Consider the following 288,358-nt stretch of genomic DNA (forward strand, 5'->3'; position numbering starts at 1 on the left):
GAAAAAGCTGTGGATGTTTGCCCAAGCTTGGCTCCTCTGGTTGGAGGGGCGGCCCTGGGGCCCCATGCACAGTGGTCCTGGAATGCCCCCAGACAGTGCCCAGTGAGGGCAGGGCTGGGGGCAGTGTTCCCGCACCCCTGCCACCCTCACCTGCACTTTTCCGGTTGAATCTTCTGCAGGCTGGGGTGGGGTGGTGGTCTGGGCCTGCAAAACTGCCTCACAGCCTCTTCACCCTGAGCTGGGAGGTGTCCTTGTACTGGACGTCCCTGGTACTTGTCCCTGCTCTAGAACTTTCCCCGTGGTTGATATTATTGCCTGGATGTCTGCCTCTCACACTAGACTGTGAGCCCTTGAAGGTAGGGACTGAGTTCTAGGAATTTTTGTATCCCGGTTAAATCCAGAAAAAAGTTGATTCGTGTTATTGAATAAATTAAAATACTTCCTAAGCTATTTTACTTTGCGTGATTAATATTCTATACTTAGAACTTTATCTTTGCAAAACTCCTTGGAAGGAAGAACGCTGACGATCAAATCAAATGATCCTCTTCTGAGGGCAGGCTTGGCTGGAGGAGAAGGTGTGTAGTGCGACACAGGGAAGAACAGGCCCGGCCTCACACAGACCTGCGTTCAAAGCCTGGCTCTGTCACTTACTGGGCCCCTTCATCTTTCTGAGATTCAGTTTCTGTGAAAGAGAGCTAAGAATGGTCCCTGTTCATAGGGTTTCTGTGGAGGATCAAAATGAGGGGGGAGCACTTAAAATAATAATTGGGACATGGTGAGACTTCGGTAAACACTACCAATTTTTACTGAATTTCATACAAAGGATTCACCAGGTTTTATCAATCCTTATTTTGTTTTTACACTAAGAAAAATGCTGGTAACTGTGACATGCCATTGACTGAACAACCCCACTCTTTATCCAGAGATGCTAAAGTTCGGGGGGAGTACATTTTAGAATCAATAAAGTGCAATATTATTGTGCCTTATGTAAAAAAAAAAAAAGACTGTGGAGGATAAATAATGAGCTGTGGGAGGTGTTTGGGGGACTGAGGTAGGAGAGGCCGGTCCTTTGCTATATGAGGATATAAAAATGCAAATATCTCTTCCCCATTTCTTTCATTTCAGATGCAAGACGCTAGCCATTGGAGTCCTGCTGCACACGGGAATGATGAAGATACAGTGTAATTAATATAAGCTATCGGCTCACGAAGAGACATTTGCAGAGCTAAAGGAGAGTCAGAGCAGGGTGGGAACCCATCAAAACTAAGCTCCTCAAAAACGAGAATCACAAAGGGTAAAAAAAATCCTACATAACTGAACGCTTCAGGTTTTTAGGCAGTTGGTAATATCAAGAAGAAACAAATTTCTAATGCGTTTAAAGCCAAATTCAGATCAATGAGTGAAGCTCTCTGGACCAACATTCCCCTCAGTGCCCACCACCGGCCATCCTAATGCATCAAATCACAGTCACGTGCAGGTCTTCTGTTTGGAATTTTGAATCTCAGTGTGTGAAATGTGAGAGTACTATTTTAGATGCCAAGGCAGATCCTGAAAAACAGCTGAAATAATCAATGCAGGGGAAAAAAAAACCCCAGGCTGAAAGTCTTTCCTTTAGTAGAGAATTTGCGACATAAAAAAAAAAAAAAAAAAAAAAAAAGAGGAACAAATGTCAAGGGCAGCTGGGTTAATGAGTACAGAGAGTACAGCTGCTCTTACCTCTGGAGACGGGAGCGCTGACGTGGATGGAGCGTGAGTGGAAAATTAGGGTTGTGATTGCAGCAACCCCTAACGGGCACTTACTGCACATCAATATATAATGGGGTGTGATTGGCACCGCCTGCTGAACAAGAGATGCTGGACTGTAATTAGAATGTTGGCTCTCATCAAAATACAGTAAAACAAGGAAAGCAGTGATTACTTAAACCTGAAGCTACAGTCCACAAGATGGCTTTGCTTTCGAAATTCTTTATTGTTTCAGCGTTCATTAAACACCCCCCCCCAAAAAAAATCCCCCACAGGCCATACAAAATTAAGATGCTCTGTAAAGAAGAATACAGGAGATGAGCCTGAGCTGTCTGTATGATGGTCAGTGTTTAGAGATGGGCTCCATAAATTTCAATGAGAATCACTGTGGAGTATTTCTCGTTTTGCTAAATGGCTATCTCCCTATCTCCATCTTATTCCGCGGTACCATTGTTTCTGCACAGAGGCAGAATTGTCCCACCATATCATAATATCAACAGAAAAATGACTTCTAGCTGTGAACCGGGGCTTTCTACTCACTGAGTGCACTTACGTAAGTTCTTTTTGAAGATAAAGTTGAACCAAGGCTTGCTTCTTTTCTGTTTTTTTTTTTTTTTAAGATTTATTTATTTATTAGAGAGAGAGAGTGAGTGTGTGCGTGGAGAGTGGGGAGAGGCAGAGGGAGAGGGAGAGAGAGTCTTCAGCAGACTCCACACTGAGCACGGAGCCTGAGGCGGGGTTTGATCCCACAACCCTGAGATCATGGACCTGAGCCAAAACCAAGAGCCAGTTGCTCAACTGGCTGTGCCACCCAGGCACCCTAAGCCTTGCTTATTTTCTTTTGAAATTTTCAAAACTTCCCATGTGTATTAGGATTTAGGTATATTACCAGTCTTCTAACTTTCCTGGTAGTCTTCTAGACCTTAATCCTACAGAATGGAATTTACCTTTTTTTTCCCTTAAATTTTTATTTAAATTCTAGTTAACATACAGTGCAATATTGGTTTCAGGAGTAGAATTCAGTGATTCATCACTTACATATAACACTCAGAGCTCATCACAGTGTCCTCTTTAATACCCATCACCCATTTAGCCCATCCCCCACCCACCTCCCTCCATAAACCTTCAGTTTGTTCTCTATCATGAAGAGTCTCCTATGGAGACGAACCATGAGAGACTATGGACTCTGAGAAACAAACTGAGGGTTCTGGAGGGGAGGGGGGTGGGAGGATGGGTTAGCCTGGTGGTGGGTATTAAAGAGGGCACGTTCTGCATGGAGCACTGGGTGTTATATGCAAACAATGAATCATGGAACACTACATCAAAAACTAATGATGTAATGAATGGTGATTAACATAACATAATAAAATAAAATTAAAAAAAAGAGTCTCTTATGGATTGTTTCCCTCTCTCTCTTTTTTCCCCCTTCCCATATGTTAATCTGTATTGTTTCTTAAATTCCACACATGCGTGAAATCATATGGTATTTTTCTTTCTTTGACTGATTTATTTTGCTTAGCATATTACACTGTAGCTCCATCCAAGTCATTGCAAATGGCAAGATTTCATTCATTCTTTTTGATAGTTGAGTAATATTCCATTGTGTATATATACCACATCTTCTTTATTCATCAGTCGATGGATATTTGGGCTCTTTCCATAGTTTGGCTATTGTTGATAATGCTGCTTATAAACTTCAGGGTGCATGTATCCCTTTGAATCAGTATTTTTGTATCTTTTGGGTAAATATCTACTTGGGCAATTGCTGGGTCGTAGGGTAATACTTCTATTTTTTTGAGGGAACTCCATACTGTTTTCCACAGTGGCTGCACCAGTTTGCATTTCCACCAACAGTGCAAGAGGGTTCTCCTTTCTCCACATCCTTGCCAACACCTGTTGTCTCCTGTGTTGTTAATTTTAGCCATGGAATTCACATTTTATTTTATTTATTTATTTATTTTATTTTAATTTTTAAAAAGATTTTATTTATTTATTTGACAGAGAGACACAGCGAAAGAGGGAATACAAGCAGGGGGAATGGGAGAGGGAGAAGCAGGCTTCCCGCGGAGCAGGGAGCCCGATGCGGGGCTCGATCCCAGGACCCTGGGATCATGACCTGAGCCGAAGGCAGACGCTTAATGACTGAGCCACCCAGGCGCCCCTGGAATTCACATTTTAAAAACCACACTTAATTTTTCATTCTTCATGTACTTAGTATATATAGTATAGACATTTTCCCTTTCTGATCTAAGTAACAAATGACCTGTATCTTATTGTTTTGTTTGTTTGTTGTGAATGAAATCGGCAAGAAAGAGAAAAGGACCACTCTAATTGGTCAGGAGGTCACTACTAACATAAATCAGTCTGGTAAAACTGCATTTAAAAAACTAATCTCTAATCATTCTCATAAAAAGTCTTTATTATAGTTTCTCATATTTGATGAAGGAAAAAAGGATTAGTTCAGAAGTCAATCAGCAAGTAGACAACAGAGTAAGGAACTTAGTCTTCAGATTTTAGTCCATTTCATGCATTATCCACACTTAGTGTATATCCCACACACACTGTGAGAGCCAGCCCTTCCGGTCCACTTGCAGAATTGTAATTCGTAGGACATTTTATAAGATTAGTTCAAGTTTATTGATAAACATTGCTTGTAATACACTCTTTTCTTAACCCAGGTAAATATTCTCATTCATCTGATGGAGTTTGATTCTTCCCATTAGAAGGTAAGGAATTCCATGGGACGCCTGGGTGGCTCAGTCGTTAAGTCTGCCTTCAGCTCAGGTCATGATCCCAGGGTCCTGGGATCGAGCCTCACATTGGGCTCCCTGATCGGCGGGAAGCCTGCTTCTTCCTCTGCCACTCCCCCTGCTTGTGTTCCCTCTCTCGCTGTGTCACTGTCAAGTAAATAAATAAATCTTAAAAAAAAAAAAGGTAAAGAATTCCAAGCAACGAAAAATTTTCTAGAAGTTGTATACGCCACCTAAATGAAACTATGGTTTCATAAACCCTAGGTATCTGATTTTAAAAAATAATTCTTTAGAAACTATACATGCTATTTATTGCTTTTTATAATTATTGGATCACCTAAGTGTAAATGATTCAGTACAGACTTGGATGTTTGATTTATGAACGTTTGCGCTGGATAAGTATGCTTGCAGTCTTGCAGTGGTCAAATGGCTGTAATGTTGGTTTGAAGATTTCATGTAACTTTATTGGCCCGCCTACTCAAGGTACCAACCATGAAACACTGTACTTGCATTAGAGAGCATGAGTGCTCAAAACCTTGTATAATGAATGGATCATATATGGAGAAGTAGTAACAACTAAAATTACATAATACTATTAGCCATTCCTTTACTGTGTTTGTCACAATCTTATGAGCTGATAACTAACATTTAGTGAGCATCAGGCATGGAGCTATGCACAATTTATGTCTACCATCTTAGTTTGCAGAATTACCTTGTAGGGTAGGTGCTATTACATATCTCAGAAAACTGAGGCACAGGCATTAGATCACACAGAATTATCAGGGGAGGAGTCAAGATTTGGACTCTCGTCTGCTAGTCTTATCATTATGTGCCTATTAATGTTAACAGAAATCAACAAGGTTATCACTTGAATTGGTTGAAGTTTGAATCTTCAAAAGAGAATATATTTTTTTCCTTTGGCTCACCCTCAAAGTTACTAATAGTCATGATTTAGACTATGTGATGGATCTAAACCTCTTAATTTTTTTTTTCTGATTTGCTTGTTTTCAGGACACCCAAATGTTTGATTTCAGCCTTAAGCAAACACAGTATTTTCACTAAAAATAGTTAGGTTAGACAAATTGGCTTAGCCTTTTCCCTAATGGTATTGAATAAAGCTGGTTAATGTGTGGCATGTAGATACCTAGTAGAGCTTTTTGTAAAACAAATCATGCTTAAACCTAGGACTAGTCTGTCTTTTAAGTATGAGGCTCTTCGCTGTCTTCACAAGATAGAGCGAACCCACAGAGGTGCGGTGTTTCTGTAGATGGCTAATAGCTTTAAAAAAGTGCTCAGTGACCAGATTAACAAAGCACTATTATTAGGAACTTGTCTTCTTGCCTCATTTCATCCTAATTGATTGAGCTATATACCCTGGGTTTCTTTCTTTCTTTCTTTCTTTTTTTTTAAGATTTTATTTATTCATTTGAGACACAGAGATACGTAGAGAGAGCATGAGCAGGGGGAGAGGCAGAGGGAGAGGGAGAAGCAGGCTCTCCGCTGAGCCAGGAGCCTGATGTGGGGTTCGATCCCAGGACCCTGGGGATCATGACCTGAGACGAAGGCAGATGCTTAACCATCTGAGCCACCCAGGTGCCCCTATACCCAGGGTTTCTAAAGCGCCTAGAGACTTAGTCCAACCCCATTCACTCTTTTCATGACCTGGGTTACTAGTCTTTCATTTTCCCAACTAATGCTTGTTAATGTCTGCTTTGAAATTCCCAAACCTGTCTTGTGTTGAAATTTTTATAGTAGATGACTCTTAACTGAATCACCTATCACAACAAGGGTGATCTTTGGAGAGAACCATCTGTTTAAGCATTACCCTAGAATTTCCCCCCCCAGGATTAATTTTGAAGCTACTCCTTTAAAAATGTAAATAGGTGGACACTCCCCACTGGCTGCAGCCTGTCCTGCAGCCTCCCAGTCTCCCGCGGCCACCTCCCCCAGGCAGGGCAGGGCCTCGCCTCACTCTTGCAACAGCATGGCACAGCACGCTCAACTTCATGCTCAGCATCAAAGCTTATGGTGAGACCATTCTAAAAGGTCTCCTTTTAGATGACAGAGTCTACACAGCTGGCAAGACCATGGTTATTTAGCGACCTACATAAACAAAAATGGCAGCTTTGCCAATTTGAGCATTTACCCACATGGATTGGTGGTGTTGGGCCTTCAGAGTTATGATGGTGATTTACAAGGCCAAGAAGTTGATCGTCTTTTGAACAAAGTAGAAGAATGAAAGAACTGAGGACAGTACTGGGTGGGGGAAGCGATTCCCGCCCATTGTTTGAGGAGGAGCCATGGACAGATACTGGCCCACTGATAATGGTTGCCTGATTGAGTATGACATAGATGAAGTGGTGTATGATGAAGATTCACCTTATCAGAGATTAAAATTCTACACTCGAAGCAATTTGGGAATATTCTCATCTTGGCGGGGATGTTAATCTGGCAGAGAGTGATGTGGGTATACCCAGGCTATCGTGGCAGTGGAAAAGACTACAGAGGCAAAGACGCACTGATTCCAGGGGGCGGAGATGGGGGCATATTATGTGAAAGTGTCAAACTGAAACCAAAAATGGTCACTGTGGTAGAGATTGACCAAATGGTGGTCGATGGATGTAAGAAATACATGCGAAAAACATGTGGCGACGACTGAGACAATCTTAAAGGAGACTGCTCTCAGGTCCTAACAGAAGACTGTATTCTAGGGCTGAAGAGAGAGTTTGATGATGTGATAAATGATTTGATAGCAGTTCCAATCTCTGCATCTCCAGAAGATTCCACATGGAAGTTTCTCAGACTGATTCTTGACCTCTCAATGGAAGTACTGAAACAGGATGGGAAATACATGACACAGGGCAACTGTGTCAATTTGACAGAAGCCCTGTCACTCCATGAACAGCTTGGGCGCCTGTATTGTCCTGTGGGATTCTCAGAGGTCGTCTCTTCTGTCACACTTGGAATTGTGAGTATTTTAGTTTGCAAGAAAGCTGAACCTTGAAGACCAGTATCCCCTAATCATGTGTGCTGCAAATAGCCCTCCTAACCTACATATGCTGCACATGACACTGAAATGAGTCAGGCAGTTGTGAATTCAAGTTTTCTTTTTTAAATTATTTTTAATTTAAAAAAAGCAAATGGAAAAGTATATTTTGATGAGGTAGGGTGTTACTTTTTAAAAAAGTCACCTGAAGGATGATTAGACAGCACAAGCAAAGGCTGGTAAATGGAAGGAACCCCTAGAATGTCATTTTTGTTACTTTTTTTGTGTGTGGGCTGTTTTTGTTTTGGCAGACTTCAAATTTGGTCATTTGGAGGCATGAACATCATTGTTTTGTTCTGGAGGGAAGTTCTGGATGGTGTTTGTTTCCCAAAAAATTGACTTAGATATTAAAATTTGGTGCTTAAGAGAGTTAAGAAAAACCAAATAGCAATGCTTCGAATAAAATTATGAGAAAAAAATGCAAACAGGTGATCAATGTTAACTATCACTTCTTAAAAACAATTTTTATTGTTGTCCATATGTAGGCAGGCAGTAGAACTAGTTTTCAATGAAAACATTTGGAAACATCTTGTAGACACAAGATGTCAATGGCTACTGCTAACAAAATGTGCAACAAAAAATTTCTCTCTCCCATTTCTTCATCTACACAAGCTTTGCTTCAGGATTAGTTCTGATTTTGACTGTGTAGAATTACTGAATTTTAGAAGAATGCACTTAGGGTTTTGTTCCAGAATAGTCCACCTGGACCACCCACAACCATATTCTAAAATGCAAGCAAAAAGGCATTTTACAGAGGCAAACACTGACTCCCAAAATGGCAAAGCAACTAGTTCAAGTTTACTCAATGAATCTGACATTGTCCTGGCTCATGGTCCTACATGCTGCCATCAGGCTTCAAAGCTGACCTGAGGCCGGGTGACGGTGACACACTGCAAGATCTGGAGGCTTTCCTGAGGGCATTTGGGGTGAGGGGATCTAGAGCTTATATAATTTACAATCATACTTGTGTATATATGTGTGCCTATAAAGTTTTAGCTACGTACAAAGTGCTTTTTTCTTTCCTTTTCCCAAACTTGTGGTATGGTATGGTGTAGAACACAATGCTGTTAAGTAATTCCATAGAAAGAAGTTTCCACAGCCCAAAGAGATGGGAAACACTGCATGTTATATCCCCATTGGAAACATTCTTGGTGGATCAGGAAGCATTATTTGCATATAAAGGGTTGAGCAGTCCTGTAGTAAAGAAACTCTGTAGTCTCTGAATTTGGTTATTAACCATTTCCCGCCCCCCCTCAGTAGCTCTCAGAAACTATATGAAACTAATCCTCTTTTTTTGCAGAACACTTTTTTGGGAAAGGCTATTCTAAATGTCTATCAAGAGTATACTCTTTAAACATGGTACATTTTAATGAGATTATGTCTTAAGATAGCATAAAAACTTGCTAACAATAAAGAAAACGCCCAGGATACAGCTTGTGAAAGTAAAAATTTTATTTTGATTGACTTCTCAATGTGTAGTTCAATATAATGCCAGTTTTTAATGGCAAAAATTTGGTTCCACTGAAACTCCATGATGCTACAGAGAGCTACTACTTTTTCCAGGAAGTAAACAGCTGGAAATAGAAAAGCACAACTTTCTAGCAGCATGGCAACTTATTAAACTGCAGACCTAACAAGCCTGCAACTTTTATACTAAAAATGGCACAAACATGAGCTGGTGACAAAAGTGAGAAATGGAGAACAAGACGTGGACGCCAAAAGGAGCAGTACAGGTACTGTGAAGACAACAAAAAACCCAATACAGCTGTAAGAAGTTTTAAGGATAATTATAGAAAAGGGAACCAAATGTTTTACTCAAATGTTTTTTAGAGCCTTTCTGTAGAGATACAAATATATATATATATTTATCCAAAAATATGTTTTATACAGATAAATGCTTCTCAATTAAAGATGGGACCAAAGCTATAGTTATAACATAAAGCACTGTCTTTTGTAAGACTATTTATCCAACTGAATTTTCAATTTCTTTAAGATTAGTGCAGTAAATGTTTTCCAAATATAATTACCCGACATTCTTTTTATAGATATAAATCAAGTAGGCATTATTTTTAAAAAGGGTTTGCAGGTTAAACAATATTTTTCTAAGATGCTGTGCATACCGACCTTGTAACAAGCCCCATTAAGAATCATTATTAATAAACATATCAAAAAGGGCTATAGTCAGATTTGCTTCTTTATAGTGAATATTTAATTTTCTGATTTCCAGTTTACAAGTGTTGAAAATGCACAAGAAAGATTTTACTTCACAGGTACTTTTACGTTCATATATTTTGATTCAATATATATGGCAATAAATTTCCACACATTGTAACCAAGAGTATGTTTTCTTTTTTTTAAATGGGATGTAACATTAACAACCATTACCTATAAAATAAAGCACACAATTATTTTAGTGAATTTACAAATCTTTTTTCCCAGGTGTAAAGACTACAAAAATTCCTAAAAATTAGAGAACACTGAAAACATATTAAAGTTTGACTTCCAACTTTATAGTATTTCCATTTTACCCTGAAAGATAACTTAAAAAATATGACCTTGCTGGAACAGGCCATCTTGCTAATATAAAAAATTGGTGAGAGCAAGAAATTTTACCACTGATACGTAGAATTTTTGTAAATAGTTATCTCTCCAAATCATTAGAAAAACGTTCAAAGATAAAAAACAAAATAAAATATGGTGGTGGTCCCTAAACTATTTTGAAGGCAGGTAGCTTAGTCTAAGCTAAAATATTTTTCTCACTCATAGTAATCATCCTTCCCTCAAATGCCCTTTAAAAAAATGCATGAAACAGTACAATAGCAAGAATCAAAGAGCACAAACTGTATTTTTAAGGACAGAAAAAATCTCTAGTGCTGAAAGATATAGTAAAAAGCAGATTTCTTTGGGGACATTAATCAATTAGATTATAATTCATTATGAAGATTTCTCTTTTCTATTACGGGGAGAGTCTGCTCCATTTGAAGTTACTGTTCCATTTACACCATTTTCTGAAAAGAGAAAAGAATCAGTATTACTCCCTTTTATAAAGAAATGCAAATAGTATCATATTTATACATAAAAGTACCTTCAGAAAAGAAAATTTAAAAACCCAATAAATATCTGCATGCCCTTAGGTTAAACTTATTTAGCAGTAAATAGACCTTTACTAGTATTTAACCAATCATAAAACCTGATAACATGTTAAACACAATGAACTAAAAGTAGCAAATTTTTTAAAGATTTTATTTATTTGAGAGTGAGTGAGTGTGTGAGGGAGAGGGAGAGAGAATCTGAAGCAGACTCTGCCCTGAGCACCGAGCATGACATGGGCCTTGATCCCACAACTGAGATCATGACCTGAGCCGAAACCCTGAGTCAGATGCTTAACCAACTGAGCCACCCAGGTGCCCCCAAAAGTAGCACATTTTTAAAAAAGTAACTGTCAATTGCATCTCAGTAAAAAATAAAGCAATTACTATTGAAAGCAGAAAAAAGTGACAGAGAGAAGACAGAAAACTCTAAAAAACAATGAGAAGAATTTTAAAATAGTAGTTTTAAGAGCAGTACTTTTGGTAGCAATAAAGAACCTTTTCACATTTGTCTGTAAACAAAGTTCTTGGGGTTATGTTTCTTTAAAAGACAAAGTCAGTGTTCAGGATAACTCTTATGTTTAGGAGTGTACTATGGCTGCCTTCTTCAAGTTATGATGGAGATATCTATCAATCGATCGATTGATCTGTAATTATTGTTAGACTAACCCTCCCTCCAAAAATATCCATAAAAGTTGGAATACAAAAATCCCTGTTTGAAGGAGAAAAAAAAAACCCGAAGGCTGCTCTGTGTATTTCTCCCATAAGGTATGTGACAATTACTGAATGTGCACACACAAAGCAAGACTCAGAGAAATCAAGCAGCAAGCAACTCCTATGCAAGTACAAAGCTAAACAGAGAACTGCTTAGTCTCATAATGACAGCAAGAAAAAAATCTGAATCCAGGGTCTGTCAGAGAAGACAGACTGTACAAATGGTTGATGTTCTAGGAATGAGGGCAAACTGGGAATAGATCAGTTTTGACAGGATAGAATGATCTACCCATATTCAATCCAGAGCCTCTATAAACTCGTCTAGAACCTACACACATTTTTACCATAAAACGTCCAGTATTCAATTAAAAAATTGCCAGGCATCCCGGAAAGCAAGACCAAATGACTAAAAACTAAGAGAAAAAAATGTATCAGGAACAGAGCTTCGTTCTTTTCAGCCAGCACCAAGTGATGGGCATCTGTTGGGATAACTGGCACAAGCCCTGCAAGACCAGGGGCAAGAGAAAGCCCTTCCACAAGAAGCAGAAGTATGAGCTGGGATGCTCTGCCCCATACACACAGTCCCAATCTAGGGAGGCAGTAAGAAGAACCCTGCCTTGAGACTGGGTGTGGGAACTTCTCCTGGTGCTGTGAGTGTTGGAAGCGCCGAAGACGCATTACTGATACTGTCTGTAAAGGATCCAACAATGAATTAGTAGTCCACAAAGGCCCTGGTGAGGAACTGTACTGTGCTCACTGACAGCACACCATCCTGACAATGGTATGATTCCCACTATGTACTACTTCTGAGCTGCAAGAAGGGGGTTAAGTTGACTCCTGAGGAGGAAGAGATTTTAAACAAAAAAGAATCAAAGAAAATTCAGAAGAAATATAATGAAAGGAAAAAGCAAGCAACAATGAGCAGTCTTTTGGAGGAGCAGTTCTACCAGAGCAGGCCTCTTGGGTGCATTGCTTAAAGACGAGGTCAGTGTGGCTGAGCAGAGGGCTATGTGCTACAGGGCAAGGAACTGGGGTTCTATTTGAGGAAAATCAAGGTCCAGAAAGCAAACAGATCATCTTCCCTCCTATCTTCAATTCATGTAATAAAAATGTTTACTGTTGAAAAGAAAAGAAAGGAAAAGAAAAGAAAAAGAAAAGAGAAAAGAAAAGATCCTCAGCTGATCCACATCTGGAGTTATCAGACAGGGACATTAAAAGAACAATGAGTAATAAAAATAAATGAAAAGATGGAGAATTTCATGAGAACTAAAATCTTTAATTCTATAACTGGAAAATACAGTAACTGAAAATATAGACTTAATAAATGAATTTAATAGCAGATTAGGCACAACAGAAGAAATCAATGAAACAGAAAAAATACTTAGATTGAAACTCAGAAAAAAAAAGGGATGAAAAATGCAGAAAAGCATGGACAGGGTAAAAAGGGTTTAAAACATATATTGGAGTCCCAGAAAGACAGGAGAAAGAGAATGGGGTAGAAGAGTATTTGAAGAAATTATGGTCAAGAATTTTCCAAAAATGATAAAAGAAGCCAAGCCAAGATTCAGGAAGCTCTATATGACAGAGAATAGGATAAATACAAAGAAAATCATACCCAGGCACATCAGTATAATTCCAAATGAATTTGGAATTGATTCCCTGAATTGATATACCTATAATACATTTACTAGAGATGAAGACGGATATTCAATAAAAGGAAAGGATAAATTCAAGAGGAATTTATAACAACCCTGAATTGATATACCTATAATACATCTTCAAACAAAGACAATAATTATCAGACAATTAAATCCAATTATATGCTGCTGACAAGAGATACAATTTATATTTAAGGATAAAGAAAGGTTTAAAGTAGAAAAATATAGAAAAAGATACACCATAACATTTTACCAAAAGAAAGCTGGTGTAGCTATAGCAGTAAATTCAGACATTTACTAGAGATGAAGACGGATATTCAATAAAAGGAAAGGATAAATTCAAGAGGAATTTATAACAACCCTGAATTGATATACCTATAATACATCTTCAAAATATTGAAAGCAAAAACTGGTAAGCTACAAGGAAAAGTGGTATCTCCTGCAATAACTGACTGAACAAACAGAACTCTTACCAAATCAGTAAAGATACAGATTGAACAATACAACAAATCTGACCTGATATACAACATAAAACCCAAGAAATTCAGAAAACACATTCTTTTGAAGTCTAAATGGAACATTTACCAAAACTGAACACATGCTGAGCCATAATGAAAGTCTAACAAATTCCAAAGAACTGAAATCATTCAGAATATGTTCTTTAACCATAAAGGAATTAAGCTAAAATCAGTAACAAAAAGAAAACTAGAAAATGCCCAAGTAGTTGTAAATTAAACGATGCATTAATAAATGATTGATCCATGGGTCAAAGAAATCAGATTGGAATTATAATATCCTGAAGTGAATGATAATGAAAAAGACGTATCAAAATCTATGAAATTCAATTAAAGCATTGCTGAAAGGGAAGTTTGCCTTTAATTGTAAGTAATTCATGAGATGGGCAGAAAATCAATGATGTAAAGATCCATCTGAAGAAGGTAAACCACAAATAACAAAACAGCAAATCAAGCCCAAAGAAAGGGAAATAGGAACAAAAATCAATGATATGACTAAGAAAATCAACAAAAAAGCCCACAAATGTTAGTTCTTGGTAAATGGGGGGAAAAAAAAAAGAGAGAAGGGCATAAATTACTAACATAGGAAATAAAAAATACCACTATTCTACACAAATGAATAAGAGGATATTATAATTTTACCAATGCACTTGCAAAGTTAGATGAAATGAAAAAATTCCTTGACAAACACAACTTTCCAAAGGAGACACAATAAGGAATAAAAATCTGAATAATCCTATTATCTATTAAAGAATGGAAATCTATAGGTAAAATATCCTCCCCTAGAGAAGATTCTAGGTTAGGTGGCCTCACTGGTAAATTCTTCCAAACATTTAAGTAAGAAATAATGCTGACATCACACAAAAGATAAAACTGCCCAATACTTTTATTTATAAAGCCACTACAACCCTGACACCAAGATCTGATAAGAACATTACAAAAACAAAACCAGGCTAATTAGAGGCCAATCTTTTATATGAACACAGGTGCAAAAATTCTAAAAAAATACTGAAAACACCAATCTACTAAAAGTGATGAATTATCATCATCAACTTGAATTTATGTCAGAAATGCAAGATTGGTTTTACATTTGAAAATAATATATATTACCAAAAAATACACATCAATATCCTTTATGAATATAGACATAAAAATGCTCAATAAAATACTAACAAATCAAATCAAACAACATCTAAAGAGGATTATATAACATGACCAAATGAGATTTATCCCAGGAATGCATTGTTGCCTTAACATTCAAAAATCAATTCATAGTAATATATGATATCGGGCGCCTGGATGGCTCAGTGGGTTAAGTGTCTGCCTTCAGCTCAGGTCATGATCTCAGGGTCCTGGGATCGAGTCCCGCTCCCGCATCGGGCTCCCTGCTCAGCGGGGAGTCTGCTTCTCCCTCTCCCTTCTGCCCCTCCCTCCTGCCTGTGTTCTCTCTCTCTGTCAAATAAATAATTACAAAATCTTTAAAAAAAATAGTAATACATGATATCAATAAAATGAAGGGCAGAAACCATTTGATGATTTCAGCAGATACTGAAAAAGCAAGTGACAAAATCTAACATCCTTTCATGATAAAGATACTAATAAACCAGAAATAGAAGGGAACTTCCTTAAGCTGATAAAGGCATTTAGAAAAACCCACAGGTAACATCATACTTAATGGTAAAGGACTAGATGCTTTCCTCATAATATCAGGAACAAGATGAGGATGTCTGCTCCCACCACTTCCGCTCAACATTGTTTTGGAGGTTCTAGGCAGGGCAATTTGGCAAGAAAATGAAATAAAAATCATCCAGATTAGACAGGAAGAAGTAAAACTATTTCCATCTGCAGATGACATGGTCCTGCATACTGAAAATGCAAAGGAATTCACACAAAAACCTCACTACTAAATAATAACCCTAAAAAGTTCAGCGATGTTGCAGGATAAAAGATCAATATGGAAAAATCAATTATATTTCTATATACTGGCAATAAACAATCCAAAAAAGAAATTAAGAAGACAATTCTATTTACAATATCATCAAAAAGAATAAAATACTTAGGAATAAAAAGAAGTGCAAGACTTATACACGGATAACTACAAAATTTAACTAAAAGATATGAAAGAAGACCCAAATAAATGGAAGGACATCCATGTTCCTATTTTTCAACGGAATCGACAGATTCAAAATAATCCACATCAAAAGCCCAGCTGGCTTTTGCAGAAACTGACAAGCTGATCCTAAAATTCATATGGAAGTTCAAAGGACCCAGAATAACCAAAGAATGAAAAAGAACAAAATGGAGGACTCACATTTCCTGATTTCAAAACAAACTAGAAAGCAACAGTAATCAAGATAGTGTGGTACTGGCATAAGAACAGGCATAATGAACCATGAGAGACTGGACTCTGAGAAACAAACTGAGGGTTCTAGAGGGGAAGGGGGGATGGGTTAGCCTGGTGATGGGTATTAAAGAGGGCACGTTCTGCATGGAGCACTGGGTGTTATACGCAAACAATGAATCATGGAACACTACATCAAAAACTAATGATGTAATGTATGGTGACTAACATAACAATAAAATAAAATAAAAAAAAAAAAAAAAAAGAATAGGCAAAAACAGAATTGAGAGCCCAAAAATAAATTCCTACTTTTTGATCAACTGATTTCCTCTCCCCACCGAAAACAAGTTACTTATTCTGCCCTGGAACACTTGATCAACTGATTTTCAACAAGGGTATCAGGACAACACAATAGAGAAAGGTTAGTCTTTTCAACAAATGCTGCAGGGGACAACTGGATATCATATGTAAAAACAATGAATGTAAAATGGTGCAGCCACTTTTAGCGGTTCCTCCCGCAAATGTTAAATATACAATCACTGTTTGACCTAGCCATTCCATTCCTAGGTATATACCCAAGAGAGCAAAAACAGGTGTTCAAAAAAAAACTTGTACATAAATGTTTATAGCAGCAAAAGAGTGGAAACAACCCAAATGCAATTAGTAAGTGGATACACATAATCTGGTATATCCACACAATGGAATAGTACTTGGCCATAAAAAGGAATCAAGTATTGGTATTTGCTACAACATGTATGAACCTTAAGTATAAGCTAAGTGAAAGAAACCAGTTGCAAAAGATCACAATTTATATGATTCCATTTATATGAAATGTCCAGAAAAGGCCAATCCACAGAGACAGAAAATAGGTAAGTGGCTGCCAGAGGCAGGGGGAAGGAAAGGATAGGAAATGACTGCTAGTGGGCATTGGGTTTCTTTTTGGGGAGATAAAAATGTTCTCGAATTAGTGGCTTACACACTTTGTGAATATACTTAAAAACCACTGAGCCATATACTTTATTTTTTTAAGATTTTATTTATTCATTTGACAGAGAGAGACAGAGAGAGGAGGAACACAAGCAGGGGGAGTGGGAGAGGGAGAAGCAGGCTTCCTGCCAAGCAGGGAGCCCGATGTGGGGATTCGATCCCAGGACTCTGGGATCACGACCCGAGCCGAAGGCAGACACCCAACGACTGAGCCACCCAGGCACCCCTGAGCCATATACTTTAAAGGGTGAACCTTATGGTATGTGATTTAGATCCCAACAAAATGGTTATTAAATAAATATCATTGAAAGAAGTTAAAGATAATCTAGGTAAATGGAAGTATATACCATATTCATGGGCTGAAATGCTCATTCCTCCCTAAAATGATCTATAGATTCAATATAATTCCAATCTAATATCCCAGCAAGAGTTTTTTTTTTGGGGGGGGGGGTGGAAATTGACCAAGATGTACTAAAACTTATATGAAATGCAAAGGCCCAAGAGTTGCTGAGATAAGCTTGAATAGGACAGGGCTGGAGGACATAAACTATCAAATATGAAGACTTTTAAGGAGCAAACCAGAGTTGATATATTTTTAAAAATGAACTCCTATGTTACAATTCCTGTTACAACACCAAATACTAGTTGAAAAAAGTACTGCAATGTCAATGCATTTTCAGTCAAAAGCCGGAAGAAGAAAAGAGGGTAGATGCAGGCTCAAAGATGAAGGATCAAGCAATCAATAGTTATAGAAAATGCTGTTCTACTTGGAACTAAGATGGGGAGGGGCTGTAAAGAGGTTTTGTTTTTTATTTTTTATTTATTTATTTTTTTTTTAAATGTTTTATTTATTTATTCATGAAAGTCAGAGAGAGAGAGAGAGAGGCAGAGGCAGAGGGAGAAGCAGGCTCCCCGCCTAGCAGGGAGCCCGATGCGGGACTCGATCCCAGAACCCTGGGATCATGACCTGAGCCGAAGGCAGACGCTCAACCATCTGAGCCACCCAGGCGCCCCAAGAGGTTTTGTTTTTTAAATATGAGTAAGATGCTTGAAAGCACAAACTACCGCTTGCTGGGTTAATTATTCACGACTAAAACGGCCCATATACACTGGTCTAGGGGAAAACTTGGGAGAGAGAAATTTAGTGGACAGCTTTTGGGGAATAACTGACCCAGGGAATCAACAAACTGTTGAATGGGTTAAGTTTTACTTTGCCTCTGATTTTGCTAAAAACAGAATTAAAATTTTCCTTATAGAATTTTAGGGGCACCTGGGTGGCTCAGTCAGTTGACTCTTGGTTTTGGCTCGGGTCATGATCTCAGGGTTGTGAGATCGAACCCCATGTTGGGCTCTGTGCTCAGCCCAGAGTCTGCTTGTCCCTCTCCCTCCCCCTCTGCTCCTTCCCCTGCTCATGTGCACAGTGCTCTTTCGTTCTCTCTCAAATAAAAAAAAAATATTTTTTAAATTTTAATTAAGTTTGGAATAAGACCCCACAACATTTTTTTTTTTCAATGTTTTCTGCTTCAGCTTTTCCACTGCTTACTGAATACAAACCTGTTCCTTTTCTAGAAGACCTGCCTTTAGTCACTGTTGGTTTCTTCTTCACAGCAGGTGCCTGAAAAGTTGAATGTTCCCTCCACCTCCGAAGCTGAAAATTAATGAACTTCCACATCATGAATGCTTGGGTAATGCAAATGGATGCCAGGACAGCAATTCTGAGGATATTAAGGTTAATAAACAAAAATCAGAGTATATCAAAGCAATGCCATTGAATGCAGTGTTCTATCTTGCACTGACAGGATTATAATCTTGGTGCTGAATTCCCACTGGTGACAAGATGATGTTAATAAACAATTATCCCATTAATAGTTAATCTCTAAATTCAAAGAAAACCCTTAGAATTTCAATTCAGACATACGCAACTGCAGCAGGTTTGAAATCAAATGAATGTGTTCCCCCCTGTATTTGTCTCTTTATTTTTTTAAGATGATCTACATCATAAACAGATAATACATACTATATAGCAGTACAAAGTGAGAAAAATGTTAAATTGGCTGTACCTTACAGCTAACACGTTGAAGTTCCCAGCACTGAAATCCAGTTTCTGATTCTCTGCTCTTGCAAGGCCAAAGCCAACAGTGAGTACTGAAAGAATTAAAGTCAGAAGTCTTCCCAAAACAAATAGAACTGCCCACAGAGAAAACCTGTAAGAAAAATGTCTTAAGTCAAATTCATAAAATTACAAAGATATGAATAGATTCTAATAGGCATCAGATTCCTACTAAGTAAATGCATATTAAAACAACATTTCTTTTTGTTCTGCAAAAAAAAGATTTTGAAGTAAAAGGTTTGGGATATGCTATATATCACACTCTTCGAAATATATAACATAGCAGATTTAAGATTCTAGGAAGTCCAGTAAAGAAATAATTGACTTTTTGTTTAGCTTATCTTTTTTTTAATATAACTATAATTAATGATCCTCAAAACTACTGGTACACAGAATAATTTTAAAAAATGCTGGACAAAACAAAAGCTGTCCTGTTAACAGGACACCCAATTCCCACTTAATAGGCCTAGTTTTACTTTCTTTTTTTGTAACAAGTCATACTGCTCCAATTCTGTTTTCAGTCCCATTTTCCCATCGAAATATTTTAATATCTTTTAGGCTATATAATCTATTATTTCGTTTTCTTCTTTCCTATTCTTATTATCACTACCTATTACTCTTCCTCCAAAAGAAAAACATGCATTAAACAAAAGGGCAATTGTAACAGAAAAATAAACCCCCAAAACCTTCAAAATTACAAGTTCCAATGTAACATCTCTCTAGCGAGGACAAAGAGGAGACTCCATTTTAGAGAATAAAATATCAACCTGAATTGTAAAAATGTTTCATTTTATTTAAAGCTACTACTAACAGCTGACAGAGTGATATAATTGCCCCCAGCATGGACCTTGGCAATAGCACAGTCCTTGGCAACACAGAGGTTGACTTCAATTACACAAGAAAGAGAAGGGCTAAACAACTTACCCTTTCTGATACTTTTCGTCACTAAAATAAAACAGGCGGGAAATGTGGAAAAGAAATTCAACAAAATAATGTAGCACCAGAAGAACAAGTCCTAGATGATTCAAGCTGTTAAAAAGACAAATTTAAAATGTAAAGATTAATTATCAATTAAGACAGACTGACCCACTATCTACCCAGTCCCATTTACACATCCAAGCAAAACCCCAACTTACTTTAAAAGATAAGCTCCAGCAATGTGAAAGAGGTAAAGACCAATGTAGACAAGCTGACGAGGAATATCTTCCTGTAAATAGAGAGATGCATTATAGATTAAAACACGCCGAAACATTTCTGTGTACAGCATATTGTAGTGTTTCATGAAAATTTTATTACAGATTTCACACACACATACCCACTAAATTATGATGTAAAATCTAGCTTTTCATCTTGAGTTGCAGTCACAGATGTTTGTAAAAACTGACAGTGTTAGGGGTGCCTGGGTGGCTCAGTCATTAAGCGTCTGCCTTCGGCTCAGGTCACGATCCCAGGGTCCTGGGATCGAGCCCCCCATCAGGCTCCCTGCTCCGTGGGAAGCCTGCTTCTCCCTCTCCCACTCCCCCTGCTTGTGTTCCCTCTCTCGCTGTGTCTCTCTCTGTCAAATAAATAAATAAAATCTTAAAAAAAAAAAAACCCACAAAAACTGACTGTGTTAAACTCAATAAACACTTGTTAATTTATGAAATGCATATACATCTCATTTCTACTCTGGTTTTTGCTGTGTTCCATGTATATATGGAACATAGTTATAGTAGCCTGATATATATATATAGTATCAGGCTATAGTAAACCTGGTTAGTACTATTCATGTACGACAGCTGCTAATTGCAATTTTTTAAATGGAGGGTTGATATTAAGTGGACTGAACTGTATTCCCCTGGAAGCTCACTAAACTCATCTCTGGCATCTAGTACAGTTGAGTTCAGGTCTCTATTGGCCCTCTACGTCTCTTTCTACATTTCAGTAGTTACTTTTCCAAATCTTTGGAGAAAGAGTAGAGAATTTACACTTGTAGTTTTGAAACTGAAAACTCTTCTCTAGTAAGAATGGTACAAAAATCAAGTGTTAGAAAGGCAGAACATAAGACAGTCGAATAGTACTATATATGCTACTATGTTTTGGGATTCTCAGGGAAAAAACCCAAGACATGATACCAAGTTGACAGTGGTTCTTCCAATTGGAGAGAGAAGGATCTCTGAAAATAAGCTGTCTTAATTTTTAAACTTCCAATGAAATATTTCTTACAAAAGGAGAGAGGGAGGGGCGCCCCGGGTGGCTCAGTCGGTTAAGCGTCTGCCTTCGGCTCAGGTCATGATCTCGTGGTCCTGGGATCGAGTCCCGTGTTGGGCTCCCTGCTCGGTGGGGAGTCTGTTTCTCCCTCTCCCTTTGCCCCTCCCCCTCTCCTACCTCATGTTCTCTCCCTCCCTCAAATAAAAATCTTTAAAAAAAAAGAGGGAGAACAGTATCAAGACTAATATGCTGAAGTTCAACCACAAGGGAACCTTTTTCTGGTCTTACAATCATTTTAAAACAGCTCACCTGCAGTGTTATAAATGCAATTTCACATTCTATGAATAGAGGTGTCACTGTATATACATGATATAAATGTTTCCCAAAGTGTGGTTTTATATTATTGGCACCACACAACATGATTGTGGATAGTACACAACAAAACACTTAACTACAATTTTAAATAAAATATTTTAAATTAAAGCAAGTGGCATGTGACTTGGTATGGGAAATAGTACCATATTCTTCAGATATGTTAATCTATGCTCCAAATTTCTGAGGAGAAAAGAGAGCAGGGGGACTCTTGATACTTACAACAAAAGCTTTGTGGTTTTTTAATTGCTGATTGAACACTAAACTCTTTATTAAAACTGTGTAAGTCAATGTAACTAATTGCTGGAATAACTGCTGGAAAAACTATTTAAAAAAACTATTTTTGGGGGGGGTTAAAAAAGATTTAATTTGGGGTGCCTGGGTGGCTCAGTTGGTTAAGTGACTACCTTCGGCTCAGGTCATGATCCTGGAGTCCCAGGATGGAGTCCCACATCAGGCTCCCTGCTCAGCAGGGAGTCTGCTTCTCCCTCTGACCCTCCCCCGTCTCATGCTCTCTATCTCATTCTCTCTCTCAAATAAATAAATAAATAAATCTTAAAAAAAAAAGATTTAATTTTAAAGAAGACACACAAATTTTAAAAATACATCATTTAACAGAGAACCTAAGCTGCCTATTTTTTTCCTTTCTGACAAATCTAAAAACACTTATAAATTACAAACTACTTTTCCGAAAGCCATTCTATTTCTCTTATCTTTTGTCCTTAAATCTCAACCTAATTAGGTAAGGTGAGGTTGAAGCTTTTTTCTTTCTTTTTTAAGATTTTATTTATTTGATACAGAGAGAGAGAGAGAGCGCACAAGCAGGGGGAGCAGGCTGAGCAAGGAGCCTGATGTGGGGCTGGGATCACGACCTGAGCCAAAGGCAGCTGGTTAACCAACTGAGCCACCCAGGTGCCCCTGAAGCTTCTTTCTTAAATTCAGGTTCAACTTTGCATTTTAGCCTTGCCCTTTTTTGGTAGTCAACCAACTGAGCCAATAATGAAGAATAAAATACCATCTATCATGGGCTTCCATCTTCATAACCATCAAATGCCTAGCAATAGCTTTTTAAAAGATTTTATTTATTTGAGAGCGCGCGCGAGAGAGAGAGAGAGAGAGAGAGAAAGAGAGAGAGCACTCAAGTCGGGGGAGGGGAAAGAGGGAGAAGGAGAGAATCTCAAGCAGACTCTACACTGAGCAAGGAGCCTGACATGGGGCTTGATCCCAGGACCCTTAGATCATGACCTGATCTGAAACCAAGAGTTGGACGCTTAACCCACTGAGCCCCCTAGGTGACCCAAAGTTTGTTAATCTTTAAACAAACAAATAAGCAAAACCTCATTTCTGGCTCCTGTTAGAAAACATTTATTTACATAATAAAATTGTAGGATGATGTGTGAAAATGTCTTGAGAAGCCAGAAGAGCTTTCTCTCAGCCACTTTTTTATTCATCTAGACACTAGATTTGAGAAGAGTGATCATTGCTCTTGGATGGCATGCTGACTCCCTAACTGGGATCTATGATGTGGCCAGATGTGAGCTCAGATGGCCAAGTTTCACCTAGCCGCCTCCGGTCCTCATTCCCCACACCCCCCGGAAATGTGTAACCCCAGAGACCATGGTGCTGGACAAGGCTGTCGTTGGCCTCAGACATATAAGCATCCTGCCTGTGGGGCTCTCACCCCACGAGGACTGGAGAATGTCAGGAGTCTGGCTTAGAACAGGGGTGCCATTACAGCCATTTTCTAAATGAAATCTAGATAAATTTCTCATTTTAAAAATCATGCTATATCATCCCCATTACTTTTGTAATCTTAAAAGGATTTGGGAATGCCTTTAATATAGAGCATGTGTTTTCCAGTTCACAACAAGCTCCATCACTCCCTGAAGTATTATATTATACTCCTGTCTGTCACTCATTTATTTTCACTTTTTCTCTGGTTAGGCTTTGAGTGTACAAACATTGCTTTAGAGACACTGGTCAATTTGTATATAGCTGAAGGGAATGTTATTTAGAAAAAGATTGATGCTCTGTCCTTTGGAAAGCTGTAGGAACTATTTTAAAAGCTCTTGCTTAGGGCATCTGGGTGGTTGAGTCAGTTAAGCGTCTGACTCTTGGTTTTGGCTCAGGCATAATCTCAGCATCAGGAGATTGACCCCACATAGGGCTCTGCATTCTGCTTGTCCCTCTCCCTCCCCTTCTGTCCCTCCCCACCACGCGCTCTCTCAAAAATAAATAAATAAAAAATAAAGACTAAAAAAATTCTTTTATACTTGAATGGAAAAAAGACATAATGAAAATGAGTTATTAGAAAAGCTTTATCAAAGTTCTAGGCGCGCCTCGGTGGCTGAGTTAGTTATGCGTCAGGCTCTTGGTTTCAGCTCAGGTCATGACCTCAGGTTTGTGAGATCAAGCCCCGCATCAGGCTCCATGCTTAGTGCAGAGTCTGCTTGTCCCTCTCCCTCCCCCTGCTTGTGCACTCTTTCTCAGATAAAGAAAATCTTAAAAAAAAAATAACTTTATCAAAGTCTCTTATTCTTAATGCTAATGTTTAAATAATTAATATAAGAATGAAATCATGGCATGATGACTTAAAATTCTAATTGTCTCCTTTTTCATGGAAAAGCTAGTAAATATGGTACATTAAATCAAAATAAGTTCTAAGATTATAAATAACTTCAAGTGACATTTTCAGTTGTTATTCCAACATCTTTTTATTAAAAAGATCAGCCATATACTTTAATAAATTTCTGTTCTTATAAGAAAATGCTTTTCTTGGGCGCCTGGGTGGCTCAGTTGGTTAAGCGACTGCCTTCGGCTCAGGTCATGATCCTGGAGTCCCGGGATCGAGTCCCGCATCGGGCTCCCTGCTCGGCAGGGAGTCTGCTTCTCCCTCTGACCCTCCCCCCTCTCATGTGCTCTCTCTCATTCTCTCTCAAATAAATAAATAAAATCTTTAAAAAAGAAAAAAAAAAAAAAGAAAATGCTTTTCTTAACTACACTGTACTTGTAAAAAAAATTGATTTCAAACTTAATATCATAAATATGCCCAAATATAAGGCAAAGATTTTCCCCTAAACCACAGATGGAGCCATCTCATATTTAAATCTTTTCAAAACTCTTATGTAATAGGGATCAATATCGATTATTTTGAATAAGAAATACATGTTTGGGTAAGATACACAGCCTTAAAAACCTTAATCAGTGTGATTTCTAAGTGCTTATAGGGGGCCTAGCAGAGGAATTAGTGGAAGATGATGTACTCTGGAAAAACTGAGAGGATTCAAAAAGTGGCTCTAGTGATGAATGATAGATATGAACAACAAAATTGCATATGGAAAGTGTGAATATAACTTCCATGAAGGGGGAAGGGGAAAACGCATTATTTCCAATTTAAAATACTTCACAGGATATACAATCATATGCATGTATAAATAAACTAAATAAACTGAATATGAGAAATAAAATATTTGGCTAAATATTTCATTGAGACTTCTCCGAAAGCCCACATATTCAAGTTGGCTAAGAAATTACATGTGAATGTTCTTATGGGCAAAATGGAATAATGTTTATATTGAGGCATACATATTGTATGTGTTTAAAATATTCTCCTTAAAAGAGACAGTTATTTGTGACTAACACACCTCTTGAACTGCTACTAACAGTAGTAGTGTTCCTTTCTTTCTTCATTTCTCTGTAGGATCAGTTCAAAACAATCACTGTACTAGTTTCTTCCAGTAAAGAGTTCTTCCAAAAATAATTTTCATAGAGTAAATTTTAAGAAACTGTTTAACACATATGCAGCTGTTACTTTCAAATTATGTTAATTACTTGAAACAGTTACTTTTGACTGTCATATGTAGGTGTTAAAAATAGTTTCAGTTAAGTTCTAAGTTATGCAAATTATTCCATAAAAATTAGATTGCATTTCTGGAGAAATGCCATCTGGCAGGAATTGATAAGGAAAGAACTTTGAAAACTAAAATGAACAATTACTTTGAAATGTCCTTCTTTATTTACATGGTCAATGACTAAGACAGATTAATAATGAAGCCCAGAGGTATTATGTCTATGGGTATACAAATATGTGCATGAAGAAAGCTTTAAATATTTGAGCCACGGTACTAAGACATTAAGAAACTATGGTGTTCTCAGCAACACTGCCCAACAGAACTTTCTACAATGATGGAAATGCTCTCTATCTCTGCTATCCAAAATGGCAGACAGTATGGCCACATGTGGCTAAATGAGTACCTGCAATAGGGCTAAGTGTGACTAAGAAAGTACATTTTGTTTTTAACTGTAATTACTTTAAATGTGGCTAGTGGCTTCTGTTTTGGGCAGTGCAGCTCTAGGACATCTGTGGTTCGCACCAGGTGCTTACTGCATATGGAAGGGCTTCTGGAAATTGTGAGCCTAAGGATCTTAACACAGTTCTAAGCCAAAGGTTTTATGGATCTTCATCCTAATCCTTATAATCAGTTTAACTAGAAAAACACTCCACTTGAAAAAGAAATCAACATAAAAAGAACTTTCAAGCCACAGTATATGAACTCTATTTGGTGCAGTTTTCTGATCATAGCAGACAACATCAATGATGACAGACACAGAGGACACAAAAACCACAGACACAAAGCAGTAGTAAGTCAGGCAGCTATACCCTGGATTAGCTACTTGCAGTACATATAGAAATGGTGTGGCTTTGGAGAAGGCAGAGATGAACTGGTCATTTTACACTTCTATCCTGAAAAGCGTCTCAAAGTAAGGGAGCTTTAAATGTGGACAAATGTAAATATATATTCAACCAACAGAGAGTATAAAGAATCCCCATGTAGCCCTACCCAGCTTTAATAGTTATTAACTCAGGACTAGACTTGTTTTGTCTGTATTCCTGTATAAGGATTTTAAAAATAATCTCTTCCTGAAAAAGGGAATACGAGTGTTTGATTAATTTAACGGTATTCCCAGAAAAAGAACTGATGTGCTGGGATCATAAAATTAGAGCATATCAGTGTGAATGAAGCCCAAGGAGAGCACAGAGGAAAAGGGAGCAAACCAGCAAAACCCCTGTGGAGCACAGGTGAGCTGCTGTATTTAGTTTCAAGCAACAGGGAGGTGGTATGGTTTGAGAGAGGAGTTAAAGAAAGGCACTAAAGTGTACTCTGAGATTTCACAAAGTCTGACTTTAGAAGTACTGAGGGTAAAATAGAAAGAAGGATACTGTACTCCTCCAGGTGTTATTTGTTCAAATAAAACAAACATCTTTCTCAGATGCTAAGAAGAATGCTCCTCCCATTTTGGGAAAAGCTTCACTGCTGAGTATTTAACTATGGCTTACTTTATTTAATACTGAATTTTTTTTCCCTGGGCCTTAACACACAGAACTATTAGTTGCAGAATAATCTGATTAATCCTTTTGTCTCATTTGTGAAACTCCTAAGAATATCAATAATATAAAACTAATATTACATTTCAAAATTTGTTTAAATTTTATTTAAAATTACCACTGATACAGTTTTAAGACAGGAGATTAACATGTCAAATGTAAAAGAGTCCACTCTCAGTTAAAATATGACAAAAGTTTTTTTCAAGAAATATGTGAGGATATTTAGTCTTTGTGGAAAGAGGGGAGGTAGAAGAATAATGGGGGAAGAGTTGAGGTGGGAAAGAAAAAGGGAGGTTAGAGATGTGAGGAAATGTTTAATTTTAGAGTGACTTTTCAAAAAAAAAGGGAAAAAAATGACAACTTTTAAAATTACAAAATCCCAGCTTACTTTTTTGGTTTTCTGGAAGTAGAGTTCAGGAAAAGCATGAAACCAGTAAGCCAACTGGGCTATGTAGAAAAACTTCATTTGAAATCTGCACAAGAAAGGAAAAAAAATACCTTTTAAAGCATGATATTTTTAAAGAATAAAGTAAAAACCAACGCTGCAAATCAGGATGTACTAAGTAGCCACCTTCGTGTTATCATTTCAGGTCTCCCTGCAGTTCTCTGTGCACCTTTAACAACTCCCCAGCAGCCACTTCCCTGTCTCTCTAGAATATTCTCACCACCAGTTGATTCCTCTGGATTAAACAACAGATGCAAAGACATTATCTGCAGAACCCTGACAACCTGCACGCTCGCTGGGAGGAACCAGACCCCCTTGTCTATTAGTACATTAATACTGATTAGTATGTCATGCTAGCTACTGAAAACATAAGGAACATGACTTTGAGGGAATCACCTTACAGACCTTTAAGGTTTCATCAAAAGGAAAGCAGGAAGGGCAAAAAGATGGACACAAAACCGAAAGTGCCTAGATAAACGATCACCTGAAATTGGTATAATCCCAACTGAAAATATCCCCTGGCTTTTTTCTTAGGGCAATATGGTAACTCTACCTGGTTGGAATACTGAGAGAGCCCCCAAATAAATGGAGGCAAACCAGGATTAGAAAGAGGAATACGGCATGGAAGTGTTCCCCAGGAGATAGAGCTCATCAGCCTAGAATCACTAGTCTCTTGATATTATACCCCTCCAGTCTTCCTGCTTTCTCTTTGTTCTCCCTTCCCCTTTTCCTCCAGACTTCTAAAATTGAAAACACAAAACCAATTGGAAATAAATTTTTGGGGGGAGAGGGGAGATAGTCCCATATAAATATGATGTTTATAACCCTACTGCATAAAAGCTCACTGAATTAATATCATTTTTAAAAGTCAGAATGACTCAGCAGCGTGGGTATTATTGCTGGACTTAAAACAAAGGTATGCATGGTCATGTTATTTCCTTTGTATCTTTTTCTCCAATTCTCAAATCACAATGCATTTACTGAATGCTGTCTAGGCGACAAACACCTACATATGGCCTGGCACACCGAAGGATATATAATATAAAGAGACAGTTCCTACTTGCTGTCAAGGTACACAGAGTCTTGGTGGGTATGGGCACAATACAAGACTTACATAGATGGAACAATTATAGAACATTCATGACAATGTAGAGATATTACCTAAAATATTATATACCAAAATGACACATTCAGGAAAGCAAAAGACAATATAGGCTAACGTAGCAAGGAAAAATAATATGGAATAGTCGTGCTAGAGCTGGGCTTGAAGAATGAGTAATTTAACTGAATGTCTTTGCAACACTGAGCTTTTTTATAGGACTGTATAGAAACCTTGGGGGCTAGAAAGATAAAAAAGAGACAATCGCTACCCTGAAGTTTACAGTGTAAGAGAGTAAAAAAAGACTGGGGCACAGAAAAGGAGCAAAAAGTACAGCGAAGATGGAGAACTGATGAGGAGAAAGGATGAGGGAGAAGGGAAACCAGAACTAAATTAAGATTGTTAAAATCAGTTTTCTCAAGCTAATGAACATGTTGGAAATATTAATTATACATGAAAAAAGATCATGAGAATTTTTTTCTTATGGCAGAGGGACTGCCAATGACATACCTATTGTATGAATTTGCCAAAGTCCTAAAGAGAATGACAAGAATGGGTTCTGCTTAAAAGTGACACAACCATGGTCCTTAACTAAGAAAAGCCTGCTAAAATGACTTACGTCATCAGGTTATGGGGATAAGCCCTCCACAAGATAGTTGGGTCTGAGATGTAGTTTTCCTAAGGAAGAAGATATAAAAATTAGCCTATTGAGTATAATGCAAACTTCTTGGAAAATAAGACAGTATTTTCATTTCTTACACATTTATAATTTCCCAGATCAGGCACTCCAAAGAGCCCACTGAAGTTAAACTTTTTAGTTGTTTTAGTTATTTTTGATTCAGTTGAATTGCTTATTTTAGCAAATTGAAAATCACTATGAAAGATATGAAGTCAAATAAGCATAATTCCTGGTCTTCAAAATTCAATAATCCAATAGAGTAAAAAATACATGTATGTGAACAAACATAAAACAATCAAAAAACAGTAATGGTACATAACAGAGGCAACAACAGCTATGGGAGAGATGAATTTTGTCTTGGGTGATCAGAGAAGGATTTCGGGAAAGACGGAGCACCTGACAGGAGATGGAGGATTAAGGTGCTGCCAAGTTTTATAGGATGATGTCCACACACTAACCCAAATCTTTTTCTTGGATAACCAGATCTATTCAGTGAGAATTACTGCACATGTGTAAAAAACAAAAACAAAAAACCTCTCATGTGACTTATCTTTAGTAAGAGTATTTTCCTACTGAAATGTAACACGATTATGTTTAAAAAAATTATTCAATAGATTTTAAGCAGAAATTACATATATTTATAAAGTATCATTAAAGCAGCAGCATAAAAGGGCATGAGCCCTGGAAAGACTGAGTTTTAATCTATTTCCAAAACTAACTATCGTACACTTTGCCTGTTTATTTATCTCTAACATGGCAATTAAAAAAAAAATTGTGTCCTAACAAACTAAAAAATATGTAAACTCTAGAGTGCTATAAATTCGGAGATTATTAATACTAATACTAATGTAAATACTACCTGCCCCCTCACTAGTTAGAATGATACAGTTAAAGGTTTTGATAGCTTTAACTGTAAAGTTACACAATATTTTAAGTTGCTTGGACACTACCCAGACTGTTTTTAAAAGAGGAAATGACTAGAAACATTACAACTCATATAACCCAGTAAAAGTTATCACTGACTTTTTTCCCTTTTTGCTAATATAGAGATATCTGCAAATGACTACAGGATATAAAAATATTCAGACTGACTAAAAATGAGTAACACTTTCTGAAACATTAAACACGGTTTAGAATTTCTGCTGTATGAAAACTAATGAAAAAGGAGGCTTATCACTGAAACTTGATTTATACTAGTTCAACAGAAGAATTCCTAATCTTAGATAACAAGAATAGAGAAGGGATTTTCTAAGGTTTAGGCTTTGCTTATGAGCATTAAAAATAGGACATCATTTTCTGTTCTGGCTATATAACATAAATACTTTGAGAAATGAAAATTTAAGCATAGTATATACTTACAGATATTAGAATGAATGTGCCCCAAATACAAGAAAAAAGGTAGAATGCACTAAGCTGACCAGATTCATTAAACTTGCTATGTTTCGTTTTGGAGAAGTGCATTCGCCTGTTAATTTTCTAAAAATAAAAACAACCATTAATAATTAAAAAGATATTATAAAGCATATTTAATATGTGACTACTATTAAGTATGGAGCACTAGTATTTTATAAAGTATAGATTTCTAAGATTGTATACTTACATCCAACACATACTCTTGAATTATGGCATGAATAATTATCGCCACTAGCATGTAGAAGAAAACTGTAGCCAAATCTTTGATACCATAGTAATAAAGGGATGCTGATTCAGTAGCTTGTTCTTCTGAAGGCCAAAAAGGAAGAACACACATACACAAAAATATACATAAGATTATAAAAACAGCACTAAGCACAACATAGTTATGGAAACAAACAAAAGAAGACTAACCTAATAAATAAGTTCTATAGAAACATTATAGGTGATTTGCTTTTGGACATCTTGAGTCTTAGGAGCAATGAAAATTGAAAACTACCCAGAAATCCAAGGCCTCAGAAATTACTTACAAAAGACTTGACACATGTTAGTTACCGCCATCAAAGACCAAAAAACAGGGAAGGGGAGGCCATACTCAGATCCTTGGGAAGACTGTAAAATTGATATTATCCCAGGTAGAGATTAGGTTACATCAAAGTTATACTTAGCCTGTCTGTCTGTCTTAAATTTTCTACCTCTTTTCAAACTAGACACTTCATTATGATTCTGATAGAAAAACCGATTTAACCCCTATTTGAATGAGTTTTGACCTATCAGCACTACAGATAGAGCCAACTGCTACTTAAAATTGTTTTTAATCCTCGATATTGTTCTATTTTTCAAAACAAATCTTAATCAAATACTTGTGAGTTGCTGTAAATTATTGTTCTCAAGCTTTATATTTATAGAAATTATTTGGGGGAAAAAAGCACTATTGTTCTCTGGCATATTCAAATTTCAAAATAACTTTTTGATTTTGAGTGATCTGATATCTAAGTCACTAAATCAAATATGGTTGACCCTTGAACAACACAGGTTTGAACTGCCTGGGTCCATTTACCTGCAGATTTTTTTCAAGAAATACAGTACTGCCAATGTACATTCTTGTCCTTATGATTTCAATAACATTTTCCTTTTTAAAATAACATTTTCTTTTCTCTAGTTTATTATGTTTATTATTATTATTATCATACATATATAAAATATGTGTTAATCAACTGTTTATATTATTGGTGAGGCTTCTGGTCAACAGTAGGCTATTAGTAGTTAAGGTTTTGGGGACTCAAAAAATTGTACATAGATTTTTGATTGCACAGGGGTCAATGCCCCTAACCTCTGCATTATTTAAGGGTCAACTGCATTTATACAACTATATATCTAAAATAAACCCAATTCAATGTTATGTAATTGATCCTACATTCTAAATACAGAGCCAAATACTTGTCTGAATATGTTAATATTTTATTAACCAAATACCCTCACCCATGCTGGTTAATTGTATCACTGTATTCAACTACAATCAACTTCCAATAACAGCTTGACTTTCACATTGCATAATTTAGAAATAAAACTTTTAGGGGCGCCTGGCTGGCTCATTTGGCAGAGCATGTGACTCTTGATCTCAGGGTCATGAGTTCAAGCCCCACACTGGGTGTGAAGCCTACTTAAAAATAAAAAAAAAAAAAAAAAAAAAAGAAATGAAACTTTTAAAAATAAAGCCTGAAAGTGTAGTTTGGATGCTACTGTAACTCCTAGAGCTTACGGACATTTAGAGGTAGAGCACAACAAAAACATGAAAATAAAATAGGCTTATAAGGATTGTTACTTTAGGTCTAAAGCATAATTCATAGGTCAGAAAAACTGAACCTAAATATTGTACCTTTAGAAACCTTGATTGAACAATAATACTTTATTTTTTTTTTTTTTAAAGATTTTTTATTTATTTATTTGAGAGAGAGAATGAGAGACAGAGAGCACGAGAGGGGAGAGGGTCAGAGGGAGAAGCAGACCCCCCGCTGAGCAGGGAGCCCGACGTGGGACTCGATCCCGGGACTCCAGGATCATGACCTGAGCCGAAGGCAGTCGCTTAACCAACTGAGCCACCCAGGCGCCCGAACAATAATACTTTAAACAAATATTCAATATCTATTCTTAGAATTTTCTTATGAAAAAGATCAGAGGGAATAGAAGGGAAAAAAAAAAGTTCTCCCATGGAAAATCAAGTCCATTTACAAAATACACAATAAACATTAAACACATAAAATCTGATTTTCATAGGGTGAAGTCAACAAAATACATCATTTCTTGCATTATAAAATTATCAAAATAACATTCAGTCTAATCATGAATGAAATCTATTAAAATTAAAGAATTTAGTATTCACGGTAATTTCCAAGTTTGTTCAAGTAAAACCTTCTACTTAAATAGAAAATTCTGAAAGAAAACTACCTACCTGTTGCAGGGAGGGTAACATTGTACTGAAGAGTAACAAAAATGATAGAAGCTTTTGCTGTTATCTAGAAAAAAAGAAAAAAAAAAGATCAAGTCAATTTGTGACCTTCTCCCAAATAGGTCAAGGGAGAAAACATTGTAAGTTCTGCCCCCAAATCTAAGAACCAAGGGCACCCTAGTTCTTGTGGCCCTGTGACAGGCACAACTGAATTCCTGATCATTCAGGGGTTGAGCTTGGGAGTGCTGCAGTTTAGATGAGTTTGTGAGTTTCTGTTAGTCCTAACTTTAAGATTTCAAAAGAGACACTCTGTAGTTTCAGTGATTCTCTACTCTAGACCTGTACAATGAACAAAGTTCCTATTAAAAAAAATTGAAATGTAAATTAATAAAGGAAAGGAAGCACAGTTACCACCACTAAAAACTGATCAAGCTGGGGTCTGTGGTATGTGTATGTGTTTCTCTCTCACACACCTGGGATAGTTAAGTCCTCAATAAATATTTAACTGACCTGATTATTGGTAAAAGTGAAGTGGTCAGAACAGAAAAATGGAATGCTTACTCAGTATTTATAGGCACCAGGTAATGTGCTAGACAAGAATGGATAACCAAGATGAATGATACAATCCCTGACCACTCGTAGCTCAGTTGGGTCAGGAAGATGGGTAAACAAATTGTTATAGTATTATAGAATCAGTGCCAACAGGTATTCAGGATAGACAATGAATTTTTTTTGTTTTTGTTTTTTTCCTGGGGTGGGGAATAAGGCATATTATGGAAAGGCTTCTCAGAGGATATGGTGTGGAACTGTCTCTTGTTGGAAAACGGAAGTTCTCTAGGCTCATAAAGGGGGATGAAGAGGGCAGCACAGGTAGAAGAACAGAAAGCACAAAGGTTAAATAGCGAACATGAGGCCCGGCACGGATACACATCAGTAAGCGGTAGAAAAGCCTAGAAAACTTCTCAAGTGCTAGAAAGGGCCTTGTTTGTTAGACTAAATAGTTTAGATTTTATTTTGGCACAATTAGAGAATTAGGAAGTGGGGGAAGTTCATTTGTGCTTTTTAGAAAGATCATGGATGTACCTAGTAAGTGGTCTTTGAAGCCCCCTCAAATCCATTCTCCACACTGCAACCAGAGTCATCTTCTGACCGTGTTAACACCTTTCCCCATGCCCACCCATCCCCTACCTCCACCCTGAAAATTCTTCACTGGATTCCCATTCTTTCTAGGATAAAGAACAAAATCTTTTTTTAAAGATTTTATTTATTCATTTATTTACTTACCTATTTATTAATTCACTTATTTAGAGAGCATGAGCAGGGGTGTGTGGGGAGGAGCACAGGGAGGGAGAGAATCCCAAGCAGACTCCCTGCTGAGCACAGAGCCCAATGCGGGGCTTGATCCCACAACCCTGAGATCATGACCTGAGCCCAAATCAAGAGTTGGACGCTCAACTGACCGAGCCACCCAGGTGCCTGAAGAACAAAATCTTTAATGTGGCCCATACAATAATCTATGATCCTTCCCCTCTGCCTCTCCAGCCTTACCTCAGACCACTGCCTCCTGGATTCCTCCCATCACAGGGTCTGTGCACATGCAGTGCTATCGGAAACCCTACTGAAAACTTTCCCCCTTCAGATCTCAGTTCAATCACACCTTTTCAAGGAAGCCTTTGTTAGATTATCTCAGAGATGATCTAACGTCCTTTGTTAGATTATCTCAGAGAATTGTGTTCCTTTCTTTCAAAACACATACTCTTGGTGTGATAATATTACTAATTTCTGTCACACTCATTAGAAAGTAAGCTCCATAAGATCTGGGACCATGCCTGTTTCTTCACTGTATGTTTAGAGCCCAGCATGGGGCCTGACCCATGTTAGGTGACTGATCATCTCTGTTGATTAAATACTAAATAAAAAATAAACTGGAGTAGGTACACAAGTCAAATATAAGACTTCTGCAAGAGACCACATGAAAGATAATAAGGCCTGAACTAAGGCAGTGGTAGTGGGACAGAGACAGTACTTTTGGGGCAGAATAAGGCGTGGGGAGCGAGAGGGAAGAGTCAAAGATTATGTATGGATACTTACAGCTTGAACAAGTGAAAGTAATACTATTAATAAAATGTGGAATACAGGAGGGGCAGCAGCTTTTGGGGAAAAGAGAAAAAACTGAGTTTTAGACAGACTGATTTCTGTGAGATATGCAGGTGGAAAGACCAATAGGCAGATAAGCCTAAGACTTGAACTCTGCAGGGAGACCCTTGCTTAAAGACTTGGGAGTCTCTACTTAGAGTAGGTAGTTAAAGCTGTGGGGGTATTTAAATAATCTATGGAGAGTGCACAGTGTTTGCAGAGAAATAGGACAACAGAACCATGAAGGTGGCAGAGAAAAAGCTGGTGGCAAAATAAGAAGAAATGATCAGAGAGGCAGGAAGAGAATGAAGACAGATAGATGCCCCCAAGGCCAAGGGGTAACATTTCAAAAAGGCGTGGTTAATAAAGTCAAAGTTCCAAAAGAGACTTGGCAGGAAAGGAGTACAATGAACTACATTTTAAGAAGCCATCAGGGGTCATGGCTTGAGTGATTCCAATGAAACAGTGAGAGCAAAAACCATACCATAGACTGAAGAACACAGGAGAAACAAAGTGGTATCCAGCGATAGATGCCAGGTCAAGATTTATGTTGTTTTTATGAGAGAGACTGAGCTTATGTGGGGGCAATCAGGAAGGTGCCAGGGAAAAGGAAGAAATTAAACATTTAAGGAGACAATGGATAGAAAGATCTGGTAAGAAATGAAATGTAAGGATAGAGCTAGAAGTTAATCTTGAAGTTTTCTTCTTAGATGGGAAAGAAGGTAGCAATGGATGAGACAGGTAAGTTCAAAAGGCAGGAAAAGTGAAGAAACACACATTTAGTAAACTCTTATTTTCCCTGTGGTGGAAAAAAAAGCAATGAGATCTGTTCAGCATGATTAGGGACTTGAATGAGTATTTATATCATTCCTATAGGGAAAGGAGCTGGCCAGAGAAAAGTAAAAAAGATCACTGGGTGTTATTGATGTCTGAGATTAGAAGCCTTTGATTTGTAATATAATCTATCAGCACAAGTTACGACTTTCTCTGGCAACCCTTAGCAATCCATGAATGGAAAAGCACAGAAAAGGCAGAGGGTGCAGTGAATTGATGGTTGGATATTTGCAGGGCTAATATGGAGAAAAGACCAAGAGGGAAGGGAGCTGAGGCCTGGGGTGAGTGTGGACAAGCAGTTAAAGTCTTCAGGAAGAAAGCAAAGCAATGAGGGGGCCAAGGCACCATAAAAGCTTATACTAGGTGGAGAGTTGGCACACGAGCAGTAGAATGAAGGAGGTGAAACATGTAGGTTGTGGCTGAGCTTTGCTATATTGGAATTCAGAATCTGGAAACAAGGCAGGCCTACGTGATAAAGTCCACGGTATGGCCACTAAAGTGAGTTGCTTAACCGTCGTAGATATGGAAAGGTCACTTGAATAGAAAAGGCCAGCAAGGGTTCTGGTATTATCATTTGGGTCATTCACATGAATGCACTAGAGCAGAATGATGGCATGGGTTTCCAGGGCAATACTGCTTTTATGTGATCATTTTTAATAAAGTTGACTGATGATCAAATTTCATTTTTTGATATCTTTGTTTAGACTCCACATATATTAACACATACATACGTTCTCCACACACCTGTTTCTAGTTTAGAATATGACGTCACCACTATCATAGCTAAGAAAACTTCTCAAGAGTCCTTTACAAATGACAAGTAAAATTCTTCAGATAAATTTAATATCAAATACCAAAAGCAACAAAAATTAGATTATCTTTCTATGGTAGGCTTCCAAATAAAATTACAATCTGGCCTCCAGCTACTTTAGCATGTGTCATTAAAAGTAGAGCAAGAGGAAAAATACAAACTACACACCTCAAAAAGTTTACAGAAAAATCATGCTACTAGCTTTTCCAGGCCTCCTAAGCCTCACACCTCAGCAAGCATTGCTTTCACCTAATATTACAATCAATTAATAGTAAGGCAAATTAATTTGGAATAAAATATGCTGCAGAAATATATAATGTACTCAAAAGTAAACATAACTGAGTTTATGACAGTTTTGGACATTTATAACACTGCTTTCCATTTACAAGAATGAAACTTACTCAGATACATCTTGAACAGGTTCCACAAAGTCTAAGGCATTATCTAATTCTATGTTGTATGTAGTATCATGAATATCCTAATGTTTCCTTAATCAAGAGGTCACCAGTTTGGGCTTGATGTTTTTTTCTTGTTAAAATTATACTGTACTTGTCAGAGGAAGGTGTGATTTACTACATTGCCTATATGCCCGAAAGATAAAGACAATTTCTGAATATCACATTTCACTTCCCCATCACCTTAAGCTTAAATAAAATTAAGTTCTTAATAAATGAGATGGAGGGGCGCCTGGGTGGCTCAGTTGGTTAAGCGACTGCCTTCGGCTCAGGTCATAATCCTAGAGTCCCGGGATCGAGTCCGCATCGGGCTCCCTGCTCAGCTGGGGCTCTCCTTCTCCGTCTGACCCTCTTCCCTCTCGTGCTGTCTCTCATTCTCTCTCTCAATTAAATAAATAACATCTTTAAAAAATAAAAAAAAAAATAAGTGAGATGGAAAGAAAATGTTAGCATTAAGGCATGTCATCCTTAAAAATACAATAAACCTCCAAAACAGTTCCAAGATAGCTGTAATTGTAAATGTTCCCCCAAATCTGCACAGCACAAACCACCTAGACTCCTGCAAAGAAGCTCCCTTCCAGAAGAAAATATTCCTCTTGGAAACCCCTAACTCCTCACTCCTTTTATCCTCACTTGGATTCATAACACCCTTCTATTTTTCAACTGTTCAAATTTTCCCAACTCAAATAGGAAGCCATTAACTAAAGATCATGATTTGCATTATGTAGACAGATACTGACTGTATTAAAACCATGATTTCAAAATTTACAAGGAATTCTTGGTAACATGAAGTTTCCCAGAAATTAAACTTAGATTTCTCCAAAACAGACTACTTTTTTTTAATTAACCTTTTTACATATAATCTCTTTAGATGCTAACCATGGGACCCTTCTCTCACCTAAAAACGCTGTCTTCTATTTTCAACTTTGATAAATATCTAATGAATAATAATAGCTACTATTTATGGCATGGCTCCTGTAAACCAAGCACTGAACTAAAGCCATGATACACATTAATTTAATTCTCCAAGTAACCCAATGAGCCCTGTTTTGCAGAAAGGAAACAAGTTCTGAGAAGTTAAAATGATCTGCCCTAGGTCACCCTGTGAGCAAGCTGCAGAGCCCTAACTTGAACATGGACCCCTTTACTACAGCATCTACACTTCTACAGTATATTTATATTGATTTTTCATTTTGGTTAGTAATACAGTAGCTGTTATCACTTTGTCAATTTCTTCGTAAATCCTCTGACATTTTCTCAATATATTCACACAAAGGGCTTAACAGGTTCTACTGCAAAAACATCAACTTCTCTATTATTTTAACGCAAATACTGTAATTCTATAGTTATGTTAATTTTGAGGTTCAGCAGCAATTATTTTAAAAGTCAAATAGCTAAACTAATTTCGTCAATTTTTCCCTGATACGTAGATAACATGGTACAACTTGCACAAACTTCCTTCTTCTGTATATTACTTTAATGTTCTCTTTTGAACTAAAAACTTCTATTTAGATCTTTGTTGTGTTTACTTAGATTTATAAATTTTACAGATTTACATAGAAGCAAAAATCCACTCACTATTAAAAAAATCATTGACATGGGGTGCCTGGGTGGCTCTGTGGTTTAGAGTCTTTCAATTTTGGCTCAGGTCAAGATCTCAGGGTTGTGAGACTGAGCTTCGTGGTAGGCTCCATGTTCAGCAGAAGTCGGCTTGTCCCCCTCCCTCTGCTCCCCCCCCCCCCTAAACAGCCCCCACTTAAATAAATACTTAAAAAAAAGAAATCACTGCTACGTGAGGCAAGGTATAGGTGGTGAACTTCCACAGAAACGCGGTAAGAGACTATGAAAACTTTTACATAAAAGCAAAGTTATACCATTTCTAAGTGTCGGGATTTCTGATTAATATTCCATTTTACTCAAAGCACTGCAAATATACCCTGCAGGTAATTTTATTCTTAGATCATATTTTTAAAGTCAGGAATTCTTACCATATGGAGATGGGTTATGAAAAGTTTTACAAAATTGAATATACTGTACATACAAAAGTATTACTTCTAATATCAAAACAGAAAGTATAAATATAAAATTCAGAGAGTACAAATGTTTAGAATTGCATTTTTAATATGATACACTCATATAGTACTTTAAACAACCATCAGATGCAGTCACACCATATTATCTGATCCCTGTAACCTAACAATGACTGAGAATACCACAGGTGCTGTTATTTCCTTACACTGAAAAGCTGAGGCTTAGACTTAGGTCACCCAAAATAGGTAAGTAGCACAGGGCCAGCCTAAAAGCGTGGGACATATGTTAGTTTCCTTCTACCTTCCCTTCCACCATACCTACTACCTCCTGAGCCGTGGGCTAAGTGGAATAAATGACACTGTCAGGAATAAAAACATCTGTCTAGATCCAGAAAAGCCTTTGAGAAGAGAAGCAAAAGTAGACAAAATGTTAAGTTACCTAATAAGATTTTAAAACCCACGTGGAGTCCACCTAAAAATTTTATTCATCTTATTCATAAAAAAAGTATTCGGCTGTCACTGGCAGTCTCATTCTACCAGTTTTCCTCAAGAATTTTTAATGTCATTCATCCAACAAATATTTTTTAAGCACCTACTACGTCTCAGGTGCTATTCTGGGCACTGGAAGCAGAGTAATAAAACCTCTAAGTTTCTGCCCTCTCTGAGGTTATATTTCATGAGGAGAGAGACAAACAATACAAAAGTAAAATAATCAGTGTATTTGATGGGGCGTAGCGTCTATACAGAAAAATTTAAAAGGAAAAGAAGTTAAGGAATGGGCGTGTGTACTGAGGAGCGAGGGAAAGAAAACCGTAGGATGTTATATACACGTTCACCTTGCAAAGTTTATTACCCACATTCAACAGCTGTTAAATAAGTCATCAAAATACTAGATATGTGGGAAGAGAATTTACACACTCCTGACATTTCCATCCTCTCATATTTCACGAAACAAAAAGAAAATCACTCGGCTTCTTGGCACTGCTGTTCAGAAGCGAGATTTATGGATCAGACCTTGTTTCTTTAAGGGAAAAGCAAGAGCACGGCAAAAAGTTCGCGAAGTGGCAATAATACCAGTTTGGGAGAGAAGAATGAAAACAATCGGGTGTGCCTCAGTGTGCCGAACTCGTGGCGATCACTCGCTGCCCCGCGGCCACCGCCCTTCAAATAGGGAGCGGACGCCCGGCTCCGTCGGTTTCGCGTTCATCCCAAACTCGGTCCTACAGGGCCCCCCGAGGCCTGGCCTCCACTAATCTCCAGCCCTCGCCGGCCCGACGCACTCGGCGCCCAGGGCCGGCCACCCGCCGCCTGCCCGGAGCCAGCTCGGCAGCGCAGGGGCCGCCCTCGCCGCCCGCCGGCCCCTCGCCGGCTGCCACGTAACCCTTCGCGGCAACCAGGAACTGCGCGGCGCGGCCGACGGGAGGGGACGGGACGGGGACGGGGAAGGCGGCGGGGGCTGGGTGTGCGCGGCGGCTAAGGGAGCGACGCGGCGGCCCCCCGCTCCTGCGGGCGGCGGCCAGGCCTGCCGGGGCTCGGCATCCCGAGGCCGGCGTGGGGCACGGCAGGGCAGGGCAGGCCTGTACCTAGGGGTCCGGGGGACCCGCAGCTGCCCCCGGTCCGGTCCCCCGCGGTCCGGGGCCGAGGGGCCGAGGCTGGCAGCCCGAGGAAGGGGCGGCGGGGCGGTTGGGGCGCGGGGCGGACTCACCTCGAACATAAGCCCCAGCAGGAAGACCATCGCCACACAGGAGACGATGTCCGCGTGATTCTGCAGGATGAATTCGTGGCTCAGGACCGGGGGGCTCTTAGTGCTTTTCTTGCGAATCGCCATGGTGAAGCCACCGCCCGTGCCTGCAGGTGCTCCTCCCCGGCTCCGCTCTTTCCAGCTGCTCACCGACTAGCTGCCGCCGCTGCCTCCCCCTGACTGCTCCTCACAGCCCCGCCGCTGCCGGTCGCTGGGGCTTCACTTCCCATCCCACAGCCAGTACGCAGCCGCCGGGGCCGCCCGGAAAAAAAAAAAAAAAAAAGAAGGCAAGCCCGCAGCGGGGGTGAGCATGCGCACCGGGGAGACGGGGCTCGCTCGTGCCGGGGTAGCCCCTGCGAGCCCACAGCGCCGCCTGGGGACCGGAGGCCGTCGACCCACGGCCCCTCCTGGGTAAGGAATAGGAGCGGCACGCCCACTGCTCCGCTCCAGGATGGAGGTTGGGAGTCGTTCGTTTGAGGCGCGAGCTTCCTGCGCCTAGTTAACAGGCTGACTCCGCGGCTGGTCGAGAATGGCCACGTGCTGTGGCGTGCGTGGCCGCAAGCATGCCTTCCCGCCGTCCTGGCCACTCTGGGCTTGGGTGTCAGTGCTTGCTTCTATATAGATTGTCGCTTCTTGTAAGCCAAAGCCACCACCACGGTAATCTAAACATAGGACTATACAGCCTAACTACACAAGGGTAAGATGCATTCTTCGGATTTATTTATTTATTTATTTTTAAAAAGATTTTATTTATTTGACAGAGAGAGAGAGAGACAACCAGAGAGGGAACACAAGCAAAGGGAGCAGGAGAGGGAGAAGCAGGCTTCCCGCAGAGCAGGGAACCCCACGGGCCTCGATCCCAGGACCCCAGGATCATGACCCGAGCTGAAGACAGACGCTTATTGACTGAGCCACCCAGGCTTCAGTTTTAGCATCTTAAAAATTAACTTCAGAGTTATTTTAAGCACTCCTGGGGACTAAAAACAACAACAACAACAACAACAACAAACCATTTGTTGAAAGCTTGAACTAGTTTATTTTTTCTTTTTTAAAAAGAATACTTCCTATTCCGTCCCACCTACCCATCCCCATCCCTCCCTGCCTCTCACTGAAGACCATCAGGATTAGTTTGGGTTTACTTGCTTGATACTTATTAACAACATTTCTTAGTAATCTAGAGAGATGGTAAAAAAGGTTTGTGGACTAGACAGATCTTCCTCTTTCATCTTTCTACCCAAACCAAGACTCCTTTGTCTTCTTTCTCTTAAATCGCACCGTTCTTTACCCATTTGCCAAATCTAGAAACCAAAATCATCCTGGACTGATACCTTTCAGCATCCTTCCACGTCCAAACTATTATCACGCTCAGGTAATTCACGCTTCCTTTTCCCCCTTTCCACTGCCACAGCCTCAGGAGGAGACTTACCTTTTACCTACAAAATTACAACTTTGTTGAATTGTTGAGTGGTTTAAGATGATGGGTTTTTGAGTCAGAATTCTGCCACTTATTACCTGAATGACGGTGGGACAAATTACTTAATCTCTGAGACTTGATTTCCTCATTTATTTATGTATTCATTTATTCAAAAAATATTGAGCATCTACTCATATGCTAGGCACTGGGGATACAGAACTGAAGGAAAAATAGAAATTAACCTGTTCTTAGGAGCTTTCATTCTAGAGAGGGGAGAGGATCTTTAAACAGGATTTAGAAAGTGAAACATGTTAAGTTGAGATGAGGGTACTGGAGAAAAATAAACAAAGGGAATAGGGAAAGCACAGGGAAGTTACATTTGCCTGAAGACCTTAAAGGAGGCAAGGGACCAAGCTGTGAAGCTATCATCTATTAAAGAGAAGATGATTGTAATTAAATGCAATGCAATTGCATGGGATGAGTCCAGGAAAGTGCTTAGTAGAGAGTTAGGGCTCTCTACACGTTAGCAATTACTGTTCTCCTTTCTGGTCAAATGATTACTAGTTTCACTTACCTCCAAATCACCTTTCAGTTTTTACATTAGAATGATACATCTAACAGGTTCAAAATTTTTTGGTGGTTTTCCTCTTCCTTCATGGATATCTAGCAGGACAAAACAGCCCTTCGTGAATTGACCCTGCCTACCCAGACAGGCTCAAACCCAATCTCAGTGTGAGCATTTCTGACTCCACATACTGTACACTCTAGATCACGCTCTCTTCCCACGCTCCCTGCAGCTTTAGCCTATTGCTGCTTCTGTCTGGAATGTTTTCTCCTATCTTCTTCATACACCCAGCATACTCCCACTGTGCCTTCAAGTCTCATTCATGTGTGATCTCTTTGAAACCTTCGCTGACTTTTATGACTGATCTAGGCATTCTGTCTCTTAGGATTCAATTGTATTTTTTGAAAACAAATTTTAAAATTTTAAGTTAAAATTTTATATTTTTTATAATTTATATCACACAGTTCACCTATTTCAAGTTACAATTTGGTGGTTCTTAGAACCACCAAGTTGTGCAGCTATCCCCATATTCTAACTTTAGAGCATTTTTATCACCCTCCAAAAAAAATCCTGTACATGTTACCACTCACTCTCCGTTTTCCCTCACGGTCTTGGCAGCCCTTGGCAACCACTGATTTACTGCCTCTCTAGATTTGCCTATTCTGACATTTCACATACATAGAATTGTGGTCTTTTGTGACTGGCTTCTTTCACTTAAGATAAGTGAGGGTTTTGGGGTTCATCCATATTGTAGCACGTATCAGTATTTCATTCCTTTTTATGGGCAAAATAATATCCATTGTATGGCTATATCACATCTTATTTATCCATTTATCAGTTGATAGACGTTTGGTTTGTTTCCACCTTTTGGTGATTGTGAGCAATGCTGCTGTGAGCATTAGTGTGTAAGTTTTATATGAACGCTTGTTTTCAGTTCTTTTGGGTGTATACCTAGAGTTGCTGGTCACATGGCAACCTTATGCTTTACTTTTTGAGGACCTATCAGACTGATTTCCAAAGGGGCTGCACCATTTTACAATCCCACTGCAATGTCTGAGGGTTCCAGTTTCTACTCAAACTTGCCAACATTTGTTAGTTTCTGTTGGTTAATTTTTTCCATCCCAGTGGTGTAAGGTAGTATCTTATTGTGTCTTAGACGTGCATTTCTCTACTAATGCTGTTGATTAGTAGCCATTTCATGTGCTTACTAACCATCTGTATATCTTTGGAAAAATGTCTCTTCAAATCCTTTGCTATATATTGGGTTTTTTTTTTTAATTCATTGAGTTACGAGTTTTTAAAATATATTCTAGATACAAGTCCCTTTTCAGATACATGATTTGAAAATATTTTCTCCTAGTCTGTCTTTCTGCTTTCTTGATGGTGTCCTTCGAAGCACAAAAGTTTTTAATTTTGATGAAGCCCAATTGATCTGTGTTCTCTTTTATCATTTGCTCTTTGTGTACTAAGAAATCATTGCTTACGGGCGCCTGGGTGGCTCAGTCGGTTAAGCATCTGCCTTCTGCTCGGTTAGGCATCTGCCTTCTGCTCAGGTCAAGATCTCAGAGTCCTGGGATGGAGTCCCAAGCATCTGCCTTCTGTTTGGGTCAAGATCTCAGAGTCCTGGGACGGAGTCCTGCATGGGCTCCCTGCTCAGCGGGGAGCCTGCTTCTCCCTCTGCCTACCCCCCCCCCACTTGTGCTCTCTCTCTTACTCTGCTCTTTCTCTCTCAAATAAATAAATAAAATCTTGAAAAAAAAATCATTATTTAACGGAAGGCGACAAAGATTTACTCCTGTGTTTTTTTTTTTTTTCTAAGAGCTTTACAGTTTTAGCTTTTGCATTTAAGTCTATGATAAATCAGTTGTATTTTGTACCTCTTCTGATCGCTTCTGTTTTCTCAGTAAAATATGAAACGAAATCATCAGTAGTGGGGATGGTACAATGGAGTTTGAAGAGAGGATGGGGTAAAACTGTGGGAGGGTGAATGGATTGGGGGAACATAATCAGAAAGCAGAGCCTCCTTGAGACTTGTGGACATAAATTCAAAGTGACACTTGTCTCCAGTCACACCCCCTACTTGGATCCGGGTGTGGAGAAGACAGAATGCTGGGTTTTGCAAGGCCTGTGTGGTAGAGGGGCAAGGATGTTGAGGATGTTTGCAGATGAGGGCAGGGCTAATGAAGTGAACGCTGTTAGGCACGGTTGTGCTCCAATCCTCTATCACCCTCCAGCCTACAGTCCACCTTTTTCTGCTGTGAAAGGCAAACCTCTACAGACTGCATCCCTGAGGCTCCCTTGCCCTCTGACTTCTAGTTGAATTCGGCCAAGGGAAGGCACTGGCCAAAAATCAGGAGAGTTTTGGGGATTTATTGTCCTTTGATTCCTCCTTGCTTTACTGTTTCTGGCAGTGGCTGTGTTTTTCTGTGATCTTAGACCTTGTCAGGTAATCCTTCTCTGTTCAGCTCTCCCTGGGCTCAGTGAGCTCATTCTCTCCCTGGCTTCTTCAGGCTGTTGGTGATAATGGCTTCCCACATTTGTAATCATCAGGAGCTTCCCTATCTCTTGTTTGTTCCCTCCACCTGCCCACTCCCCTGTGAACACGCACTTCATTAAACCCTCTCCAGCCAAACCCTTCTGAACATGCCATCTCTTCCTTGCCAGTTCTCTGACAGATGCAAAGGACAGAGAAATAGTGCTGGGGCCTCTGAATGGGGGGCGCCCATGGGGTTGAAGATGGTTGGAGTGGGGCTAGTTGGTTGAGAAGGAAGTGGGCAGGGAGATGGATGCTGGGAGTGAGTTCACATGTTGTCATTGGTCATTGGCCAGGAGATGGCAAGGATATGATGAAGGGAGGAAGTGCTGAGATGAATGGAGGAGGAATGTACTGGAAGGGAGGAGTCAAGGCACCAGGAAGCTAGGGTGCTTGACACACACTTTTACATGGATATTCAGTCACCAAGAATGACTGGAGGAGTAGAATGGGAAGGGAGCCAGGAAATGAGCCAGGTGCTAACGTCTGACATAAATGAAGAGGAGTCAGAGAGTTTAGCAGATGATTGCCACAGGGAGATAGTGGGTGGTATAGTTGGAGGGCATGGGCTTCCAGAAGAGCTGGGGTTTTTGAGCGAGGGAGGAAAACTGTGATCAGCCATAAGGATCATGAAAAACACCCACTCCACCCCCGGTGGTATGTGAGGAGTGAGAGGGAAGAAACAGCCACCTCTTGACAAGGCACTAAGGAAAGCAGGTTTCAGTTTTCAGTTAGAGCTGTAGCAGGCTACTGCATTAGAGGGTGAAGAAAATATTCAGAAAGTGGTGGAAGGTGTGGAGGATTTGGCAGATTACACAGGTGGGGTTCCAGGGGATAAAGTATAGAAGGGTTTAGGGGCCAGGGGGTTGGATTTTAGTTTATGTCACCAAGGGGATGAGCAGAATCATGTGGGGGAAGAGAAGATGGTGACAATGGATGACACTGGAGGTTTGCTTCTGGAGGGTACCAAGGTGGAAAGTGTTCTAATGCATGGTGGAATTATTCTCATGGTCTTTTAGGGGAAAGCAGGGAATCTGTTCTAATTTTAACTTCCTTTTTAGGATTGGCCTCTTAAGGAGTTTATAAGGAGGGGTGACTGCCATTGAATCCTCTCAGGTTGGGTCATGGTAGTGGGGAAAGTTGTCTTACCAAGGCCCTTGGGGCTCTGGAGGCTTCTTTCAAGCAGACTGGTTGCTCAGGTATGTCCCACTCTGGAGGCCGTTTTGTGTCCAGCCCAGTGCTGACCACAGTACTATACAGCGTACAGTAACCACATTCTGGATAAGTGATTTTTTGGCAAATGTAGCTCGGGCCCTCAGACGTTGGGATTCTCAGGATACTTCCAATGATATAGAAAAAGGACAAAAAGCAGATTATGTGGATTTGGGCCTATCCAGGAAGATCTTTGGCATAGGGTTGCTACAGTTACGAGAAATACAAAAGAAACAGAAAGATGATCTTTGCCCTGAAAGATCTCTAGTTGGCCACCTTAGACCTATACGAGGATGAAAAACACTTCTGAGAGGATATGAGACTGAAATGCAAGAAGGTGCCTAAAAAAAGTGAGAACGAAAGTGGGACTGTTGCATTTTCACCTCTCCTAGATTCCAGAAGGATGAAGGATAAGGAACTGTTTGTTGCATGCCTACTACGTTCCAGGTATTTTGCTTTCACATGGGTTAGAGCATTTAGTCTTCACAAAAACCCTATGAAATAGGTGTTATTATTTTAATTTAAATCGGGAAACTGAGGCTCAGAGAGGTTAAACAGTTTGCCCAAAGTCACGGGGCTGGTAATCTGTTTGCCAAACCCATTCTTGTTTCATGTAAGTACTACTCCAGGAGCTTCACTTAGCAGGAAGATGTTGAACTTGTAGGGAGCAATGATTGTCAACCTAATCCATTCCAGAGGATAGTCCTGCCCTGAGAGAAACACAGCACTTTTTTTTTTAAGCAGGTGATTGATCTGTTTAAATGCCATTGTTATATCATTTACAGTAAGTTTCTTTAAAATACAAAATTGTGTTCATATTGTAAGGAAGAAATTATATTTCTATGAGGAAGCAAATTCACTCCATTAATAGTTGGAAATTATATAATTTCCTTGAGTATAATTTTTACTGCTATGGAAACAATAAACCAAATTCATAATGCAGTGTTGTTACTAGTAGGAAAGATTGGCAGGAGATGACACATCACACCTGGAGGTGGTTGAGGGAGGGCTGGCTGGTAAAGATGATGAAAGTCTGTGACCCACGTAGACCACTCCTATGTCCTTAGGGCTAGGACTGTGATCTTATGACTCTGGAAGCTTAAGAGGCCCAACGTAGACTTTCTCTCCTTTAACCTATAACTTATTTCACTTTATTTAATCTTGCTTTATTTAATACATCAAGGGCCCAAGTCAAAGCTTCTCTGATAGAAGAGAGATCCATTTCAGAGAGTGGTGCAAAGTGAAGATAGGGAAACAAGAGTGTAAATGCGTCCAAGAAGTTTGGCTTTGAAGAGGAAGAGAGAGCAGGGTATGTAACTAAAGAGGAATAAAGGATCCAGGTAGGTTTTGTGTTTGCTTTTAAATGATGTGACAGTTGTGCATGTTTAGATGACAAGAAGGAGGGACGAGAGGGAGAGGTTGAAGACACTGGGGCGATGGGAAGAGGTGGGAATGATGGACTGAGGTCTCTGTGGTTTGGGATCCACCAGAACATAGGTAGAGTGTTACATTTACATAGGAGGGGACACCAGTTTTCACACTGAAAGGACGGAGAAAAGGTCAGGAGAGACACGGCAGTCATGGATCTGCTAGTGGAGGCTCTCCCACATGGGTGATGAGATCAGGAGAGCCAATGCAAGGAAGACTGGGAGCCAGATTCCTTTTCTGAATGAATGAATGAATGGGGAGACTAATGGCAGTACGGGTGGAGGGAAAGATGGCTGAAGGAGCAGGGGTTTTTCAGGAGTAGGGTGGCACTGTAATGGTTTGGAGAGGGAGGGGATTGTCAGCCCCTCCTAAGAGAGCTGAAGGAGATTGGTGGTTTGAGGGGAGGGCTATGATACAGTCAAAGCAACTGGTGAAGGGGATGTTGGGTGTAACAGTTGAGGATGGAGGGGAGTTTATTTATAGTGGGATGGATTATATTAGTTGTAATTCTTTTAGTTGCAGGTGACTGAAAAGAAGATATATTGGGCTAAAAGTTAACAGATTGAAAAAAAGAAGCTTCAGGATCTGGAGTGTGTTGTGGATCTTAGAAACTAGAACCAGGCATTTGACCTCATTGGGACTCTCAACACATCTTTTTTCTCTTTTGTTTCAGCTTGCTTCATTCTTCCCTGTTGTAATTGGAATTTACTTACATGGCGGAGAACATGGTCACTTGGAAGTTCTGTCAGAATAATCCCAAGGAGATACCTAGACCAATCTGGCTTGGTAGCATGATCATTTCTGGGTCAGTTTTTGGTTCACCCATTTTGGGTTCCCCGCTTTTCCCTGTGGCTAGGGTAGGTGTGTTTATTACTGGAAAGTGTGGAGGAAGGGGTGTTGGGCAAATAAGAACATGAACCACCACAGGTACTCCAGAGAACATGGCTCTGGAGGTCAAGGAACAGCAGGAAGTGGTTGGATCAGGAGAGAAAAATCCAGTAGCAGCATGGACATGAGTGAATGAGAGTAATAGACAATGGAGTGACTTGTATTTGAGGCAATGGCCAAGGACTATGGAGATGCACAGTAGGAAAAGATTTCTGAAATAATCTCAGCAGACACAGATAGAAGAGGGGGTCTTAGTTGGAATTTATTGTGCTGCCAAGAAGGTTCTAGTTCTCAGGAACAGATAGGAAGATGGTAGTAGGTAAGCGGTTCCTGGGGAGGGTGTCACATGCAGACCACAGCAGCAGATTTGGGGAATGCTTCATGAAATAATTGGGAGGCCACCCAGTAGATCACTTTCACCTGAGGAGAATGAACTAATGAAAGCATCTTTCTGTGCAAAGTGCTTTCCTAAATGGCTTCTAACGTTAGAAGGCCTCATGCCTCAGGGAATTTTGGGAATGAAACTTTTAAGCCCACCAGATTCTCTAACATTAGAAGGCCTCATGAACTGAGTTGATATCTTGGAGCCATCAAAAATGGTATATGGCTCAGTGCCTAGTAGAATCAAGGTCCGGGGGTGGCGGCCAAGGATTCTTTGGACCTGTTTCCTTGTTTTCGTCAGCCTGTGTGCTCTAAGACAAAGCTTGCAGCACAGATGAAAACAACTAAAATGGTTATAGGTCGTTACAACCTCCCAGGTGCTGTTGATATACATTAATTTTAACCTCATATCAACCTAGAACCTAAAGTTATTCCTATTTAAAATAAGGAAACAGAGGCTCAGCAAAATAACTTAAGATTTTACAACCATCAAATTTTAATTCCCAAGATGAAAAATGGGCATTTTATGTAAGATTTTACTAAAGAGTAAATTCGGTGTTTTGTGGAGCTTAATTGGTATAAATCAAAGTGAAATAATCACAATAGGTGAATATATTGTTAACAATAACAACAAAGGGGCACCTGGGTGGCTCAGTCATTGAGCGTCTGCCTTGGGCTCGGGTGGTGGCCCCAGGGTCCTGAGATGGAGCCCCGCATCGGGCTCCCTGCTCCGCGGGAAGCCTGCTTCTCCCTCTCCCACTCCCCCTGCTTGTGTTCCTTCTCTCGCTTTGTCTCTCTCTGTCAAATAAATAAATAAAAATAAAAAAAACAATAACAACAAAAATAATAGCAACTAATACTTATTGGGTATCAAGCGCTGTGCTAAACGCTATGGATATTTAATGCTCAAAACAACTCATTGAGTTAGGTACTGTTATTCCTTTTCTACAGATGAGGAATTGATTGGACAAATACTATTACTAAACCAGTACCACCACTACCACGATGAATGGAAACTGGAATAGGTCACATATGGGGAAATCAGTTAGTAGTTTATTTTGATTTGGGGCATGAACACTAGTCTGGGGAAAAGAGAAAGGGCTCTGTTCCTGAGACTGCCTACGACAAATGTTTAGTTTTGTCCCTGTGAAACAAGGCACATTTATTCCCTAGGCAATTTATTGCTCCTTCTGAGCATTACTCATAACCACTGTCATTTTCTTTGGTTTTCAGATCGCATCTACATCCTCAAATTAGAGCACAAATACTGCTCTGCTAAGTGGAGTGGGGATTAAAAGGAATGAGTGACCAAGGACTAAGTTAGCTTGGGGGCATGGAAGAACGGTGATGGTGATGCTATTTACCCAAAGTGTGAGTTGGGAGAGGGTGGTAATCAGGAATGTGAAATTGTGGATTGTATTGAGTTACTTCACATTGATGTGTGGTCTTTGGGAGACAGCTAAAGGAAGAATTTCTGCAGTTAGCAAAGGATTTAGGCCTGGGGCTTTGGTGAATGATTCAAGCTCAAGCATACATCTGGAAATTGATCAGCAGGATGGTAACGGTTAACACCACTAAAATAGATTCGATCTTTGAGGTGGTGAATAAAAAGAAGAACAATGTTATTTAGTCTTAGCAAAGAGGCTGAAAGGGGATTGGGAGCTTAATTATGTATATGGCTTTTAATAGCAATGATTTTCAGAGTGTTTTTCAAACAATGATTTCCTGTGAAGTCTCCATAAAATCTGAATGATGAAACTTTTAAGCCCACCAGATTCTTTACCGTTATAATCCTAATAACTGATTTATTTTAGGCTTAAATGCTCTTGCAAGGAATGTGCTGGTCCAAAGTTTAGTATTATTATAAATTATTTCCTCTGAAGTTGAACTTCATTAAAAAATACTGAAACAGAGAAGTAATAAAATGGGGGAAGAAAAGGAGAATAATTATATTAAAGAACTGAATTCTGGGGTGCCTGGATGGCTCAATCAGTTAAGCCTCTGACTCCTGATTTCAGCTCAGATCATGATCTCAGGGTCGTGAGATGGAGCCCCTGCATTGGGCTCCACTCTCAGCGGGGAGTCTGCATGGGATTCTCTCTTTCCCTCTGCCCCTTCCCCCCTCTCAAATAAATAAATAAATCTTAAAAAAAAAAAAAGAACTGAATTCCAAGAAAAATTGTTTTAAGAGTAGCTTCCAGGAAGTCAAGGCAAAAAGTGATCATGGTGAATTACCTACACATCATTCCATGTACAGTTTTTGAAACATGGTTAATTATTAGTATCACATGGATCCCCTCTCGCCTGGAGAATGGGTCTTACAAGGGGTCTGGGAAGCTGTGTATTTTTAAAAATTTCCCCAGGTGATTTTTTTTTTTTAAAGATTTTTATTTATTTTTTGACAGGGAGAGAGGGAACATAAGCAGGGGGAGTGGGAGAGGGAGAAGCAGGCTTCCGCCGAGCAGGAAGCCCGATGCGGGGCTCGATCCCAGGACCCTGGGATCATGACCTGAGCCGAAGTCAGACACTTAACGACTGAGCCACCCAGGCGCCCCTCCCCAGGTGATTTTGATGATTAGCCAAATTTGACAAATACTAGTCTAATAAAGGAAACATTAGTTCACAGGAGAGAAAACCTTTTATCTAGCTCTGAAATCTGAAATGGATTTTGTTCCATGGATACCAAAGAACATTGAATAATAAAATAGACAATGTCCTCAATAGCATTAAAAAAACTCCAGAGATTTTGTGTGTATTTCACACGAACCTTTGACAAATACAAACCAACAACACAATACTAAATTAGAATTCTGTTGATGTAGGAAAAGAATCATCTGGGTTGACAGAAAAAACTGTATTCCTTGGTCCTCTTCAGAAATTCTGATTCAGTCAATCTTGTTAGGGCCCAGAAATGTGCATTTGAAATATTCAAGTGCCCCAGTTGATAGGGATGCAAGTGGTCCAAGAGTACATTTTGTGCTGGGAGAATGGATGGCTAAGAGTATTCCTGGGAGTTTCAGGTTTAGATATAAAATCTTTAGATACACCATTTGTGACAGACATTTTTACCCTTTCTGAAAACTGATTTAGCAGAAGGAGGCTGGATTATCTGCTTCCACAGAGTATGCTGGGAAGACTTCTGTGGTACAAAACCAGAGAGCTTCTGTTAGTGAAAATTTTTCTTCAACCCTTGGGAAAATATGAAAAGCATAGGTTGCTTCATATGGCTCTAGAGTAGTGTCAGTCTCACCCTAAAAGGAGGAAGTGGATACTCAGTGGATTAAAATCTTCTGGAATCAAAGCAACAAACACGGGAAAACTAATTGACTGGTCTTTTGGTAGAGATGCACTTTCCTCCAAACACGTAAGTGCCAAAGATAGCACGGTATTAATATACTCATGCACAAAATAAGGTCATATACATGTAGCCCGGCTTGCTGCAGCCTAACTTCTATTTGGAAGCCTCTGATTTGGAAACATATTTTCTCCAGAAGAGTGCTTCTTCAGGGTCATTAGCCACCCCAAAGTTCTTAAAAACACTAGTAAACGTCAGTGAGGGAATCTGTCATTTCAGTGTTAGCTTTCCTGCAAATTTTGTCGCAGGTAACTTAACCGACTATAGAGAAAGTGTTAGCTGAAGTCTCTGAGAGATAGAGGTGGAGTCTTTTCCTCCTTACATTAGCTAATTACTGAATCCTAAGTTCAGTTTAGATCTCATTAGGAGAAACTCGAACTATGATAGATCTTTAATACTGTACTATATTAGGGCTGGAATACAAAGTTGGGAATCTACCATACAGTTATAAATAGCACTCTGCTGGATTCGGGTGACCTCAGGTCTAGTTATCCTTAGATGGCTTTCATATGCAGTGAAACTTTAAAGGCCACGGACGTCTTTGACTCCAGTTCACCTTAATTCTCCAGGTTCTCCAGGATACTAGGGGCAGGATTTCCTCTTAGGGAAAACGTTATGCTTGACATTTGTATCCATTAAGGAATATGAACTTGCAGACTGTTATCCTTAGGGCTAAGAGAACACCAAATAAGCACGTATCTCTCATTGTTTCCAATTCCTGGTAATTTTTGCAGGAGACAGTTCTGTGACAAAAGTGCTTGCTTCACTGGACTAAAAGAGTTGGAACTCACCCATTGCATAATATCAGTATTTTGACATTAAAATGTTTAGTTTATATCAAACTATTTACTTAATTTAAAAATTAAATAGTACTAAACAGGAAAACCATTTCCCAATTTCTTTCTACTTTTGAGATTCTTTTTCTGGCATTAGTAAAATGCTTATACTTCTATTTCCTGATTTGTTAATTTTAGACTTACTTTCTGTTATCTGAGGTGATGATTTAGCATTCTCAATCTCTCAATTTAGCATTCTCAAACTCTCAATAGTTTCCTTTCCTCTATTAGCCTAGAACATAATTTTTAGTCAGTGCTTACGTTATTGCCTATGTAAAATTGCAGTGACAGATACTATTTCATAATTCTTCCTTCCTTGTGTAGCTTTTGTTTTTTGGAATCCAACGACTGCCTCATTTTTTCCTCACCAGTATAGTTTTCAATTAACTGGTCATTGTTTCAGTTGTTCAACTAGAGCTGTTGTATGACCACCAGCAGTTTTTTTCCTCCCAAAGGCTCAAACATACTAGAGAATCCGTCAGTTCCATTTTCCCCTCTGGAGATCTCTCTCTCTCTCTCTGAGCCCCCACTTCCTCCTGCTCCAATCTAGAGCAGGTTTTGGGCACACCTTTGTCTTAGAACTTTTTTTTTTTTTTTCAGATTTTATTTATTTATTTGACAGAGAAAGACACAGCGAGAGAGGGAACACAAGCAGGGGGAGTGGGAGAGGGAGAAGCAGGCTTCCCGCGGAGCAGGGAGCCCGATGCGGGGCTCGATCCCAGGACCCTGGGATCATGACCTGAGCCGAAGGCAGATGCTAAACGACTGAGCCACCCAGGCACCCCTAGAACTTACTTTTGACATTTTTCTGTGTTGGAGTTACTATTTCGATTGTGTGCCTTTCTTTTTTTGTTCTTCTGGAGTGCATTATCCAGCAGGTCCCTAGAGGTGCATGCAGCTATACGTTTTGAGTCCTTGCACTCACACCATTGATTGGTTGGTTATAAACTTCTCGGACAAATAATTTCCTCCCTCAGATTTTTGAAGGCATTATGTCCTAACACACTGTAAAAGGCAGTGCTGTTTTGATCATGCTCCATTCTAAGTGATTCCAAACCCCCAATCCTACCACCATACCCATAACCCAGAATCTTTTAAGATCTCCTCTTTACCCCGATGTTCTGAAATTTTATAATGTTATGACTTAGTGTGGATTGTTTTATCTTTTTTACATTGCTGGGCCTTTAGTAGACCCTTTCAACGGAAAGACTCATGTCCTTCAGTTCTAGGAAATTTTCTTGTATTTCTTTTTTGATAATTTCTGACTATTTTCAGTTCTGTTTTTCTGGAACCCCTATTACTTTGATGTTATACCTCCTGGTTTCCTCCCAAAGCCTTCCATCTTTTCCCTTTGTTTTCTTTGTTTTGTTGTTGTTTTGTTTTCCAAAAACTTTCTCAACTCTGTTTCCCAAAATTTCTCTGTTTTGGTTATATATTTTTACTTCCCAAGGTTTTTTTCATAGAGCTGTTTTTCATAGTATCCTATTCTTGCTTTACAAATTATACCTTCCCTCATCTAAGGATACTAATAATTAAAATTTTTTTTACATTGTCTTTTTCTCCCTATTCTTGCTTATTTTGTTCTTTCATTTCTGATGAGCTTTGGATTTCTGTTTATATTGAGATACTGATTGGAAACTGTATATATGTGTGGGTAAGTGTATGGGAGGGTTTGTCAGATTGTAGGCTTCACTGTAGGGAGATTTGGCCATTCTGTTGTAGAGCCCATATATAAATGTATGTAAAGGTTTTTTTTTTTTTTTTTTTGGCTGTACCATTCGTTTTCTCTAGAGATGAAATTCCCAATCTTCTACCTTGCAGTTGTCTACTTGGAAACTGCTGTTCTGGGGACAGGTAAGGAAAGGGGAATGGAAGTTTACTGTTCTTTCACTTATTTTTTTTTTTTCTGCCTTTCACTTCTAAGAATAAACTTTGGTTTCTTTTTTGGGGTAGCAGTTGCCTGGCTGTGTAGCACTCGGGTATGTTGCACATACAAGCTTTCAACAATCCCTCTTTTAGAACAGAGCACTGCCCCCACCTTCTGCAGCACCTGGTGCCTCTCGGCCCTAACTTCTCAAGGGGTTGTTAGGGTGAATTGGCTTTCTTCCCTCCTACAGCAATTTTAGGCTATCGTTGTATGACTGCCCTAGCTCTATCTGTAGTCTTTCAAAATTTGGTTATAATCTGTGCAGTCCCCTCTTGCACTCTGTCTTCTCTGCTTTGTAGCTTTTACTGTTTTTTTTTTTCTTTTAAATCTATAACTCTGTACACTTAATACATATTTTTTTATTGGGTCTTGGAAAGGAGTAGCGATAAACATGTGGTAAGTCTGCCAGAAATAGTACTAAATAGAATTACATTTTAAAAGAATAATGCTTAATGTTTCTTGAAACTGCCTATAATGTTAATGGATTTTAATGTGGATTTGTTGAGGATTCAGAATTTTAGCATTTATAAGCGATCCTTCAGGGTAAAATTGGTAATATGCAGTAACAATAAGATAATATTGTTGAGCATTTAGTGTCATATAATCCAATAATGGGTAAAATAAGCATAAACAGCACATAAGAGTCTTCATTTAATACTATTGACCTTTTTTTTTTTGGCTGCTAAAACACCTCTGTCCTGGTGATTATCCTATCCTTGATCAAGCTTTCTTATAGTTTTGGTATCTTTCCAGAGATATTTTCTGCATAACACAAGTGAATACATGTATCTATCCCTCCTGCATTCTCCATTTTAATTCCAAATGTTTCAGAAGGCCCAGCACTAAGGTTGCTGGAACTAAGACTTTCACAATCAATATTTCAAATATTGAACTTTTTTTTCTATCAAAACAAAGTATCCTTTCAAGCCCCCCCCCCCCCCGTGGATTGGAGGAAAAGACTGATTATGGTACATTTTCCTGCTCCAACAATTCCTGGAAGTTGGTAGCAAGTTTCATGCTGATCCATGCTCTGGTAAGCAAGGAGGGACTTGTAAGGGAGGGGACACTAATGTATAGTACTGGCAGAATTAAGAAGAACCTGCACTTGAATCTTTTCTCATTTTCCCCAGGATTTTAGCTTCCCTGTTACTAGCCAACTTTACTGACTTTTTCTTGAAGTGACAATCTGGAGATACAAAAACACTCCCAGATAACTTAAAAAACACTCAAAAAATCTCACAGAAACATACGGAAGAGATTCAGTTTGCACAGAATTGGTCTAGTCATTCTGTGAGCTACTGCAGAGAACTATTTTATGTACATTGGAGGGAAAGGAAAGCTATTCAGTAAGGAATCAATATTGCTCCAGAATCTTCCTATGACTCTTTATCTGAGAACAGTCCTCACCCACTCTGGCCACAGGGGTAGGCATGTGACCAAAGCTGGGCCAAATATAGTACATCATGTTCTGTAGATCACAGAGACTGGCTCAAGGACAGGGTAATGAGCCAGTGTAAGTCATTGAGTCCTTCCCTAGGATTTTTCAAACCAAAGCTGAGAGAACCAGTTTTGCCTGCTGGTTATGGAATGGTTAGGATATGAGCCCAGAGCTGCCTGTAGCCATGCCCCGTGCCATGTGAGGAAACCAATCTGCTCTGGGGTCTCTGACATGCAGAAAAGGAAGTAGAAATGAGAGGTTTGGGGATCCCATTTGATGGGATCCAAATCTTCGTTCTTGTTTACAAGCCTGGCTCCACCCTTACCCTTCTTAGGTTGGTTACATGTGTCAACCAACTTTTGCTTGAGCTAGTTGAAAATAAGTCTCTGTTACTTGCAGCAAAATATATTATACCTATTTAGCCCCAGCTCCATAGATCTAAGTGCCTTCTAGGTATCTCCCTTTGGATGTTCCTTGGGACTTCAAACTCATCTGTAGTAGAAGGCAGCTTTCCGTCCTTACCCATTCTACTTACTCCATTTCCTTTATTTTCTTATCTTGAGTATCAGGTCAGCATCTACTCAGCTGTCCAAGCCAGAAACCAAAGCTCTCCTAGACTTCTCCCTTTCTACTTGATCCCCATCCTTCAAGATCTAGTAGTTTCTAAGTGCTGTTCCTTTTCATAAATATTTCTCATATCTGTTACCCTGTCTTCTATTACCTTTGAGACCCTTTCTGCTGCTTTTTCACTTCTCCCACTGTACTGAAAAGGCCAAATCTCAGAATCCTTACCCTATCTACTGTTGAATGGGGTTCCCTTCTGGTCCCAGATGATTGATCTAGCATAGTTACCATACAGGCTGGTGAGTAATATAAAAGACACGATGGCAGGAAAGCTCTCTTAAACAGGGACAGTGAAGATTAATTACACTAAGCAGGTCCTCTTCTATGAGGAGATCTGAGTCTGAGACACATAGAGGACTACTCAGTTGTTGCAAAACAGAAGCTGAAGATATACAGGGAGAAGGCAGAGGTGATGACAAGGAGAATGTAAGCTCTCGAGTAAACAGAAAATGTGCAAGCAGAAGCTGTAATCCAAAACTACTGGGTATATTGAATGGAGGATAAAATAATTGGCTGATACGATAGAAAAAATAGGAATGAAACACCATAATGGTTGGGGACAAACTCTTGCTTTTGAGGAGGCAACAAAATAACACTAGAACTCTCTGGACTGTGCTTAGCTTTCTATTTCCTTAATTATGCATACTCCAGCCTGTGTGAAGCATGGCTGGATGAAGCATGGCTGGATGACAGTACATTGGTGTGTGAAATTTCCTGTGAAATTTTTGTGTTCCTTAGCTGCTGCTTATCTCTATGACCTCAAGTCACTCTAGCTATAGAACTTAGTTCCCCAACCATGTGACGCTCTGCCATCTCTCTGTTTATGTGCACATACTATTTCTTCTAACTGGAACAATTCTTCTCATCTCCTAAATGTCTCTAACTTCTTTACTTGGATACCACGTACTCAGCTTTGAAGACTGAGCTCAGGCTCCTCTAAGCTTTCTATAACCCAACCAAATTTAATGGTACTGCGTATTCTGTGTATTTCCACAACTAGAATATAAGCTTCTTTTGAGAGTAGAGAAACTGTTTTGTTCCCCATTGTGTCCTCATTGTCTGGTCCAGTACCCAGCACAAAGCAGATACTTAATGGATGCCATTGTTTTTGTTAAAGGTCAGTTGCCTAGACTCTTTAAAAAACCAGGGAATTTAAGGGCCTCCCATTATCATCCCTCGTCCGATATATCCACTTGCAGTTGTGCCATGGTTCTTTAAAAAGGACAATGATTATACGGCTTTGTGCAGATTTCTTCAGTTCAGAATGCCCTTCTCATCCCTGTCCCCTAACTTCTTCCAAGAACAGAAGTAGGGAGACCAGAGTTATGGACTATTGCAGTTGTCCATTGCAAGAGAGGATGATGGCCTGGACTACGAAGTATTGGTGGAATAAGAGGTAGAGACAAAAAATTCTAGAGCTGGAACAGTCAATAAGTACTTGGTGAAGAATTGGATGAGATGACGGATGGGGGCATATCAAAAATAATTATTGGGTTTTTCTGGTTTGATCAACTGGTGTTGTGTTCAGATAGGAAAGAATGGAGGAGATGCAAGTTAAGAGGTAACTAACCATTTACATACATAATCAGATTTCTTGTCTAAATTTTGCTGATATATGCTATACTTAGGGAATGGGAATACTGATTTTTTTTTTCTGGGGGGTGGTGTTGGGGAAAATACTTATATATATTTTTTAATTTACCATTTTAACTATTTTTAAGTATACTGTTCAGTGGCATTAAGTACATTCACATTGTTTTATGTGTAATCATGACCACCATCCATTTCCAAAATTTTTTTCATCTTCCCAAACTGCAATTCCTTGTCCATTTCTCCCTCTCTTCCAGTCCTTGGCATCCACCATTCTACTTTTTGTCTCTATGAATCTGACTACTCTAGGTACCTCAAATAAGGGGAATCATATAGTATTTGTCCTTTTGTACTGGCTTATATCACTTAGGATAATGTCTTCAAGTTTCATCCATATTGTAGCATGTGTCAATCTCCTTCCTTTTTTAGGCTGAATAGTATTCCATTGTCTGTATAGACACCATTTTATTTATCCACTCATCCTTCAGTGGACACTTGGGTTGCTTCCACCTTTGGCTATTGTGAATAACATTGCCATGAACCTGAGTGTGCAAGTATCTGTTCCAGTCCTTGTTTTCAGTTCTTTTGGGTATATATCAGAAGTGGAATTGCTGGATCATATGGTAATTCTATGTTTAATTTTTGAGGAACCACCAAAGTGTTTTCCATAGCAGCTGTACCATTTTATATTCCCACCAGTAACGTACAAGGGTTCCATTTTCTCCACATCCTCCCCAACACTTTTATTATTATTTTTTTGATAATAGCCATCCTAATGGGCATGAAGTGGTATCTCATTGTGGTTTTAATTTGCATTTCCCTAATGATTAGTGACATTGAACATATTTTCATGTGCTTATTGGCCATCTGTATATATTATTTGGAGAAATGTCTATTTAAGTCCTTGCCCATTTTTTTTTTCATCTTAGTTAGAAAACGTGTTTATTTTGCTTATAAAGGATATAGTCTTTTTTTAAATTTTATTATGTTATGTTAATTACCATACATTGCATCACATTAGGTTTTGATTTAGTGTTCCATGATTCATTGTTTGCGTCTAATACCCAGTGCTCCATTCAATACATGCCCTCTTTAATACCCATCACCAGGCTAATCCATCCCCCCACCCCCCTCCATTTTTTTTTTTTTAAAGATTTTATTTATTTGACAGAGAGAGACACAGCGAGCGAGGGAACACAAGCAGGGGGAGTGGGAGAGGGAGAAGCAGGCTTCCCGCTGAGCAGGGAGCCCAATGTGGGGCTCGATCCCAGGACCCTGGGATCATGACTTGAGCCGAAGGCAGATGCTTAACAACTGAGCCACCCAGGCGCCCCAGTCCTTTGCCCATTTTTGAATGGAGTTATTGTTGTTGTTCAGAGTTATTTTGTAATATGAAATGGTTTCAGGAACACAACAGGTCTCTATGGCATGAAAACAAGTGTTACGATGGTATGAAAATCCTAGGGACCTTGGGAAAAGTGGCAGAAAAAGGTGAGGATGTCAAAGAAAGTTTAAGAAAAATTTTTAAAGTTCTACCTTTAGTGAAGAATTAAAAAAAGGACATTCTCAGGATTCTGAGCTCATTTTAGTATTGCAGTTTGGCAACCTTGTGGGTTAAATAAGCATTGCTGGGCTACCCTGAGAACCTAACTCCTTATTTAAGAACACTACTTGTAATATAAAATGCCCTGTCTTATAAATCCTCTAATTAAAAAAAATTTTTTTGGTATATAATTCATATATATGATAGCTATTTATATACTAAAATCTAAACTTGGAAAGTAAGTTAGTTGTACTAATGGATTACAGAAATAATTATTATATAATGCTTTTAATTAGGAATTTAATATTTTTCAATTACTGTAAGTTGATGTTCATGAATCATTTGTGAGATACCATTATAAAAAAATATACAGGATACAGAGCTATAGAACTAAAGCAAAATCATAATACAATTGATAGAAACATGAAAACAAAGCTGTTATCTACAGATGTAAAGAAGGATTACATAGAAATCTGTGCTGTTAACTGAAGCAGCTGGAGAAATACTATTGGCCATTTGTAACAGATAACTAATCTCCAAGAATAATACCCAGTTTAACTTATATAAATTTTATTATTTTTAAAGTAACCATAAATCTGTTGAACATGGATAAACTGTTGGATTCTGAATTTTTGGTAAAATGTTATACCATTCAGATTAGATAAGCGACCTATATTATACATGTAAAATGTAATATATATTTTAGATGAAATAAGACATTATTTTAAAGTATATTTAGGATTATTTTCAATGTTCTATACTCTATATTCCCTGTAAATAATTATAGTTAAGAAAACATACCATTCTCTAAAAATAAAACAAGCCAACAAAAGCTTTCATTAATCTGAAACTAAAGATTAGCTTTCCATTTCTTCTCAGGATCCGTGTTGCTAACTGTGGAAAGAAAATTAGAGAGTGAAAATTTAACAACAGATAAGCAAATATAATGGATTTTAAGTTATTTTGTGGCTAGAAAAAGCATTAATTCCTAAAATAATTTTGTTGCTTAATATAAAGGTGGTATTTTTTTGTACATATAAAAGCATTGCTGAAGCTTCTACACAAAAAAGTTTTGAGCTTCTTGATTTTAAGGATTAAATTTCTATAAAGATTGTTAATTTGATGAATTAATCTAACACTAGTAAACACTTACAGAATTACTGCTTTAATATTTTTGAGTTTACTACCTTTACTACTGCTAAAACGTCTGGCTGTTCCCAAACCTTATGCATGTGAAATTCTTTGTGGTCGGGAGAAGAGAGGCTATCTTCCCGTTACATGCCTTTGATTGTAGTTCTGGTGGGTAAGAACTGCAACCCCTAAGCAAAATTCTAATTCCTGTGGGAGCTTTAGGTTCCAATTTGTGGTCCACTGGCCTTTCACTACTAACCCTTTCTAGTGCTTGTTTCTCCATCTTACAGTGACGTTCAAGGAAGGACTCTGGTGGTTGTTGTTTTTCCTAAAAGCAAACTAGTTTTGTAAAAAAAGAATATTTTAAATGCTGGTAATAAAATAATTGAAATTTGGAAGTATACTTACATATTTTTCCTTCTTTTTTTAATTTTTTCAAGTGAAGCAAGATATTATGTTCAGCCATTTTATATAAATGCTCAGGAATAGTCTAAAAGAAAAACGAGAGTGAAAGAAGACATTTCTTTTTTTAAAAAAGAATGAGTTAATCTTGTTGAAACAATTAAAACATGCAACAAAAGGAAAATTTTAACTTAAATACATTTTTATATAGGAATAATCAAAATGATTTCACCTTGTATGTGTCTTGCTTTAGGCCACTCTATTTTTATCTATATCCCTATACATAAAATAGCCTGTAAGGTCCATAAGGACAGTAACAGTGTTGGTTTTGTTCTTTACCGTATACCCAGTGCTTAGCAAATGGCACATAGTAGGAACTCTGTATTTTATGAATGAATGAATAATTAAAAATTATTCTAGAGAGTTTTGATGATGCTATGGACCATTGGCCCTATGGTTTATTTACTGGGTTACATGATAATATCTTTGTACATTTCCCTTGGTTATCCTACCTCTGTCGTCCTTTAGTTTTCATCTCGAAACTTCCTTAGACTTCTCTTAAATTCATGTGTACTTACATTGAGTTGTATTGTTGACTCACTTCTTACTCAACCAACTTAGCACAGCAACATCACACGTTAACGTTCCCCAAATATAAACTTCCAACCCCAAGCCCTCTCTTAAGCTCCAGTACCATATCCACCTCTTCTAGATCTAATTAGTGAATCCTCCGCCTAAGATCCTTGAGTGGTCATGCCCAGGTTATTGGATAAAGCCCCTATTTGTTATAAGGCTTCTGTGTGATCATGCCTGTCTTTCCTGCCTCATTTCCTGGGACTCCTTTCCTGGGACCATTCACATATGCATTCTGTGCTCCAGTCATACGCAGTTTCTTTGTGGGTTTTCACATATACAATGCTCTTTTATTACTTGCAGAGCATGTCTTTCCTTCTGTCTAGAATGACTTTTCTCCTGTACTTTGGCTTGGAAAATGCTTACTTCTTCAAGACTCAACTAAATAAGTTTTTAAAGCTTTTCCAGACAAGCCTCGATACCCTGCATCTTCCATCAGGTGAAATTTATTCCTCTTTCTTTTATGCTCTGATATACTGTGTAGAGGTCTTACAGGAAGCCTGGTATGATTAAAAAAACCACGATCTGAGTATCTGACATCTCACTTTTGAGTATGTGACATCTGCTAGTTGTGCGTCTTTGGAAGTTACTTAGCTCACACTTTCTGAGTCAGATTTTTTTTTTAAGTCTATTAAATTGGAATAATTGTATCTTTATGTATTGAAAATTCGAGGTGTATGAATTAAGGGCCTCAAATTACATTTGTAAGTGTAAATCAATGAGTACAGTGTCTAGCACACAATCAGGCACTCAAAAAATGATAGTATTACAATCATCTGTTGAACATGTCTGTTGTCACTAAACTATGAGTTCTTTGAAGGTAGGGATCTGTAGTCATCTTTGTATCTTAGTACCTGGTCCACCGTGTGGCACAGGAAGGGCATTCAGTAAATGTTGAATGAGTAAATCTCCCTATAATACCTATGCCATTCTATACGCAACAGGTACTTGACATATATAATACAGTGAATATAGTGAATACACTCTGAATGCAGAACCAGCATTTTTAAGGGATGGACAATTGCTCGATGACTCATCTGGGAGGGTGATTTAGAGTTCTGCTGTCTGTACTTAAGTTAGGGAAAGAAAAAAAAAACCCAATGTACCAATGTATAGTCTAGCGTGGCTATATTCTAGTATTATGAGGAAATGAACTCTTTCACAGAATTTAAATATTTATATTACCCCTTTGCCAATGGCACTTTTTATCTTTAGCCATTTTAACCATTCATCCCTTCCTTTTAAAACAAAGCAGACTGAGTATATGATTGTTTTTTGATAACTTGGGCCAATGGAACATTAAAGTTCTTTACTAATTACAATTGGCCCTAGGTACTTTTCAAGCTCATCTTTACAGTCTCACGTATCTTACGGCGGTACAGGTTGTAGTAGTGGGAGGTGTTTTTCTTTTAAGTTTATTTATTTTTTAGTAATCTCTATACTCAAGATAGGGCTTGAACTCATGACCCCAAAATTAAGAGTCAGCACACTCTTCTGCCTGAGCCAGCCAGGTACTCTGGTAGTGAGAGTTTTTAAATCCAGGTAATCTTATTCCAGAGCCTGCATTCTTAACCTCTATACTATCCACACAGCAGACATCTAATAAACATTTGCTGAAAAACTAAATTATACTAATCGATTGCCCCACAGTGCTGTTATATATTTACTCAGAGACCACTGGAGCGAGGGCATTTTTTTCCTCTATATACTAAGTTATTCTACTCATGTTCTTTTACACGTGCTTTCTCTTTCTTCTCCCTTGTTAGGCATTGCTACTACTTCTCACTGCTATTAACCCAGTATGTCTCTAGCAGATCACCTGTCTCACTCGCTATGGGCTAGGACACCAATCATTAAGATGGCTACAATAATACATAAATCATTATAAAACTTAATCATAAGGATGTTGGTAATGGTCTCTCTTACAAGATGAAGTCTATAAGGTTTAATGATAGCTTGGAATGTTTCTTTTTGGTTCTCCAGGTCCGTTTTTATTTGTTTAACTTCCGTGTTCTAGAAAGTTGAGATTGCTGATCTCAAATTTATATAAGCAGCACTACTTATAAAATTAACAGACTTATTCTGTTCTGGGATGTAATAAATATACCATACCTATAGTCTACTACAAAGATTATTCTAATAAAACTGTTGCTGTGGGGGCGCCTGGGTGGCTCAGTCGTTAAGCGTCTGCCTTGGGCTCAGGTCATGATCCCAGGGTCCTGGGATCGAGCCCCGTATCGGGCTCCCTGCTTGGCGGGAAGCCTGCTTCTCCCTCTCCCACTCCCTCTGCTTGTGTTCTCTCTCTCACTGTGTCTCTCTCTGTCAAATAAATAAATAAAATCTTAAAAAAAAAAAAACTGTTGCTATGTACAAATAAGATAAATGAAAATTACCTTGTAAATGTTTTTTACAACCTCCATTGCTGTAAATGATTTTTCAAAATTATCACGAAACAATGTAAGAATTTGCTGTTCTCGGATATTTCTGTGAGAAATGTATTCTAGAATTTTAGCTTCAGCGTTATGAATTACTGGGCCATGTCCTGAATTAGAATTATAAAAATTATTTCAACCAGAATAAAAATATCAAGTACAAATGAAGTTAATTTGTTCTATTTAAAAATAATCATATGATGTATTGAAAAAGCATACTAAGTATATAACAAATATGAATTATTTGGAAAACCATACAGTTAGAAGAGATTTAAAAATTATATACAATGCCAAAAACAGAATTATATCAAATAAAATCTGTATGAAATGTTATTATATACATTAAAAATAAAGAATAAACATTTAACAATAAAAATAGTAACCACAAGAGTAATGATAGGTAATACTTACAGAGTGCTCATTATTTGCCAGGCACTGTTCTAAATGCTTAATATATATTATTCTTCTAAGAGTCCAAGGAGGTAGCAACTATTATTATCCCTTCTTTACAGCAGAAGCTGAGGTATGGGGGGCAGAGTGGCAAATAACTTGCCCACAGTTACATGGTGAAGAAGAGATGGAGCTGGAGTTCTGACTTGAGAGCTTTTAATCATTCTATGCTCTTAACCACTATGCCACACTTATATAAGAGATTGAAAAGGGGACTGTAAAAAGTAGCTTCATGTAAGTGACTCAGATCTATTAAAAATTCACAAAAACCACAGTAGAACTTTAAGAATCTTATGTATAAGCTAGTAATTCAGAAATGTTGACAACCCAGATTAAGCTATATTAAAGTCTAGTTGCCCTTTAAAACAGTACAAATTAACATATGACATAAGTCGGTAAGAGGATGTTTAAAATATTTGGGTACAATGTATTCAGAAGCAGACTGTTATCATATGAAGAGCATGGGCTTTGGTTAGAATATTGACAATCATTTACTTGTATGGGGCCATGAAAGTCTGAATCCCTGAGCTTGTTTCTTCAGCCGTGCAATGAAGATACCACTACCTGCTTCACTGGGTTTCTGTGAGGACAACACTGTAAAGGTCCCTGCACAGCACTGGACAGGCTTTAATATATGGTGGCTGTGGCTACAGAACATAATTTACCCATAAGCTCCTGCTGTGCCAATAAGCCAGTTCACTGGGTTCATTAAAGCAAACACTCTAAGAACCTTTACTAGGCAGCCTCTCATTAGCTTTGCTTCATTCAGCGTGAGTGCATCAAACATGTACTCTCTTCTCTTTAAAAACAGCTGTCGGTGTATCATATGACCTCACTGATATGAGGAATTCGTAATCTCAGGAAAGAAACTGAGGGTTGCTGGAGTGGGGGGTGGGGTGGGAGGGATGGGGTGGCTGGTTGATAGACATTGGGGAGGGTATGTGCTATGGTGAACACTGTGAATTGTCTAAGACTGATGAGTCACAGACCTGTACCTCTGAAACAAATAATACATTATATGTTTAAAAAAAAAAAAAAAAAGAGAGAAGATTGTAGGAAGAGAAAAATGAAGAGGGGGAAATCGGAAGGGGAGATGAACCATGAGAGATTATGGACTCTGAGAAACAAACTGAGGGTTCTAGAGGGGAGGGGGGTGGGAGGATGGGTTAGCCTGGTGATGGGTATTAAAGAGGGCACGTTCTGCATGGAGCACTGGGTGTTATACGCAAACAATGAATCATGGAACACTACATCAAAAACTAATGATGTAATGTATGGTGATTAACGTAACAATAAAAAATTTTAAAAAATTCAAATACACACAAAAAATAAAAAAAAAATAAAAACAGCTGTCGGCTTCCATTCTTCTGGTGTCATATTAATCCAAATGCCCAGCTCTACTCTGTTTCCTATCCCCTCAGTGGGATAGAAACGCATGAGACAATATAAGGGTATTGAAGACACTCTATTTACAGAGCTTTCCATGGCTCTGGTTAGGAACAAGTTAGAAGGACTTAAAAAATTAGGTAACCTAGTTTCTTTTTCCTTCTGGGCCCTCTTGTTGAGTGTTATTATCCTTCTCCACTTTTAGGATGGAAGGGAGATTCATACTGCAGAGCAGTGTGTGACAGCTGAGATACTAAAACAGGTTTCTTTTTCCGGAGAAGTGAAATTAATATACAGCTTTAGAGATGACATGGAAGCTACTGATATTTCAGTAGTGTGAGTTAAAAAACTAAAGCTCTGGGCGCCTGGGTGGCTCAGTTGGTTAAGCTACTGCCTTCGGCTCAGGTCATGATCCTGGAGTCCCGGGATCGAGTCCCGCATTGGGCTCCCTGCTCGGCGGGGAGCCTGCTTCTCCCTCTGACCCTCCCCCCCTCTCATGTGCTCTCTCTCATTCTCTCTCTCAAATAAATAAGTAAAATCTTTAAAAAAAAAAACAAAAACAAAAACTAAAGCTCAGAGTTCACGGCTAAAATGTGGCCCACATCAGAAATCTAATAATTAACAAAAGTGAAGATACCTTGTGGAATGAAAAACATTCTCTGATTCCCATGTAAATTTAATTCTTTTGTTTAACAGTTCTATTAATAGCTGTAAAGATGTTAAAAAATAACACCTTATATCTTTATAAATTAATACAACTCTCAGCCTTTAAAAAAAAGATTTTATTTATTTACTTATTTTAGAGAGAGAGGGAGCACGTAAGCGCAGGGGCGGGGGGGGGGGAGAGGGGCAAAGAAGGAGGGAGAGAATCTCAAGCAGATCCTCCATTTAGTGCAGAGCCGGCTGGATGTGGGATGGGGTGGGGGCTCGAGGCTGGATGTGGGGATTGACTGCAGAACCCTGAGATCATGACCTGAGCCATGAGCCAAAGTCAACAGTCAGTCACCCAACCGACTGAGCCACCCAGGCACCCCTAACTCTCCAGCTTTTTTTTTTTTAAGACTTTATTTATTTGACAGAGAGAAACACAGTGAGAGAGGGAACACAAGCAGGGGGAGTGGGAGAGGGAGAAGCAGGCTTCCCGCCAAGCAGGGAGCCCGATGTGGGGCTCGATCCCAGGACCCTGGGATCACGACCTGAGCTGAAGGCAAACGCTTAATGACTGAGCCACCCAGGTGCCCCTAGGGGCATAATTTAAAGAAGCACTTTATGGGTAGCTCTTCAAACCCTGAAAACATAAAGAACACACACACACAGGGACAAACCAAAATGAACCTTCTTCCTCATTTCACACAAATGGTTTGCTAGATTTAAGCAACTACCCACCTGGATATATAATATCAGCTTTGACTTTCAATAGCTTTTTTAGGGAGTTCATATAATCATAGAGGTCTTCAAATATAGTTGTTCCTTCCCCTAGGATGCAATCTCCAGAAAAGATCGCATTCTCCTCTTCTAAAAGTAGAGCGATATGATCATCAGTGTGGCCAGGTGTGTGTATAACTCTGGTTAAAAGGAAATGAAGAAATAGTAAAAATCAGAAACTCTTAGGCTTAGAAGAAATTATTCTCCAGCCTTATCTCTGGATACGACACAAATAAGTGATGTCAAATCGGTTAAAAAACTCCTCCTCTTGTGGCCCACAGAAATTATCATCAGAAAATTTGCTCCTTTAAATCAGATTTCCTACTCTGAAGTACAAATTCAATACTTTTCCCACCTTTTTTAATTTTATAAATAATAAGCATGCACCGATTACAGCAAATTTTGAAAACAGAAAGGAAAATACTTAAAGGAGATATGAATTCACAATCATTCCACTACTCAGAGACAGTGCTTTTACTATTTAAAAACTTTTTTTTTCAATTTTCTTTGCGTAGATGTTTATTTTACAATATACTTTGTGGTAAGACTGTGAGAAAAAAGCACTTTCATAAGTTGCTGTGGGGAGAGCAAAATGGTAATAGCACATGTGGAGGGGAATTTGGCATTTTCTAACAAAATTACATAACCCTTTGACCCACTGGTCCCACAGCTAGAAATTTACCCTGAAAATACACGTTCACAAATACAAAATATATATATAAATTATTCATTACATTATTTATAAAAAAATATAGGAAAAACCCAGATACCCATGATTGGACACTATGGACACACTGTGGTACAACCATACCATGGAATACGATGCAGCAGCCATCAAAAAGATGATGAAGATCTCTGTGAACTGATATGGAGTAATTTGCAGCATATATTGTTAAGTGGTAAAAAAAAAAACAAGCATGGTTCTTTTCGTGCCTCTGCTTTGCTGCTGGGGCAGGCTGCGAGCTGTGCTTGTGTTGCACCCCAACTACCCACCCCTGACCTTAGTTCAGTCTTCCAGGCCACACAAGGTGGGCCTCAGGGCAGGGTGGCGTGTTTGGCCTGGGGTTCGGACCTCTGAGACACACAGGCCGGTGTGCCTGACTGGAGCTGCTCCTATCGTTGATGTGGTATGATCAGGCTACTACAAAGTTTTGGGGAAGGGAAAGCTCCTAAAACAGCCTGTCATCCTGAAGACAGGACAGTAGAAGAGCTGAGCAGAAAATCCATGGGTGTGTGTGGGGGCTGGGTCCTGAAGCCACGGGAGAGGGATGTTCATTAAATGCTACCAAGTGCTTTTCTCTTTAAAACAAATCAAAACAAAGCATGAAAGAATGTTTATAGTTGCTCTTTTGTATAAGAAAGTTGGGGAAATAGGGCGCCTGGGTGGCTCAGTTGTTTAAGTGACTGCCTTCAGCTCAGGTCATGATCCCAGGGTCCTGGGATCGAGTCCCGCATTGGGCTCCCTGCTCTGCGGGGAGCCTGCTTCTCCCTCTCCCACTCCCCCTGCTTGTGTTCCCTCTCTCACTGTGTCTCTCTCTGTCAAATAAATAAATAAAATCTTTAAAAAAAAATAAATAAAAATAAATAAAATCTTAAAAAAAAACTTGGGGAAATAAAAATGTATATGTATATATTTCCTTATTTTTGCAAAAAGAAAGGGAAGATAAAAAACTAATAAAGTATAACTGCCTGTAGGGGTAGGCAGATGGGATGTAAGGAACAGAGATGTAAGCAAGACTTCTCTTGTAACTTTTTTATTAGTTTTAACTTTTGAGCTATGTAAATATATATTCTAAACATAAAACTAAAAAAACGAAAGAAAATGTTAACACTGAATACAGAAAGAAATGAATCTTACTATATACGGGATAGATAACACAGCCATGCTAATATTAATTCAAATAATTTTTAAATACTAAGATTATATATCCTTAATAGAATGTATCTTAAGTTTAAAAGAAGTAGAAAGATATTTTGAACTTTACTTAATAGGTTTATTGTTGGCAGTGTTACTGGTTACTGTGTTTCTGAAACTATTTTGTGTTTACTGCGCAAGAGTATAAACAATAAATTGATGTTGAGAACCAAGGTTTTTACTGTGGGATAAGGGAAAAAAATATATGAATGAGGGAATTAAGGTTCTGGGTTCTCATCTGAATTGAGGAATCCTTATGAATTCATCATTTCATTTTTTTCCTAGCTCTATAAAAGGCCCAGAAGTAATGATACTCCAGTAGTCATGAGCACACCTGACACTTAGTTCTGGAGGGAACTGAAATACCATTTCCCACTCAAAGAAACCAGGGCTTCTTGCAGACATGGCTGGCTCCAGCTCTGGAACAGGGAAAGTAAAATGTGATATGGAGACATCTCTTTTGTTTGATTAAACCTGTTGCAACCTATTGATGAAAGTATTCAATGTTACATGAAAATAATTTCAGGAGGCATATTTCCACGACTAAGAATATGTGGGTGTGGGTGTGTCTCATATCTCACAGACAATCTTACGAACAATCACACATACAATGTGTTTACAAACAGACCCCCAATATTTTTCAATCTACAAAAACTCATGTGGAGTACCACTCTTTTTCAGAGTCTGCAGACTGTCTTATCCATTGATGTGCTTGCAGTGCATCCTTTATTTGTACCCCCTCCTCCAACTCCAGACCTCAGTAATGGTTTTCTTTGATAACCAAGGCAATAGATTTCTTTTTTTTTTTTTTTAGGCTTTTTTTTTTTTATTCTTATGTTAATCCTCATACATTACATCATTAGTTTTAGATGAAGTGTTCCATGATTCATTGTTTGTGCATAACACCCAGTGCTCCATGCAGAATGTGCCCTCCTCAATACCCACCACCAGGCTAACCCATCCTCCCACCCCCCTCCCCTCTAGAACCCTGTTTGTTTTTCAGAGTCCATCGTCTCTCATGGTTCGTCTACCCCTCCGATTTCCCCCGCTTCATTCTTCCCCTCCCGCTACCTTCTTCTTCTTCTTTTTTTTTCTTAACATATATTGCATTATTTGTTTCAGAGGTACAGATCTGAGATTCAACAGTCTTGCACAATTCACAGCGCTTACCAGAGCACATACCCTCCCCAGTGTCTATCACCCAGTCCCCCATCCTTCCCACCCCACCCCCCACTCCAGCAACCCTCAGTTTGTTTCCTGAGATTAAGAATTCCTCATATCAGTGAGATCATATGATACATGTCTTTCTCTGATTGACTTATTTCACTCAACATAATACCCTCCAGTTCCATCCACGTCATTGCAAATGGCAAGATCTCATTCCTTTTGATGGCTGCATAATATTCCATTGTATATATATACCACATCTTCTTTATCCATTCATCTGTTGATGGACATCTTGGCTCTTTCCACAGTTTGGCTATTGTAGACATTGCTGCTATAAACATCGGGGTGCACGTACCCCTTCGGATCCCTACTTTTGTATCTTTGGGGTAAATACCCAGTAGTGCAATTGCTGGATCATATGGTAGCTCTATTTTCAACTTTTTGAGGAACCTCCATACAGTTTTCCAGAGTGGCTGCACCAGCTTGCATTCCCACCAACAGTGTAGGAGGGTTCCCCTTTCTCCGCATCCCCGCCAACATCTGTCATTTCCTGACTTGTTAATTTTAGCCATTCTGACTGGTGTGAGGTGATATCTCATTGAGGTTTTGATTTGGATTTCCCTGATGCCGAGCGATATTGAGCACTTTTTCATGTGTCTGTTGGCCATTTGGATGTCTTCTTTGGAAAAATGTCTGCTCATGTCTTCTGCCCATTTCTTGATTGGATTCTTTGTTCTTTGGGTGTTGAGTTTGATGAGTTCTTTATAGATTTTGGATACTAGCCCTTTATCTGATCTGTCATTTGCAAATATCTTCTCCCGTTCTGTTGGTTGTCTTTTGGTTTTGTTGACCGTTTCCTTTGCTTTGCAAAAGCTTTTTATCTTGATGAAGTCCCAATAGTTTATTTTTGCCCTTGCCTCCCTTGCCTTTGGCGATGTTTCTAGGAAGAAGTTGCTTCGGCTGAGGTCAAAGAGGTTGCTGCCTGTGTTCTCCTTTAGGATGTTGATGGACTCCTGTTTCACATTGAGGTCTTTCAACCATTTGGAGTCTATTTTTGTGTGTGGTGTAAGGAAATGGTCCAATTTCATTCTTCTGCATGTGGCTATCCATTTTTCCCAACACCATTTGTTGAAGAGACTGTCTTTGTTCCATTGGACATTCTTTCCTGCTTTGTCAAAGATGAGTTGACCATAGAGTTGAGGGTCCATTTCTGGGCTCTCTATTCTGTTCCATTGATCTACGTGTCTGTTTTTGTGCCAGTACCATGCTGTCTTGATGATGACAGCTTTGTAATAGAGCTGGAAGTCTGGAATTGTGATGCCGCTGGCTTTGCTTTTCTTTTTCAACATTCCTCTGGCTATGCGGGGTCTTTTCTGGTTCCATACAAATTTTAGGATTATTTGTTCCATTTCTTTGAAAAAAGTGGATGGTATTTTGATGGGGATTGCATTGAATGTGTAGATTGCTCTAGGTAGCATTGACATCTTCACAATATTTGTTCTTCCAATCCATGAGCATGGAACGTTTTTCCATTTCTTTGTGTCTTCCTCAATTTCTTTCATGAGTATTTTATAGTTTTCTGAGTACAGATCCTTTGTCTCTTTGGTTAGATTTATTCCTAGGTATCTTATGGTTTTGGGTGCAATTGTAAATGGGATCGACTCCTGAATTTCTCTTTCTTCTGTCTTGTTGTTGGTGTATAGGAATGCCACTGACTTCTGTGCATTGATTTTATATCCTGCCACTTGACTGAATTCCTGTATGAGTTCTAGCAGTTTTGGGGTGGAGTCTTTTGGGTTTTCCACATAAAGTATCATATCATCTGCAAAGAGTGAGAGTTTGACTTCTTCCTTGCCAATTTGGATGCCTTTGATTTCTTTTTGTTGTCTGATTGCTGTGGCTAGGACTTCCAATACTATGTTGAATAGCAGTGGTGATAGTGGACATCCCTGCCGCGTTCCTGACCTTAGGGGGAAAGCTCTCAGTTTTTCCCCGTTGAGAATGATATTCGCTGTAGGTTTTTCATAGATGGCTTTTATGATATTGAGGTATGGCAATAGATTTCTTAAATGAGGGGATCAGAAATTCTAACTCTCCAGTCACCCGGGTAGCTAATGCTTTAATCTGCATAAAAACTGTGTTAAAATTCACTTCACATAGGCAGGAGGAAAAAAGGAGATGACATCAGAGGTGCTTTGCTAAAGATCAGAGGAACTGCAGCTGTGGCCTCCCCATTCATCAGGTGGCACATTTATCCAGTTCTGCCACTTCTGTGATAAGAGTAGACTTTATAAAGATGGCTCCCTTACAAGGTTTAGAACAGTCAACAAAAGCTGTCAGACTGACTTTTGAGAAATGGGACTTAGGTCACTAGAAAATTCTTGAAGGTTATATTCAATTAAATCCTACTGAAAAATCTGCTTCCTACTTTTTTTACTAAAGGGTTCTTGGTGGGTATTGTCCCTATCGCTAATGTATTTTTTCCCCCCCAAATTGGCAAATAGATCAGATCAACTGGACATCAAATACTTGAGGACTTAAGTATATTTTAACCTTATGTTTATGGAACTTTTGCTTAATGATGAATCTTCTTGTTAATATTTAAAACAATTGGGTTTTTCTGACTTTATAAAAAGGGAAATTGGAAAGTATCTGTCATCAGTAAACTAAATGTTTTATTCAAATTCTAGTATAATTATAATTTATTTTTGTGAAAAGGTTATTTACTAAGTCATTTTTAAAAAGACTTATTTTAGATAGAGACACACACAGAAACAGAGACAGAGTGGGGAGGGGCAGAGGTAGGGGGAGAGAGAGCCTTAAGCAGACTCCATGGTGAGTGCAGACCCCGACATGGGGCTCGAGCTCATGGCTCTGAGATCATGACCTGAGCTGAAACTAAGAGTCGGATGCTCAACCAACTGAGCCACCCAGGCGCCCCTGATGTTGTTGTTTCTTGATCTGAAAGCTGCTTAAATGATTTGTTCAGTTTGTAATAGTACACCACATTGCACACAGATGATATGCACACTTTTCTTTTTGTATACTTTAATAAAAAGCTTAAAATAGGGGAGCTTGGGTGGCTCAGTCAGTTAAGCATCTGCCTTTAGCTCGGATCATGATCCCAGGGTCCTGGGATTGAGCCCCACATTGGGCTTCCTGCTCAGTGGGGAGTCTGCTTGTCCTTCTCCCTCTCCCCTTGCCCCTTCTTCCTGCTTGTGTCTGTCTCTCTCTCAAATAAATAAATAAAATCTTTTTTTTTTTTAAAAAGCTTAAAATATATTGGCTGTTTATGGCAGATGGGTGGTAATTAACTACCAAGGGCCGAATGTTCTTAATCTGCAAATCAGGTATAGATCGAATATCCATGATTCTGTGATAACTAATAAACTAGTACTGTGATTCCCAAGCCTTTGAGATAGATCTTTAATGTGTGATGGGGGAAATTCAATATTGTCAAGAATACTCTCTGAAGAATTAGTAATGTAATGTTTATTATCTTTTGGCATCATGAACAAATTATAGGAGACACATCATATTTCCAACAAGAACATTTTAAGATTACCCAGAAATTAGTTGGGTTTATAAATTAAATTTACAAATCAAGAGCATACTAGGAAAAAGGGAACGCTGGCTTGAAAGGGGGCATGGATACCCAGTTCTTCATCTTCTCTTTCTCATTCACCTGCTAATCTACTCCCGTCTTTGTAGATATTTACTACATGTTGGATAAATATTCAGTGCCTTCTATGTGCCAGGGACTGAGGATCTGAAGATGAATCTGGCATCTGCCGTGTATCAGAGAATAGCTAACTTATCATCAAACCTCCTTCCTCTTTTTCCTGGGCATGAAGTTCAACTCTACTTCCCAGCCTGGGGTGGCCTATGACTGAATTTACAGCCAATGCAATAGAAGGTCTGGTCTGTGAAAGCCTCCCGTGAAAGATCCCTTCCATGCTCCCTCTCTGCCACCCACTGGACTGACTGAGGTGAACAAAGCGACCTTGAAACCAACTATTGAGGACAGTAGAATCACAAGATGGAAGGTGTCTGAAACATTATTTGCAGCGGGGCCACTTGATAGTCAGGAACCTTTCCTGGATGTTACGTAACTGGGAGGAAAACTTATTTCATGTATGAACCATTATACATTTTGGGGTCGGTTTGCTACAACAACTGGCATTAACTAATACTGTGAACCTAAGGGGTTGATTACCTTTTATGGAGATACCTACTTACAGACTTAAGATTACAATACAATTTAATAAGTGCTATGATAAAATAATAAAAGTTATACGAAAGTTAGAGGAGGAAAGGGGTGCCTGGGTCCTGGGATCAAGCCCTGCATCAGGCTCCCTGCTCACTGGGGAATCTGCTTCTCCCTCTCCCTCTGCCTCTCCCCCTTGGCTTGTCCTCCCACCCTCCCTCGCGCTCGTTCATGCTCTAATAAATAAATAAAATCTTAAAAAAAAAAAAAAGTCAGAGGAGGGAGCAGTTAATTCTGCCTGGAAAGGGTTCTTGAGGTAAGTAACATGTGAACTGAAGTCTGAAGAATGAATAGGTAAGAATTTATGAAGGAGACAGTAGGGGGAAAGCCGTGATGCCTACCTGGTAAGGGGGGGGGGCATGAGGGAAGGCATGAACATACATAACGTGTCCAGGTATTTGGATATGGCTAATTGTGTTTACAATGGCAGTGGTAGGAAATTGGACCAGAAAAGTGGTTTGGGGCCAGATAGCAACATGGTAAGGAGAATAAACATGATCTTGTATGCGGTGAGAGTTATTCAAGGTTTCAAGTGACACGGGGTATGAACTGGAAAGGGAAGCCTGGAGACAGGAATATTAAACAAGAAGTAATGGTAGTGGACATGAAGAAAAAGGGACAGTATGGACCAGTATTTTTAAGGTAAAATCTAACACAATTAGATGTGGTGGGCAGGAAAAGGGGGAGTGATAAAGGTGAAGTGGAACCAGCTTCTATCTTAGAAGAAAAAATAAAATCTTAAGTGCTGAGAGCAGTAGGTGTTCTGAAGTCAGAAAGCAAGTAGATTATGGGGGACAGAGGAGAAACCTAAGTAGTTCAGTTTTAAAATTACTGAGTTTGAAACAACTTTTCGACCTCACTTAGGTCATGGGAGATTAGGGGTCTGGCCTAAAATGTATTTACTTTAGGTCATCTTTTGGAATTGAGAGCATGAGAAAGTCCTGAATTTAACTGATGAGTAGAGCCCTAAACCATCCTAACAGGAAATGCTAATTTATTTTTTAATTTAAATTTTATTTAAAAAATGGTAATCATATAATTCAAACAAATAATTTTAAAAGGGTAGAGTGAAAAGTCTTTCTTTTCTCCTATTTCTCAAGCAACCTGGTTTTTCTTTCCAGAGTAACCATGTTATCAGATCTTTTATATCCTTCCTGAGATATTCCTCACTCATATAAGCAAATATTCAAAAATCTTCCTTTACTCCCTTTTTATAAGACACATATATAACCTCCCCCTGCCCTTCCCTAGCTAAAGGACATTTACTGACCTGAGAGTGGCACCTTCAGTTTTAATCACATCTCCATCTTCCAGATAAAAATATTGTTGCTTTCCATCTCCTATAATTTCTTCTCTCGGAGGATTCCGTGGGAGTTTTTTAATGCAATATGCAGTGTCTAGTAACAAAACACGTAAAATATATTAAGTCATACTTTAAGTGATAATTCAGCCTTTTAAGAGATCAACTTTCTCTCCTAATCTTTTTCTCGTATTTGGTTTTTACAGTAATATATTAAGCCCTTTCTCTACCCCATTAATTTATTTCAGCCATTTTTATTCTGTCCTGTTTCAAACTCCTTGCTTTTGTAACTGTAGCTCGATTCATGATTTTGTTCCTCTAAGTCTGCAGTCTACCTATTGGTTCAATTTTGCACTTTTGTCATTTCATATTTAATATCTGATTTCATTAAAAGTTGACTCTCTTTAAATTTTTCTATGGAAACAAAAAAAAATAAGAGATCAACTTTCATAGAGCTAACATTGTGAATGACTGCAAAAAATATTAACATTAAGACACAAGAGAAAATGGGATGGGTTACAGCAGCCTATGTCTGGAATTTGAACTATTTTTTCTACCTCAACAAAAGAGCTTTTTATTCTCTCATGCACTTCTAGGTCTACACCTTTTTGTTCTAGTCACTCTTATTTTATATAAAAGTTTGAAAGTAGTTCATCATAATCTCGGCTAGCTTTGATATCAAGATGGGTGTTGAAGAGGCAGCAATACAGAACCGGGGAACGTTTTTCTGTCTAGTCTTAGCAGATAGTAAAAGAAGTCATGGCATCATGGCAGTACTTAGTAATAAAAGGATGATAGCATAATGTTCTTTCTGTGAATGCTGAAAGGAAGCCCCAAACCCAGGACAAAGATATTAAACCATTAAAATAAATTTAACCCATACTACCTCTCACTGACACAAAGAAAATCAATTAACCAATCAATAGCTGGGTGCCAAGTATACTATATACAGTGAATACAAGCATGGTGACATTGAAGTGCTTAAAAACTATCACAGTTGGGGAAATAAAACTTACAAATAAATAAATACAGAACTATACTCAGAACCATTTAATGAATACTAAATGGGCAATTCAGCTAATAAAAGCCATAGTAGTTTAGAGAAAGGAAAACAATTAGGAAAAAATTCACAAATATGACAGAACTTGAAGTGTGGCTTACAAGATGAGTGGTTTGGGAAATGGTACAGAGAATGATTTGTAGGTAAGGGGAACAGCATTAGGAAAAGCAAAGAAATGACAATGAGCGTGGCATACGTGCAACAAAGTATGCTACCAATTTGTCCAATGCAAAACACGGCTGAGACGTGGAGATAAAGTGGGATTAGATGAGCTCAGATCATGGAAGGCCTTAAATTGCCTTTCATAGAATAGAGGAATTTATTTATTTATTTATTTTTAAAGATTTTATTTATTTATTTGACAGAGAGAGACACAGCGAGAGAGGGAACACAAGCAGGGGGAGTAGGAGAGGGAGAAGCAGGCTTCCCGTGGAGCAGGGAGCCTGATGTGGGGCTCGATCCCAGGACCCTGAGATCATGACCTGAGCTGAAGGCAGACGCTTAACCAACTGAGCCACCCAGGTGCCCTGGAATAGAGGAATTTAAACTCTACCATATGTGCACCATTGTACACTCTTCAGAAAGAAAATGAAATAGTGTTAACTAGTTGATCAATATGGCAGCTCTAGGTGGGATACTGGAGGGCGAGAGATCAGAAACACCAGGAGGGGGTGACTAATAACTCAGCCGGAAGGATGTGAATATTAGAACTAAGATGACAGCAACAGAAATATGGGAGAAAGAGACATTCAGAGAAAAACTGACAAGGCACAGAAGTCAGGCTAGTATGGAAGATAAAGGAGACAGAAATATTGCAAATATAATAAAAATAAAATAAAACAACTGGGACTAGACCTTCTCTCTCCAGCTCCAAACTCCATTATTTTGTATCTTAGAGGCTGGAGCAAAAAATAATATGCTATTCTGGGAACTGGCATTACATAATAAGGCTGTCTTCATTCTGGAGTGAGATGGGGAGGTTTTTTGGTATGTGTTTATTTTTAATCTGTATAATTTTTCTTTCAGTAAAGAAGTTAGAGGTATTATATTTCTAGTTATGAGACCTCCGGCACACACTCCTCCCAAAAAACTCACCATTATCTCAAAATTATAAAACAAATATTATACTATAAAATAACCTGTGTCAGTTTTTAAAGTTATGTGCGAATACGAAAACACATATCCTACTCAAAATAACAGTCTGTATAGGCAGGAGGGAGAAGGGCATGCTGAAAGCAATCATATAATAATCATTATTATGTTTAATAAAAGCTTATGGAGATATAACTCAACAGTATAAAATTCACCCTTTCAAAGAGTACAGTTCAGTGTTTTTAAAGTATATCCAAAGAACTGTGTAACTATCACCACTATCTAATTTTATAACATTTTCAAACCCCTCAAAGAAACCCTTTACCCAACTGTAGTCACTCCCTCTTCTCTCCTCCTACCAGCCTCTGGCAATCACTTATCTACTTTGTCTCTATCATATGATTATTTTAACAGGAGGAAACCCTCAGTCACTTGTTAAAGGTTTGAATAATGGCTTATAACATTATTCTTAATGCTAATTATTGAAGCTGATACAAACATGTGATATTGCTTATAATTCTTTCTTTCTTTCTTTTTTTTTTAATTGAGAGAGAGAGAGAGAATGATAGAGAGCATGAGAGGGAGGAAGGTCAGAGGGAGAAGCAGACTCCCTGCTGAGCAGGGAGCCTGACGTGGGACTTGATCCCGGGACTCCAGGATCATGACCTGAGCCGAAGGCAGTCGCTCAACCAACTGAGCCACCCAGGCACCCTGCTTATAATACTTTCTAATGAAAACACAATCTAATTGAATGGCACAGAAGCAAACATTTGACTCCTCGGACCGGAATGTGAAATACATGGCAAAGATCCAACTTCAGCTGCAAAATAACAACTATCATGATCACAAAAATGTAGTTTGTAAGATTTACTCAAAAACAAACCAAAAACACTGGGGGCAGCCTGGGGCTATATAGTTCTCATGTCTAGTAAAATTCTGGCTTCCTGCCAGCCACTGGGAGTTCTGGAATTATACACTGATTATATCTTAAACTTTTGAAAGTAGGTTGCTGTATCTTCTCATAGAAATCTTATAACTGGCATTCATAATTTTGGTGTTGCCTGTAAAACCACAAGTTGTTAGCATCATAAAGCAGTTGAAAAGTTTCTGCCATACTAATAACTAAGTAGTAAAACGATCTGGAGCAAAGAAAATAATAAAACAAAATGGAACAAGAATACTAGCGATTAAGGATTTAGAGAATGAAGAAGTACATGGACTCTTGGGAGATTCTGAAAGGTAACCTCTGCACGATTTCAGTGCTGAGCAACTCAAGGTCTGTATGCAGCTAGTCTAGCTTCAATAAAGTTCAGACTGAAAGTCAACAAGCTACTTCTCAAAGTATTAAAATTTTAGTGGCTACAGAGCAGGGTCAAATTTCTCTTTGACTTTCTTTAAATCAACCTAATAGGTAATCTATTATACAAATATTCATTATTTTGTATGGAACCCAAACGATTTAAATTTTTTAAAAAAGATTTTATTTTAGAGAGAGAGAGAAGGAGAAAGAGAGAGAGAGAGAGAGAGAGTGTGTGTGTGTGTGTGTGGGAGCAGAGGGAGGAGGAGAGAATCTAAAGCCGACTCCTCCCTGAGCGTGGAGCCTGATGCAGGGCTCGATCTCATGACCCTGAGATCATGACCTGAGCTGAAATCAAGAGTTGGATGCTTAACCAATTGAGCCACTCAGGTGCCCCTAATTTTTAATTTAAATATATAGCTTAAGTGTCCATTAACAGGTGAATGGTTAAACAAATCCTGGTATAGTCCTACCATGGATTACCACTTGTCAATAAAGGAACAGACTATTGTTACTGAAACATAGGTGATCTCAAAAACATGATGCTGTGAGAAAGAAGCTAGAGAGTGATTCTGTATGCTTCCATTATGTGGCAAGGCAAAATTAATCTATAGTAAAATAAAGCAGATCAGTGGTTGCTAGAGGGGGATTATTGCAGAGAGGCACCAGGAGACCTCTTTTTGGGGTCATGAGAGTATTCTTTATGTTGACTGGATCCATCACAAAGGTGTTTATCAAACTATACTCTTAAAATGGGTACATTTTATGTATGTCAATTCAAGCTCAATAAAGTTGATTTATGAAGGAGAAAAAGTAGGCCATAAACATTTAAAATGTTTAACATTAAATTAAAACTCATGCTAAAAAAGTTGGCCAAAGCTAGTCAAGAACCTTCAGCATAGTTTTTTAATTCACAAAATTTACTGGTAGATAGACAAGAGAAAGGTGAGGAAAAGTTAGACTGAAAGATAAGGATTTCCTGTGGCATATAGTCCTCTAGGATTGTAAGAAAGGAGGTTAAGAGGGTAACAAAGTGAGGTTAGAGCGTTTTTCATAATGGGCAGCCTGGTGATATTGGGTGCTTTGGTTGATAACACTTTGGTGTCCCAACTGTAGTCTCAAGTCTTAAAAGGAAGACATTTAAAAATATTTAAAAACACGAGTTGAATGCGTATGTATGTTCCTTTTGTGAATGAACGTTCCTGACCTCCTGTCCTTCATATGCCCCGAACTTGCCAAGCACAGCCCGATTCCAGTATCTCTACTCCTGCAATGTCTTCTGTCTGGTATAGCCTCCTCTCGGATACCTGTATAGCTTACTCTCTTCTCCCTATCCACCCTAGATACAAGCCACTGCCCTTCCCCCACTTTATTTTCTCTCCCCTTTTTCTTCACTTAGCTTTATTTTTCTTCATAGCACCTATCACCATCTGACCTACTACGTACTTACCATTTACCTTCCCTACTAGAAAGCACGCTTTATGAGAGCAGAGTCTTTGTTTTGTGCACTGCCACATCCCTTGTGCCAAGAACAGTGCCTGGACAGAGTGGTCACTTGAGTATTTGTTGAAGGAAGGAAGGAATGAATGAATCTATGTGTGTGATGGTAATATGGGGGTATAAGGAGAGAGGCGGTAAGGTGTCAGTACTGAATAGGTTTCAGGGACAGAGAATTATCAATACAATGATCTTTCACCAGCATTTTAGTGTATCATAGTAATTGCCTTAAAGTTATGGAAGACCTAAGATCATGTTTAGAGTGTGGACAGTAACAGCAGCTACCTCACAGTACCCGTGTAGAGTGTTTAGCACAGTGCCTGGCACACAGTAAATGCTCAAGAGTGGTTAGTTATTATTAACTCGGAAGTAGCAATCATCATTACTACTACTACTACAGACAAAATTCAAACTGACCTTCATCCCTGGCAAAGGGAAAAATAAGAGGGATAAGAGATCTGAAATAGAAAATAGGACTTTTCCTTTCCTCTTTTGTTAAAATTGGGGGCAGTATTAAAAGTATATTAATTTCTAAAAATACCATGTAAGTATATAAGGTATTCAGTAAATGACTGACTAGCTTACTTACTTCTGTAACAGAAATAAATTATTCTGAAAACACAGTTTTCCTCAAAGAGCTTAATTAATGTTTTCTGTTTACCATTACTGATGCTTTTACAAATATCTCCTATGCCCCCAGTATGATCATGGTGCCAATGAGTCACTATGATTTCCTGGATTGTTGCGTTAAATTCAGTCAGAGCCTGCTTTAAACAGCTGATATATTCTGGAATTGCTGGTTCTCCAGTGTCAATGAGGATTCTCCTGAAAATTAAATGGATGATAATCACACAATTGGAACACAGAATTAATAGTAGCATATTTCTCACACAGATAATTCATATTATATTTAAGAAACTGCATAAATTGCTTGGCTTTCAACTTGCTTGAAAACCAGCTATATGATATTTCACCTTAACTATAGTAATCTCACTAAGAAAAGTTTTTTGAAAAAATCTTATAGCTCCATGTAAGTCTGAACTTGGCAAATTCAAGGCACAATAATATTGAATACTTATACAGCACTCAAATATGGCACTATTCCAAGGACCTTATGTATTTTAACAATTGTGTTCCTCATCACAACTATTTAAACTAGGTATTTCATTGTACAACTTGCCCAAGGTTACTCTGCAAATAAACGGCAAGACCAGAATTCAAACCTGGGTATTCTGTCTCTAGAATATGTGTTTTTATCCACTCTGCCTCTGAGATCTTTTACAACATACTCAAATGTCTCATAGATATGAAAGAATTAGATTCAGTGGTATTCCTAAAGAAACCTAGTCTTCTGCGCTACATACAAAACTTATTACTAAAGTTTTACATTGGCTTCCTTCCAAATGAAAATGAAAGGAGTAGGGAAGCATGGGGAAATGTCTGAGTTGCTTTATTTCTTTACCTAGACAACCCATTAGTTATATTTTTCTGCTTGTGGTTCTGAACCTTCTTTATACTTTGTATGCCCTTCCTCACTATTTCACAGGATGATGGTCTTTCTCTATAAAGTTTTCCTGAACTAAAAAAGAAGGGGGACATCTTCCTCCTCAAGAACCAACTCACAAACTTTTTAATTCAGGCTGCTTCACAATAACATCTCCCTAATTCAGGTTGGGGGAGGGAAGATTAGTCTTGATGAAAAGTCTCAGTCATTCACTCATTAGTACATTAATAACTGCATGAATTATCTACTATGTGCCATGTCTTTCTTGCAAGACAAAAAAATCCTGTTTGCATTCTAGTGGAAAGTGGGAAGAAGGACCTATGAAAACCAACAGTAATAGTGACAGATAAACGGCATTCTGCAGAACATTCAAATGGGGTAAATATGACCCGAAGTATCTGGATGGCTATTTTATATTGGATGGTTTGTTTCCCTAACCCTATTCCCTGAGACGCACAGCCAATAAAAACAAATTGTCCTGTCATGGGGGAGGGGGTGGGGTGGAGAGGTGGGGACAATGGCCTTGTGGTCCATAGGCTTTTATCTACACCTTAAGTTCCACAGACCAATGGCTCTACTTTACAAGTACACAGAGTTATAACTGTCCCTTCTGGAGAAAGGGAAACTAGATGGATATACTGGCCCATGTATGCATTATGAGGTTCTGTAGGCAGTGGAAATATAAGGAGGAGATGGTTAAAAAACATTTAGGAGGCACAATCAACAGGATTTTTTTTTAAACAACTGGATGTGGAAGGGAAGGGAAAAAAATTGATGATTTTGAGGTTTCTAGGTGAGATGACTGGTGTGTCATTAACCAAGACTATAAAACACTGGAGGGAGCAAATTTGAGATAAACGTGGTTTGGGTCACAATGAATTTTGATGATGTTGCCAGCCATCTTCCGTTGCTTTTTCTTCACAGCACTTATTACCATATGACATATTATATATTTACATGTTTATTAATTTATTGCCTGTCTCCACACCCTCCCACAGCCTACAAATTTAAGCTCCATGGGGGAAGGAACCTGGTCTGGTTTTGCCAGAATCTAGACGGTGGCATGTACTAGATAATAAATGTTTGTTGGATGAATAAATAAGGTAGTGGCTTTATTTTTATTTAATCATCAAAACAATCCCGAGATTTTACTCTCATTGTACAGATGAGGAAACTGAGGCCTTGACAAGTTAGACATATATGTAATATCGTAATTTGCCTAGAGTCATGAACTCCAGCACAGGATATATTTGATTCCACACTTTTCTAACTGCAATGCCCATATCACAAGTAGGTAGAGCAGCAGGCCAAGGAAGAGGGAGAAGCAGGCCCCCTGCTGAGCTGAGCAGGGAACCTGACGTGGGACCTGATCCCAGGACACTGGGATCATGAGGGATCATGACCTGTGCTGAAGGCAGACACTTAACCAACTAAACCACCCAGGCTCCCCAATGATCATAGTTTCTAAATGGAGATGAATATACATACCATTTTGAGGTATCTATCATGACCGCAATATGCGACGAGAATATTAGAGAAAAAAATCACAGGTACTGCTATTACTACTATGGTTTGTTGTCCATATTCATGATTGAATAAAGGCTAATCTTCAGTCTGAGATTAATAATGGTATAATTTTTTCCCCCCCAGCTAAGGTCAAACTCCCTGAATTATATCGTTTTGGGGACCATAGACTTCAGATTAACAACCCCCCGATTCTGGTAGAGGAGGAAGAGAAGGAAGAAGAGAGATGATAAAATCAAGTCTGAGCTACTATGAATGAACTATTAATTGTTTGTTGATGTAACCCCAGTTGTCTAGAACAGTCCTGGCACAATAAATGTTTACTGAATAAGTTCAGTTCAAATTCTAACAAATGATTACCGTGTATAAGATACTGTGTTATATTCATTATAAGATGCAAATCATTAGGTATTTTCTGAGCACCTACCATGAACCCAGTGTTGTCTGGATGCTGTGATGGAAGAAGTGATAATAACAGCTAACATTATGGTACGCTTTCCATATGCTAGAATGTTAAGTGCTTTTGATATGATTTTTCATTTAAATTTCACTGAATCCTCATAACATCCTTTGAGGTGGGTGCTATTCAATCCTCATGGTACAGATAAGGAGTCTGAAGCTTAGAGAATCAACTGTCTTGTCTAAAGTCATAAGCTAGGATTCGGATTTAGGTAATCAGAGTATAGAGTCTTAACTCTAATTACTACACTAGACTGCCTTTTTCTATTAAAAGATAAACTATTTGCCTCCAGGGAGTTACAATTTTGATAGTAAAGGTTAAAATTGCAGCTTTTACAGTTTCTTGAGCAGAAGAGGAAGTTGGACACCAAGGAAGTCGAAAAGATCACCTAGGTAGAGAATATAGCATGAGAACAGGACAGACTAAGATTACATCTTGAGGAACTCACACACTTAAAGATCAGGTGAAGAGGCTGATTCCACAAAGGAGACTGCGAAAGAACAGCCAAAAAGGTAAGAGTAAACTAGGAAGAATGTGGTGTTAGCAAATCAAGGAGGGATTGGTCAACAGTGTCAAAGGTACTGAAGTTCAAATACAATGGGAATGGAAAAATGCCATTGGATTTGGTAATATAGGAGCCACCTGTGATCTTGAAACTGTTTTGTGCAGAACAGGTGGATACCAATATCTGAACCTCTTACTTGGACCCAATTAATATTCATCTCTTGCCACCTGACTTCTACTTTATACAGTAGAGTAGCATCATCTACACATTAACTTATTCTAGCTCAACTATATGTATTCATGACATATATGTCACATATGACTAATTCCACTGGCCACTCCATCCCATGAGTTTATGCCAGTGGTAGTGGAAGCAGTGTAAAGTGGGAGACCATGAATGTCTTCCCTCAGTCCTTTTCAGATTCTTTATGTCTCTTTTAGCACAAGCACTTTGCTACACTGAATGTGGTTCTAGTGTTTAAAGATACAGTATGCATTTTTCATATAACATGGCCCCTAAATGCAAGCCAACTTCATCTGGTTTTCAAACAGAACCAGCCATTTGCTTCATTGCTGGAAGAAAAAGCAGGCTGCACCGAACTTATTGTGATTGTACACAATCTCCAACGCAGTGCCTCCTAAGAGACTTCTTAGGGTAATTTTGACTATATTCAATGTTTAGAATAGGTACTGACATTAGAACTAGTTTAACATGACACGCTGAAGAGAGAAGAGAACGCCTATGGACTTTGGGGGTGTGGGAGTCCCAGGCAAGACAGACTCTACTCTAGATATAAAGTATTTTTTCTGTTGAATTCTCTATCCTCCTAGATTCTGCAGGCAGCCCAAGCTCCCGTACTTACTTGACCCTGCCTTGTTTATTCTGAACCTAACTTCTGCCTGTCCGACTTCAGTACTTCCAGTTCCTGCATCCTGCTCCATCTAAAATTCTGATTTACTGGAAAAAGGCAAATACAGCAGATACTTCAAATGAAAACTAAAATTACTATTAAACTGTTTTCTAGAAATCAGTTATATTAATTTTAACACATCTTGAAATATACACTTAAATTTTATGCTTAAAGGGAACTGTATCTTATTTTTATTTTGTATTGTGTAGGGTATACTAAAGACCAAGGATATAAAAACTGTTCAATGCACATTGGTGCAGTACACCACATCTCCCCACTTCTGCATAATTACACTAAAACAATGCAGCTGAACAAGAGAAAAATAGAAATACAGATAGGTTATTCCATCTGCAAAAATAACTTAAATGAGGCTACACAATAGTAACAAAAACCAAAATCAGTCCGCTCCTCTTCCCCAAGTGCTAGGGGGATCCTTGGTGTTTCAGACTCGAGTAATTTGGAAGCAAGAAAATCCTGCCCTCTGCTGCTGAGTTAAAAAGGCCTCAGCCCAATTAATCACTTTTGTGAAGGGCAAGTTATAGTCTGAGCAAAACACTGGTGAAAAGTCAGAAGGTGAGCAAAGTAAATGCTTTCCTGGATTTTTAACTCCAGGCGATCCTAATTTCTCAACAGCTTAAACACTCACCCTGGCATTCAACATTAGGCAAAGTCAATTGGGTTTCAAAACCAGGAAGTTTTGTTTTGTTTCTTTTTCCTCATTATTTCTCCCTCATTAGCCATAACCCACGTTACAGAGGTTACCAGGCGGTATTGCAGTGATGTGGGGGAGGCCTGGAATCGGGGCGTCCGAGGGTGGTCCTGGGTGGGGCTGCCAGGCCCGGACTGGACGCTGAGCTCCAGGTTGCATGGGCGCATAGCCTCTCCGCTTCCGGCGAGCAGTAGTCCCAGCCCCAGCTCTGTGGGTCCCGCAGGCCGGGGTGTTTGCTAGGGAGGAATGGGGACGTTTACCTGGTGCCGATCCCTACCAAGTAGGTGTTGGTGCCCTGCAGGGTCATGGGTCCCGGGTTACAGCCCAGGATGCGCACCACCCGACTGGACAGCCGCTCGACGCGCTGCAGGACAGCCGACATACCTGCTTCTGCAGCCCGCCGGCGCGCGTCGACTCGAGCGCGGAACTGGTTATTAGGCCCGTGCGGGGGAGGAGGCGGGGCGGGGCCGGCAGTCGCCTGACGTAGCGTGACCGGGGCGGGAGAGGAAAGCGCCGGCCGTGCTGGGGGCGGGGCCAGAGGTCACCTGACGTGGCCCGGGCTCCGTGGGCGGAGGCGGCGGGAGGGCGGGCGAGAGCGCGTGGCGGGAGGCGTCTTGAGGCGAGGTTGCATTCGTTTGGCCGAGCGCCGTCGCCTGTCACAGTCTGGTGTCTTCCCACAGGAATTTGTGGCGGAGTTCTTCCCAGTGGACGAGAGACATTTTAACCTGGGAAGTCTTGTGGAGCACAGGGCAGGCAGGTTTGGGGTTAGTTACGGAACACTAAATCCTGGGAAGGATGTCTTGTTTTTAGGCAATGGCGATGTGTGTGTGTGTATGTGTGTGTGTGTGTAGAAACCTGTTTTGTCTTTTATAATAAGTAGGGGCAACTAGTATTTCCTTAGTGCTTACCGCCATGCTAAGTGCTTTTTCTAAACACTCTCATTTAATCCTGGCAACAACATGAAGAGGAAGACACTCTTTTTATGTCTGTTTTACAAATGAAACACGGAGATTTGGAGACTTGGCCAGGTGACAGCTGTGTGAACCCAGCTCAGCGTCTGAAGCCTTGTTCCTAGCTGCCTTGCCCCAACACTTCTCTCCTTCTCGTTAGATTCAAGGAGCTTGCTGCTCCCTCCTTGTGCTTTGTTCCTGCCCAGAGACCTAGATCGGCCTTGAGGAGTTTCGTCCCTAAGATAGGAGTTATTTTCTCCACGAGGAGTCCTTTTCTAATGTGCTAAGCGTGGACTATCCCAGTATTACCCGTCCCTATTAAACAACAACAACAAAAACGATTTACAATTTACCTGAAGGAAATCCTATGATCCATTTCATTGAGTTAGGATAGTTGTCTGTAAGCTATCTCAAAAGAGATATAGGACATATCCACTGTCCCAACAAGTGAGAAATCTTTTTTTTTTTTTTTCAAAACAAGTCTTTTTCAAAACAAGTGAGAAATTGACACATACTTGTGGTTCTAAAATTTAGGAAACATATTTTAACACTTTTTTGCAGGTATTTCTGAAGAAAAGACTATTAATTTGTACAGTATTTATTTTACAAATCATTAGTTTAATATTCCAGATTTCTTGAAAGACACCTGTTTTATGTGTGACAAATTTTTTTGCCTTGTGTCTCAAAGATGTACTTTTTTTTTTTTCAAAGATGTACTTTTAATGGAAAAATGTTTCAAAAACCTTTGCTGAAAGGGCAATATGCCCTTTTAAAAATGTTTGGAAGAACCATCAAAATTCCCCACATCAGGCATTTTCAACTCCCAGTTTTATTTATTCGTAGCCATCACTTAATGGCTATTCAGCCAGGAAGCTACCCCCATTTTCCTTTTTAAAAAACCTTGTGCTGGAAAGTCAACAAACCTTTGAGAAGAGGGTGGAACAGTAATTTCTGGGACTTGTGGGCAGTTCCATTCTTTTATCCCTTGACTTTTTGTTTTAATGTAGAATTTCCCTTGTGGCTTCCATCTCTCTTTCTTTTAATTCATTGCCAAGCTCTTCATCTGCCAAATGGACCCAACAAATAATTTAAAACTTAAGTGACTTCAGTTGAGTCATACAAGGAGCTACCGACAGAAGAGGGGGAAGAGAGGTTGGGTAGTGAACTTGGCTTAAACAAATTGAAATTGGGATGATTGTGGGATATACTGGTAAAGAAATCGATAGACAGTTGGATATATATGGGTTGAGCTCAGAAGAGAGATCTAGGCTGCTAATACAAAATTGTCTTTGTGGATATGTTTAGTAATGTGACTTGAAGTTTAAGCTCTTCTCTAAGAAGTAAGAGGAAAGATTTTGGGCAACTCTCTTGGGTCCCCTCCCTCTTCGGGAGCTTTGTATTGCTCAATAAACTTTGCTGCCCACCAAACCCCCCCCCCCAAAAAGTAAAAAAAAACAACAAAACCAAACCCCAAAGATTTTATATTCTGTTCAGTTGTATTTATAATCATTTATCATCTACCTACAGTATGCACGGTATTATTGTAGACATATGGGGGGTGTTAAAATGATAGTTGGCTTTCTAGAGTCTTATAACCAGAAAGGAGACGTACATTATGTTATTTTAAAGTACATGTGAGTAAATCCTAGAGAAGTATAGCTGAAGTGATAGGATTGCAAGGAGGAAGGGGAGAATCAAATTAATTGGGAATATCTGGAAAAGCTTAAAGGTTGTGGGGTTTTGAGCTCACTCTTAAAGGACTGATAGAACTTGATCAGGTAGGTGGAGGTAGGAAGAGCATTCTAGACGATAAATAATCTTGAGAAAAGGCTTGGAAATAGAACAACTGTAGTATTTATTTTGGGAACAGAAACCAACAATCATGTCCTTGGGGCATAGGGTTTAAGAAGGTATACAGTTTGAAAAAGGTAGGTAGGATTAAGTTAAAAATACTTTGTAAATTATCAGAGTACTTCAAATGTAAGAATCTCTCTTTCCTTTTCAAACACTTGTTGTCTACTTGGATATGCAGTGAGGCAAATTGTATTTTCTTAAAACTTAAATTTTGAGGGGCGCCTGGGTGGCTCAGTCAGTTAAATATCTGCCTACGGCTCAGATCATGATCTCAGGGTCTTGGGATCGAGCCCCACGTCAGGCTCTCTGCTCAGCTGGGAGTCTGCTTCTCCCTCTCACTCTCCCTCTGCGCTCTCTCTCTCTCTCAAATAAATAAATAAAATGTTAAAAAAAAAACCTTAAATTTTGAATACAGTAAAACCTTGTAACCTAGTCAACCTATGAGAGGAGGAGAAGTTATTATTCTCCTAATGTGATAGTTATAAAGGGGTGTACTGTACTTGGAATGATACAAACTCTCTTATCACTAGATGAGAAAATCCCACATATGACTAACAGCTGATTTCAGTTTCATTTTAGTATTCGTTCTTAAAGGTTTACATGCCCTTTAATGATAACTTGTTTTCAGTGAAGAAGAAATAAAAGATTCCCAGGATGAAGATTTTCCAGAAGAGACTTTGAGTTAAAGAAGGCTTTTATACTTGACAAGTAAGTCTGTATTTTTTGTGTGTTGAATTTGGTTGACAAATGAAAGTTTGCTAGTTTTTACTACTTCAAACGTCTGCTTTATTACAAAGAGATCATGTACGGTGGACAAAGGTTATGTGTCTTGGTTGCCAGCCAGTTAGCCATGTAGCTGGGTTGACCTCTCAATGAAGCTGGATTGAAACTGTCCTATTAAGTCAGCAAGTGTCACAAATTCTTTATAAAGTGAAATTTTATAGGTATTATTATTTCTCCTAAGGTGATAATTGGAAGAGTGATTAACCGTAGGGATAGAGATGAACTAGCCTTCATACAAGTTACAGAACTATGTGGTTATTGAAAGAGGTGTGGGCCTTCTTTATGAGAGCTGCTATATTTATTTCCTTGCTGTGTAGTTTTCTTTCCGGTTGGCATTATGTTCTGCTTGACTAAATTAGGAATAGAGATGTTGCCACTTAGTCTATTGAATCTGATGTTTTGCTAATAATGGAATTTCCAAGTTTCTTAGAAATTATTTTTCTCATCTTGTAAATTTATTTCAAAACTGCTAGTGTTTTCCATATCCATGCCAGGTAAAGGAAATTCTCTTTTTGGGGAGAATGGTTAAGAAATATACACATGGAGTAGAGTGCTTAGGTATTATAGTCTGTAGTGTTAAGGAAATTATCTACATTAAAATCAGTTTATTTTTTTATTATTATTATTTTTTAAAGATTTTATTTATTTATTTGACAGAGAGAGCGCACAAGCAGGCAGAGCAACAGGCAGAGGGAGAGGGAGAAGCAGGATCCCTGCTGAGCAGAGAGACTGACATGGGGCTTGATTCCAGGATCTGGGATCATGACCTGAGCTGAAGGTAGTCGCTTAACCGGGTGAGCCACCCAGGGACCCCTAAAATCAGTTTACTCATTAGAGATAACTCATCTAAATACCCAATATCTCTAAGCCTCAGTGTTTTGCTCAATAATACCCTTCTCATAGAGATTTGTGAGGATTAAATAAAATGTATGTAAAACACTTCACACATAGTAAACACTCAGCAATGATAGCTACTGTTATTACTATCTATTTTTCCATTATATATGTGATGTTCTTTTCCCTCTCTAGATAGTGAAGCTTAAGAAATTATATTTTTTTAGAATGATATTAGAACAGGACTTGGATGCACATTAAACACATCCAGTATAACCATGGTAAGGAATTTGCCAATATTTTGTAGAACTTTCATTTCTGGAGGACATATTTGAAATGTAGTACATTTGATTTTCAAACTAGCTGTTCTTTATATCTGGAAAGCTTTTCCACATGATATCTACATGACTAATTTCATTACTTATATGCCATCCTCTCAGTGAGTCCTGTCCTGACCATTCAAGACCTGAGCTGAGATCAAGAGTCAGACACTTAACTGACTAAGCCACCCAGGTTCTCTCTGTCCTGAACATTCTAATTAAAATTGCAACTCATGATGTGCCTGTCTCTACTTCCAACTCCTAGGGTTGTTTTTTCCATAGCACTTATCACCTTCCAATATAATATTTTTTTTTTTTAAAGATTTATTTATTTATTTATTTATTTGAGAGAGAGAGAATGAGAGACAGAGAGCATGAGAGGGGGGAGGGTCAGAGGGAGAAGCAGACTCCCTGCCGAGCAGGGAGCCCGATGCGGGACTTGATCCAGGGACTCCAGGATCATGACCTGAGCCGAAGGCAATCGCTTAACCAACTGAGCCACCCAGGCGCCCCCAATATAATATTTAATTCACTTATTTTTATTGTTAATTGACTGTCTTTCTCTGTTCGGATGTAAGTTCCACAAGGGCAGGGATTTTTTTTTGTCTGTCATTTGATACATCCCCAAAGCCTAAAAACAGCACATGGTAAGTTCTAAGTAAGTATTTAATTCAATTGAACAGAGCCTTCTGATTAAATCTCATCCTCCTAAACTCCATGCTTATGTTGGGCATGATGTCTTTCATTTTTTTTTATTAACATATAATATGTTATTTGTTTCAGTGTATAGGTCTGTGATTCATCAGTCTTACACAATTCACAGTGCTCACCATAGCACATACCCTCCCCTATGTCCATCACCCAGCCACCCCATCCTGCCCACCCCCCTCCACTCCAGCAACCCTCAGTTTGTTTCCTGAGATTAAGTCTCTTATGGTTTGTCTCCCTCTCTGGTTTCGTCTTGTTTCATTTTTCCCTCCCTTCCCCTACGATCCTCTGTCTTGTTTCTCAAATTCCTCATATCAGTGAGATCATATGATAATTGTCTTTCTCTGATTGTGATGTCTTTCATTTTAAGATAAGAAACTTACCGCATGGAAATTCATGGCCTGCTAGATTGGGAAAACTCAGATTTTAAAATTATTTTTTTCCATCCTGTTGGCCACAGCATTCTTGTCAGGAAAAGTAGTGATAGTGAAATTTTTTTTTTTTCATTAAGAAGAGTGAAATACCTTTTAATATTATTTGGAAAACTTTTAAACAAAATACTTATAAGCGGTAAAATGACAAGAACAGTGTAAGCATTATGTTGTGTGAGTTTTCAGTAACACTGTCACCTCCTGGTTTTTAAAGTAATAAACATTCTTTATAGAACATGTAGGGTGTTAGTCTACTTGGGCTGCCACGACAGAATAACCGTAGACTGTGTGACTTAAACAACAGAGATATATTTTTTCACAGTTCTGGAGACTAGAAGTCCAACATCAAGGTGCCAGCAGGGTTGGTTTGTTGGAAGACCTCTCTCTTTGGGTTGCAGATGACTGCCCCCTAGCTCTCTTTGGGTTGCAGATGACTGCCTCCTAGCTGCATCCTCACGTAGACTCTCCTGTGTGTGTATGGGAGTGTGGGGTGTGGGGGAGGGAGGTCTTTGTTGTCACTTCTTTTTATAAGGATACCAGTCCTATCAGATTAGGGCCCTGTCTTTATTATTCCTTTTAATGTCAGTTACCTCCTTAGAGACCCATCTCAATACAGTCCATTGGTGGTTAGTACTTCAACATAAGAACTTTGGAGGGGGGGCGCCTGGGTGGCTCAGTCGTTAAACGCCTGCCTTCCGCTCAGGTCATGATCCTAGGGTCCTGGGATCGAGCCCCGCATCGGGTTCCCTGCTCGGCAGGAAGCCTGCTTCTCCCTCTCCCACTCGCCCTGCTTGTGTTCCCTCTCTCACTGTGTCTCTCTCTGTCAAATAAATAAATAAAATCTTTAAAAAAAAAAAAAAAGAACTTTGGAGGGAAACAATTCAGTTCACACATATAGAAAAAAATGAAGAAGAGGAAAAAAATTCATCTATAATACCATTAATTCCCCAGATAAAACTACTGTTAACATTTTTGTATTCCTCCAGTCATATTTCCTTTGTATTTTCAAAGCTTTGCAATCATACCATCATATTTTTTTTATTTAACATCCTTTAAAGTGAAGTCAAAGATTGCAAACTTAGATGCTTATAGGGATCAGGCAGGCCGGCAAGGTATGGTAATGGTAACTAACATTTATTGAGTTCTGTTGGCCAAGTACTTTTCTAGAGGTTTATATGTATTATATATATCATCTTTCTTAGTTTTCACAACAACCCTATGAGGTATATGCCATTATTATTTCCATATTTCAAGTGAAGGAAAATAAGGCATAGGGAAGTAAAAGAACATGTTTGAAGACACACAGCTAGTAGGTAGCTATAGTAGCATTGAGACTCAGCTGAAATGACTGCAATGGGGTGGCTGGCTACTGTGGTGAACTTGAGAGCTCATGCCCCACCTAGGAGGCATCCACTGCTCATGGAGGAATGTTAGTCTAGTGTAGCAGATCTTTCAGTTTTTTGATAGCAGTGAAAAATCTGTATTTTAATATGAAATATTGGCAATTAGGAAAATTAAAAAAACACTGTTGAATCAAACATTTTTTTTTAAGCTTTGAGACATTTTATTTTAAAAAGCTGGTACTCTTAAACATAAACTAATAGGAACTTAAAATTCATTGCACATTTACTTCATTTTTTAGCTTGACCTTGTGGTAAATCTTTAGCTTCATTGATTTTGGCTGCTATATAAGGAGATCCTTCCTTGTTTGGGTGATTAAAAAGCATAATTTGTAGAAGAGCAGCTCTTATTTTTCCTTTATTGGTAGTAGAGCTTACACCTGCTGTTCATGCTGCCTCTTGTTTTGGCATTTTGTGTTCAAACCCACCTCTGTAATAGCTGCCACTGAAGGCAGATTTTGGTAGACTTTGAAAACTTGTTTTTCTTGAAGCTCCATATGCTTCATGGCTTGCAAAACATAACAGCCTGCAAATCCTACAGTGGTAATGGTCAGTGCATTTGCTACCAGTGTACAGCTCATGGCTCTGGCTTGGCTTCCCTGCATCCAGAGAGTTTTATCCCAGCCCAGAGGCTGCAGCCACCAATTCCATGCCTCTACCAGAAAGCACCACTGGCAGGTACAAAGGGCCCAGACACAAACACCCCAGGAAATATGGGAACAGCTGCTATGTCAGGCAGATCTTGTATGTAGATTGCATTCAGCCCACATTTATAAAATAGAGGTCACTATAGTAATACCTGTCTCCTAAATTTGATGTAAGATTTAAATGGGGGTATTTTATGTATAAGGTTTAGTTTAATGCCTGGCACATAGTGCTAAGTAAATGTTAGCTAACACTTTGTCCAGTCTTTGAAATTCTTTAAAAGTATCATTTACTATTGTTTTTATTTTAAGAGACTGTGTAAGTAATATATGGGTACATGTCTTTTGTAAAAAATTCCAACAATATAAAAGAATAATTAATTACAAGATTGAAGTTGCATTTGCTTTCCACTCCCAACTTCCTTCCTCTCTCTGTATATAATTAAAAACCCATAAATGCTGTATTTATCCTTCTGGCACTTGTTTTTTTTTTTCATTTAATACATTTTGGAGATCTTCTGAGATCAGTTTATACAAAACTGCTTCATTCTTTTTAAAGGTTGTGTGGTGTATTCTTTACTATGGTGTACCATATTTTATTGAACGAGGTCTCATTTGTCATTTAGGTAGTTTTCAACTTTTTGCTATTATAAAGAAGGTTTTGCAAAGAGTATATATCTTTGTGCACATTTGTGACTATTTCTCTAGGCTTGATTCTTAGTTGGAATTGCTGAATCAAAACCATATTAAGTTAACTTTAGAGAATACACTTATGGTTACCAGAGGGGATGTGGTTGGGTGGGTGGGTGAAATATAGGTAAAGGAGATTGAGGAGTGCACTGGTGATGAGCACTGGGTGTTGTATGGAAGTGTTGAATCACTATATTGTACATCTGAAATTAATATCAAACTGTATGTAAACTAACTGGAATTAAAATAAAATTTAAAGACTATATTAAGAATTTTCACAGCTATTGCACCTTTGTTAATTGTTTTTTTAGTAGCTTGTAATATTCCATTTTGTGAATCTACCATTATTTACCAATTCCTTATGTCGACACAGATTGTTTCTAATTTTTTGCTGCTGTAGATGGACCTGTCATAAATATCTTTGTTAGTAGGTTATGGTTTTTAAAAGGTAAGTAGTCTGAGAGGAAGTTTTCAACTAATAAGTATATTACTGAGGCTTTACTCTCCCAAAACTATTATAAGAACTATATTTAGTGGTAATATATTATTTTTAGAAAAAGTAGAGGTTTGATAAAATCATGGCCTAGGGTTTTTAATATTATACTCAAGATTTTTAGAATCTTTTATATATGTTTCATTTTAGGTGTTGTCATCTGTAATGAAGATCATTGAAAAACAGAAGATTAACTAAAGTCTTGTAACATTGGACCTGGATAGGAGATTTAGAAAAGAAAATTAAAATTAGTCACTTTGGTTTTAGTGTTTCAATTTCATAATATTTATTCTTCTGAATAAGTTTAGGGAGTAGAAATTAAAATTCAGGGTTATAGTAGCAGATGCACTAATATTCTTTTTCTTTCTTTTTTTTTTTTTTTTGTATGAGAGAAGAAAGTAGATAACCAAGAACTATAGTGATTCATAATGAAATACAGTAAATTGAATTTTATGTTGTCAGTTCTTGGCATTATAATCTATATAACTGATTTAATTGTGGACATCTGGGTATCTGTCAGGTTTTTCTATGAAGGACAAAATGTTTTTGGTATTTTAACAGTAAGCTTTATGCTCTTTGGAACATTTGTGGTGCAGTGTTTTAGTTATTCTTGGTTCAAGGCTGATTTAAAGAAAGCAGGCCAAGAAAATCAGCATTGTTTTCTTCTACTTCATTGCTTGCAAGGAGGAGTTTTTACAAGGTAAGCATACACTTTTGATCATTAACATTATTTTTCTTTTATGCAAACAGAAACTATCTTTCTGTATTTGGGTAGTCAAATGTACGAAGTTCCCCTATTTGCGTGTAGCACAAAGGTTACTTGCTCTTCACTATCAGTGCTTATATGAGTCATTGCTGTACTGTTAGAATTTTCCAGGTTCATTGATAGATGTTTTAATTTACCTTGGGGCACCTGGGGGGCTGAGTTGGTTAAGCATCCAACTCTTGATTTTGGCTCAGGTCATGATCTCAGGGTTGTGGGATCCAGTCCTGCATTGGGCTTGGCTCAGTGTGAAGTCTGCTGCCCCCCCACCTCCCTGCCTTCCCCACTTGCACACGCACACACATGAGCTCTTGTGTGCTCTCTTTCTCTCAAATAATATCTTAAAGAATGTTTTTTTTAAATTTCAATTGAATTAATTAATATGTAGCGTATTATCAGTTTCAGAGGTAGAGTTCAGTGATTCATCAGTCTTATATAATACCCAGTGCTCATTACATCATGTGTTCTCCTTAATGTCCATCACCCCATAATCCTATTCCCCCACCCCCGCCCCCTCCAGCAACTCAGTTTGTTTCCTGTGGTTAAGATTCTCTTATGGTTTGTCTTCCTCTCTGACTTTGTGTTGTTTTATTCTTCCCTCCCTTCCCCCATGATCTTCTGTTTTTTTTCTCTCTCTTTTTTTTAAAGATTTTATTTATTTGACAGAGAGCGAGAGAATGAGTGAGAGAACACAAACAGGGGGAGCGGCAGGCAGAGAGAGAGGCAGAAGCAGGCTCCCTGCTGAGCAGGGAGCCCAATGTGGGACTCGGCCCCAGGACCCTGGGATCATGACCTGAGCTGAAGGCAGCCGCTTAACCGACTGAACCACCCAGCGCCCTGTTTTTTCTCTTAAATTGCAAATTTGAGTGAGATCATATAATTGTCTTTTCTGATTGACTTATTTTGCTTAGCATAATACCATCTAGTTTCATCCATGTCGTTGCAAATGGCAAGATTTCGTTTTTTTTTTTTTTTAAGATTTTATTTATTTATTTATTTGAGAGAGAGAGAGAAACAGCATGAGAGGGGAGAGGGTCAGAGGGAGAAGCAGGCCCCCTGCCAAGCTGGGAGCCTGAAGTGGGACTCGATCCCAGGACTCTGGGTTCATGACCTGAGCCGAAGGCAGTCGCTTAACCAACTGAGCCACCCAGGCACCCAAGATTTCGTTTTTTTTGATGGCTGCATAATATTCCATTGTGTATATATATATATATATATATATACACCACATCTTCTTCATTCATCTGTTGATGGACATCTTGGCTCTTTCCATGGTTTGGCTATTGTGGACATTGCTGCTATAAACATTGGGGTGCAGGTGTCCCTTTGAATTAAGTTACTTTTTCTGATATGTACTTACTTTTTGTGGGGGGGGGGAATGATTCATTTCTGTGTCTTATGAATCTTTTATCTTCTATTTTATATTCCAAATCTGATTATGTAAATGTAGTTTATCACTTGCAACTCTGATAGAGCACTTAATTTTTTAAGTTACTTATACCATTGATTTAACTAGAGAAATTTTTACTGTAATAATGCAGTAGCCATGTGGTTAATTAGGTACAGAATCATATGCAGAACTAAAAATAACCTTAAGAATCATTTTGTTCAGGGATGCCTGCATGGCTCAGTCAGTTAAGCGTCTGCCTTCGGCTCAGGTTATGATCCCAGAGTCCTGGATCGAGTCCCACGTTGGGCACCTTGCTCAGCAGGGAGCCTGCTTCTCCCTCTGCCTGCTGCTCCCCCTGCTTGTGTGCTCTCTCCCTCTCTCTCTGACAAATAAATAAAATCTTAAAAAGAATTATCTTGTTCAAAACCTTATTTTATAGTTAAGCTAGGAATCTAGGTCCTGAGAATTCTATGATTTTCCATATGTCGAATTTCATCGACTTTTTCATTATTAAGGCATTTAATTCTATTAAAAACAATATATATTATAAATAAAGGGAAAAATAAAGACAAATATTAATGGGATAACCTATTGTTTTGTTACAGTCAGATTTTGAATTTGGGCTATTTTAACCGCCATCTTTCTTGAGAGGTATTTTAGAGACTATAGAATTCTAATGAGTAGTTATTTTGTCTCTGCATATTATATTCTCTTGGTTTCCATTGTTGATTTTCAGTGATTAGATATCAGTCTTACTGCTGTTCTTTTACTTTATTTTTTTTAATTTAAAAATTTTTATTTTTTTAAAAGGTTATTTGAGAAAGAGTGTGAGAGAGAATGAGAGATCATGAGCAAGGGGGAAAGGCAGAGGGAGAAGCAGACTCCCACCTGAGCAGGGAGCCTGATGTGGGACTTGGCCCCAGGACCCTGGGATCATGACCTGAGCGGAAGGCAGACGCTTAACCAACTGAGCACCCAGGTGCCTACTGCTCTTCTTTTAAAATTATTTTATCTTTTTTTTTTTTTTTTTTACTCTGGTTGCTTTTAGGATTTTTTCTTTATATTTGGGTTTCTACAGTTTCTGAATATCTAGGTGTAGATTTATTTTTCTTGCTTGGGATTTGCTGGTCTTCTTAATTCTGTGGATTATTATCTTCCATCAGTTCTGCACAATTCTCAGCCATTATCTTTTCTAATGTTTTCTTTACTACATTTCCTTCTGGGACTCCAAGCAAATATAAGTTAGATCTCACACTATCTAACATGAATGTTGCATGTTAGATGTTTTGAATTTTTATTTTTTGACTCTCTGTGGTACATTCTGTGAAAGTTTTTCATGACTTTTTTTTTTATTTCACTAGTACTTTCTTTCACTGTGGCCAAAATGTTATTACATCATACCACTGAGTTTTATTTTATTTTTTAATTTTTATTTTATTTTATTATTTTTTAATTTAAATTCAAGTTAGTTAACATATAGTATAGTATTGGTTTCAGGAGTAGAATTTAGTGATTCATCACTTACATATAACACCTAGTGCTCATCACAAAAATGCCCTCCTAATACCCATCACCCATTTAACCCATTCCCTCACCCACCTCCTCTGCAGCAACCCTCAGTTTGTTCTCTATAGTTAAGAGTCATTTATGGTTTGCCTCCCTCTCTATTTTTATCTTATTTTTCCTTCCCTTCCCCTATGTTCATTTGTTTGGTTTCTTAAATTCCACATGTGAGTGAAATCATATAATATTTGTCTTTCTCTTACTTATTTCACTTAGCATAATACACTCTAGTTCCATCCATGGCACTGAAAATGGCAAGATTTCATTCTTTTTGATGGCTAAGTAATATTCCATTATATATGTATATATATACACACACACAATGGAATATTTTTTATATATATGTGTATATACACACACACACACACACACACACTTCTTTACCCATTCATCAGTTGATGGCCATTTGGGCTCTTTCCCTAATTTGGCTATTGTTGATAGTGCTGCTATAAACATTGTGGTGCATGTTCCCCTTTGACTCAGCATTTTTGTATCTTTGGGTAAAAACCTACTAGTGTAATTGGTGGGTTGTAGGGTAGTTCCATTTTTACCTTTTTGAGGAACTTTCATACTATTTTCCAGAGTAGCTGCACCAGTTTGCGTTCCCACCAACAGTGCGAAAGTGTTCCCCTTTCTCCGCATCTTTGCCAAGATCTGTTGTTTTCTGATTTATTAATTTTAGCCATTCTGACCTGTGTGAGGTTGTATCTCATTGTGGTTAATCACTTAATGAGAAGTGATGTTGAGCATTTTTTCATGTGTCTGTTGGCTATTTGTATGTCTTCTTTGGAGAAATGTTTGTTCATGTCTTCTGCCCATTTCTTAACTAGATTATTTTTTGGGTGTTGATTTTGATGAGTTCTTCATAGATCCTGGATATTGGCCCATTATCAGATATGTCATTTGCAAATCTCTCATTCCGTTGATTGCCTTTTAGTTTTTTGAGTGTTTCCTTCACTGTGCAGACACTTTTTATCTTGATGAGGTCTCAGTAATTCATTTTTGCTTTGCTTTTGCTTCCCTTGGCTCCAGAGATGTGCTAGTAAGAAGTTGCTGCAGTCAAGGACATAGAGGTTGCTGCCTGTTTTCTCCTCTAGGATTTTGATGGTTTCCTGTCTTACATTTAGGTCTTTCATCCATTTTGAATTTATTTTTGTATTTGGTGTAAGAAAATGGTCCAGTTTCTTTCTTCTGCATGTAGCTGTCCAGTTTTCCCAATACCATTTGTTGAAGAGATGGGTCTTTTTTTCTATTGGACATTTCTTTCCTGCTTTGTTGAAGATTAGTTGGCCATATAGTTGGGGGTCCATTTCTGGGTTCTCTATTCTGTTCCATTGATCTCTGTGTCTGTTTTTGTGCCAGTACCATACTGTCTTGATGATTACAGTTTTGTAATACAGCTGGAAGTCTGGGATTGTGATGCTTCCTGTTTTTCTTTTCTTTTTTCAACATTACTTTAGCGATTTGGGGTCTTTTCTGGTTCCATACAAATTTTAGGTTTGTTCTGGTTCTGTGAAAAATGCTGGTGTTATTTTGATCAGGATTGCTTTGAATATGTAGATTGCTTTCAGTAGTATAGACATTTTAATGATATTTGTTCTTCCATTCCAGGAGCATGGAATGTTTTTCCATTTCTTCGTGTCTTCAATTTCTTTCATAAGTATTCTTTAGTTTTCAACATACAGATCTTTTACTCTTTTGGTTAGGTTTATTCCTAGGTATCTTACGGTTTTTGGTGCAATTGTAAATGGGATTGATTCCTTGATTTCTCTTTCTGCTGCTTCATTATTGGTGTATGGAAATGCAACAGATTTCTGTATATTGATTTTATATCCTGCAACTTTGCTGAATTCATATATCAGTTCTAGCATGTTTTCTTTTGGATTTTCTACATAGAGTATCATGTCATCTGCGAAGAATGGAAGTTTTACTTCTTCCTTGCTGATCTGGATGCCTTTTATTTCTTTCTGTTGTCTGATTGCTGAGGCTAGGACTTCTAGTGCAATACTGAACAACAGTGGTGAGAGTGGACATCCCTATCGTGTTCCTGACCTTAGGGGAAATGCTCTCAGTTTTTCCCCATTGAGGATGATATTAGCTGTGGTTCTTTCTTTCCTTCCTTTCTTTTTTTTTTTTTTTTTTAATATTTTATTTATCCATTTGAGAGAGACAGAGAGAGAGAGAGAGAGCATGAGCAGGGGGAGGAGCAGGGGGAGGGGCAGAGGGAGAAGCAGACTCCCTGCTGAGCAGGGAGCCCTATGTAGGACTCAGTCCCAGGACCCCAGGATCATGACCTGAGCCAAAGGCAGACACCCAAGTGACTGAGCCACCCAGGCGCCCATAGCTGTGGGTTTTTCATATATGGCTTTTATGATGTTGAGGTATATTCCTTCTATCCCTACTTTCTTTTTTTTTTTTTTAAAGATTTTATTTGTTTATTTGACAGAGAGAGACACAGCGAGAGAGGGAACACAAGCAGGGGGAGTGGAAGAGGGAAAAGTAGGCTTCCCGTGGAGCAGGGAGCCCGATGCGGGGCTTGGTCCCAGGACCCTGGGATCATGACCTGAGCCAAAGGCAGACGCTTAATGACTGAGCCACCCAGGCGCCCCCTATCCCTACTTTCTTGAGGGTTTTTATCAAGAAAGGATGCTGTGTTTTGTCAGATGTTTTTTCTGCATCTATTGAGAAAGGATCATATGGTTCTTATCCTTCCTTTTATTAATGTGGTGTGTCATGTTGATTGATTTGTGGATATTGAACCATGCTGCAGCCCAGGAATAAATCCCTGTTGATCATGGTGAATAATCCTTTTAATGTACTGTTGGATTCGATTAGCTAATATCTTGTTGAGAATTTTTGCATCCATGTTCATCTGGGATATTGTTCTGTAATTCTCCTTTTTAGTGGGGTCTTTGGTCTTGGAAGCAAGATAATACTAGCCTCAGAGAATGAGTTTGGAAGTTTTCCTTCCATTTTTATCTTTTGGAATAGCTTGAGAAGAATAGGTGTTAGTTCTTTAAATGTTTGGTAGAATTCCCCTGGGAAGCCATCCAGCCCTGGACTCTTGTTTGTTGGGAAATTTTTGATTGCTGACCCAATTTCTTTACTGGTTATGGGTCTGTTCAAATTTTCTATTTCTTCCTGTTTCAGTTTTGATAGTTTATATATTTCTAGGAATTTATCCATTTCTTCCAGATTGCCCAATTTGTTGGCATATAATTGCTCATAAAATTCTCCTATAATAATTGTATTTCTTTTGGGTGCCTGGGTGGCTCAGTCGTTAAGCATCTGCCTTCGGCTCAGGTCATGATCCCAGGGTCCTGGGATTGAGTCCCACATTGGGCTCCCTGCTCGGCAGGAAGCCTGCTTCTCCCTCTCCCACTCCCCCTGCTTGTGTTCCTGCTCTCGCTATCTCTCTCTCTGTCAAATAAATAAATAAAAATCTTAAAAAAAAAAAAACTTAAAAAAAATAATTGTATTTTTTTTATGACACATAATCTTATTTTTATTTATTTATTTATTTATTTATTTATTTATTTATTTATATTCTTATGTTAATCCCCATACATTACATCATTAGTTTTAGATGAAGTGTTCCATGATTCATTGTTTTTGCATAACACCCAGTGCTCCATGCAGAATGTGCCCTCCTCAATACCCACCACCAGGCTAACCCATCCTCCCACCCCCCTCCCCTCTAGAACCCTCAGTTTGTTTTTCAGAGTCCATCGTCTCTCATGGTTCGTCTACCCCTCCGATTTCCCCCGCTTCATTCTTCCCCTCCCGCTACCTTCTTGTTCTTCTTGTTCTTTTTTTTTTTCTAAACATATATTGCATTATTTGTTTCAGAGGTACAGATCTGAGATTCAACAGTCTTGCACAATTCACAGCGCTTACCAGAGCACATACCCTCCCCAGTGTCTATCACCCAGTCACCCCATCCTTCCCACCCCACCCCCCACTCCAGCAACCCTCAGTTTGTTTCCTGCAATTAAGAATTCCTCATATCAGTGAGATCATATGATACATGTCTTTCTCTGTTTGACTTATTTCACTCAACATAATACCCTCCAGTTCCATCCACGTCGTTGCAAATGGCAAGATCTCATTCCTTTTGATGGCTGCATAATATTCCACTGTATATATATACCACATCTTCTTTATCCATTCATCTGTTGATGGACATCTTGGCTCTTTCCACAGTTTGGCTAGTGTGGACATTGCTGCTATAAACATCAGGGTGCACGTACCTTTCGGATCCCTACTTTTGTATCTTTTGGGTAAATACCCAGTAGTGCAATTGCTGGATCATATGGTAGCTCTATTTTCAAATTTTGAGGAACCTCCATACTGTTTTCCAGAGTGGCTGCACCAGCTTGCATTCCCACCAACAGTGTAGGAGGGTTCCCTTTTCTCCGCATCCCCGCCAACATCTGTCGTTTCCTGACTTGTTAATTTTAGCCATTCTGACTGGTGTGAGGTGATATCTCATTGAGGTTTTGATTTGGATTTCCCTGATGCCGAGCGATATTGAGCACTTTTTCATGTGTCTGTTGGCCATTTGGATGTCTTCTTTGGAAAAATGTCTGTTCATGTCTTCTGCCCATTTCTTGATTGGATTCTTTGTTCTTTGGGTGTTGAGTTTGATGAGTTCTTTATAGATTTTGGATACTAGCCCTTTATCTGATCTGTCATTTGCAAATATCTTCTCCCATTCTGTCGGTTGTCTTTTGGTTTTGTTGACTGTTTGCTTTGCAAAAGCTTTTTATCTTGATGAAGTCCCAATAGTTTATTTTTGCCCTTGCTTCCCTTGCCTTTGGCGATGTTTCTAGGAAGAAGTTGCTTCGGCTGAGGTCAAAGAGGTTGCTGCCTGTGTTCTCCTTTAGGATTTTGATGGACTCCTGTTTCACATTGAGGTCTTTCAACCATTTGGAGTCTATTTTTGTGTGTGGTGTAAGGAAATGGTCCAGTTTTATTCTTCTGCATGTGGCTATCCAATTTTCCCAACACCATTTGTTGAAGAGACTGTCTTTGTTCCATTGGACATTCTTTCCTGCTTTGTCAAAGATGAGTTGACCATAGAGTTGAGGGTCCATTTCTGGGCTCTCTATTCTGTTCCATTGACCTATGTGTCTGTTTTTGTGCCAGTACCATGCTATCTTGATGATGACAGCTTTGTAATAGAGCTGGAAGTCTGGAATTGTGATGCTGCCGGCTTTGCTTTTCTTTTTCAACATTCCTCTGGCTATGCGGGGTCTTTTCTGGTTCCATACAAATTTTAGGATTATTTGTTCCATTTCTTTGAAAAAAGTGGATGGTATTTTGATGGGGATTGCATTAAATGTGTAGATTGCTCTAGGAAGCATTGACATCTTCACAATATTTGTTCTTCCAATCCATGAGCATGGAACATTTTTCCATTTCTTTGTGTCTTCCTCAATTTCTTTCATGAGTATTTTATAGTTTTCCGAGTACAGATCCTTTGTCTCTTTGGTTAGATTTATTCCTAGGTATCTTATGGTTTTGGGTGCAATTGTAAATGGGATCGACTCCTGAATTTCTCTTTCTTCTGTCTTGTTGTTGGTGTATAGGAATGCCACTGACTTCTGTGCATTGATTTTATATCCTGCCACTTTACTGAATTCCTGTATGAGTTCTAGCAGTTTTGGGGTGGAGTCTTTTGGGTTTTCCACATAAAGTATCATATCATCTGCAAAGAGTGAGAGTTTGACTTCTTCTTTGCCGATTTGGATGCCTTTTATTTCTTTTTGTTGTCTGATTGCTGTGGCTAGGACTTCCAATACTATGTTGAATAGCAGTGGTGACAGTGGACATCCCTGCCGCGTTCCTGACCTTAGGGGGAAAGCTCTCAGTTTTTCCCCATTGAGAATGATATTCACTATAGGTTTTTCATAGATGGCTTTTATGATATTGAGGTATGTACCCTCTATGCCTATGCTCTGAAGAGTTTTGATCAAGAAAGGATGCTGTACTTTGTCAAAAGCTTTTTCTGCACCTATTGAGAGGATCATATGATTCTTGTTCTTTCTTTTGTTAATGTATTATATCACATTGATTGATTTGCGGTTGTTGAACCAACCTTGCAGCCCAGGGATAAATCCCACTTGGTCGTGGTGAATAATCCTTTTAATGTACTGTTGGATCCTATTGGCTAGTATTTTGGTGAGAATTTTTGCATCCATGTTCATCAGGGATATTGGTCTGTAATTCTCTTTGATGGGGTCTTTCTCTGGTTTTGGGATCAAGGTAATGCTGGCTTCATAAAATGAGTTTGGAAGTTTTCCTTCCATTTCTATTTTTTGGAACAGTTTCAGAAGAATAGGTATTAATTCTTCTTTAAATGTTTGGTAGAATTCCCCTGGGAAGCCATCTGGCCCTGGGCTTTTGTTTTTTGGGAGATTTTTGATGACTGCTTCAATTTCCTTAGTGGTTATAGGTCTGTTCAGGTTTTCTATTTCTTCCTGGTTCAGTTTTGGTAGTTGACACATCTCTAGGAATGCATCCATTTCTTCCAGGTTATCTAATTTGCTGGCATAGAGTTGCTCATAATATGTTCTTATAATTGTTTGTATTTCTTTGGTGTTGGTTGTGATCTCTCCTCTTTCATTCCTGATTTTGTTGATTTGGGTCATTTCTCTTTTCTTTTGGATAAGTCTGGCCAGGGGTTTATCAATCTTGTTAATTCTTTCAAAGAACCAGCTCCTAGTTTCGTTGATCTGTTCTACTGTTCTTTTGGTTTCTATTTCATTGATTTCTGCTCTGATCTTTATTATTTCTCTTCTCCTGCTGGGTTTAGGCTTGATTTGCTGTTCTTTCTCCAGCTCCTTTAGGTGTAGGGTTAGGTTGTGTACTTGAGACCTTTCTTGTTTCTTGAGAAAGGCTTGTATTGCTATATACTTTCCTCTTAGGACTGCCTTTGCTGCATCCCAAAGATTTTGAATAGTTGTGTTTTCATTTTCATTGGTTTCCATGTATTTTTTTAATTCTTCTTTAATTTCCTGGTTGACCCATTCATTCTTCAGTAGGATGCTCTTTAGCCTCCACGTATTTGAGTTCTTTCCGACTTTCCTCTTGTGATTGAGTTCTAGTTTCAAAGCATTGTGGTCTGAAAATATGCAGGAATGATCCCAATCTTTTGGTACCGGTTGACACCTGATTTATGACCTAGGATGTGATCTATTCTGGAGAATGTTCCATGGGGACTAGAGAAGAATGTGTATTCCGTTGCTTTGGGATGGAATGTTCTGAATATTTCTGTGAAGTCCATTTGGTCCAGTGTGTCATTTAAAGTCTTTATTTCCTTGTTGATCTTTTGCTTAGATGATCTGTCCATTTCAGTGAGGGGGGTGTTAAAGTCCCCCACTATTATTGTATTGTTGTCGATGTGTTTCTTTGCTTTTGTTATTAATTGCCTTATATAATTGGCTGCTCCCACGTTAGGGGCATAGATATTTACAATTGTTAGATCTTCTTGTTGGATAGATCCTTTAAGTAGGATATAATGTCCTTCCTATCTCTTATTACAGTCTTTGGTTTAAAATCTAATTTGTCTGATATAAGGATTGCCACCCCAGGTTTCTTTTGGTGTCCATTAGCATGGTAAATGGTTTTCCACCCCCTCACTTTCAATCTGGGGGTGTCTTTGGTTCTAAAATGAGTCTCTTGCAGACAGCATATTGATGGGTCTTGTTTTTTAATCCAGTCTGATAGCCTGTGTCTTTTGATTGGGGCATTTAGACCATTTACATTCAGAGTAACTATTGAAAGATAGGAATTTAGTGCCATTGTATTGCCTGTAAGGTGACTGTTACTGTATATTGTCTGTGTTCCTTTCTGGTCTATGTTGCTTTTAGGGTCTCTCTTTGCTTAGAGGACCCCTTTCAAGATTTCCTGTAGGGCTGGTTTGTGTTTGCAAATTCCTTTAGTTTTTGTTTGTCCTGGAAGCTTTTTATCTCTCCTTCAATTTTCAATGACAGCCTAGCTGGATATAGTATTCTTCGCTGCATATTTTCCTCATTTAGTTCTCTGAATATATCCTGCCAGTCCTTTCTGGCCTGCCAGGTCTCTGTGGATAGGTCTGTTGCCAATCTAATGTTTCTACCCTTGTAGGTTACATATCTCTTCTCCCGAGCTGCTTTCAGGACTTTCTCTTTGTCTATGAGACTCGTAAGTTTTACTATTAGATGTCGGGGTGTTGACCTATTTTTATTGATTTTGAGAGGGGTTCTCTGTGCTTCCTGGATTTTGATGCCTGTTTCCTTCCCCAAATTAGGGAAGTTCTCTGCTATAATTTGCTCCATTATACCTTCTGCCCCTCTCTCTCTTTCTTCTTCTTCTGGGATCCCAATTATTCTAATGTTGTTTCGTCTTATGGTATCGCTTATCTCTCGAATTCTGCCCTCATGATCCGGTAGTTGTTTATCTCTCTTTTTCTCAGCTTCTTTATTTTCCATCATTTGGTCTTCTATATTACTGATTCTTTCTTCTGCCTCATTTATCCTAGCAGTTAGCGCCCCCATTTTTGATTGCACCTCATTAATAGCCTTTTTGATTTCTACGTGGTTAGATTTTAGTTCTTTTACTTCTCCAGAAAAGGTTTCTATAATAACTTCCATATTTTTTTCAAGCCCAGCTAGTATCTTTAAAGTGATGATTCTGAACTCTAGATCTGACATCGTACTAATGTCCGTATTGAGTAGGTCCCTGGCAGTCGGCACTACCTCTTGTTCTTTTTGTTGAGGTGATTTTTTCCATCTTGTCATTTTGTGCAGAGGAGAATAGATTAATGAGAGAACAAAATGCTAGCAGAGTAACAATGTCCCCAGAAAATATACTCTAAACAAATCAGAAAAGACCTGAAGCAGTGGAAAAAGAAATGGAAAGAGAGAAAAAAGAAAAAGAAAAAAAAGAAAAAGAAAAAGATAAAAACAAAAACAAACAAAACAAAACAACAGCAACAACAAAAAAACCAGAATGTGATCAAATATGATCAGGCTGGTATATAGATCAGTGCCACACACTAGATTTTGGGTGTACTTTGGTCTTTTAGAAGAAAGTGCCTCCCAAAATTTTAAAGAAAGAAAAACTTATATATGTACAAAAATAAGGGTTGATATGATGAAGGGATGGAATATGACTATAAAGATGGAAATTATAAAAAATTTTATAAAGGGAATTGATAAGTTTTTTGAAAAAAAAGAAGAGGATTTAAAAAAGAAAAAAAAAAGGGAGAGAATGTGATCAGGCAGGGGAATAGAAAAAACCATATACTAGAGATTTAGGGTATATTTTAATCTATTAGAAGAATCTATCTCAAAATTTTAAAGAGAGAACAACTTATATATATATGCCAAAAATACGGGTAACTACTATGAAGGGATAGAATATGACTCTAAAAATGAAAAATAAAAATGTTTTTTTAAAAAAAAGGGATTGATAAGATGTTGGTTGAAAAAGGGAAAAAGAAAAATTCAAAAAAAAAACCAGTTAAAAAAAAAATTAACTTTGAAAGACTAAAGGATCATGGTAAAAAAGCCATGAATTCTATGTGCAGTATTCCCCCTAGTGCTGGAGTTCTGCCGTTCTCATTGATTGGTAAACTTGGTCTTGGCTGGCTGTTCTCGCTGATCTTCTGGGGAGGGGCCTGTTGCCGTGGTTTCCAAATGTCTCTGCCGGAGGCGGAATTGCCCCGCCCTTGCCCCCTCCCGGCTAAGTAATCTGCTCGGCTTTGCTCTCTGGGGCTTTTGTTCCCTGCGAGCTTTCCGTACAGCTTTGGAGGCGGAGAGTGAAAATGGCGGCCTCCCAATCTCCGCCCCGGAGGAGCCGAGAACTCAGGGCCCCGCTCCTCAGTGCGCCCCAGAGAAAAGCCGTCAGTCACTCCCGTCTCCCCGGTCTCCGGCCGCACTCCGTGCTCACCCTGCCTGTGACCGTGCGTTTCTATCTCTGGCACCCGACCCCTGGTGGAGTCTCCAAACCCAGCAGATCCCTGCAGTGCACTCCTGCGTGGCTCCTCCCGGGGGAGGAAGGGGAGTCTCCCCGGATCTGCCGCTTGTTGGGTTCCTGCTGGAGGAGCAGTGGCCCTCTGTGCCGCGGATCACGGTTTATAGCAACCCTGAGCTGAGAGCCCGCGCCTGGCCTCCGCCTCTGCAGCCGGCTTCCCTGCTCTGATACCTGGGAGCTCTGCCACACCCAGGCACCCCCGGTCTTTCTGTGACTCCGAGGGTCCTGAGACCACACTGTCCCGGAGGGTTCCACCCCCCGCTTAGCCACCAGAGTGACGTCCCTCAGCGGAGCAGACTTCTAAAAGTTCCGATTTTGTGCTCCGCGGTTCTATCACTTGCCAGAAGCGGCCGACGGAGGCCCCTCCCCCGCCGTCTATCCTCCCGAATATCGCCTCGGATTCACTTCTCCGCACGTCCTACCTTCCAGAAAGTGGTCGCTTTTCTGATGAGAGAGTTGTTGCTCTTCTTTTCTTCGATCTCCTGTTGAGTTTGTAGGTGTTCAGAATGGTTTGATCCCTATCCAGCTGAATTCCTGAGAGGAGACGAAATCCAGGTCTCCTACTCCTCCGCCATCTTGCTCCGCCCCCTAATAATTGTATTTCTGTGGTGTTGGTTGTGATCTCTCCTCTTTCATTTGTGATTTTATTTACTTGGGTCCTTTATCTTTTCTTTTTGATAAGTCTGGCTATGCATTTATCAATTTTGTTAATTCTTTCAATGAACCAGCTCCTGGTTTCATTGATCTGTTCTATTGTTTTTTTGAAACCTGGGATTGTGGTGCCTCCAACTTTGTTCTTTCTTAAGATTGCTTTGGCTATTGAGGAGCCTTTGTGGTTCCATACACATTTTAGGATTATTTGTTTTAGTTCTGTGAAAAATATTGTTGGTATTTTGATAGGGATTGCACTGAATCTTTAGATTGCTTGGGTAATATGGACATTTTAACAATATTTGTTCTTTCAGTCCACAAGCATGGAATATCTTTCCATTGTGTTTTCTTCAATGTCTTACAGTTTTTAGAGTAAAGGTTAAATTCACCTCCTTGGCTAAATTTTATTTAGGTACTTTATTCTGTTTGATGCAGTTGTAAATGGGATTTTTTTTAAAAAATTACTCTTCCTGCTAGTTTGTTGTTAGTGTGTAGAAATGCAACACATTTCTGTATGTTGATTTTGTATCCTGCAACTTTACTGAATTCATTTATTGGTTCTCATAGTTTTTTTGTGGCGTCTTTAGGGTTTTTATATATAATATCATGTCATCTGCAAGTAGTGACAGTTTTACTTTTTTCTTACCAATCTGGATGCCTTTTACTTCTTTTTTCTTGTCTCGTTGCTGTGGCTAGGACTTCTGGTAATATGTTGAATAGAAGTGATGAGAGTGGATATCTTGTCTTGTTCCTGATCTTAGAGGAAAAGCTCTCAGTTTTTCACTATTGAGTATGATGTTAGCTTTGGGTTTGTCATATATGGTTTTCATTATGTTGAGGTATGTTCCCTTTATGCCCACTTTGTTAGAGTTTTTATCATGAATGGATGTTGTACTTTGTCAAATGCTCTTTCTGCATCTTTTGAGATGATTATGATTTCATTCTTCATTTATACTTGTTTTTACATTTTTATTATTATTTTTTAAAGATTTTATTTATTTATTTGACAGAGAGACAGTGAGAGAGGGAACACAAGCAGGGGTAGAGGGAGAGGGAGAAGCAGGCTTCCCCCCGAGCAAGGAGCCTGACGTGGGGCTCGATCCCAGGCCCCCGGGATCATGACCTGAGCCAAAGGCAGATGCTTAACAGACTGAGCCACCCAGGAGTCCCTAAATAAAATTAAAAAAAAAATATTTATTCCTTTTATTTTTTTTTGTCTTACCTCATTCTCTCTCTCTAGGTCTTCCAGTAAAATGTTGAAGAGATGTGATGACAGTGACATTTTTAGTTTGTTCCTGATCTCAGGGATAAAGTGTTGAATGTTTTACCATTAAGTTTGATGTGACCTGTAGGGTCACATCACATTTCTTCCATACTTGTTTGAAAAAATGAATTGGATGGAGTTAACATGTAGATTTTTGAGAACAAATTAGATTTCTTTGATACAGATCTATTCAGATTTTCTGTTTGATTTTTTGTCAGTATTAGTAAGTTGTGTTTTTCAGGAAATTTTTTCATTTTGTCAAAGTTGTTCAGTTTATTGGTATAAAGTTGTTCCTGATATTCCCTTGTTATAGTTTTGATCTCTATAGGATCTTTAGTGATGCCACCTTTTTTATTCTTGATATTGGCATTTTGTATTCTCTAACCTTCTTTCTCCTCCCTACTCCTCAGCAATCTTGTTTGAGGTTTATCAATTTCTTCTTAAGCCTTTTCAAAGAACCAAATTTTGGCTTTGTTAATTTTTTTCTATTCCTTGTCTCTTATTTCATTTTTTGCTTTTATCTGTATTTTCTTCTTTCTATATACTTAGAGCTTACTTTCTTTTTTCTACTTCATTTCTATGGAAACCTATATTATTACTATTAACCCTTCCTTCTTTTCTAATAAAAGCATTTAAGCTATAAAAATTTTCCAAACCCTTGAATTAGCTATATTCCAGACATTTTGATATGTTGTGTTTTTAAATAAACACAATGATGTAAAAATACAACATATCATTATCCATCAGTTCAAAAAATGGCTGTTCCTTCTTTGTGATTTCATCTTATACCCAAGTGTTAGGGTGTATTTAAAAAATTTTTCAGGTGTTCACGTCTTTTGTAGATATTTTGATATTGATCTCTAATTAATTCCGTTATGATCAGCTAACATACTTTTAACATTTCAATCTCTTGTCATTTATTTTGGTTCATTTTATTGCCCAACATATGGTCCATCTTTATGATTTCATATATAATTGAAATATATGTGTTCTGTGGTTGTTTGTTGTAGCATTCTATAAATGAAATTTAGTAAATGTAGTTGATAGTGTCATATAGAGATTTTACATTCTTAATGATTTTTTGCTCTGTAATTTAGTTATGTTGGAACAACTGGGTAGCAATTTGGGGGAAAAAAGCCTATGTAAATTATAATTGGACCTTCATATGAAAGTCAGGCTTAGCCCATACCCTAGCATAGCACATGATCTTGAAAAGGGTTTAGCCTATTCTGTGATGAAGGTGAAATCTTTAGAAATAGCTTGATAGAAACATAGAGTTGGGTATTGGGAAAACTTTAAAATGTTGCAGTTTATGTCTTCAGCCTCCCAGTCTTAATGTGACAAAATATGGGTTCTAATTCCTCCTAGACAGAACATCTGAAAGGATAAATTGGAAGAGTTTTGTTTTCAGAGTAGCCCTATTCCCCCATCCCTCTAAATTCAAACCACAAGGATAAGAAAAGAATTTTTTGTCTGTATGCCATATAAAGACCACAGATTGTAGAAATACACACCAGAATAGAAGTAAGAGGAAATAATAGCAAGTATATGCAGCATAAGAACAGTAAAGTTTTGATTAACTTCAGAGTTGGGATAATTTAAGATTGCATGTTATGGATTATACTTCCAGGTAAGGTACCAGACCCCAGGATAAATTCCAACTGAATCAAATATTTAATATAAAAAAGCAAAAAAAAAAAAGTATTATAAGAAAGCATGGGAGAATTCCTTTATAACCTTGGAATCAGGAAAGATTTTCTAACCATAACTCAAAACCCATAAACTATAAAAATTATAGATTTGATCTATAAAAAATCCATGTCAATAAACAAAAGCAGAAATTCCCCAAGTAAACAAAAACAAAAGCAAAGCAAAAAGCAAAGCAACATTAACAGGGAAAAACATTTGCAACTTATAACCAACAAAGGGCTAGTTTTCTAATATTTAAAGAGCTTCTAAAGTCAAAAGTAAAAGAAACATATATTAGAAATAGAATAAAAAATGGGAATTTTCAGTAGAAGAGTGGGAAAAGAATAAGGTAGTGCATAAAAAAGGAAATGCAAGTGGCTTTTAAATTGTGTGAAAGAAGCTAAGCCTTGTTCATAATTTTAAAAAATGCTAATTAAAATTTCACTGATATATTGTCACTTGCCAGATTGGCAAAAATCCAGGTGATAATATACTCTCTTGGAAAGGCATGGGAAAGCAGGTCTCTCATACTTTGTTGATGGTAGTATAGATTGGTACAATCCCTGTGGAGGGCAGTTTGATTATATTTCAGATGCATATACTTTCAGGCCAGAGGTTTCTTTTCTGGGAATTTATCATACTTGCATACATGTAAAATGACATATGTACACAATTTTTCAGTCATAGCAATTTTTTTGTAAAAGTGAAAAAATGGAAACAGTTTAAATGTCTGCTGGTAGAGTTTATGGTATATCCAAGGCAATGGCATACATAGCTATTACAAAGAATGTTAAGTACTTTATGTACTGAAATGGAAAGATCTCCAAGATGTATTTTTTTCTGTCCAAGTTTTTATTTAAATTTCAACTAGTTAACATACAGTGTAATATTAGTTTCAGGTATAGAATTTAGTGATTCATCACTTACATATAACACCCAGTGCTCATCACAAGTGTCCTCCTTAATACCCATCAGCTGTTTAACCCATCCCCCTTGCCCACCTCCCCTCCAGTAACCATTAGTTGGTTCTCTATAGCTAAGAGTCTGTTTCTTGGCTTGCCTCTCTTTTTTTTCTCCCCATGTTCATTTGTTTTGTTTCTTAAATTCCACATATGAATGAAATCATATGGTATTTGTCTTCCTCTGACTGACTTATTTCACTTATCATAATACTCTAGCTCTATCCATGTTGTGGCAAATGGCAAGATTTCATTCTTTTTGATGGCCAAGTAATATTCCTTTGTATCTATATGTGTATATACATTTGGGCTTTTTCCATAATTTGGCTGTTGTTGATAGTGCTGCTGTAAACATCGGGGTGCATGTGTCCTTTCGAATCAGTGTTTTTATATCCTTTGGGTAAATACCTAGTAGTGTAATTGCTGGGTTGTAAGGTAGTTCCATTTTTACCTTTTTGAGGAACCTCCATACTGTTTTCCAGAATGGCTGTACCAGTTTGCATTCCTACCAGTAGTGTAAGAGAGTTCCCCTTTCTCCATATCCTCACCAACACCTGTTTCCTGTGTTATTAATTTTAGCCATTCTGACTGGTGTGAGGTGATATCTCATTGTAGTTTTGATTTCCCTGATGGTGAGTGATGTTGAGCGTCTTTTCATGTGTCTGTTAGGCATGGATGTCTTCTTTGCAAAAATGTCTATTCATGTTTTTTGCCCATTTTTAAATTGTATTATTTGTTTTTTTTGGCTGTTGAGTTTGATAAGTTCTTTATGTATTTTGGATACTAACCCTTTATCAGATATGTCATTTGCACATATCTTCTCCCATTCCGTAGGCTGCCTTTTAGTTTTGTTGATTGTTGCCTTTGCTGTGCAGAAGCTTTTTATTTTGATGAAGTCCCAATAGTTTAGTTTTTGCTTTTGTTTCCCTTGCCTCTGGAGATATATCTAGAAAGAAGTTGCTATGGCTGATGTCAAAGAGGTTACTCCCTCTAGAATTTTGATAGATACCTGTCTCACAATTATGTCTTTAATCTGTTTTGAATTTGTTTTTGTGTATTATGTGAGAAAGTGGTCCAGTTTCATTCTTTTGCATGTTGCTGTTCAGTTATTACAACACCATTTGTTGAAGAAACTGTCTAAGAAGTATTTTTAAGTGAAAAGACAGGTGCAGACAGTGGTTATGATATGCTACAATCTGTGTAAAAGAAGGCAGTGAAAGGCTTATATACTTGGTTATAACCTTGCTTGCATATGCATAAACAAACTCTAGAAGGGTACACATGAAACTACTAACAGTGAATTCTTGTGGTCATTGGGGAGCATGAAACCTGCGTAGTTGGGTCATAGGAGTGGGATGAAGTTTTTTCAGTGAATAACTTTTTGATTTTTGAATTATGTGAATATTTTGCCTGTTCAAATAATTAGAGAAAAGAAAAAAGGAAAAATTGAATTAGGTTGGCTATTAGTGAAAAATGCCAGCTAAACAAAGACACTTCCTTCTTTTTGTCTTTCTTTTTCTTTATCTTTTTATGTTAGTGTAGGAAGTGGCAGAATACTGAGACAAATAGCGAGAAATAAGCAAGACTTAAAACAGTAAAAATGGACCAAATTATCTTAGGGATTGTGCAGACTAAGTATAGAAAAACTTGAGATATACTAAATTATGGATTCATTTCTCTATAGGATAGCTAAATTGAGTTTGTGTTGGTAGATGAAAGACAAGGAATATCAACATGAATTATTTATTAGATATAAGTGCCTGTTCTTACTAAGTACACGGTTACTGCTCAGGGGTCTGTGGAGAAGAACGTTTCATTTTCCAGAATATAAATTAGATGACACTTTTGCATTTCCATTTTATGTATGATTTGTGATAAAACCTTTTTCTTTGCCAAAGGAGACTTTCCTTTTGATGGGTATATGAAAGACATTTGAATTATTTAAAATATGGATGTTATTTTTGCTCCTTTTAAATACATTGTAAAAAAAAGTTCAAATTGTATAAAATAGAGTACAATGGGAGATGAGTCTCCTTTTCTCACAGATTCTTCCTTCTTTCTTTTTAGAGTTTCTTAAATGGGCATTAAATAGTTGGACTGTCTTTCTTATTTTCTATCTGAAACTCTTTAGAGAGAGGTCTTTTAGTAATGTTCAGATTTCCTAGGTTGCAGTATTTATGAAACTTTAGGATCTGGACCTTTTACCACAAATTCTAAATATTTGGGGATTTTCCTAGATATCTTATTGTTGATGATGTCTCATTTAATTTTGTTTTGGTCAGAGAACATACTTTGTATGATTATACCCTTCTTAAATTTACTGAGATTTGTTCTAAGGCCCAGCACATAGTCTGACTTGGTGAATATTCCATGTGCATTTGAAAAGAATTTATAATTTGCCATTGTTGAATGTAGTGTTCTATATATGTAAATTAGGATGATTAAACTGATAGTGTTATTAAAATCTTCTATATCCTTACTGATATATATTTTTTGGCCTTGTTTTTCTTTCAATTGCTGAGAGAGATAAGTGTTAAAATCCTCAACTAAGATTATGGATTTGTCTTTTTCTCCTTTTATTTTTGACAATTTTTGCTTCCTGTATCTTAAAACTCCATTATTAGGTACATACAGATGTCTTCATGAAGAATTGATTCTTATACATTGTTATGACATGACCCTCCTTATCCCTGGTAATATTCCTTGATTTGAAGTCTTTTTGTCTGAGATATTAATATAACCATACCAACAATTTTTGGTAATTTCCTTTCAAACTGTTTGAAATTTGATCAAAAACAAAGAGTTTAAAGAGAGTCTCTTGCAAAGCACCAAAAGTGAATCTTGATTTTTTTTATCCAGTTTGACAGTCTCATTCAGTTGAAGTGTTTAATCCATTTACATTTTGCGTGACTACTGATATTGTCATCTTCTGGCTTTTGTTGTTTCTGGTGAGAAGTCAGTTAACATTCTTTTTGTTTCCCAGGATGGACTGTATCTTTTTTCTCTATTTTTGAGATTTTCTTTTTATACTGAATTCTCAGCAATTTGAGTATGATGGGCCTATGTATGGTTTTGTTTGTATTTTTACTGTTTGGGTTCTTTGAACTTTTTGGATCTGTATGTTGTTTTTGATCAAATTTAGAAAATATTTTTGGCTATTTATTTACAAATATTTTGTCAAGTAATTTTTTTTTTTTTTTTGCCCCATCATCTCACTCTTTTTCTTTTGGGACTTGTGTACACCTGTGTTATCGAGATTCTGTGACTCTTTTTCCCCAGTTTTTTTCTCTGTGCTTTAGTTTGTTTGCTAATTTCAACATCTGAGTCATCTATGGGTATGCTTCTATTAACTGATGTTTTTTGTTAACTGATTTTCGTCTGTATAAGTCACATTTCCCTGTTTATTTGCATGTCAAGTTATTTTTTATTGTGTAGTGGACATTGTGATTGAGATTTTGTAGAGACTAGTTTCTGTTATCTTCCATTGAAGAAAAAGCAGATGTTAAATTATTGGCAAATTACCTTGTTGTGTTACAGAGGCTTGGTTTAGGTTTTGTTAGGAAAGGTGTATTTTGATTATGTTCTTAGTTCAAGGAAAAATCTCTCAGACCTGAAATATGGTCTTTACTCCTAAAACATGTCTCTTTTGGGGTTTCGGTGGAATGCCTGAAGTATCGACCAAGCCCCTCTAATTTGGTGGAACTCAAACTCTAGACTCTTCCTTGTGTAGACAGCTGCTGAAATGTTTGCTTAGGTTCTTTCTGGTGAATTTTTCCTCAGTTCCTTGGAGTCTCATCCCACACAAACATAGTAAGGGGTCAACCATGTATCAGAGGAGAGTATATGCAGACTTGGGTGTTCTCTACTCTGTGGCTTCCTCTTTCCTGAGACTTCCCCCCCCCCCTTTAATTTCTAACCATTCTGGTAGATTCAAACCCAGTCCTTTGATTCTTTGGGCCAGTAATATTTTGATTTTCTGCTTGAGCTGAATCTGCTTTGTGCCCTTTCGGCTATGGGATGTCTTCAGAGGAAAAGCCAGATAAATGTGTATCTCATACAGTATGATGCCCTTTTTTCAAGGATTGAATGCCCTCTTGTTTCTTCTTACTTTTGGTTCCTCTTCTGTGCTTTGTTCTCTTTTGTGTTTTGTTTAGAATTTATCACTGTCATCAGTAGGAGGATTAGCCTGATATAAAGTAATCCATCAATAGTGGAAGCTGGTGCCTTTTTATCTCAAATAAAAGAATATGTTGTGACAAAATTTAAGAAAGCTCCCTTGTTTTTTTTTTCCTTTGGCTTCTTAATCATTTGTTCCATAAAACTGAAACAATATCTTACTGACTAAAAAATTATATTCATACTCTCCTTTCCCATGAAGTTATCCTTTAGATAAGCAGAACTTTGTATTGATTTTCCATTAATTGCTACAGAATTGGAAAAATTGCTCCCTAAAGTTACTGAAAATGTTAATGTGAACATCTATAAACAGCTATTTTTTTGTTTGTTTAATAGTCACCTATATGGTACTTAACATGTGCCAGGTACTGGTCTAAGCAGTTTACATGTATTAAATTTCTTCACCACAATTCAGTGAGGTGGATATGATGAATGCTTCCACTTTTCAGATGAGGACACTCAGGAGCAGAGAGGTTAAGCTAGGAAGTGATGGAGCTGGGGTTTGAACTCAGGCATTCTGGCTTTATTAGAATTTGTACTCCTAGCCACTATGCTTTGCTACCTCTCCCACTCTATGCTGTGGGTATGTACCTGTTAATATTTGTGAAAAGTTTATAATCTACTTTAGGAACAGGAACATGATATTGTATTACATAATAGTATTATATAATATACATATGAGAACTTCCTATTGTGCCAGATACCCAGAAAAGACTCAAACACAACTTTCCCTGTAAATCTCACCTATAAATTCTAGGGAGTGTTCATCATTTTTTTATTCTGTACTTTTACAACAGAGTATTTACATTTCTATTGAGTAGTTATTTCTTCTGCCTTGTATTGCAGCTAATAGTTTACAGGCTTGACCTTCCTATTAGTTTGTAAGGTCATTGAAAGTGGACACCATCATTTTTGTAGGCTTTCTGCCTTGGCATCTAGCCCACAATGAATATAATAGACCATGTTATTTAAAACGGTGATAAAAATATCCTTCTTAAAAATTTTTTAAAATTTATATTCAATTTAGTTAACATATACTATATTATTAGTTCCAGGGGTAGAATTTAGTGATTCATCAGTTGCATATAACACCCAGTGCTCATTATATCAAGTGCCCTCCTTAATGCCCATCACCCAATTACCCCATTCCCCTACCCACTTCCCCTAAAAACATACTTCTGTTTGCCACATAATGAATCTTTGTATATCCATGTATGTATATATCTTGTTTACGATAGGAGTATCTTATATTTGTGTTTTATTTCCAGCTTTTCAAAGTTCTTTCCTATCTACTGTCTCTTTACGGAAGAAATATGAGCTTTCATTTACTAATTCATTCAGTAAATATTTCCTGAAAACCTACTATGTACCAGCTATTGTTCTAGTTGATTAGCAAAATAAAACAAAGTCCCTGCTTTCATGTAGATTTCATTTTTGTGAGGAGGTAAAGATAAAAATAAGTAATATGTCAAGTGGTGATGAAAAAAAAACACAGGATAAAGAGAATATGATGGAGAGTAGTACTACTTTAGATGGTGTGATCTGGAAAGACTTCTGTGAGGAAGTGGCATTTGAGTAGATACCTGAAGGAAGTTGAGTAAATTTGTAAATTTTCTGTTTTTTAAAATTTTTTTTAATTTTCTATTTTTTTTTTAAAGATTACTCATTTATTTAAGAGAGAGTGAGAGAGAGACCATGCATGCGCAAGTGGGGGGAGGGAGAGGGTCAAGCAGACACTGTGCTGAGTGCAGAGCCTCATGCGGGGCTCGATCCTATGACCCTGAGATCATGACCTGAGGAGAAATCAAGAGTTAGATGCTCAACTGACTGAGCCACCCAGGCACCACTTAAATTTTCATTTTTATAAGAAACTGTTTAATTACTGTCAGCCTTATTTCCAGTTAGTTTAAGAGTTTGTGGAAGAGCAGCTTAAGACCACTCAGTGGTTTTTCCTACCCATTCAGTCGCCTGAGCAGTTGGAGCTGCAGACCAGTCTTCAAGTGGCCGGCTGAATGCTCCAGTCTTCAGTAGGGAACTGCTGAATAGGCACCAAGGGCACCTGCATGCCTTTAGACCAGTCAGCTACTTCAGGTTGAGTAGTGGTGAACTCAGGAGCTGGAGCAGTCCATTCACCCAGAAATTTCTCCTTGGTCACAGCCTTTTTAGCAGCAGCCTGCTCTTTTTTTTTTTTTTTTTTTTTCAATCTCTTCAGAATCTCCGTAGAAGTAGAGATCAGGCATGCCCTCCTATGGGTGTTCATGGGAGATGGTGCCATGCATGTGCAGAACTTCCTGGACCAACATCTACCACATCAGACCCAGAAGAGTTCCAGGCAGATGGAGTAGCAAAGACAAAAGCCTTTAAGTTGGGAAAAACAGTAAGAAGGGTATATTGGAAGTGCTAGAAAAATGAGATGGAAAGGTAGTGGGGGTGGTGTATGTGAGGCAGATTATGAAGGGCCTTTTAAAATATGGTAAGGACTTTGGGTTGTATTCTAAGTTTGATGGAACAAAATGTTCATTGGAACATTTTCAGCAGAGTGACATCTGAATTATGTTTAACAGGTTCAGTCTAGATGCTGTGTACAGAATAGGATGCATAGGGAGCAGGAATAGAATCGGAGACCAGTTATGAGGCTGTTGAAGTAATCTAGACCAGAGATGTTGGCTGTTTAAATTAGGATTGAGGCAGTGGAAGTGATGATGTGTGATGTGTTCAGATTTGGATATATTTGAAGATAGAACCAGAACCAAGAGAACCTGCTGAAGAATTTTTTTAGGGTATGAGAAAAAATAAAGGAGTTGGAAATTATTTCCATGTTTTTGGTCTGAGCGACATGGTAAATGTTCATACCATTCACTGAAATGGGAAACATTGACAGAAGGGGCCGACTGAAACAAGCTATATATCACTGCTCTTATTTTTATATGAGGAAACTGAGGAATAAAGAGTTTTGATAAACTTTGGGCTAGAATCCTTGTTGCCTTTTTGCTAGCCCCAAATTTCTTCAAATAAGTGTCTCAATATGTTTTATTATTAGTTTTACTTGTATGATGATAACTCATGTTCATTTTAAAATTCTTTAAAAAGAAGAGCCTGAGCAAGGGTGTTTTAAAAGCCTTTGAGAAATTACGTATTTTCTAGGATGGTAATGGTCAAAGAGCCTAGCACCTTGTAGATATTGAGTAATTGTTTGCTCGGTTCAGTCTCATCTTCAACTTTGACATTTTAAGAGCATGTATCTGTCTTGTAGTTAAGATAACTTGCATGAAAAACTTGACTTTAAAAAAAAAGATAACTTGCATGAATTGAAAATTGCAGTTTGTCTTTCAGAAAGTAGTGGTTGAGACTAGGAATTATAAGATCTAGGTTTGGAGTCTTGGTCTGCCCTTTACTTTTAGTTAATCACTCTACCATTCTCATCCTTAGTTTTCTCATCTGTGAAATTGGAATGATACCTACTCATCTCACATAATTACTATGAAGATGAATTGAGATCATGTATGCTTAACAGTGCTAGCATACAGTGCCTATCAAATATGCAATTAAAGTTTATGGAGTGTTTTGTTTTTTTTTTTTAAGGTTTTTTATTCATTTGAGAGAGAGGGAGCACCATGAGGAGGGAGGAGGGTCAGAGGAAGAGGGAGAAGGAGAAGCAGACTCTCTGCTGAGCAGGGTGCCCAATGTGGGGTTCGATCCCAGGACCTCAGGATCATGACCTGAGCCAAAGGCAGCCGCTGTACTGACTTAGCCACTCAGGTGCCCCAAAGTTTATGGAGTTTGAATTGCAATAAAGCTACAATGAGACATTCACAGAGTTGAAAGAAATTTGCAGTGGAGAAAGTTTGTGGGAAAATTCTGTAATTTTTTTAAAAGATTTTATTTGTTAGAGAGAAAGTACGTGCATGTGCGCATGAGTGGGGGGAGGAGCAGAGGGACAAGCAGGTTCCCCTCTGAGCAACGAGCCTGAAATGGGGTTTGATCCCAGGACCCTGAGATTATGACCTGAGCTAAATGAAGTCAGACGCTTAACCAACTGAGCCACCCAGGCACCCTAGAAAATTCTGTATTAAACACGTTAATTTTTCCAAAATTATTATGTATATTAACATGTTATAAAGAATATTTTACTGAAGATAAATGTTTGTGTTTACAGGTATTGGTTTGCCTTGAAAAAGGGTTATCATGTGGCTTTCAAAAATAGCAGCAAAACTGATAACTTTATGGAAGAACAAATTGATCCACATAAAGAAGTTATAGATAGAATGACTGATTTGAGCATGCTCAGGCTATTTGAGACCTACCTGGAAGGCTGCCCACAACTTGTTTTGCAGCTCTACACCTTTCTGGAACATGGTCAAGCAAATTTCAGTCAGTGTAAGTCTTTCTAACGCCCTGTGTTAAATGGATGCTCTGAGAATTTTTTTTTTTTAATGTTTGTTTGTTGGGGGAGGGGAAAAGGGAGAGGGAGAAAGAGAATCTAAGCAGGCTCCACACCCAGTATGGAGCCCAACATGGGGCTTGATCTCACAACCCTGAGATCATGACCTGAATCGAAATCAAGAGTTAGATGCTTAACTGACTGAGCCAGCCAGGCACCCCTCAACTACATAACTCTTTGAAAGGTTTTGGAAGTTTTCTTACAGTTTTTTTTAGAATTATTCATTTTTTTGAAAAGAAGTATATTGTGGAAATATCAAAAAGTATATGAAGATATATTGTCTCCCTCTCCCTTCTTCCCATTCCTTCTTTTGTCTGCCCAGAAAGGAAACTATTATTGTCAGTTTTTTGATGATTCTTTCAGAAAATTTTTAAAAAATATCTATATTCTTTTTTTCCTCTTTTTTCTTTTACAGAAATAGTAACATAAAAATTGTCTTTGCTTTTTACACTTAACAGTATGTCTTGGAGATCTATCCATATCAGTACAGAAAGAACTCTCTCATTCATTTTTATTATCTGCATAGTATTACAAGTTATGGATGTACCATGATTTATTTAACAAGCCCTATGTTTATGTTAATTTAGGTTATTTCTAATATTTTACTCTTGTAAAAAAAATGCTGCACTGAGTAATCTTTTTTTTTTTAAAGATTTTATTTATTTGACAGAGAGAGATACAGCGAGAGAGGGGACACAAGCAGGGGGAGTGGGAGAGGGAGAAGCAGGCTTCCCGCAGAGCAGGGAGCCCGATGCGGGGCTGGATCCCAGGACCCCGGGATCATGACCTGAGCCGAAGGCAGACGCTTAACGACTGAGCCACCCAGGTGCCCCTGCACTGAGTAATCTTATGCAGGAATCATTTTTCATGTGTGAAGTATATCCATAGAGTAAATTCCCAGAATTGGAGTCATTGGGTGAAAGTGCAAGTGCCACAAAATTGTGAAAATTTTGTAAGTTGGCCAATATATTCCTCCTCTCTAGCAGATTTCCTCATTAGGGTAAAACGTTCATTTTTAAAGGACAATTGGTGTTTTCATTAAAAAAATCTTTTTAGGTGTTTATTTTGAGATGTTAAAAAAATCCATTTGCTAAATAATAGCCCCAGTTTTCATTAATGACTCTGGTTCTGTGTATACTTGGATTCATCTCAGAGGAACAGATTATCATTTTCCCTGGAGTTCCTTCTATGGTAGAGTCACCTGTGAGATCAGTTCATTCCCTCAAACAGTCTTCTTGTTTCCAATTTCGCATAAACCTCTAGACTGTAGTCCCTTCTAATATTTTTACCTTTTACTTTGATTGTTAGTAATACATCAAAGAGAATGTACTTATGAGACTTTGTATTCCTTGTGATTCAAAGAATTTGTGGGTTTGTGCTTAAAAGTTCTATATCATATAGTTCTTGAAGCTAGAAGTTCAACATTTAGAGCTTATAGCCTATATTATGGTAGATTTTCTGATGATTCCAAGTAGTACACAGCATCCATACCAGCAGTGGGATCCAGTAACAGCTATCTTTATGTTAGGGTTCTATCCTCATCCTTTAGTTTCTTCTTGAAGTAAGAAGTTGAGATGTTAGTTAAAAATAGCAAAAAATGAGAAATCTAATTATAGACTGTTAGTATAAAAAATGATGTAGCCACTAGAAATAGTATTTATAAATAAATTTTAATGACATAGAAAAGTAATTCTAAAATAAAATTTAGGCAACAAATTTATGAAATTTTCTATCATACTTTTTTTTTTCTTAAAACAAGCTCTGGTCAGTTTTATTAAAGAAAAATTTTGTGTGATTTACTGTTCACCAGTCTGTTCTGGCATGCTTCTAATGATATCAGAATCACCTGGATCAGTTATAGCTAGTGTCATACTCTATAGTATTTCCCACACGCTGTGCCCAATTCAATATTATTGCCACTGTAGTGTTGGACACCAGTTTTGGCCAACATGGCATAGTATTCTATTTCAGATTTCCTCAAGGCTGGGCAGTTGGCGAGGATGACCAGTTTCGCTTTGCCATGTCTGATCATTTTCAGAGGTGGCTTGTACCCCAGCACATACTTTCCACTTTTCATAGTGAGTTGGAACCTAGAGTTGATTGACTCCAGCAACTTTTTCATCTTCTTTGCGGCCACCATCTTTTTGCCTTAGATGTGGGACAGCCCCAACCAAAAGCAGCTACCAAAATGGCCAGGAGACAGAAAGGAAAGAGTTCCCACAATGCAAAGCTCTTCACTGCCAAATTTTCTATCATACTTTTAAGGATACAGAGAAATTATTATATAGGAATGGAAGAAAACATGCAAAATGTCAACTGTGGCTGCTTCTGGGTAGTAGGATTATGAATGACTTTATTTCATCTTTAAACTTTCCTGAATTTAAAAATTTTCTATGGTACTCATATATTTTTTTGACAATCAGGAAGAATAAAATGTAAAAAAAATCAGGTTATATATAGAACTACTTCAGAAGACTGAACATATTCTTTTATCTTTGCACTTTCCTGAAATTATACTAAAAAGGAGAGTAAAGGAGTAAAAACCATATAAACCCACAAGGACAAAGAGAATGTAGAGTAGAATAGCAGATTAGAATATCAACAAATGTTGAGAAGATGGAAAGCAGATGGAAAACAGATTATTTAAATAAACTTTACCACTGAAAGGCTAAATTATTTGAATTAATCCTCTCTCTGAAAATATGTAAAACAATTGGATATTTTCAAAAGTCTTCATAAAACCATAAAACAGTCTGATATGAGAGGCCAAAATATACTTGAAAGTGGGAACACAGCAGGGTTAAATAAGATTCCAAAGGCATTTATACCTGGAGGGTTTTTTTGGTTTGTTTGTTTTGTTTTTTTTTAACCAAACCTGTAAGTAGCATATTCAGTTTTGATAGCTTCCAGTGTGTGGACTGAAGACAAAACTCAGTCCTCATAAGGAAGGGACGTCTGATAGAAAGTTCTAATCTGTAGAACTGTTACCCCAAAAGGTACCCTCCTCAGGGCAAAAGTATCTACTTTCAGGAGATAGCAAGGAATATTGCCTTGCTGCTGAGTAGAGCAGGGAAACATAACAATATAACAATTTGCAATCAAAATTCTCATCTTTAGTCCAAAAAACAAAACAAAAAACCCAAAAACAAACTAATAAAAGCCAAGCTATGAATATAGTTTAAAGTGGTCCCAGACTGATAGTGACCCTAGCCATCTGGCACAAACAAGTGTAAATCCTCCCTGGAGGAATTCACTTACTCTTGGGCCTCAGGTAATTTTCACAGATAGTTTTCCAAGGAAAAGGAATGGCTTACAGTAATTTATAGCACCAAAAGAAATAAGGCATCATGAGTAAGAACAGCAGAAATAGAAAAAACCTTATTAAGCCCTTAGATATTGGAAATTAACAGTTGCAAAGTATAAGACATACATCCTGTTGTGTTGAAAGAGGTAAATGATGAACTGAAAAATATAGAATAGGAAACTATAAAAAATGAATTGTGTATTTGAAAAAGAAAAGAGTAGAATTTATGAGAATGAAAAAATTTAAGAATTGAAATTAAAAACTTAGCAGGTAAGACATAACTGTATAGACAGTGATTCAGTGCCAGATCAGAAGAAATTATTCAGATTATACTTTATAGAGACAAAGAGATAGAAAATATGAAAGGGATATTAAGAGACATGGAAGGTGGGATGGGAAGGTTTAATATACATCTGAGCAGAGTCTGTGAAGGAGAGGAGAGAAAGAATGGATCAGAGGTAATTTTGAAAAGTTAATGGCTGAAAAAATTTCAGAAATGATGAGAGTCACCTACCCACAGATTCAGGAAGCCCTTCATCTGACAAGCAACTAAGTAAAAGAAATCCATGCCTTAGCATATCACTACTAAAGGAAATTCCAAAGAATATACTTAATGCAGGACAGAGGTGTTCTGAGATGCAAGAAGGAATAAAGAGGAAAGAAAATAGTAAATATGTGAGTAAATCTAAATGAAGACTGACTGTAAAATAAAAATAATACTATGTAGTTAAGAAAAAAATAGAAGGAAAGTATAAGACAGTGATAACATGTAAGTCTGGTAAAAGATAATGGAGTTAAAGTGTTTTAAATTCCTTGTATAGTCCAGAAAAAAGGTAAAGCAAAGGTGGATCTGGGTTATTTGAAGTGTAAAACTAAAACATTTAGAGAGACCGTATTTAAGAAAAAGAATATAATATGAAAACAAATTAGATATTGTGTTAGTCTGTGTAGGCTGCCATAATAGAATTCTTTTTTTTTTTTTTTAAGATTTTATTTATTTATTTGCTAGAGAGAGACACAGCGAGAGAGGGAACACAAGCAGGGGGAGTGGAAGAGGGAGAACAGGCTTCCGGCCGAGCAGGGAGCCCGATGTGGGGCTCGATCCCAGGACCCTGGGATCATGACCTGAGCTGAAGGCAGATGCTTAATGACTGAGCCACCCAGGTGCCCCTGCCATAGTAGAATTCTACAGCTTAACCATCAGAAATATATTTTCTTAAAGTTCTGGAGATGGGAAGTCTAAGATCAAGGTGCCAGTAGAGCTGGTTTCCGGTAAGGGTTCTCTCTTTGGGTTGCAGATGGCCACCTTATTGCTGTGTCCTCACATGGCCTTTCCTCTGTGTATGGAGAAAGATCTCTGGTGTCTCTTCCTCTTATAAGGACGTCGGTCCTATCAGACTTGGGCCCTGCCCTTATGACCTTATTTAGCCTTAAAAACCTCTTTAAGGCACTATTTCAAAATAGAGTCGCATTGAAGTTTAGGGCTTCATCATATGAATTTGGGGGGAATACAGTTCAGTCCATAAAAGGTAGGAAAGTAAACATTAAAAAAAATAAATTACATTACAGATATAAAAAAGCTGACAAATGCCACAAATTTCACAAGAGGAAGAAAAGCAATATATTTTTTTATTATTTTGATACTCTCATTTTTTTGGCTGCATACTCTGACTTTTGATAATTTTTAATTTTGTAGAGAGAATAGAAAAATTCAATCTGTTTTTTAGCATAGTTGATTGAAATTTGTTTTTTATTTTAACTGAGAAAAGCTTTCAACTTCACAAATTATTAATAATATGTATATTTTTTGGATTGTTAAGTTTGGAAAAACACTGGCAGTTTCTTTACTAATGTGCTACAAAATCAGAATATATCACATTTTTTTGATGAAGTAACTAATTTTCAATACTGTTTGAATTGACAACACTAGTTTATTATTGATGTCTCATTTAGTAAATATTGGTAGTCTTAGATTTTCTTCACTGGTGTCAGTAATATCAACTCAGAAAGAAAATAATAATCTGTATATGCATAATTTGACAAGGTCATTTCAGACTGAGAGAAATACATAAGCAAAGATATGGTTGTAAAAACAAGGAATTTAGTTTGGATAGAGTGTGATTTAATGTTAGGTTAGCTAAATGATCAGAAAAATAGATTAGAACAGGTAGATTAGTAAGAAATGGGAAATAGTGTCAAACTAATAATGTCAACTGGATAAGGCTAGACCATTATGCCTAATGTTAAGTAATCAAAGGCCTGTTGATGGCAATATAGTGAAGTATCTTTTTTTTTTTTTAGATTTTATTTATTTATTTGACAGAGAGAGACACAAAGAGAGAGGGAACACAAGCAGGGGAGTGGGGGAGGGAGAAGCAGCCTTCCCGCAGGGCAGGGAGCTCGAGGCAGGCTTCATCCCAGGATCCTGGGATCTGACCTGAGCTGAAGGCAGACGCTTAAGGACTGAGCCACCCAGGCGCCCCGTGAAGTGTTAATATCAGGCAAACTGCCTGAGAATCTTAGCTCTGTCACTTAGTGAGATCTTAATTATTTAAACAGGTCTTATAAACATATTTCTCAAACCTAAACTAAATGTATTCTCAACTCAGTTTCCCTTAGGTCTCTAAAATGACCACAGCCACTTCAATACACCAAGGAAAAATATGAGAGAGTAAGTAGGAGTAGAGACAGGGCATTTAATCAACTGCATTTAAAATGTCTTATTTTCCCAAATCTTATAAAAATATATGACAGAGTGAACACATTGCTAGGGCTTTGCTAGGCTTGGAAGGACTTGGGCAGGTGTGAGTCCCTGAAATTTAAGCTTCATTACTTTTGTTATAAACCCATCTATGAAGTAAAACATTAACATAAAACTTTGATATATTAAATATGCATGTTGTGATTTCTAGCAAAACCACCAAAGAATAAAACAGCATATCACTGAAGGATGTGGGTTATTAGATTGAAAGTGTGAATAAAAATGGCCATACTGAGCCTATCATTATAACATTCAGAGAAGCAAGGATAAAGATAACATTCTATGAGATGTGAGAGAAACTGAATGGCATTGAAATTCTTAATTGTATTACTTGAAATTAGAGCTTATAGAGCAATGACTTTAAAGTTTCAATGGAAAACATTTTAAAAAAATTTTAAAGATTTTTATTTATTAGAGAGAGAGTGCATGAGCGGGGTGGGGGTAGAGGGTAGAGGGAGAGGAAAGGGAGAAGCAACAACCCCCCCTCTGCCATGCTGAGCAGGCAGCCCGATGTGGAGCTTGATCCCAGGACCCTGACCTGAGCGGAAGCCAGACGCTCAACTGACTGAGCCAACCCAGGTGCCCCGAAAACATTTTTTTTTTAAAGATTTTATTTATTTATTTGACAGAGAGAGACACAGCAAGAGAGGGAACACAAGCAAGGGGAGTGGGAGAGGGAGAAGCTGGCTTCATGCCAAGCAGGGAGCCCGATGCGGGGCTCGATCCCAGAACCCTGGGACCATGACCTGAGCTGAAGGCAGATACTTAACGACTGAGCCACCCAGGCGCCCTCCCAAAACATTTTTTAACTTTCTTTTTTAAAAAGATTTAAAAAAAATTAATTAATTAATTTGAGAGAAAGCACGCAGGGGCGGGGCGGGGGCAGAGGGGGACAAGCAGACTCCATGCTGAACATAGAGCCTGACTTGGGGCTTGATCCCAGGACCCTGAGATCTTGACCTGAGCCAAAATCAAGAGGCAAATGCTTAACCGGCTGAGCCACCCGGGGACCCCACATTTTTTAACTTTCAATTCTGTTTCTAGCAAGACTATCAAATGTGAGGGTAGAATAAAGACATTTTGAGATATACATGGTCTCAAAAATTTTTTGCTTAGGTGCAGCATCACTCAGGAATATCTGGAGAATGCTTGATCAAAACATGAGAATAAAGCAAGACTTGAAAACAGGAAACAGCAAGTTAAGACCAAAGAGAAGTGAAAGGAATTTCTGGGAAGGCAGAAAGCAAAACTTGAGAACAACCACCTTAGACCAATAGGATCCTATTCTTAGAAAAAAGGAACAAATTAATAGATGTGTATATAGGGGAGTTTTACTAATTAATTAATTTGAAGATTTTCCTAAGAAATATTGATAGGGTTATGAAAAACTAAGCAAGTGAAGGAACAATGAACAGTTTTAAAAGAAAGGTAATATATCAGTGTAATACTTGGCTGAGCAGTAAAAAAAAAATCTGTACTTACATACTTATAATAAGATAAACACCAAATACTGACTTTTACCAAAAATTGTGATGTTACTCTGTTGGGCTAGACAGAGGGAGAGGAAAATGCAAGGAAGATGTGTATTTATGTGTGTATGTGCTAAATTTTCTTCTTTCCAAAGAGGAAATCAAGAAGCAGTATCTAAAGCAGATAAAGTAAAAAATATTTATTTACAAATACAGCAATAAATGTCAGAAGAAAAGTTAGAAGAGTTTTAGTGATTTCTTCTGGGGGCTGTGACTGAGAGGTGAGGAGGGGTAGAGCTTAGTGATTTTTATATGTATTAATTTTTTTTTGTTTATTTGTTCAATTGTTATGTATTAGTTTGGTAGAAGTTAAAACTAATTAGAGAAAAAAAATCATAGGACAATTTAGGGGAAAGCAGTGCTTTAATTAAAATATGTTTGAATTAAAGAAGAAAGAAAAAAGGGGGCGCCTGGGTGGCTCAGATGGTTAAGCGTCTGCCTTCAGCTCAGGTCATGATCCCAGGGTCCTAGGATCGAGCCCTGCATTGGGTTCCCTGCTCAGCAGGAAGCCTGCTTCTCCCTCTCCCTCTCCCACTCTCCGGGCTTGTGTTCCCTCTCTTGCTGTGTCTCTCTCTGTCAAATAAATAAAATCTTTAAAAAAAAAGAAAAAAAAAAGAAAGAAAAAAGTCCAGCTAATTGTATGGTCCAGAATGGAATATTGTAAAACCAGGAGAGTAGACAAAGGCATTTAAAATCATCATAATCTTCTTCAATACGTCAATTTATTTTAAGTAAATTGCCTTTTTATCCTAATATATAGACCTCCACTGATACTAAGTGGGAAGGAATAGCATTCTGTATTCTGCTTTAAATTCTTTCTAATCCTCTAATGTCTTTGCTTTCAGTTTTATAAAAGTTCTCAGCTTTGACAGTGGGGCTAATGGCATGCCTTTTCAAAGTAATAATGAACTTCTGTTATTTGTTGGGGGAGAAAAGGGGTAAAGATGTCAAGTCTATAGAAATTTGTAAGTTTTAGAATATATTTATTTATTTGATTCATCATCTAGAGAAATGGGAAATTGAGCTTGTTGATACCTTATACTTACATTGAATTTTCTGTTTAACCTCCCTCTCTTCCTCCCTTCCTTCTTACCGCTGTCCCCCATTATGTTGTCTCTTGGTGAATTAAGTATATATTCAAGGTCAAAGCCAAAGACACTGGAGAAGCTAGGACTGTAATTGTAGTCTCTTAGAGGACTTCCAGAGTGTGCAGTTTCCATTATACCAGTTGCACAATAAAATTTGTACAGTGAATTTAAAATCTTATAAAGCAATCTAATATAGCATTTAAGTACACCGACTTTGAAATCAGGCAGATTTAGCTTCAAATCTCAGCTCTCTGCAATTTGCTAGCTGTGTGACTTAAGTCAAGTAATATGTGTATTTTCTAAGCAGCAATTATTTCATATGTAATATGGGAATATTAATATCTATTTCAAAGGATTAGGTGAGATGAGTATATAAAGTACTTGATGTGTTTTAGGTGTGTGTATATAGATAAAGATGAAGCATGTATGGCATATAGTAATTTAATATTGCTATTATTATTCCTATAACAGTATATCTATTTTTTATTTTTTATTTTGTAGATGCAGCCATTATGGTCTCTTGCTGTGCTATTTCTTGGTCAACTGTTGATTATCAAGTAGCTTTAAGAAAATCCTTGCCTGATAAAAATCTCCTTAATGGATTCTGTCCCAAATTCACATACCTCTTTTACAAGTTGTTTACATTATTATCTTGGATGCTGACTGTTGTACTTCTTTTATTCTTAAATGTTAAGATTGCATTTTTTCTGTTGTTATTTCTTTGGTTTTTAGGGATATTGTGGGCATTTAAAAAGCAAACTCAATTTTGTGCTTCTATAAGTATGGAATTCTTATACAGAGTTGTTGTTGGATTCATTCTTACTTTTACATTTTTTAATGTTAAGGGACAGAATACCAAATGTCCAATGTTTTGTTATTATATTGTAAGGGTACTGGCCACAGTGGGGATATTGGTTGTGTTCTGGATTTCCCCAGTCTCTATTTTTAATTCAGACTATTTTATGTCTATCAGTATCACTGTAGCTCTTACTCTTGTCCTTGGAATTATTTTTCTTATTGTTTATTATGGGACTTTCCACCCAAACAGAAATGAAGAAACAAAACCTGATGAAATTGATGGAAAAGCAGCTCAAAGAGATTGTAGAATGGAGTATTTTCTAATGGAATAGCTATTCATTTGTGAGATCTGTTTTCTTATTTTTTTTGTTTCATTGGTTAATAAAGAAAATGTTATGTCTATGTGTTGTTTCTTATTTTTGCCTATTTATTTATTTTTGCTTTTAATTTGAGATCAGTTTTAGTACATTAACTATGAATGTGAAAGAGCATAGTAATATTTTATTATTTAAATTAATTTCTCTCTTTTTTTTTTTAAGATTTTATTTATTTATTTGACAGAGAGAGAGATAGCGAGAGCAGGAACACAAGCAGGGGGAGTGGGAGAGGGAGAAGCAGGCTTCCCGCCGAGCAGGGAGCCCGATGTGGGACTCGATCCCAGGGCCCTGGGGTCATGACCTGAGCCCAAGGCAGACGCTTAACGACTGAGCCACCCAGGCACCCAATTTCTCATTTGGTTTTAAAGATCTTGGGTACTCAAGTACATTACCCTCTTGCCTAATAGAGTTGCCAGCTTGAGCCTGAATTGGAAGAAATGTTCTGGTTCCCTGAAATTAGAAGCCTGGAATTGAGCTTCCCTTCAACTTTTCCCTCATTCTTTCTTTCTTTCTTTTCTTTTTTTATTATGTTCAGTTAGCCAGCATATAGTACATCATACGTTTTTGTTGTAGTGTTCAACGATTCATTAGTTGTGTAGAATACCCAGTGCTCATCCCAATACGTGCCCTCCTTCACTCCCTCATTTCTGAACTACAGCTAATGCTTGTTGTGGAGAACTGCAAAGGGAAAAGAGCAGAATGCTCATTTTTCTTTCCTCTGTTTTGTTGATTCAGTGCATGTATTTTGAGTTGGGGGCAGATTGAGTAGAGGAAAAGGGAAAAGAAGGAAAGAGGAAGAAAGCAAAACATCAAGTTTACCATTTTTAAGTGTACAGTTTAATAGCATTAACTTGCATTCACCTTGTGCATCTCTATAACTTTTTCATCTTGCAAAACTGAGACTCTATTCCCATTGAACAACTTCCTATTTCCCTTTCTCCAGCCTCTGGGAACCACAGTTCTATTTTCTGTTTCTATAAATTTGACTACTTTAGATACCTCGTATAAGGGGAATCATAGAGTGTTTGTCTTTTTGTGACTGGCTCATTTCACTTAGCATATTGCCCTCAGGTTCATCCATGTTGTGGCATGTGACAGGATTTCCTTCTTTTTTAAAAGCTGAGCAATACTCTTTTGTATGTATATGCCACATTTTCTCTCTATCCGTCACTGGGTTGCTTCCACCTCTTGGCTATCGTGAATAATGCCATTGTTTTTTTTGTTTTTTTTTTTAAAGATTTTATTTATTTATTTGAGAGAGAGAGAATGAGAGACAGAGAGCACGAGAGGGAAGAGGGTCAGAGGGAGAAGCAGACCCCCTGCTGAGCAGGGAGCCCGATGCGGGACTTGATCCCGGGACTCCAGGATCATGACCTGAGCCGAAGGCAGTCGCTTAACCAACTGAGCCACCCAGGCGCCCTGAATAATGCCGTTGTGAACATGAGTTTGCAAATATTTCTCTGAGATCCTGCTTTCATCTCTTTTGGTTGTATACTCAGAAGTAGGATTGCTGGATCATATAGTAAAATATTTTTAATCTTTTGAGGAAACTCCTTACTGTTTTTTTTTTTTTCCTTACTGTTTTTGATGGTGGCTGCACCATTTTACAGTCCCACTAATAGTATGCAAGGGTTCCAGTTTCTCCACGTCCTCACCAACACTTGCTGTAATTTACATTTTTGAGAGTGGCTATCCTAATGGGTGTGAGGTGATACTGCGTTATAGTTTTGATTTTCATTTCTCTATTAGTGATGTTAAGCATCACTAATGATGCTAATGATGTTAGCCATTTGTATATCTTCTTTGGGGAAATGTCTGTATTGATAAGGGGTTATTATCCAGAATGTAGAAAGAATTATAGCTCAACAATAACAAAATTAAAATAATTAAATTAAAATATAAAATAATTAAATTAAAAAATAGGGAAAGGACTTTAAGTAACCAAATCATATATTAATAATTTTCTGTATTATTCCTTATACTAAGTAGTAAATCTTGGTCCTAGGAGTTAATAGGGAAGACAAGTGGATTAGGCTGAACTCCTGGAAATAATGAAGTTTTTCCATCAAATTCTCATTTCTTTTTCAGTTTCTTACCCTTTCTTTTCCTTGGGTAGGGTCTTAATGAATGAGTTCTCAAACAATAGACTTCCCTAATACCAGGAGGAAAAATTTCCATTTCTACATTTAGTCTTATAACTTAATGTAAAACTGCTATATAGTTTCAGGATGAAGGGTAAACTTACTAGATACAATGCATTTCAACTATCAGTGCTATTTTGAAAACAGTAAATGTTAAGCACTTAACTCTGTGCCCAGCACTCTGCTAGGTACTGTTGTGGGTACAAAACAAGTGTATAATGGAGTCTGTTCCCTGAAAAGGTTACATACTGAAGCATTTATAGAAACTGACCATCTATCTTTCAGAATGTTTACTGTTTGTGATTTTCATTTTACAGTAAATGAAACAAAATATTGAATAACAGAATATATTATATATTCTATATTATTCTATATTATATATATAAAAATATATTTTTTCTTTTTTTAAAATTTTATTTTATTATGTTATGTTAGTCACCATACATTACAACATTAGTTTTTGATGTAGTGTTCCATGACTCCTTGTTTGCGTATAACACCCAGTGCTCTATGCAATACGTGCCCTCCTAAATACCCATCACCAGGCTAACCCATACCCCCCACCAAAACACTCAGTTTGTTTCTCAGAGTCCATAGTCTCTCATGGTTCATCTCCCCCTCCGATTTCCCCCCCTTCATTTTTCCCTTCCTACTATCTTTTTTTTTTCCCTTAAACCTATAATGTATTATTTGTTTCAGAGGTACAGGTCTGTGATTCATCAGTCTTACACAATTCACAGTGCTCACCAAAGCACATACCCTCCCCAATGTCCATCACCTAGCCACCCCATCCCTCCCACCCCCCACCACTCCAGCAACCCTCAGGTTGTTTCCTGAGATTAAGAGTCTCTTTTTTTTTTTTTTTTTAAGATTTTTTTTTGACAGAGAGAGAGAGACAGGAGATGGGGAACACAAGCAGGGGGAGCTGCAGGCAGAGGGAGAAGCAGGCTCTCAGCTGAGCAGGGAGCCCGATGTGGGGCTCGATCCCAGGACCCAGGGATCATGACCTGAGCCGAAGGCAGACGCTTAATGACTGAGCCACCCAGGCGCCCCGAGATTAAGAGTCTCTTATGGTTTGTCTCCCTCTCTGGTTTCATCTTGTTTCATTTTTACCTCCCTTCCCTATGATCCCCTGTCTTATTTCTCAAATTCCTCATATCAATGAGATCATATGATACTTGTCTTTCTCTGATTGACTTATTTCTCTTAGCATAATACCCTCTAGTTCCATCCACGTCGTTGCAAATGGCAAGATTTTGTGTGTTTTTTTTTTTATGGTTGCATAATATTCCATTGTATATATGGACCACATCTTCTTTATCCATTCATCTGTTGATGGACATCTTGGCTCTTTCCATAGTTTGGCTATTGTAGACATTGCTGCTATAAACATTGGGGTGCACATATCCCTTTGGATCCCTACATTTGTATCTTTGGGGTAAATACCCAGTAGTGTAATTGCTGGGTCATAGGGTAGCTCTATTTGCAACTTTTTGAGGAACCTCCATACTGTTTTCCAGAGTGGCTGCACCAGCTTGCACTCCCACCATCAGTGTAGGAGGGTTCTCCTTTCTCCGCATCCTCGCCAACAGATGTTGTTTCCTGACTTGTTAATTTTAGCCATTCTGACTGGTGTGAGGTATCTCATTGAGGTTTTGATTTGGATTTCCCTGAAGCTGAGTGATGTTGAGCACTTTTTCATGTGTCTTTTGGCCATTTGGATGTCTTCTTTGCAGAAATGTCTGTTCATGTCTTCTGCCCATTTCTTGATTGGATTAGTTGTTCTTGGGTGTTGAGTTTGAGAAGTTCTTTATAGATTTTGGATACTAGCCCTTTATCTGATATGTCATTTGCAAATATCTTCTCCCATTGTGTCAGTTGTCTTTTGGTTTTGTTGACTGTTTCCTTTGCTGTGCAAAAGCTTTTTATCTTGATGAAGTCAGAAGGGTTATATTTATAGAGTATATAAACTCAATAAGATGTCTCCTGTGCTACTCTTTGAGAAAGTTAGGCAACATGGTAAAAGCTTGCAGGAACTAGGGAATCTACAGTTTACTTTGGGTACCCGATCCTTGTAGTGTTAATCCCACTTATTGCATATCTCTCTATCTCTGCATGTTTGGTGGTATGTGTATATATTTATGGTTAAGAGAGTGAAGATGGGAAAAGAAGTTAGGCTCACTTAGTGGCGCTTTAATCAGAATCTTTGAGTCCTAAAGGACAAAGACTTTAAGTCAACGTGAAAGTGCTTTTCATTCCTTTCTGAAGATTTAAATGTTTATGTGTTATTTCCCTTCAGCATAGAGAATGTCTCTTAGCATTTTCTGTAGTTTAGGTTTGTTGATGAGGTTTTTTTCTTTTATCTGAACATGTCTTTATTTTTCTTTCATTCTTATATTTTTGCTGGATATAAAGTTCTGGGTTGACAGTACTCCCCCCCCCCCACTTTTATGCATTTTAAAGATCATTCCACTAATTTCTGGCCTCCATTGTTTCTGATGAGAAGTTAGTGATTATTGAAGTCATTATCCCCTGTATGTAATTTGTCATTTTTCTCTGGCTGTTTTTAGATTTTACCTAGTGTTTTTGTTTGCAGTAGTTTGACTACTATGTTTATGTTTGTAGTTTTTCTTTGTATTTTCCTAATCAGGGTTCTCTGAGCTTCTTGAACTGATAAATTTTAGTCTTTCACCATATTTAGAGAGTTTTCAGCCATTATGCTTCACATATTATTCTTCACATCTTCACATTATTCTTCACATCTTCAATCTACTGTTAAGCTCATCTAATGGTTGGGTGCCTGGGTGGCTCAGTTGGTTAAACGACTGCCTTCAGCTCAGGTCATGATACTGGAATCCTGGGATCGAGTCCCACATCGGGCTCTTGGCTCAGTGGGGAGCCTGCTTCTCCCTCTGACCCTCTCCCCTCTCATGCTGTTTCTATTTCTCTCTCTCCCTCAAATAAATAAATAATTAAAATCTTAAAAAAATAGTTTTAAGCTCATCTAATGGCTTTTAAAAAAAATTTCAGAGATTTTATGTTTATGTTCTAGAATTTCCATTTCTTATTGTTTTTATTAATCTGCTAAGATTTTTGTATCCTTTTTATTCATTATGAGCATATTTTACTTTATATACTTTACTGTAACTACAATAGGTGTTTTAAGATTCTTGTGTGTTAATTTAAATATCTGTATCATCTCAGGTTTGGTCTCCATTGATTGCCTTTTTTATTGAGCACAGGTCACATTTTCCTATTTCCTCATATGTCTATTAATTTTTTTATTATATCCAGGATGTTATGAATGATGTATTTTAGACTTCTCTTGATCCTGTTTGTTATTGAGAAGAATATATATTTTTTTCTTTTAGCAGACTGCTAGCTTGAACTTTGAACTATAAAGTCTTTACTTGTTTAGCCTTCAGTGTGCTGCTTGGATTCTGCCTCCCATATGTATAGTTCCGTGTCAATCAGAGAATTAGGAAGACTTAATATATGGAATAAGGCTTACTTTCTGTTGGCCGTCTCTTTTCTCAGATTTTCACCCTCACTTTTCAGCTTCTGTGGTCACTCCATACTCTGTCTTCTGGGCCTTAACCACTAAGATTGCAGGTTTTCTATGTTTTTGTATTCAGTATGTTGACTGGGGTCTATGCTCACTCAGTGCCATTCTTCCCTACAAATGTTGACCTCTTCAATGTCTGCCTGCTTTTTTCCTCTCAAGTGCTTTCAGGTAGTTTTTTCCTATATTTTGTCCAGAGTTTAGAGTGGTTATTTTAAGGGCTTTGTGCAGTAGAAGATATAGCCATCTTTTTATTAATCAATAACAGTTTCAGGACTTTGTAATATATGCCATTTTTTCTGGGTATTTGCTTAAACATGATGTGTAAATTCCTTTTCTTTAATATTTAATCTTCCCTTATTCTTACTTGACCCTCACAAAACCCTGGTAATACAGATATTATTTTTTCCCACTACTCTTTAGCTGGGAAAACCATGCCTTTGGCAACTTACTTGCCAAAAGATCAAATCTCATATTTTCTGACCTCAAATCTAGTTTACTTTGTGTAGAACCATGCTTTCTTTATCTGATGAACAGATTAAGTGACCAGCAGCAGCCTAGAGCTGACACTAAGTTATACATGATTTAAAAATTATTATGAATTATTTATCCAAAACACAATTTTTTAAAAGTCTGGCTTAAATAGTTTTGTGTCTTAGCATGTGGCTAAGGTTCTGTCACTGAAAGTTTGAATAATTCAATTAACAATATATATAATGGGAAGTAGCAATTTATGTAATGGCAAAATGGGTAGAAAATAATATACATCCATTAAAGAGCTTGAATATTAAATTCCCCACACAAACCTGGATTGAATATTCAGTTCATTGAACAAACATTTTCCCACTGATTTTATAGACAAGGAACAAATAGGTGGATCCTGGTCAGATGTTTTGGTTACTCAGCAAGCTCTTAAAATGAACTTTTAATATTCAGTGAATTTACTTTTATTCATTTTTTAAAAAAAATTTATTTATTTTTGTGTTATTTTATTTTATTTTAACCATCTGAGCCACCCAGGCGCCCTATTTTATTTTATTTTATTATGTTATGTTAGTCACCATACATTACATCATTAGTTTTTGATGTAGTGTTCCATGATTCATTGTTTGTGTATAACACATGCCCTCCTTAATACCCATCACCTGGCTAACCCATCCCCCACCCCCACTCCCCTTATTTATTTATTTTTAAGATTTTATTTATTTATTTGAGAGAGATGAGAGAGATAAAGCAGGAGCAGGGAGGAGAGGGAGAAGCAGGCTCCCCGCTGAGCCAGGAGCCCATTGCGGGGCTTGATCCCAGGACCCTGGGATCATGACCTGAGCCAAAGACAGATGCCTAACTGACTGAGCCACCCAGGCTCCCCTACTTTTATTCATTTTATACTATGGTTTTCTGTATCATTCAGTCATGGCTTTATAGCACTTTTAAGTCTCCCCAAATAAATACAAGTTTTTCCTAGAGTATTCTGTGTATATAAAAGACCTTTTGAAATTCAGAAAAAACATAGGAATAATTATGAACAATACACATAACACTCACATATACAGTATCAGGGTTCTTATACATATTAGAGGAGATTTCTTTTTTTTTTTTTTTAAAGATTTTATTTATTTGACAGAGAGAGACACAGTGAGAGAGGGAACACAAGCAGGGGGAGTGGGAGAGGGAGAAGCAGGCTTCCCGCTGAGCAGGGAGCCTGATGCGGGGCTTGATCCCAGGACCCTGGGATCATGACCTGAGCCGAAGGCAGACGCTTAACGACTGAGCCACCCAGGTGCCCCAGAGGAGATTTCTTATAAGAATTGGCTCACATGGTTATGGAGGTTGAAAAGTCCCATGATATGTTATCTGCAAGCTGGAGAGCCATGAAAGCCAGTGGTGTAAATCAGTCCAAGACTGAAGACCTGAGAATTTGGGGGCTAATGGTGTAATTACTGATCTGAATTTGAAAGCTTAAACTCAGAGGTGCCAGTGTCTGAGGGCAGGAAAAGGTGGATGTCTTAGCTCAAGTAGAGAAAGAGCAAATTTGCCCTTAATCTGACTTTTTGTTCTATTTAGGCCCAATAGATTGGATGGTACCCACCCACAGTGGGGAGGGCATTTGTTTACTCAATTCACCGATGCAAATGCTAATATCTTCAAGAAGCATCCTCACAGACACACCAAGAAATAATGTTTTAATAGCTATCTGGACATCCCTTAGTCCAGTCAAGTTGACACTCAAAATTAATCATCACATGCACCTATCTGCGTTCACGTTTACTTCAGATATGACTAAAATGCTTCCCTTTAGACTAGTGGTTCTCAAATTTACTGTGCATCCAGAATCACCTGCAGGATACATTAAAACAGATTGCTGGCACCATCCAGTTTCTTTTCACTAGATCTTAGGTGGGGCTTGAAATTTGTATGACTAAGAAGTTCCCAGATGTTGTTGATGCTGTTAGTCTGCTTACATGCTTTGAGAAGCTCTTGTTGATTTTCAAAGGCTAGTAATGCTGTTAATAATTAGTTTCAAAATAGCCACTAGAGGGCAATGGAACCATGGACAAACTGGATGTGCTGCTTAATAGGTTCCCTGGTTTATGCTACCAACTACAATATTCCTACAAGCCACGAGAATACCAAAGCCAAATATTAATTTCCTGTATAATATCTTGAGGCTCATTCTCAATTGTAATATAAATCAAAGCTTGTCCTTATGATTGCGGGGGTCAGAGGTGTATAATGCAGCTCTAAAGCCCATTTCGTGATCATGATAAATTAAAAGTTGGACTTTTGTAAGTGGGCATTTGCACATATACCTAGTAGTCTTTGAGGTTAACAGGAACCGTTTGTGGTTTCCCAAAGAGACTACGTTTTGATAATAGGTTTAGTTTGTTATGGAGATAATTCTACACTTAAGTGTTATTTATTGTTTTAAGACACAACTTTTATTTTATGAAAGAGACCTAAGTACTTTTTAAAGATATTATAAACTTAGTAGATTAAGTTTTTGCTAAACCTCAATTAGTAGAACATAAAGATCCACATGGTGTAGGGGATTTGTAATTTTTTTCTTCTAGATATGTTGCTTTGATGGTAGACAAGGATTAGAGAAAAATCAAAAGATGTAGTTTGCAGGGTGGTTGTTATATTTTCTGTTTGCCTGACCTAGTACAGAACTTGAAAGCTGCCTTTATTGTGGTGGTTATTACTTTTAAAAAATTAATTTTGATAGATAATAGCTGTAGAGTCATAGACATCTTTCTGAGTATCTTGACATCTTGGCTTGAACCAGCAATTGATTTTCATTGTATTGTAGAAATTTTGATTTGAAAGCCCAAAGGCCTGAGTTTGTTTCCTTGCTTTGACATTATTACCTATGTGACTGTGATGAATCATTTAATCTCTCCAAGTCTCAATTTCTGTATATGTAGAGTGAGAATTATGCAATAACAACAACTATCTTCCTGGGCTATTGTGAAAAATCAGTGAAATACCATATATGCTAGTGTTTTATAGATTGTAACCATTCCTGAAATTTTCTCTTATTTATTTATTTTTAAAGATTTATTTATTTATTTATTTGACAGAGAGAGAGACAGCGAGAGAGGGAACACAAGCAGGGGGAGTGGGAGAGGGAGAAGCAGGCTTCCTGCTGAGCAGGGAGCCCCATGCGGGGCTTGATCCCAGGACCCTGAGATCATGACCTGAGCCGAAGGCAGATGCTTAACTACTGAGTCACCCAGGCACCCCTGAAATTTTCTGTTTTTGACATTCTTCCGCCAGTATGCAGTATATTTTGAACTTGGTTTTGATGTCATTATACCTTTGTAAAATTGCTTCCACATGTACAAAATAGGAATACTCAAATAAAAAACCTGGAATTATATCACAAAAAAGTTTAACCCTTTTGCATATAACATCTTAGTTTTTCATTATTTTTTTCTTGTGTGGTGTTTATTGTTCCTCATATGTAGATAATATACTCTATAGAGACTGCTAAAAACAACTAATTATTATTTTTTTTAAAGATTTTATTTATTTATTTATTTGAGAGAGAGAGAGAGTGAGAGAGCACAAGAGGGGGGAGCGGGAGAGGGAGGAGCAGACTCCCCGCTGAGCAGGGAGCCCGATGCGGGACTCGATCCCGGGACTCCAGGATCATGACCTGAGCCGAAGGCAGTCGCTTAACCAACTGAGCCACCCAGGCGCCCCTAAAAACAACTAATTATTAATGAGATCAGGATTAAGGCTTAAATTGCAAATCACTTTCTGGCCTTTGGAAATATGCATGAATATGTGCATATAGTGTGTATATATGAACATGCATTTTTCTTTTTAATGGGAGAAGGAGCCAAGTGTCTTTACTGGAAAGAAGAAACTTTACAGTACATTTTGAGTAAGTTAGTGCAAAGGCTCAGTGGGCCAGCTGGTGGGGCATCAGCTTGTAATGGGTTCCACAGCTAGGGCATCGCTAGGTCTCCCCTTTGTGATGATGGCACTGTTTACTCTTCACAGATGCCGTCCACTATTGCTTTTTGGTGATAGATGGGACTAAATTAGGAACTTCCTTGGTGCCTGAAGCTGCCTTTGGGGGTAGCATATTGTATGGGTCCAGTCCCTTCTGTTCAGCCATCATAACCTTCCTCTCCAGCCCATTCAACTGCTTGCCCTCAATAGGAACACCACTTCCAGATGCCATGGAGTGCACTGCAGGGACTGCGTTGGGACCATGGGCCCTGACAGCCTGCGTGGCCAGCACTCCAGCTCTGCAAAGTAACCTTAAAGCCATCAGGCCTATTACAATGCATTTATATGAATGGTAAGATTTCATTAAATAATTGTTGGTAAGTATTATTTCTCTTAATTTTTTAGGGACCACAGAATCTCTTAGCTATGGTTGCTTTAAGATTAAACACTAGTTTTACTTATAGTATTTGTTTCTTGTCTAGTAGTATGTCTTGCTAAGTAGACTATAAACTTGGATAGATCAGGGATTATATTTCTGTGACCCACAGAGGACTTTGCATAGAGTTTGCAATAGCAGCGTAGTATGTTGCTTTTTCTGATTCCCTGGAAAAACGAATAGAATATGTTTCATTCCACAGAGCACTAGGAAAAGCACCTGATTCCTTTTGGGGGCAATGAATCAAAAACTATCAGTGTTTACTTCTGAGGGCTGTCTATGTGTTCAGCACTGTGCTAAGAGAGGGCTTGGTAAGTACTTGTTGCTTATTTATTGATCACCTCCAGAGAGTGATTTGTGTTTTTGTGGTAGTCTATGGATGAAAAGTCCTTTTCAAAAAATTGTGGGTAAAATAACTTGTTTGAGTTTTCCAAGGATATGAAGATTATTGTGGTAGTCTGTCCTTTTGAAAAAAAATAGCTTTATTGAGGTATAATTCACATACACCTCACCTATTAAAATGTATACAGTTCAATGTTCTTTAGTGTATTCACAACATGTTCAACCATTACCACAATTTTAGAACATTTTTATCACTTCAAAAAGAAACCCTGTACCTTTATCTATCAATCCTGTGATGGTTAATTTGTATGTTGACTTGGCTGGGCCCCACACAGGGCCCAGAAATGTGGTGAAACACTATTATGGATGTTTCTATGAAGGTGTTTTTGGATGATATTAATATTTAAATATATGGACTTTGAGTAGATAGTCCTCTATAACATGGGTGGCCTCATCCAATCAGTTTCAAGGCCTGCATACAACAAAAGTCTGATTTCTTCTAAGCAGGAAGGACTTCTGGTCTTCAGACTTGAACTACATCATCAGTTTATCCTGGGTCTTCAGCTTGCTAGCCACCCTGCAGATTTTGGATTTACCAGCCTCCACAACTGTATGAGTCAATTTCTTAAAACAAATCTCTTTATATATACACATATCCTATTGATTTTGTTTCTCTGGAGAACACTAATACAACCCTCCACTCCCATCTTTCCTTCTACTGCTCCCAGCCCTAGGCAACCACTAATCTACTTTCTGTCTATAGATTTCCCTATTCTGGATTTTCATATGAATGGAATTATATAGTATGTGGTCTTGTGACTGGCTTCTTTCACTTAACATTGTTTTCAAAGTTTGTTTATGTTGTAGCGTGTATTAGTACTTCATTTCTTTCTATGCAAAATAATATTCCATTGTATGAGTATATAATATTTTGTTTATCTGGTTGTTCATTAATGGACATTTGGGTTGTTTCCACTATTTAGCTATTATAAATAATGCTGCTATAACCATTTGCACAAGTTTCTTGTAGACATGTTTTCGTTTCTCTTGAGTATATACCTATAGGTGGAATGCAAAGTCATATGGTAACTTTATGTTTAATTGTTTGAAGAACTGCCATTCTTCACCAAAGTGGCTGCACCATTTTATATTCTTATAAATAGTGTATGGGGGTTCCAATTTCTCCACATCTTCACCAACACTTGTTATCTGAGTTTTTGATTCTAGCCACCTAGTCGGGAAGAAATGGTATCTTATGGTTTTGATTTGTATTTCCCTGATGACTAATGATGTCAGGCATCTTTTCATAAACTTATTATTTGCCATTTGTATATCTTCTTTGGAGAAATGTCTATTCAGAACCTTTGCTCATGTTTTTAGTTGGGTTATTTATCTTTTTGTTACTGACTTGTGAGTGTTCTTCATACATTCTAGATTCAAGTCCCTTATCAAATATATGATTTATAAATATTTGTTCCCATTCCATGGGTTATTTTTTTCACTTTCTTTATGGTGTCCTTTGAAGCACAAAAGTTTTAATTTTGATGAAGCATAATTGATCAATTTTTCTTTTGCTATTCATATTTTTGGCATAATATCTGAAAATCTTTTGCCAAATCCAAGGTCATGAATATTTGCCCCTATGTTTTCTCCCAAGAGTTTCATAGTTTTTGTTCCTACATTTAGGTCTTTAATCCATTTTTAACTTATTTTTGTATATGGTGGGAAGAATCCAACTTCATTATTTTGCATCCAATTGTCCCAGCACTATTTGTTGAAAAGACTATTCTTCCCGCATTGACTGGTCTTGGCATCCTTGTTGAAAATCAGCTGGCCACAAAAGTATGGGGTTATTTCTGGATTGTCAACTCTATTCTATTGGTCTATATGTCTGCCTTGTGTCAGGACCACACTGTGGTGATTACTGTTGCTTTGTAGTAAGCTTTGAAATTGGGAGTGAGTTTTGAAATTGGGAAGTGAGTCCTTTTAGTTTTTTTCTTCTTTTTCAGGATTGTTTTGACTACTCTGGGTCCTTAGCAATTTTATATAAATTTTAGAATCATCTTGTTAATTTATACAAAGAAGTTGGCTGGGATTCTGATAGGGAATATGTTGAATCTGTAGATTAGTTTGGGGAGTAATACTATCTTAACAGTGTTAAGTCTTTCAGTCCATGAATGTGGGATGTCTTCCCATTTATTTAGATCTCCTTTAATTTCTTTCAACAGGGTTTTATAGTTTTTAGAGTATGAATTTTACACTGCTTTTGTTAAATTTATTCCTAAGTATTTTATTCTTATTGATACTATTGTGAATGAAATTGTTTTGATTTCATTTTTAGATTTTTTATTGCCAGTGTATAAGAAATATAACTGATTTTTGTGTATTGATCTTGTATCTTACAAACTTGTTAAACTCATTTATTAATTGTAATAGATTTTTAGTGGTACCTTAGGATTTTCTTTTTTTTTTAAAGATTTTATTTATTTGAGAGAGAGAGTGAGAGGGAGAGAGAGAGAGAGTGCAAGCGGTGGGAAGAGGCAAAGGGAGAAGCAGACTCTCCACTGAACAGGGAGTCTGACGTGGGGCTCGATGCCAGGACTCTGAAATCATGACCTGAGCCAAAGGCAGATGCTTAACTGACTGAGCCACCCAGGTGCCCCAGGATTTTCTATATACAAGGGCATATCATCTGCAAGTAGAGATGGTTTTACTCATTCCCTTCCAATCTGGATGTCTTTGATTTCTTTTTCATATTTAATTCTCTTGGCTAGAACTTCCAGTACAGTGTTGAATTAGAAGTGGTGAGAACAGACATCTTTGTGTCGTTCCTCATCTTAGGGGGAGAGCTTTCAGCCTTTTACTATAAATTATGATGTTAGCTGTGGGTTTTCATAGATGCTCTTTATCAAGTTGAAGAAATCCCTTTCCATGCCTGGTTTGTTTAACTTTTTTTATCATGAAGGGGTGATGGATTTTTTTCAAATTCTTTTGAGATGATTTTGTGATTGAGATTATTATTGATGACTTGTTTTTTGTTCTATTGTTATGATATATTACATTAATTGATTTTTAGATGCTAAACCAACCTTGAATTCCTGGGATAAATCCTCTTGGTCATGGATCTTTCCTTTCTTCTCTCCTGGTACTGCCTTTATCTGTATATTGTTGTGCTTAATGATGTCTTACATTTCTCTGAGGCTGTTTATTTTTCTTCATTCTTTCTCCTCTATGTTCTTTAGTTTACATAATATTCATCAATCTATCTTCAAGTTTACCAGTTCTTTCTTCTGCCAGTTCAAATCTACTGTTGATCCCCTTCTAGTAAATTTTTTTATTTCAGTTATTGCATTTTTTAACTCCAGAATTTCCATTTGATTCTTTTTAAAAACAATTTCTATCTCTTTTTTGATTTTTCTATTTGGTAAAACAGTGTCCATATACCTTCCTTTACTTCTTTAAACATGGTTTTCTTTATTTCTGTGAACATATTTATAATGGCTCCTTTCGAATATTTTTCTGTTAAATCACACTTCTGGTTGCTCTCACAGGAAGTTTCTGTTGCCTGCTTTTATTTTTTCTGGAGTATGGGTCAAACTTTTCTGTCTCTTTGCATGCTTCTTAATTTTTATTAATATTATTGATACAGTAATTTTTATGGACAATTTACATAATATATTTTAGTAACTCTGGGCAGTGGTCCCCTCATTCTGGGGCTTGTTATTGTTACTTGCTTGTTTGTTTAGTGATTGGCTGTATCATTTTAGTGCCATCTATACCCTGCTTCCCCCACCCTCCTCCCACCCACCAAGGTAAAGAATCTGATGTTGCTCCTCAGGGAGGCACAGCTTTTAGGTGTGCCCACAGTCACTTTGGGATGATAGCAGCAGTGGTAGGGCCCTTTACCACTCTTTCTCTGACCATACTCAGCTGTTAAAACTCCGGTAACTGCTGCTTGGTTGCTCTGTTTTTTTTTAAAAAAATGTCCTAGGGCATAAATTCCTCGACAAATGAATCCAATCAAACTGTGGCTCTTTGGACAGAATAGTTTCTGAGATCAGTGTGATATTTGTTCTGACCCCAGGAGGGCTCCTCCCAGCTGTCTTATTCCCCAGTTCTCTAAACTGCTGACCAGCCCACAGTCTAGCACTTTTCTTTATTACATACACAAATCTCCTTCCAATTGCCTTTTACCACAGCCTCCACTTTCTTGAGAGTGCTCTTCGGTTAAACTTCTCCAAGCTCTATTGCAAATGAAATCAATTTCTTTGCGAAGAGATCAGGAGCTATCTGTTTTATGGCTGCTTCTTCCTTAGGCAAAATCTCTGGGCTAGGACTCTGGAGCTAGAAGTATGAACAATGGCAAGTTTCTCTATTGGTGGCTCCCCACTATAGGAGCCTCAGTCCCACAAGTGGGAGTTTGGTGGAAGAAGGGAGCTCCCACTTCTTGACCGCACTTACCTGGGATTTATCTCCAGCAATAGGCAGCTGGGGACAAGACGAGAAACATTGAAATCTTGCTGGCTTCTAGGAAGAAAGTTCCTCCCTCTGGGAGAGAACTGGGGAAAGGGCGAGCCACGTGTTCCTAGCTGCAGCAGTCTTGAGTAGAGTGTCTGCCTCACTGTGCTGGGTGTGGGGTGGAAGAAATGGTCTTGATTCAAATACCACAGACTCTCACTTATAGGAAATTTTTTAGGTTTTGTTGAATAGATGTTTCTTCATTTGCTGTTTACACACAGGACCATTTCCAGAGGCTTTAGTTGCTTGCTTTTTCATAATTCTCTCCAGTTTGACTGGGAGTGAGTCAGTGGAACTCTTTGTGCTGTCATGCCACGTTCATAGCAGTCTATTGCTCTTGACAACTGTCTACTAACCTGATATTATGAAGATTCATTCAACTCAAGCCAATAAGAAAGTCTCTTAATTCATTATGGGAATTCAGGGCCATTCAGGCACCCATTTATTTTATTTTTTTTATTATTATGTTAATCACCATACGTTACATCATTAGTTTTGATGTAGTGTTCCATGATTCATTATTTGCGTATAACACCCAGTGCTCCATGCAGCACGTGCCCTCTTTAATACCCATCACCAGGCTAACCCATCCCCCCCCCGCCAGGACCCTGTTTGTTTTTCAGAGTCCATCATCTCTCATGGTTCATCTCCCCCTCCGATTCCCCCCTTCATTCTTCCCCTGCTGCTATCTTCTTCTTCTTCTTCTGTTTTTTTTTTTTTTAACATATAATGTATTATTTGCTTTGGAAGTACAGAGCTGTGATTCAACAGTCTTGCACACTTCACAGCACATACCCTCCCCAATGTCTATCACCCAGCCACTCCATCCCTCCCACCCCCCCACCACTCCATCAACCCTCAGTTTGTTTCCTGAGATTAAGAATTCCTCATATCAGTGAGGTCATATGATACATGTCTTTCTCTGATTGACTTATTTCGCTCAGCATAACACTCTCCAGTTCCACCCACGTCGTTGCAAATGGCAAGATTTCATTCCATTTGATGGCTGCATAATATTCCATTGTATATATATACCACATCTTCTTTATCCATTCATCTGTCGATGGACATCTTGGCTCTTTCCACAGTTTGGCTATTGTGGACATTGCTGCTATAAACATCGGGGTGCACATACCCTTTCGGATCCCTACTTTTGTATCTTTGGGGTAAATACCCAGTAGTGCAATTGTTGGGCTGTATGGTAGCTCTATTTTCAAATTTTGAGGAACCTCCATACTGTTTTCCAGAGTGGCTGCACCAGCTTGCATTCCCACCAACAGTGTAGGAGGGTTCCTCTTTCTCTGCATCCCCGCCAACATCTGTCATTTCCTGACTTGTTAATTTTAGCCATTCTGACTGGTGTGAGGTGATATCTCATTGAGGTTTTGATTTGGATTTCCCTGATGCCGAGCGATGTTGAGCACTTTTTCATGTGTCTGTTGGCCATTTGGATGTCTTCTTTGGAAAAATGTCTGTTCATGTCTTCTGCCCATTTCTTGATTGGATCATTTGTTCTTTGGGTGTTGAGTTTAAGAAGTTCTTTATGGATTTTGGATACTAGTCAGGCACCCATTTAAATAGAATTCAAATCAGGGATGCTTGGAGACCCAGCTCCCAGTTCAGTTCTTTCTAAACACTTTTCCTACGATACAGTGGTAACATTTTTTTTGTCTTTCACAAATAATAGTTGTATTTAGACACTGACATTTTTAAGTTGGTCTTGGTGACATGGTTTCTTGGGTTTAAGTTTGGAGTAGCTTAACAGCTATTATTTTAAGTTGTCACTCACCTCCTTGTTTATATTACTAACAATAGTCAAGCTGGTAGGCTTGGGCAGTGCAGTTATAGAGTAAAATAGAGTTCTGCATTTGTGGTCTTACTCAACTGGTACTTCATGTGGAGTTGTCTGGCTGGTCTAGAGACAAATCTCTGATGTGTTGGCCTGCATTACTCGTGGTTATTTGGGACAGGCAGAGATCCTTCATTTTCCACTGCTAAATAGTAATGTCTGAACAAAGAGCAGAAGCCCTTTTTAGCTATATTGTATGGGAAAGCATAAAATTTCTTTAAGATTTTATTTATTTATTTGAGAGAGAGATCACAAGCAGGGAGAGGGGCAGAGAGAGAGGGAGAAGCAACTCCCTGCTGAGCAGGGAGCCCGATGCGGGACTCGATCCCAGGACCCTGGGATCATGACCTGAGCCGAAGGCAGATGACGCTTAACTGATTGAGCCACCCAGGCACAACAAGGAAAGCATAAAATTTCTATTTCCACCCCAGAAAATACTCAAATATCTTTTTATTGTATGTATCATTCTCTCTATAAAGGAAGAAATACTTTACCTACATAGAAAGCAAACCTGAGTCATTAACAGACAACAAGGCAAGATTTAAAATGCTTAGAGATAATTATAACAAATTTGTAATAGTAGAAGACAGAATTCTTTTTTTTTTAAAGATTTTATTTATTTATTTGAGAGAGAGAGAATGAGAGAGAGCACATGAGAGGGGGGAGGGTCAGAGGGAGAAGCAGACTCCCCGCCAAGCAGGGAGCCCGATGCGGAACTCGATCCAGGGACTCCAGGATCATGACCTGAGCCGAAGGCAGTCGCTTAACCAACTGAACCACCCAGGTGCCTGAAGACAGAATTCTTACATTTTATTTTATTTATCAAGCTAATCACTCATATCTGATTTTTTGGCATCTTTCACTAGGTTTAGACAATCTAATGTCAAGAAAATATCTTACTCTTTGTTATAATATACAAATGTGTGCTTTCATTATATACCTTATTCCCCTCCCTGTTCATGGTTGGTACATTTGGCCTATATAGGGACTTCAGGAAATCTTTAGAGTTAAAAGTCTTTCCAATTTTCAGTTGAAATGAGTTTGTGGTTTTGCCAGAATTGTCTTGTCATTTTCTTTTTGACAATAAAGAATGTAAACTTTTTTTTTTTAAAGATTTATTTATTTATTTGAGAGAGAGAGAATGAGAGAGAGCACATGAGAGGGGGGAGGGTCAGAGGGAGAAGCAGACTCCCTGCCGAGCAGGGAGCCCGATGCGGGACTCGATCCAGGGACTCCAGGATCATGACCTGAGCCGAAGGCAGCCGCTTAACCAACTGAGCCACCCAGGCGCCCGAAGAATGTAAACTTTTATCATGGAATTTTTCATACAACTCAGGTCCATGCACTATATAGCTGAATTGTGCTACATTGGCCCAGGTATACTAGGCCTTATTAATAGGACTCACTTTTTCAGGAAATAACAGTTATTTAAAAGGGGGATGGAAGACAAGGAAGGGAGGAAATGAAGGAAAAAAAGAGCAGTTCTTCTAAGGACATTGTTCAGGCATGGGATATATGCAGATGAATTTTTTCCCTTTTTATTGTGAAGAATTTTGAAAATCAACTGACAGATCATGTATCATTCTTGATCTTGTCATTTTATTTATTTATTTAGAGAGGGAGAGCAGTGGGGAGGGGCAGAGGGACAGGGAGAGAGAGAATCTTTATTTATTTATTTATTTAATTTAATTTTTATTTATTTTTTTATTCTTATGTTAATCCCCATACATTACATCATTAGTTTTAGATATAGTGTTCCATGATTCATTGTTTGTGCATAACACCCAGTGCTCCATGCAGAATGTGCCCTCCTCAATACCCATCACCAGGCTAACCCATCCTCCCACCCTCCTCCCCTCTAGAACCCTCAGTTTGTTTTTCAGAGTCCATCGTCGGAGAGAGAGAATCTTAAGCAGGCTCCGTGCCCCCATGCCCAGTGAAGAGCCCAACATGGGGCTTGATCTCACAACCCTGAGATCATGACCTGAGCCAAAATCAAGAGTCAGATGCTTAACTGATAGAACCATCCAGGCACCCTTTGACCTTGTCATTTTAATCTAGCAGTAAATAGAAAACAAATGTGTTTCTTTTTCCTTTAAGGTATGGTCACAACATCTTGCAAAAGCATTTTCAGTAAATTAAAGATAATAAGCTATTTTTTTCCCTCTGTTTTGATTACTGTCATTGTGTAGAAGGACAGCATTCCATGGAATTGTTTTAATTACCCTGTTGGTATGCACCATGACATCTGGTGGCATTGGTGAGCTCACCTGATGGACCACAAAGAACCCTGATTTATGAACCTATAATTGGGTTTCCAATAAACATTTGTCAAAATAATGTATTAGTTCAAACCAAAGACTTCTTTATTTATTCATATAAAAGAGCACTTAACTTTCAACAAAGAATTGCCTATCATCAAAAACACTCTATAAATGAATCAGATTTATGAAGACATGATTCTAGAGGGTGACCGCTCAGACTACTGCTTATTTTAACTCTTTAGAGGACTTAGTGTTCTAGCTTGCTTGTTTTCACCATATTCTTTCATATTTTTACTTACAAATAATGTGTATTTTAATATTCACTTGTTAAGGTACTTGTTACAGAATGAATACAGTGACTTTTAAAAAATATTTATTTAGTTGTGAAACTAATATATCTGTAGCAGGTATCATTTTACAGTTACTTCAAATTCTGTTACAACAACATATTTTTATCTGTTCTTATTCAGTGTACTTCTAAGTAAGAATGAAATATATACGGCCCTCAAACTAGTTTGTAAATTGCTAAGGCTTCTGATGAGGAAATTATTACTGATCTTTATTTTAAATATTTTAGCTGTTTTATTTATTTACTCATTAACATATTAGTCTGTTTCTGTTGAAAATTCACATTGATAAGTAAGATATGTAATTTATACAGCATGTATCCCTTCACTTGGAGATTCACTTTGTAGAGTACGTTGTTACTAAGTACCATATGAAGCATTATTTTAATGTTTAATAGTTACTATCTTCTTTTTTTATTGTAGTATAATATACATAACATAAAATCTACCATTTTGACCAGTTTTTTAAGTTTTTATTTTAATTCCAGTTAGTTAACATACAGTGTTATATTAGTTTCAGGTGTACAATATAGTGATTCAACAATTCCATAGATCACCCGGTGCTCATCACAAGTGCATTCCTTAATCCCATCACCTATTTAACCCATCCCCCCAACCACCTCCCCTCTGGTAACCACCAGTTTGTTCTCTGGGGTAACAATGTTTCTTGATTTGCCTCTCTGTCTTTTATTTTCCCTCTGCTTGTTTGTTTTGTTTCTTAAATTCCATGTATGAGTGAGATCATATGATATTTGTCTTTCTCTGACTGACTTATTTCACTTAGCATTATACCCTTTATCCCATCCATGTCATTGCAAATTGCAAGATTCCACCCCTTTTCTATGACTGAATAATATTCTATTGTATATATATGTGTGTGTCTATATACACACATCACATCTTCCTTATCCATTCATATATTGGTGGACGTGTGGGCTGCTTCCATAATTTGGTTATTGTAAATAATGTCGCAATAAGCATAAGGGTGCATGTAGCCCTTTCAATTAGTGTTTTTTTTTTTTTAAAGATTTTATTTATTTATTTGACAGAGACACAGTGAGAGAGGGAACACAAGTAGGGGGAGTGGGAGAGGGAGAAGCAGGCTTCTCGCTGAGCAGAGAGCCCGATGCGGGGCTCGATCCCAGGACCCTGGGATCATGACCTGAGCTGAAGGCAGATGCTTAACAACTGAGCCAGCCACCCAGGCACCCCTCAATTAGTGTTTTTGTAAGTTTTGGGTAAATACCCAGTAGTATGATTACTGGATCATAGGGTAGTTCTAGTTTTCTCTTTTTGAGGAATCGCCATACTGTTTTCCACAGTGACTACACCAGTTTGCATTCCCACCAACAGTACAAGAGAGTTCCTTTTACTCCACATCCTCACTAACACTTGTTTCTTGTGGCTTTGATTTTAGCTATTCTGACAGGTGTGAAGTGGTATCTCATTGTGGTTTTGATTTGTGTTTCCCTGATGGTGTGTAATGTTGAGCATATTCTCATGTGTCTGTTGGCCAGTTGTATGTCTTTGGAGAAATGTCTGTTTATGTCTTCTGCCCATTTTTAATTGGATTGTTTTTTGGGTATTGAGCTCTATCAGTTCTTTATATATTTTAGATACTAAATATTGGGTATGTCATTTGCAAATATTTTCTCCCATTCAGTAGGTTGCCTTTTGCTTTTGTTGTTTCCTTTACTGTGCAGAAACTTTTTATTTTGATATAGTTTATTTTTGCTTTTATGTCGCTTGCCTCAGGAGACATAGCTAGAAAAATGTTGCTACAGCTGGTGTCAGAGAAAGTATTGCCTATATTCTCTTCTAGGATTTTTATGGTTTCAGGTCGCACATAAATTCAAAATCCATCTTGAATTTATTTTTGTGTATGGTGTAAGAAAGTGGTCTGTTTTCATTCTTTGGCATGTAGCTGTCTAGTTTTCCCAACACCATTTGTTGAAGAGACTGTCTTTTTCTCATTGCATATTCTTTCTTCCTTTGTTGAAGATTAATTGACATTATACTTGTGGGTTTAGTTCTGGGTTTTCTATTGTGTTCTATTAATCTGTGTGTCTGTCTTTATGCCAGTGCCATATTGTTTTGATTATCACAGCTTTCTAGTGTATCTTGACGTCTGGAATTGTGATACCTCTAGGTTTATTTTTCTTTTTCAAGATTGCTTTGGCTATTGGGGTCTTTTGTGGTTCCATACAGGTTTTAGGATTGTTTGTCTAGTTCTGTGAACGAGAATGCTGTTGGTATTTTGATAGGGACTGCATTAAATCTATAGATTGCTTTGAGTAGTATAGACATTTTAAGAATATTTGTTCTTCCAATTCATTAGCATGTCTTTCCATTTCTTTGAGTTGTCCTGAATTTCTTTAATCAATATTTTATAGTTTTCAGAGTACATGTCTTTCATTTCTTTGGTTAAGTTTATTCCCAGGTATTTTATTCTTTTTGGTGCAATTGTAAATGGGATTGCTTTCTGAATTTCACTTTCTGCTGCTTCAGTATTAGTGTATAGGAATGCCACAGATTTCTGTACATTGATTTTGTATCCTGCGACTTTAGTGAATTCATTGATCAGTTCTAGTAGTTTTTTTTTGGTGGAGTCTTTAGGGTTTTCTATATATAGTTTCATGTCATTTGCAGATAGTGAAAGTTTTACTTCTTCTTTACCAATTTGAATGTCTTTTCTTTTTGTTGTCTAATTGCTGTGGTTAGGACTTGCAGTACTATATATAAAAGTGGTGAGAGTGGATGGACTTCTTTTATAGAAAAATCTGTGATCAAATCAGCCAGACTATGTCTTAATTTGTTAAACAAGGACATAAAGGAATTTAGAAAATCCTTTTCTCTCATACAAAGCCTGACTTTCAGGACTATTTCTTATCCTCATTGACTTGAAAATTCTATTTTGTGGTCCAAGCGATTACTAATTTTTATTTCTCTTTATTTTAATGCTGCAACAATCTTAATATCATCCTAATTTTCAAGGAAGATAGATAATTTTATCTATCTTTATGATACATAAAAGAGGAAAGCTGTTGATACACTTCAAAAAATACTGTGCTTGCTATCTGTAGATCAAGTGACTGTTTTAGATAATCTGGCTTGCATATGACATTAGCCTATAAATGAAAATAAGGTTAGATGACCTCAGAAGAAAATGTGGCCTATGGCTATTGATAGTAGGCTGGTAGTAACCTAAAATGTTCCTTGGCTGTGTCCACTAATGGTATCTTGTGTGTAGACCTTCAGAGAATCCACTCACACTTGTAAGCCCTGTTTCCTGAGATTTGGGTAAAGCAGATGGTCCAATCCTGCTGTAGCATGAATCTTTGAGACCTGGCAAAAAAGACAATTTTGGATATTGATAGATTTTTGCAAGATCTTTTAAAAAATAACTAAAATTGGCTTATAAAAAAACCCAAGAAAATTTTCTAAATGGGTTGTAAACAAAATAAAATATACAAAATAAAAATGTTTTGCTTGCCATGGTTAATGTACTGTTGAACACTTTTATAGTTAGAGTTTAAGATGATCCAGCCAAGTACCAAACTTAACATTATACATGGGAAAGTTAATACCATAACATCCTGAGAATGTCTCTATGTTTGTGTAATTAAGGGATGTTTTCTCTGTTAGACCATAAGCAACTTGAGACCAGGACTTAATCACTTTTGTATTTGTAGAGTACAGCATGATAACTGGAACATTGTAAATACTTAAGATATGTTTGTTGTCTGTGTAGATCTTTGCTGGTCTCTGACCAAAAGACTAGTGAAAGAGAACGCAAAGGAAATGATGTACATCTCTTTTTAGTGTTTTATGCTTGGGATAATAACCCATGATAAAGGAACCTAATGATTCAAATTTCAACTTGTGTTGACCCTGAAAGGATTTTGAATGGCCCAGTTTAATAATAGGCAGGAATAGTAGGGAGAAACAGACTTCTTGGCAATCTAATGTAGTATAAAACACCTTGAAGTGCTGTGAGTATCATAGCCTCCATAAGCTAACAAGCCAGGATTCCTATAACATTTATGACACTGATAGGAGTTTAAAAACATATGCTGTGTAAGGTTTCATTTGATGGACTGCAAATATTCTGAATTGTGATATCTCCTGGACATAACATCATACTAAAATACCATGGCAACTCTTTCTTTTTATTCATACGGATATTTAAAAAAATAAAAATAAAAAGATCTTGTGAGAAGGTGAGCAGAAAAATTGATTTCTAATTTATGAATTGTAAGCCTTCGCTTTTCAGGACTTGAAAAATCTTTCAATTTTCTCCATTTCTAGCCAAGTATCAAACAAAGGGGGATAGTTGGGATGAAAGTTTAAAGAATTTTAAGGACAAGGAATTGTTGGTTCCAGTTAAATAATTGTTTTGAGAATTGATATTATTTTCTTAATGCTATGTCCATAGATTTGATAGGAAATTAATAGATCATGAGAATATTAAAGTATAAGGTTATTTATGCATGTAAGGGAAATGTATTTTTTAAAAAGATTTTATTTATTTGAGAGAGAGCAAGAGAGAGAGCGAGCATGTGTGCAAGCATGGTGGGGGAGCTGGGGGCGGGAGGGACAGAGGGAGAGGGAGAAACAGATTCCCTACTGAGCGGGGAGCCCACATGACTCTTTCCCAGGACCTTGGGATCATGACCAGAGCTGAAGGCAGACGCTTAACTGAATGAGCCACCCAGGCGCCCCAAGGGAAATGTATTTTTGTGAAAAACCTAATACATAGTAATTACTATAAGAGAGGTCTTGTTACTTTGTAAAAAGCCCCAATATTATGATTACTGAGTGCTCAGAAATGTTCCTTGAAGTTATAAACAGATCTAACCAATAGACATGGTGAGGTAAGCAGTTTATAAATGTCTTGGAGGGGTTTTTAATTTGGGTTGCCCAACTGAAAATGGAGTGTTATTTGGCATGTCTATGGATATAATGGTATGCAGGGCAACAGGGCTATGGCCTAATTCAGCCAGAGAACATGTGTTAACAAATTGGCTCTGTCCATGATGAATTATGCCTGAAAGAAGTTAACTGAGTGCAATCTACTGGCCATGGTCATAGAGCAACACAGCTTTTTTTTCTTCCCACCAGGCTGACTTTTCTTTTGGCACAGCACTTAACAAACTCCACATGCAAAATTGGATGATCCTGATTGTTGTAAAATGGACTCAACTTGTACATTTTGGAAAAAGGAAGAAATGCTTGGATTAAATCTTGTGTGTTAATTTTTTGGAATGTGTGTGGATCAGATTCTGGGAAGGAAATTGATAGCTTCATGGTGAAATGTTGGCATACCATTTCTAACATCCATTTGTCAGTTAAAAAGAGGAAGTATTCAGAGTCAAAAACACTGATTTATTTGCTACCTACAAAGACAATGAATGGATGAAATGAGTGTGTCGTTGTAATATTTGGAATTAAAGTCCAATGTAAAGTCAAGCTATTTAATTAGTCCTTAAGCCAGTTGGTTGCAATGGAGTCTTCATTTCTTTCTAATCTTTATTGGGTTTAGTAAGAAAGCAGAGGTTGTCTGTTAGTACAGAGTCATCTTTATGTAGAATAAAAGTATGGATTTAAAATCTAGAGCATAGGTTCACTAGAAATTATTTCACACCTTTTTCTTGAAATTCTTTTAATAATACTTTTCTAATTTTTTTTCTTTGCCCAAAGGATGGACACAAGTCACCTTTAACAGCACATTTGTTTTTTTGAAGTCATACCTCAAATTTCATGCTTGACTGAAGTTCTCAACTGATGATTTGCCAGCTTTCTACATTAAAAGTGCCAATAAGACCTTACATTTCTAAGAAAAATAGCATATGAACTGTGTATCCAAAACATTTATTACAGACTGGACTAGAATATGCTTCAGTAGCAAAGAATGCCCAAATTAGCAGTGGTTTATCATAGCAAAGATTTAAGTCTCACTCATGCTACATGTCCACAAAGGATCTCTGCACAGGTTGACAGAGATTCCCTTTTGACAGATGCTTTCATGATTACATGGGAAAAGGAGCATGTTATATCATACCCTGGCACTTAAAGCTGCCACTTCATATCCATTCACATTTTATTGACCAAAACAAGTCAATATTTGCCTGTCCCCAGGTCTCAAACATTTTCTCCTGTGTTTTCTTCTAGAAGCACTATAATTTTCATGTTTAAGTCTGTGAGCCATTTTGGGCAATTTTTGTGTGTGATATGAGGTAAGGATTGAATTTCATTTTTTTCCCCATATGGCTTTCCAGTTGTTCCAGCACAATTTGTTGAAAAGACTGTTCTTTCCCCATTGAATTATCTTAGCACCTTTGTAAATAATAAAGTGACCATATATATATGTGTATATATATATATATGCATACCCATAGCCACTGGTCTCTTCTGTTCTGTTGCTCTTTATGTCAGTCAGTACATACTCTTCTGATAACTGTACCTGTAAGTATTGAAATAAATAGTGTAAGTTCTACAACTTTGTTCTTCAAAATTGTTTTCATTGTTCAAGGTCTTTTAATGTTCCATATAAATATAATTAACCTGTCAGCCTTTACAAAGAAGCCTCCTGGGATCTTAATTAGGATTACATTAATCTTTTTGGATCAATTTAGGAAGGGATGATTTATATCTTAACCCTATTGAGTTTTCCAATATTTCCTTATCTGTATAGGTCTTCATTTTTTCTCAGCAATATTTTATAAATTCAGTGTACATATTTTTATTAAATTTATCCTTAAGTATTTAATTTTCATGTTAATCAAATGGTATTATTTTCTCAATTTCTCTAATTGTTCATGCTAGGGTATATAAATACAACTAATTTTTAAATATTCATCATGTGGCCTATAAACTTGCTAAATTCACTTATTAATTCTAGTAGCTTTTTCTTCATAGATTTCTTAGCATTTTTTATGTACACAATAATTTCTTTTGCAAATTAAGATAGTTTACTTTTTCCTTTTCAAACTGTATTTTTTCTTTTTTTGCATTATTTCACTAGTAGCACCTCAAACACAATGTTGAACAGAAGTTGTTAGAGCAGATATCTTTGCCTTGTTCCTGATCGTTGCGGGGGTGGGGTGGAATACTGTCTTCATTATTAAGTATGATGTTAGCTGCAGGTTTAGTAGATACCCTTTATCAAGTTGAGGAAGTTTCCTTCTAGTCCCAGTTTTCTGAGATTTAAAAATTATGAACGGGTATTGAAGTTTGTAAAATACATTTTCTGCATTTATTGAGCTGCTCAGATATCTTTTCTCCTTTATTCTGTTAATATGGTGAATTACATTTTTTTTTTTCCATATGTTATACCACCTTTGTATTCTTGGGAAAACCCCACTTAGTCATAATGTATTATACTTTTTATGTATCGCTGGATTTAATTTGCTTATATTTTATTAAGATTTCTGCCCCTATGTACATGAGAAATATTACTCTTTTAAAAAAAATTTTATTTATTTATTTATTTATTTATTTATTTATTTATTTATTTATTTATTTATTTTATTCTTATGTTAATCCCCATACATTACATCATTAGTTTTAGATGAAGTGTTCCATGATGCATTGTTTGTGCATAACACCCAGTTACTCTTGAATTTTCTTTTCTTGTAATGTCCTTGCCTCTTATTGTTATCAGGGAAAGAATTGTCTCATAAAGTCAGCTGAGAAAAGGTCCCTCCTCCTCTATTAGATTCTAAGTTCTTTCTAAAGAACTGATATTATTTCTCTCTTAAATATTTGAAATAATAATAATGAACTTGAGTAAGTGAAGCCATCTGGGCCTGAAATTTTATTTGTGAGAAGGGATTAATTCTAAGTCAATTTCTCTAATTGATATGGCAGCTATTTAGAATTTCTGTTTCTTCTATAATCAATTTTGGTAATTTGTGTCTTTAAGGAATTTGTTCCATCTAAGTGATCAGAAATTTTTTTCCCCTAGATTTCTTTATAGTAGTCTCTTATTCTAAGTGTCTGTAGAATCTTCATGATTTTCCTTCTTTTGATCCTAATATTAGTAATTGAGTTTTTTCTTTAAACTAGAATTTCTTCTCAACTTTATCAGACTTTTCAAAGAACTGGTTTATATTTCATTGCTCTTTCCCTTTTTTTGGCCTTGTTTTTATTGTGTTCCACTCTTAATTATTTATTTTCTCCTATTCACTTTAGGTTTAATTTGCTTTTCTTTTCCTAGTTCCCTAAAATGGATAGACAATTGATTATTGGAACTTTCTTCTTTTCTAACATAAGCATTTAAAGCCATAAATTTCTCTGTAAACATTGCCTTAAATGACCCCACAAATTTTGACAAGTTTGTTATCATTCTCCTTAATTAATTTATTTATTTTTTAAAGATTTTATTTTATTTTATTTTATTTTTTTTAGGCAAACAAAAAGCAGAATGCTTTTTATTCATTTTGGGGTTACTAATCTAAAGTTAATACAAGAAGTAGATCCTTTATTTATTTATTTGACAGAGAGAGACACAGCGAGAGAGGGAACACAAGCAGGGTGAGTAGGAGAGGGAGAAGCAGGCCACCCACTGAGCAGAGAGCCCGATGGGGCTCGATCCCAGGACCTGGGACCATGACTGAGCCGAAGGCAGATGCTTAATGACTGAGCCACCCAGGCACCCCGGTTTGTCATCATTTTCCTTTAGTTCAAGATGTTTTCTAAGCTCCCTAATGATTTTTTTCCCCACAAAATCAAGTTGGTTCCTTGACGTATGGATTATATAGAAATGTATTGCCAAGTTCCACATATTTTGGAATGTTCCAGATATCTTTCTGGAATTGAATTCTATTTTAATTTAGTTGTGGTTCCAGAATATACTTTGTATAATTTTATTTTCATTAGATTTATTGAAACTTATTTTATGGCACTGAATTTATTAAGACTTATTTTATGTCTTAAGATGGGATCTATTTTGGTGAATGTTATATATATGTGTTTGAAATTTATGGCATTTTGCTAATAATAATAGAGTACTCTGTAACTGTCAGTTGGGTCAAACTTGATTGATAGTGTTAAGTCTTCTTTATCCTTACTGATTTTTCCTTCCTGTTTCTACCAGTTATAGAGACAGGAGTATTGAAATATCTCTCGACAGTTGTGGACTCTATTTCTTCTTTCAGTTTGGCAGTTTCTGCTTCATATGTTTTGAAGCTGTTACTAAGTGCATAGATATTTATGATTATTACACCTTCTTGGTGAACTGATTACTTTATTACTATGAAAAGTTTCTCTTTATTCCTGGTAACATTCTTATTTTTCTGAAGTCTACTTTGTCTGATATTAATATAGTTAGCTTTCTAATGAATAGTTGTTGCAGTTTTTTCCATGTTTTTTCTTTTGATCTATCAGTGTATTTAATGTGAATTTCTTGTAGACAGCATGTAATTGGTTCTTGGTTTTTATTCAGTCTCACAATTCTGCATTAAAATTTTTTTTTGCATTTGAGTGTAGTTGACATATAATGTTCATTAGTTTCAGGTGTGTAACATAGTGATTTGACAAGTTTAAACATTATGCTATGCTCAGCACAAGTGTAGCTACCACCTGTCACCATACAAGGCTATTATAATAACACTGACTATATTCCCATGACTTATGTATTTACATGTACACACACACACACTCACCACCACCACCACCACTACATCTTGTTATCTGTTTTTCTATTGATGGACACATAGGTTGCTTCCATATCTCGTTACATTGTATAATGCTGCTATAAACATAGGGAAGGATGTAAATATTTTTTGAATTAGTTTTTGTTTTCTTTGGGTAAAATACCCAATAGTGGAATTATTGGACCATGTGGTTTTTCTATTTTTAAATTTTTGAGAAACCTCTGTACAATTTTCCACAATTGCTTCCAGTTTACATTCCCTTCAACAGTGTATGAGGGTTTCTTTTTTTCCACATCCACCAACACTTATTTCTTGTCTTTTTGATTTTAGCCATTCTGACAGGTATAAGGTGTGTGGTTTTGATTTGCATTTCCCTGATGATTAGTGATGTTAAGCATTTTTTTCATGTGTCTGTTGGCCATTTGTATGTCTTTTTTGGAGAAATGTCTATTCAGGTCTTCTGCCCATTTTTTAATCAGATTGCTGTTTTGTTGTTGAGTTTTATAAGTTCTTTATATATTTTGGATGTTAACCCCTTATCAGATAAATGATTTTGCAAGTATCTTCTCCCATTCAGTAGGTTGGCTTTTTGTTTTGTTAATGGTTCCTTTTGCTGTGCAAAAGCTTTTTAGTTTGATGTAGTCACAAGAGTTTATTTTTGATTTTGTCGCCCTTGCTTCAGCAGACATATCTAGGAAAATGTTTCTATGACTGATGTTAGAGAAATTACTGTTTGTGTTCTCTTCTAAGATTTTTAAGGTTTCAGGTCTCACATTTAGTTTTTTGAGTATTTTGACTTTATTTTTGTAAATGGTGTTAGAAAGTGGTCCACTTTTATTCTTTTACATGTAGCTGTCCATTTATTCCAGCACCATTTACTGAAGAGACTGTCTTTTCCCTGTTGTAAATTCTTGTATTGATATATGTATCTATTTTTCTGCTAATACTCTACTGTTTTGATTACTATAGCTTTATATTATAACTTGAAATCTGGGATTGAGATACCTCCGGCTTGTTTTCTCTTTCTCAAGATTGCATTGGCTATTTGGAGTCTTTTGTCATTCCATACAGATTTTAGTATTACTTATTCTAGTTTTATGAAAAATGTTGGTATTTTGACAGGGATTGCATTGAATCTATAGATTTCTTTGGGTAATATGAATATTTTAACAATATTAATTCTTCCAATCCATGAACATGGAATATCTTTTCATTTGTGTCATCTTTAATTTCTTTCATCATTGTTTGATAGTTTTCAGAGTACAGGTCTTTTCAGCTCTTTAATTAAATTTATTCCTAGGTATTTTTTTTGGTGCAATTATAAATGGGATTGTTTTTCTTAATTTCTCTTTCTGCTTCTTCATTAGTAGTGTATAGAAATGCACCAATTTCTCTGTATTAATTTTGTATTTTGCAACTTTACTGAATTCATTTATTACTTCAAGTATTTTGTGTGTGTGTGTGTGGAGTCTTTAGGGTTTTCTATATATAGTATCATGTCATCTGCAAATAGTATAAGGTTTACTTCTCCCTTACTGAATTGGATGCCTTTTATTTCTTTTTGTTGTCTACTTGCTGTCTATTCCAGTACTTTGTGGAATAAAAGTGGTGAGTGTGGACATCTCTGTTTGGTTCCTGACTATAGAGGAAAAGTTCTCAGTTTTTACCCATTCAGGATGATATTAGCTGTAGGTTTTTCATAAATGGCCTTTATTGTGTTGAGGTATGTTCCCTCTAAGCCTACTTTGTTGAAGGTTTTTATCATGAATTGATAAAAGATGCCTTTTTGCATTTATTGAAATGATCGTATGGTTCTTATTCTTTCTTTTATTAATATGGTGTATCACATTGATTGATTTGTGAATATTGAAACCACCCTTGCCACAGGAATAAACTGCACTTGATTGTGGTGAATGATTTTTTTAAATGTATTGTTGGATTTGGTTTGCTAGAATTTCATTGGGAATTTTTGCATCCATGTTCATCAGGGATATTGTCTTGTGGTGCCCTTTATTTTAATGGAGTTTTTATCTGCTTTTGGTATCAGGGTAATGCTGGCCTTGTAGAATGAATTTGGAAGTTTTCCTTCCTTTTCACTTTTTTGGAATAGTTTGAGATTTATAGGTATTAACTCTTCTTTAAATGTTTGATAGACTTTACCTGTGAAGCCATCTGGACCTGGAGTTTTGTTTGTTGGGAGTTTTTTGATTACTGATTCAATTTCTTTGCTGGTTATTTGTCTGTTCAAGTTTTCTATTTCTCCCTGTTTCAGTTTTGGTAGTTTATATGTTCCTAAGAATTTATCTATTTCTTCTAGGTTGTCCAGTTTGTTGGCATATAGTTTTTCATAATATTCTCTTACAATTGTTTGTATTTCTGTGGTATTGGTTGTTATTTCTCCTTTCTCATTTGTGATTTTATTTATTTAGGTCCTTTCTCTTTTCTTTTTGATAAGTCTGGCTAGAGGTTTATCAATTTTATTAATATTTTCAAAGAACCACCTCCTGGTTTCATTTATCTGTTTTATTTTTGTTTGTTTGTTTGGTTTTAGTTTCTATATCATTTATTTTGGCTCTAAGTTTATTATTTCCTTCCTCCCTTCTGCTGGCTTTAGGCTTCTTTTACCGTTCTTTTTCTAGCTCCTTTAGGTGTAAGTTTAGGTTGTTTATTTGAGATTTTTTGCTTCTTGAGGTCGGTCTGTATTGCTGTATACTTCCCTCTTGGGACTGCTTTTGCTGTATCCCAAAGGTTTTAGACCATTATGTTTTCATTTTCATTTGTTTCCTTGTATTTTTTTTTTAATTTCTTCTTTGATTTCCTGGTTGACTCATTCATTGTTTAGTAGCCTGTTGTTTAACTTCCATGTATTTGTGGTCTTTCCAAAATTTTTCTTGTGGTTGACTTCTAGTTTCATAGTGTTGTGGTCAGAAAAGATATACAGTATGATTTAAATCTTTTTGAATTTGTTGAGGTCTGTTTTGTGATGTAATGTGTGATCTATTCTGGAGAGTGTTCTATGTGCACTTGAAAAGAATGTATATTCTGCTGTTTTAGGATGGAACACTCTGATTATATCTGTTATGTCCATCTGGTCCAGTGTATCATTCGAAGCCATTGTTTCCTTGTTGATATACTGTTTAGTTGATCTGTCCATTGATGTAAGTGGGGTGTTAAGGTCTCCTAAAATTTTTGTATTACTATCAATGAGTTCCTTTATGTTTGTTATTAATTGTTTTATATATTAGGATGCTCCCATGCTGGGTGCATAAATATTTACAATTGTTATATCTTCTTGTTGGAATGTCCCCTTTATGATTATATAATGCCCTTCTTTGTCTCTTGTTACAGTCTTTTTTTTTTTTTTAAAGATTTTATTTATTTATTTGACAGAGAGAGACACAGCAAGAGAGGGAACACAAGCAGGGGGAGTGGGAGAGGGAGAAGCAGGCTTTCCACCGAGCAGGGAGCCTGATGCGGGGCTCAATCCCAGGACTCTGGGATCATGACCTGAGCTGAAGGCAGACGCTTAACAACTGAGCCACCCAGGCACCCTACAGTCTTTGTTTTAAAGTCCAGGTTGTCCGATGTAAGTATTGCTACTCTGGCTTTCTGTTGACATCCGTTTGCATGATAAATGTTTCTCCGTCCCCTCACTTTCAGTCTGCAGGTGTCTTTAGGTCTAAAATGAGTCTCTTGTAGTCAGCATAAAGATGGGTCTTATTTTTTTTATCCATTCTGACACCCTATGTCTTTTAGTTGGAGTGTTTAGTACATTTACATTCAAAGTAATTATTGATAGACATATTTATTGCCATTTTATTACTTGTTTTGTCATTGTTTCTGGATATTTTCTCTGATCCTTTCTTGTCTTTGTCACTTTTGGTCTCTCCTTTGCACTGAAAGAGTTCCCTTTAATATTTTTTGCAGGGCTTGTTTAGTGGTCATGAATTCCTTTCGTTTTTGTGATTCTGGGAAACTCTTTATCTCTCCTTCCACTCTGAATGATAGCCTTGCTGGATAGAGTATTCTTGACTTCAGATTTTTCCTGTTCAGCACTTTGAATATATCATGTCACTTCCTTCTTGCTTGCCAAATTTCTGTTGAGAAATCTCCAGCTAACCTTATGGGTTTTCCTTTGTAAGTTAAGGACTTCTTTTGTCTTGTTGATTTTAAGATTTTTTCTCTATCCCGGTATTTTGCAAATTTAATTTTATTTTGCAAATTTAATATGTCTTGGTGTTGGCCTGCTTTTTTTGATTTTGGTAGCAATTATCTGTGCTTCCTAGATCTGGATGTCTGTTTTCTTCCCTAGATTAGGGAAATTTTCTGCTATTATTTTTTGAAATAAATTTTCTGACCCCTTTTCTCTCTTCTTCTGGGACCCCTATTATATGAATGTTATTATGTTTGATGGAGTCATTGAGTTTTCTAGTCTTTTCTCATGTTGCATAATTATTCTTTCTCTCTTTTGTTCAGGTTCTTTATTTTCCATTATTTTGTCTTCTAGGTCACTACTTTATTTCTCTTCTTCCAGCTTGCTGTTCATTGCATCAAGCCTGTTTCTGATCTCATTTATTGCATTCTTCATCTCTGACTGATTCTTTTTTAACTCTTATCTCTTTGTAAGGGTCTCACTGATGTCTTTTATTCTTTTCTTGAGCCTGGTGAGTATCCTTATGATTGTTGCTTTAAATTCTCTATCAGGCATGTGTTACTTATATCTGTTTTGCTTAGATCTCTGGCTGTGGCCTTATCTTGTTCTTTCATTTGGGATAAATTCCTCTGTCTTGGCATTTTGTCTGAGTTTCTGCATGTCTCCTGCCCCTGAAAGTAATGGCCTTGTGAAGAAGAGGTCATATAGTGCCCAGGGCCTGGCCCTTCAAGGAATGTCTCTGTGTGTGCTGTGGGCACTCTGCTATTGTGTTTTTGCTGTTCTATCCTTCAGGCCAGGGACAAAATGCTGCCCACAGCAGGCAAGGAAAGCCTCCACAGATGACTGGCCTGAAGGTGGTAAGTGTTAACTAGGTGTGCTCTGGTCTGCTTGTGAAATGAGACCTGACACGAACTCCACCAGAATTGGGGCCCTATGGAACTCTGGTCCAGAGACATGGTATGGGCAGGGGTTTGTGCTGGTCTACTGGGAGAGGGGGCCACTGCATTGGGACTAAGGCAAGCTTGACTGAGAAGTAACAACAGTAGTCAGTTAAGAAAGAAGGCAAATTATTTCAAGTGGTTTTCCTTGGCTTCTGATGAGTTGAAAATATTATTGATATTTCTCAATCATTTCTGTTATTCAAAGATTAAATACCAAGTTTGAAGTGATAAAGTATTAGCCCTATGAATAGTTTGCATGGAATAGCTACAGGTGAGAATATTTTCAAATAAGTTATGAAATGCTAATACAATACAACCTGAAAATGATATCTTCTAAAAAATGTGTTACAACTGATAGTGGTAAAAATACCTGTGAAGCAGGAAAGTTTTGGTTGAACAAATTAACAAAGCTTTTGAAGACAAAAGCTGTTTAAAGTCTTTGGTTATTCCGTAGTACTTCACAGGAAATATTTCAGTCTACCATTTGTTACTGAACCGGTAGTGTTAACAGTGGACTTCATTCACTCTTGTGACTTAACCACTATGAGTTCTGTGAATTTTTGTCAGAAATAGAAGTGAAATATCCTAGCTTGCTCTTCTGCATAACAGTTCAATGATTTAGCAGTGGTAATGTTTTATTGTGGTTTTTTTGAGCTCAAGGCCAAGATTGAAATTTTTCTGAAAGAGAAGAATCTCTTTGGATTACTATTATCAAGCACTGAATAGCTTTGCAAATTGGCTTTTGCTGCAACTTATAAATTTTATTAGTGAGTTCAACCTAAAATTACAAGGAAAACAGTGCTTACATGAGTAACTTGTACTAAGGCAAAGTCATCTTGGTTTTTGTTGTTTGAATCACAAGTAATGTCAAGCTACTTTATATACTTTCTGTACTGTTGAAAGTTAAAACAAGAAATGAGATCTTCATTCCTACACAAATTTGTAGCAGGTATTTTTCCCAGCAGCATTTTTTGGCCTATGATGCAAATGTATAAAGATAAATATACTCAATTAAAACCATATAATTAGAATGATGATCAACATCAGTATTTGGTAGCACCTATCTTTGTGAAAGACATTTTCAAAGATAAAAAAATCTATAAAATATCATTAGAGATCAACATTAACAGGTGCACATTACAATTATTTTTTAAAATTTATTTTTTATATTGAGTTATAAAGTACACATCATAAAATTCATCATTTTAAAGTGTACAATTTTGTAGTTTTTAGTATTTTCACAAAGTTGTACAATTACTATCTAATTCTACCACATTTACTTCCATACCAAAAAGCCCTGATACCCATTAGTAGTCACTAATTTCCCCCTTCTCCCCATTCCTTGCAACCACTACTTACTTTTTGTCTCTATGGATTTGCTTATGCTGAACATTTCATATAAATGAAATCATATAAATGGCCATTTGTATCTGGCTTCTTTCACTTAGCATAATGTTTTCAAGATTTATCCAGTGGTATCCAGTTTCATTACTTACGTTCCTTTTCCTGGTTGAGTAACATTCCATTGTATGTGTATACCACATTTGTCCAGTCATTAGTTGATGGATATTTGGGTTGGTTACATGTCTTTTGCTATTGTGAATAGTACTCCTAGGAGCATTCATGCACAAGATTTTGTTTGAGTACCTATTTTCAATATTTTTTTGGTATATACTTCATAGTGGAATTTCTGGGTGTTGTGGGTTAAATTTTATTTTCCCAAAAGATATGTTGTAGTCCTAACCTTTGGTACCTGTGACATGACCTTATTTCAAAATAGGGTCTTTGCAGATATAATCAAATGAAGATGAGGTCATACTAGATTAAGGTGAACTCTAATCAAGTGATGGATCTCCTTATAAGAAGAGGGAGATTTGGACAGAGAGACAGACATACACAGAGAGGAGGCAGCTACGTGAAGACAGAAACACAAATTGAAGTGATACAACTCTAAGCCAAGGAAGGCAGGGATTGCTGACAACCACCAGAAGCTAGAAGAGACAAGGAAGGATTCTTTCCTAGCATTTTCAGAGGGAGCATGGTCTGAAATCACACTTTGATTTTGAATTTCTAAACTTCATAAATGTAAAACAATAAATTTCTGTAAGTCATCCAGTTTATGGTAATTGTTATGGAAGACCTAGGAAACTAATACACTGGGTCATGTGATAATTCTATGTTTAACTTTTTTAGAAATGTCAAACTGATTCAATAGCAGGTGTACCATTTTACAATCCCATCAGCAATGTTTGAGGGCTCCAGTTTTTCCACATCCTCACCAACAAATGTTTTCTTTCTTAAAGTCTTTGGTTATTCAGTAGTACTTCACAGGAAATATATATTTTTTTTATTATAGCCATTTTAGTGGGTGTGAAGTGCTAGCTCATGGTGGTTTTGATTTGCATTTCCTTAATGAGCAATGATGTTCAGCATCTTCATTCCCTTGCATGTTGATATTCAGTTGTCCCAGCACCATATGCTGAAAAGAGTATTCTTTCTCCATTGAATGACCTTGGTAGCTCTATCTAAAGCCAATTGACTATACATGTATGTGTTTACTTCCAGAATCTCAACTTTATTCCTTTGATATATATATATATCTTTATGCCAGTATCACACTGTCTTGATTACTATTGCTTTGTAGTAGAATTTGAAATCAGAAAGTGTGAATCTCCCAACTTTGCTCTTATTTGTCAGGAGTGTTTTGCCTATTCTGGGTCCTTTGTAATTCCATATGAATTTTAGGATCAGCTGTATAGTTCTGTAAAAGAAAAGGCAGTTTGAATTTTGAAAGGGATTGTGTTGAATCTCTGGATCAATTTGGGGACTACTGGTATTTTAACAATATTAAATGCTCCAATCATTGAACACAGGATGTTTATCTACCACTTATTTATGTCTTTAATTTCTTTCAGTGATATTTTGTAATTTTCAGTGTAAATTCTTATACTTCTTATGTTAAATTATACCTAAATATTTGGTTTTTATTTGATGTTTTTGTAAATGAATTTGTTTTCTTCATTTTCAGACTGTTCATTGACAGGGTATAGCTGATTTTTGTGTATTGATCTTACATCCTGAAATTTTGCTAACCTTACTTATTAGTTCTAATAGATTTTTTCTTTTTTATTTATAAAGGTAAAATTGTTATATAACATTATGTTTCAGGTGTACATTATAGTTTGACATCTGTATACACTACAAAGTCATCACCACTAAAAATCTAGTTATCATCCATCACTATACAGTTGACCCCCTTTATTCATTTCACCCACTCTCCACACCTCTTCCACTTTGGTAACCCACATTCTAGTCTCTGTATCTATGAGTTTATTTTTGTTTTATTTTGTTTCATTTTTTTTTTTGGTGTGTTTTTTTTTTCACTCTTTTTTATGAGTGAAATCATGTTGTCTTTCTCCATCTGACTTATTTCACTTAGCACAATAACTTTAAGGTTCATCCATGTTGCCACAAATGATTTTGTTCCTTTTTTTATGGCTGAGAAGTATTCCATTCTATATTCCACATTTTCTTTTTTTTTTCTTTAAAGATTTTATTTATTCATTTGAGAGAGCAAGCGAGAGAAGGGGAGAGCAGAAGCAGGGCAAGGAACAGACGGAGGAGAAGCAGACTCCCTGCTGATCAGGGAGCCCAATGTGGGGTTTGATCCCAGGACCCTCCCTGGGATCATGATCTGAGCTGAAGGCAGACACTTAACCAACTGAGCCACCAGGCACTCCTATACTCCACATTTTCTTTCTCCATTCATTTATTGATGGGCATTTAGGTTGTTTCCATTTCTTGGCTATTGCAAATAATGCTACAATTTGAATGTAGGGGTGCATATATCTTTTTGAATCAGCATTTTTTATTCTTTGGATAAATCCCCAGAAGTGGAAGGTCTAGATCATATGGTAGTTCTAACCTTAGTTTTTTTGAGGCATCTACATACTGTTTTTCATAGTGTCTATACCAATTTACATTCCCATCAACCATTACAATGGTTCCCTTTTCTCCTCATCCTCTCCAACCTTTATTATTTCTTTTCCTTTTGATAATAGCCATTCTAACTGGTGTGAGGTGATAGCTCATTGTGGTTTTGATTTGCATTTCCCTAATAATTAGTGTTGAAGATCTTGTCGTGTGTCTGTTAACTATCTGTATGTCTTCTCTGGAAAAATGTCTGTTTAGCTCCTCTGCCCATTTTTCAATCAGTTTTTGTTGTTGTTGTTGTTGTTGAGTTGTATGAGTTCTTTATATATTTTTGATATTAAGCCCTTGTCAGATATATGATTTGGAAAAATAACCTCCCATTCAGTAGTTTGTCTTTTGGTTTTGATAATGATCTCTTTTGTGTACAGAAGTTTTTTGGTTTGATGTAATTCCGTTTGTTTATTTTTGCTTGTTTCCCTGGCCTTTGGAATCAGATTCACAAAAATGTCACTAAGAACAATGTCAAGGAGCTTACTGCCTATGTTTTCTTCTAGGAATTTTATGGTTTCAGGTCTTATATTCAAGTCTTTAATCCATTTTGAGTTAATTTTAATGTATGATGTAAGATAGTTTAGTTTCATTCTTTTGCATGTTGCTGTCCAGTTTTCCCAACACCATTTATTGGAGAGACTGTCCATTCTCCATTGTATGTTCTTGGCTCCTTGGTGGTAAGTTAACTGTCCATAAAAGTGTTGGCTTGATTCTGAGCTCTCTATTCTGTTCCATTGATTTGTGTATCTGTTTTTATGCCAATACCATACTGTTTTGATTACTATGGCTTTGTAGTATAGTTTAAAATCAAGAAGTGCAATAACTTCTGCTTTGTTCTTCTTTCTCAAGATTGCTTTGGTTATTTGTGGTTCCATACAAACTTTATAATTATTAGCTCTAATTCTATGAAAAATGCCATTGGAATTTTGATAGAGATTGCTTTAAAACTGGCCTGCTTTGGGTAGTATGGACATTTTAACAATATTAATTTTTCTATTCCATGAGCATAGCATATCTTCCCATTTACTCATGTTTTCTTCAATTTTTTCACTACTGTCTTATAGTTTTTAGTGTATAAGTCTTTTATATCATTGGTTAAATTAATTCCTGGGTATTTTATTCTTTTTGATTTCTTAATTTCTCTTTCTGATAATTCATAGATACTAGTGGAAGATTTCGTGGGAAGTTTTGTGATTACTAACTAAATCTCTTTGCTTGTTATATGGGTATTCAGGTTTTTAATTTCTTCTTTTTTTTGGAATTTTGAGATTTTTTCATTTGAAGGTAAACCTTAATGCTATTAAATTCACAAATATGCTAATTTAAATACCCAATTCTATTTATCTAAAACACACATTGCAAACATACAAATATCTATTCTCTCCACATGTCAGAGCCTATTCATTTCATGGTTTGGAAATGTGGAGAATAGATTCCCCTTAAACTGCAAGTCAGCAGGTGTTTCTTTACAGTTAACTTTAGCAAAATTCATACAAAATAGTAATTAACAATGATCTTCTTTACTTGTTAACTCACAAGGAAACACCTTCAAAACTGCATTTTGTTAAAGTTTCTGTACTAAAATGTAAAAAAACTGAACTACACAAATATTGAAAAGTTAAAAATTCCTTAATTTTTTATTCCTGGTACTACTACCACAATTTACAGGGCAATATACCTGATGTAATGAAAAGAAAAAGAAAAAGACAAAGCTACAACAGATAAAAGACCTCAGGAATGTACATCTAATTGACACTACATTGCATTAATCAATAGCTGCACTTTCTGCAAACTGTGGCTATGACAGTCCTGAACAAGAAGGGTTTCCTGTTTAAGCTGCAGTAACTTTTCTCACTATGGATCATTGTTCCTTCTGTGGCAGATTTTTTTTTTTTTTAAAGATTTATTTATTTGACAGAGATAGCGAGAGAAGGAACACAAGCAGGGGGAGTGGGAGAGGGAGAAGCAGGCTTCCCGTGGAGCAGGGAGCCCGACGCGGGGCTCGATCCCAGGACCCTGGGATCACGACCTGAGCCGAAGGCAGACGCTTAACGACTGAGCCACCCAGGCGCCCCCCTTCTGTGGCAGATTTTTACAGTTCCTCTAATGCATTTGGGACAACTGTTCAAAGTAACCTGCAACTTTCCTGACAACTCCTCACTCTCTCTCCTGCTAAGAACTGTAGCTCTTTTCTTCTGAATTTTTTTTAGAACCTTCTGCTGCTATATCCACCACTTCCACCACCAGATCCATAACCACCAGCATAGGGACTGCCCGAGCTTCTTCCACCAAAACTGCCCCCCTTCATGGGTCCATAATTTGATTGCTGTTGTCCACTATAATTTCCAAAATCATTATAGTTCCCACCACCACCATAGTTACCACCTCCAAAATTTCCTCCTTCATTGTGACCATCATATCCTCCCCCACCACCTCCATATCCGCCTTCTTGGTTTCCATATCCTGGTCCACCACCACCATAGCCTTCTCTACTACTATAACCGGGACCACCACTATAGTTGCCACTATCACCTCCAAATCCATTTTATCCACCATCACCTCCTCCATAACTACCTCTGCTGCCACCACCTCCGCCACCATAGCCTCCTCTTCCACCGAAGTTTCCACCACAGCCAAAGTTACCACCACCTCCAAAGTTTCCTCCACGACCCATGAAGTTGCCAGACTACTTTGAAAAGTATGGCAAGATTGAAACCATAGAAGTTATGGAAGACAGGCAGAGTGGAAAAAAGAGAGGATTTGCTTTTGTAACTTTTGATGATCATGATACAGTTGATAAAATTGTTGTTCAGAAATACCACACTATTAATGGGCATAATTGTGAAGTGAAAAAAGCCCTTTCTAAACAAGAAATGCAGTCTGCTGGATCACAAAGAGGTCATGGAGGTGAATCTGGCAACTTAATTTCTTCCTGAGTTAGTTTTGGTAGTTTGTGTCTTTCTAGGAATTTTTCCATTTTATTTATCTAATTTGTTGACACTCATTATATTCCCCAATACTCCTTTATATATGTATGTGTTTAGTAGGAATGTTTCCCCTTTTATTCATAATTTTAGTAATTTGAGTCTTCTCTCTTTTTTTTCCTTTGTTAAAGATCTGTCAAAATTATTGATCTTTTCATAGAACCAACTTTTGGTTTCATTGATTTTCTCTATTATTTTTCTATTCTCTATTTCATTATTTTAGTTATAATTTTTATTATTAGATTATTGACTTGAAATTAAAAAAAATAGGCATGTACAGCTATAAAGTTACTCCTGAACACTGCTATTGCTAAATTCTATAGATTTTGGCATGCTGTATATTCATTTTCTTTTCATTTCAAACTATATTTAAAATTCCCTTGATTTCTTCCTTGATCCATTGGTTAAAAATGGACTGTTTAGTTTCCACATATTGTAAATTTCTCAAATTTTCTTCTCTGGATTTTTCCTTTCAAACTATTATTGGAGAGTATGCTTTGTTTGATTTCAATATTTTAAAATTTATTTATTGAGACTTGTTATATGGCCTAACATGTTATCTATAATGGAGAATGTTCCATGTGAATTGGAGAATGTGTATTCTGCTGTTCTGTAGATGCTTGTTAGGTCTAGTTGGTTTATATTGTTCAACCTGTGATTTCTTTGCTGATTTTTTGTATATTTGTTCTATCCATGTTTGAAAGTGGGATATTGAGGTCTCCAGCCATTGTTGAATTGTCTATTTCTTCTTTCAATTCTGACAGTTTTATTTCATATAATTTGGGATGGTTATTGGGTGCATATATATTTATAATTGCTCTATCTTCTTGATGGATTCATGCTTTTATCATTATGTCTTTCTTTGACTCTACTAACAATACTTGTCCTAAAGTCTAATTTGTCTAATATTAGTGTAGACTCTCTAGTTCTCTTTTGCCGACAATTTGCATTGTGCATATTCTTCCATCGTTTTACTTTCAGCATATTTTTGTCTTTGAAATTAAAGTGTCATGTAGTCAGTATATAGTTAGATCATGATTTATTTATTTATTTATTTATTTATTTAATTGTTTTCAGAGAGGGAGAGGGAGGGCGGAGAGGCAGAAGGAGAGGGAAAGAGAGAATATTAAGCAGGCTCCATGCCCAGTGTGAAACTCAACTTGGGGCTCAATCTCATAACCCTGAGATCATTACCTGAGCTGAAATCAAGAGTCAGACACTTAACTGACTAAACCACCCGGGTGCACCTAGATCATGTTTTTAAAATCAAGTCTGCCAATTTCTGACTTTTAAATGGAGAGCTTTATCCATTTACTATAATTATTGTTAAAGTTAAAATTTATACTTTCCATTTTGCTACTTGTTTTTTATATTTCTTTTCCCCCCTCAGTTCCTTCATTAATGCTGTCTTTTGTGTAAAATAGATATTTTCTAACATATTTCAATTCCCTTGTAATTTTTTTGATATATACTTTTAATTTTTTTTAATTTGAATGTACTTGACACACAATGTTACATTAGTTTTAGGTGTGCAGTATAATGATTCAACATCTCTACATGTTATGGTGTGCTCACCACAAATATAGCTACCATCTGTTACCATTCATTGCTGTTACAATATCAATGACTATATTCCTTATGATGTACCTTTTATTACCATGACTTATTCATTCTATAACTGGAAGCCTGTATCTCTCACACCCCTTCCATTTTGCTTATCCTCGCCTTCCCTCTGGCAACCATCAGTTTGTTCTCTTTATTTATAGGTCTGATTCAGCTTTCTGTTTATTTATTTGCTTTGTTTTTTAGATTCCACATATGAGTGAAATTATATGGTATTTGTCTTTCTCAGTCTGACTTACTTCCTTTGCATAATGCCTCTAGGTCCACTCATGTTGTCTCATATGGCACAATCTTAGTTTTTTTTTAAGGCTGTGTAGTATTCCATGTATGCACACACATATGCACGTACACAAACACACACACCACATTCTCCTTATCCATTCATTTATTGATGAACACTTAGGTTGCTTCTCTATCTTGGTAATTGTAAATAATGTTGCAATAAACATAGGGATGTATATACCTTTTTGGATTAGTATTTTCATTTTCTTTGGGTAAATATCCAATAGTGGAATTATTGCATTAATTATTTCTATTTTATTTTTTTGAGGAAACTCCATACTGTTTTCCACAGTGGCTGTACCAATTTACATTCCCACCAACAGTGTACAAGGGTTCCTTTTTCTCCACATTCTTGCCAAAACTTGTTATTTCTTTTTTATTTTAGCTATTCTACCAGGCATAAGGTGATATTTTTTTGTGGACAAATTCAAGTGAGATCAAATAAATGCAAGCATTTTTAGTGGAGTCTTCCAGGGAACCACCAGACAGGTCAAATATTACTTCTTTGAGAAGGAATTTTGTTCTACTCCCTCTGTAACTGGGAATGTGAGCTGCGATTTTTTTCAAAACTAACTGGGCTGGGGTATGGGACTAGTGCAAGTTAAAACAAAGTTCAATTTCTTACTGAGATTTAGCTGTTTTTCTTGATTAGATGCTTCCTGGATTGCTACAAGCCTTTTGTTAATTTCCAGAGTTCTGAAAAACTTAATTTTGACAGGATTTGGGGCCATTTTTTGGTTGCTTTTATGGAGGGCCAAACTTTTGGAGGTACTTACACTGCCAGTTTTATTGATGTCACTCTGCAATCGGTTTTGATCTTAGAGAACACTAACTTTGACATCCAATTAAGTGAAGTATTATCTCCCCACCCCAAATTCCGTTATTCATATTCATATCCGTATTGTGGACCAGTACTACAAAAAAATTGTACTCAGTTATCATGGTTATATTTTGAATTTCTTCATAACATAATAAAAAATTAAAAAATGAATTTCTTCAAAAAATTTGTGGAAATATGTTTTTTTTCTTGCTATATAAGGAGCTGTACAATATTCTCATTTTTTCCCTCTTGGTCCAAAGCTTAAAATATTTACTATCTGGCCCTTTAAGGAAAGAGTTTGCTGACCTCTGGTCTAATCCAAGGTCCAGAGATTTCCTTCTGTGTTTCTTCTAGAAGTTTTATAGTTTTAGGTTTCCCAATTAGATCTATGATCCATTTTGAGTTAATTTTTTTATTGTTAGATATGGATCCACATTCGTTTTTTCTATATGGATATGCAGTTATTCCATCACACTTTGTTGAAATAGCTGCTTTTCTCCACTACATTGTCTTTGCATCTTTGTCAAAAATCAGTTATCTATGTGTGGGTTTATTTCTGGGACTGTATTCTTTTCCTTCTATCTATTTGTTTTATATTTATGGCAGTACAATGCTGTTTTGATTACTACAGATTCATAATCATTCTTGAAATAGGTAGTATAAGTTCTTCAACTTTATTATCACTTTTTTTCCCCAGAACTGTTTGGCTATTCTAGGTCTAGGATTTTTTTTTTTTTAGGTCTTTAACATTTTTATATGCAATTTAGAATTAGTTTGTCAATTTCAACAAGAAAGTCTTGCTGAGATTTTTATTGGGATTGTGTTGAATATATAGATCAATTTGAGGAGAGTTTACATCTTAACAATATTGAGTCTTTGGACCTATGAACAAGGCATATCTCTTCATCTGTTTAGGTCTTCTTTGATTCAGCAGTATATTATTTCTAACTCCAGGGTCTTGGAAATTAAGGACTACACATACTACAGTACTAAACATAAACATGGGAGCTCTGATTTTTGATCCAGGTTGCCTGGTTTTAAGTTTCGACTTCACTATTTGCCAGCTGTGTGATCTTGAGAAACTCCTTGACTTCTTTGCTTCAGTTTACCATTTATAAAATGGGGAAGTGATAGTACTTATTCACAGGATTAATATGAGTTAATATATATAAATTGCTTAGGATACTTCCTGGCACAGAGTAATTACTATGTAAAGATCAGCTTTTGTATGCTGTGATAAGGAATTCATATATACATTATTTGATTAATACCATTAATACTGAGGGATGCTATGCCTAAAACTTCTTATTGTACATGGGCAAATAGAAATTAAAGATATAGCAAGTGGCAATAACTCCAAAAACATTTTTCTTGAACCACAATCTTTATTTTTTCAAATTTTATTTAAATTCTAGTTAATTAACATAGTAGAATTCAGTGGTTCAGTAGTAGAATTCAGTGGTTCATCACTTACATACAACACCCAGTGCTCATCATAACAAGTGCCTTCCTTAATACCTATCACCCAGGGACGCCTGGGTGACTCAGTCAGTTTAGCGGCTGCCTTCGGCTCAGGCAATGATCCCACGGTCCTGGGATCGAGCCCCGCGTCAGACTCCTTGCTCAGTGGGGACCCTGCTTCTCCCTCTGCCTCTGCCTACTGCTCTGCCTATCTGTGCTCTCTATGTCTCTGTCAAATAAATAAATAAAATCTTTTTTTAAAAAAAGATGTGATCTTAAAAAATAAATACCTATCACCCATCCAGCCCATCCCCCACCTCCCTCCTTCCCTCCATCAACCCTCAGTTTGTTTCTTATGGTTTGCTTCCCTCTCTCTCTTTTATTTTCCTTCCCATTTGTTCATTTGTTTTGTTTTTATAATTACACATACGAGTGAAATAATATGATATTTGTTTTTCTCTGACTGACTTATTTCACTTAGCATAATACCCTCTAGCTCCATCCACATCACTGCAAATGGCAAGATTTCATTTTTTTTGATGGCTGAGTAGTATTCCATTGTATATATACACCACATCTTCTTTATCCATTCATCAGTTGATGGACATTTGGGCTCTTTCCATAATTTGGCTATTGTTGATAATGCTGCTATAAATATTGGGGTGCATGTACCCCTTCAAATCTGTATTTTTGTATCCTTTGGGTAAATACCTAGTAGTGCAATTGCTGGATTGTAATGTAGTTCTATTTTTACCTTTTTGAGGAATCTCCATACTTTTTTTCCAGAGTGGCTGCTCCAGTTTGCATTCCCACCAACAGTGCAAGAGGGTTCCCCTTTCTCTGCATCTTCACCAACACCTGTTGTTTCCTGTGTTGTTAATTTTAGTCATTCTGACAGGTGTAAGGAGGTATCTCATCATGGTTTTGATTTTTATTTCCCTGATGATGAGTGATGTTGAGCATCTTTTCATGTGTCTGTTGGCCATCTGGATGTCTTCTTTGGAGAAGTGTCTTTTCAAGTCTTCTGCCCATTTCTTAACTGGATTCTTTGTTTTTTGGGTGTTGAGTTTGGTAAGTTCTTTATAACTAAAAGCTTTATTTGCTGTTCCTTTTCTAGCTCCTTTAGGTGTGGGGTTAGGTTGTGTATTTGAGACTTTTCTTGCTTCTTGAGGTAGGCCTGTATTGCAATATATTTCCCTCTTAGGACTGCCTTTGCTGCACAAAAATGGGATGATTGTTAAATGAAATTAAATGATATTGCATATGTAACGTCCTTAGCATACACCTGGTATATTGCTTTTGTGATTAAATAAAAACTGGGAAAAAACTTGAAAATATAAGGTATAGTAAAGGCAGGTGGTAGATATGTTATCCATGGATAACAAACAGGGACAAAGAATTATAAGACATACTCTTTTCTCTAAAAATGGTAGTTTTGTTTTAAGATTGATTTATTTATTTGACAGAATGAGAGAGCAGGAGAGCACAAGCAGTGGGAGCGGCAGAGGGAGAGGGAGAGGGAGAAGCAGGCCCCCTGCCGAGCAGGGAGCCCGAAGCAGGGCTTGACCCCAGGACCCTGAGACCACGACCGGAGCTGAAGTCAATCGCCTAACCAACTGAGCCAGCCACCCAGGCACCCTAAAAATGGTAGTTTTTATAAGACTTTTTATATGGTAGCTGAATCTAGTATGTGTAATTGCCAAAATATATCTTGAATCTGTTTACATTTCTCCATCTATGCTGCCATTTTCTTAGACCACTGTCATTTCTTGCATAAACGACAACATCATTTCTTGCATAAACAACAACAATCCAACAGGTGTTTTTTTTGTCTTACCTCTTTCCAATTGATTTCCCCATACTAATGAGAGCAAATGACTTTTAGAAATGTAAATAGGTTTATGTTCATTCTCAGCTTAAAACACTTGACTGGTTTCCCATTGTATTTATAAATAAAATCAAAACTTTGTGTCATGGACTACAGGTCTTACATGTTCTACCCTACGATACTTACCTTTCTAATTTCAGTGTTCTTTTTCCTTATTATACTCTATCCACAATGGTCTCCTCTCAGGTCTTTAGGTGTCATACTCTTTTATGCTTTAGCACTTTTGTTCAGGTCATCTGCTTGTGATGAGGGATAGAAGCAGAAAAATGTTCATCTTTAGCCCAGAAGGCTGACCTGTAGCCTGCATAGTTTCAATAAGGATCAAATGCATGCTGGTTGCTATGTTCTTAAAGGGTCTCATGACTGCCTGTATACCTCACTGATAGTTAATATCAGGCTGAATGATAAGCACCAGAGAAATCTTGCAAAAGTTGTTTTATGAGTAGAAATTCAAAGAAAACATTTATTATTTATTACTCCCTGCACAATCCCCTCCCCCTTGAGCACTAAGCATATAACCAGCTTCATACAGCAAAAGTGTAGCTCTTTCTGCCCATGGGTCCTGTTCCCGTGCTACTTAAATAAACTTACTAAATTGCACCATAAAATGTCTCAAGATTTCTTTCTTGACCATTGTGCTCAACCATCCCACAACATTTTTAGTGGCCCAGAGAGGGACAATGGAGTGAATCCAAGAGTGTCAGTGCAACTTGCTAAGTCTTCTTTACTGCCGGTCTTTGTTTCTTACCTGTTCTTTCTCTTTTTTGGGGGAGATGTTCTGAATAGTACAACCCTTCAAAATATGTCTTGCCCGAGTGCTCAGGAAATAATTTCTTTCTTGTGGCTACACTATGGAGAGGGACAAACACCTGCCATCCAGCTGGACACCAGTACCTTGGCTGTAATGGTGTTGGGCTCAGAAATCAGGCTCTCCCTCTTTTTACTTGTTCTTTTAATATTTGTATTCTTCTCAGGTACTGGATGAACATACATGTCATTAGGACAGTCGCCGATCTTAAAACTCCCATGTAAGCCTTCCTCCTGAAAAACCCAGTGTGATCTCTTGCTGAGCATGAAATCTAAGATATGTCTGACTGCATGCTTCCCAAAAGGGACCAGCTGGAGCTGTTACTCAATTGGGGTACTCATCCAACTGGAGACCACTCTCTTGAGACTGGATAATGGATAAAGCTCACAAGAAAGTTGCCTGGATTAGATAGGAGTTCCATACTTTCATTTTTTTTTCATGTCTCTCATTTGTCTTTATGCCTGGGCTCTTTGGTGTTCTCAGTCCTGCTTTCAGATTGAAAGGGCATCTAACTTAGAATGTGATACTTAGGGCGCCTGGGTGGCTCAGTTGGTTAAGCGACTGCCTTCGGCTCAGGTCATGATCCCGGGGTCCTGGGATCGAGTCCTGCGTCGGGCTCCCTGCTCGGCGGGAGGCCTGCTTCTCCCTCTCCCACTCCCCCTGCTTGTGTTCCTGCTCTCGCTGTCTCTGTCTCTGTCAAATAAATAAATAAAATCTTAAAAAAAAAAGAATGTGATACTTAATATGATATAAAATAGCTGCCTCTTCTTAACAAAGGCCAGGACCTCTACCCCATTAATACTAGATCTAGAGGCTTACAAAGGATATTATTATTGGTCACCAAATATATCAATTACCCCAAAATAGAAAGAGGCAGCCCCAATCTCTGGGGCATTTCAGTCCATCCACACGCACCTATTATAGTCTAGAAGGCAATGGGGAACCGAAGGGAGGTAGTACAGAGGTATCAGAGTGGTCAGGAAAGAGGGATGCCTCCTGCCACTCTGAACCTCAGGAAACTTCAGCAATATTCCTAATGAGATGCCATTTAGAAGTTGAGGGGAATTTTGGTATTGGACTCCTAGTTAGTTAATGTACTCTCCTTGTTTTATAAGAATTAACCATGGGATCAGCTTTCTTGATCTCAAAGGATTCCTTCTTGGGCTGTGTCCTAGCATATTAAAGTCAATTTGGATTTAAAGAAAAAGCATCCTAAGCTGTTGGGCTATAAAATATAGAACCCCCCCCCCCCCCCCCCCCCAGGGGGCCCACCCCCTTTTAAACAGGTTGCTGCAAAAATCCCGTACCTGCCTCCCTCTGTTCTTCCTCAGTCATGTGTTTCCTCTTTGTTTCCTTCTTTTGTGTGTCAGATCTGGAATATATCTTGAGAGGACTGGATGAATATTGCTTGACTCTTGTCATATGTGGGGTTTTCCCCTCATTCATTTCCTGGGTTAATGGCTATGATAATTGGCGCCAATTGTCTGGTTAGTCTACCTTGGAATGGGGACTTGAAGGAATATTCCAAAGCATCTGCCAAAATTCCTTTTGTTTTGGGGAGGTTCCCTGTCTTTTCTGGCCTGACATGGACTGCCTATTTTCACTTTTTGTTCGTGGGAAGAAAACATATCTGTTCACCTGTCTGAGCTGACAAGCTTTAGGATGGGGAGTCTTCTTTCATTGCCCTCTGGGCTTTTATCTGCCTCCAGCCTTGCTGGCAGCACCTCACCTCTTCTGCCTCCTCCTATTTCTGCATTACCATAGGTCCAGCTTTCATACCTGGCTCCTGTAGAATCCTCCGTGCCTCTGGCACCACTGACTCCTATTCCTACTACCATCACTATCACAGAGCAAAGGGCACCCCAAGCTGTTGGGCCACCTCCTTATGAGGTTCCAACTGGAGCACCTCCTGAATCAACATGAAAGTGTCCAAGGGTTCCCTTGAACTTAAACTTCCCACTTCATTTCCCCACAGGTGCCCCTGGTAAAAATTGACAGTGTGGAACAAATTGATTGACTTTTAGTGGACTCAGGTGCAACATATTCAGTATTTGAACTAATTTCAGTTTGTTAGTTTAATACATGTCTTTACACTTATCAGCATTTACTATAAAACTTTCATTCTTCCAAAGTTTACTAAAGATCAATCAAATAAGTTCCCATTATCTCTGTTGCAATTTGTCAGCAAAAAGGTGATTTAAATGATGGTTAATGTTGTCTGTCTCATAAGAGTTTTCATGAGTTATTGTTAACAAATAGGTTGAATAAATAAAAAGGTTTATCAGTAAAATTTTTAAATAGCTTTCAAAATTTTTAGTAACCTGAACCTTTGAAGTTTTGCTAAGTTAAATGAAAAATTGGATTGAATTCATTGGATATCTAAGTCTTTTCTAAATAAGATAAAATACTAAAGCATTGGTTACTGAACATAGGTTTAATCTGCCTTGGCTTCTTATCGTGGAGAAACTAAGGATACTTGGGTCTGTTGGTAAATAGGTTTTATTGAAAGATTGTACTATGGAAAAACATGTTTTATTGAAATTATGAAATGTATTCATGAATTTCAGATCTAAAGAGCTCTGGTGTAACAGTTCACAATTGGTTACTACCTAATTTTCACTGAAGCTAAGGTTTCTAAGAGTTAAAATTCTGCTCAATGTAATTAAGACTGATGAAAATAAGGAAAGCAAATCTGTATGTAGGAAAATATGAAATATATGAGAAAGATATAAGGAATGGAAATATATTTTGTTGAGAGAAAAAGAAGGTAATTTTGTTCTAAAATGAGGCTGTTTGGAGAGAAAAGGCTTAGGACAAAATCTGAATGAAAAAGAAGGCTTGTGAAGGGAAAGCTTTGGAAAAGAATTTTATGTGTGGTCAGGACTGAGGTTGAAAGAATGGACTTTAAAAGTACACTGATACAAGACTGAAATTCTGCTTTTCTCTTTGTTAAAAAGATAGAGTTTTCTTGGATTGTTGGTCTGCTCTTGATAAGAAAACATAAACAGGGGCGCCTGGGTGGCTCAGTCGTTAAGCATCTGCCTTCGGCTCAGGTCATGATCCCGGGGTCCTGGGATCTAGCCCCGCATCGGGCTCCCTGCTCTGCGGGAAGCCTGCTTCTCCCTCTCCCACTCCCCCTGCTTGTGTTCCCTCTCTCGCTGTGTCTCTCTCTGTCAAATAAATAAATAAAATCTTTAAAAAAAAAAAAAGAAAACATAAAGTTTTTTTCTTTATCTGCCCAGAAAAGCAAAAGTTCCTATGGTTTGTCTTTATCAGGTCTTTGATTACTTAAGAATGTTAAAACTTCTTAGTGTTAAAGGAGCTAAGTTTTGCTAACAACCCAATAGCTTCCTGTATAATCCCTTATTGCCACCTTGGTTAAATATAAATATTAAATTTATAATGATCTGTAATCCTATTTAGGTATGTGCTTTAAAACTTTCTGAGGTTTTTAACAAACCTCCCAAGATTGAAATGGCAAATGAAATCTTTTTGACTAATTAGGTTTGTTTTATTTGACATGCTAAGTTACTTAGAAAGCACTGTCAAACCAATAATGATAAGCCTTGGGTTGTATTGTAAGGGTAAATGCTCTAACTCTTCTAGAAAATATATGAAATTCCTGAAGTTTTAATATGTCCCGGTATAAGGTCATTACTTGAATTATTGAAATGTGTGTCACAGAAATAACCAGATTTCTTTGTCAATTTCATTATGATAAATTCTCATATCAGATCTTAAACCACGTCCATTTCTGAGTCTTTTTTTTTTTTGTCATTAATAGTGATTGTTCTGATTCTCTTGCAAAATGTGTTTCATTTCAAGGAGATTCATAAAATGGACTTTTGACAAATACAGGTTTTTGATATCTGTAAAATCATAATTCTGAACTGGGTAAGAATTTCCAGAACTAATGGGAAAGCTTCATTGAAACAGAATAAAAATTAATAACATAGGACTGAATGAATTGAAGAAGATGATTTTAGTCTTTTTATGACTCTTGTTGGAAACATTGCTGGTTCTTTAGTGTTTGCCCTTCTAGATTTAAGGAAACTTTCTTTTAAGATACCCATGACTTACAGAAATATGATAAAATATTCCTTTGCAAAAAAATTGAAACTTCTAACTTTTCTCCCTACCTGAACCCTTCAGAATTCAGAAACTGTCAACGAGTATTCTTTCTTTCATGGCAATTATAATTATTTTCATAAGTTCAATGAGAATCTGTTCTCCTTGTAACAGGACACCATTGGAAACATTGGTTATATAACCAAGGCTTTGACTGGAATGTCATATTTGAGAGAGACATGCATAGACTCAGGTATGACCAGACAGCTTTAAGGAAGTAAGGTTGACTTTATGGAGCCAATAAAGCCCCTTGAGAATGTTAGGCTGATACCTTGCTTACAGATTTCCCATCAGCCTTACCAGGTGAATAAAGAATGTCATTTCATGGCAGGTGCAGAAACCTTAGGATATTGTGGGGACCTCATGAAGAGAAATATCCCCAAATCCACAGGTATTGCAGGCAAGTCTTACAACAAATATTTGGCTTGGCTCTGGCCTCGAGAGGCTATTAAAAGTTCAATCTGGAGATTCTTTATAAAATAAATTCTAGCAAAGCAGATTTTAAGTGATTTTAGTGATCAATCACTATTCTTGCTGAGCTTATATAAATAATTAGGCCAAGTTTGTTAAAATTGGACTTGTTTTACAATTGAATTAGTCTTGATTTGGCTATCTCTAGAAATAAGGGTGAATTGAGAGAGAAAAATTATGTTTCAATAATGCATCCTTATGAATGTTAGATTCTAGATTTGATTGTCTTTAAATATTTGTTGTTTGCCTAAGCTAGACAACTGGAGGTAAACTTCAGAGAGATTGCCATAATACCTCATATATAGATGATATTCCTGCTTGTTACTTGGTGGGGCACCCTATGGACATATGATTATTTAAACAGCTGGAAAATGGGTTGGATGCCCCAACAATTGTGTAACCCAGCTGTCACCTTGATCAATTCTATGTGGCTGGGATAACAAAATTGTTCCTTAAAAGTCAGAGTATACCCCACTCCATGGGGTTAACTATGAACTTGTGGAGGTAATGGATGGCCCCACCTTCCTTATAATTGGATTGAGAAAATGCACTTGGGGATGCCCTTATCTACCAGGACACATCATCTCCCACTTGCCAGTAATTTCTTGTGATTAGGATATTGTTAAGGTTAGACATCAAGCAAAGAAAATTTCTTAATGGTTTTATTCCTTAGCCATATTTGTCCTGGGAGCCACCTCTATTGATGCAAAATTACAAATAGAGGCTTTAGCCAAGCATACAGTGGCCACCTTCAACCAAATCCAACATGAAGTCACCTCAATTCCAGCACACATAGGGATATTTCTGTTACTAAAAAGAATGTTTCTTGCTGGCCTATGGTAACTGTTACATGAGACTTTCCAGGCCGTAAGAGGCCTTTTTTTTTTAATCCTCAAACTATCAGAATTTTACTGAATATGCCAACCCACAGATAGGCTCATGACAACAAATTCCCTGACTATGTAGTCCTTCCTATCAATATACTCAGGAAGGATCATATTAAATATGGAATGGATATATGTGGCTTACTCCTACAGTAGGACAACTAAGCCAAAGGGCTTTTTTTTTATGTTGGAAACAGAAAAACCATATCCTTGATTTATGGCCCAAAGGTACTTGCCAAATGGGATAGCTCCCTGCAGAAGCCTGTGACCATACCATTATTTTATAGGCAACTGATTGCTTTACTACTGACTGGACAAGGCAACCAGACATCAGATGGCTAGCATCTAATGGAACACAATGGTTATGTGGGCCAAATTTGTGGCCTTGGATTCCACCAGGCTGGATTGGAACATGTACTATAGGTTATGCCTGGATGCATGGCTGTGGCACTAAGACTACCATAAGTCTAGCTGATCTTCCGTATATGAAACAATGATGGGCAAGATCCATGTTCTGTTGGTATGACCATCTATCTGACATTGATTTTTTTTCTATCAGTAGGTTTAGAAAATGTCATATGGCATATGGATGCCCTTGATAAATACACAATTAAGGCCTTAAATGACTCAAATAGCATTACATTATTAAACACTACATTAACTCAAATGTGTAAAGCAATTCTACAAAATGGATTGGCACTAGATATCTTACAGCAGCACAAAGAGGAACATGTGCTATTATTAAAATGGAATGTTGCATCTACATTCCAGATTATGACAAAAATATAACAGGATTACATACTGATATAAACAACCAAATTGGTGCTTTTAAAGACCCTACATAGCACTTAATGATTGATTAAATTCCTGGTTGGGAGGTGGGCTATGGTCTACCCTAAAGGGTCTCTTTATCATACTTCTTATTTTTATTATAGTATTAATCCTAGTATGTTGTCTCTTTCACTTTGTTCTCTCCTATTGTTGGGATACATGCAAGCAGTTCCTGACTCCTTCACCCAGCTGACAGATAGTCCTTATGACTCAAAACAAATTCGCCCCAATGTCCACTCTGCACTCTAGAACAATGGCCTTCCATAACAGTTACTTCTAGGGAAAGATAGTGACCAGTTTTGGTCCATAGATAGGGATATCTTTACAACCCCTGTCAGTTTGAAGAAGCTCAAGAGGCCGGGCCCTTCGCCCTTTAACAACCTTAAAGATTTTAGGACCAACAATTGGTCACGGGGGAAATGATGAGGGATAGAAGCAGAAAAATGTTGACCTATAGCCTGCATAGTTTCGGTAAGGATCAAATACATGCTGGTTGCTCTTTTCTTAAAGGGTGTCATGACTGCCTGTACATGTCACTGACAGTTAATATTGAACTGAATGATAAGCACCAGAGAAATCTTGTCAAAGTAGTTTTATGAGTAGAAATTCATAAAAAACATTTATAATCTAATACTCCCTGCATGCCCCCTCCCCCTTGAGCACTAAGCCTATAACCATGAGCTTCATACAGCAAAAGTGTAGCTCTTTCTGCCCATGGGTCTTGTCCCTGGGCTACTTCAATAAACTTGCTAAGTTATACCATAAAACATCTCGAGAATTCTTTCTTAACCATTGTGCTCAATAATCCTGCAACACTTGAAGTGCTTTTTAATGTGATTTTTTACATGACTAGTTCATTTTCATCTTTCAAAATTGAGCTTAAGTCCTCAGAAAGTCCTTCCCTGGTCACCCTATCTAAAAATCATTCCCCATCCAGGCACTGTTATTTCCTATTACAGTGCTTTGTGTATTTTTCTTTTGTAGCATCTTTCTTACCTTATAATCACATTCTGTTTATTTGCTAATTTAATAATTTATTGACTATCTCTTACCTAGACTAAAATGTTCATGAGTATAGTGATTATCACTTTTATTTATTGTAATATAACCAAATCTTAAACTGTGATTGTTTACCATCATATAACCAGTGTCTAGGACTCTGTTAAATGAATGATTAAATGAATGTATCTGAAGGTTCTCAGAGATTGTGAAGAAATCTATGAAATTTGGGAGCAATTGGCCATACATATTGGTAGCATTAGACAATATTTGTGCTGTATTGTACAGAATACGTTTGATGGTCTGGGGCTTTTGTTTGCACTGACTTGCTATTGGTAATTGTAACTAGGGATTGAGTGGTCTTAGAGGCTGTGCCATTTTGACATACCTCTCCTAAGTCATTACTAGAGAGTTGAGTTACACTGGCCTGTTTACAGTGTGGTTGCAGTTTGGGAAGGCCAGGTCTATGGCTGGCCATCTGTGTCTTAGGTGCTTCTGGTAGCTCTGGAATGATGAGACAAAAGCACTCCTGTCTTTCTAAAGCTGATGAAGAACAGACTTCTTCCCTGGAATGGGGCCGAATGGTAATGTGCCTCTAAGGACTGCACTGAGTAAACCTTTAAAGCAAGGTACAGTCAAAGCTGATTAAAATCACACTATTTCATAACACTGCTTACAGGCAAAGACATACACCAGGAAGCTGCAAAGAAAGAGAGCTGGCTGCCCAGTGAACAGCAGCCTGGATCTGTTCTAGCACCCCTTGAGCCATTTCTTTAGTATTGCATAGAAATTGATTTCCTGCTTTGTTTATGACACCTCCAGCTTCCTCTCTGAGTCTGACTCATTGATAAGATGCCTGTAGATATCTTAGTTGAGATAACATGAATGTTTCTCTGTTGCTTCCTTGAAAAAAAAGATTTAGTGATATCTTAGGAAAATTGAGAAAAAGAATCATACCTCTTAGAAGTCTGTAGTATGTTAATAACATATAAAGAGTTGCCATTCTTTCTCTGAGAGATGGGACTGGATTTCCAGGAAGCTGTCCACTAGCATTCTAGTATTCAGTCTCTGAGTGGTGACGAAAAGAGTGTTGCTCCTGGAATTTAAAGAATGGCTCAAATTATCAGTGTTACTTAACAATGTGAGCACTTTAGGAGAGTCATTTAACATCTCTGAGCCTTAATTTCTTCATGTAAAATAGAAATAACAGCTGCTTTACCTAACTCATAGTTGTTTTAAAAATCAAATAAAATATTGGATGTGAGGATACTTTGTATACTGTAAAGCTCTTTGCAAATATAAAGTACTTTTGTCCTTACCAAAGCTTTTTTCCCTCTCCTTTCTTTAAAGAAAATGTTAACATTCTCCAACCATTAGTTAATTATTCCTCTAGGGCCACAGTTTTTTTTTTGTTGTTGTTGTTGCAGACAGAACAGGTGTCAGGCTCTATGATGTGATTTGGAGGAAAGTGGAAAGGAAACCCTAGAGTCTTTTAAATGACCTGCCGGCTTTCAAAAAGAAGGCTGGTTCATATAAAACCCTTTTTCTTGTCATGTCTCTTCTAGCAAGGCCCCTATGGAAGTACAAACTTCAGATAGCATATACTTGAAAGAATATCATTAGCATGTGTTTATTAAAGGGGATTCTAGATGCATTAATTTAATAGACCTAAACCATTACTTCACTGTAAAGGAAAATAAACACCTTCCACATATCTATCCATACCTATATATGTATATTAAAATACATGTAATTAAAATCAGTTTATTTATAATTAAAAATTGGTTTAATTCATTGTATGGAATAATATTTTAAAATATTTTTTTCCTAAGCAACATTTTTTTATTCAAACCAATCTTGTTTTCATCCTCTGAATTTTATCAGTACAGTTTTAGTGGTTTAATTATAGGTCTTGCCCATTTATCCTAATTGTCATAGAAGAAGATCTTGTCAGCATTGTTTTAGATAGTTTGGGAAGAATAGGAATATTTGTGGCCATGACTAATACAAGTAGAAGATAAAGAATTCTTTCTTAATATTTAAATCTAATTTCCCCAAACTATTATACTTACTTACAGTTGCCACAAAACTTAGAAATATAACTTACCTGATTATATTTTTGTAATAATTTGATAATGATAAATATGATGATAAATAATATAATAATTTATATTAAGAAAAGAAAAGGGGAATAGGTTCAAATTCTGGCAGCAGGATATAGGTTAGATAATCATTTTAACTTAATAATTGCCCAGGAGAGTGAAATGGACATTTTCAGTACTCCGTGAAAGTTGGTTCTGAGCAGTAAAGTTAGCTTTACTTGTTGACAACAAACAAGCTGTAGCTTGTTTCCTTCTGTCGCTGCTCCCCAACCCAATTTAAGACTTTACCGGCTCTGAAAATGTAAAAGAGCAGAGTCTTCACCCTGCACCCAACACACACACACACACACACACACATACACGCTGATAGCCAAGTTCCTGAAAATTCTTTGATAGGAAAATTCACAGTTAAAGGATATAAGACATTATCAGATAAATAGTTAAAAAGATTAAAGATTTTAGGATCCTATAAAAGTTCTTATAAATAATCTTCAAGTCAAGAAAATTTTGTACATGAAACAGAGAACAGTCAGTAACATTTAACCATTTGATATTAATAATAATGGACACTTTACAATTAATTTCCATCAATCAACAGCTTGCTTCTTTTTAAAAAAAAGTTTTATTATTTATTTTAGAGAGAGAAAGAGAATGCAAGCATGTACGCACATGTACTAGTAGGAGGGTGAGGCAGAGGGAAAGGGAGAGAGAGAATCTCCAAGCAGACTCCCTGCTGAGAGTGGAGCCCAATGCAGGGCTCAACTGCAGGATCCTGAGATCATGACCTGAGCCAAAATCAAGAGTCGGATGCTCAACTGACTGAGCCACCCAGGCACCCCTCAATTACTTGCTTCTTAGAAAATTTTCAGGATCTCTATCAATTAGTTTCAGTGAGATGTAAAAATATGTCCAGTTGCCTTATGGAAGATAGCACAAGTACTAAAGGGCTATTTTTTGTGTGTCTGATGCCCTGTTTGAATGCCTTTTGAAATTCAATGACCCAGAATTGTTGACTCCAGTCTCCCGTTTCCACTGTGGTCCCAGAAATACAGCGTAACTCAGAGACCTTAACATTTACCAAGCTTTGTGTAACCTTATTTTACATATTTGACATAACTAAATAGATATTTCCTAAATTATGTCCTTAACCCAAGGTTCTATACCCTTGGCTCTGATCACTGCAATGTGAATAAAAACACACCACCAGCTTTTCTGTGTAACTCAACTTTGTCTCTCCTTACAGAAGTAGAAGTGCAATTCCAAGGCCCAAGGTTACTTTTCCTCAGCTTCCTTTATCTCTGGAGGAGGGGTAAATGAGAAAACTTCTATTGCTGCTCTGCTTTTTCCATCCCAATCACTAATTCCTTCTTTTTTTTTACTTACCTCTCACAGAAATGACTTACAGCTATGGACTCTGGAACTCAAAATGCTCATGGTTGCTGAAAAAGGTATGCAGGAGACTAGAATTTCTGGTAAGAGAAAATTGCTGTTGGAAAAAGATTTTTGTGCTTGGGGAAAAGTATTTTTATTTAGTATTTTTTCAATATTTTCATATCTCAATTAGGTGGGTTTATGAGATTGTTCCCTGAGAGAAGTTTTGGATGGGGATGGAGTGGGGATGGGGTTTAGGGAGGAAAGGGGAACAAGAGCTCTTGAGTCCTTGATGAAGTGGACAGGGGTTTATATAAAGGAGTTGGGGGTGATGCTGAAGGAAGAGCACTTGGAATGCTGAAGATAAACTTTGTCCATTTCACTGTTTTATCTGAAGTAGAAATAAAGTCTCCATTCTCAAAGAACTTGAAATCTTGTTTCTACAGCAAGAATTTCTTGCCATGGAATTGTGAATCACTGGAGTATATTATCAAAATAGTTTGTAGTCTTATGAGAAATTTTTAATGAAAAAAGTCAGATCACAGTATCTTTAGAAGTGGATTAGCTTAAATAGAATACTGTGTAGAGAATACCAGAAAAAAGGAGCTGTATACACTATGATTCTGAGATAGTGATTAAGGAAATACAAAATAGACCATTTTCAGTTAGGAAAAAACCGACCATTTTCAGCCATTGCGTCTTTTAGAAAAGGAATATCTGAACACTTGATTAATTTTAACCTCTATTATATCTGTTTTAAATGTTAGTATGGTGTCTGGCACATAGTAAGTACACAACACTTGTACGTGTTTTTAGCACAACATGACACAAGATTATTTTTTTCAATCTAAAACTTAGAGAAACTGAGGCTTATGTTTGCTTTTTTCTTCATTAGGTTTTTTTTTTTTTTTAGATTTTATTTGAGAGAGAGAATGAGAGAGAGAGAGAGAGCACATGAGAGGGGGGAGGGTCAGAGGGAGAAGCAGACCCCCTGCCGAGCCGGAAGCCCGATGTGGGACTCGATCCAGGGACTCCAGGATCATGACCTGAGCCGAAGGCAGTCGCTTAACCAACTGAGCCACCCAGGCGCCCCTCTTCATTAGGTTTTATAGCTCTGTTCTTCATTCAGGACTGACGCTTCTTACTTAGCTTTCTATTTGCTAGCCTAATAATCATATTTTAAATTTTTAAATTACCATCATAGTAGTTTATTAGGGATGCCATAACAAAATACCACAGGCTGGGTGGTTTAAACAGCAAAAATTTGTTTCTTCACAGTTCTGGAGTCTAAAAGTCTACCATGAAGGTGTCAGCATATTTGTTTCTTCTGAGGCCTGTCTTCTTGCTTTGCAGATGATGCCTTCTGGCTGTGTCCTCACAGGGTCCTCCCTCAGTCTCTGTGTGTGTTATCTGTGTCCTACTCTCTCCCTCTGATAAAGACCAGTCACATTGGATTAGGGCCCACTCATATGATCTCATTTTACCTTAACTACCTTTTTAAAGGCCCTATCTCCAAATACAGTCTAAAGTAATGGGGGTTAGGACTTCAACATATGAATTTGGGGGGGCACACAATTCAGACCATAACAAGCACCTTTCTAAAAAGATTCATTTATTTATGAGAGAGAGAGAGAGAATGAGTCGCAGGAGGGACAGAGGGAAAGGGAAAGAGAATCCTCAAGCAGATTCCTCGCTGAGCAGGAGCTCGATGTGGGGCTCGATCCTAGAACCCTGAGATCATGACCTGAGCCAAAACCAAAAGCCAGAGCCTTTAACTGATTGAGCCACCTAAGTGCCCCCATAACAGCCACCTTAAGAAAAATGTACTGCTTCGGTTCAGATAGACTTCCAAAATAGGTATATGTAAAAAACTCAAATGAGGACTATGTTGATTTGAAAATCTTCTCTTAAGGGCATCATAATCTCTTGCCAACTATATATTTAAGACCTAAAAGAAATTGAACACTAAGTTTAAATAACATTATATATTCTGTTTTTCAAATTCTGTATAGGAGCCATGGGCAAACATTTATACCCTAGAACATTAGGAAGGGCAAAAAATAGCGTCTAGTGAATAATTATGATTATATGATGATCACTATTTTATAATCTTCTTGAATTGTGGTATATGGTCTTAGATTTTGGTGGGCTTAATTCAAATGAAAGCACTTCTTGAAAGATGTAACTCTCAAGTACAAAAGCTTATTAGGGCAACAAATACTCACTAGTATTAATAGAAATGTTAATAATAATACCACAGAGGTCCTGCAAAATTTCTGTGCTTTCTCAATCCTCAAAGTAAGGTTAAAAGGTCTAGTATAGTTTCAGTGGCAAGAGTATTTTATTTTGAGCTGAATGAAGTTCCACATTCATCATAATTCTCTGGTTTTTCCTTTGTGTGGACTCTTTGAAACATGGTAGCCTGATCTTTGAAAAAGTTTTTCTAGAAGTTCTCTTTGCTCTGTTTGAGTTATTTGGTGAATGATAAATTGTAGTCTGTAGCTCTTCCTCCCTCCCGTCCCATCTTGTTTTGCTCCCATACTGATCATATCTCAGGCTTTCTTCTTCCTGCTGGAGTTCTCAATTGGACTTGGTTGATTTTCTCATCCTGACTTCATTAAGTAGCCTGCTCAGATATCTTGAAAATTTGTTAGCCTGAATTCTCCTCTAAATTCTTTTCTAAATTGCCTGGGAGGCTTATTTCCTCCTTTTTTGCCTTCTCAAAGTTTTCCTGGATATAATAGAACATTTTAAACTCACACAATTCTTTCACAAAATCCTGACAAGATATCATATCTTGGAAAAATTATCTTCATATTCTAGTAAAAGGGACATTTCCTTGAAGACTGGCTTAGTAGTTCTCTCTTCAGCTTCTGGAAACACAAGGTTCCTATGGTTCTTTCATGGGACCACCCTGAAGAGTTTCTTTTGATGGGGATTCAGTCACTTCTATGTCTCCCAAACACATTGTACAGCCATGTCTGTGAATGTCATTGCTGTCATCTAGAATTTTAATAGATAAGCCATGGGGAAATCTACCAGACACCTGGAAACTTAAGAATCCTTTGAAAATTGATCATTCATTTGTGGGATCTATGGACATGCTCTATTAACTATCCAACTTCCTTCCTCTTTCCTCTACTCCTGCGAAGATTATGCTGGAAAAAGGAATTTGCTGCAAAGAAATTTAAAAACAAATTATACTTCCTTCAGAAAGGTCCAGTTTATTCTTTTGATGATGTCATATATACACATATATTTATGAATTATATATTTATGTGCAATGTATATTTATAATTTATTTTGTAATTGATTTTAAATTAGGGTATGTAGTTAGAATAAATAATTCATTAGGAAAAATTAAAGTCAGAGACCTCAGAGTAATAGAAAAATGTATGTTGATAAAAGTGAAGTTGTATTACAGCTTATTTTGGGTCTTTGTTTTATAAGGAAAACTATTAACTGTGTGTTGGGTCAAGGCATTTGTATAATAAACTCAGATGTTGAATTTGTATTCTGGTTTCCCAAGTTTTGATTGGATCTTGGAATATCCTCCAAAGTGTGGACTGTAGAAATCAGGAGATGAAATTTGAACTAATTAGTTTTGTGATATGTCAGACCTTTGTCAAAGATCTATTTGCTTTTGTTCTATTAACAAATCAAACATTGACATTGTTAAATTTCATCCAGTGACGTAAGTAGATAACATAAATTTTGCCTATTTTTGGATAAAAGACATCAGTTTAGCCTAATTTAAATCAGATAAAATGACCTAAATGGTTCTTATATTTAAATTATGAGAAATTTAGAGGCATGGAAACTTACTTTATTTTATCCACGTAAAGTCTTTTATATTGATTTATGTTACTTCCTTTAAGAATTGTAATAGCTCAGTCTGGTTGATTTTGTAGGCTTTCCACTGTCCATATTTAGAAGACCTTTTTCTGTTACAGCTAATTTGAGAAACTCTTCAGGTAACATTGCTGTCCTAGCCTCAAATATTGTATAGGTAGAAATGGAGCTTAGCTGTTTAATATGTTAATATTAATAAAGGTTTAACTACTTTTAAAATAAAATGTTTATGTTATAACATTAAAAATGAATAAATTTTTGGTGATGCATTTGTATCCTATTCTAAGTATAGTTTAAAAAGAAAAAGAATTCCTTGAAGCTATTTTTTGAAGACCATTTTTTTTAAGGTTAACAAGTAAACACAACGCAGGCTCATAATATGTAGCTTCTCTAGTGATCCCCCAACTTTTAAAATTTGTTAGACATAAAAGCGGTGCTAATCTGATTAGTAACTGTGATTGAGGAAATCTACTGTAAAAATGGACCGTGTTCTGGTTTTTAACATGATACCATGAAAGTCATTTGAGAACTGCCTCTGTGGAAGATAAAAGTCTCTTTGATGGAATATTTATTCCATGATTAAAATCTATCTCTATATACGTGTATGTGTGTATGTGTGTATATATGATTTGTGTTGTTTATTTTCATAAATAGTTCTAAAATTTAGTTCTTGGAAAACTTAGTCAGGAAGGAAAAACAGTATGACACAAACAAATATCAGTCAAGTCTTGATGTGAGGGTGGTTACCATATACTGAGACTCGAGATTATCCAGTGCTCATTTAACTTCCATCCTGCCCTTTTCCCTGCCTCCAGACATAAGTAGACAGAAGAGAACTAATGTCTGAGAGGCTATTGTGTATAGACATTTTACATAGTACCTCATTTAATTAGAAGGGTAGAAGGAAGAATGGAAAGCTTGTGATGTTGAAAAAAATCTGTTACCTATATTGTGAGACATTGGAAATTTTCCTCAAGCCTTCTGTCTAGGCTGTAGCATATTTTTACATGTCATGTTAGTAGTCACAGATACTTCTTTTAAAGCAAAAAATTCATTCCTTGGCATCCACATACACTGCAATTAGACTTTTGGCATTTTGCCAAAAGTTTAAGCTAAGTCCAGAGAAATGTCAGCACTGCTTATTAATGTATTTATTTGAAAAAAGGAGGTCATTTTAATATTGTTAATATGTATGAAAATATACTAAGAAAGGAAAGGTTTTAAGCAAGTCAAATAAAAAAAATTGCTTAATTCATAGTTAACCTGGAATTTAAATGGAATTTTCCATTTTTATTACAGTTAGATATCTGTTAAAATATCAAATTTTGTGATTGTTTTAATATTTCTTTATAAGTCCAGTGAACACCTTATTTATCAATAAAATCATTTTAACCTTTTATAATGTCTTTTGCACAAGATTTTCATTATTAACAATGTCATAAAACGTGAGTGCTGAACATTATGTAAGATACTTTATAATATATGACATAGGGACAATTGGCTAAACAAAGTCAGGTTTTTATTTCAACTCAGCTATTGGCATTTTCCCTTAGTTCCATGGCACTTTTTGGAAGAATTGATTAAGTTCAGTATTTTTTTAAGGATTTCAAACAGTACACTGTTCATTTTATGGAGGAGTTTTCCATTTTCAAAGAAGATAAAGGTTAATGAAAAGTTTTCAATGAATAAAGAAGTAAATTCCAAGTAAACTTTGGATTTTAGATGCATGGTTTCTCAATTCATACATCCCTTAGTTCACAGTGATATCGTATGATTGGTCTTCCTGCTGCAGCTTATGAATATATAAGGAGAAAGCCAGTAGTAGGGATACCATATAGGGAGTGGAACAAGGACTTCCAAGGTTTGGGGCTGTAGGTTGAATACCTAACCATTTAATTTAATGTATAAGAGGGATTGGTGGGGGTGGGGGGAGGAAATGGTACTTGGGAGAATAGAGTATATAATGACCATGAAGATTAAATTATCCCTAGCTATATTATCTGTTGGGTCATTAAGAGTCCTGAGAATAAATCTCAAGTTCATTCTAAGATTTTTACGTGCATTATTTTTTTCCATCTCTACCTATTACTTCCCCAACAATTTTCAGTTATTACCAATTAGAAGAAGTTAACTGCTTTCATTGTCAAAAGAAAGGGAAATTCTCCTGTGGAAAGCCACAGTAACTTTTACCAACAAAATAAATGGCATATATGATATTTTTTTGTCATATATTGTCACAAATGCTTGTGTTGTGGTTCATCATTTTAAAAAAGGAGTGGAATTTATTGCCCACGTGTGAACTAAATCCTAGCTCCTCTGCTTACCAAATGTGTAACCTTTGCAAATTACTTAATCTTTCTCTGGCTCAATTTCTTATTTGAGATAAAGAAGATAATAGGGTCTCTGTATAAACAGGAAAATATAAGCAAGGTGCTTAAACAATTAGCACGAAGTGAGTGCTGGCTACAACTATTATTGTTATTGTCTGTTACTACATACTTTAATTCCCAAGAACCTCTGGGGGTCTTTAGGACCTAGTTCTGCGTTAAGAAGTGGAACTTTTTGGACGAGAGGCTTGACTATTTTTAAGCCTCTTGATATGTGTTATTCACTGTTTCCCCAAAAAGATTCTACTAATTCGTGTTTCCAAAGTACCTGTGAAAGTTCCCATTTTACCTCACCAACACACCATTATTTATAATTTGAAACTTTGTTAAGTTATGCTCAAACATGATACCGCATGATGGCTTTAATTTTCATTTCTTTGATGATTAAATAGGTTAATTTAAAAAATGAATTTATTTACTTATTTGTAGAAGGTCCTTGTCCAATTTTTCTTTGAGGTCTTCTTATTTTGCTTATTTATTTATTTATTTATTTTTAAAGATTTTATTTAATTTGAGAGAGAGAATGAGAGAGAGAGGAGGGTCAGAGGGAGAAGCAGACTCCCTGCTGAGCAGGGAGCCCGATGCGGGACTCCATCCTGGGACTCCAGGATCATGACCTGAGCCGAAGGCAGTCGCTTAACCAACTGAGCCACCCAGGCGCCTTTGCTTATTTATTTTTATGAGGCCTTTGTTTATTAAGGACATTAGCCCTTTGTCATGTTTGTTGTAAATATTTCTTCCTTTTAATTTTATATTTCATGTACAGAAGTTTTAAGTGCTTATATAATGAAATCTCTTGATCTTTTTCCTTTGTGATTTCTTCCACTGAAAAGCCACCATTCTTCAAGATTTATGAAAACAACTGCTAGTTCAGACTAAGTCCTGATTAATAGAGTAATTTACTCATCAGCTTCAAGGACTTGGAATCATTTCTTTGTGTGAGCTTAAGAAGTCACTTATTCTTACTGTAATTGAAACATCATCAATAATCATAGCAAAATCTCTTATTAAATATAAATTTATATAAACCAATATATATAAATTTATATATTTATATACATATATAAACAAATTAGGTATCCAGTATCTGTTGATATAGCACATTACAGTTTACAGAACACTTCTAACATATATTCTGTAATTTTATTTCATATCTTACAACTACCTTATGGAGTGGAATAAGATGGAATTATTATATTATTGTTTATCTAATTCTCAGTAAGGGTGTAGCTTCTCTTAGGTTATACAACTAGTAAATAGTAGAGTTTGAACTTGAACCCAGATCCTCCAATTCCAAATCTGTGCTTCACTCATTTGTCTTCATGTTTTTGAAAAACATATGCATACCAAGTAACTTTTTAAGGATCTAACTTCTTTGGGTTTGAAAATTTCAAATTCTTGCTGCTCCAGATACCTTGCTAGAGGAAAGGAAATAACATTTGTTGAGCTAATATTTATATTTAAAATATTTACACTGGGCCATCTTGATTAAAGTATCTTTAATTCCTTTTTATTCCCCCCCCCCCTTTTAAAGATTTATTTATTTATTTTAGAGAGAGAGAGAAACCCTGCAAGTGAATGAGCAGGGGAGGGACAAAGGCAAAGGGAGGGAATCCTCAAGCAGACTCCCCACTGAGTGCAGAGCCAGAGGTGGGGCTCCATCCCAGGAGATGACCTGAGCTAAAATCAAGAGACTGACGCTTAACCGACTGAGCCACCCAGGTGCCCCCTTTTTCATTTTCCCTTTATCAGTAACTATATCCTGTTTTATTTGCAATGACTTCTTTTCATTCATCTCATCTCCATGTTATAAGCCCTCTCTCTCTCTTTTTTTTAAATCACCTTTCGGTAAGGCTCTGCATTTTTACTCCTATAGCAATCAGTGCTGATCTGCCAAATCAGTTACACTTCTTTCTCTGTCAATGATAAAACCCATGTTTGGTTGTCATAAATGTTTAGACCCAGGATGCTATACGTTAATCATTACCTCCTTTAATTTTCAAGTAGTTCGTAAGGTAGATATTATTATCATCTTTTCCATTTTACTGGTGCTGAACAAACTTAGGTTAGCACCTTGCCCAAGGCCTTACAGCTAGTAAATATTGGTGCCATGCTTAGAGTTCAGGTGGTTTCCTGCTGCATCCTACTGACTCCTGGCAGGGATGATTAAAATTCTTTTCACCTGTTATGATTCTAGAAGCAGTTTTTCTTCTGTGTCTGAGCAGCTGTAAATGCACTTCTTGGTTCCCATCCCATAAACCTAATTCCATCTCAGGGTCATTCTGCACAGCTTGACCTACACATAAAAATTAACTTTTAAGAGGTTTACTTTAGCTTGACAGCCATCTATTCACTGATCTAGAAAGCAGGTATCCTGAGTGCAATTTCCTTTCTATACATAAATACATTGCCCCACTCTTCTATGAGCTCATTCTTATAGAGTATCACATTTGCATTATTGTTCCAGACTAGATGAGGACATACTGACCTACAGTTTTCAAACCCTCATGGTTCAAATTTCCACAAACAACTGGGTTTGGGCATTCATTAGACCTGGACATTGAATTTTTTCTCCCTTTTGGGTACAAGTAAAAGAGAAATGGAAAATACTTAGCAAAGATAGACGTGAATAGCTGTTAGGGTAGAAGAAAAGATTTGTAAAAAAGGATGAAAGAAGCTGAATTCCCACAACATAGACCAAAGATAATTGGGAGGGGATCTTTACTTATAGTATATTAAAAAAGGAATTATGTTGAGGAGAGAATGAACTGAAAGGAAATTTAGTTGTAGCAGTTTTTAACATAAAAAATATAAAAACTTGGAATGCTGTGAATTCATTGGGATATTCACATTAATATTACGAGCTAACCTCTATTAAATGTTACTGTGTGCTAGACAGTTAATTCATTTAATTCTCAAAACAACCTGTGAACAAGGTACACTTTTATCTCTGTTTTAGAAATGAGATTTAGAGAGGTTAACAACTTGCTCAGGATCGCAGAACAAGTAAGTAGTGGAACTATTACACAAACTTAATAACACCTCCCATGCTTTGTTATTATTTACTTGTTTACTGTCCACTTTCTCTACCAGAATGTAAGCCTCATGAGGGGAAACCAATATATGTCTTTTAAAAAACTGCTATATCCCCAGTGCTTGGCTCAGGGCTGGACACTTAGAGCTTACTCAATACATATTTATGAAATGAACAAATGAATGAGTGAATAAAATCATTCTAATCTCAGAACCATACTAATCCTTTTGCAATAATGTATAAAAAGTTTCTCATTGGTTAAATGAATGGATAAAGAAGATGTGGTATATATATATATACAATGGAATATTATTAGGCCATAAAAAGAATGAAATCTTGCCATTTGCAACAACATGGTTACAGCTAGAGAGTATAATGTTAAGCGAAATAAGTCAGTCGGAGAACAACAAATACCATATGATTTTACTCATATGTGGAATTTTAGAAACAAACGAACAAAGGAAAAATAAAAGAGAGAGAGAGACAAACCAAGATTGGACTCTTTTTTTCTTTTAAGATTTTATTTATTTGACACAGAGAGAGTACATTCAGGGGGAGTGGCAGGCAAAGGGAGAGGGAGAAGCAGACTCCCCACTGAGCAGGGAGCCTGGTATGGGACTCTATCCCAGGACCCTGGGATCATGACCTGAGCTGAAGGCAGACACTTAACCAACTGAGCCACCTAGGTGTCCCCAAGAAATAGACTCTTAACTATGGAGAACAAACTGATGATTACCAGAGGGGAGGTGGGTGGGGGGATGGGTGTAATAGGTGATGGGGATTAAGGAGTGCACTTATGGATAAGTAATGTATAGAATGTTAAATAATGTATAGTAATGTATAGAATCGTTAAATCACTATATTGTATACCTGAAACTAATATAACACTATATGTCAATTATACTGGAATTAAAATAAAAAGCTTAACAAAAAGTTTCTCACTGGTTAGTCATGTCTTCCTTCATCCCTTTGTATAATTTCTCTGAAGCTTTTGTAGATTCAGGGGAGAGGTTTAGCTAATCAATACAGGATTCCTTCCCACTCCCAAATATTGAGCTGACCTCCATGTAGAGGTGGTGGAGAGAATGTTTAGAATTTTACCAATTTGAATTAGTTGTATTTCTCAGAATTATAATTTATAGCAATTATTTTCTATAGTTTTCATGAAATTCAGACAAACGGGCAAATAATAATGTCACAGCAATGACCGAGACAGACATGTCTTGGCCTGCATGGAACTTATTGTTTATTTATTAGTGTTGAGATTTCTGTCATATCCTCATTAATTTTTGAATTTAATATAATACAGGACAAGCTATTTTGCAAGAACATTTTTTTTTTGCAAGAACATTTTAAGTATGAGAAATAAAAGGTAAAATATATGTAGATGTTACGCTGTGGTTTGAGATGTGTTAGATAACAAAAAAATTGTGAGAAATGTGAAGTGTCTTGTAGAAGGTATAATTACCAACCCCTAGCCCAGTGTTCTCAACTCTGGCTGTGCAATAGAAACAGGGAGAGTTTTAAAAATATTTCTAGGGCTGGGGTGCCTGGGTGGCTCAAGCGTCTGCCATCGGCTCAGGTCATGATCTCCAGGTCCTGGGATCGAGCCCTGCATCAAGCCCCTCATCGAGCCCCCCATCGCATCTGGCTCTCAGCTCAGCAGGGAGTCTGTTTCTCCCTTTCCCTCTGCCTCTCCCCCTGCTCATGATCTCTCTCTGTATCTTTCTGTCTCAAATGAATAAATAAAATCTTTAAAAAAAGTATGTCTAGAGCCTACCTTAAACCATTATATCAGAATATCTGGGACTAGGCCATTTTATGTTTAAAAAATACAACAGTTTTGTTACTATTTGCAGATGACATAGAAAATCCTGAAGGCTCCACCAAAAAACTACTAGAAGTAATAAATGAATCAGTAAAGTTTCAGGGTACAAAATTAGTAGCCAGAAATTGCTAACATTTCTATACACTAATAATGAAGTAGCAGAAAGAGAAATTAAGAAAACAACTCCATTTATCATTGTACCAAACGTAATATAATACCTGAGAATATACTTAACCAAAAAGGTGAAAGACCTGTACACTGACAAGTATAAAACACTGATGAAAGAAATTGAAGAGGGCACAAATAAATGGAGAGATATTCCGTGCTCATGGATTGGAAGAATTAATATTGTTAAAATGTCCACATCACCCAAAGCAATCTACAGATTCAGTGAAATCTTTATCAAAATATCAACAGCATTTTCCACAAAACTAGAACAAATAATGCTAAAATTTGTACAGAACAATGAAAGACCTCAAAGAGCCAAAGCAATCTTGAGAAAGAAAAATAGAGCTGGAGGTATCACAGTTCCAGATTTCAAGATACACTACAAAGTTGTAGTAATAAATAAAAAATCAAAAACAAGTTTTTAAAAACTATTTTCACCATGACATGGATTTGAGTGCCTTTCCCTCTCACTATAGTTCCTTTTTTTTAATATCTTTTCAGGGACACTTAGTGTCCTGAAAAGAGCATAGATGTCAATATATGGTCTCATTAGTGTAATAGAGAGGACTTTAATTACCTTCTTTCTTTAAATGCAATCTAAGACATAAGAAATATCATAATACTTAAGACATACAAAGAGATACAAAGAATAATGCAATGGATATCCATAGATTCACCACCATATTAACAATATGGCATATTATCAAGTTATAGTTGAAGCTCCCTGTGTACCTCCCTCAAATGCACTCACTTACCCAAAGTAACCATGTGTTTTTCTCTTTTTAAATTATATACTCATATATTCCTAATACATAGTATCATTTTGCATTTAAAAATTTTGAACCTTGGGGCATCAAAGCGGCTGCCTTCGGCTCAGGTCATGATCCCAGGGTCCTGGGATCAAGCCCCGCATCAGGCTCCCTGCTCAGTGGGGAGCCTGCTTCTCCCTCTCCCACTCCCCCTACTTGTGTTCCCTCTCTTGCTGTCTCTCTCTGTCAAATAAATGAATAAAATCTTTAAAATCATTTTGAACCTGTATAAATATATATATATATATATATATACTTTTGCAACTTATTGTTATGTTTGTGAGATTCAACTATGTTGATATATGAAGTTTTTGTCCATTGATTTTCACTGCTACATCATATTCTATTGTAGTAACTATACCAATATTTATCCTTTCTCTTCTGATGGACATTTAAGTTGTTTCCATTTATTTTAATGTAGTTCAAATTCATATTACCTTTTGAATAGCCAGCTCCCATTGGTGATTAATTTTTACTTATGATGCTGCTAATTATGATTTTCCCATCCTGTTGCAATTCATTTTCTGAAAAAATTTTAATGCAAGCCCTTATGTTTTGTCCCAATTATATTTCATGTTTAAATTTTTGAGGTAGAGTTTTTACTTAAAAATTTACCTTGTTAGTTTTGTCTGATTTTTGCAGCTTGTCAAACTGTTTTTTGGATTAATTTGGTTACCTGGTATTTTAACTTCCCTTCCATCTTAGTGTTATTCACAAATTTGATAAAAATCCTTCTATGTATTATTTAAGCCATCGATAAGAATTATGTTAGTAGGATAGGACCTGTTACCCAATGAAGCAGTGTCTATAATTTACCATGCTAGAGCATGGATTTAGCATGGATCAAAGCAAAATCACTGAATTTATTGTTGAGACCTAGATTTGAGTTGTAAAACCTATATGCTCCTTTAAACCATCACAGATTCAAGAAAGATCCTGAGACTGAAAATCCTACCCTGGATTATCTCTGAAGTAACACTCATTGCGCTGGGTTAGTTAATAAGATGAATGAGTGAGCATCCATGGAAATGGAGTAAAGACAAAATCATACTGGTGTTTTTCACCTCAGAGTTAATCCTAACATGATCAAATCAATTTTTTTTAACTTTCTCTGGTTGGAATTTAAGGGTCTTACATCTGTCAACCACAAGGAGGAGCTATGGTCTAATAAGGAAGAGGCTTGCTTCTGGTTGGGAGTGGCAGCTCAAAGATAATCTTTTAGAAAAGAGGCCATATCTTGGAAAATGATCTTTCTTAAAAATGACATTTATACAGGAAATTTTAAATGGATAAGCTAGTCTTTATTTTCAAAGGGAAAAGAAACAAGACAGTTATATATAATTCTAATATAACCCCTCTACTAAGAAAAAAGTAAGTTTCCTTTTCTTTTTCAATTAATTAGATATATGGGATAGAACAATTAGCTAATTCTTTAGTTCTTCATCCAGAACCATTAGACTTTAGAATGGACAGGGATCTCAGCATCATCCAGTTTACCTCTTCACCTTAAAGCATTCAGGTATTAAGTTTTTAAGATATATAATATGGGCTCAATAATTATTTACTGAATGAATGAATTAATGACATAAAAACCTGTAGGCCAGATAGGTTAATTAAGTTGACCATGAGCAAACAAGTAGTTAGCCAACAGAGTAAAGATCTGGGAAGAGGAGTGATATCACACCAAATCCCAGGTTTCTAATTCCTTGGATTATGCTTCCTTTTTTTTTCTTTTTGGGCAGAATTAATTTAGATTTTAGTTTGTATAATTTTTTTAAATCTTATTTTATTATGCTACATTAATCACCATACATTACATAATTAGTTTTTGATGTAGTGTTCCATGATTCATTGTTTGCGTATAACACCCAGTGCTCCATTCAATACCTGCCCTCTTTAATACCCATCACCAGGCCAACCCCTCCCCCCACCCCCCTCCCCTCTAGTACCCTCAGTTTGTTTCTCAGAGGCCATAGTCTCTCATGGTTCATCTCCCCTTCCGATTTCCCCCCCCCTTCATCTGATTCCTTGGATTATACTTCTTACACAAAATCATGCTCTCCTTCTTGTATGCCCTGCTTAAGTATAGTCTAAATGTAAGTTAACTACAGCACACTATTTTGAGATTCATCAGTGTTGTTGCCTATCTTGGTAGTCTCTTTTATTTCTTACTAGTATTCCATTACTAAATAAATATGCCACAGTTTTTTAAAGCCATTATAAGCCAAATACTGATGGATAGTTGGGTTTTTCCAATTCTTAGTTACTACAAATAAAGTTGCTGTAAACATTTTTGTATCAGTATTTATATGGATATATGTCTTTGTATCTCTTAGGTAAATATCTTGGTAGGGAATTGCTGGGTTATAGGTAAATGTACATTTGGTTTTTTAAATATTATTTCATTGTTTAAAAACTAAATATTTATTGGATGCCTCATATGACGGGCAGTGGGGATACAGTAAAGAAGATTAGTTGATATCTTAATGTGTGTCATGTTTTTTCCCTTATTGGGTTAACATATTATTTTAAGGTTTGTTTTTTTTTTTTAAATGAAAGTGAGCAGATACATTTTCTAAATTATTTAGGGATTTATATTTCAAAATAATAGGCCTCATTAGAGACTATTCCCACTACCACATAGTGGTTAAGCCCACAGGCTCTGGAGTCAGAATACCTGGGTTCAAATCCTAATTCTACCAGTCACAGCTGTGTGATCTAGAACAGGTTATTTAACTTTATCCCTCAATTACCTACTGTTATGGGTTTTGTATATACCTCTACTACCACTCATTTAGTTTTATTGCAATTATTTGCACACATATTTATTTCTTCTACTACACTGTGGGCTTCTTGAATCACATACGTATTTCGCTTATGTGCATAATGTTAGTACCAAGTTTACTACATGGAAAATAGCAAGTGCTCAGTAAATGGTGAATAAATGACTTGCTACAGCTTTTTGGGGTTGAGACATAGTTCTCAACAAGGATTTGTAAGATTCATTTTTAAAAAAGATTTTTATTCATTTATGTACTTGAGAGAGAGACAGAGACAGAATGAGAGAGAGAGAACGCGGGTGATGGGAGAAGAGGGACAGGGACACGCAGACTCCCTGTTGAGCACAGAGACCAAAGCGGGGCTCAATCCCAGGACACCGAGATCATGACCTGAGCTGAAACCAAGAGTTGGACGCTTAACCGACTGAGCCACCCAGGCGCCCCAGGGATTTGTAAGAATTTACATGAGAAACTTCGAAGTAGGAAACGGTCAACACATACTATCGTATTATTGTGAATTTGTCAGATTATCAGTGTACAGAACAGGGAGCTGAAGAGATGGGACAGAGGACAGAGAAATCTTTTGGAGGTGGGATATAAAACAGGCTCTCCTGGAGGTAGGTCATTGAGCCTGAGTCCTGGCAAAAGGGCTCAAAGGGTACAAGGTATGGGGTAAGGGACTAAAAACGGAGGAATGGAACAGAGAAACAAACTTAGCAAACTTCACAATTAGTCAAGTCCTGATTGCGGTGGTCTCAATAATGGTTTGGAGGCAACAAAAACACCTACTGGATTATTGTTACCCTTGGATTTCAGTGGTTCCTATAAATTGAGAGACAAGCAGTGTCCTCTTAGGGTCTCCAGGCCATGACGGATACACATTCTCTCTTTTTGTTTCTCTATTTCAACATTGAATTAATTAGAAGCAGCTAATGTGAAGGTGATGAAAACAGTAATCAACTAATGTTGATGTTGAATGAAATGTCTTGAGGTTTTTAACTAGTATCTCTTGTTTACATGTTCATGATCCTTCACTATTACGGAAAATCGCCTTCCTAGTCAGGGCTTGAAATCTTGATACCACTGCTGAGACAAAAGTTCAGTGGTTTGATGTTAACAGTTTGACAAAAATATTGGTTCCTTTAGAGAAGACTTAAAGAATGATGAAAAGACCAGCTGATGCAGGACCAGGCACGTTTATAGATATATTTCAAGAGATGATTGTTGAATATATTCCTGAAAAAGAATAATAATGATAACAGATTTGTTCAGTACTAAGTGCCATGTTCAGTACAGAACAATTTTATATTTATTATCTCTCTTTATTCTCATAACCCTTTTACATTGTATTAGTGCAATGTTTTGTAGATGGCAAAATTGAAGCTCAGAGAAGGCAAAGAAGCACATATTAGGTATTTTATGATGTTATTTTGTTAGGCATTTACCATCGCCCTCCATTTTATAGAGAAGAAAACAGATGGCAGGACACTCTGGGAATGAGCACGGACTGAATACCTACAATGCGCCAGGCATGCTAGGTGCATTCTTGTCATTGTTAGTTCGACTTCACAGCCTCATAACAACCCTGTCAGATAGGTACCTGTACCCCCAAAACTGCAGGTCAGAAAACTGAGGCTCTGGGACTTTATTTACTTTATTTTATTTTTTAAAAGATTTTATTTATTTATTTGATAGAGACAGAGCAGGAGAGCACAAGCAGGGGGAGCGGCAGAGGGAGAGAAGGAGGCTTCCCACTGAGCAAGGAGCCCGATGCGGGGCTTGATCCCCTGACCCTGGGATCATGACCTGAGCCGAAGGCAGTTGCTTAACCAACTGAGCCACCCAGGCGCCGCAGGGACTTTAAATAATTGGCCCAAATTCATATATTCAGTGAACAGAAACAAAACAAAACTGAAAGTCAAAAGCAGTCACTTCTTTTCCCAAAGTCCAAGTTACCTCAAAGTTATGATGTTCTTTCTCTGATACTTCATTTGTTGAAGGTCACAGAGTTAGAAGTAGAGTGGAATTTCTTACTCAAAGTTTGGTTGGTCTTTCTACTATGTCCTGCAGCTGTTCTTTGGTTTTAGTATGTGTCATCATTATGTCCTCTGCAGCAGTAGAGAAAACAGGTCAAGGGTTTGCTCTTTAGGAGACATGTTCAAATCCATGTGATTAAGCAACTGCATGTACTCTGTCTTGCTAGACTAAATACTGTGATGGCAAACCCTTTAACCTTCGCTTATAGATCATGTTTACAGCCTCTACTATGTTTGCTTTTCTTTTTTCAATTGTGATGAAGTAAAACACATAACATAAAATTTACTGTCTTAACCATTTTAAGTGTACAGTTCAGTCAGGTTAATTATATTTGCGTTGTTGTGAAGCCGATCTCCAGAACTTGTTCATCTTGCAAAACTGAAACTCTATATCCATTGAACACTAATTCCCCTTTCCTCCAAGCCCTTTGCAACCATCTTTCTACTTTCTGTCCCTATGAATTTGACTACTTTAGCTATCTCATATAAGGGGGATCATGCAGTATTTGTCTTTTTGTGACTGGCTTATTTCCTCAAGATTTATCCCTGTTGCGGCCTCTGACAGGATTTCTTTCTTCTTTAAGGCTGCTTATGCTTTTATTTTGATTTTTGTACTGTTACTGAACATTAAAGAAAATGGCATAAACTGGTCTGTTCTGAGGGGCTGTTTCCTAATATAGAGGTCCTGCAATGCTGTTAAAGAGAAGAGTGTTGCTCTGAAGAATAAAATGTGGGTGAAATAATACGACCTAATTCCATATTTCTTATGCTTATATGACTTGGGGATATATTGGACAGATATTGAAGGAAATTTCATAGTCTAAAACCCATATTCTGTATCCTGAAGGACTAAGTTTTGCCTGTACAACTGTATTTACAATATAAAGCAGTATGCTTCCAAGGAATTTCGCTAAAAAAAATGGGAATTTTAACCTCTGTTTTGAAGGCTGAATCTGTAGCTTTATGCTTGGAAGCTAGTGTTTCTCTTTTCTTTTTATATGCCACATGGAAAATATATTCCCCGGGAGATTAGGACTCTTAGGAGATTTTAAGACTTGGTCTTTAAATATATGGTCAGATAAATCAATGTACTATGTTTCTACTTTTCCAAGCATAGGAGTCACCATCCATTTTATAAAAATTTGTTAATACTTGCTTAAACATGAAGACAATTTTATCTGCAGGATTTTAGTGTACCACTTGGACAAAAACTGTTAGTGTAGCAAAGACAAAAATGCATTTGTTATCTATTGTTTTTTCTCTCTAGTTTTTTGAGTTACCTTGCTCAACTTCCTCAGGAGAATTTTATAGCTGTCTAATTAACAAGACAGTCTAATTTTAACAATGAAAAAGAAACTACTACTTGCTGAATGATCGTGTGTGTTGTTAAGTAAGGCACAGTCCCTAAGTTTCAAGGGTATCTGTCCCTAAGAAGAGAGCCACCAGCAGATGGCAATCCCCCTACATGGAATCTCCTTCCAGACCAATGGCAAGTACCTAAGTAAACTGATACCCCAGTGAAGTCACATGCCATTTCAGAGAAACCTGATAGCTTTGGTTGGGTAGGAACCCATTTAACATTATCTCTCAGCTATAATCTCATCTCTCCGTTCCATCTGACAATTCTCCAACTCAGCATTTTGTGTATGCCATCCTAAAGGTCAAACAGGGCTACTGGGGTGGGTGCTTTGAATGTGGTCCCTGGGTTTGGTCTTAGGAACACTCATTTTTAACAATCAATTTATGTTAACTGCTCTCCACAGTGACCTTGATGGGGCTATTTGCTGTACTCACCTCTGTGATCTCCTGGGCTTGGCTAACCCATGTTTTGGGATGCTAAGCATTGAGTTACCATAACTTGTGAGCAAACCTTGAGGCAGGATATGTTGTTGATGTTCTATATAAATAAGAAACTTGGATATTTCCCCACAACAAAAAGGCTTTTGAATTTGGTTGGCTGGTTTAGCTTGCTTCATGCCCCTCCTTTATCTTCTATGGACTTCTGTACTTTTGCTTACAAAATCCAAATATGCAGTATTGTACCCTTCCAGAAACTGGCTGAGATGTGGAAACTCTTAAGTAATTTGAGGTCCATGGCTGATATTTTCTTTTATTTTAATGCATGTTTTAAGATTTATCCCCTTTGTAGGAGATTTTCTTTGATCTTATGCTTTTATCATGGACGTATATGTATTTAAATACTTTTGGCTGCAACAGAAAACCTATCTCAAATTAAATTGAATAGAAGAATATTTGTTATTTTCTATAATAGAAAATCCTGAAATAAAGCAATTTTCAGGGTTAGTTAATTCAGTGGATAAACATTGTTATTGGACACTGAGATTCTTCTGTATCTCTACTTTGTCATTCATAGTTTTGCTTCATCCTTAAGCTCCTTCTTATGGTCAAAATATGGCTGTTAGCAGGTCAGCATCATCCAGGAGAGAAGATTCTTCTGTACTCCCAAGCCCCATGAGAGGCCAATGCATCCTTGAATCAACTGCTGGCAGGGGGATAAGAGATTAGTATGCTTGATCAACAGTAATTCTTTGGACTGGAATGAAGGTTAAGGAGAAATGTTTACTACATTATCTGTGGAATTCATTTGTTTCTCAAATCTATTTAGAAGTTGATCTAGGGGCGTCTGGGTGGCTCAGTTGTTAAGCGTCTGCCTTCGGCTCAGGTCATGATCCCAGGGTCCTGGGATCAAGCCCTGTGTCGGGCTCCCTGCTCAGCGGGAAGCCTGCTTCTCCCTCTCCCACTACCCCTGCTTGTGTTCTCTCTCTCTCTCACCGTGTCTCTCTGTCAAATAAATAAATAAATAAATAAATAAATCGTTAAAAAAAAAAGAGAAGTTGGTCTATATACTCTTTTAGTCCCTAGGAATTTGAGGAACAAGTGGTAAAGGAGTAGTCATTTCTAATGAAAGAATAAATGCCTTTTATGTGAGTAAAAAATTTTGAATCTAAAATCACAGAGTTTGGGGTAGGTCAGTAGCTGAAAAGTGTGTATCATTCTGTCTATCCTTTATGGAAATTACTTGAGGCATTATTTGCACTGTGAATATGGGCTTTTGCTTTAATAATTTTAAAGCATGAGAGAATAACCTCAGATTTTTATTTATTTATTTATTTTATTATTTTATTTTATTATTATTATTATTTTTAAAGATTTTATTATTTGACAGAGAGAGAGAGAGAACAAGTAGGCAGAGAGGCGGGCAGAGGGAGAGGGAGAAGCAGGCTTCCCGCTGAGCAGGGAGCCCGATGCGGGGCTCAATCCCAGGACCCCGGGATCATGACCTGAGCCGAAGGCAGCGGCTTAACCGACTGAGCCACCTAGGCGCTCCAACCTCAGATTTTTATAAAAGAAAACATTACCTATGGTTAATATTCTGTGAATCTGATGAAATCATAGCATTCAGTTTTTCTTTATTTTCTGGGACTCAGTTTCCAACTGTATAAAAGAAGGACTGAGTGATTTCTTAGCACATATTTCTGCCTATTTAAGTACTTAATCAGATTTCTATGAATTTTCTGGTTAATGTACAAATTACAATTTAGTCTTAAGCTGTGTCATATTCAACATTACTTTATTATCTATTTGAGATTTTAAGAAAAAATTTACTTGGCAATTATATCAAACTTACAGAAAAATTGCAGGAACAGCACAAAAATCTCCTGCACATTCTTCACTTAGAGCCTCCATTGAAGTTTTACCATTGCCCCATTGATATTCTCTGTAGTGTAAGGCTTTGGGATCACACCCTGCAACCAATTGTCATGTCTCCCTAGGTTCTTTCAATCTGGAACAGTCCCTCAGTCTTCCTTTCAGTTTCATATCCTTTTCAAATTTCAGGTCACAGATCAGTCACTTTGTAGAATGTCCCCCATTTCAGTTTTTGAAATGTTTCCTTATGATCAGATTATGCAGTTTTTGGCAAAAATGTTACAGAAGTGATGCTCCATTCCAATTGAACAGCACATGATGTTGATTTGTCCCCTCATTGGTGGTGTAAATTCTGACCACTTGATTGCCAGAGGAGTCTCCGCTGTGAAGCTGCTTTTTTTTTTTCCCTTTGTTTTTAAAGTAAGTGTTTTTAGTGGAAATACTTTGAAACTATATAAATACATATTCCTCACCTCAGTTTCACCGACAAGTTTTAGCATCCATTGATTTATCATGCTTGAATTATCAGTATGATGGTTTCTAAGTGGTGTTGATTCTAATTCTGTCATTTCTTCCACATTTATTAGCTATTGTTATATTATAAGCAGAGCTTTCTTTTCTCTCCATTTATTTATTCACTCACTTACTTATATCAGTGTAGACTCATTGATTCCTATTTTATTCAATAGCTTATAATTTGTTACTGTCATTATTATTTTGATGTTCAAATTGACCCAGACTTGACCTTAAGTTGTTCCTTTAAACTGGCTCTGTGTTCTTTTGACATATTTTCATCATCCTTTTAGCATTTCTTTACTTCTTGGGGCCAAAAAATGTTTTAGGCTCACCTTGTACTTTCCTTGCCCAGTCCTGGATTCAGCCATTCCCCACAAGAAGTCCTAGTTCCTTTCAGTATAAAGTGCAATTTAGAAACCAAGATCAGGGTGCTCATGTGTTCATTTTAATTGGGGTGTTGTTGTTCCCAGGCCAGAGCTAAGAAATACACACAAGTACACACATCCCTTTGCATCTATATTTATACATTCTGAGACTTTAAGTTCATATTAATAACTCCAATACCATGGGGTTCTTCTCAGTAATTGAGAAACCTGGTTCTCATTATCACCAATATATTTATTCATTTGCTCGATCCTTTTTATATAGCCAACTATTGATCTTGTCAGACTATGCCTGCTGCCCTGTTCTAACACCATCTTCACATGGGCTGTCATTACCAGCTGTAACCAGGCTTCCTTCACCACGTGGTTCCAACACCATCTTTAAGAGGTGCCATTACAGAGCTGCTCAGACTGCCTTTTCTCCAAAGCTTTGATATCATTGTCCTACAGGCCACCATTACTGTCCTAATGAAGTCTGCCTAATGAATTTTGGACTAAAGAAGGAAAAAAGGAAGGAAGGAAGAAAGGAGACTGAAGAAATTATAGATTAAAATAGATAACAGGGATTTTAACAATCAGTAAAGTTAGGATACATGCCATGGTTTGCTATTTATTCTTTACTAGTTTCTTTTAAGTTTCATATTAAAGTGTACTTTCCCAGAAAATGAGCATAATCCCATCTTTCAAAAAGAAATGTACAGACTTAAATACTATTTTAAAAAGCACAATGAAAATGATTGCATGTAACCTGGATTTGGCATATGAAGTCACACATCTAATACAACAGATAAATGCAGCCTCCCACTGTGAATATCTTAGAAGTAAATATAGCATGGGTTCTGTCTTAAACTGCCTGAGTTGCCTTTTGTATGATAGGTTAAGTTAATTAAACTCTAGTTTCTTAGTTTCCTCATCTGTAAAATGTGAATAGTAATAGTATTTATCTATCAGAGTGATTTTGAGGATTGAATGAGTTAGTAAATGTAAGACCTTAGAATAATGTCTGATATTTAGTAAACACTATCAGAATTGTTGCTATTATTATTATTATTTGTATTGCCAAATTCCTTTTTTATACAAGTATTTGTTATTTGAATTTTTACTGTCATACCTCTAAATTCTTTAAAAGCCCTGACAAACCTTCCCTAAACTTAATTTGCAGTATTTTCTTTTCTACATGAACTAGTGATTCAATTTTCTCCTTTTCCTCTTCCTACATTAGGCATTCTCTTGGAAATTGATTAATGTATGTCCCTCATCCCTACAACTCAACTCTGCTTTGTTTTTACCCATTTTATCCTGCTTGTGCGTAAATATCTTACCTGAGTTCTGGGGGCTTTGTAGAATATAGAACTTTAGAAGACCACATAACAGTTCTTTTGTTGTGGGCTCTGGACTTCGTTATGTGACCTTGTGAAAGTTGCTCAAATACCTTGATCTCCAGTTTTCTTCAACTATAAAATGGAACTAAGTAGTGTTAACCTCATAGGGCTACTTCATAGGGCTACTAATTTAATTAATTAATTAATTAAATTTATATATAATTGACATATAACATACTAATTTCAGGTGTACAACATACTGGTTCGATATTTATATATATAGTGAAATGATCACCATCATAAGTCTAGTTAACATCCATCACCACACATGATTACAATTTTTTTCTTGTGATGAGAACTTCTATTTTTTTATTTTTTTTTATTTTTTAAAGATATTATTTATTTTTTTGACAGAGAGAGACAGAGCGAGAGCAGGAACACAAGCAGGGGGAGTGGGAGAGGGAGAAGCAGGCTTCCCACTGAGCAGAGAGCCTGATGCGGGACTCGATCCCAGGACCCCGGGATCATGACCTGAGCCGAAGGCAGACATTTAACGACTGAGCCACCCAGGCGCCCCGTGATGAGAACTTTTAAGATTTATAGTCTAAGCGACTTTCAAATGTACAGTATGGTATTGTTACCTATACCATGTTGTACATTGTATTCTCATGACTGATATATTTAATAAGGAAGTCTGTACTTTTTAACCCTCTTCAACCATTTCACTTACCCTACCACCCCCAGTTCTTGCAACTACCAATCTATTCTCTGTATCCATGAGCTCATTTTTTTTGTTTGTTTGTTTTTTTTAGATACCACATATAAGTGAGATCAAGTGAGATTTGTCTTTTTCTTGTCTGACTTATTTCACTGAGCATAATGTCCTCAAGTTCTATCCAAGTTGTTGCAAATGACAGATTTAACATTCTTTTTTGTGGCTGAGTAATATTCCAGTGTGTTATCTATCACACCTTCTTTATCCATTCACCTAACAATGAACACTTGAGTTGTTTCCGTATCTTGGCTATGGTAAATAATGCTGCAATGAACATGGCAGTACATAAATCTTTTCAAATTAGTGTTTTCATTTTCTTTTTTTTTTTTTAAAGATTTTATTTATTTATTTGACAGAGAGAGACACAGCGAGAGAAGGAACACAAGCAGGGGGAGTGGGAGAGGGAGAAGCAGGCTTCCCGCGGAGCAGGGAGCCCGATGCGGGGCTCGATCCCAGGACCCTGGGATCATGACCTGAGCGGAAGGCAGATGCTTAATGACTGAGCCACCCAGGCGCCCCAGTGTTTTCATTTTCTTAAGTTAAATACACAGAAGTGGAAATGCTGGATCATATGGTATTTCTGTTTTTAATTTTTTGAGGAAACTCCATACTGTTTTCTGTAGTGGCTGCTCTAATTTACATTCCCATCAACAGTACACAAGGTTCCCTTTTCTTCACATCCTTGCCAACGGTTGTTATTTCTTATCTTTTTGATGATAGCCATTCTAATTTGTGTGAGGTGATATCTCATTGTGGTTTTGATTTACATTTCTCTGATGATGAGTGATGTTAAACACCTTTTTATGTGCCTGTTAGCTATCTGTATGTCTACTCTGGAAAAGTAACTATTCAGATCGTCTGTTCATTTTTAAATCGGATTGGTTTTTTGCTATTGATTTATATGAGTTCTTTATATATTTTGGATATTAACCCCATATCAGATATATGATTTGCACTTATTTTCTCCCATTTGGTGGTTGCCTTTTCATTTTGTTGGTGGTTTCCTTTAGTGTGCCAAGACTTTTAATTTATTTTTGCTTTTATTGCCTTTGCTTTTGATTTCAAATCTAAAAAATCATTGCCGAGGTCGATATCAAGGAGCTTACTGCCTATATTTTCTTCTAGGAGTTTTATGTTTTCATGTTTAACATTAAATCTTTGATCCATTTTGAGTTAGTTTTTATTTATGGTGTAAGATAGTAGTTCGGTTTCATTCTTTGACATGTAGCTGTCCAGTGTTCCCAACATCATTTATTGAAGACTGTCCTTTCTTTATTGTGTATTTTTGGCTTCTTTGTTATAAATTAATTAACCATATATGTGTGGATTTATTTCCAGCCTTCCTTTTCTGTTCCATTGATCTATGTGTGTTATGTGTCATTTAAGTGAGACAATTTGATAAAGCACTTGGCACAGTGTTAAAAAAATATTAGTAATGATTATGATTATGATACCAAACTGGAAGGGTTGATTCTGGCTTTCTCTATTTTAACTTTCTTCTCTTCCTCAGATGTCTTTCTTCCAGATCTTAAATATTAGTTCTAATGCTGAGAAAAATGAATATATGCAGCTTCAAAAAGTTATTGGTTAGTGTCTGTGGAAAAAATTACAATTTTGGATGTTTTAGAGTGATATGTGAATTTAAGATTGTGGAGTCCAAGACTGACAACTATTGAGAGCCAGTATAATGTTTTTAAGAGGGTAGAATCTGGAGCCAGACAGCCTGGGTTTCAATCCTAGTTCTTCTGCTCACTAGTTTGTGTGACCTTGGGCATGTTACTTAACCACTCTGTGCATCAGTTTCTTCATCTATGAAGTGGGTCTGAAATATTTGAAATAACTATTTGTTAAATAGTTATTTCATAAGACTGTTGTGAGAATTCAGTAAGTTCAAATATGTAAAAGTACTTAGACTGGAGCCTAGCCCTTAGTAAGCCCTGTACACGTTAGCTCTTCAACTACTGACCTTTAATGGCCTTTCCATTAGCATGGGAGGTTTTCTTGTGACCACAATCAAATTGTTCTTATTTCCAGTTATTTCAATGTTCTTTTCCTTTATATTGAGAAAGTTAAATTTTTGTAGCATATGTATCATACATATTATTATGACATACATATTATAATTATTTATATAATATTTTTTTACTTATCCATTTTACTGATACAGTATGATTGATTGCAGTGTGGGAGAGACTTTTTCTCTTTAGCCTCTATCTGTATGAACAAGTGAGATGGGAGTAGAACCAAAGCACAACACTGATGTGATTCATTGGAGGATGTCTAGATGGCTGAGAAGCAGTGATGGATGTCTCTCCTTTCCTCCATGTGACTCAGATGCTTAAACAGGCATGGAGAACTGAGTCAACTAAATGTTTTGGCTTAGTCCATTTTGTTTGTGGCATAAAACCCCACACAGTCTCTTAAATCTCTGGTGCTTTTTTGTTCTAGCTGATTAGTGCATCTGAGGTTAGAGTTTTATATTTTAGACGTGAAGTAACTAGCAAAAGAGATTTTTTTTGAATGGGTATCACAATATTTTGGTATAATACCTATTTTTTAAAAAGTTGTTTGTTTGTTTTAGATTAATTGAGCCAGTATAGATTAGGCTTTGGGTATAATTGCTCTTTAAAACATAGATTATAATTAACATCTGTTCAGATTTTTTTTAAGAAGCAGCATGAAATGATAAAAAAAAATTCATTCATTAAACAAATATCTTTTAAGCTTCTAATAAATGTCAGCCAGCTGTGCTGGGTGAAGAGAAAGTATGTGTGCACACACACATTGTCATCCCCTCCTGCTCCTGATGAAAAGATATTTCTTCTTTTATAACTTACATCTGGTGGGGAGATAGATATTAATTTAAGAATCATGTAAATAAAAGAATAATTATAACTGGGGTAAGAACATGGTATTGGAGAGTGTATTGTATATTAGGAGAAGCCAAAGAAGGCTTCCTGGAGGCAGTGGCCCTTGAGCTGAGATCTGAAAGATGAGCAGAGAGTAACACTAAAGAGGAGTCAGGGAGTTAAGGAAGGAGATTACTGCAGACAGGGGCATCTGTATGCAAAAGTTTATGGCAGGAGGGAGCATGGATTGTCTGAAGAGCCCAGAGAAGTTGAGAGTTGCCAGAGTTCAGAGGCAAGAAGGAGTGTAGTGAAATAATGAGGCTATAGAGTTAGGTAGGAGCCCAGAGCAATTAGGGCCTTATGGTCCATGTTAAGTACCCATGTTATCCCAAGTTCGCTGGGAAAGGACCCCTCAGATATTGAGAGAAGCTTAGGCCATGGATTCTGGTAGATGGAAAGAAATGAAGAAATGCTAAAAAAAAAAAAAAAAAAAAGCTAATAATTAGGGCTATAATATTCATAGTCTCAAAATAGAAAAAATGCAATTCAGTATAAGCATTCTATTCACAAGAAAAATTACAGAATTTACAAAAGATCAGTTTAAAGTATACTGCAGGTGGTATGAGTTGGTAATAAGACATCAATTTAAAGTTGTATGATGAGTATCTTCTCTCAATCCTGGCACTGTGTCTCTGTGACTGTATATAGATCCTCGTTTGGAGGTAGGGCTGAACTTTCAATCTGTGGCTTTTCATGAATGTGAGGCCACGTGGTCTCCATGACAGGCTGTGAATAAGGGACTATTGACATGTCACACACAAGGGAAAGTGATGCAGCCAGACGTGGATATTAAAAAAAAAAACAAACCTGCTAATGATGTACTATATGTTGGCTAATTGAATTTAAACAAAACAAAACAAAGGTGCTAGAGGCATGTTGTGGGTGATGGCAGTGGAGCTGGAAAGTCACAAATGGCCTGGTTTGATCTTTGTTTATGATGAATGATAGAGAACAACCACAATTTTGGACTTCATAGAACCAAATTCCCAAATTAGTGCTAGAATTAGGGAACTTCACTGAAAGGTAAACAAAAACACTAAATGACACCAATATAGTGATTCTTTTTTTTTCTCCACATAAAAACGTCTTTTTATGGGGCGCCTGGGTGGCTCAGTTGGTTAAGTGACTGCCTTCGGCTCAGGTCATGATCCTGGAGTCCCTGGATCGAGTCCCGCATCGGGCTCCCTGCTCGGCAGGGAGTCTGCTTCTCCCTCTGACCCTCCCCCCTCTCATGTACTCGCTCTCTCTCATTCTCTCTCTCAAATAAATAAATAAAATCTTTAAAAAAAATGTCTTTTTATGTTTATATATCTGGGTATATTTTAAACTTTTCATTTTCCAAACAATTATTTGCATGTATAAATAATCACTTGGGTATGGAAATAACACAATTTACACATGTCAGTCCTAACTCATACTACACTTTGGCTTTGTTTTTAATGCAGAAATTAAACAGAATTTGCCAACAAACATTTATTGAGCACCTACTATGTGCCAGGTAATAACAGGTTTTAGCTTATGATCTGTAAATTTGTATCCCCACCCCCATACTTTTATAACATGTGTGATAATTCTGAAAAAATTTAAACTGTTTCAACTTCGTTTTGAATAGCTTGGAGGTTAAAAGTATTAAAAATGTAAAAGGAAAAAGAAGTTACGTCTTTTAGTTTTTGAATATTGTGTGCCAAATGTCCTAAATGTTTTAAGAATCCTTTTAGCCTTTTCAACCTGCCTTCCCACTGTGTGCCCAAAATAATTGATTATCCGTGTGTGATCCTACAAGCCTTGCAGCAAAAAGGGCAGAAAACAATGGACAAAGATAATGGGATTTCACATTTTGCCCTGCCTACCTTTTTCTTTCAAACTAACCTAAGTTAATAAAACTTCCCATGAAAGCCTTTGAAATTTCATCATGGGTTTTGTGAAAGAGGTGAAAGTTGACCTAGAAGGGCTTGACCTATAACTTGGCAGCTACTGGAAGTCTAGCCTCATAATTCAGAGGTCCAGTGACAGCTTTGCCTATAAACCCAAGTCTTCATTTCACTGACATTTTCAGGTTTAGTCTCCTTGAAAATGCTAACAAAAGTGAAGCATATCATTTCTCTGCTTGGGATAGCAATGGTGATGTTTATGGAACCATTTGCTGTCTCAGGGGTAATCTCCCGGATAATTTGGATTAACCTTATCGGGTCTCTAGATACCACATTACCCAGGGTGGATGATCTCCAGAATAACCTTTCCAGATCCTAAAGTTTTAACCCCAGCACCATGTTTTATCAAAAAACTTTCAACAGAAATTCACTGAAAACTATCTGACAAGGCTTACTTCAACCCTTTTGGTCTGAAGTGGCCTTCAGTCGGGCAAGAAAACATAGTGTTTTCTGTGAATAATTCTAATTAGAAAGTAGGGCAACCTGACATTTTCCTCTGTTTACTTTTTCCATGAGACCGTTGTTATGTATCAATGTGCCTCACTCCTCCTATTTGTCCAGGTTTTGAAATTGATTACCTGGAAAAGGGGGGTGTAGTGCTTTTGTTAGTTTATTTGCTGGTAGAGAGAATTTACTTAAAAGAGTGAAGACTTTTCCCCAAGGAAGAATTTGTCTTTTGGGCAGGCAACAGAAAGAATCTTTTATGTGTATTGATCAAAAGTTCTTCTGGGGGAAAAAAAAAATCCTTTCTTTCTTTCTTTTCTTTCTTTCTTTTCTTTCTTTCTTTTCTTTCTTTCTTTCAAGAGGGAAGTCTGATGCCTTCTGAAGCTGGGATCAACCCTGAAATTCTGTCCCACTCAAGGCTTCTACATCCTAATTAGGCTTGCTTTTGTGAAATCTAATTATGTTCATAATTACTTTTTAGTATTATAAATCTAGAGCCTGTAGTTCCAGTACAAGACTATGAATTTCACTGTCTCAAAACTGAAAAATAGTAATTACAACTATGAATTTGTTTTATTTTTCTGCTTTTCAGAAAGTGCAGGCCCAGGTGATTCACTACAGTTTTTCCAGAAAATATTCATCCCATTTGAATCAGTTTAAAAAGGTAGAGCAGAGTAGCAGTAGCTAATAAAATTAATGTCATATCTGTAATAGAGAAGAGTACTCATGGTCTCAATTGAAAGGAATAATAGAAGAAAAAAATCACTTTGCATTCTTCATATTGAAACCTAGTCTGTCCTTCTGAAAGTGAGGTGTTGATATACCTCTACCCAATGCTCATTTTTTTCTAAAATTAATCTGATTAGGGCGCATTTAAACATAGGGTGAAGGAAAGTATTGAGGTTGTCTGTGCTCAAAAAATAAGATCCTATTGCTGATTTACTTTATGAAATAGTTTGAACTGATCAAGTTATGAGATCCAACAGTTTAACCTTAGAAGGGACGGATGAAGCACTTTTCAAAATAGTGACGGTTTCTATTTCCCTGAGATTTTCCTTTGTGCTAGATGCTTTGCATGTATAGTCTCATTAATCCTGACAACACTGTAAACTATATATTATCATCTCCATTTTATAAAGGAGGAAAACTGAGACTCAAGAGACCAAGACACCTGCCCGAGTTCACCTATCGGGGTTGAAATTCTGCAGTGGAGGGGCTGCCATTGTAAGCTCGTCTGTCTCTGACGCCCATAGTCTTTCCACTTATGCGCCATGTCTACAAAATGCTTGGTTACTTCCTGCTGTATCTTCTTGAGAAGAAAACTGGAGAGGTGAATGGGAAAGGCCAGAATATGGGGATGGGGAATGGAAGTGATTATGGGTGCAGTAGTGTTTTCACCGGAGAGTTACATATTTGGATAATAATGTGTAGAGCTTTGGCCAGGAAAAGGATGAGCCCATTAAGCTAGCTAGAGGAATTTCCATTGAGCTTGGGAGCACAATTTATTAGAAAGATTAAAGACTGGTTGGACCATTTCTTTGTCTCAGACCAATGGAATAATGGAAAGAAATTTGCATTCCAACAACAGGACAACTCCCTGCTAAAACTAGAGTGTGATATTTAAATAAATATTAAGAATGATAGTTACCATTTATGGGACTCATCCTAAGTACAAAGCTTTTAAAAAATGCATTATTTTTAACCTTACAACACCCTTGTAATGTAGGTTTTATTATTTCTGTTGTACAGATGGGAGAAAAACAAAGAAATCAAGTATTGAGGAGGTTCTCCAAGGCTGACAAATAGGTTCATCTTGATCTTGAGTCTGCATTCTTTTTCTCCAAAGAGAATATTTGATACACTGCCTTACCCATTGCAGTTAATATATGATGTGAGAAAAAAAGCTTTAAAACTATATTTTAAGAGTAACTAGTTTTGCATATCAGATTGGAGGTACTGGCAAGGGCACCAACATGGTAGGTGGGATAGAGTAGATCTTAGAGAAAACTTTTCTGACTTTACTTTGGCACCTTAAGCTAGTGTGGTCCAGAAACAGTGGTGGAAACTTTGGAGTACCACTTTTGCTTTGAGGTAGCTGAATGGTCTTAGACAAGTCATGTAAACTTGCTGGGCCCCAATTTTCTTGTCTTTTTGCCTATTTCAGTGCTTGGCACATAGTAGGAATGAAAATGATACAGGATATAAACGAAGAAGCTCAGATTGCTAATTTTTTGGAGTTTCTTTCAGTTCTAAATTCTGTTACTCAGGCATAGTAACTTTGGTTTCTTTATTCTTTCAAAGAGGAAAATTGTGCCAATCTATTTGGCAAGGTTATTATGGGAATTAACTAGTATATTTTCCAAGTTATGGAGGTCCTACAGAAAAAGATAAGAAGACTACATCTTCTTTCCTTTCAAATAGTTATGATAACTTTTATTAATATTTTGCATTGATCGAATGCCACAAATATGTCAGGTACTATAGAGAAACTAGAACCTTTCCAGGAAGTTCATAATCTGAATACACTAGTAATGGCACTAGTATTAGTGACTGAGTTTATTTATTATTTTTTAAAAATTTATTTATTTGAGAGAGAGAGCAGAGTGAGCAAGAACATGAGTAGGGGGAGAGGGGCAGAGGGAGAAGGAGAGGCAGGATCCCCACTGAGCAGGGAGCCCAATGCGGGGCTCGATCCCAGGACCCTGGGATCATGACCTGAGCCGAAGGCAGACACTTAATGACTGAGCCACCCAGGCATCCCGTGACTGAGTTTAAAAGTGTCTTCATGCCAATGTTTGAGAGAATCTGGTCACATATATTGTAGCACAGGAAAGAATCAGACTGGCATCAGCCCAGACATGGCTAGAAGGAAGAGAAGTCTCTGAAAGCTTGTTCTATTAGTGGGACTTTTGCATTGCTTCATGTCTTTGTGGTTTGGAATGGTAGCCACCATTGCAGGGTCTCATAAAATAAGGAAGCCAGGTGCTTTGTGCTCTAGGCCTGGTAATTTGCCATGTGAAGGTCAATCATCTATCTTAGTTCTCAGTTTATTCATTTTTGAATAGTTGATAGTAACGTTTACACTATCCAGTTTATTGTGGAGATTGATAATGACTATAGAATCATTTGAGAAAGTTCTATTTCTTTGGCAACTATATGGATATTACATATTTGCCAAGCCTCTGAAAGATCAAAATAAATTAGAAGCTCATATTTACTAAAATGTTCCAAGTGGAACTTGGACCATATGATTTTATCACTCACTTTTCTTTCCTAAAAGCCTTATGAGCAGAAGAAAAGAAAAGGGAAAGAAGGGGAAGACTGTTTCTCTGCTGGCAATGAGAAGTATGTCATTTGCAAAATCTCCTGAAAGCATGGTATTTTCTTCAACCACAAGAGTAGACTATTTGTAAAATTGTTAGTGGATTTCCCAGATTTGTACTAATAACATACAGTGATACCAAGTTGCCATTTATACCTTACACTTTACTTGTAGAGAAACTGAATCAACAAAAATAATGTATGGGAAAAATACAAGAGTCAGATGTTGGGTGTTGATTTTCCATTAATTTAAAAAATTCATTTATTCATCTCTTTATTCGTCCATACATTTATTCATTTAACCAATATTAAGTCCCCAGTACTGAGCTAGGTGATGAGGATAAAAAGATAACTAGTCTCATGTTTTTTCATTTAATTTGTTCCTTATTAATATTTATAACCTTTACTTTGATAAATAACTTATGAAAGTTATAAATAGGCTATCCTGATATTTCTGTTAATATGCACATTTTTCTTTATTTATGAAGGAATTTATTCTCTGCTAGAGATCCCTATGAATGGGGGAAAGCCTTGAATACTCTGCAGTATCTGTAATGAGAAATATACACAAATTAAGAAATAAACAATAAGATATTAACACAAAAGTATGGTGCTTGCTAGAGACTCTCCCCATTGCAAACAAAAGAATCTTTTAATATGTGATACTACAGATATGTGACTGTAGTATTGACTCTCCTCAAATATTTAAAAGTGTAAACCATGAGTGTATTTTAGACTAATCCTTTAGAGAGAACTTTCTTCTATTTTATAACTGGCTTAAGAAAAAAGAAAAAAAAAAAAAGTACTGACTCCATATCTGAAAAGTCAAGACCTTCACTCACATGGTCTGATCCAGGGACTCAAATGATGTCAGTAAGGTTGTCTTTCTTTCTTGGCTCTGCTTCTCTGTACTGGCCCCATTTTTTTGAGCAAGCTCTTCCCTCATGGTGATAAAATAGCATCGATAGTTCTAGGTTTATGTCCTATTTTGCCAACAATTCAAGTATAAGAAAATGTTTTTTTCTCAGTAGTTCCAACCAAAGTATAAGGACTGAGTTTCATTGGCTCTGGTTTATCTGTCTTGGGTCACATGCCCATCCTTGGAGCTGGTTAGTGTCAGTCTCACCCAGACTACATGACCTGAGAATGAGGAATATCAGACTTCTATTACTAGAAGGAGAGGGCATTAAGACAGATGTCCATTACCTTATTTTTAGCAATATGTAGTATCTAGAAATACCCTATCTGTTCTCTGCCTTATATCACAGCAGAGGATTCCACAGTCAGCTGCCTCTCTCTCACCCCAGTGCATAAATTTTTCCCTATCTTACACATTTGCGTTTGCTCATTAGTCTCTTTATGAGACCATGGTTTCCAACCAGGGATTTTCAGGACTGTGAAATCCTTAAGTAGAGAATGTTTCCATTTATAGCAGAAAAATTGCTCTGTGCTGTTTGGCCATATGGCCTGCCTTAGTGTGAAGACATATATTCTTATGTTATCAAAATCCCTTGATATTGATATAAAATCAACTTTTATAGAGTGGGATACGTGTTTTGTGTCCTCTTTACAAAGAACATTTAATATTGCATATCCTCAAAGAAAAAGCATCATGAATTTGTGTAAATTACATTAGAAATCATTTTTCATTTGGAAATTAAATTTTGCATCCAACTGGATGGTTGTACTTAATCTAATGATTTATGAGTGTTTAAAATAGTAACGTCTGCCAGTGGACTCATAAAGGAATCTATACATCATAAGAATCAAACAGTATGAAACTTTTATGTTTAACTTCCCATTAGGATGCAAGATCAGTATACTTCATTAAAGAATATATATAAAGAATTATTCAATGATGTTTCATTATATTGCTGACCACCCATCAATAATTTATTTCTGTATGAGTTTCTGCAGTCCCACAGACTAAAACTCTTTAGTTAAACTAGCCCTTGTTGTAATGTGAGACACTCAAGATTAAAAAAAAAAACAAACCCCCTCATTATTTAAACTATAAAATGCTTATTGGGTGTGGTAGAAACTAAGCTAGATTCCTAGTATATCAGTAAACCATAAATGTAGAGGTAGAAAAACTCAGGAGGACTTAAATAGAGCATAGTAGGCACACAAATACCCCAAAATGTATAACACAGAAATAATTACAACACAATATAAAGGTAATATTCTTAGAGTGGTATGAATTCCATACTCTGAAATAAAACATAAAGTATCTGAAGCATTCATACTACCTGAACTTTTAGAATTACTGAGGAGTCTACTCAGTCTTGGATGCAGGAAGTAGGAACCTCAGAAATTTTACTTCTGTTTATCAGAAGATTTATTTTAGCAAGTGGGTGGGTGGGCAAGTACCCCTTTTTTGATTCTTACATAGATTTGGCTCTTAGTTTAATCTCTCCAGCATGAAAAATGGTCCCAAGTTTATATCAATAAAAATTTCTGCTTTTAAGTAATCTGGAAAACCTTACTATATAAACTCCCTAAAAGAAAGAAATCCATAAATGACACAAATTCAGAAGACTGGTTGTAACTTTCATGAATGAGAACTGTGATTTAAGAAAAACCATGAGTAACACCTTCACTAGGAAACTTTGATTTTGTGAGTCTGAAACTATGTCTTGCATTGGATTCTCTTACAGGGACAACTTTGTCAACAGATTTCATCTCAAATCCATTGCAATGTTTTCCATTTTGTTTTTCAATGGAGTAGATTTTAGGAAGTGACTGCTAGTGCTCATTATCATAAAGAATGATCAATCATAGGATATTATTTCCCTTTTCCAGTTTAATTTCCTATTTGTTTGACTTTTTAAAAATCATCTTGTGCTTTTTACAATGTGTGCTCTGTGTGTGTGTGTATGTGTGTGTGTATGTGTATGTGTGTGTGGGTGTGGTAATACTGCAGACATTCTGAGTTCTGGACTATGCAACATTCCAACCAATAATGCAGTACTGATGTGTAATGAATATAAATTTTATTATTATTGCATATATAATAATTATTATTTTCACCATTTTTTTCAATATGAAAGTAGTCATTTATTAACTGACCAGATTACAAAAATAATCATGGTAGATACTTTAGTTCATCCTTCATAAGCTTATTGACCTGGTCTTCCTTGTTACCAGCATCTCTACCTTCTACAAAATGGGTGGGCTTTTTCTTCATTCCCCTTTGTGGAGAAGATAATTTGAAGGGCCATAAAAAGTTGTTTTCTTCTTTGAAACATTTTCCAACAGTGTAGACCTGGTCAATCAGATCTTCCATGCAGACGATGCCATATTTACCAAGAGATCAAGCTATCAATGTGTTACCTGTCAGGGCAATTCACTTGTTGATTTTGCCTTAACCACACTTGTAGATCAATTCATACACCGACTTCAGGGTTGGGTCCCCCCATGCTATATATGGTTCCACAATCCTTGGTATGTTAACTGAAACCTTTTTGAGCTTAACAAAGGTGCCATTGAAGAATCTGGTGAAGGTGAAGAAGCTGCAACACCTTTTGAACCTTTGGGCTCACACCACTGCTACCTCTGATCCTGATGACAAATGCCAGTTTGGGTTCTGCAGGTATGGAGAAGTTGCCAACTTTTCTTGCCATCCTCACCCTTCGAATCTCAGTTCCTTACATCTGCCTATATTCTTTGTGGTAATGCTTAGCTTTTTCATAGATAAGCTTCCTCCTTGCTTTTTTCAAAGAATTTTTTGGGCAAACTTCTTTCTCAGACACTTGATCTTCAACTCTGCGGAATTCCTTTGCTTTTTCTTAAGGATTTCTGGCACAATAGGAACCTTCTTTTTCTTCTCTTCTGCACCCTCCATGGTTCCACTATTTTCACCATTTTTATTTATTTATTTATTTAAAGATTTTATTTATTTATTTGACAGAGAGAGACACAGCGAGAGAGGGAACACAAGCAGGGGGAGTGGGAGAGGGAGAAGCAGGCTCCCTGCAGAGCAGGTAGCCCGATGCAGGACTCAATCCCAGGACCCTGGGATCATGACCTGAGCTGAAGGCAGTCGCTTAACCAACTGAGCCACCCAGGTGCCCTATTTTCACCATTTTTAATGTGCTATGCATTGTACTAATAACTTTGACTTTCATAATAAATCCAAGAGGCAAATATTTATATCCTCAGTTTACAGACTAGATGATTAAGGCTTGGATAACTTAGATTAAAACTTGGGTAAGTATTATGTTAGCTACAGATTTTTTATAGATGTCCTTTATCAGGTTGAGGAAATTCTCTTCTGTTCCTACTTTGCAGAGAATTTCTATCATGAATGGATGTTAGCTCCTATCAAAGGCTTCCTTTTTTCATTAGTTGAGATTATCTATGATTAAAAAAAATTCTTAATAGTGAATTACATTGATTGATTTTTAAATATTGAACCAGCCTTATATTCCTTGGATAAATCCCAGTTTGCTCATAATATATTACATTTTATATGTTGCTGAATATAATTTGCTAGAATTTTGTTGATGATTTAGGCATTTGTGGTCATAATGATATTTGTCTGTAGTTTCTTACAGTGCATTATTTCTAATTTTGGTATCAGTGTGATGCTGGCTCATAAAATAAGTTGGGAAGTGTTTTCTCAATTCATTTTCTGGAAGAGATAGCATAAAATTGATATTTATATATCAATTATGTTGATAATTATATTTTTTTCCTAGAAATGTTTGGTAGAAATCTCCAGTGAAACCATCTGGGCCTGGAGTTTTCTTTGTGGGAATGTTTTCAATTTTTTTTAATAGATATAGGAATATTCAGGTTATTTATTTCTTTTTCAGTGAGTTTTGTTAATTTCTGTCTTTCAAGGCACTGGCCCATTTGATTTAAGTTCTTGAATTCATTAGCATAGAGTTGTTTGTTGTATTTCCTTATTATCCTTTTAATGTCTGTAGGATCTCTTATGCCTGCTACTGGTGATTTATGTCTTCTCTTTTTTCTTGATCATTCTGTCTAGAGGTTTACAAATATTATTGACCTTTTCAAAGAACCATGTTTTGGTTTCATCAAATTTCTTATTAAAATTTTATTGATTTCTGTTCTCAGATTTGACTTTTCCTTGTCTCTATTTGGTTTGGGTGTACTTTGCTCTTCCTTTTCCACTTTCTTTCATTATTGAGACTTTTTTTTCTTTTTTTTTAAGATTTTATTTATTTATTTGACAGAGAGAGAGAGTGTGAGAGAGCACAAGCAGGTAGAGCGGCAGGCAGAGGGAGAGAGAGGGAGAGTAAGAAGCAGGATCCCCACTCGGCAGGGAGCGGGCTCAATCCCAGGACCCTGGGATCATGACCTCAGCCAAAAGCAGATGCTTAGCTGACTGGGCCACCCAGGTGCCCTGAGACCTTTTTTTTTCCTAACATAAGATTTAATGTTATAAATTTCCCTTTAAGAACTCTTTTAGCTTCATGCTGCAAATTTTAATATCTTTTCATTTTCATTCAGTCAAAATATTTTCTAATTTCCCCCAACTTCCTCTTTGACCCATGGTTTATTTAGAAGTGTGTTGTCTACATTTTACAAATTGGGGATTTTTCAGATATATTTCTTTTTTTTATTAAAGATATTATTTATTTATTTGACAGAGAGAGACACAGTGAGAGAGGGAACACAAGCAGGGGGAGCGGCAGGCAGAGGGAGAAGCAAGCTCCCTGCTGAGCAGGGAGCCCGATGCTGGACTCAGTCCCAGGACCCTGGGATCATAACCTGAGTTGAAGGCAGATGCTTAACGGACTGAGCCACCCAGGCATCCCTATTTCTGTTTTGATATCTAGTTTAATATCTAGTTAATTATAGTTCAAGAACATACTTTGTAAGATTTCTATCCTTTTAAATTTGTTATTGTTTTAGATTATCTTATTTTTTCTTTAGCTGAGAATGTCCTTATTTTGTCATCATTCATGAAGGATATTTTTACTGGTTGTAGAACTCAACAGTTCTTTTCTTTCAATGTTTTAAAGATGTCCTGCTGTCTTCTGGCTTCCATGTCTTTTAATGAGAATTCTGCAGTCAAAATTTTGTTCTCCTATATGTAATATGTCATTTTTCTGCAGCTGCTTTCAAGATTTTAAATATTTATCTTTTTTTAAAATTTTTAAAAAATTTTTTTATTATGTTAATCCCCATACATTACATCATTAGTTTTAGATGTAGTGTTCCATGACTCATTGTTTGTGCATAACACCCAGTGCTCCATGCAGAACGTGCCCTCCTCAATACGCATCACCAGGCTAACCCATCCTCCCACCCCCTTCCCCTCTAGAACCCTCAGTTTGTTTTTCAGAGTCCATCGTCTCTCATGGTTCGTCTACCCCTCCGATTTACTCCCCTTCATTCTTCCCCTCCTGCTATCTTCTTCTTCTTCTTCTTTTTTTTTCTTAACATATATTGCATTATTTGTTTCAGAGGTACAGATCTGTAGATCTGTAGAGTTATTTGGTTGCTATGTGTCTGTGCATGCTTTTTTTTTTTTTTTGACTTTATGCTGTTTAGGGTTTGCTGAGCTTCATGAATCTCTGAATTTATGGCTTACAACAGGTTTCTTCAGATATTTATTTTTGCATCAATCTCTTTCTTCTCTCCTCCAGGGACTTTAATGACATAAAACAAGAGAACAACAAAAAAAGGATAAGTGGGTATCTCCTAATCTCTTCAACTCACTGTGATCCCTTTTCCCACTCCTCACCCCAGAAAGATAGGTTTTCTCAGAGGTTTTGCTGCCTGTATCCACTGCTCAGTTTTGCATTGGGGTCACCCTTGGGTCAAAGCTGGATGATAAAGGGGGAAATAAGATGGCAAAACTTACTCCTATTATAGATGGTTCTTTAAGCCTTGGTTCCCTTGTGCAATTTGGCTCGAATTATTAATTTTTCACAGTTCCCTTGTAGTTGTTTTTTTAATTTGTATAAAGTTTTTAGTTACATTAGTGGGAGAGAGAGCTGTAGTAGAGTTACTCCATTTTGGCTGGAATTGTCATCTTTGATTTTTAAAAATTTACATCTTGCACATGCTTCTATATCAACACATACCGATATGCTTGTTCATTTTAAAATGACAGAGTACTCCATTTTATGAATGTATCATAGTTTATTTAAGAAGTTGTTTATATATTTTTTGTTATTAACAAAGCTGAGACTACCTTTTATACATGTGTTTTGGAAATTTCTGTGAGTATATCTGTAGGGTAAATTGCTAGTTAGGGAGTCATGCCTACACCTTGACAAACAGTTGGAGAATGCCCATTTCTCCCCAGTCATGCTCAACTAGAAACTTAAAAATGTTTGCAGTTTGGTAAGTGAAAAAGCTATCTTGTTTTGATTTACATTTTTTTTTATAATGGTTGACGTTGAGCATTCTTTCATAAGAACAATAAGACCATTGTGTGCCTTTTTCTGATAACTACTTGGGGTTTGTGTTTAGTTAGAAGGGTCAATTCGTCCCCACCCTCAACCCCACCCAGATTTTAAATAAAGTCACCCAGACCTTCCCCTGGTTTATTTCTGATTTTATTCAGTCTACATTCTTCACCATTGGCAGCCAATGCAAAATGGCTTATTAAAAAGAAACTCCAACATGTTAGCATAATTGGCTCATGCATCCTTCAGTACAGTTTTCATACCTGTCTGACAGGTCTAAGTATAATTCTGGAATAGAAAGAACTTGATTCTGTGATTCCCAGACTTGAGCATATTATTAAACTTTATAGAACATCCCATGAGGGCTGACAAAGCGAGATGGAAAAAAAACCCAACAAAACACATTAACTTCTGTGCATGCATGTATCCCTTTTGGTTCTAGAACTAAAAGAAGGGACACTGGTGGGGTGTATTTTCAAGGCCACCCTGCTCTCTCCATTTGCTGATCTGAGGGGATTTCTGAATCTACCTCATGGCTATAGTGAATATTGGCTACACAAGCCATTGGCTGAAAAGTAAACACTTATCTACATGAATTATCTACCATTCACCTTGACTGGTGAATCGAGGAAAGAAGTGGAGAAAATGGGTTGTCTATCCTTTCTGTGTTCATTCTGAAATGTTGGCTCAAGAGAAATGGGGAGAATAAATGTGTTCCTTTTAACAGACATGCTTTTTTGTAGTGATGTCTATATAAAGGATATGTCCCTTTCTCTGATGAATGCATGAAAGGTTTTCTAAGATAATTAGATTTATATGTATACAGTATTTAACATTTCTTATTTTAAAATTTACATACACTGGTTGGTTTATTTACCCTTAGACTTTTTGAGTGATTGTAAAATCTTGGCATTAAATATTCTTAACTGAAACTGGAGTCTCAGCCTCAGAACTGCATTTCTTAGCTGGCTTTTTATAACAAAGATTTTTTTTGTTTGATTACTTTTTACCATCAAAATTGTCCTCAAAACGTGTTTCCCTTTATATACTTTATTTTTATTTTACCTATTTTTTATTTTACCTTTATATTCTCTATGTCAAGTTTTCTTAATTTTTGCTTCTTCTAAGGGTCCTGTTTAGCTTTCATTTGTACATTTAATCGAAAATAGTGCATTTCATTCGGCAATTAGAGCTTTTAGTTAACAATTAGAAAATAACATGAATTATCTTTATGTAATATTAGAAAGTTACTACTGATCTAACCAAGTCTTACCATCTTATCAGTTCTGTTTATCAACTCAGTTTATTCTAAAAACAATTAACTCTATATATTTTAAAAATTTACATACAATAAAATGAGCTCTTTTTGGTGCACAACTCTATGAGTTTTGACAAATGTATAGTTTGCATAACTACCACCACCATCAAGATGTAGTTTTGTCACTCCCCCCAAGTTTCCCTGTGCTGCCCCTTAGTTGTCAACCCTTTCTCCATTTCCAACCTCAGCAACTGATGATCTGTCATCTATCTTACAGTTTGCCTTTTTCAGAATCATGTGCAACATTTAAAGATGGAAATGTGAAACATGCTAACACGTCTCAGTCACCATTTCCCATGAAAGTCACTATGCTCTCCCTGCCTGAGACCTCTAAGTGTTCTAGTTGAAGTTCCATGGACTGTTTCATCCCTGGCCAATCTCTGTGAACTCAAATGTTTTCTCAATAAGTCAGTGATCTTGGATCTTTGATCAAAGCATTGTTATTATGCTGTTTTGTATAAAAGTTGGTGCAGTTAAAAACAGTTAATAGGAGTAGAATAGATTACACTTTTATTTTACATTGCTTTTCAAAAGTCAGACATGCCTTTATGGCAGTCTGGACAGATACCATACCCATTGCCATGACTAAGGATTTTCTGTAGAGTGATGTACCCATATATGTAGAATTCCTCCCACTTTTTCCACCTTCTCTTTCTCTTCTTGTCTCCACAATAGCATATGTACACTGAAGAAAGGTAGAGAATATTGATGAGCATAGCAGAGTTGGGAGGGGGACATAATCTAATTAGTATCAATTCTTGTACAGTATAGAAATAGTTAACTGTCTATGATTGATATCTAGATCTACTTTAGACACCACAATAATAATTTGTGAATGGTTGTTACTTTTTCTTATACTCAAACATGACCTCTAACTTAAGTTTGTTTTGATCTTTATCATTTTTTTAAAATCTCAAATCATATTTATTCTTTGCTTTGTAAGTTTTGCAAAGACCCTTAGAGAAAAAAATAATACTCTGATATAACCTCATCTATTTGACTATTTGAATTAGCTTAAATGCTAAAAATAGATTTATAAAATAATTTCTGCCAGAGTTAAAAGGAAACTATGATTTCAGAAAGTTGAGTAACTAAAAATTGACTTTTAATGGCAATTGTTTTATAACTTATTTATAATTTTCTCTTAATTTTTTGTAACGTTACTAATCTCTGGAGGTCCAGTCAAAGTGAAACCTATATTTTTGTGCAAGTAGATAAGGCCTATTTTTCAAAAGTTTTCTGTGGAACTGAAATGAACATAAACTATGTCTCAAGTACTTTGTATGGAGACTGCTTCAATGAGGAGTACTTAGTTCATGCATTCATACAGTAAATTCTTAGTAAACACTTTTTACTGCATCAGATTCAATACTAGGTACTGGGGATATGGAAAGGAGATTTCATTCTTTGCCTTCAAGGCGTTCATAATAACAACAATCCTAAAACTTGGTTTTTAAATCCATATAATCTTTCTTTCCTTTACCAATCACATCTAAACAATCACTAAGTTCTATCAATATAACTCTCTAAGTCAGCTGTTTTCAACATTTTCAACACTGGCTGCGCAGGTTAAAGCTCACCAGGGCACTTAAAAAAATATACTGATGCCTGGGGTGCACCCCTAGAGATATGACTTGGGAAATGCGGATGATTACAATGTGCAGCCAAGAGTAAGAATGACTGCTCTCGATCAGGACTTAGCAATTTTTCCTCTAAAGGACTAGATAGTAAATATTTTAGGCTTTGGGGTCTTTGGGCTTTATGATCCTTGTTGCAACTACTCACTTCTGCCATTATAGTACAAAAGTAGTCATTGACAATATATGAACAAATGAGTGTTCAATAAAACTTAATTTATGGACACTGATACTTGAATTTCACATAATTTTCATGTGTCATGTAATATTCTTCTTGACTTTTTTAACCATTTAAAAATGTAAAAACCATCTTAGCCCATGGACTATATAAAAACAGGCAGTGGGTCAGATTTGGTCCATGGCTGTAGTTTGTTAATCTCTGCTCTAGAACAGCTCAGAAACTGAGGTGCTCATCAGAATTGTCTGTAACTTTTAGAAAAGTGCCTGGCCTTGCTCCTGGAGATTCTGATTCAGGAGGTCTGCATGGGATCAGGGGAATTCTATGGAGAAAGCAGGGTTTAAGAATCCCCTGTTCTAAAGATTCATTTTATGGTTCTCTTCTGAGCCTCTGCCACCATTTTCCGATTTCAGGACTTCATTACCTTGCACTTGCGCTGTGGTGATGGTGTCTACCTATGTTTTCAGCCTTCATGCTCACTAATCCATCTTCTGCATTGCCATATTTTTTTTGCCTCTTGCTTCCAACCTTCCAATGGCTTCTGCTGACTACAGGACAAAGTTCATATTCTCTAGCAAGTCATACAATGTTTTTTATTATCTGGCTTTTGCCTGTGAACTTCTCTCTTCATACTCTTGGTTCTTGGAAAAAGGGCTACTTGCAGTTCACATGGTGCTATTTCTTGTTGGTACATTTGGGCTCATCTTGGTCCCCCTGCCTGGAAAGCCCTTTTTTGCTGGCACCATATCTACTTGTTCTTCAAGATACGGGAGTATTCTTCATTTCCTCTGTCTTCATGTCTGGGTTAGATGTCTGTATTAGATGACCCTCCCCAGGATTCCCATGGCCCATTTGTTTAACTTTTGCCTAATATGTATCACACAACATTGAAATAATCTGTTTATAAATAAATTATTTCAGATCAGGAACCCAGGTTTATCTTTATATCATAGTACTTAATGCAATACTTAATATGTAGTAGGTGCTCAAGAATTGCTTATTGATCTGAACCCTGTAAAGAAAGCAGGGCAGGTAATATTTTTCCAATAGTACAGATAAGAGAACTGAGGCTCTGAGGCAATGAATGACATCCTCAGGTTTCCCCTAACTACTAAGTCAGGGAGCCAAGGAATTTCTGGTTTCTTACTGCCAGCTGCAGACCTTCTCCCTACCATCCCAGATGCTTCTTTATATTGCCACCGGTCATCTGCGAATGCCTCAGTTACATGAGGTTGTCAATGAACACTGGGCTGGTAGTTATGAACTGGCCCCAAATTGCAGCTTTTTTACTAATTAGGAATATGGACCCCCATTTTCTAGTCTGCAAAATAAGGAGATTCAAATAGAATAATTTTAAGATTGTTCTCAATTCTTAAAAAAATTAATTTGTCAAGTAGTTCTTTTTACTTAATTTATCTTCAAGCCCATTTATTAGTTAGAACCTGATACCAAACTAAAACAGAAATGTGAAATAATTTGTTCAGAGTCCCTACAACCTGGTGGGAGAATAGGAAATGAACCTGTTACTTTTCTACTGCTGCCATGATAAATTACCACAAATTTAGTAGCTTAAACCAACACAAGTTTATTATCTCACAGTTCTGTAGGCCAAAAGTCTGGGTGGCTCAGTTGGCTTCTCTGTTTAGTTTCATGAGGCTGAAATAAAACTGGCAGCAGCCCTGGGCTCTTATCTGGTGGCTCTCAGAAAGAATCAGCCTTCAGGCTGATGCAAATTGTTGGCAGAATTCAATGCTATGTGGTTGTAGGACTGAGGAGCCTGTTTCCTTGCTAGCTATCTGCCAGAGGCTGTGCACAGCTTCTGGAGGCCACCCATATTCTTTGGCTTGTGGCTCTCTGTTTTCATCTTCAAAACCAGCAACTAGGGTAAACTCACTGATCTCTTCTGTTGCAGCTCTTCTGTTTTCCTGCCTTTCTCTCTTCTTCTTAAGGGCTCATGTGATTATATATATATATATATATATATATATATATATATATATAACATTTAAATTTAAATTAAATTTAATTTTTTAATTTTAATTTTTTTAATTATGTTATGTTAGTCACATACAGTATTTCATTAGTTTTTGATGTAGTGTTCCATGATTCATTGTTTGCATATAACACCCAAGTGCTCATTGCAATACATGCCCTCCTTAATACCCATCACCAGGCCAGTCCATCCCCCCACCCCCCTCCCCTCTGAAATCCTCAGTCTGTTTCCCGGAGTCCATAGTCTCTCATAGTTCATCTCCTCCTCCGATTTCCCCCCTTCATTTTCTCCCTTCCTTCTCCTAATGTCTTCCATGCTATTCCTTATGTTCCACAAATAAGTGAAACTATATAATAATTGTGTTTCTCTGGTTGATTTATTTCACATAGCATAATCCCCTCCAGTTCCATCCATGTCAGTGCAAATGATGGGTATTCATCCTTTCTGATGGCTGAGTAATATTCCATTGTATATATGGACCACATCTTCTTTATCCATTCATCTGTTGAAGGGCATCTTGGCTTCTTCCACAGTTTGGCTATCGTGGACATTGTTGCCATGAACATTGAGATGCATGTGCCCCTTCTTTTCACTACATCTGTGTCTTTGGGGTAAATACCCAGTAGCGCAATTGCTGGGTCATAGGGTAGTTCTATTTTTAACTTTTTGAGGAACTTCCATACTGTTTTCCAAAGTGGCTGTACCAACTTGCATTCCCACCAACAGTGTAAGAGGGTTCTGCTTTCTCCACAACCTCTCCAACATTTGTTGTTTCCTGCCTTGTTAATATTTGCCATTCTAACTGGTGTAAGGTGGTATCTCAGTGTGGTTTCGATTTGAATTTCCCTGATGGCTAATGATGTTGAACATTTTTTCATGTGTCTGTTAGCCATTTGTATGTCTTCTTTGGAGAAGTGTCTGTTCATGTCTTCTGCCCATTTTTTGACTTGATTATTTGTTTTTTGGGTGTTGAGGTTGATAAGTTCTTTGTAGATCTTAGATATCAGCCCTTTATCTGTAATGTCATTTGCAAAAATCTTCTCCCATTCCATGGGTTGCCTCTTTGTTCTGTTGACTGTTTCCTTTGCTGTGCAGAAGCTTTTTATCTTGATGAAGTCCCAAAAGTTCATTTTCACTTTTGTTTCTCTTGCCTTTGGAGATGTGTCTTGAAAGAAGTTGCTGTTGCCGATGTTGAAGAGGTTCCTGCCTATGTTCTCCTCTAGGATTTTGATGGATTCCTATCTCACATTGGTCTTTCATCCATTTAGAGTTTATCTTTGTGTATGGTATAAGAGAATGGTCGAGTTTCATTCTTCTGTGTATAGCTGCCCAATTTTTCCAGCACCATTTATTGAAGAGACTGTCTTTTTTCCATTGGATATTTTTTACTGCTTTGTCAAATATTAGTTAACCATAGAGTTGAGGGTCTATATCTGGGCTCTCTATTCTGTTCCATTGACCTATGTGTCTGTTTTTGAGCCAGTACCATGCTGTCTTGATGATCACAACTTTGTAATGTAATATAGCTTGAAATCAGGCAACACGATGCCCCCAGATTTGTTTTTCTTTTTCAACATTTCCTTGGTGATTCAGGGTCTTGTCTAATTCCATACAAATTTTAGGATTGTTTGTTCCAGCTCTTTGAAAAATGCCATTGGTATTTTGATTGGGATGGTGTTGAAAGTATAGATTTCCCTGGGCAGCATAGACATTTTAACAATGTTTATTCTTCCAATCCATGACCATGGAAGGTTTTTCCATCTTTTTGTGTCTTCTTCAGTTTCTTTCATAAGTGTTTTATACTTTTTAGAGTATAGATCCTTTACCTCTTTGGTGAGGTTTATTCCAAGGTATCTTATGGTTTTGGTGGTATTGTAAATGGTTTCTCTTTCTACAATTACATTGTTAGTGTATAGGAAAGCAACTGATTTCTGTGCATTGATTTTGTATCCTGCCACATTACTGAATTGCAGTATGAGTTCTAGTAATTTGGGAGTGGAGTCTTTTGGGTTTTCCACAAAAACATCATGTCATCTGTGAAGAGAGAGAGTTTGACTTCTTTTTTGCCAATTTGAATACCTTTTATTTCTTTTTGTTGTCTGATTGCTATGTCATCTGTGAAGAGAGAGAGTTTGACTTCTTTTTTGCCAATTTGAATACCTTTTATTTCTTTTTGTTGTCTGATTGCTATGTCATCTGTGAAGAGAGAGAGTTTGACTTCTTTTTTGCCAATTTGAATACCTTTTATTTCTTTTTGTTGTCTGATTGCTATGTCATCTGTGAAGAGAGAGAGTTTGACTTCTTTTTTGCCAATTTGAATACCTTTTATTTCTTTTTGTTGTCTGATTGCTATGTCATCTGTGAAGAGAGAGAGTTTGACTTCTTTTTTGCCAATTTGAATACCTTTTATTTCTTTTTGTTGTCTGATTGCTATGTCATCTGTGAAGAGAGAGAGTTTGACTTCTTTTTTGCCAATTTGAATACCTTTTATTTCTTTTTGTTGTCTGATTGCTATGTCATCTGTGAAGAGAGAGAGTTTGACTTCTTTTTTGCCAATTTGAATACCTTTTATTTCTTTTTGTTGTCTGATTGCTATGTCATCTGTGAAGAGAGAGAGTTTGACTTCTTTTTTGCCAATTTGAATACCTTTTATTTCTTTTTGTTGTCTGATTGCTGATGCTAGGACTTCTAGTACTATGTCGAACAATAGTGGTGAGAGTGGGCATCCTTGTTGTGTTCCTTATCTTAAGGGAAAAGCTCTCAGCTCTTCCCCATTTTTTTTTTAAGATTTTATTTATTTGACACACAGAAAGAGAGCGAGAAAGGGAATATGAACAGGGGGAGTGGGAGAGGGAGAAGCAGGCTTCCTGCTGAGCAGGGAGCCCGATGCAGGGCTCGATCCCAGGACTCTGGGATGACACTAAGGCAGACGCTTAACGACTGAGCCACCCAGGCGCCCCGTCAGCTCTTCCCCATTGAGAATGATGTTCACTGTGGGTTTTTCATAGATGGTTTTTATGAATTTGAGGAATATTCCTTCTATCCCTACACTCTGAAGAGTTTTAATCAGGGAAGATGCTGTATTTTGTCAAATGCTTTTCCTGCATCAGTTGAGAGGATCATATGGTTCTTGTCTCTCCTCTTATTAATGTGTTCTATCACATTGATTGATTTGTGAATGGTGAACCGCCCTTGCATCCCGGGAATAAATCCCACCTTGTCGTGATGGATAATCCTTTTAATGTACTGTTGGTTCCTATTGGCTAGGATCTTGTTGAGAATTTTGGCATCCATATTCATCAGGGATATTGGTCTGTAATTCTCCTTTTTGATGGGGTCTTTGCCTGGTTTTGGGATCAAGGTAATGCTGGCTTCATAGAACGATTTTGGAAATTTTCCTTCTATTTCTATTTTTTGAAACAGCTTCAGGAGAGTAGGTATTTATTTCTTCTTTAAATGTTTGGTCGAATTCCCCTGGGAATCTGTCAGGCCCTGGACTCTTGTTTTTTGGGAGGTTTTTGATCACTGCTTCAATTTCCTTACTGGTTATTGGTCTATTCAGATTGTTAGTTTCTTCCTGTTTCAGTCTTGGTAGTTTATAGGTTTCCCGGAAGGCATCCATTTCTTCCAGGTTGCTTAATTTATTGGCATACAGTTGTTGATAATAATTTCTAATAATTGTTTCTATTTCCTTGGTGTTAGTCGTGATCACTCCTCTTTCATTCATAATTTTATTGATTTGGGTCCTTTCTCTTTTCTTTTGGATAAGTCTGGCCAGTGACCTATTGATCTTATTAGTTCTTTCAAAGAACCAGCTTCTAGATTTGCTGATCTGCTCTACTGTATTTCTGGTTTCTAATTCATTGATCTCTGCTCTAATCTTAATTATTTCTCTTCTCCTGCTTGGCTTAGGCTTTATTTGTTGTTCTTTCTCCAGTTCTTTAAGGTGTAAAATTAGCTTGCGTACTTGGGATTTTTCTATTTTTTTGAGTGGGGCTTGGATGGCTATGTATTTTCCCCTTACGACTGCCTTTGCAGTATCCCGTAAGTTTTGGACTGATGTGTTTTCATTCTCATTGGTTTCCATGAATTGTTTAATTTCTTCTTTAATTTCCTGGTTGACCCAAACATTCTTAAGCAAGATGGTCTTTAGCTTCCAAGTGTTTGAATTCCTTCCAATTTTTTTCTTGTGATTGAGTTCCTGTTTCAAAGCACTGTGGTCTGAGAATATGCAGGGGATAATCTCATTCTTTTGGTATTGGTGGAGACCTGATTTGTGACCCAGTATGTGGTGTATTCTGGAGAAAGTTCCATGTGCATTTGAGAGGAATGAGTATTCTATTGTTTTAGGGTGGAATGTTCTGTATATATCTATGAGGTCCATCTGGTCCAGTGTGTCATTCAAAGCTCTTGTTTCTTTGTTTATCTTCTGCTTAGATGATCTGTCTATTGCTGAGAGTGGAGTGTTGAGGTTGCCTACTATTAAAGTATTATTATCAATATGTTTCTTTATTTTGGTTAATAGTTGGCTTATGTAGTTGGCTGCTCCCATGTTGGGGGCATAGATGTTTACAATTGTTAGATCTTCTTGTTGGATAGACCCTTTAAGAATGATATAGTGTCCTTCTGTATCTCTTACTACAGTTTTTAGCTTAAAATCTAATTTGTCTGATATGAGAATTGCTACCCCAGCTTTCTTCTGAGGTCCTTTGGCATGAAAAATGGTTTTCCATCCCCTCACTTTCAGTCTGGAGGTGTCATTATTTTCAAAATGAGTCTCTTGTAGACAGCATATGGATGGGTCATGTCTTTTTATCCAATCTGCAACCCTGTGCTGTTTCATGGGAGCATTTAGACCATTCACATTGAGAGTGATTATTGAAAGGTATGATTTTATTGCCACCATGTTGCCTGTGAAGTCCTTGTCATAGTTTTGGTAGTGTACACATGTCTAGGAATTTGTCCATTTCTTCCAGGTTGTCCAATTTGTCGGCATATATTTTTCATATTTTGTATTTTCATATTTATGTTTTCATGGTTTGTATCTCTGTGACATTGGTTGTTATTTCTCCTCTCTCATTTGTGATTTTATTTATTTAGGTCCTTCCTCTTTTCTTTTTGATAAGTCTGGCTAGAAGTTTATACATTTTATTGTTTTTTTCAAAGAACCAGCTCCTGGTTTCATCAATCTGTTCTGTTTTTTAGTTTCTATATCATTTATTTCTGCTCTGATCTTTATTATTTCCTTCCTTCTGCTGCCTTTAGGTTTCATTTGTTGTTTTTTTCTAGCTTTTTTTGTAAGGTTAGGTTGTTTATTTGAGATTTTTCTTGCTTCTTGAAGTAACACCTGCAGTGTCTTTTCAGAGCAGTGCCTTGAATAGTATGTGATTGAATAGCCAGGGAATGGGAATCTTGGGGGACATCTTTAGAATTATGCCTACCATAAAGCCCAAATTACCTGATTTTTAAACAAAGGTGCTAGCCATCATTATTTATTTCCTAATACAAGGTTGTTTTTCTTGGTATTAAGTAATTTTTAACACATCCCTTATTTATATAACTTACAGACAAACCACACACCTCATATATGAGATAATACATATTTAACATATCTTTTTGTTAGAGCAGTTTTTAGGGCCATCTCTCTGTTAATTCATCAAATGTTTATTAGATATATACTTTGTGCCAGTAACACTAGTTCTGAGTGCTGAGGATTCAATGATGTAAAAGTTGGAAATTTTACATACAAAGGATACATACTTCTGTCTATCACATAGTTATCTAGGACTTATGTGTCACGGACTCTTCTAAGTTATGGAAATACAGTGGTGAAATAAGACACATTGCTGTCATGGAGTGTATGTGGGAAATCTGAAACTAAACATGAGCAAATGAATAGATAATACTTTGTTGGGTGGTTATTAATACCATTAGAAAAAGTAAAGCAGAGTAAAAGAATAGAGAGTGATAAAGTTGGGGAGTAGGGGCTTGTTGAGTGCTGTTTTAGGTAGCATAGCCAAGGAAGATTTTTAAAGATAGAGACTTGAGTAAAGTTAGAAAATTTTAGTTGAGAAGACAGAAAATAGGCCAATTGTGACCGCACAGTAAGATAAATGCTATGAGAGAAGTGAAGATATATATGAGAGAGTAAGGGCATGCAGAGGGCTAACATCTACATCAGAGGCCAGGGAAGCCTGAAGGAGGAGTTGAACCTAAGTCAATACTTGAAAGATGGGTGTGAATTAGTAAGAGACTCAGATGGAGGAAAAGCATGTTCAAGGCAAAGCGAGCAGCACATGGGAAAACATATATGTTAGAAGAGGCAGAAAGAAAATTGTATATGGTTCAAAATGGCTGTGTTTTTAGCTTATGGTTTTATAACATCGCTGAAAGCAGTGTGAAATATGAATATGTGAATGGCAAGACTAAAGGAAGGGAGAACTACAGCCACACTACATGAAGACTAGACCAAGCTGGTTCTGATGGGGATAAAAGGAGGGGCAAAAGATGTCCATCAACAGATGAATGGATAAAGAAGATGTGGTATATATATACAATGGAATATCATGCAGCCATCAAAAGGGATGAGATCTTGCCATTTGCAACGACATGGATGGAAGTGGAGGGTATTATGCTGACTGAAGTAAGTCAAACAGAGAAAGACATGTATCATATGACCTCACTGATATGAGGAATTCTTAATCTCAGGAAACAAACTGAGGGTTGCTGGAGCGGGGGGTGGGGTGGGAGGGATGGGGTGACTGGGTGATAGACACTGGGGAGGGTATGTGCTCTGGTAAGTGCTGTGAATTGTGCAAGACTGTTGAATCTCAGATCTGTATCTCTGAAACAAATAATGCAATATATGTTAAGAAAAAAAAAAAGAAGAAGATAGCAGGAGGGGAAGAATGAAGGGGGGGAAATCGGAGGGGTAGATGAACCATGAGAGACAATGGACTCTGAAAAACAAACTGAGGGTTCTAGAGGGGAGGGGGGTGGGAGGATGGGTTAGCCTGGTGATGGGTATTAAAGAGGGCACGTTCTGCATGAAGCACTGGGTGTTACGCACAAACAATGAATCATGGAACACTACATCTAAAACTAATGATGTAATGTATGGGGATTAACATAACAATAAAAAAATTTAAAAAAAAAGGAGGGGCAAAATTTTGAGATAATATGGGCATGCAATCAATAGCATTTTAAAGTCTTCTGGATGTGGACACTGAAAGTAGTGGAATCAAGTGTCTGCCATGGTTGACTTGTTATAACAATTCATGGAGATAGGAAATACTGGAGGAAGAATAGACTTGGGGTAAAAGTTAAGGAGTTCGATTTTTGACATCTTGAATCTGGGTTCTCAAGGGATAATTTTTTAAAAGATTTTATTTATTTAAGAGAGAGAGATCAATGGGCGCCTGGGTGGCTCAGTTGGTTAAGCCACTGCCTTCGGCTCAGGTCATGACCCTGGAGTCCTGGGATCGAGTCCCGCATCAGGCTCCCTGCTCAGCGGGGAGCCTGCTTCTCCCTCTGACCCTCCCCCTTCTCGTGCTCTCTCTATCTCATTCTCTCTCCCAAATAAATAAATAAAATCTTTAAAAAAAAGAGAGAGAGAGAGATCAAGAGAGTGAGTGCACAAGCAGGGGGAGTGGCATAGGGAGAGGGAGAAGCAGACTCCCCACTAAGCAGGGAGCCTGACATGGGGCTCCATCCCAGGGTCCTGGGTTCATGACCTGAGCTGAAGGCAGACACTTAACCAACTGAGCCAACCAGGTACCCCTCTCAAAGCCTAATTTAATGAACATTTTCAACAGGCAATTGGATATTCTTGTTTGGAGTTCAGACTGAAAAAATTAGAGATTGTCATCATATTAATGGTAGTTGAAACCACAGACATGAATGAAATCACCCAGGGAGAATGTATAGAACAGGGAGAGAAAATAAGCTAGTAATATATGTGAATTCCAGTTGTTTTGGATACTTCTTAATATTTACATTGTCAGTCTTTTTGTTTGTTTGTTTGTTTGTTTTTTTAGTGAGGGAGACGGGGATTGTGGGGAGGGGGAGAAAGAGGGGAAGAGAGAATCTTAAGCAGGCTTCATGCCCAATGCAGAGCCTGATGCAGGGCTTGAGCTCACAATCCTGAGATTCTGAGCCAAAATAAAAAATCAGACACTTAACCTACTGAGCCACCCAGGTTGCCCCTGCATTGTCAGTTTTTAATTTTAGATCTGATGTGTGGTATCTGTTGGGCTGGTATCTCATTGTGGCTTTGATTTTTGTTCCCCTTTTGACTTCTGAGGTTTATTGGCCAGGTTATTTCCCTTTTGACTTATGAGGTTTATTGGCCATTTGGATATCCTATTTTATGAAGTAGATCACACAAATATTTTGCCCACTTTTCTATTAGATAGTTTATTTTTCTTCTATTGATTTGTAGGAACTCTTTCTATATTAGGAATATACATCTTTTGTTGGATACATGTATTACAAATGTCTTCTCCCATTCACTGGCTTGCCTTTTTACTCTCTTAATGGTGTCTTTTAATAAAAAGAAATCCCTAATTTCAATTAAGTCCAATTTATAAATCTTTTCCCTCATGGTTACTGTTTTTGTAACTAGTTTATTTTATTTTATTTTTTTTTAAATTATTTTTAAAAGATTTTATTTATTTATTTGACAGAGAGAGAGATAGCGAGAGCAGGAACACAAGCAGGGGGAGTGGGAGAGGGAGAGGCAGGCTTCCTGCCGAGCAGGGAGCCCGATGCGGGACTCGATCCCAGGACCCCAGGATCATGACCTGAGCCAAAGGCAGACGCTTAATGACTGAGCCACCCAGGCGCCCGCTTTTGTAACTAGTTTAAAAAGTGTTTTCCTATCTTGAGGACATGAAGGTATTTTCTAGTTCTACCTTTTAGAAGACTGATTTTTATCGCCTTTTACATTATTCTACATTCCATTTAGAAGTGGTTTTTTTTTTTTTGTATAATGTGAAGTAGGGATATTCATTTATTTTCAAATGAATACTTGATTGATTTAGTATCATTCACCATCCATTCTCTATTGCACCACAGAACCATCTTAGACAAATCAAGTGATTACGTATGTATGAGTTTGTTTCTGTGTTCTTTATTCTGTTCCATTGATTTATTTTTTGAACATGGAAGGGAGACTGCCTGGAAATACTGAGTACTGTAGGCTTAAAAAATGACTCTATTTTAATTCTTGTAGCTTTATAATAAGACTTGATATATGGTAGTGTAAGTCCTCTGTTTTCCTTCTTCAAGATTATCTTGGCTATTCTTGGCTTTTAACATTTCTATAAAAATTTTAGAATCATTTCCACAAAATATCTTGTTGGATTTTGAATTGGCATTTTACTGAATCAATAGATACATTTGTGAAGAACTAACCTTTTTTTTATAACATCGAGTCTTCCAATCCATGAACAGGATATATCCTTCAATTTATTTAGGTCTTTATTTTTCTTCCCCCCCTCCCTCCCTCCTCCCTCCCCCCTTTCATTCTTTTTTTTTAGTTTCTAATTTTATTATGTTATGTTAGTCACCATACAATACATCATTAGTTTTTGATGTAGTGATCCACGATCCATTGTTTTCGTATAACACCCAGTGTTCCATGCAGTACGTGCCCTCCTTAATACCCATCACCAGGCTAACCAATCCCCCCTCCCCCCTCCCCTCTAGAACCCTCAGTTTGTTTCTCAGGTCCATAGTCTCTCATGGTTCATCTCTCCCTCCAATTCCCCCCCCCATTTTTCCCTTCCTTCTCCTAATGTCCTCCATGCTATTCCTTATGTTCCACAAATAAGTGAAACCATATGGTAATTGACTTTCTCTGCTTGACTTATTTCACTTAGCATAATCTCCTCCAGTCCCATCCATGTTGATGTAAAAGTTGGGTATTCATCTTTTCTGATGGCTGAGTAATATTCCATTGTATATATGGACCACATCTTCTTTATCCATTCATCTGTTGAAGGGCATCTCGCCTCTTTCCACAGTTTGGCTATTGCAGACATTGCTGCTATGAACATTGGGGTGCATATGGCCCTTCTTTTCACTACATCTGTGTCTTTGGGGTAAATACCCAGTAGTGCAATTGCTGGGTCATAGGGTAGTTCTATTTTTAACTTTTTGAGGAACTTCCATACTGTTTTCCAAAGTGGCTGTACCAACTTGCATTCCCACCAACAGTGTAAGAGGGTTCTGCTTTCTCCACAACCTCTCCAACATTTGTTGTTTCTTTCCCTGTCCATTTTTGCCATTCTAACTGGTGTAAGGTGGTATCTCAGTGTGGTTTTGATTTGGATTTCCCTGATGGCTAATGATGATGAACATTTTTTCATGTGTCTGTTAGCCATTTGTATGTCTTCTTCAGAGAAGTGTCTGTTCATCTCTTCTGCCCATTTTTTGACTTGATTATTTGTTTTTTGGGTGTTGAGTTTGAGAAGTTCTTTATAGATTTTGGATACCAGCCCTTTATCTGTAGTGTCATTTGCAAAAATCTTCTCCCATTCCATGGGTTGCCTCTTTGTTCTGTTGACTGTTTCCTTTGCTGTGCAGAAGCTTTTTATCTTGATGAAGTCCCAAAAGTTCTTTTTGGTTTTGTTTTACTAGCTTTTGGAGATGTATCTTGAAAGAAGTTGCTGTGGCCGATGTCAAAGAGGTTACTGCCTATGTTCTCCTCTAGGATTTTGATGGATTCCTGTCTCACATTGAGGTCTTTCATCCACTCTGAGTTTATCTTTGTGAATGGTGTTAGAGAATGGTCAAGTTTCATTGTTCTTCATGTGGCTGTCCAATTTTCCCAGCACCATTTATTGAAGAGACTGTCTTTTTTCCATTGCATGTTTTTTCCTGCTTTGTCAAAGATTATTTGACCATAGAGATGAGGGTCCATATCTGGGTTCTCTATTCTGTTCCATTGGTCTGTATGTCTGTTTTTGTGTCAGTACCATGATGTCTTGGTGATCACTGATTTGTAATAGAGCTTTAAATCGGGCAACGTGATGCCCCCAGCTTTGTTTTTCTTTTTCAACATCTCCTTGGCGATTCGGGGTCTTTTCTGATTCCATACAAATTTTAGGATTGTTTGTTCCAGCACTTTGAAAAATGTCATTGGAATTTTGGTCGGGATGGCATTGAAGGTATAGATTGCTCTGGGTAGCATAAACATTTTAACAATGCTTATTCTTCCGATCCATGAGCATGGAATATTTTTCCATCTTTTTGTGTCTTCTTCAATTTCTTTCATGAGTGTTTTGTAGTTCCTAGAGTATAGATCCTTTACCTCTTTGGTTCGGTTTATTCTGAGGTATCTTATGGTTTTTGGTGCTATTGTAAATGGAATCGTTTCTTTAATTTCTCTTTCTGCAGTTGCGTTGTTAGTGTATAAGAAAGCAACTGATTTCTGTGCATTGATTTTGTATCCTGCCACATTACTGAATTGCTGGATGAGTTCTAGTAATTTGGGGGTGGAGTCTTTTGGGTTCCCCACATAAAGTATCATGTCGTCTGCGAAAAGAGAGAGTTTGACTTCTTCTTTGCCAATTTGAATACCTTTTATTTCTTTTTGTTGTCTGATTGCTGTTGCTAGAACTTCTAGTACTATGGTGAACAACAGTGGTGAGAGTGGGCACTCTTGACGTGTTCCTGATCTTAAGGGAAAGGCTCTCAGCTTTTCCCCACTGAGGATGATATTTGCTGTGGGTTTTTCATAGATGGATTTTATGAGCTTGAGGAATGTTCCCTCTATCCCTATACTCTGGAGAGTTTTAATCAGGAAAGGATGTTGTATTTTGTCAAATGCTTTTTCTGCATCAATTGAGAGGACCATATGGTTCTTCTCCCTCCTCTTATTAATGTGTTCTATCACACTGATTGATTTGCAAATGTTGAACCACCCTTGCATCCTGGGGATAAATCCCATTTAGTCCTGGTGGATGATCCTTTTAATGTATTGTTGGATCCTATTAGCTAGGATTTTGTTGAGGATTTTGGAATCCATATTCATCAGGGGTATCGGTCTGAAATTCTCCTTTTTGCTGGGGTCTTTGCCTGGTTTGGGGATTAAGGTAATGCTGGCCTCATAGAATGAGGTTGGAAGTTTTCCTTCTGTTTCTATTTTTTGAAATAGCTTCAGTAGAATAGGTATTATTTCTTCTTTGAATGTTTGATAGAATTCCCCAGGGAATCCATCAGGCCCTGGACTCTTGTTTTTTGGGAGGTTTTTGATCACTGCTTCAATCTCATTACTGGTTATTGGCCTATTCAGGTTGTCAATTTCTTCCTGTTTCAGCTTGGCAGCTTATAGGTTTCCAGGAAGGCCTCCATTTCATCCAGATTGCTCAGTTTATTGGCATATAGTTGTTGATAATAATTTCTAATAATTGTTTCTATTTCCTTGGTGTTAGTCGTGATCTCTCCCCTTTCATTCATAATTTTATTAATTTGGGTCCTTTCTCTCTTCTTTTGGATAAGTCTGGCCAGTGGTTTATCAATCTTATTAATTCTTTCAAAGAACCAACTTCTAGTTTCATTGATCTGATCTACTGTGTTTCTGGTTTCTAATTCATTGATTTCTGCTCTAATTTTAATTATTTCTCTTCTAATGCATGGCTTAGGCGTCGTTTGTTGCTTTTTCTCTAGTTCTTTGAGGTGTAGAGTTAGTTGGTGAATTCGGGATTTTTCTATTTTTTTGAGTGAGGCTTGGATGGCTATGTATTTCCCCCTTAGGACCGCCTTTGCAGTATCCCATAGGTTTTGGACCGATGTGTTTTCATTCTCATTGATTTCCATGAATTGTTTAAGTTCTTCTTTGATTTCTTGGTTGACCCAAACATTCTTGAGCAGAGTGGTCTTTAGCTTCCAAGTGTTTGAATTTCTGCCAAATTTTTTTTTTTTTGTGATTGAGTTCCAGTTTTAGAGCATTGTGGTCTGAGAATATGCAGGGAATAATCTCAATCTTTTGGTATCAGTTGAGACCTGATTTATGACTCAGTATATGGTCTATTCTGGAGAAAGTTCCATGTGAGCTTGAGAAGAATGAGTATTCTGTTGTATTAGGGTGGAATGTTCTGTAAATATCTATGAGGTCCATCTGGTCCAATGTGTCATTCAAAGCTCTTGTTTCCTTGTTGATTTTCTGCTTAGATGATCTGTCTATTGCTGAGAGTGGAGTATTGAGGTCTCCTACAATTAACGTATTGTTATCAATATGACTCTTTATTTTGGTTAACAGTTGGCTTATGTAGATGGCTGCTCCCATGTTGGGGGCATAGATATTTACAATTGTTAGATCTTCTTGTGGGATAGACCCTTTAAGAATGCTATAGTGTCCTTCTGTGTCTCTTATTACAGACTTTAGTTTAAAATCTAATTTGTCTGATATAAGAATTGCTACCCCAGCTTTCTTTTGAGGTCCGCTGGCATTGAAGATAGATTTCCATCCCTTCACTTTCAGTCTGGATGTATCTTTAGGGAGATACTCAAAATGGGAGAGACTCAAAATGAGTCTCTTGTAGACAGCATATGGATGGGTCCTGTCTTTTTATCTGCAACCCTGTGCCGTTTTATGGGAGCGTTTAGGCCATTCATGTTGAGAGTGATTATTGAAAGATATGAATTAATTGTCATCATGTTGCCTGTGAAGACGTTGTTTTTATAGATTGTCCCTGTAAATTTCTGTTGTAGATCACTCTTGGGGTCTTTCTCCTTTTATAGAACCCCCCTTAATATTTCTTGCAGGGCCGGCTTAGTGGTCACATATTCTTTCAACTTCTGCCGGTCGTGGAAGCTCTGCATCTCTCCATCCATTCTAAATGAAAGCCTTGCCGGATAAAGTATTCTTGGCTGCATGTTCTTCTCATTTAGTACCCTGAATATATCTTGCCAGGCCTTTCTGGCTTACCAGGTCTCTGTGGATAGGTCTGACGTTATTCTGATGTTCCTCCCTCTGTATGTAAGGAATCTCTTCCCCCTAACTGCCCTTAAGATGGTTTCTTTGGTTCTAAGATTTGCAAGTTTTACTATTACATGCCGGGGTGTTGGCCTGTTTTCCTTGATCTTAGGAGGGATCCTCTCTACCTCTAGGACTCAAATGTTTGTTTCATTCCCCAGATTAGGGAAGTTCTCAGCTACGATTTGCTCAAATACATCTTCTAGCCCTTTCTCTCTCTCCACTCCCTCCGGGATTCCAATTATTCTGACATTGGAATGCCTCATGGTGTCACTTATTTCTCTGATTCTATTTTCATGGATTCTGAGTTGTTTTTCCCTGGCCTCCTCTTTTCCCTTTTTATCCATTATACTGTCTTCCAGATCGCTTATTCTCTCTTCTGTCTCAGTTACCCTAGCTGTTAGATTATCTAGATTGGATTGGATCTCATTGATAGCATTTTTAAGTTCTGCCAATTCCCCTTTTATTTCTGCCCTTAGAGACTCTATGTTGCCATTAATTGATTTCTCCATTCTAGCCATTGTCTTCACAATTGCTAGCCTGAATTCCATCTCTGACATCTTGGTTATATCTGCATCCATTTGTAAATCTGCAGCATAAGTCATAATCTCTGAGTCTTTTCTGTTTTGGGGGGCTCCTCCTCCTAGTCATTCTGTTGATGGGTGTTTGAGGGAATGTATAGAGTCCAAATTATTGACCAGAACCCAAGCAAGATGCACCTGTTTTCTTGGGACCTTAGGGTTGCTGGCCTCTTGTTTTCCCCCTGTCTTCTGTGGGAGGGGCCTGCCGTGCTGTTACTCAGGCAACCCTGTTTGGGCGGAGTTGCCCTGTGTCCCTGTGGAGGGGGATGGCCTCAGTGGGCATCAGTCTTTGGGGCTTTTGTTCTCTGGCACCTTTCCCTGGCGGCTTTCCGCGTCTCTTCCGCAAGTCAGAGCAGAAGAGACCGTTTCCAACCCTCTGCCTCAGAGCAGAGACCACAGCCTGCTCTCCAGGCCACACTGTCTCTGTTTCTGTCCGTGCTGCTATAAACTGCAGCGTCCTGGGTTGTGCGCCCCTCCGCAGCGCTCCCAGTCCTGCGTCCAGGTCGGGGCACGTCTCTGCCCTTTCTGCTTCTAAAACTGCCAGCCGCTCCCAATTCGCGCCTGCGCGACTCCGCTGCTTGGGGTCCTGTCCCGGGGACTGCAGTTCGTGTGTGGCTCCACTGCTTGGGGTTTCCACCCCCGGGGGTTGCAGTTCACTGGCGCGACTCAGGTGCACCGGTTTCCATCCCGGAGGCTGCAGTTCGTGTGTGCGCGACCGTCGCTCCGGTTTCTGTCCGGGGGGGCTGCGGTTCGCCTGCGCGGGACCCCGCCAGTCTGGTTTTCCACCCCAGGGGCTGCCCTAAAGTTCTTTCCCGGCGCTACCAGTCTGCGAGTCTGTGCCCTGTCCGCAGCATGTGAGGCTGTCACTCACCAGCCGTGTAGGATCCCCATGGCCAGGCACCCTCCCGCTGCCGTTTATCCTCCGATATCTGCCCGCAGAATCACAGCTCTCCGCGTCGTACCTCACAACCAACCGCCTGCGATATTCTGTTCGTAGAGATCCAGATCTTCTTACATCTCAGGCTGGTTTCGTGGGTGCTCAGAGTGGTCTGGTAGATATCCAGCTCAATTCCGGGGACCAGTTGAAATAGGGTCCCCTACTCCTCCGCCATCTTTCCCCACTCCCTCCCCCCTTTCTTTCTCTTTCTCTCTCTCTCTCTCTTTCTTTCTTTCTTCCTTTCTTTCTTTCTCTTTTTCTTATTTTCTTTCTTCTTTCTTTTTTAATTCACGTATAATTCACTTTCAGTGTTATATTAGTTTCAGGTACACAGTATAATGATTCAGCAATCCTATACATTTCTCAAGGCTCATCAAGATAAATGTACTCTTAATCCCCTTTATCTCGTTCACTTATCCTTTCACCCATCTGCCCTCTGGCAACCACCAGTTTGTTCTCTGTATTTAAGTCTGTTTTTTTGTTTGTTCTCTTTTTTTTGTTGTTCATTTTTGTTTCTTAAATTCCACATATGAGTGAAATCATATGGTATTTGTCTTTCTCTATCTTATTTTACTTAGCATTATACCCTCTAGGTTGATCCATGTTGTTGCAAATGGGAATATTTTATTCTTTTTTATGGCTGAGTAATATTCCATTATCTATCTATCTATCTCTATCTATCTATCTTTCTATCATCTATCTATCATCTATCTATCTATCTTTCTATCTTTCTATCTATCATCTATCAATCATTTTATCTATCATCTATCTATAATCTTTCTATTATCTATCTATCTATCTATCTATCTATCTATCTATCTATCCATCATCTATCACCACATCTTCTTTATCCACTGATCTATGAATAGGCACTTGGGTTGCTTCCACGCCTTGGCTAATGTAAATAATGTTGCAATAAATATAAGGGTCCATATCTTTTTTCATTAGTGTTATTGTTTTCTTTGGGTAAATACCAAGTGGTAGGATTTACTGGATCATATGATAATTCTATGTTTAAGGTTTTGAGAAATTTTTATACTGTTTGCTACAGTGATGGCACCAATTTGCATTCACACCGATCATGTATGAAGTTTCCTTTTTCTCCACATCCTTACCAACACTTGTTTTTCTTGTGTGTGTGTGTGTGTGTGTGTTTTAATTTTAGCCATTCCAACAGGCATAAATTAATATCTCATTGTGCTTTCAGTTTGCATTTCCCTGATGATTAGTGATGTTGAGCATCTTTTCATATGTCTTTCAGCCATCTGTATGTCTTTTTTAGAGAAATGGCTATTCAGGTCTTCTGCCCATTTTTAACCAGATTATTTATTTTTATCTTTACCATGTTGAGTTGTGTAAGTTATTTATATATTTTGGATATTAACTTCTATTGTATATATCATTTGCCCACATCTTCTCCCATTCAGTAGATAGCCTTTTTGTTTTGTTGGTGTTTTCCTTTGCTGTGCAAAAGCTTTATTTTTGTGCAGTCTGAAGAGTTTAATTTTGCTTTTTTTTTTCCTTGCCAGAGGAGACATCTAGAAAAATGTTTCTGTGGCTGATGTCAAAGAAGTTACTGCCTATGTTTTCTTCTAGGACTATTATGGTTTCAGGTCTCACATGTAGGTCTTTAATCCATTTTAAGTTTATTTTTGCATGTATATGTAAGAAAGTGGTCCACTTTCACTTTTTTGCCTGTAGCTGTCCAGTTTCCCCAGCACCACTTATTGAAGAGATTGCCATTTTCCCATTGTATATTATGCTTCCTTTGTCATAGATGCATTAACCATAAAAGTGTGAGGTTATTTCTGGACTCTCTATTCTGTTCCATTGATCTAAGTGTCTATTTTTTTGTGCCAGTACCATACTGTTTTGATTACTACAGCTTTGTAGTACATCTTGAAATCTAGGATTTGATATCTCCAGCTTTGTTTTTCTTAAGATTGCTTTTGTTATTTGGGGTCTTTTGTGGTTGCATACAAATTTTAGTATTATTCTAGTTTTGTGAAAAATGTTGGTATTTTGATAGGGATTGCATTAAATCTGTAGATTGTTTTTGGTAGTATGGACCTTTTTAACAATATTTATTCTTCCAATCCATGAGAATGGAATATCTTTCCATTTATTTGTATCATCTTCAGTTTCTTTCATCAATGTTTTATAGTTCTCAGAGTACAGATCTTTCACCTTTTGCTTAAGTTTATTACTAGGTATTTTATTATTTTTGGTGCAATTGTAAGTGGGATTGTTTTCTTAATTTCACTTTCTGCTACTTCATTATTAGTGTATAGAAATGTAACAAATTTCTGTATATTAATTTTGTATCCTATGACTTTACTGAATTCATTTTTCAGTTTTAGTAATTTTTTTGGTCTAGTCTTTAGAGTTTTTGCTATATAGTATCATGTCATCAGCAAATAGTGGACAATTTTACTTCTTCCTTACTAATTTGGATGTCTTTCATTTCTTTTTGTTGTCTGATTCCTGTGGCTAGGACTTCCAGTACAGTGTTGAATAAAAGTGGTGAGAGTTGAAATCCTTGTTCCTGATCTTAGAAGAAATGCTCTCAGTTTTTCACCATTAAGTATGATGTTAGCTATGAGATTTTCACATATGGTCTTTATTATATTGATGTATGTTCCATCTAAACCTACTTTGTTGAGGGTTTTTTTCATGAATGGATGTTGTACTTTGTCAAATGCTTTTTCTGCATCTATTGAAATGATCCTATGGCTTTTATCCTTCCTCTTGTTAAAGGAAGGTATCACATTGACTTATTTGTGAATATTGAACCACTCTTGCATCCCTGGAATAAATACCACTTGATTGTGGTGAATTATTTCTTACAATGTATTGTTGGACTCAGTTTGCTAATATTTTGTTGAGGATTTTTGCATTTATATTCATCAGAGATATTGGCCTATAGTTTTCTTTCTGTCTTTCTTTCTTTCTTTTTTTTTTTTTTGTAGTGTCTTTATCTGGTTTTGGTATCAGGGTAATGCTGGCCTCATAGAATGAATTTGGATGTTTTCCTTCCTCTTATATTTTTTTGGAATAGTTTGACAATAATAAGTATTACCTCTTCTTTAAATGTTTGATAGTACTCATCTGTCAAGCTATCTGGTCCTGGAGTTTTGTTTGTTGGGAATTTTTTGACTGCTAATTAAATTTCATTTCTAGTAATCAGTCTGTTCAATTTTCTATTTCTTCTTGTTTCTGTTTTAGAAGGTTATATGTTTCTAGGAACTTATCCATTCTTCTAGGTTGTCCAGTTTGTTTGCATATAATTTTTCATAATATTCTCATAATGTTTTGTATTTCTGTGGTGTCATTTGTTATCTCTCTTCCTTCATTTCTGATTTTATTTATTTTTGTCCTTTCTTTTTTTGTAATGCACCTGGCTAAAGGTTTATCAATTTTGTTGATCTTTTCAAAGAACCAACTTCTGATTTCATTGATCAATTCTATTGGTTTTTTTTTTAGTCTCTATTTCATTTGTTACTGCTCTAACCTCTATTATTTCCTTTCTTCTACTGGCTTTTGGCTTGTTTGTTCTTCCTTTTCTAGCTCCTTTAGGTGTAAAGTTAGGTTGTTCTTTTGAGATTTTTCTTCTTGATGTAAGCCTGTATTGTTATAATCTTCCTTCTTAGAATAGCTTTTGCTGCATCCCCAAATTTTTGGATCATTGTGTTTTCATTTTCATTTGTCTCTATATATTTTTCATTTCCTCTCTGATCCTTTGGTTGGCCTATTCATTGTTTAGTAGCATGTTATTTAACCATGTATTTGTGTTCTTTCCAGATTTTTTCTTGTGAATATTTCCAGTTTCATACCCATTCTAAAAGCATTGTATTTTCCCCCACCATGTTTTATGTATATGATATTACACTTTACATCTTTTAATTTTGTGAATCCCTTGACTGATTTTTATAGATATAATGGATTTTACTGCTTTTATGCTTTAGCCTTCATACTGGCAAGGGTTTCTTTGGAGTAGTACTGGCCCCTACTGGGACTGCTTGTAGAATGTGCCATGGCAGGAGCCCCTTTGGAGGGACTCACTCCAGATGAGTGGTTGGATCTGCAGGAGAATGTGAGTACAGAGAATGCAGTGTTAGCAAGGTAGGTGGAGGGTATTCATACTAGTTCCTGCAAGTGTCCCACTATCTAGGCTGGGGGTAGGGGAGAGATATGCTAATAACTCTATTTTTTTTTAGAGAAGTTTCCTAAAGGTTCCTGCCCCTGCAGGACATGTTCTGAAATTAATAAATAAATCTTCTCGTATATCCAGGCACTTTTTAAACTTCTGTTTCTATACAATATCTCTGGCAGGGTTATTTGTTATGCTGCCTTGTTAAGAGCATGGACGCAGTTTCCTGTCACCCCCTGGTTCTCCTAGAGTGAAGCCTCCTGATTTTTAAAGTACCCAGAGTTAAGCCCTACTGATTGTAAAACCTCCTGAAGTTAAGACCCACTTGTTTTAAAAGCCAAATGCTAAGACACTCATCTTCCCAGTGTAGGTCCCCCATGTCTGGGGTGCCTGGCATAGGGTCTACTCCTCTCCCTTCTCTGTACTTGTGGTATCCCTCCTGTTTGTGGTTAGTCTCTCCAGGAGTTTGGTTCTGACCGCATCTCCACCCCTGCTACCCTTTGCTGTGTGGCTTCCTCTCTACAATTAACTGTGGAAATCTGTTCTGCTAGTCTTTGGGTATTTTCTGGGTTGGTTTCACTAATGTGGCTGTTATCTAGGTGTGTCTGTGGGATGGGGGGAGCTTAGGATCCTTCTATTCCAGCGTCTTCCCAGAAATCCAGGCCTATTTAGGTCTTTCTTAATTTCCTTCAGTAATTGTTTGCAGTTTCCTGTGCAGGAATTTGTGCATCTTTCATGAGACTTGTTCCTAGGTTTTTGATATTTTTGATACTGATGCTATTGGTATTACTAAACATTTTTTATTTTCTAGTTGTTTACTACTGATATATTGATGTGTTGTTCATTTTTGTGTGTGTGTTACTCTAATATCCAGGAGTCTTGCTAAATCCACTTAATTCTAACCATTAATCTGTAACTTCTTTGGGATTTTTTATTAATACAATAATGTCATCTGTAAATAATGAGAGTTTTATTTCTTCTTTCCCATATTATAACTTTTATTTCTTTATCTTGTCCTATTTGCTTTGGTTAAGATTTAAATATACTGTTAAATAAAAATGGTGCTAGAGGGCCTTCTTATTTTGATGTAGATCTCAGAGGGAGATTTCCAACATTTCACCATTAAAGATGATGTTTGTTACAAATTTTTTTTTAGATATACTTTATCAGATTAAGGTAATTTTATTCTAATTTTAGTTTGCTAAGAGGTTTGGAATTTTACCAGATTTTCTCTTCTTCATCTATTACGAGAATTATATGTTTTTTTTTCTTTTATTCTTTTAATGTGAGAAATTACATTGATTTTTCAAATGATAGGCTATCTTTGAATTCCTGAAATGTAATCAATTTTGTTATGATATAATAGTCTATTTACACAATACTGGCTTCAGTTTGCATATACATACATATATACTTTATCATTTATATATTTAAGTTTGTTCATGAAAGAGATTAGACCATAAATTTTATTTCCTTGAAAAATTCAGTTTTAATATTAAGGTTATAGTGGTCTCTTTGCTTGGCTTTCTGTCTTATCTATTGCACTATTCCCCTGAGAGTCTCTCTTTTTGAAGCTCTCTCACCTATATTTCACTGTCATTTTTACTTGGATGCATGGGAAGAGAGATAGTAGAGCAATATCTGATGTTCTGATTAAGCCTCAGTTTTAGGCAGGCACTGAGAACTTAGGTTTTAGGGGTATGGTCTTCACCGGTGTTCCGTACCTTCTGTAGATGTGGTATTGGACTGAGTCCTTTCCCTGCTCCCAGGGGTAGAGCTTCTTGGCCCGCATCCCTCTTGTTTCTGTCTCTTAGATGCAGTGTGTTTCTACCAGTGCTCTCTGGCCAGTTTTTATGCTTTTCCCCCTGATGTTTAAAGATTTTGTTCCATAAGGGAGATCGGGGAGTTAGGTCTGGATGTTTTGGCAATGGCTATTATTCCTTCTCCAGAAAGGACCATGAAGAATGAAAGATCTCTTTCTCTCTCTTTGTCTCTGTCTCTCCCTCCCATGTAAGGATAAAGTGAGAAGGCAGCTTTTTGCAAGAACCCAGCCATGCTGGCACCTTGATGTTGGATTTCTAGCTTCCAGAACTGTGAGAAAATAAAAATAAATTTCTGTTGTTCAAACCACTCAGTCTATGGCATTTTGTTATTGAAATCCAAGATGACTAATATAGTGGTTCATATGATTTTTACTTGCATCTGCTCCAGATAAGCAAATGCTCAGCTCCAGTTTCTCCCTGAAGGTGCCAGTCTCTCTTACTTTGGAATTAGTTGCTCTGTGACCTCAGTTCTGTGACAGCTTCAAGAAAAAGAATTAATTTTCAACTTGTCCATCTTTTTTCTTGTTTTAGGTTTAGGAGTGATGCTCTTTCAAGCTTCTTACTCTCTGAGTTGAACCATTAAAGTTAATTAACGACCTCCTGGCCATGTTGCCCTAACCCACTTCAGCAAGAGTCTACAATAGAAATTTATTTCAGATACAGTACTCAAATGGTAGCATTCTGCACAAGAGATCTGCTATATGGCAACCCATAACAGGAAGATAAAGGAAGATAAATGGAGACTGAATTGGTCTTCTCTCCCCTCTTCAAATATATGTACCACAAACAACATGTTCTTTCTTTTCTTTTCTTTTTTTTTTAGAGAGAGAGAAAGAGAGAGTGCATGAGTGGGAGGGGAGAGAAAGAGGGAGAGGGAGACAGAGAATCTTAAACAGGCTCCACACCCAGCATGGAGCCTCACATGGGGCTCCATCTCAGGATCCTGAGATCATGCCCTGAGCCGAAATCAAGAGTCAGCCACTTAACTGACTGAGCCACCCAGGTACCCTCTACAAACACATTTTTCTGAACTAATAATGGGAATCTATTATCTGATACATGGTATATAATGTCACCAAATATTTGTAAAGGGGCTGTCTTGGAAAATTTGTTAAGTATACAAGACATAAAGTAGAATTGTGGTGGATACTCCAGTTAAGTCCCCCTTTAAGGAAGGACTTGCCACTCAACTGTGGCGAGTGTCATCAGTAGATTGCATTTGGGCATCAGCTTTTAAAGAGTCTGCTTCAACTACTGAGGGCTGCTTTGCTAGAAATCACACCCTCCCCAGGCACCTCGTGTCCTATGACTGAGAGGTGGAGGTTATTTCTGATGGGCATTACTCACTCCAGGGCTCCCTACCAGGTTGGCCAAGAATTAGTCATCTTTACATTGTGGTTTAAATTCTCCATTTGCCCAATCCTGCTTCCTCCTCTTTTCTTTCATGGTGTGGATCCTGAATAAATATCTAGCCCTCCAAATTCCTCATCAGTATCTGCTTCCAGAGAATCCAACCTGAAATAGCAATGTACTTTAATTTTTTCCTTTGCAGTTTTATATCTTTATATCATTCATAGAGGTTATCATGCTGTAATGCTCAAAAATGTGTTCTTTGTTGTTGACTGATTTGGTTGATTAGGATCAATAAAAAATGGGATAGATGTCACAAACTTAGTTTATTGTAGGATGCAGTGCCCTATATATTTTTTATCCTTGATTCCATCCTTGATACTCCCTTTCCCTTATTTTCCATATCCAATCCATCCAGCTGTATTTGAAGTCCTACCTTCATATATCTCTCTAGCTATTTCTTTACATATTGTGTTCAATACCCTAGTCCAAGCCATTGTTATCATTTGCTTGGATAACTGCAGGAGACTCCCTACTGTTCTCCCTACTACCATTCTTTCTTATCATCAACCAATCCTTTATTAAATATTTTTTATTGAGATATAATTGAATCCTTTAAAATATTTTTCCAGTCAATCCACTTTTTACAAAGAAACCAGAGAGATCCTTTAAGATCCCTTACATAAAACTCTTTGGTGGTTTTTCATTGATCTTAGAATAAAGTCCAGACTTTAATGTGGCCAGCCAAGCTTTGCATGAACTAGCTAGGCCCACTTCTTTGGTATTACCTTCTATTCTTCTTCCCTTCACTTCATGTCTGCCTGTTCCTTAACCCCACCTGTTCTGTCTCAGGACCTTATCCTTACAGTCCTTTAACTAGAATGCTTCACCAGACCATTGGCTGGGTCAGTGTTACCTTTCAGTTCAAATAACACCTTTTCTGAAAGACTTTCCCTGATCATTCTACCAAAAGTAGTATTCCTCTTTTAATCATATTTCCCTTATATCATTTTTTTATTACTTGAAATTTCTTGAATTGTTATTTGCTTATGTTCTATCTCACTCCAGTAGAATATCAGCTGTACGAGGTCAGATCCCTTATCTATCTTGTTCACTTCTGTGTCTAGTTCCTAGAATATTATAGTTCCTATTTTTTATTTTTATTAATTATTATTATTATTTTTAAAGATTTTATTTATTTGAGAGAGAGAGAGAGCACAAGTGGGGAGGGTGTGGGGACAGAAGGAGAAGGAGAAGCAGACTCCCTGCTGAGCAGGGAACCCCATGTGGGGCTTGATCCCAGGACTCTGAGATCATGACCTGAGCCAAAGGCAGACACTTAACTGAGCCATCCAGGTGCCCCTATAGTTCCTGGTTTTATACATATTTATTCAAAGAATGAATAAATGGCACGGTTGAACTTGTCAACTTTTTCCAAATGTTAGCATCTTGTAAACATGGATTATCATAATCTTTAAAAATATAGCAGTTAAACATGTGGGCTTTTAAGCTAAATTGCTTGGATTCAAATACTAGCTTTATGGATTCCTAAATGGTGTGATATTGAGCAAGTTACATATCTCTCTGTAAGCCTCTTTCCTTACCTTCCTCCCCCCATGGGGATAATAGTAACTACTATCTACCTCAAGGGTTATGACAAAGATTATATGAGATAACCCATGCAACATACTTAGAGCAAAGCCAGGTATGTAGTAAGTGCTCCAAAAACATTACTTATTAATTGTAGTATAGGGAGTTACATGGAGATCTTGCCTTAAATGTAGGTAGAACTAGCAGTCATCTGTAGGGTAACCTTTGAGGGGCAGTGGGAAAATTTTCTTGCTTCAGAAGCTTCTACATGTCTGCTAAATTGCTTGACATTTTATCTTTGGGGATTTTTTCCTTGGATTTAGTCATTGTTTGCCCCTACAAAGCAGTTATGCAGGTTGGACAAGAAAGGATTGGGAGAGAAAAGACAGATGGGAGAGACCAATGTAGAATGAAACCAACAAAGATGGGTGCAGGTAGCAGATAGACTGTATTACGGAGATCCAGAGAGGGTGAAAACATAGGTGAGGGACTGTATATAAGAAGAAGGGCTCCTGTCCTTGGGAAGGTTTGGAGGAAATAAAGCCCTCGGATACAAAGGAACTGGATCTAGGATCCAAGTCAGAGATTAAGGCATGGATAATCTCTTGTTCCTGGACTGGAGTATAAGATAGTTAATGCAACTAGGGAACAACTTAGTCCCAGCCAAGAGGTCTTACAGAGCTCCTGTAAAAGGAGCAAAACTGGTCTCAGATTTAGTCATTTGGTTATAATAAAACTAGAAGTATTTAAGAGCTAGCATCCAAACAGATCATGGGATCTTTACGGTGAAAGCATGGTTGGTACAGTAACAAGGGCTTGAGCTAGAGTCAGACACTTATATTTCACCTCTGCTATTTACCATCTGTCTTAATTTGAGTGGGTTACTTAACTCCTCTGAGCCTCAGGTTCTCTACCTGATGAAAAAGAACATTATAATATGTTTCTGATAGAAGTTTTTGGGGTAGATTAAGTGAGCTAACATGTGATTAACATTCTGCAGAGTTCCAGGTACAGCATAGAAGTTCAATAAATGATAGTTTCTCTCCCTTTTATTGGTCATTTATATGGTGGGATGAATGTTTTTACATTTGCTCTATTAATAATAGTTCTTTCTGTCTGCCAAGGGCAAAACATTTATAGCAGTGAATGGTTTGATTAGGGGAAGGTGGGGAAAAAAAGGAAGAAGAAATAATATTGAATGTCAGGTCTGGATGGAGTATCCAGTGGGGTATCACTGATATGCTTTAGAGTATTTCAGGTAGTCCTTTAGCAACTTGGGAAGAGTGGCTTGCTTATGATCCAGTTAATTCTGCTCATTTTATCCTTTACTTCCACAAGGAAGTATTCTCTTTTCTTATATCCTTGCTGTATTACAGTGATTACAGAGTGTACCTTTATTCTTGTGATTATTTCCTTACCAGCTCTCTTCCTCACTGGGCTGCTTGCTCCATGCGGGCAGGCAACGCATTTGTATGCAGTGTGCCCACAGTATGCAAAATGACCATAATAGCACCTAGCAAATAGGCAGGGGGCACCAGGATTGGGAAGAGGAACATTCAAATATTGAGAGTGTTGAGATAATTTAACTTTTCTTTCTTTATAGTTTTGCCTAGGGCTTTCAGAATTGTTAAAATGCTGTATGGATATTATGATTCACTTGAGAGATGTTGGAGATTTACAAACTCTTATTATTATCCACATCATGGGTACCACTTTCTTTCTGGAAGATCTTGATATAGTTACTTATAAAATGTCTGCTGGTATTAGCAGCAGTGCATGTAATACCTATGAGGCAACAACTATTCATTATGGCTGTTGTAGGTGGGTTTCGAAGAAGAGAATGAATTATTAAGATTATTTATTTATTATATATTTATTTATTTATTATATATTTATAAATTTTAGGAAAATATATATTAATAATAATTATTTTTCCCACCTACTTTTAGGGATACATGTGAGTTTTTTCCCCATCAATGAAATAATATTCATTACAGTAACTAAGAGTGGAATTTCATTGTGAAATTACATTAATGTTAAACATTACATTAATGGTGGATATTACATTAATGATAAACAAAATTTTGTCTAAATATATTAAGTATGAGACTTATTGAAGAATGAAAATATAAGTTCCCACATTAAAACGTATACTGACAATAAATTATGTTCCCATATTAACTTTTATTAAGATTTTTTTATTTGGTCATGAAAGATAATCTGAAAATTAAACAACACTTTACTTACCAGAACTTTTTTTTTTTGGCATTTGCACAAAAATGAAGGTTGTTAAACTTGAAGAGCTAAAGGTTTTTCTTGGAGAGTGGATATGAAATATGACACCTTCTTTTTTGGTAGAACACCAAAAATAATGATGTGGAATTAAATGAGTTCACTAGTTTTCAAATGAAAATGATTCAGGGAAAAGAATGCATGAGAGGTCGTCGCTTAAGGAAAATTTTTGCACTTACCTATCCCAAATTGTTGGGATATGATTGTGATGTTTTCCTAGTAGCCTGTTTACATTTTTGAGCAATTGTTTCCATTATTTTAAGTGAAGTAAGAAAAAAATACTTTAACTTATCTTACCAGAGTAAGTGAAATAAGCATTTTCTACATGCTTTCCTTAGCTACCATTTCTTGACCCTCTACCCTCTACTGTGGATCAGGCATTGGCCAAGTCCTTTAAATATGTTCTTCACAACAGTTCCAGATATTATTATTCCTATTTTTATAGATGCAAAAAAATGATGCTTGCCCAAGGTCACCAATTGAGTAGGAACAGCCTGAATTTTCACTGAGATCTAAGTTTCCATTAAAATATGTTATATTCTCCAAATTAAGATTCTAAAATACTAAAAATTCTAAAAATGTTAACATGAAAAATATAATTTTAAGTACTAAACAGAAATCAAAGAATCCAATAAAACCAAGCAACTTCTTTTCTAAGGTGTTCAATTAGTAATAATGGCATATCTTTTTATATCAACCTCAGATAATGGGTCACTACAGTTAATGTCACTGATTTCTAATCCCCTCAGAGGGGATAATTACCTATTGAGTTAATCATAATGATGACATTTTTTCTTGAATAGAAAGGAGAATGAAGACAGTTATCAATATGAAAATTCAACCATTTAAAATCTTTTCCCAGTGGATTATGGGGTATTCTTTGTTGATGCAATAAAGAGGCTGAGATAAACACATCATAACCCCCCCCTACACTGGGTACTAGGCAAATAGCTTATCTGACAGAGAAAGGATATGCAGTCCCTCAAACCAACAATGACAGGATGCTCTCAGGGACAGCAGGATCTCTCTCTCTGCTCTTGCCTTGCGTGGCACATGACAAACAGTAGTGAAAAATTAGCAATTATTGGCATTTGTCAAGTCTGGTTCTGTGGCAGGAAAATGGAAACAGCAGCAATCATGCTCAATTTAAGTCTCCAGTGATGTCAGGCTTTTCATAGACTCACATGGACATCTGAAGAGACTTGAAAAGGTTTACAGATGTGCAGTCAGCTATGACAGTGATGCTGCCAACATGGCTCATGGATCAACTAACGATTAAGATATCAAAAGCGATCTCTGTAGCTTGCTGACAGCTGGTTCAATTGTTTGCACCTGTTTCCCCTGCATTACACATGTGTCTGGAACGGATTATTCTGCCTTGCACTAGAAACATTTCACCTTTCCTCACTGTGACGTCCTCCAGGACCATCACTCCCGAAGACCAGGTGGCTCTCTACAAGGGTCCACAGAGGGAGGAAACCTGTGTGCTTTTGAAAATGGCTCTGGGATGTTGGGCCTGACAAAGTTATCAGTTAAGGTTAGTTCTTGTTAACAGTTAACAGTGATAATACGAACAATGTTTGCTTCTAACAGGAATAAGGGAGAGAGCTCTGTGATCCCACAGGGATATTCAACCTTCATCTCTTCTTCAGATAATAGTATCACCATCCATCCAGCCATCTTGAATCTGGTGGTAGAACTAGATAGGAGTATAAGTAAATCAACGAGCCATTCCCTGGGTCCCCTGGTCTTCCTGTTGCCCAGGATATCTCTCACTCTCAGAGCCAAATTTACCGTGAAGCTGAGGAAACTCAAGCTTCAGATTCTTGCAGTTGCATGGGCTCTTTCCCAGGTTCTGAGAGTTGCCCTCGCAAGGGGTTCACATGGTTACATATTTTTGTAAAATGTGCAAAAGTAAGACATTTTAACCACAGTGGGTTAAGACTGCTGTTTCTTTCCACTTTGACTTCTCCTCTGACATACTTCCCATCATGTGATGTGGTGTTGGGGTGGTTGTGGGCACTTTTAGTGTCTGGTTAAGGGGAAGCTGAGTTGGGGACACATTTAGTTTGGGTTTAGTGGGATATTTTTATGCGGTTTGCAGTCACTTCCATGTATATTTAAGTTATTGCTGGCTTCCAGGAATACTCCCTACTGTCCATTATTTATGCCTAATTTGGAATTCATAATTCTATATTCTTAAGGAGGATCCCCTAAATTATAAAAGTTGCTGGTCCCCCAAAACCTGATATCTCCCACTTGCTCCTTATATCTAGTCACCAAATCCTGTCCATTCCATCTAGCGGTATGCTGGTCAACTGGTTCTCAAAAAATAAAAAGCCCAGATTTATAGTGTGTGCTAATTTCTGTGGCCAATTTCCATCACAGCTACCAAGCTACCAATGGTTAAATAAGCAGCTCATACTATTTCTTTTCTTTTCTTTTTTTAAAGATTTATTTATTTATTTTAGAAAGAGAGAGAGAGCATGCAAGTGAGCAGAGGCGGGGGCAGAGGCAGAGGGAAGGAGAATCCTCAAGCAGATTACCTGCTGAGCACAGAGCCTGATGTGGGACTCCATCCTAGGACCCTGAGATCATGACCTGAGCCAAATTCAAGAGCCGGACATTTACCCACTGAGCCACCCAGGCACCTCATGGTATTTCTGAATATGTAACAATTGACCATTGCAAGCTGGTACAACATGGCTCCAATATACCACTAATCCTCCCTCAGAAATAATTTTATGAATTGGCCTCTCTTCTTCATTTCTAATTACCTTAGTTAAGACTTTCATCTTTCCTCAACCCCATCATCCCAAGACCATTCTTAACAGCTTCTTATCCTGTTTTCAGTTACCTGGCTGTTGTGAGTGCAGTCTACCTTCTAGAATACCACTAGATTTACTTCTTAAAATGCAAATTTGACCATGTGAGCCTCTCACTTTAATCCTCCTCTGGCTTCCCCGTTATCCACAGGGGAAAAATTGAAATTCCCAAGCTTGTTTACACGTTCCTTCATGTTCTGACCCTTACACATCATCTGGCCTCATCTCCCTCCATAGTACTGGAGCTTCCTGAGTGAACTCAACAATTCCCAAACATGATGAAACCATCACTTTTCTGGGCTTTTGTTCATGCTGTGCCTCTGCTTGGATTCTGCTTCTTTTCTTTCTCTGCTTGGCAAACCCCTATGCATGCACACATCTATACACTGGTCTGTTTTACAGACTGTGGAAAAGTTTCTCTGCATGACGGCTACCTCAAGGATGTCCTCTGCAGAGACTCATTAAATTTACAAAAGTTCACTTGAAGACCCAGGACAAAAGGAGGGACAAAGAACGGAATATCTCCATATCAGAAGTTACATTTCCCCAAATTCTCTATGTATCTCACCAAACAATACCAAACATAGCATTGTCCCACTAATTGAGACCACTCTTTCATTGCTGGCTCTAAAACATATCATTCACTATTGCAGGATCAAAGAAACTGAATTTGGATTTGGGATCCCAGGCCAGGAGTGTGAAAAGTTAACTTCAGGTTTTCTGCCCAAGTCAGCTTCCAGAGATAGTCATTAAAATAAGGTCTATCTTGTTGAACTGATAACCTGTGTCAAATTGTCACATTCCAAAACCATTCTGTATCTCTTCTACTTTCAGTTGCATTCCCTGTGAAGGTTACTCAACTTCATAAGGTTCTTGGGTCTTCCAACAGGATTCTTTCCATACTTTTTATAGAACTCATGAAGATGTACATAACCATCTGTTTATATGCCTATCTCCTATGGCTAGACTATACACTCCTCAAGAATAGGAACCAGATCTTGTTAAACCTGATATTCTCAATGCCTAACAAAATGGCCCCTCAGTAGCATGTAGAAATCCTCAATAAGTATGTGCTGAATAAAGAATGGAGGGATGGATATATGAATGAAATGATGAAGTAGGCAAGGCAGTGGTCAAGGTAGGAAAGATAAATTTTTCCATATTCATACAAGTGGCAGTTGGAATACACCCAGCATGATACAATCAAATGACAACTCTGGAAATAAATAGTGGAAGCTCTTGGTTTTGTTGCTATTAATGTTTACAAGTATAATGTCTTTATGAAATTAATCCTTTTTGATATAATAAATTTTTTAAAATATTTATTTATTTGAGAGAGAGTGAGAGTGCACAAGAGAGTGAACATGAGTGGGGGTGAAGGGCATAGGGAGAGGGACAAGCAGGCTCCCTGCTGAGCAGGGCGGCCAACTGGGTGCTCGATCCCAGGACCCTGAGATCATGACCTAAGCTGAAGGTAGATGTTTAATGGACTGAGCCACCCAAGCATCCCTTGATATGATAAATTTTAATCATTAAAAAAAGAAATTTAGTTGGGGGGGGGCCCTGGGTGGCTCAGTCAACTGAGTATTCAACTCTTGATTTCAGCTCAGGTCATCTCAGGGTCATAAGGTTGGGCTCCATGTTCAGCACAGAGTCTGCTTGAGATTCTTTCTCCTCCTCTACCTCTGCTCCCCCCCCTGCTCATGTGCTCTCTCTCTCTCTCTCTCTAAAATAAATAAATAAATAAAATCTTAAAAAAAATTTTTTTTTAAAGAGATATAGTTGGGATAATAGGAAAAACTACTAGAATTAAAGTCCAGCTCATGCCTGTAGTGAGTACATGATGAGCACTTAATGAATACTAAGTGTTGTATAAGAAAAGGGGATACACAGGGCTAACGGGGGGAAGAGGTGGTAAGCTAAGAGAGGAGAGACCAAAAAGCAGTGTGGAAAAGAAATGCAGAGGAGGCTATTGTGATAATAAAGAAACTTGCTATTGGCTTTGTAGGAAGAAACTGGGGTGGGGCAGAGGAATATAGGAAGGAACAAATACCTTAGACAGAAAGGTATCTACTAAACTAAATGAAAAAAGTGGGTGAGTAGATGGTTGCAGGCACCAATTTCAATAGACTGATTTGCAGAGGACTTTCTTATACATTATAAATACACATGATATAATTGATGTTTCTAAACTTTATGACAGTGTTTCCCAAAATATGTTTTGTGGAACACTAATGTTTTCAAGATGGTAATGGTTGTTTCATTGGAAAAATATTCCACATACCTTATAACCAACCTTTGCTCTCTTAGATATTAAAGGCTCTGGGAATTTGAAAACACATGTCAGCCCCCCTTTTTTGTTTTAATTTATCCCCTTTTTTAACCCAACTTTTCCCAAATATTTCTAACCACTAAACACTTCTTTCATAAAACATCTACTGAGACAGCAAAGGATGAGAGTTTTCCTCAGAACATAGTTAATAAATATATGTGTTTCATCTAATTCACATCAAGGAGGCCCCAGAGTGTGACATGGACAGGGATACTTTATTTCAACCAATCTTAATTTTTAGTAACCACAGAGAAAAAATAGGCACAAGTGACTTACTATTTGAAACTCAGTTTTCTTCTCTGTGGTATTTTCTTCTCTGCCCTCAATTTTCTTCTCTGCCCCACCAATATGTGAAGATGATGGGAACAGCATCTCTGAAAATGCTTTGGAAAGGTTTAGAACAGCTGCTGGAAGGCAACATGACCAGATCACTGGACTAGGAGTCAGGAGACCTGGCATGCCTGGCTTTGACAGTTAATCTTCCATTAAGTGTGTGGGTTTACAAAAGTTATATGAACTGCCAGGATTTCACTTTCATATATATATATATTGCATACGTGCATGCAAAAGACTGGGTCTAAAAGCTAAAAGGTCCTGAGCTGAGATTGTTTGACAGTAAGCTGAGAACAAGATGGGACACAGGGTAAGTGCCCAGTCCAGGTTGAGAAGTACTAACAGCTGGGAGTGCTACAAGATAGACATGGCAGTTAACCAAGGGGAAAGGAAGGATGGACCCACTTTTGCTGGGTGAAGAACCTGTCTGGGTGCTTGGCAACAAAACCAGGAGTGGAGGGCCATCGGCTCACACCTCCTTTCCTGGCCCTATCCACATACTTACCATCCCCATGTCAGCTTGAGCCTATCTTGGCTGTCTGTGATATCTCTACCTTCTGACTTAGGCCATAGGCCAATGGGTGCTGGATGTGGTGGTACATAGGAAACCCTCTCTACTCTTTTATAAGAATGGTCTGGAAATGGTATGCTATTCCTTACTTATCTCAGTTAGACTGCACTGAGTGGCAGGGCCCATTTGAACCTGGAGCTGTAGACTTCCTGACCATTAATACATGTTTGTTGCCTGCTGGGTGCTATGCATAGGTGTAGAGCCCTCTGACTGCATCTGTTGTACCTAGTTTGCCTACTTCCCCATTTTCCCTGGGCTCTGGTATGTGGTTTTTCCTTTTATCTCCCTGGAAGGACTTGAGTCTAGATTTGGCCTTTTGTCCAGTTCCTGTATTTTCCTTTTCTGCCAGGGCTTAAACCAAAATCTGATTTCCAGGTTCCTATTAGGACATTTTGGCATTTCACTGTGTAGTCTTCCCATAACCTTGGGGAAATTCCTAAGCACACCCCATGGGGTGGAGTCACCTGTTGCAAAAATTTTTAAAAAAGGCTTAAAATGTGAACTTTGTTGTTGTTGTTGTTCATGAACTGTATACAAATGACAAAAATGCCTGATATAACACTGACCAAAATCTTATCACCTTTTAGGAAAGCAATTTTGTGGCCTACCATTTACACTTTGAGGGATATCTAGAATCACTGCTGCCTCAAAGGCTGGGTGCTCTTTCTTTGTCTGTGTCTCAATATTATCCCCACACCATTAGCCTAGGTCATACCTCCCTGGACTTGGTCTTAAATTGCCACAGTACGCTTCCTGCCAAGCTGGTCAGACTCCAAAGTCAGTCCCAGCTTGTTCTTGTTCCCAGATGGCCCAGACATGTGATTGCTGGCTTGGTGCAAAGAGGGAGTAGGAAGGGTTGTGGAATGACATCATGTGCACATTTAACTAAAACATGTCCAGCTATATATAGGAGTTCAGCGAGATCAGGTGTTCAGAGTTCAGGAGTTCAGAGATCAGCATAGGTTCCACCCCCCCCATCTCACAAATTGATTGTGCATCTGGGCGTGAGCAGGAAACGGCAGGCAGAAATCAATTTCCCTTGATCAGTCTTAGTTCTCTCTTGTTTCTCCATGGTGTGAACATCTCACTGGGCTGGGTATGATTATAGTATTAAAGATATATATTTTACTTAACCACACGGTCCTTTAGTTCAACCCTATTATATCATTTGCTGCTCAACAAAAGAAATAGTCATCTGGGCCAAAGCTATAAGAAAACTGGTTCTTTTGGATCTTTCAGAGCAGTACTGTCCTATAGACCTTTTGGGGATGAAGGAAAAGTTCTTTCATTTGTAGAGTCCAGTATGGTAGCAAGTAGGAACATGTGGCTATGGAGTACTTGACATGTGGCTTGTGTGACAGAGAAATTTAAACTAAAAATTCATTTCAATGAAATAGCCTCATGCTACTATATTGAGTGGTATTAGTTTTCTATTTCTGTATGGCAGATTACCACAAACTTAGCAGTTTACTGGCCCTTTTATCACCTCACAGTTCTTTGGGTCAAAAGTCTGGGATACTTTGAGTTTCTGGTTAGAATCTCAAAAGACTGAAATGAAGGTGTTGGCAGGGCTGGGCTCTTACCTGGAGACTTGGGACAAATCTGCTTATAGGCCCATTTAGTTTCTCATGGCTATAGGTCTAAGGCTCTTGTTTGCTGCGGCTGGCTATTGGCCAGGGGTCACTCTCAGCAGCTAGTGGCCAATCTCTGGTCTTTCCACATGGCGCCTTTCATCTGCAAGCCAGCAAATGGCTTATTGATTTCTTTCAGTGCATTGAATCGCTCTGATTTCTCCTTCTGCTACCAGCCTGGGAAAACACTCTGCTTTTAAAGGGCTCACTCGATTGGGTCAGGCCCACCGGTTGATCTGCCATGTATTTTATTTTAAGGCCAACTGACTAGGGAATTTGCATCTGCAAAATCCCTTCACAGTAGTACTTAGATTAGAGTCTGATTGAATAACCAGGATGGGAATCCCAGGAAGCCACCTTTAGAATTCTGCCTACCACAATCCCCTTCTTCTTAAGATTTCCGATGGTAATTTTCACCGGGCTTGACTTTTGTATATCACATTAACTTTAGAACCCAACTCCCAAGTAAAATGTGATCTCACAGTAGATAGAGTGACTTCATTGCTTGGGGTTTTAAATTCTTTTCTATTCTTGAGAATCACTTTAAAAATGTAGAAACCTAGAAGTTAGTCACTGAAAGTTGTGTGGGGGGATGGAGCTGGAGAATGTGAGCCTGGATCTACTAAGACTTTAATTTTTTTTTTTTAAAGATTTTACTTATTTATTTGACAGAGAGGAGAGAGAGAACAAGCAGGGGGAGCAGCAGGCAGAGGGAGAGGCAGACTCTCCGCTAAGCAGGGAGCCTGATGCGGGACTCGATCCCAGGACCCTGGGATCATGACCCGAGCCGAAGGCAGACACTTAACTGACTGAGCCTCCCAGGAGTCCCTAAGACTTTAACTTTTAACACTAGTTAAGATGAGGTGATGTACCATTGAGATGGGCTGGCTGAATTGTGGGGAAGGAGGATGGTGAACCAACTGAGGAGCGCTTGGAGGAGGGGACAAATGGAAGGACTTAATGACTACTGAAGGCCAACTTCATCTCTCTCCAAATTATCTACCACTTTGGCATTTGAGCTATAGGTTGCCTCTCCATCACTTAGTAGAATTTGAGAGCTATTAAGGTCAACAAAACAGCATGATTTGTTAAAAAAGAAAAGATCCCTCAAATCCTTTCAAAGTGATATCAGTCTGCATTAATGGAAGCATTATGTTCTAAACCAGAAAAAAAAAAAATGATTTCCAGTGACTTGGCACTAGTCTTGCCTGAACATATTTCAACTGCTTTTAGTTTGGGATACCACATGTTGAAAAAGAGACAAATTAGAGAAAATTCAGAGAGCAGCAAGCAACATGATAAAATGTCTAGTTAAAGGTCCATGGCCTGGCTCAGGGGATTGGTAATGGGATGTAAATCCTCTCTCGTCAGCACTTCATTTTTAGCAATGTCTATCTAATGGCTGTCGTCACTGCTTATATTCAGAGACCAGCATGCGAGGAACTGACGGTTGGTATATGGTTCAAAACGTTGTAGTTCATGTTCCAAGTAGCATCACTGTTAGAGCCTTTTTCACCTTTCTGGTGAAGAAGTGAAGAGTTTAAACACAGAAGCTAAATCAAGTATTCACTCTGACCTGAGCCAGTTGGTTCCGAGTTTGACTGGATGTACGCTAATTAGTCTGGGCAGAAGACTTCACTGTGTTTGAATTAGGAGTGAGAGAAATTCTTTTTCTTGAGTTTAAATAAATATCCACAGTAGTTGAACTATTTCCAAGAAGTTCGCAATCTGCTTCAAGTTTAAGTATATTTAACTACAATGAGAAATAAAACAATAATCTAAACTACAGTTTAGTGCTCATGTTGATGAGGTCTGTGTATTCTATACTTCTAGGAAGACCTCCAGTGGAAGCCAAATCATAATCTGAAGGTGGCTCTGTATCAGCACAGTGTTCTTTAGATGATTCTAAAATACCCGGATGTGTCTGTCCATCTATGGCTTTTGATCAAGTCTGCATGACTGTCCAGATTGCTAGGTGGGATGAACTCTAGAATTCACAAGACTTCTGTTTTAGTCATGGATCTGATATTAACTCACTGAGTGATGCTTGGTAAATTGGTAAAATAAGAAACTGGTAATAGATGGCCTCAAAGATCTTTTTAATTGTAAAATTCTTTGATTTTATGTATATTCTCTATAGGCAGCTAGGTAGATAGATAATTAACTGTCATATTCCATTTGCTAAAGACCTCAAGGCTCTTTACAACTATCAGTCAATTTAATAAACATTTGTTGGGGCACCTGAGTGGCTCAGTCGGTTAAGGGTCTGATTCTTGATTTTAGCTCAGGTCATGATCTCATCAGGGTTGTGAGATCAAGCCCAGTGTTGGGCTCTGTGCTGGGTGTGGAGCATGCTTAATATTTTCTCTCTCTCTCTCTCCCTCAGCTCCTCCTCTCCCCCTCTTTCTCTCTCCCTCTCTAAAAAACAAATAGGGGCAGCTGGGTGGCTCAGTCGGTTAAGTGTCTGCCTTCAGCTCAGGTCATGACCTCAAGGTCCTGGGATCGAGACTGGCATTGGGCTCTCTGCTTAGCTGGGAGTCTGCTTCTCTCTCTCCCTCTGCCCCTCCCCCCTGCTTGTGCTCTCCCTCTCAAATACATAAATAAAATCTTAAATAAATAAAAAACAAATAAATAAACATTTGTTGATGGCTTCTATGTGCAAATATTGTATTAGGCATAGAATTAGACATGGTTTCTTCCCACGGGGAATTTAAATGATTAAAATATGAATGTTATCTTACAAATTAATGTAAATATTAATGAATATGAATAATATCATGACTATGATAGTATAATATGAATAATGACTGATGACAATATAAGAGAATTAAATAAAACCAGCAAAAGAGGTGCAGACACCTGTGGATAGGATATGGGGTAGGATATATTTAATGTATAGAGATTAGAGAAGAGCATAATATTTGAACTGAATTTTTAAGCATGGGTGTGTTCAGCATAATGAACTGCTGTAATGGTAATGTGAAATTGTTTGCCTGGTAGGAGACAAGGATACAGGAAGAGCTTCAGGGCCTCTCAATTGCATGGACTACTTCTGTAGAAGTCTACTAGGGTCCCCATAACAAAATTCCTCATACAGGTGGCTTAACAGAAATTTATTTTCTCACAGTTTGGGAGGGTGGAAATCCAAGATCCAGGTGTCTGCGGGGCTGGTTTCTCCTGAGGCCCCTGTCCCTGGCTTGTAAATGGCCACCTTTCCTCTGTATCCTCACATGGCCTTTTTTTCTGTACATGTACATCCCTAGTTTCTCTGTCTATTCTTAGAAGGACACTAGTTCTATTGGATGAGGGCACTACCCTTATGACCTCATTAAACCTTAATTATCCCTTAAAAGGCCCCATCTTCAAATATAGTCACATTGGGGATTAGGGCTTTAACATATGAATTGGGGCTATAGGACACAAAATAATTTATAACAATTCTAAGGATCTTAGAGGGGACCTGGCCTTGAACTCACATGATGATACGTTTTTTTTTGTGAAAAGTGAAATTTTTTTTTTGTATTCTTTGTCTTTAAGAGTGCCCCCCCAAATAGGAGAGGCTTTAGGCCCCATGAAACGTGTGTCCACCTTCTGCCCGAGAGCAAGATATTCATTAGGTCCACTGTTCAGCAGGAGAGGTAGACCTGAGACAGGATGCTGCGTGGGGGAAGTGGGCATTTGACATGGAGGACATAGGGGCTGATGTGAAAATCCCAGGTTCCGATGGAGCTGTGAAAACTTTTAGACTGGGGGATCAATACATAGGAATTAAATATGCAGGTCTACAGCAGTCATCTTAATCTTGCAATCCTATACCACTGGTGTCGGCAGGAACCAACACTAACAGGAATCCAAAGGAACAAAACCTAATGGAGCATGAAGGGCATTTAGGGCATAGAGGAATGTGCTGTTACATTTGGGAGGAAATGTAGTCAGAGTCAGTGGAGATGAAGTGGGAGACCCATTCTGATTCTTTTTTTTTTTTCTGGCATGACATAAATATAAATTAGATTTAGGAAAAGATTTCATGGTCTCAGAGTCAGGAGAAAACAGTTAATGTTAGTAAAGAGTGAAGACCTTTCAGGAAAGGGTCGTGGATTCTATTCTTCTTCTTACCTCTGCTGCTTCCCAAGGCCCTCTGCTGTTCCTCCTGTCTCCAGCTTCTTGTCACAATCACTTGGGGTGCTTGTGAAAAACGAAGATTCCCAATTACCATGCCTACTCCCAGATGGAATGGGTCAGAATCTTTGGGGGTGAGGCCCCCAAATCTTCATTCTGAAGGTTTATATTTGATTTTGTCACTCTCCAGAGATTAAGATTTACTGCCCTAGCAGAGTACTGCTCTTGGCTGTTGCTACCATTAATATCTATGGATTACAACAAGAAACTACTATTTTTGGAGCAGTTATTTTAAGCTATGCACTGTTCTAAGCAACATAGTCACTTGGTTTTCACAGTAAACCTTTATGGTCATACTATTACCCCCATCATGCAGATGAGAAACCAAGGCTCGGAAAAGTTAAACAGATTTTCCAAGGCTGTGGAAAGCAGCGGTGTCCAAAAGAGTGAAGGGGGAAAAGGAGAAGGAAGATTTGGTAAGCATATTAATTTGCACATTTTTCTGTTATGTAAAAAACGACGTTAGCGTTATAGAGTCCCTTAATTGTGTGGATGGTGTAATAAACATGAACTCCTCAGACTCTTGCCTGCTGGGCCATTGCTGAGCTATACTGTTCAGCTGATATTCTGATGAAATGGAATGCCAGGAAATTCCAGGCACTTGTGGCAGAAGAAACAGATTTCATGCACTTTTCTTGCCAATACTAACATCCCTCTATGACACTTACGAGGCTGTGGAGACTTGTATGCTTGGCTAATGTTCATTTTTGGTTTGATAAGAAATTTGGGCAACTTTAGAAATAAGGTGTGTGGCTTTGGAAAATAGGAACAAAAACTTACTGTGCGATAATCTCTTTTCTTTCAGTAGGCTCTGAATCGGTGAATAGGTTTGTTTTTTTTTTTGTGAAGCAAAATGAAACAACTCATAATCAAAATACTTATTGGGGACATGATAATATTCCATCACTTAGTCCTCCACAGTTTCATTTAGAAGATAATTCCCATTCATTGGACCCAACAACATAATAAAGCTTCTTGAGGCAACCCTTGCAATTGCCATGTGAATTTATAACACAAGCAATGTGTGTATTCCATCAACAAATTTACTTTTCAAATATACAGAAATAAAATATCCATGTCTATTATATTTAGACTGACTGGCTATCAGCTATAAGAGATGACAATGGAAAAGAGTCCAAGTTGATGTAACTCATTTTAACAAACGTAGTTCTTCTGAAATTAAGAGGTTATTTCACAGATGTTTTATTTCTGCAGATGATGAGACTGAATATTGACTTCTTTTAATATTTATTTAAATATAAGTTTCTGGTTTCTAAACAGTTTTAGAGTTTAAACATATTTTGAAATACACTGCAAAATCAAAATAAATAGAATTCACCTGTTGTCTATGTTGGCTTTTATTAAATAAGGAGCTAAAGACTCCTTCCATCCATGCATTTTCTCCTCTCAGGTTTAAAAATTATCAGCTAGCTATTTGATGTATAGTCTTCCTTTTTCCTAGGTTTATACTTTATATGCATTTGTACATTGGATACCCTAAATTAGAATATTATTAAATATGCTTATCTGGAATCAGTTTTATTAACTACACTATAAACATTTTTCTAGGTCACTTCATGCAGGATTTTTTTAACATTTTAATGTCTGTATTGTTGCTATTGAACTATTCCCCTATTTAATTTTTTAATTTTTATTTTTCCCTCAGTTTAGTTTTTTTTCTTCTTTTTGCTATTTAAACAATTTTTCAATAAATAGCCTTGCCAGGTATGCACGTTTCGAATTTCAATAGATATTGCCAACCAAATTACTTTCCACAAAATTTGTATATTTTCCCCATGATTTGTATTTGTGTATTTGTATTTGTATACTTTCCCCATGTTTGCTGGAGCTGGCTGTTAGCAGTCTCTTAAATCACTGACAATTTGCTGAGGGCAAATTGTATTTTGTTTTACTTTGCAATAAAGAACTGGTTGATTCTGAATGTTTCATATGCTTAAATTTTTTCTGGTATAATTCTGAAAGATAGATATACTCTAGAGTCAAGAATAAGAAAAATAGATGCTTAGTTAGGACTAAATACCACTTAAAATAACTACTATTCACATCTTTAGTCTCAGATTTAAAACACCTTTTATTTGCCAGGATGGGTAATGAATTCAAAATGTTTCTGACATTAGCCTCCATTTTTGCTATTTCTGTAAGGAAACTAGATGAGGAATAAGTAATTCTGCTTGTTCGAGAGATTCAGACAGTTTTTGTGTTTTTCCCATCTGTACTTTGTTATTGGGAACAATCTTCATGTTTATCGCCCCACGTTAGAAATTGTATTTTTCACTTTGAAATCTATACAAAACACCAAAGATTATGATCTTGGACAGTTTCTGACTAGTGTTAATTTATTGGAGTCTTTTCCCTGTGTGTTCTCATAAATTAAAACTTTTTTTTTTCTTTAAAATAAGTTATTGGATCTTGGTGGATAAGAAACTGAAATGAGATGCTCTGTCCTCAATCAAACCAGCAAATACCTCTGCAGGCTTAGTCATAAAACCCAGCATGGAAATAATACTTGTCTCACAATCAGGTCAGAAATGATAACTGAAACCATGGATGCCTTAAGATAAGCTACCTGTGTAAGTGGGGGAAATAGCTGGAAGTCCAATAGAAGGCTTTGTGTTGGAGGACAGTGATTGAAGTTCAAAAGGCTTAGCAGAGGTCAAGTTGGCCATGTCAGGTATTTCCCCAAGTTTACTTCATTCAATTAAGTTGAAACAATCTGCTCCTGTTAGAGTTAGTGGCTTCCCTTACACTGGGGGGCCCAGGCAAAGGGATGCTCGGTTTCCTCTGCACCAGAAGCCATGTCTGGCATGATTTTTAGAGAGAGATTGAGTCAATTTTCAGGAACTCTTTGCGGGGAACTTGTGTACAATACAGTGCTTGTACATCTGGTGAATTTACAGGATACATTTGAAAGGGATGGACGAGGCAGTTATTTATCTGCGTGTATGGGCCAACTCTCAGCAAGCAAATTCTTCTCAAACTTTTGTTGTTCCTAAATGGGATGACTCTTCCTGTGTCTGTCACATTAATTGAGCTGGTTTTCTTCCTTGAGTCTAAACTACTGTTGATTGCCTTGACCTCTGTCTCGCTGAGGAACTAAATGCCTCTGACTGAGGGCTTTCTTAGGAGTGCCTGTATTCTTTGCTCAAGGCTGCTGGATGCCGGCAGATTTTTGGGTAGGAAAGTGCCCAGAATTGCTTCTTTGAAAACTAAATTTCACATGCTTAGAATTTTGTCTTTTTCCTTGGTATGTTACTTTTCTTTCCCTTTTTGAAATGTACGGTCTTATTTCTTAGTTTGAGTAGTTATTTTACAAACACGAGTGAACTTTGTGGAGGAATAGAAATGGGACATACCCTGACTGCAGCAAATGATCAGATTACAGAGATAAATTGATATATGAGAGGTTCCGGAATACTGGGTAATTACAGCACATACCTCCAGGAAATACACACACACACACACACACATTAACCTCCTGCATGTGTGTGTGACTATATAGATTTTAATTATAAGAAAAACTTAGGAGATTTTTAAGTTGAATGGCACCAAAGGTCATTATCAATTGGTTTCTTACCGTTTAAAATATATTTGTAAAAGCTCATAATCCCAATAAGTTTTCATTAGTCACATACTGGGAGAAGCAAACGTGGACAAAATGATTTTATGCAGTAGTTCCTACACCTGGCTAATTGTTAAATTCACTTGAGCTCACCCAGGCCTCCACAATGAGAATCTCCAAAACGGAGATGCAGAGATCTGGTTTAACAAGGTCTTCGGCTGATTCTGATAATCAGCCAAGTTTGTGAAGCCTAAAAAGTCAGTCTTGGATAATAAGTCATTTTGTTCGCATCAGTTTGATGTTGAAGGCATTGTGCAGTTTACTAAAGAGCCACTAATGCATGGTTTTGGTAATGCACAAAACTGCGATAATTGTATGCTGCCTTATGGGAGCGTTCCAATAGAAACTCTGACTTAGACATTATGAGTTCCATTTTACAGGTGGGGAAACTGATATCATTAATATTAATAGTTAATATCATAAAGTTAATAACTAGGAAAACCGAGATTCAGTCCCTAGCCTTCTGGTTACATGTCCATTGACTTCCCGTAGCTTTAAGGTGAAAATCAGTAAAGGCCTTTCTCCCGTGGGATCTCGAGTTTAGACCTAGCATTTTGTCTGTCATCCTAAAATAACTTTGAGGTCAGTGTTATTTCAGTTGAGAATGCATTTATGGGGTTGCTCTAGGCTGAACTTTGTTTTGCATGAGGGGGCTAGGCCTCAGAGGGGCGGGCTTTAAGCTCACAGAATCTTGTTGGGGGGTGAGGTTTACTTGGGACAAGAGGAGAAAGCAACAGGTTATAGTGACAAAATGTACCATGCGGACTGTCTGCAGCAAAGAGACAATTGTTTTGGGCTACCATTTTTAAGGAACACTCCAGGAGAAGCAGGATTCCATTTGGGTCTTGAAGAGAGGGATTTGGAAAGTTCAGGAGAAGACCTTTCAGGTGTGGGAACAGCATGAACACAGGTGTGAGTGTGTGTCTATGTGTGTGTGTGTCTGTGTATTTAGTCAGTCAGTGCTCAAGAGAGGGATGGTCCAGCCAGGAGCAATGAGAGAGAGGGAACAGGGTGAAAAATATAGGGCCATGCCCCGTCCTTCCAAGTGGACAGACTCCATCGGGCACTGAGATTGTTGAGTTAAAAGGTACCTTTTGGAATCATTTCCCTGCTTCTATGTGTTTATTATTCTCTCATGTGTGTGCTCCCAGCCCCCAGGAAATACTTTAACCTAATGCTTCAAAAGCCTCTGCCATTGTAGAGAATCAAATTAAGTGTAGTGAAAATGACCATCCTACTGAGACACATGGGATTTGGGATGTCAAAAGACACAAAAGCCTCAGCATAATAGAGGGAATCAGCAGGTTCCTGGGATATGACTAATTTTTCTCTGGCTGTTTAGTAACAGGTGGTATTTATCTAAGCAGACTGCCCTGGGCAGCTGGTTGATGGGTTCTTCCAGCTGGACATCTTCTCCCCATTTAGTCCAACCACACCTGCTTCAGACAGCAAACAAGAGGCTTTCTCATCTCCAGTATCTACATGTAGGGGGTTGGGGGTATAGATGAACTGTTCAGCTTCCAGCTGTAGTGTTTCATGATGTCCAAGGATCCCATCTGGTCTCCTACCAGAAAAAAGAAGTTTTAGGTTTAGAGGTGGGCTTTTTTCCCTTTTTCCCGGGGGAGTGGTTTTGTCTTGTTAGGTTGCTTTCTTTTAAAAAAGAGATTTTTATCATCGGCTGCTATCATGTGATCAGATTTATCTCCCATGAAAACTTCCTTTCCTTGAAGCATGCACTGACACGAGGGTGCCTGTCCCTTCAAGCTCTTATCGTACGTACTGCATTGAGGAATAGTAGAATAGTCTCATGAAAGATTAATCACTTCCTGTAAGCATCTTGTACCTGCAGACGGGCTATTACTGAAATATGTCTGAAAACAAAGAGGAAGGATGTTAAAATGTATCAGCCAGGTATTTTTTGGCAGTGTGACTACAAACCTTGTTTGGGTGCCAGGTTTTTTGCAGCCAAAAAGGACTTCTGTGCTGAGTTAATGGATCATAGTTTGTTTTGTACATGAGCAGCAATGTTTTTTTTGTAATGATAACCGAAACTTTGACACTGCACAGGTATTTCTCGGGAGGCTGTACAAGTGTGTGCATTCTTATTTTTTCCCTGTCTAAACTGGATGATAAATCAACCATTTGGACTAAATTTATTCCTGGCAGTTTAGAGGACCCTGTATCCCCAGTGCCGGGCCTGCCAGATAGTAGGTGTTCAATAAATATCTGATGACTGACAATCTCTGTTGTATAGTTGTCAAGGGGTTTACAACAAGAGTGAGAATTTAGAGGATGACATAGCCTCAGTCCTGAAAATTCCGCTAATCAATGGAGTGCTGGGTCCACTACCACCCTGACTCAAACCTTTCTATTTACCAGCTGTGTTCTAGGCTTTGTGCTAGGGGCTGGAGATAAAAAAAAAAGACATGGTCCTTGCTTTTAAGAAACTGAGAATTCCTGATAAGAGAAATAGTAACACGCCAACATTTCTTGAGCACTTGCTATATTGTAGACCCTTAAGCACTTTGTAGGTATTACTTCATTTGATCCAGAATTATTATTCATATTATTCTAGTTTTTCAGATGTGTCAACCAAGACACAGAGAGTCACACACCTTTCTGTAATTTACCCAAATCTAGTAAATGATGGAACTGGGATATGAATAAAGATCCAAAACCAAACATTGAATTTGTGGAGTGCTCTAATGGGGTAAGTGCAGGGCACAGAGAGGAGGCTCTCTCATCTTAGTATAATAGGGATTGGGGAAGGGTTTCAGGAGCAGGTGATGGCTGAGCCTTTTTCTCCTCACCTCTGTTTCTGGCCCTGGGATTTGGGATCTGGGATTTGGGCTTCTGTTCCTCTCCAGGTCTTGTCCCAGTTTTTTCCATGGCCTTTGTCACCAAGAGGGAGCATTGTGCTCTACTTCATGACATCACTGATGTCTCAATAAGTTATTCAACTTCCAGCAGCTATAATGATATCCTTTATGACTGACAGCCTGCTGTCGTGGCAAAAATGTAGGCTGTGGAATCAGACACACTTATATTTGAACCTCATCTCTTCCATTTGTAAGCTGTGCAATATTGAGCAAGTTACTTAACTCAAAAGGATTCATTATACTCATCTCTTTGGTATGTTTAAAGAATTAATTGAGATAATATATGTAAAATATCCATCATTTAAAAGGTGCTCAAGAAACGCTAATTTTACTTCTCTTTACTCTCCATGTGTGTCCCTCCCGAAGCTGCGCGCTCGGTCAAAGAGGACGACCTTCCCCGATAGAGGAGGACCGTTCTTCGGTCAAGGGTATACGAGTAGCTGCACTCCCCTGCTAGAACCTCCAAACAAGCTCTCAAAAAATAGCAACAAAGCTTGTCTGATACCTAGAGCTCCTGGAGCCCAAGGTCCCACAGAAGCAGAGAGAAGGGCAGCCTAACTCAGGCAGGGAATACTTTTTGGAGAGGATGACAGCTAAGCCAAGACCTGAAAGTCAAGTAGGATTTAAACTAAGCAGGAAGACAGATGTGGGTGGGAAAGAAAAGGGAAGAGAAAAATATCCCAGGAAGATGTGTGTATGGCGATTTCATAATATACACTGACATAAATTATTTCTCCTTGCCCATAAAATCAAATTAATAAACATGTATTAATTATCTATTATTTGTGGGAACCATGCTAGGTGCAGGGAGAAACACCGTCAAAAAAAAAAGACATGGTCTTACAAGAGAAGTAAAATTAGCGTTTCTTGAGCACCTTTTAAATGATGGATATTTTACATATATTATCTCAATTAATTCTTTAAACATACCAAAGAGATGAGTATAATGAATCCTTTTGAGTTAAGTAACTTGCTCAATATTGCACAGCTTACAAATGGAAGAGATGAGGTTCAAATATAAGTGTGTCTGATTCCACAGCCTACATTTTTGCCACGACAGCAGGCTGTCAGTCATAAAGGATATCATTATAGCTGCTGGAAGTTGAATAACTTATTGAGACATCAGTGATGTCATGAAGTAGAGCACAATGCTCCCTCTTGGTGACAAAGGCCATGGAAAAAACTGGGACAAGACCTGGAGAGGAACAGAAGCCCAAATCCCAGATCCCAAATCCCAGGGCCAGAAACAGAGGTGAGGAGAAAAAGGCTCAGCCATCACCTGCTCCTGAAACCCTTCCCCAATCCCTATTATACTAAGATGAGAGAGCCTCCTCTCTGTGCCCTGCACTTACCCCATTAGAGCACTCCACAAATTCAATGTTTGGTTTTGGATCTTTATTCATATCCCAGTTCCATCATTTACTAGATTTGGGTAAATTACAGAAAGGTGTGTGACTCTCTGTGTCTTGGTTGACACATCTGAAAAAACTAGAATAATATGAATAATAATTCTGGATCAAATGAAGTAATACCTACAAAGTGCTTAAGGGTCTACAATATAGCAAGTGCTCAAGAAATGTTGGCGTGTTACTATTTCTCTTATCAGGAATTCTCAGTTTCTTAAAAGCAAGGACCATGTCTTTTTTTTTTTAATCTCCAGCCCCTAGCACAAAGCCTAGAACACAGCTGGTAAATAGAAAGGTTTGAGTCAGGGTGGTAGTGGACCCAGCACTCCATTGATTAGCGGAATTTTCAGGACTGAGGCTATGTCATCCTCTAAATTCTCACTCTTGTTGTAAACCCCTTGACAACTATACAACAGAGATTGTCAGTCATCAGATATTTATTGAACACCTACTATCTGGCAGGCCCGGCACTGGGGATACAGGGTCCTCTAAACTGCCAGGAATAAATTTAGTCCAAATGGTTGATTTATCATCAATGGGGTGGCAGATGTCACAGCCAGATCACCCTCACATCCTGTTGCTATTTTGTATTGAAGTAAAATCCACACAACCTAAAATTATACCTAGGGCTGGAATTGCTGAGTTTTTTGCTAATTCTAGGTTTCACTTTTTGAGCAACAATCAGCTTTATTATTTTTTAATTTTAAAATGTTGCCCAAGTCAAACCTAAAGACAAACCTGGGATCTGGAGTTCACTATACTTAGAAAAAGCCCAATTCCAGCAAGTCTTGAAAACTTTGGTTTGGGGAAGAAAGGCACCAAAGGTTGTACATATAAACCCCATTTGTAAAGATAATTTTGTTTGTGTGAAAGAAAAGCCACGTACAACAATCTATGAGACATTCTATTGGGGGAGAGAAGAGTAATTTTAACCTAGCTCCCCAGAGTCCTCCCAAATCCTCTGGGTTAACTTTCAGTAGCTGGACTCCCTAGGATTTCACTGTTTATTTACACTCTTCAGGTTGCATTTTAAAGAGTAGCCACATAAGCCTAGTAACTCTAGCACCGTGAGCTGTCTACAGAGTATAGAGAACCCAGATTCTGACTTACTGAGTGGTTACTGTGTGGAAGGCACCATGCTGGGTGCTGACGCAGGTGCACTTTGGGGGGGATTTCGGTGGATTTGGTCCTATATTAGTTCCTGCACTGTAAAGATGGACAATTTCAGTGAAATTATGATTTAAACATAAAAAGATTATTAACTATTTCAGGAAATGTGTGATTGTGCCACGTGAGTGCTACAGAGGAAGAAGCCCTTTCCATGAGGATTGTCAGAGGAAGCTTCAACTATAAAAGGGAGACTGGAGCTGTATTTAAAGATATGCGGGCTTTGTATCTAAAGAGGAGAGGATGAGGGTTCATTTCCAGGTAAGACATGGCCTGACTTAGGCTAGTGAGTTTGGTTCTGAGGAGGCTTATCATTTCAACAAAACTTAAAAGAGAACACATAGCTGGTTACAGTTACTCCAGAGCAAGCCCACGGAGACAGCACATCTGACAAGGGGGATGAATTTCCTTAAGGAAACAAAGAAGTACAATCTGGTTTGGAAATTGCGGCTAATTCAATCTGCTGAGGGGCAGTTTAGCGCTAAGGACCCCGAGGTGAAGGAACAGAGTTTCTTCAGAAATTGTTTCAGATCTTAAAACCAGATGTGGAGGGGCACCTGGGTGGCTCAGTTGGTTAAGTGTCTGCCTTCAGTTCAGGTCATGATCCTGGGATCCTGGGATGGAGCCTTGTATCAGGCTCCCTGCTCAGTGGGGAGCCTGCTTCTCCCTCTCTCTCTGCAGCTCCCCCTGCTTGTGCTGCCTCTCTCTCTGTCAAATGAATAAATTAATTAATTAAATCTTTAAAAAACAAACAAACAAACAACCAGATGTGGCAGTGGCTCTGATAGGGGTCTGAAAACTTCTATATCCTTCTTATGTACATCATAAGAGTAGTTATAAGGCTACCCTGATGAAAGTTAGCATTCTCCATCTCTGTGGACTTAGCAGTATGAATCTGCTTTTGATAAGTTGCTTAACTGCCAAAAGAGTAGACACTTCTGTTTCATGAGCTACTTCAGCTCATGATTATTAGATATTTACTTTGTTTTTCTTGGAAGGGTAACCTGGAGAAATAAAACTGTACAGGTTGTGGACTGGAAATAACAATGTACTTGCTGAGAAAGAAATGATATTCTCTTCCAAAGCCTCTAACTGCCCCCCTAGATAAGGAACCATACACCTGCTGCTCTCAGATCAGGATTTTTGTCACTGAAGAGGGTTTTTGTCTTTTCCACTTGGGTAATGTGTTTATTGAGCCGTTATATTTTCATTTATGATCCTGCCTAGTCTCTGTGTAAAGCAAGAAAGTGTTGTAAGCAAGCTCTCGCTGTAACAATGGGATCAGTCTAGTCCTAGGGTAATAGAGACATGAGATGCTTCCTTGAATCCTGGAAGTACTTCACCTTGCAGCTAGTTAAAAAGTGATCATAGTTGACAACTATATTTGACTTTTGTGGTTCCCCAGGAGCTTTTCTATGATCTCTCTGGATAATATGTAGATTCAAATTAGGGGTACCTTTATAACATCATGTTTTATGGGAGCCTTGACTTTAATCTCTTACTTATCCTCCTTGGTAACCAAAAAGAGCTCACAAGCAAAGGTGGGAGCAATTGTCCATGGAGCAGGGTGGGCTGAGAAAATCCTATTAGGGAGAAGTGACTGCTTGTTTATATTAATAATATCAAGGCCTTCTCCACTGCAGTTTCATTTAGGAGTGCTTAAGAGTACCACATTTGGACACACATAGTCCTGAGGTTTAAACCAGGGCTGACCTTACCAACTGTGTAACCTGGGGTCACTTATTCAACCTTTCCAAACTTCAGTTTGCAACTCTGTAAAATGGGGATACAAGTATTACCTCCTGGGTTTTTGTGAGGATTAAATGAAATAATGTATATGGTACACAGAGCACAATGCCCAGCACATAAGTCTTGGTAGCTGTTGTCAGTTCTACATGCTGTGGCCAGCTTGTAAGTCTTACCTACTTTTTACTGGTATATTCCCATTTTATTTATTTATTTAATTTTTTTATTTTTTAAAGATTTTATTTATTTATTTTACAGAGAGAGACACAGCGAGAGAGGGAACACAAGCGGGGGAACGGGAGAGGGAGAAGCAGGCTTCCCGTGGAGCAGGGAGCCCGATGCGGGGCTTGATCCCAGGACCCTGGGATCATGACCTGAGCTGAAGGCAGTCGCTTAATGACTGAGCCACCCAAGCGCCCCAAGTATATTCCCATTTTAAATGGGAAGTTTCATTTTGCTAATCTTTTCCATACTTTTAGTAAGCATGTGCATTATTTCAAAGTCTGGAGAGATTTACATTTCAAAAATGGTTTATATAGAGCACACGAGAATTTATAAAAGAGCCTAGAAAATGTACGATGATTGTATTTATATTGACCAAATTAATACTTGGAGGAAAGAAAGTCTTTCTCTGGCACTGGGATACAGTTTTCTTTTTATACCCCCCCCCCCAATTTTATTGAGATATAACTGACATAAAACACTATAAATTTAAGGTGTACAGCATGGGTAAAATTTTCAGTTATTATTTACTAATAGAGTTTAAAAACCTATTTAAGTAACATTTGGTTGTTTTTGAGTTGTTCCCTACTTGTCATTCACTTATTCATTTATTTATTAAAGTATTTCTTTAAGATCTAAAGGGTTCAGGGTTGTAATAAATACTCAGTTTTCCAAATTCATGATTTCACAGTTGTTAGTCAAACACAATTTAATAATTAAATGATAAAACCTGGAATTTTTTTTTATTATGTTATGTTAATCACCATACATTACATCATTAGTTTTTGATGTAGTGTTCCATGGTTCATTGTTTGCATATAATACCCAGTGCTCCATTCAGTATGTGACCTCTTTAATACCCATCACCAGGCTAACCCATTCCCCCACCCCCCTCCCCTCTAGAACCCTCAGTTTGTTTCTCAGAGTCCATAGTCTCTCATGGTTTGTCTCCCCCTTTGATTCCCCCCCTTCGTTTTTCCCTTCTTGCTATCTTCTTTTCTTCTTCTTTTTTAAACATATAATGTATTATTTGTTTCAGAGGTACAGGTCTGTGATTCAACAGTCT

At 37.5% G+C, this 288,358-nt stretch overlaps 3 protein-coding genes and 6 pseudogenes across 4 annotated transcripts; 2 read left to right on the forward strand and 7 right to left on the reverse strand.

Annotated features, from left to right (window-relative positions):
- Positions 1-7,497, forward strand: part of LOC110578821 — an 11,397-nt pseudogene extending 3,900 nt beyond the window's left edge.
- Positions 7,498-8,976: 1,479 nt separating this feature from the next.
- On the reverse strand, positions 8,977-41,279 carry TRAM1 (translocation associated membrane protein 1). The gene is made up of 11 exons (XM_021688633.2): positions 40,958-41,279; positions 32,990-33,053; positions 30,725-30,846; positions 30,484-30,600; positions 29,065-29,123; positions 27,290-27,374; positions 20,090-20,160; positions 19,878-19,982; positions 18,904-19,047; positions 18,398-18,558; positions 8,977-10,547 (listed from the first exon to the last, which is right to left on the reverse strand). The coding sequence occupies exons 1-11, from the start codon at positions 41,078-41,080 to the stop codon at positions 10,474-10,476; spliced, it is 1,125 nt and encodes a 374-aa protein (XP_021544308.1). The 5' UTR covers positions 41,081-41,279; the 3' UTR covers positions 8,977-10,473.
- Positions 41,280-41,355: 76 nt separating this feature from the next.
- XKR9 (XK related 9) lies at positions 41,356-133,652 on the forward strand. The gene is made up of 6 exons (XM_021688634.1): positions 41,356-41,404; positions 50,648-50,785; positions 91,226-91,305; positions 97,051-97,600; positions 123,532-123,752; positions 133,000-133,652. Exons 4-6 carry the CDS (start codon positions 97,329-97,331, stop codon positions 133,626-133,628), a joined length of 1,122 nt encoding a protein of 373 aa, XP_021544309.1. The 5' UTR covers positions 41,356-41,404; positions 50,648-50,785; positions 91,226-91,305; positions 97,051-97,328; the 3' UTR covers positions 133,629-133,652.
- Positions 60,489-88,233, reverse strand: LACTB2 (lactamase beta 2). Its single transcript, XM_021688635.1, has 7 exons — positions 88,054-88,233; positions 82,843-83,006; positions 77,206-77,332; positions 68,548-68,726; positions 65,287-65,435; positions 62,267-62,348; positions 60,489-61,621 (listed from the first exon to the last, which is right to left on the reverse strand). The coding sequence occupies exons 1-7, from the start codon at positions 88,173-88,175 to the stop codon at positions 61,578-61,580; spliced, it is 867 nt and encodes a 288-aa protein (XP_021544310.1). The 5' UTR covers positions 88,176-88,233; the 3' UTR covers positions 60,489-61,577.
- Positions 95,305-95,654, reverse strand: LOC110579090 (annotated as a pseudogene).
- Positions 125,613-125,956, reverse strand: LOC110579091 (annotated as a pseudogene).
- Positions 133,653-143,784: 10,132 nt separating the features above from the next.
- Positions 143,785-144,159, reverse strand: LOC110579060 (annotated as a pseudogene).
- A 30,249-nt stretch (positions 144,160-174,408) lies between these two features.
- LOC110578823 lies at positions 174,409-182,459 on the reverse strand (annotated as a pseudogene). Its single transcript, XR_002480199.1, has 2 exons — positions 182,280-182,459; positions 174,409-175,013 (listed from the first exon to the last, which is right to left on the reverse strand). The product of XR_002480199.1 is annotated as a heterogeneous nuclear ribonucleoprotein A3-like (transcript).
- Positions 182,460-228,228: 45,769 nt separating this feature from the next.
- On the reverse strand, positions 228,229-228,987 carry LOC110578824 (annotated as a pseudogene).
- Between the last annotated feature and the right edge of the window lie 59,371 nt (positions 228,988-288,358).

Source organism: Neomonachus schauinslandi, chromosome 4, assembly GCF_002201575.2.
Source record: "Neomonachus schauinslandi chromosome 4, ASM220157v2, whole genome shotgun sequence".
Lineage (NCBI taxonomy): Eukaryota > Metazoa > Chordata > Mammalia > Carnivora > Phocidae > Neomonachus > Neomonachus schauinslandi.

Coding starts and splice junctions, on each gene's coding strand:
- TRAM1 (XM_021688633.2), bottom strand. CDS start 41,080: ATGGCGATTCGCAAGAAAAGCACTAAGAGCCCCCCGGTCCTGAGCCAC. Junction 30,847..32,989: donor TGTTACCCTCCCTGCAACAG/GTAGGTAGTTTT, acceptor TTTGGCCTTCAG/AAGAACAAGCTACTGAATCA. Junction 30,601..30,724: donor TTCAAGAGTATGTGTTGGAT/GTAAGTATACAA, acceptor TTTTATTTTTAG/AAAATTAACAGGCGAATGCA.
- LACTB2 (XM_021688635.1), bottom strand. CDS start 88,175: ATGTCGGCTGTCCTGCAGCGCGTCGAGCGGCTGTCCAGTCGGGTGGTG. Junction 83,007..88,053: donor TTGGTAGGGATCGGCACCAG/GTAAACGTCCCC, acceptor TTTAATTTTCAG/GAGAATCCTCATTGACACTG. Junction 68,727..77,205: donor ACTGAAGGTGCCACTCTCAG/GTCAGTAAATGT, acceptor CCTTTTAACCAG/AGTTATACACACACCTGGCC.
- XKR9 (XM_021688634.1), top strand. CDS start 97,329: ATGAAATACAGTAAATTGAATTTTATGTTGTCAGTTCTTGGCATTATA. Junction 97,601..123,531: donor CAAGGAGGAGTTTTTACAAG/GTAAGCATACAC, acceptor TTGTGTTTACAG/GTATTGGTTTGCCTTGAAAA. Junction 123,753..132,999: donor TCAAGCAAATTTCAGTCAGT/GTAAGTCTTTCT, acceptor TTTATTTTGTAG/ATGCAGCCATTATGGTCTCT.